Source organism: Hoplias malabaricus, chromosome 4 (genome assembly GCF_029633855.1).
Source record: "Hoplias malabaricus isolate fHopMal1 chromosome 4, fHopMal1.hap1, whole genome shotgun sequence".
Taxonomy (NCBI): domain Eukaryota; kingdom Metazoa; phylum Chordata; class Actinopteri; order Characiformes; family Erythrinidae; genus Hoplias; species Hoplias malabaricus.
In genome coordinates this window covers 32,104,200-32,358,535 of record NC_089803.1, presented here as the reverse complement: position 1 = coordinate 32,358,535, position 254,336 = coordinate 32,104,200, and the positions used below count along the sequence as shown (strand labels likewise).

Genomic DNA, 254,336 nt, shown 5'->3' with positions numbered 1-254,336 from the left:
CCAATTATCCTGAGCTTGGTGGCCTACTTAAGATGACTCACCAAGTGGTCCGCACCGTTGAAAACAAAACTGATCTGTGGTCATCCAAAGCTTTATATAAGATTATAGCAGCAGTATATATAATTTTGTATGGCCGGTGATATGTTAAAAGTAAAATTATTTTTAATAAAGCAGTATAACTATATTATAAATGAATTGACAATACAGAAAATTGTTGGTATATAATAAAATTGTTTTAGAATATGAATAATATGCAAAACAATTATATAGAATTATTTAAGCAGCTTGGCTTAACCACTATTATGATTAACAATATAAAAAAGTCAGTTTTCCAAACTTCCATATCTAATAATCTGACTGTTCATGTCAAGACATAGATTCACATAGATCTTTGCTTTTTTTTCAGAACTCTAAAAATAGAGCTTCAGCATTCACTAATTTAAACACCCAGGTTTACCACATTCCTTATACAGAACCAGGCTTCTGATATAAGCTTTAGGGCAAGGTATGCAAAAATGAAGGGAAAACAACTGTAATTTCATTTTACACAATTTTATTTATGCAAAAAAAAAAAAAAAAAAAGGAGCCCAATAGGGGCCATGAATAGGATGAATAGGCCAATTTGTGCTCCTATTTTTTTTAAGGGGACAATGTCTTCACCTCTTCCCAAGATTTACAAATTATATTTAGTATTGTATAAATCCTTTTAATTATCATGTACATATTTTAGAAAAGACTCATTGTATTATGCGACCTTATTGCAAGATTTATGTGATACTAGATTGAGATGCTCTCATTAGGTTTTGATCTGTATATGCTTTCTTTGAGGATGTTGTAACTTCCCTTGCACAGTAGGGCATCAATCAGCTAATGGCATCTGAAGAGATCTCAGGATCGTTGATCTCCAACAGTGATTCTGTACAGGATATTATAGCTGCGCTGGAGAAATGATGCATGATTATATTTATATAGGCTACACACAATCAACAGACGAAACAACACAGGAGACAATTGGGAATCTTGCGTTTATGCATTATTACCTCAAATTAAAGAAAACAGGAGCACAAATTGTAAATCACCCTCAATTTAATATTTATTTTTATTCACAGTCCCTCCTGGGCTCCACAGAAATTTATCCAGAAAAAAACCTTTGGGAAAAAAAATGTACTTAGAGTGTTTTTGAGAAGGTGATGCAATGCAACAGTACAGAAAAGGCTTTGTCTGTAAAGGAGTAAATCTAAGGAACTAACTGAGGGCAATTAAGACAAACGATTCCTAAGACCTACATTTATAATTTTATATTTATAAATTTCTGGTCCTTTAGTAATGTGGTACAGCACAGCCTTCACAAATCTTCCCTATTTGTAATTTACAGGCAATTCATCCATTTAAAATATACAGAGCTCAAAGACTTGGGGCCTCAGTTATAGAATGCACTTTCATCCTAAAATGAATTTCATCCTAAATTTGTTACCATTAGTTAGAATTTGATGAATTACACACTGGTGCTAACACATGATTATTTTCATCTACATTCATTTGATGTGTAATTTTAACATTTGTGTTCCAGAACCCTTTATAAATAAATAAGGCCCCATTGCAGTAAAACACTGCACTAAGCCTAAAGGGAGTTTAAAACCCTGACAGTAAGCATAGATTAAGAGTAAACTGAAAATTTGTTGAGGCAGTGGGCTTGCCATTGCTATTCTTGAACAAAGTACTAAAAGAAAAGGCAACACACAAAAGAGCTCTGTGGCTGAAGCACATTCAGGATTTCACTGGGTTTAAAAAATAAAAAAAGAATCTAGCCTCAAATGCAGCAGCAATCATCACTGTAGGTCTCATTGATACTGTTCATTTCACTGGGCAGCTGTAGATAGTGACAATGTGAATGATGGCCTTATCTTTGTTACCTATGTTAATGCTTTCATTTGAAATGGATATTCCCATTATTACCTTCTAACTACCTTGTTCAATCACATGGTCTCAATCCTGATCTCCACAAGAAACCTTTTTGGAGAAGATCCGCAAACTTCTTTTTGATAGTGAACATCCAGTAAAGTGCTTTAGTACAGCAGACAAACCTCAGTAATAAGATGTAATGCTAGAAAAGCATGAAAACCAAAGTCATTAAAAAAAAATTGTTAATACAGTCAATATTACAACTGTTTTACAGTTTTGTGATACGCACCGAATAATGAATAAAAAGCAACATGAAGTCATTAAATAAAACCGTTATATCTTTAGATTGCTTCGCAGCACTGGTGTACAGTTGACCTGTACAGTTCTCCTGCCAAAATAATCTAGTCAGAAGTTGTTCAATAAAAGCAGTAATAAGAGGTAAATCAAAAATAGCTGTCTGAAGATCACATGTAGTGATGCTGGATTACAGTGTCAACAAGTACTTTTCACATATTTGTCTTTCAAATAAAAAGGGTATTTAAGGCCTGTCAGATAATTTAACTGCATTCTCTTGTTCTAACTGCAGGCCCCAGTAGTGAGTGTAGAACTGGTTACTCTGATACACTGCTTTTGGTGATGAACTGAAGCCCTTCCTCCTGAAGTCTCTTTAGAACTGGGCCATATATGTTCTTCGTTATCGGTGCTACAAGTCCTTTAGTGGTCAGCTCACCTGTGAAAGCCAGACATCACAATAAGTTCACCTTCCATTACGACTGAATCATGAAACATAATAAGTGTAAATATCCGTGACACCACAAGTTTTTGCAGTCTACCTTCCATATATGGATTGTATAAGCTGGAGTGACCATTAGATAACACAACCACATTTTTTAATTATAATTTTTAAACTTTGTAATATAAAACTGATTATTTTAAAACTGTGAGAATAATTTTGAACCATTTAAGAAACAATCAAATTCAGAATATGATTTGCTTCTGTTGTCAAGTTACCATTTTGGACATTTAGGGTATGACAGCCATGTGTATGGTTATAAAGGTGTATATAAATATATTAATTTTATATATATTTAATATAAAATTTAATTAAAAAAATATATTCTAGACACTTCTCTTTGGTTAATGTAGTTCTAAAGTCTGTAGTAGACAATGTTTACACTGACCGTTGAGCAGCATCCTAGTTGCAATAGCCGCAGGGTAGCCAACTGTTTTGGCCATGGCTGAGAAGCCATTGGGGTCTCCATACACCACCAGGCTGATGTGCTTTGTCTCAAGTTCTCCTGTTGGGTGTCTGATGCCAACATCATTCCTCATGACGATCATGTCTCTCTCACCTTGATCTGTTAAAACAAAAGAAATCCACTCAAAATTCAGAGTTCAGTATTTGTTCCCAGAACAACAATGCTTTAAAATCAGACAGTTCAGTCTTTACCAAACAAGAGCTTGGTCTCCAGGTGCTTAGCAAGTGATGCTAGTATGGTGCCAGTCTGTGGCACAGGCTCATCAGTCAGCATTCCAAGCCTGCACGAGCAACACAAAGATCAACCACATCAGCCTGGATCAGTATTTATACACCACATTCCTAAATGAACAGAAGTGTCTCCCCAGTCACAATAACACAGCTTAGTTTCAGCCCTCACCATCTGAGTGACTGCATCCTGAATTCATCTCTCCCGATCCGGTTGAACACAGCTTCCTCAAAGGAGTCATTGCTAATAGAAGAGGAAAGGCCCAGCTGCTTACACAGGAGTGATTTCTGTGGGCAAGAGATTGGCACCTAGTGAAATTCTTAAATCAAGAATAACAACATTCTTTCATTTAAGTTACCCATTATATTATCACTTTACTGAAGGGCAGCAAAAATCAAAGTTGCTGTCATGAAATGCTTACGTGGGCCACGTGTAGCCTTGTATCAGCTGCCATTCAGTGAAGTATTACTAACTGATTGCATCCTTATGTTTACATTTGACCTTAAAATGGTAATATGAACAATAGATTTCATGCACATTTCTCTTCCCCCCCAGTTAAACAAATTCTATTTAGGCCAGAAACTGGAAGTAAAAGGTTTCATTTTGATATTTAGAAGACAGCAATAAAGAAATAATGTATAGAAACAATTATTCATCTACACAGTTGAAACAAAGCTAGACCATTAACCTTTTTCAACACATAATCATAAGAACACGTATTTAATACAGTAAACAAACCAAAAAGCTTTTTCCTTAAAAGGATCATCACTTGCAGAACCTCCAAGTCTTTTAAGGTAGAATGGTATGTTTGAGGAGAGACACAATTGTTATTTGTATGTAGCTGAAGTGAAACTGTTTGTAACATCTTAAGTCTGTGTTTACTTTCATGCAGTTAGCACTCTCCAGAATTTAATCTCATTTCCATCTACCGCAAACATCAGTCTTTGCAAACTTTAGAGGTCTAACTGCTGTCTAAAAACCTCCAAAGTGCCATAAGAAGAAAGCCTAGCATAAAGGACTAAGAGTTTTTTTTTATACCCATTTACAGACAATGGTTCTTCTTAAACAGACTGGTTTAGAGCAAATATTTTTAGATTAAAATCATGAATGTTGTCTTTAAGTGAATCTGCACATAACATTTAGAATGAGCCATGCATCTCTCTGTAATATAATGACCTGGAAACATTAAGTAAATTAAGTGTGTACCCAAGAGACAGGACTGGCTGTGCATTCCAGCATTGGGCAAGGGTCTGTGTTAATCAGTCCAAGTTTCACAAAGCCAAGCATTGCACTGGAGAAGCCCTGGAGGAATAAGCACAAACATATACAAAAAGGCACAGTAGGTTTTGCTCAGGCAGTCACATTATTCCCCATGTGTTATAAATGGATTACATTAAAATTAATCACACTACCCACAATATAATATATATGCCATATAGCATTTCTATACAAGTTAGTCCAACATTCCTTACAGGAAAGACTATTCACTCAGCAACCATCTTGTTACTGCTGCTAGAATATTACATCTATTCATACAAGACTAGGCTCATATCTCTTTCAACAGGAAAAATAATATAAATCCTATAGCAAAAGCTACAGAAACATTTTTAAAACATACTTGAGATCATTTGTAAAATTGAACAAAACGGTTTTTAGCTTTTAAGCCAACAAAACTGTCATGGCAAGTATGTTTATGTGGTAAGAAGAAAGAACAGTGCTAATGCAGTTATTTGTCTTGTATAAGGCTTTTCAACCTACCTCATATGTACATACCACAACATACAGACATAGTTTTGTCGTTTCCATTTCTTTTTTTGCTTGGCTGGGAGGAATGGAGAATTAGAACTGCATTGTTCAGTCTAACAGCCAGTTGTACGCCGACAATAAATCTCTTTAAAGGGTAGTTCAAGGTCATAGTGCTATTAAGTGCTATGCTGAAATACTGCATGCTCTGTAAACTGACCCAGCTAGAGAGATTTAACAGGAAACTACTTTTGTTTGGAATACCTTAAAGCGCAGAGTTCCTCTGATCAAGGTGTGTGCAGACTCTACGCCGTAGACCTCAGCATACTTAGTGCTATCACGATTGGGAAAACCCTCCAGGTTGAATCCTGGCAAGAAGTCCATGGATGTTGTGGTTTCTAAGAGGGAGCCACCAGGGGGAATACTGACCACCTGCAGCAGACAATACAGATAAAGACGTATCCTTATTCCATGGCACACTTAACAATATTACAATACAGACTTTAACACAGATTATAGATTACATTAACCATAGATCCTGGTGTATGTGATGAGCATGAACCAAAAGGTCTTTCAAAAGGTTTCTTTAAAATAAATTTACATAAGTGCTAAATATAAACTAATCTAGTAAGTTCGACTGTGGTTTGATTTAGTAAGAAAAAAAAGGAACAATGTTATATTGATTATGTAGGTTATGATTACTTGGTTATCTTTGAGGTAAACAGCAGGACTGATGGTATTAAGAAGAACTCCATATGGACTCCAGCTGAATTTGTAGCGTAGAGGATTTTCAGAACACTCTGGTGCAGGAAGACCACCACAGAAGGAGCTGTATGACTCTACCTGGTTGAGTGAGCATACACAAAAATACAGCTATGAATTAACAGTGGTGCATTCACAAAAAACAAAATACAAAAAAAGGCTAAAAAGCTCATCTTCCTTCAGGCTATCAAGAATGAGTGAAAATGAACATGCAAGATAAAGTGTCAATATATTGAGCCAAGTCATATGTCTCCCACGCATGCTAATGATTCTACCAATGGTGACATCTCACACCATCACACATAACCATAAACACACATGATGAGTGAACACAAACACACAATACCTACAGTGCAACCGTCTGCCTTGGCCTGGTCGATGCACTCCATGGCCAACATGTGATCAATGCCAGGGTCCAGGCCCATCTCATTGACTATGGTGATGCCAGCCTCTTCAGCACTGGCAAAACATCCAATCACAAGAGAGCAATGTAAATGCACTAGACCCCAGGCTGTTAACAGACTTACAGGTCAAACAACATCAAAAGATGTTTACAACTGGATATTTACTGACCTTTTCTGAAGTTCCTTCATGGCTGGACTCAGGTAACTGGCTGTCAACATGTTGACCTTCTTTTTGATACAGTGCTTAGCTACCAGGGGATGATAACTATATGGCAGCAAACTAGACACAGACAAAAGAAGTTTTTGTTGTTTTCACCTCAAAGATTGCTCATCCACAGCAACATTTTATGAAGTAAACTGATATTCAGATATAGCCTGTTAATTACTCTTCCAGTAATGATCATTACGCTACTGATATGTCAAATGAGTCATTCTGATTTTCAGAGGACTTTCTGCAGGTATATGCAGGAAGCAAGGTTCAGAATGAATTTAAGATTGAGGGGTTAAGATTTTTTTATTATAAATAAATATTATGAGGTACGCGGAAAACATTCCATCAAAATATAACCATCCATGATGTGCATCACTACTATAAGAAGTAGATTTAGAATATGCAAAGCTAGTATAGAAAGATATAGGCTTGTATTTAAGACAAATGTTGGCTCCATGCCTGACGACAATGTCATGGTCTTTCACCAGAGACTCAAGACGACCCTCTTGGCTCGTCACATCAAGCATCACAGGTATGGTGTTGGGGTATTTGGCCGCCAGTTCTTCAGCCTGGTTAAGTACCACTGATGCTAAGATAGGGAAAAAAAAATAAAGATAGACTAGTGTTTACCACCTCCTAAAATCTATGCCATAATATGAAAATAAACTAGTTACAAGTAGGTACTGAATAATAAGCACTGTGATAATTACCTCAAAAATAAGCCTTCACTTTAATGGTCTATAAAAGCCTAGTAGGATTGGTAAGGCTGACAGCACTTACCCACTGTGACCTGAGTGCCAGAATCCCTGGTGAGATACTCAATGACTGGCCCAGACACATAGCCTGAGCCTAACAGCAACACACGCTTCATTCCGCCTTTCTTCAGGATCTGCTCAGACTCCCTGCGAGCCAGATGGTACAGCTATTACTACTGATACAATCTTACACACACACCCACACCCACACAAGAGCGTATAGTGAGAATCTACTGATTAAAAGACAAAAAGAAAAATAAATCACAAACACCAATGAAGGCAAGGGGAAGTAAACATCGCTAAAGACAAGTAACAAACACAATACTCAAACAGAGCACTGTCACTACCTAATAGATGAAAGACCTGTTAGAATTTAATTTAGAGTAGAGAAGTTGGCAAAAAGCTGGCACTTTCAGTGAATCATTTGTGCAAATTAAAAACTTCCAAGCGTGGTATTGAAGACCAGTATACAGGTCATATACCACACTCTAAACCCAAATATTTAGGTTCAAAACACATCACAAAATATAGTGATATAATATAGACACAAGATCTAATTTATCTTACTTGGAAACCAAAAGTAAAATATCTTACTGCAATGTGATGGCACACTGATATCATTATTGGGCTGATGTTACTTTAAAAATTTGAATATTTATTATAATTATTTTTAATATAATTTACAGAGATAGTGTCTTATAAGTCTATATTTACAGCATGGTGCTGCAGATCGAATTAAAAAACTGATATATCAGTATGAACACAGAGTTTGAGTAGGCAATAAGAGCTGTGGAAATACAAAAAGTTATCTGCCCCATATTTAGCTATTAGTACCTTATCAGTGTTGATTCTTTAATCCTGTAGTGCCATTAACATGCTGCAGGCTAAAATCAGTGTTTTAGCCCCACAGACTCTTGGAGCATTCTGTCAGCCAAGCAACCATGTTTAGTCCAATTGGATCAGACAATGCACATGTGCACAAATGCAATGTAAAATGCTTTTAACCTCTTCAAAATTGGAGGGAAAGCTTTCTTATTTTCACTGTTTCATTATTTGAGTGCACACACATTTACTAAATGCTATTCAAAATATGTTCCCCATCAAGTTTGAGTTTCCTTTAATTAATTGGAAAATAATGTATAAGTAAAGGTCTGCCTCACTTCATGCACAACATATTGAACCTATACCAGACTGAGAAATGCATTCAATAAATCACACAACTATACACATTTCAAGTCAAAAGCCTTTTTTGCATGCAAGTAGTTTGAGGATGAATTAGGCTTCTAGGATAAGAAAATGAAAAGATGGCCTTGAGGAGTGGAGTTATATAAAAACAAAAGAGCCTTACAGTAAAGACGATAACTAATTATGATGACTTATTAATCACTGAAAGAAATCTTTCAACAGTTACTGGAAGTAGTATTAATTGGCGGACATATGGAGAGAAGCGAGAATTCTGTCAGATGATTTTTGATGTTTAGTCAAACACAGAAATTACAAATATATATGTGAGGTTGCATGCCAAAAACCAAGCTGGGAGATGAACAGAGCAGAAGACAGACATGGTGGATGGGTTATAAGAGAATGAGGTAGTCTACCCATGAGAGAACGCTCTGAGCAGGAGCAGTCTAGCCATGCAAGGTGTAAACGCAGTGCAGAAGGCACAGAAACCTCATGCTGACCACACTGTGCCTGAACAGAACAGATATGATGGGATGTTAGTGTGGACTCCGCCACTGCTAGCTTGGTGTGATGGAAGAGGAATATCCCCTCCAAGAGGTGAGGTCAAGGGGTCAGTAAAATATCTGCTTACGACTGCAGTAAATAAAAGCATATAAACATACACTAGTGTATAATAATTACGAATATCATTGAATCATTTATCCAGATTATATAATTATACAGTAATAACAATGATTACAATGACAATAATAACAGAAATAAAACACATTTGGCAGACACAGATAGAGATGTTAAAGCATTAAGCAAATGCAACAGTAGTGGGTCTGTTATCATTACAGCTAAGCAATCAATATCCAGTCTGCTGCATGGAGAGCAGTGGTATTAAAGCATAAGCTCTACTAAATAAGCTAAATGTCTACAATTACTGCTGTTTATTCATATTAGTGAAACATGCAACCACCGCTTCAGCTTTAGGAGTTGGGCACATAAAAAGGGCCAAAGGGGAAAAAAAAGAAAAAAAAAAAGAAAATGAGATCATAAGAGATCATGGCTATAAATGCTACTTCTGTAGGTTTATCTTCATGCATCCAATATGTATATACAAGAGTATTGAATTGTATTGAATAAAAGAACCGCTTAGCCTACACATATTCACATAATTCTAAATATGTTTCTGCGTGACATAGTATTAAACATAATTTATCTCACGTTTAGACAGAAAACATCCTCCAGTTTTACACAATAAAAACTTCTGACATATAAACCAGAAGTTAACAATACTCAGAAAAACGTTCTTACCTCCTCACTCTTAGCTTCTCAATATACTCAAACTTGGGAGTCAACTTGCCATTGGATGTTATTACAGCCTTGGGTAAGACATACATAGAACATTAGATAATGGTTAACCTTAGGTTAACCCTAAGTTTTTTAGGTGTTAAAAAAAAAAAAAAAAAAAAAAAAAAAAAGTGTTGAAGAAAGCTGATCCAATAACCTAAGTCTTAAATTAATCATTAACACTGTCATACTTTATTACATTTAGCCTTGATTCAGTTACAATTATATATAAAAATATTACTTTTATTATAATATATATAAAATAATAACTGTCTTTTTGTCAAAAAAAAAAAGTATCACAAGTTAAATACAATAAATAATAAATATTTTAAACATTTAATAAAAACACAAATTTGTCACACATACATCTTTCACTTGTGGAGAGAAGGTTTCATCATCCAGTGGTTTGGTTGCATCTGAGGGCAGCTATGGAAAACAATAAAAATGATTGACCTGAATAGCAGGCTTTGTGGTATTAAGCAGCTGTCAAGGGCGTAGAATTAGCATGAACGGAAGTGACATGTCGCCACCAATATCCAGTGATTATTGAATTATCCCCACCAATAATTTGATCTCTCAACGTCTCATTAATCTAGAGGTGCAAAAAATGGTTAAATCATGTTCTCTACTCAAATACTACCTCCCAGTGACACATGTGGCCAGTGTGATTGGCTGTGCCTTTCTCTACTCTCATGTGAGACTCTGTAGCTACGCTTAGTTGTTAAAAGCAAAACTTTCCAGTCACATGCAAGACTTACTGTGCATCGTAGGTGACACGTGGGTGTCAAAAGCAAGTGAGGATGGCAGTAAAAAAAGAAGGTGGTGGACATAAGCAGCTATTTATATAAAAAAAAAAAAAAAAAAAAAAAAAACAGTGCAAGTCACAATGTCAAATTCGCTAATGAACTTGACATCATTTGCACTATGACTGAAGTAAACTGAAGTCTAAACTACTTCTTTGACAATCATTAGTTTAACATAAATTTAACATTATATAATTCATGAGTTAAATTATGAAGTGTTATTCAGAATAGTTTAAAATATGTAGAATAGCACATGTAGTTTAGCAGTCCCTTATCATTTTATCACGGAGCAGGGAGGGGGGAGGAAAAAAAAATGCAGGCAATGGGGGAGGGGGAGGGTCCCCACCAATGTTAAGAGCAAATCAGGCTGCAGTTGAACATTTTTCATAGCAGGGCATGTGGTGTTCAGGAGCTCAGTTCTCAGTTCTAATTAACAAACCATGGCAAAGTAAAGCCTGACTTATACAAGCAAACCTGTCAGTACACAGGGCAGCCTTCTCCAAAACAAACCTATGTGAAAAGGAAACAAATGACTTTATCACATACACTCAAGCACAAGTTCTTACCATTTCCCAGATGTACGGGAACAAGCGGTCACCAAAATACTCTGTAGCCTCAATAGGAAGTTGGGCAGGCAGGTTATCAATGGAGCACATGAGAATGCCATTTCCCTCAACACTTATAAAAAAAAAAAAAAAAAGAAAAAAAAGAAAGAACATAAAACACCGGACACTAAATTAGGTTTTCTCCTATGTTTAAGTTTTTTAAGCAAGCAAGCAACCAGCAGGACTGCAGCATGCACACCAAGTTAGCTAATTTTCTCCCAAACCAGTTAAGCAAGTAATTTCCAAAAAATTATAAAAGTAGAGACACGTGTGTATGGATTAGAGGTGTAAACTCTGTGGTTTATGTGCTTTAAATTAAGAAAGTGAGGAATAAGCTGAGGCTTAAACCTAACTTCTTCCTCAACTAATTAAAATTAAAATTCAAATTATAAGTTGGCAAATAAAACCAATATTGGATTCAAACAGATACATTTATGGTGTGCCTAAATTAAAAAAGCCTCGTCTAGTAAAATTGACAATGGAAATGGTATGTGATTCAAATATGAACCTGATAAATACAGGAAGAAAAAAAAAATAGCAGCTGCACATTCACTTTTTTGACTCTGGTTAACAAAGGAACAAAGGTACATATTTTTATGAAATTATATACACTTTTCTGTGTTAATAGGGTGATTGTGGCACATTGTTATTATTTATTTATTTTTTTTTAGCTACAAAGGTTCAACGTTCTAGAAGCTGACTTGCATCTTTTGTGTATGTTCAGTGTCTTCATCCTGGCACCCCATATAAGCTTTGCATCTGAAAGGAGGGAAAGGGTGGACAGAACGTTCTCCAGTGTTTTAAATTTGGACTGCAGGGGCCAAATTATACACTTACTGTGAGTATTACAGATTATTCTTTACTCTTAAAAATGTTTGTCACATTTATTATTGAATAGTGTAAAAGTATGTAACATTCAGATCTCTTGCTTTAAGGCTTTATGATGCCTGAAAAAAAAAAGACAGTCAGTGTCGTACCTGTCATGATCTATGTGCTGGTTAGCGTCATACATACAGAAGGGTTTTTCAATAGTAGTACACTCTGTCATGAACTCAATGGAGCCCCCTGTGTCAGCAGAGATGTCACAGATAGCCAAGAACCTGGAGAGGCGTAAGAGGAAAAAAAGAGGAAACATTGCATATGGAGCAGGCTTTCAATAGGCTCAGTTTTGCAGAGAGTTTGAAGTTTTCATTGTAGGTCATGGAGGGTTATGTAAAATATGTTCTCAATATGCAAACAACTTGAGGACTCAGATGATAGAAGTTATATGCATCCAAGGACTCAACAAGTGCATAAGCCAGAGCTGATATCTGCATTAACTACTGAAGGTCACCACTGCTTATGCTAAAGAAGGCTATTCAGTGGCACACAGGCTGAGTATTCAGTCATTCTGGATCACAGAGTAAATCAGAATGAAAACTGTTGAAAATGAATATTCAAGCTACAAAGCAAAAAGCAGAAGACAATTTCCATGCATGATAACTCATTAGAATAAAATTAATATTAAAAACTTACTTGTGGGGTAGCTCAGGGCCACCCTCAGTGGCACGGTGCAAAAGCTTTGACGGTTTCATTAGCTTCTGTGCATCCATTCGCCGGAGTAGCCTTGGAGTGTGAGGATCCCAGTAGATGCCATTTATCAGACAGGTTGTGTAAGGTGCAACCTTTAACATAAGGAGCAAAATCAGCTTCTCCATTGGCCTCAACAAACCCCTCAAAATATAAACTCAAAAATATGTCTTAGAAAGAGTGCACCTAAACAGGGTGAGAAAACCTCGAGCATTACATTGTTTAAATCATTTTGAGCTCCAATAGAAGTTTCTATAAACTGATACTTAAATTCTCAGTTCAGCTACTTAAAGCAAAGAATACGCATCTCTCTAAAATCAGACCAGTATTACTTTTCTTTACATGTACATGTGTTCTTTGTAAAACAGATTAAAACATGCATGCATGATTTGTGAATGTGCATAATAGAAATGCCAAATTTTCCTCCAAACCAGCCAGTTTGTGGTCAAGTTTGACTTTATAGACTCAAACGATCTTACCAACTAAAGCATTCAAATTACATAAATATATCAGCTACCATAAGAAAATACTGCCTCGTGTCAATAGAAAGAAACATGTTTCACAGCTGAATACATACAGAGAAATATTTAATACACATCGACATAACTCCGAATCATAAAGCAAACTGCTGTATTTTTATTTAAAAGATTTGTGGAATATTATGTTAGATTCAGCAAAAACCTGATCAACATCCATCAATATTTGTTAACTCAACTCACGCTGGTTCTGAAGTGCGAGGTGTAGCGTTCTGGATGGTGCTCATACTCAAAAGGATCATATAGGCCATCACTTTTTCGAATGAGATGGTGATGTCTGCTGATTACCGTGCCATACACTTTGGTGTCGTCTGTAGGTGCACATGAACACAAGATCAAAAAATCAAACACCAAAATGCATGTTCGCATACCATATCAAAAATCAAACACTGGATTTATACAAAACACTTATTCTGTGTACATATAACAAAAAGCACTAGAAACACAGACTTCAGGAAAGAACAAACAAAGATTGGCCCTACCTCCACACTCCGAGACCTTTTTCAACTCATGTGGCTCCACATATTCACAGGGAAGTTCATTAAAAATCTCCTGTGCACCCTACAGAAATAAATTGACATTCAGGAAATTAAAAACAGATTAATGTTCATTCATAGTACACATTCTGTCTAAAGCACACTACTGCATTGTGAGTTAGCATAATCCCAGCAAAAGAAATATATTTCAATTAATCAACACAGAGCTATAGAAAATTTTTACCTTTGATACATTGCCAGTGCCTGTGAACACAAACGTGAGTGGACCAATGGACTTGGGCATGAGGCCGAGCGATATCTCATACCCACAATCCCTCACGGCCTGGATAGCTTGACTGACATTCCTGTAGTTGTGTGCCATCCCAATATGCTGTTACAGCCAAGTCATTACCAAACAATAAAGAAAATAATGTGTTAAGCACAGCAAAACCCACAGTTTTAAAGAATTACATTTTAGTCGCTTTGTATTCTTTGAGATTTTTTCTATATAACACAGTCACAACGAGTCTTAAAGAAAAAGTGTACAAACAAAAATATTCTTTTGTACCAGTGAAAGTAAAATCTTCTGCCATTTGTTTTAACAATATTTGGCTTGCTATGTGTAAAATATCCCATTGATGAAAAAAAATTGTATACCATAAAGGGAGTGTGGTGACCAAGGGCAAGGAAACGCAGACCCAGACCATGTAAAATATTAATCATTCCTGCATGAATGAGAAATAAAGTCAGTTGAAAGATTAAACATAGCACCTTTTTAACTAGAGCCACATTCAGCTTCCCTGGCTATTCAGATTGTATTATTTGACTTTGCTCATAATGTGAAACATAGCTGAAATTCTCTTTTTTATATATCACATTTGATGTCTATTTTAATCAGTGTAGCAGGTTCTATGCAGTACTGAGTACATCATGTTGCACAAATCATGAAGTGATCTATAAGTCTAGCAATCTACATGCATGTATTCTAAAACACATTATGACCTGGTTTAAATAAACTGATCTTGAACATTGTTAGAGAATAAATTCTACCTTACCAGCAACACCAGCCCATTTTCCAAAGGCAACAATTCTGAAACCATTCTCGTCCACCATTTTTTCATAGTCAATCAGTCGAACATTCTGAAATAATGCAATCTTGACTTGAGAACCACAAGTGAAACTCCACTTTGCATGAAATAGCTTATTTACTTCACCTTACATATGATTCCAAATATTTTGGGAAAAACACCAAAAAAAAAAAAAAAAACATTCTTTTGCATACGCAGTCATGGCCAAAAGTGTTGGCACCTAGGGACGGGCGGTATCTACATTTTCGTACCTTCATACCGTCTTGAAATATTATTGTGGTATATGGTATTACCGTGGGGAGGTGGTGCTCTGTCAAACTGCGTTGTCTGTGAGCACAAAGTCGAGTGAATTTAGCTAAACACATCCCGACAGTGCACACCAACACACGTGTAAAACACCATTTCTGAGAGAGTGCGGTGACTGGTGCTGAAGGAACTGACAAGTTCGAAAACTAGCAAAATAAGACGGTTCTACACCATTTAGAAGCACAGCTGATGCCAACAAGCACTTGTGGTTTATCACACCACAGCAGATTTTTCAGCAAATTGAGGCTCAAAACACACATATTTAAGAGGATAAAGCCACATACTTGTGAGCACAGGCAAGTGAAGGATTTTCTGAGAATTTTGTCTGTTTAGCACCCTGTCTCTTTTAAACACTGCAGTGGGCTACGGGGTTTGTGCTTATCTGCACCCGTTTTCAGACTGTTTCATCAGCAATCAATGAGCTCCCACAGCGCCCCCTCCCTGTGGCTCTCTTAAATGAATATGAAACTTTTAGCCAACTTTTAAAGACACAGAACAGAAATTTGACACATCACACACGTAAATACCGCCCCCATTTTGAGAAACAGTCCACATATTTAAATACTGCGGTTTACGGTATTATCGTTATACCGACCAACCCCATTGGCACCCCGGAAATTCTTCCAGAAGATTAAGTATTTCTCTCAGAAAATTATTGCAGTTACATATATTGTGTTATACATATGTATATTTCCTTTGTGTGTATTGGATCAATACAAAAAAACAAAGGGAAAAAGCCAAAATTTATATAAAACCACACAAAACTACAAAATGAGCTGGACAAAATTATTGGCACCTTTTCAAAATTGTAAATAACTTTGTTTCAAGCATGTGATGCTCATTTAAACTCACCTGTGGCCAGTAACAGATGTGGGCAATATTAAAAACCACACCTGAAACCAGATAAAAGGAAGAGAATTTGACTCAATCTTTGCATTGTTTGTTTGTGTGCACGCCACACTAAGCAGGGAGAACAGAAAGAAGAGAGAAGAACTGTCTGAGGAACTAAACTGTGGGAAAATATCAAACACTGTAGCTAATCTTCCTGGACGTGGACAGAAGAGAGAAACTGATCCAAGGTTACAATGGAGGACAGTATGGATGGTGGATAAGCAGCCCCAATCAGGTCCCAAAGAAATTCAAGCTTTCATGCAGGCTAAGGGTTCATCTGTGTTTCAGCGTGAATTATCTGTTGACATTTGAATGAAGTGAAACGCTATGGCAGGAGACACAGAAAGACCCCATTGCTGACAAAGAGACAAAAAACAGCTAGACTGCAGTTGGCCAAAATATGTGAGTAAGCCAAAACCCTTCCAGGAAAATGTCTTGTGGACAGATGAGACCAAGATAGAGCTTTTTGGTAAAGCACATCATTCTACTATTTACAGAAAACAAAAAGAAAAACACAGTACCTACAGTCAAATATGGTGGAGATTCAAAGATGTTTTGGAGCTATTTTGCTGCCTCTGGCATTGAGTGCCTTGACTGTGTGCGAGGCATCTGAAATCCGAAGATTACAAAAAAGTACTTTGGGTCACAATATATGGCCCAGTGTCAGAAAGCTGAGTTGTTGTCCTAGGTCATGGGTCTTCCAGAAGGACTACGACTCCAAACATACTTTAAAAAAAGCACCCAGAAATGAATGAAAACAAAGTGCTGGAGAGTTCTAAAGTGACCAGCAATGAGTCCAGATCTAAAATCCCACTTCAAATATGAAAGACCTGGAGCAGTTTGCAAAAGACGAGTGGTCGAGAATTCCAGTTGAAAGGTGTAAGAAGCTTGTTGATGGTTATAGGAAGCGATTGATTTTAGTTGTTGAGGATGCCAATACTTTTGTCTGGCTCATTTTTGGACTTTTTTTCTGTTTTTTTTTGCGTTTTTCCAATACACACAAAGGAAATAAACATGTGTATAACAAAACATATATGTTATTGCAATCATTTTCTGGGAGAAATACTCAGGGGTGCCAACATTTTCGGCCATTACTGTAATTAAATATGTTTCTAAATAATAAAATGGACTTAAAAAAAACCTGAATACGGGAAAACTACTTTCAGCTTTTCCTTTACCTTTTTGAGGATATCATCTAAAAGGCCCATGTTGGCCTCCTGAGCTTTGATGGTGTGAGAGAAGAAAGCATAGGTTTTATGCGGGAGGATTTTTTCTTCTGGGGGTCTTTTCACACCAACAATGAGAGAAGCCTCAGAGATGTCCTCTTGTAAGATGGCTCCTGCTTTCTCATAGAACTACAAGAAAGACATCTGTGTGACTCAAATTTATCATAAGCAGCATGTTTGAAGTTTCAATATCTCTTCTTAGGCCTAACACTTAGTTTTCCTTTTGGTGGTTCAGCAAGAAATTATGAATACATCAACTTAACATACATTTGGTATTAACATAAAAGCTACAAATTTAAAATACCCAACAGACCTTAAAAGACAGGATGTATTTTAGCTGGATAAATAGGAAAAAGCACAAATACTTATGACCAATGCATATGTAATTTTACTTTTTGAGACTCTGCATTAATGAGGACTCTGTGTACTCACTCTGTCATGGACTGCTCTCCTGTTAGAGGGCTGCACCAGTACTTTGTGCCCTTCAGCAGTGATTTCCTTCACATGCCGAGGAGCAAGGGGAGCTCGTCTCTCCCATACATTGACATCCTCACGGCGAATAGCAATCACACTCTTGTGATGGTGAGACCTCTTCATGCTGCATGTACTCCCTCGCAGTCCTCTGGCCTGGTTTCTCAAAAGTCGGAGCATGGCTTTGGAAAAGAGAGTTACAAATACATATTTGAGTCACATTTAAAATAAATAAGGAAAGGCATCAGAGAAACTCAAACATTTCATACAATAAAATTGTGGGTGCAGTTTGGAAGGACGAAGACTACTTCTGAACACAATCGGCATTACCGAACAAGAAAGACATCTCATTTATTTATTTATTTTTTATATTCTTTTTTGGAAAATGTCAGCTCTGGTGTAAGAACTTAGGGGCGGCAAGTAGTGTCACAGTCACACAGCTCCAGGGACCTAGAGGTTGTGGGTTTCAGTCCCACTCTGGGTGACTGTCTGTGAGGAGTTTGGTATATTCTCCCCGTGTTAGCGTGGGTTTCCTCCCACGGTCCAAAAACACACGTTGGTAGGTGGATTGGCGACTCAAAAGTGTCCATAGGTGTGAGTGTTTGTTGCCCTGTGAAGGACTGGTGCCCCCTCCAGGGTGTGTTCCTGCCTTGCGCCCAGTGATCCCGAGTAGGCTCAAGCCCCACCGCGACAATGAATGAATGAATGTAAGAATTTACGGGAATATTTAGAAATACTGTAAAGGAAAGAAGAAGTTTAGTTGTAAGTAAGAGCTTAATAAGATTTGTTGTGATGTAATTTAACTGTTTTTCACTTTGAAGTCACCTTTCAAATCGTCAACATTATGCCTCAGGTCTATGAGGGCTGGTCTATAAGCCAGCGTGCTATCGAGACCTCTAGAGGTTTATTATTAGAAATAAAGCCAGGGGTAGCATCGATTCCTCACCAGCTCACTAGCAACAAGTGTTTTAGAGCTGTAGCTGTGAATAAACAACAATGGTCTTGGGTTATCCTCGCCTACCTTTACTGCTCTCTCTGAGGTGACTTTGCTGAAACGTGGCCTCGGTCCCAGTTTACTCTCATCAACAAACTGTGGAGAAATATTTAAACGCTGAAAAGAGCAAGTAAACAGCAACACAAAAATCGGAGCAATTACAAAAACAGTCCTGGACAGAAGAGTCTAGAGAAAGACAATGTGCAGGCGTCCACCGCGCAGCACGAGTCAGATAATATCAGACTTACTGGAGCTGAGCAGCTGTGAAAACAGTAAAAAAAGAATTGTCTGTGTGTGAAATCTGAACTAAGTCCCTCTCCCAACCAATCACTACTCAGCTCCAGGATCTACCTCCAACAACCCCAGGCGCAGGATTATGACATCAGCAAGAGACGAGAGAGAGAGAGAGAGAGAGAGAGAGAGAGAGAGAGAGAGAGAGAGAGAGAGAGAGAGAGAGAGAGAGAGAGCTCCACCCCATCAGAAACACACACACCTTTTTATTCAGTTCTTATTATTACTGTGTATTAATGTTGTTGTTGCTGTTATTAGTGTCTAATTCTTACCTGTCTACATTTACAGTTTCTTTACTTTAAATTGATATTTTGTGTTCCACTAACATTGAACATAGCTTTGGCAAAACAAGTGTCAATATTTGGAGCGGACGACTACTGACGTGCAGACTGACCAATTAAATGTTTACAGAGAAGGTTATCGACCAATAACGGTAGCTCTACAGTCAGACCGTCCAATCAGAAGATTTTAGACTACTTCACCACGCCCCCTTCTCACTCAAGCGAACCAATCGGAGTAGGGGAGGGCGGGACTAGTTTATGAACGAAACGCTTCTCCAAATTTTATGTAAGCTCTAGAAAAACAGAAATTTTTAGACAGTTTTTTAAGTCTAAAAACGAGGACATGTCCGGGTAAAAGAGGACGTCTGGTCACACTAAACATAGCAGTAAATGTGCATACCAACCATTTTACACCAGCAGCACCATTAGGGTTAAAAATTAGTCAATATTGTCAGACGAGAGAAGAAGAACAGGGAAATGCATTTATTATCTGATCGTATCCAGTTCAGGGCCACGGTGGGTCCAGAGCAGGGCAACACACACACACTCATTTATACTTTTGAGTCGCCAAACCATCTAACAACGTGTGTTTTTGCACCGTGGGAGGAAACCCACGTGGACACGGGGAGAACACATCAAACTACTCACAGTCACCCGGAGCGGGACTCAAACCCACAACCTCCAGGTCCCTGGATCCAGCCAATGTCAATGGTGGCACACATACACAAATTAGAATTAAATACAATACATAAATAAAAGCGAAAAGCTAACATTTAAAGTACAGCTGTGGTTTCTCTGGTAAGCTGTCTTTCCTAAAAGTATATAATAATTTATTCTCCAGAAGGAAAGGTAAAATTTTGATTATATAACTCTGTAAGGTAAAAGAACATTAGTCCTTGGCGGCACGGTGGCGCAGCAGGTAGTGTCGTAGGCACACAGCTCCAGGGACCTGGTGGTTGTGGGTTGTCCGGGGGATTGTGAGGAGTTTGGTGCGTTCTCCCTGTTTGAGTTTCTTTCGGTAGGTGGGTTGGCGACTCAAAAAGTGTCGCGCTGTGAAGGACTGGCGCCCCCTCCAGGGTGTGTTCCCGCCTTTCGCCCAGTGATTCCAGTTAGGGAATCCAGTTATCCCACTGCAATCCTGAACTGCATAAGTGGTTACAGACAATGAATGAATATTCATACAAAGAGCCAAGGTCTATTCTGCTCCAGGGGAAAAACATAAAAGTAACTTTCTGCTTGTAGTTTTCAATGTCTGTAATCTCATTTAGAAATGGCAGTTAATGGAAACTGTAAAAGTGAGATTCTGTTTAAAGCAATAAAACAACAAGTGACATGCTGGAAGACACATGTGCATCATTCTACTACGTTCATCTGCTGGAATCAATGTGATCTGCATTAGATTAGAAGTAAATTTTATAACAAAAGTCAGTATCTGAAGTTTGTAAAACAACTTTTAATAAAGCCAGACAAATTTTGGAAACAAATGTAATCAGACTTTGAAGTGTAATTGGAACCAAAACGTATATCAAATTCCAAAGGGAACAATTTGCATAAATCCACGAGGAAGCATTTGCATGAACCCTTACCTAACATTACTTAAATCACAGAGTAAATCATAGTCATGCTGTAAAGACATGACAGTTGCTCTGTGAGGATCGTTCATGAACACAAAAAAAGAAATGTGACATTAGCCAAAGGGACAATATTATGTTTTATAACAGTTTTATGCCAGCTGGGTAATATGTTTGGACATGAATTATTCCATGAGATATAAAGCCCCCCAACTCTGGAATGATCTTCCAGAAAATGTTCGGGACTCAGACACAGTTGCAATCTTCAAATCTAGGCTTAAAACTAATTAGTTTAGTTTAGTTTTTGGTAGTTAGTGCTCTCCCATTGATAAAGGCGGCAGATCCAGGGGTTCCATGGACACAGGGAATTATAGTAAACTGAGATGCTGGTGCTGTCGTCCGCCCCTTCACGCGATCACTCAGGTTTGTCAACAGTGGAGCGGAGGAATGCCAGTGTTTTAGGATGCTACCACGTCTGTGTGTCCTTCTGGTTCTCTACTTTTAGTTAAAGCTGTCATAGTCAGATCTGCCGGAGTCATTAGCCACAGTCTGGAAATGTTCACATTTTCTGCTTTACATTCACCCAAACAGTTTAAAACTAATTCCATTCCTTTACCTTTTTCCGAGTAAACGACTGCCCACCTGTCTGGCTGGACACTGATGGATGACTGTCGAGCTCCTCCTCCACGTGTCTTGGAGCTGCCCGCCCTACACTGAAGTGTTTACGGACTCCTAACTATTATTACCAGTAGACTAACCAGAGGAGTATAGGTCACCCCCTGTGAGCCTTGGTTCCTCCCAAGGTGTCTTCCTCAGCTGAGGGAGTATTCCTTGCCACTGTCACCCTTGGCTTGCTCTCCTGGGGATTTTTACATTTTTACATTCTTTATACTTTTATAACCCATCCATTATCTGTAACCGCTTATCCAATTTAGGGTCGCGGGGGGTCCAGAGCCTACCTGGAATCATTGGGCGCAAGGCAGGAATACACCCTGGAGGGGACGCCAGTCCTTCACAGGGCAACACAGACACACACACATTCACTCACACACTCATACCTACGGACACTTTCGAGTCGCCAATCCACCTGCACATGTTTTTGGACTGTGGGAGGAAACCGGAGCACCCGGAGGAAACCCACGCGGACACGGGGAGAACACACCAACTCCTCACAGACAGTCACCCGGAGCGGGAATCGAACCCACAACCTCCAGGCCCCTGGAGCTGTGTGACTGCGACACTACCTACTGCACCACCGTGCTGCCCTATACTTTTATATTTCATGTCAAAAATTTGTCTTACCAGAATTCTGAGAAGCTGCTTTGTGTAAAAAGCACTATACAAATAATTTTGATTTGATTTAGAAGCTTTTCTCTCTCTCTCTCTCTCTCTCTCTCTCTCTCTCTATATATATATATATATATATATATTACTCCTCTTTACATGTATGTTTTTAATCAATATAATTAAAAACATAATGAAGTTATACAGCATCAGCAGCTATCTTGGCTTAAATCATTATACAGACACAAAGTAGCTGGGACAAAGTAACAATCAAGTGTACAATAAATGTTTGCATTGCTTGGCTACAGTCCAGTTCCAGTCTAATGTGGGTGAAGCCAAATAAATTATTAATTACACAAAAAATCATAATCTGTTGTCACTTGTCACTATCACCTAACATGACATTGCTATCTTCAGAATTGTTGTATAAAAGCAGTATCACACTAGAGGCTGTGCTGTTACACTGAATATCAGCACAGCTGTGGTTATCTTCAGCTCTCTGCCTGTGTCCTTGTGCATATGACATCATAAAAACACTCATTCTTGTGATAATCTTTGCATATATATATCCTAGTGGACAGTTGCAGCTACTACAGGGTGGGCCATTTATATGGATACACCTTAATAAAATGGGAATGGCTGGTGATATTAACTTCGTTTGTGGCACATTAGTATATGGGAGGGGGAAAACTTTTCAAGATGGGTGGTGACCATGGTGGCCATTTTGAAGTCAGCCATTTTGGATACAACTTTCTCAAGAAAAACAATGGTGTGCATGGTTTTAATGTAACTTTATTCTTTCATGAGTTATTTACAAGTTATTCATGTCACTGGAGAGTGGCATTAGTCGAACATCCCTTCAGCGGTTATTAGCTACTCACAAATGGCACCCTTACAAACTCCAGCGGCTGCAGCATCTCAACGAGGATGACCCAGATCGCCGCACTGAATTTGCAGAATGGGCAAAACAAAAATTGGAACAGGACCCTCAATTTACACAAAAGATTTTGTTCAGTGATGAGGCAAACTTTTATGTGAATGGTGAAGTTAACAAACAAAACCACCGCTATTGGTCTGACACTAATCCACATTGGATAGACCAATTGATGGTATGGTGTGGTATGTATACAGGGTATAAAGATAGTGGGGCCATTCTTCATCAATGGAAACCTCAAGGCCACTGGATGTGCGAAATTGCTACATGATGATGTGTTTTCCTCTTTATGCACTGAAGCTGGCCCATTCCCTGAGGTTTTCCAGCAAGATGCTGCACCACCACATCATGGGTGTCAGGTCCGAGCATTCCTAGATGAACAGTTTCCTGAAAAGTGGATTGGTCGTCGTGGGCCAGTTGAATGGCCCCGAAGGTCTCTCGATCTTTTATCTTTGGGGTCATCTGAAGGCAATTGTCTATGCTTTGAAGATATGAGAAACTACGGGTACTGGAAGCCTGTGCTAGCATTTCTCCTGCGGTGTTGCTATCAGTGTGTGAAGAGTGGGAGTAAGAGGGTTAGATTGACTATCCAACACAATGGACAGCACTTTGAACACATTTTATAAGTCGTCAGAAACTTGTAAATAACTAATGAAAGAATAAAGTTGCGTTAAAACACACCATTGTTTTTCTTGTGAAATTCCCAGTAAGTTTGATGGATCACATGACCCTTTTCCAATTGAAAAAACAAAAGTTGGATTCAAAATGGCTGACTTCAAAATGGCCGCCACGGTCACCACCCATCTTGAAAATTTTCCCCCCTCCCATATACTAATGTGCCACAAACAGGAAGTTAATATCACCAATCATTCCCATTTTATTAAGGTGTATCCATATAAATGGCCCACCCTGTACATATTTGACTGTCTTCTGGTTAAAATGTGTGTTTTAAGTTAGACTGCTTTTAGAACCCAAAGCCCAATACAGAGCAGCAAATAAAAACATTTGGGTACATTTACATAGCAGAATAAAATACACATCAAAACCATCTGCTTAAGTTTATATCAGTGGAATGCTGGGGAATCAAATGCTAATGAAATATTCAATTTGTCATTCATTCATTGCCTGCCGCTTATCCAGTTCAGGGTCACGGTGGCTCTGGTGCCTACCCAGAATCACTGAGCACACTCTAGAACAAGGTGGGGACATATTCTAGAAGGGACACACACACACTCACACACTCACACCTATGGACACATTTTAGTAGCCAATCCACCTACCAGTGTGTGTATTTGTGTGGGAGGAAACCAGAAACACATGGAGGAAACACATGCAGCCACAGGGAGAACATACCAAACTCCTCACAGACATTCACCCAGAGCAGGGCTCAAACACACAACCCAAGGTCCCTGGAGCTGTGTGACTGTGACACTGCCTGTTGTGCCACAATGCCACCCCATGCTCTTTATTCATTCATTCATTATCTGTAAGCGCTTATCCAGTTCAGGGTCGTGGTGGGTCTAGAGCCGACCTGGAATCATTGGGTGCAAGGCGGGAATACACCCTGGAGGGGCCCATGCTCTTTATGCACAATGGAATTTAATCATACTTACATTTGTTTATTTATTTTTTTTTACATTTCAGAGGATTCTTGACCCATTCCTCATGAGCAACTGCCTTCTTCAAACCCCCACAAAAGTTTTCTCTGGGGTTCAGTTCAGGTGACTGTGAAGGACACTCCAAAATCTTTCAAGAATTCCTCTGAAACTTTTAGAGGACTTTTAGATATTCTTGGACTCATTGTCCTGTTGGAAGGTCCAGTTTACATGCCTTACTGTGCAAACTGAAATTTCAGTGCTTGTTGCCACCAAGTCTTTCTGCAGGACTTTCCCATCAGGAATCTGGTGATAATTTCCTTGTTCTGCCACATCCAGGTAGTGCAGCCAGTGCTCTTTTGCATCTTTTGTAAACTATGCTTATATGTTATCTATCTATTTCAGTACATTTGCTATGTTTTGTATCTTTTTCTTTGTTTGTCTGAGGGAATTATCTTTTCACTTCAATTTTGGAAAGCTTCCTCCACCAAGCCATATTTCTGCAAATATCAGTCAACAAATCCTTATCCAGCAAAGTTATTTGATCTGTTTTCCCTCAAGCACACCTGATGCACTTCACTTGATTAGTTGCATCAGGTGTGCTTGAGACAACAACCGACATGCAGATGTGTGCTCTTATGAGGAATTCAGTTCAGGGTGTTGAATAATTCTGGGAGTGCAGCAGTCATTATAAGTGATAATTTGTGTTGAATTTGCAGAGATCACTTTTTATATTAGCTGTACTTGTTTAACTGGTTTATTGCAAACAATTGAAAATGTGTACATTTTGTGAACAAATATAATATAAATTACAAGTGTAGGGAAAGTTGGATTAAATCAAGTATCAAGAAATCCTTGGTGAAAGGATACCTTCCGTGGGGCATCATTAAATTTTCCAAAAGATAATGATCCCAATCACTTCAAAAGTCCACCAAGGCTTGGATGCAGAAAATATCCTGGATGATTCTGAACTGGTTGTCACCTTATTTGAACCCATCAAAAGTCTTTGGTGAGATTTGAAGAATAGAATACAGCATGCAAATGCAAGATTGCTAGAAAACTGGAGGCCATCACTCATGAGGAATGTGCCAAGGTTCCACAGGAATGCTGACAGAAGCTGGTCTCTGGCTATGCATCACTTTTGCTGCAGGTCATAACAGTAAAACGGTGCTAAGTACCAAAGACAATTGTTATGAAGTGATGAATAATTCTGAGACTGCAGTAGTCATTAAAAGTGATATTTTGTGTTGACTTTGAAGAACCCACATGTCATATTTGTGCAAACAGCTGAATGGTTGTAAATTGTGCTAATAAACCTAATTTGAAAAGGACATTAAATTATGATTGCAACTGTATATACAAAATGTTAGCATAAATAAATATAAGTACAAATGTGTAATATATGATGCATTGGTGCCTATTTGAATATTTACCAGTAAGTGGGCAGCACCCCTGTGAGGATGCTGTTCTGGGTAATGATAATTTGACTGTCGATATGAAGTTGTGTAAAATTTTGAGTGTGTATACAATATCCTGGGTGATATCTGTTGTCTTTAGATTTTATGAGCGATTGAGAAAACATTTATTTACCCATAGTTTGTTTTGTGTGTGTGTGTGTGTGTGTGTGTGTGTGTGTGTGGTCCAGATATATATCATGGTGTGGGGACCAAAATCTGTGTAAACTCTCACACTGCGGAATCTTTCTTATAGGGGAAATTATGATGTCCCCATAATGTAAATCAGAGCATTTTAAGGTGAAGACAGATTTTAGAGTAAAATTATGGCTAGGGTAATACTCAGCATCGTGGCAATGTTTAAAATAAAGTTAAGTAAATAATTACAATTATTAAATAATTTTTATGGCGTCACGGTGGCGCAGCAGGTAGTATCGCAGCGATCATGAGTGAGTGAGTCTTACGTGAAAGAAAACAGAAAACATATGGTAGATGTTAGATCAAAGACCCGGACGGTTAGAACAGAGGTCTCGATGACGTCACGGGGGAGCTGTTCAGGGGCGTGGTACTGAAGGGTTAACGTATGAGAGCGGTGTGCCTTTCAAGGCTTTGGGAAATTATATTTTACCTGGAAAGGGTTATATGTGGAGACAACGACGAGACAACATACTATTTGTTTATTAGTGAAAGAATCCTATATAAATCGAGGAGTTTTCTATAGAGTCCAATACGTATGGTAAAAACAAAGATAATACTGTGTTGAATGTATTTAGGCTAGTGCTCCTATAATTTACATATAAGGGCAGATGTCTAAGGTCAATACTTAAATGCCTTTCACAGCGAAACTGCAGTGCTTTCTCATTACTTAAACTGGCACAATTTAATAATCCACTTTGTGACTTTGGGTTTTTAATGCGTCGTATAACTGTTATATAGTTATATCAATTTATCTATATATTATTGTGCGCAAAGTCGTTTATTTAAGTTTTTACATGATTTACTTTCTATGGCCTTCATACTTTTCTGTATTTTCAAAGTTAAAAAATTCTCCTGAACAGAAATACACATCGGCTGCAGCTGACCTCAAACTGAAACCGTCCTTTAGTAGAACGTGGGTTTTTGAGCAGGTTTTATGAGCTCAACTAAAGTTGGAGTTATTTTCTTAGGGACAATCCTTTAACCTACTTTAACCAATTTATTTTCAAAGAATCGCAAAGCATGCTACGGAGGAAATGCAAAAAATGTTCATTTTACATTTTTCAAATAAATATTGACGATTTTTAAAATAATACTTGTATTGTTTCTTCATGCTTTTATATGCTTTAAGATTAACTCCGGGCATGGGTAAAGTTCAGAAAAACGGCTTTGAGACTGAAAATTTGCAGTTTCTACCTCTTTGACCAACAGAAATATGCAACTGAAGTGCTCTTGAGCAATGCACCTAACCCAATGATCCCCTCGGGTGCCGAGGTGTGTGTGTGTGTGTGCGCGCGCGCGCGTGTGTGTGTTTTCACTGGGTATATTCGGAGTTATACTGTCAATTTTCGTTGTGTAAAGAAGGAAGCAAAACACACACACAACAGACACATTAAACAACATTTTAAACTGCTTCTCTATTTCACAGTGAGACATTGTACATTCTAAAACAAAGCACATTGTTTATAACAGTTAAGCAATTATTTTTTTTCTGCAAATTCTAGACAATTCTTCAGATTTACAGTAAGTGCCTGGAAACTGTAACTATCCCAGAATTCCCTGCAATCTCTACAGCAGTACATTGACAAAATATAGAGCCTAATCTTGGATTCTTCAACATTAACACACACCAGGCAAGATATCACAAAAAATATTATCTGTAACCTAGTTCAAATGCTTTAAAATAGTATAAAACACGAAAGTAACCATGAAATAGATTAGCATATCTCTGAGGATGTTTACATAAGAGGTTTAGTGAATGACTCCATCTACTGTTGTTGTAGGAGGCGCTGTAGCTACAGCAGTGCAGATGAAGTCGTCTTCGGTTTTGCTGGAGTGAGGATCTTAGGCTCTGACTCATTAAATTAATATTATAAAATAACTGTAGATTACTGTAAACTGCCGAACAGTATACATCACTTGTAGACGAGCAGCCTGTAAACTGTTGTAAAAATACGGGATTTTTTTTACAGTTAAAATGAATTATATTGAATATATTTTGCCTAAAAATAAAATTCAAACCAAAAGGAAATACTATTAAATAATAATAAAATAATAAAATAAAATAAACCCGTTTATATTTCTATTTAGTAAAATGTTCCCTCCCTAAAAACGCCCGCAGTGGACCTTTAAGGATGGATCCTCTTTTTAAAAAATTGAGATATTCCGCTAAGCTCAAGGAACATATGAATTCAGTTTGAGATATATATGGCTATTAAAGATGAAGGCGTGCACTTATTACTGAGGAATAGGCTTTTTATTCGTAATGACTTCACCAGCTCGCGCACTGTGCCCCAGTGCGATATAATCACGCAATAAGCATAATTTGCGACATGAAGTTGAAAGTCATTATCCCAATCATCACCGACATGACTGAGTAAGTGGCAGAAATCAGTTTAAAATCGGTTTATTTAAAAAGGGCTGAACTCAAACATTGCTCGAGTCACAGTAACGAATGATTGGCATTGCATAGACCTTAATTCAGGGTCGGTTCTTCCCGCTGCTGCATTTGTCTCTCCTCTAGAACAAGATATAATTCACAGCGTTTTAATGTATACATGGGGTAACGGGCCCCCTTCTCGCACATAGCGCTGAGACATGGTGGTCTTCACCCCACCCCAGCCCATCCTACTCCAACCCCCCCAGCAACCATCCATCCACACTCTTTATCTCCATTCTCTAATTATGGTTCATTTTCTCATTAGGCACCAGTCCCATTTTTCCATCAGTGGGCTTTACACAGCCTTTATACAGCAGCACGCAAAGCAAATAACACGCTAATAACATAAAACATATTTTTATTTTGTATTGTATCTCCCCTCATTATAGTGATTTATAGTCTATCATTTTAATGAGAAATCTGATGTCAGTGGTCATTGTTTACAACAAAACCCTTGCATAATTCACACTGATTTAACATCAACATTGACAAAAAAAAATCTTGGAAACAGCAAAGAATGAGGGACTATAAATAAGAAACACTTTGTACAAAAATGCAGAAATGTACACAGTTATTATTTATCTCTATACCGATCTCACTCTCTTTTTAATTTAATGACAGCATTGCATTTTCAAATAAATAAAAAGTCTATTTTACAACATAGTGACATAGTAAATACCCTGAGAGTGAAAATAAGGTCCTCATTTTTTCACAGACAAGTCTCCATAAAAAGAGAAAGAACAAGAAACGAAAGCAGTGGTTGCTCAAGATGTTTGGTTGTGGTGAATCAGGCCTGCATGCTGGATGAAAGTAAATCCTACAAATAAAGGTCCTCATTGCATTGAATGCAAGAAGTTTTTTTTTTATATTTTTTAAAAGGTTTTGTTGTCAAAAATGGTTCTTCAAAGAACCATCCATTAAAAGTATCTTCTGTGGCATCGGTTGAAAGAACTCCATTTTGGCACATTTATTCTGAACACTTGGCTTGCAGTCTGATACAGTATCTGATGCGGTATGTGCTCAAGTGCAGTATGTCTTGCAGTATGTGATGCAGTATCTGATACAGTTCTGATTGTGTATGTGTTGCACTGTGTGTTGGACTGTCTGATGCAGTACAGCAGCTACTCTTTCTGATAACGCATCAGAAAAAAGTCTTGCAGAAGATGATGCAGCATGTGTTGCAATATTTGATATGATGCCAAATATGCTGCAGTATTGCAGTATTGTCGCTGCTAATGAAAAACATGTATTTCCCAAAATAGTAACTTTACAGGAGAAGGAAAAAAAACTTCTTAACTTCCAGTGGAAGTCCATGTAAAAAGATTTTATTCCAAGTTCTTTAGCATTTTTATTTGTCCATTCATCATTCGGTGTGAAGGACAGCTGCTGTGTTCAAAAGATGTAGGAAACTAAAAATCAACAAAAATGGAGATATATGTTTTTATCAGACAGCGACAATAAGCTATTTGTATATATAATCTGATTCTGTATCTTATGAAGTATCTGATGCACTGTGTGCTGCAGTAATTGATATAGTATGTGCTGCAGTATCTAATGCAATGTGTTTTCTGATGCAGGTTGAAGTACCTGATTCAGTATGTGCTGCTGTAAAAGATGCAGTGCTAGTTGCAATATGATTTGCAGTATCTGATGCAGTGTTTTTGCAGTATGTGCAGCAGTTTATGATGTCGTATTTGGGCCAGAGCCTAATGCGGTTTTTCTGCTGCAGTATCTAATCCAGTGTTTTTGCTTCAGTGCCTGATACACTGTCTGCTGCAGAATCTGATGCAGAGGTGATGTGAATTTGCAGTATTTATTTATTTATTTATTTTTTGCTGCAGAATGCATCAAAGTATCTTATGCAGTATCTGCTTCAGTGTGTGCTGCAGTTTCTAACACAGTATTTGCTGCAGTAGGTCCTTGCTCTGGTCAGTGCTGTGGGTCAGTGCTGTGGCTCACTGCGTGTGGTCAGTGGGGGTAGGCGGTGAAGGGGGTCCTGGAGATACATCGTGCAGTTTCCGGATGTGTTTTTTCAGGTCAAAGTTCCTGCAGAAGCCCTTGCCACAGGTGGGGCAGGTGAAGGGCTTCTTGTCGTTGTGCGTGTGCATGTGGAATGTGAGGTTGTACACCTGGTGGAAGGCCTTGTTGCAAATATTGCACTTAAACTGTTTTTCTCCACTGTGTGTTAACTTGTGGTTTTTGTAGTTACCTAAACAATGAGAGAGAGAGAGAGAGAGAGAGAGAGAGAGAGATGCCTTCAGTGTCAAATACATGAGAGTAACAATGAAGGATCAAAACAGTTATTTCCGCCAGAAAAATGTAACATCATTTAAAATATCTCAATATTTAATTAGTATATTTAATAATATTACAAAAACATTAATATGTAATTATATCAATAATAATTGTAGATAGTTTTTTTTATTCACTCATATATTAAAAATTATTACTAAAATGTTTCAGTAGTAGATTTGGTCATGCGTGAATCAGGTCTTAAAAATAAAAGTCCTGTACGGTTCTCGACAGAGGAAAATAGAGTATAGAACTTCTGAGCTAATCATTCAAAAAGAAAATTGCATTTCAATTCAATCCTCTCTCTCTCTCTCTCTCTCTAGGGCCTAGCGCAGTTATTTTTAAAGCTGCAGTATGCGGGTCACTGTGAGTGTTTTATATCACCCAGCTTCATTATCTCCATCCCGGAAATATCTAAATCACTAGGTCAAATTCTTAGCCAAAAGTAGCGTTAAAACTAGCGGGTGACAGTGAATATGTAATTATTTCAGCTTTTAACTTCCTGTTAGGCATTTTATAGGAGTCAACTCTTCATACATGTGGTTATGAGCCGCTGCCAGGTTTCTCTGTGTAGTTGTAGGCGGGTACCTTTTTGGTGAAACCCCTTCCCGCAGAATTCACACACGAACGGTTTGTATCCCGCGTGGATGCGCGCGTGCGTGTTGAGCGTGGAGCTCCGGTTAAACGCTTTCCCGCACTGAGTGCATTTATGAGGCTTTTCCTGTACACACACACACACACACACACACACACATATAAAGATAAGAACACTCGGTAAGTGTACTGATAACGTTAGGGCCGAAAAAAATGTCTTTATTCCAGTGAACGCCGATTACTCAGGAATACATCACAATCCAACAGCACAGTTCCTCAGAAAGCAAATGAACGACAGGGGTTTTGTTGGCGAAGTGTTCTGTGCTCATATGAAGCTGATGGAGCTCCTAATGAGGACTATTCAGCGCGTGGAGTCAGCGGGACAGTTATTATACCTTTAACATTAAACCCATTTGTTTAAACGGAACCATCAAAATAAATGTCCATTGTATAAAAACACGGCGATAAGAAATATAAAACACGTTAACTCGAAGAGGTAAATAACCGATCTGTCCAAACTTAACCTATAGCTCAGTCATTTTAAAGCTCAGTAAAAAGAACATTTGAAAGCCGATTTCCTTCTGTATTTATCGAGGCTTCAAATCCACCGTGTGACCGAATACATTTTGACTATAACGTATTAAACAACATCAGTGAAAAACAGCATACCTCCATAGTAATAATAATAATAATAATAATAATAATAACAACATTATTTTTGTATCAATAATTTTGACGGCACGTTAAAATAATATTAATTATACACATAATTAAGTAATCATTCGAAATGTTTATGTTCATTATTCAGTGGTAATTGTGGTATTATAATGGAAGGTATACAATAATAAAATATAAACAAAAACACCAACATCAATAATAACAAAAGCAGTATTGTTATTTTAGTGGTCAGTGTGTGTGTGGAGTCGTTTTTTGTAATAAAGTGTAAAGTGGAGTACAGCTTTATTAAATCAAATTTTGCAATAACATAATATTTTTAATAATAGTAATCATAATAATAACAATCATGATAGAAACAATACCCGCAGTATTATTACAAAGTTATTGCAGTGTTCAGTGACAGTGAGAGAATGACAAAGACAGACTGCAATAGTGACATCTTGTGTGAAATAATAACTGCAGTATTGTGTGTTACTATACTGAGTTATTAAAGTGGTCATTAATAGTGGCAGAATGCTGCAATGTCTAGGTGTTTTATTTCGTTTGTAATATTAATAAATATTTCAGTATTGTTACAGTGTTACTACAATGCAGATAGAATGCGGTAGGGAAGTATGAATGAGTGTAACAGCAACAACAATAATAGTAATTACTATTTTATAAACGTTATGACCGTTATAGTGATAGATTTACGTATACGTTTATATACTATGGGTAATTAACCTGTAGTATTTTGCAGTCCATATTCTGTTGCAGTGAGTGTGATAGGATGCGGTGTATTACCTGAGTGTGTATGATCTTGTGTCTGCACAGAGTGCTCGCCTGTCTGAATCCTTTTCCGCAAACTTTACACACGAAGGGTCTGGCGCCGGTGTGTACGGGCATGTGCCGTGTCAGATTATAATGCGCGTTAAACACCTGTATACACACACACACAGAAGGAGAGCGTGTGTGTGCGTGCGTGTGTGTGTGTGTGTGTGTGTGTGTGAGAGAGAGAGAGAGAGAGAGAGAGATCAACCATCAAAGTATATAAAAACATAAACACACATTCACAAGCATCTCTCAATTTATTCCACGACAAATAAATACAATACAAATACATAAATGTAGAATTAATTACCGCTGAATACAAATGAATACAATTTCCCTTAATAAACAAACGCCTTAATAAATGTAATTTGTAAAGTTATGTGTAAAGTATAACGTCAATGATCATATAAAGATAAAACCTAGGATAAAATATAACATTAAAACTTTGATCTATTTTAGTATCTGTTTTTAATTTTGGTGAATGACAAATCGGCTCATTAAATATTTTTTTCCACAAATACAGTTTTCAGCGACAACAGAGCTCTACATTTGTGACAATTTGTTATTTACATTTCTGTTAATGTTGCGATCAGTATGGGAACATTCTGAACGCTGTTAACCGCTGCTTGATTTTTTAAGGCCTTTAATGTTCTGCAACCCGTGTAAGAATAAATCTTCATCTGAGTCTTAAACGAACTTGAATTTATTACACTAAATACGACTTGTTTTAAGCAACTGGGCTGCTGTAATCTCGCTGCAACCGACCCTCGGACTGATGCGACGTCTCATTGTCAGAGTTAACCTGAATGCAGTGAAACGAGCTGGTGTGTTAGTTATTACGTGTCGGGTGTAGTATATCATTTTGTAATAAATTCACCACAAGAGGCCACAAGCGACAGAAATGGACCCAAATTCTTGAAGTCCGTCATGGGAGAGTGTTTATTCTCGGTCTATTGGATGGTTTGAGAAACCGAGCCATGGTTTTTCATTTTTAATTAAATCCTCTGAATGAATAACTGGTTCAGTCAAAATAGCTGTTTATTTCAACCGAATAAAACACTAAAGCCATTACGTTTGTTTGTATGTAGTCATACACCTGATGTTGACGTCGGATTGTTATTATTAAATAGAGAAAATAACATGTTTTATTTATCATTCGCTATTTTTAAAATATTACACTGATAAATTTGAGGTTTCTTAAATGTTTGAGGTTTGGATATTCAAAATATATATTCGGTTTAAATAAACATGGATTAAATGAGACTGCTTCTTATCACACGAAGTCATTGAGGATTAATCTCTTGTGTTCAGTTAAAATGTGGAAGGGAACTTTTTGGAACTGTTCTTTTCTGGAGTCTCGCTAAATCTCACTTCACTCTCCTGATGCAGTTGTGTGTGTGTCGTACCTTGCCGCAAACTTCGCACGTGAACACTTTGGGTTTGCTGTGCTGCGCGCCGCCGATCTTGGCCGAGCTCTTCAGGAGTTTCTCCGTGAGGATGTGTGCACTCTCGGCTCCGGCGCGCGCCTTCTCCGCCCACGCGGCCTTCTGCAGCGGCGCGTTCAGAAAGTACGAGGCCACGGGGTGCAGCGCGAGGAGCCCCGCCGCTGCCGCCGCCGACGTAGGAGCACACCCGCCGTGCAGGGCGTGCGCCGCGGCCGGGCTCAGCGCACGCGGCCGGAACAGCTTGTATTGACCGTGCTCGTGCTTGTAGCCCAGCAGCTCGTGGCCGTTGCCGCCGTGCGCGTGCACGTGCGCACCGTGCGCGTGCACGTGCTGCTGGTGGTGAGAGAACGTGTGCGTTGGATTTGCGTGCAGCGCGCTCCCGCCGCCGTTGCCGAGCTCGAGTCCATGCGCGGCCTCGTAGGCGAGCGGCACCAGCGGCAACACGCAGCGTAGGGCCGGTGGAGAGGCGCGCGCCGGGAACAGCGGCACGGAGCGCGGCTCGGGACTCCGCGCCATGATCCGCTCGATGGAGAAGGCCAGCGGCTTCACGGCGGCGATGGAGCTCGCGGAGCCGCGCGACAGCGCTGGGGCTCCTGCTGAGGAGAAGCGCGCGCCGTCCATCGCCTCCGAGCGCAGCGCTCTCTCTCTCACACTCTTATTTACTCTACTTTCTCTCTCTCTCTCTCTCCCCCTCTTTCTTTCTCTCTCTCTCTCTCTCTCTCTCTATGTGTAAGAGGAGAGAGAGCACGCGCGCTGTTTGGCTCCCTGTGCGCGCGTGGAGAGTTGAGCGTGGCGCTGCCTCGCCGCTTGTGATCCGCACTTATGCGCGCCTCAGCGGGGCGTGTTGGCCAATAACGCGACACACACACACACACACACACACACACACACTGCACTTCAGAGACAGAGAGAGGCTCGCACTGCTCACTCATCTGACTGAGAGTGAGCGAGTGAGTGTATGAGTGGATGAATCTCTCTCTCTCTCTCTCTCTCTCAAGCTTCTCTGTCTTGAAGTGCAGTGTGTGCGTGTGTGTGTGTGTGTGTGAGAGAGAGAGAGAGAGAGAGAGAGAGAGAGAGAGAGAGAGAGAGAGAGCTGTTCCTTAGCAGTGGGCGGCCTGCTCAGCTGGAGCTGCGCTCAAGAACTCTCCACCACTCATAAGGACACACACACATACAGAGAAACTAAATAAGACCGCTGACATACATAAAAACACACAAGTGCGGAAAAATCTAATTGCTATACGATTTATAATTTTAATAATGTTGTTATAATATAATACGACAATATTTTTTTTGTTATACGGCAAACAATACACAATAACAATATACAAAATATACAATATATAACAAAATCAAATATTCATATACATAAAACTACACAAAATGATTCGCAATAATTCAGCAGTTTCGTTTATATATAATCCAATATATCAGGCCTATTATTATTATTATTATTAATTATTAATTATTAATAGTAGTAGTAGCAGTAGTAGATGCAACTACACATTTAACAACAGTGCGTTTATTAATTAAGGTGCAGACTGAATTAAAGGCAGGTAAAAAAAAAAGAAAAAAAAACACAGTCAGTTTAATTTCATTGTAAAAGTTTTAAGCCTGAAACGTTGCTGCTGTCTAAAGAACATAGTCTAAAGATCAGCGTGTGTTACTCCTGATAAACTGATGTGATCTAAATGATTGAATGATCTCCCCCACCCCCAAACACACACGTACACACACACACCGCATAACAGTAAGAGGGAGATTTTGATTTTGTTTCCAAGATGACAAACAAAGGAATCGTAGCGGGGTGATGTAGAACACTGGATAACGCTCTAATAATTATAGCATAAATACGTTATTAAATTGATATAATATTAGTGTGTGTGTGTGGTTAAGTGGTTGTAATTGTATTTTGATTAATTTAACATTAAATTAGTAATTTGGTTTCTATAAGCGATGTACAGAGCTGGAGTTAGAGTGATAAACAGAGAGAAGTGGAGAGGGGGGGGGTTATATTATTCAGACTGGAACTGACTGGATTCTGCTCGTATGTCTCTTCCCTGTCGTATGAAGGTTAATAAACGATTCCCTGCCACAAAAGTAAAACATCTTTTCTTGTTTGACTTCCCACTTAAGCTTCAAAATGCGCGGGCATTGGGTTTTTAAAATGCAACGGTTTTTTTTAAAGATATAACACCGCTACAGCTATGTGTTACACTGTGATTCCATAAAAACAGCCTCTCTCTCTCTAAGTGATGTGGGGGAGCAGCAGGTGTTTTTGTGTTCAACGTCTGTTTTAATATCATTTCTGACACGTGTTTTACACAGACCCCTTTTGTTTGATTAATGAGAAACGGACAGAAAAATGAACAGATATTCGTGTTTCACCGAATGATTGGGATCAGTCCGGAGAGTCGCTGCACGTTTGGAGCTTCACTGGAGCTCAGCAGCAGAACAATGCGGTTTCACTCAGGCTTTAATATGCTCGCATTCAGAGGAGCGAGAAATTTGGATTACAAATGAAACACTCATTCCAACTTTAGCGTCCAAATTCAGAGAGGACCTGGCCTTAGCGACGACGCTTTAACAGAGCTCCTCTACCTGAACCCGGCTGATACAGTTCAGGATAATTTTCTGATCAGATCCGAGGCGAGGAAAGAGATAATTAGGCCTGTGGCGATTAGACAGACTTCTTTCAGCAGAGGACAACTGACCCCAGGCTCAGGCTTAATGTCCAGATGGAGGGTAGGCGGAGGGCCCATGCTGCTCATTTCTCCAGCCTTTCCATTTCCTTCGGCACTCCTCACTCATTCCTCTCTTGCTTATTATCATCCGTTTTCTCCTCAATCCTCCCTTCCTTCTTCCCGTCCTCTGTCATCATCCCTCTCTTCCTTCTCTTTCCTCCCCTCAATACACTCCGTCTCCTCTCTCTTCTCAATCGTATTCTCTCTCCCCCGAGTACACAGGCACCCAACGGTATTAAAAGGATTTCAGTTGGGTTCAGGTTGCATCTACGAATGACCCAAACGGAACCATTTTCACTAAAAAATAGTACTTAGCTGGTAAGATTTTCGTTGAGAATTCGGTTTCCAGGTCGCACTGGATTGTGACTTGAATTTGTAGGCGTCTTTTGAACTGGCAGTTAAACCGCTGCTAAAATTGAACGTTTTTGCTCAAAATGAGCTACACTGGAGCAACGGTCTCCCTAACGACGGTGCTTTAACGTTTTCACATAATTCGCGAACTCTAGAACAACTATAAAACTACAAGAGGAGAAAACAGATCTGTTAAACATCGTCAGATGGAAATGATTTGTAGATTAAAGAAGATATTGTAGATATATTAAGCACTCCAAGAAAACCGCTAGTCTCTTTCAGCAGCGTTTGTACATGTACATTCTAGTTCTTTGAGGTAAGTAACTTTGAAAGCAGCTGTTTTCAGTGTTAAATAAACGTAATTAATTCTTCTGATCAGACGAACCTTTTTTCCGTGGTGTAATGAAGTGACGAGAAAAAAACCCGCCAAGCCGTACGTAAAGCTAACGTCCGTCTGCTATACATTATAAACAGGTTTGTAAAATAGTTACACTTTCACTTACATTAGCTATGCTAGCTGGCTACAAAAGCAGCCGAAATTTATAGATCACCACAGATTTCTTGGACAAATAAAAAAACCCCGGAAAAATACGCACAAGTCTCAGCATCAAAATGTTAAGATTTGTATTAGAATATCAATATTGTCTGCAAATATCTTTCTCAGTATGGTTAAAACTACTGAAACCATTTTGCTAATTTCAAACGCTCAATATAGCGATACAATCAATATATTTGTTTATTTTAAAGAAATCTGCATGGATATTTTTTTTCACTCTTTCAAAGTTTAGTCATAGAAGACTGTTGCATTTTATTCTCTTTATTTTAGGTTGTACCAGCTCAACGGAACTAAGGCGGGAATTAAAGTGATTGGTTAGCACACGTTGGGTGGTGATTTTTCTACAAGCTCCGCCTATCTCCATATTTGCCTGCTCTGACCGTCAGAAGTATCTTCTGAAGAAATAATTGTGCAGTATAATGTTTTGTTACTCATATTTTGTTGGACGTATTTTTTATTTATTTATTTTTTGCTTAAATGGAACGTTATAGCCTGCTGCCTTGGAAGCAGAAGATAAATCAAAGTGGGATAGCACGATTACTGCCCCTGAGGCCGCAAACAACATAAATGTGCAGGGAAGTACTGCTTCAGAATCTGCCTCAGAGGCAGCAGAGCATCAAATCATTCTGCAGCTTCTTCTGAGGCACAGCGAGTTACAATATCCTCCATTCAAACAAAACCAAATACTGGAATTTTTTGTGACATTTCTAACAAATTACGAATCAGTTAATTGTGTAAAGTATAATTGTAATTCCAAAATCAAATGTTCTCCTGCTATTTAGTTATTTTATGGTAACTGTTGTGTAGTAATATGTGTAATAACAAAAATTATTGTCATAAAAAACATGTATTTCTTCTTTACATTTGTTATGAGTTCCATCAAGGAAAATCACAGCATAAGCAGCTGCATCAAACTCTTTTGTTCTTGGTATAACACTGTATCCAGAAATAACTGAGAGTTTTCGTTTAGACAGTTTAAAGATTGTGATTTCTATGTTAGTGATTGTGAATATAATGTATTAATATATATTTAGGTTTTATTATTGAAAATAAATTGTTACATAAAGATGTTTTAAAACTTATTTCTACCTGAAAGATATACATAAGGTGGTGTAGGTTGTGTATGTCCTCTGGCCAGTTTTTCAATGTTAAGTGCACAGGATAAAATGAACAAGCTTAAATGAGTGGTCAAAGATAACATTAAAAACACTTTATTTTCTAACACTTGACCTGTGCAAACTCAGGTGCACAATAGACAATAGAAATATAGCCTACTTCCTTTCTTAAAATTCATTGACATAGTTTCCCTTAAGTAAAACATAGCTAGACATCAACAGCATACATAATATACACAATGCACGCAACTGATCGTCACCGCTATAGAGGAACTGAAGTTCAAAGTTACATCGAGTGGAATAATGCCACCACTTACTTTATTGAACAGAGAGTGCACAAATATTTTATCCTTGTTTCAGACATTGGCCTGCATATACCAACAAAGATAAAGCCACAGTGCAAAGAGCAAATAAGAACATTACATTTGATCATGACTCATTTGTACCAACTTTATGATGCACTGACAAATCGCTTTAGTTTGTTGTGTTGTTCTTTAGCTGTGCTAATATGTAGCTACCATTAGCAGCTCCTTAAATAGTCACAGTTAGAACCACATTTGTTGCACATTAATCACCATACCACTGGACATTTAATGAAGTACAACAAAGATCCTGAAGTTTGAGCTGTCTGAAGATGTTTAGTGGACTAAACTGTACAAACAAACTGTAGTGATATCAGAGCTAAACCTGGACACTGCCACTAAAGCACGAGGAGGATACAGTCTTGTCCTAATAAAGTGTTTTATTTAAACTTTTAATACAGTTCTGAGACAAGAGACATGAATATGGACTGCCGGCGTTGACCCTCCTGCCGTCAGCCATCCTCCTCATCACTGTCCCTCATGCTGATGCCCTGCAGGCCATCTCCAGCTGACACAGCTGCTGTAGCCTCCTCGATGGTGAGCCGGTTGTAGATGGTCTCGTAGTTCTTGTTGTTTAAGGTGCTGTCTAAAACCCCCTGCAGCCTGAAGTCACGGTAAGATTTCTACAAAACGACAAAACCCAGAACGAATGATTTTTACCGATTTGGTCGCAAGCATTTGAAACAGAGAACTCTAGACAGTACATGCACATTCAAAAGCCTAAGCTGCTGTCACCTTGACTATCTTGATGAGGGTTTTGAGTTGATACACATGTAGCTGGAGGTCCAGTCTGTCAGTCAGCCACACACACACTGCCTTCATGGAGGTGTTGTACCATTGCTGTGAATACATGAAAAAGAAACAGAAACCTTGGCCTGTGTGAAATAATCCAGAAAAAAGATGAACTTTTTTTCCCTACCCCACTCCTCTGCTCGAATAATGAGAAGATCACTAAGCAATTCAGTGGCTCTTTGAGCATGGCTTCCTTTGTTAAGTTGCCATTCAAAGTGTGTGTTTTTTTTAATGTAACGTGGAAGGGCAAGTTTCTGTAGAAAAGGATTAATGCACATAAATCCAACCATTACTGATTAAACTCCATTACACCCCACATCTTTAGGTTACAAATGCATTGAGACATATTATATATGTTGGCGCTCTATAGTATCTATTAATTTGATTAAGCATACCTATAGTACAATGTCAGAAAAACTCTCTCTGTGGTGGTGCCTTTTGCTGTCACTGTAGTGGTGCCCTCAAAGGCGCACATTCAGTACTTTTAATTAAGGAACATAATTTTACCTTATTCTGTAACATTTTTTTATTTCAAAATTGTGTTGATTTCATGCACCCAATTACATCTCCAGGACTTAGACAAGGTTCTTTTATTTTACACAGTTCTATAATGAAAGATTACACACTCACTGGAGTAGAGTGTGTAATCTTACTGGAGTAGAGAATGTAATGTACCTTTAGGGGACACAACTGGAATCTAAAACCACTGTTGTACCTTTAAAGGTATATTTACACTGTTTGTACATTTAGTGACCAGCAATGCAATAAACTCTACCTTTTTCTGAGAGTGTACTATACAGAAGCTTTAGGCAGTAACTGTGCCAGTAAAACACTGCAGGATATTAGAAAAAGGATATTAAGCATTACATATTTACATGTGGTCATTCCACATTTCAAGACATTTCTACAGTACTGTACGTCTAAAGGTTTACAATATGCCATAATAAAATATATCAGCGTTCAGGTGCTAATGCTAAACCCTAACGATGAGAGGGTAAGCTGCAAATCGTGCCTATTTTGTAACATCAGCCTTCAATCAAGTATCACCATCTTCACCGCAGGAGCTAACAGTACAGCGTAGACACAGATGCACACTGCTTTACTCATGTGGACAGAAGTAATTACACTTTAAACAAATAAGCACAACATTTACATTATCCATTAAGACTGTGTACTATGTTTAAACAAAGACGCATTTATTTTTCTTCCTATTTAGTGGTAACCAACCTCAGCATGACTGTGGAGAAGACGTTTTACCTCTAAACTGCTTCATCTTTTCAAACGACTCACCACACAGTGACCTCACACTGGACTAAGCGTTTGACCATGATGGGCCGGTGCCATGCAGAAAGTCAGGGGTGCGACCCCCCCCCCCCCACTGCGCTCTCCTCTCATTGAGAACAGCCAATTATACTGGAGCGAGGGGACTCCAACCTGTGGCTGCTTTTTTACATGTGCACCCTCAGGGGCTTAATGATGATGAAACAGCCAGCACCTACATCTGCCCTGCATAACAAGGTCAGTGAAATGGACTTGTGCTATGAGGAATAACATTATTACTGCAGACACTCAACAATTAAAGTGGCTCTTGGTGTTTTGAGAGTTTAAGTGCGCCATTGAACATTCAGTAAGTTGAAATGACTTCATAATGCTCGTTTAGTTGGCTGTGTGCCTCTGTGGGTCATGACACCTCTAAATACTCCTGTTACAACATCGCTGTATGAAAGCCTCTGACATGTACAGGCCTTGACTGCTGCACACTGCTGACTTGATGTACACATTATGCCTTTTGAAAAGAGGCTTTAGGCTAATACATCTGTTTATGTTCACATCACTCACTCCTTCAAAACCACTATGAAGTATTCAAAGGAGACTTCTACAGAAACGGTGCTTAGTTTGCCTGTACATGGCTTTGTAGCTGTAGGAGTGTGTATTTATTGTATGAATGCAATTGTTAACAGACTATTTAGTTTGCAGTTAGATGAGCACAAGCACCACATCATAAAGAAGGCTGATATAAATGATGGAATACATTGTTGCACACTGCAATTTGTGGCAAAGTAGCAAAGTGCAAATTTAGAAAGTGCCACTAAGGAAATGCACCTAAAAATAAAAATAAAAAAAACCCACAGTTTATATTGGCGTTTTCATTTCCAGACAACATAATATGGAAATGCATCACTACCAACATGCTGTACCTGTCATGTAAATATTTCATCATTTCAAAATATTTCCCATTCACAGAGCGAATTTAAACACTTTCAGTCTTCTCCCATTATATACTACAGGCTCTTTCACATCTGATTTTTAACAGATCCTTTACAAACTTACAAACTCTCACATACAATTTATTCATCAGTAGCATCGGGAAATTGACAGAACACAAATGATACAAAAATATATATTTTTTGTTGAGCTAGTATTGAGCTAGTGAAAGCTGTGGTGGTTATACCAGGCCTTGAATGATTAAGAGCCCAATGTTCTTAATTTTTTTTTTTTGTTTTTGCGCTTTGGAAACTCCTAATACTTCTACCCATTTTCTGCTGAATAGCTCTATTCATTCTCTATATATTAAGGTTGGCAGAAAAGACACCTTAAACATGTACTACACAACAGCAGTTTGACTAGATATGAGAAGTGGTCTATGACTTCTGCACAGCAGCATACGTGACAGAACCTGGGAACCTAAAAGCAGTGATCAGGCTTGTTTTCCACAATGTCATAACAGAGACAGCAGCACATGTAATGCTCTGGCTGTATATTTAGCTAGTTTTACAGCAACTTTTTTGCCCCCTCTGACAGGAGCTTGAAGTGATGTACTGGGTTATCTGATTTTTCATCACGTAAAGCCAGCATATTTAACATTCCAGTGATGCTCCTGCTTATCAAAAAAAAAGTGCTTAAAAGACCATGCGTTTCCTAGTTCATATTTGACAGTTCATAAAGATCTTTCTCTTAAGTTTTATGACAGTCAGTGGAGCATAAACGAGTCTGAAGACTCATAGCACTTATTTCTGAAGTCAGCAGCAATACCACCTCCTACACTTAATTGAATGCAGACAAAATAGAAAGCAGAGGTTGTTCCTAATTGAGGCACTTAGGCAGGAGACAGAAACAGACGGGCAGTGTGATGAGCCACTAATTTCTGCGGGTGAAGGGTAGCGAGCTGCATTTCTGCGTACTGCTCTCTGTCAGGCACGAACACATTACAGAGAACATTTCCTTCCTGTGTGGCAGTAATCACACACTTAAGTGTCCTCTTGTCTTCATCATTAAAGAGGCAGTGAAGGGCGTGTGGCACCTGTGGACAGGCTGAGGGCTATGGCCCCTCGCCATGCGCACCTCATCACAGTCTTAATCACAATGATTTACTGCTGCCTGCAAGGGCATGTGCTGCATGATTTCCTCAAGTGTCTTAGATAAACGAAAGGGCTCAGATATCCACATATATTCACATCCTCAGAACTGGTGATTTAACTAATAGTGTGGAGCACACCAATCCCTCCATACAAGATTAAAAAAAATCCCCACAAACACAAATAAGAATACAGGCATGTGGACTATTTCTGAAGCACTTTTCCTCACAGCCTGTGTGATGAGGAAACGTCTGCCGTGACACAGCCAGACCCCCACTCTCAGCTCCCTCTCCGCGTGCATGACTGGGTGTGTGTGAGGCGCATTAGGAAGCATGGGGAGTGTGTGTGAGACGCATTAAGCATTCTGCCCGCCTGTCTCCTTGCTGCCGCTCTTGCCGACCCTGCTGCAGATCCACCAAATCAAGAGCAGTGCCCCAAACACAGCATCTCTCCAATCTGGCCCAGCACACAAAGTTTCCAAACACAGTCTAGACACACGCGGCTGAATCTGTTGTGTTTGTGTCTGTATCCTGCCTTTTTTGCTCAGTTGTCAATATAAACAAGTATCTGATTTCCCACTGTTCTGCTGCCTTTGAACTATGTAGGCCAAAAACGTGAGGACAAAAAAGTGTAGACACACGTACAACATACACATAAACAACCCCGCCCCCCTCAGCATAAACAGGTCAATAGTGCACCGGGTGAGTGGTCAGAGACTGGAAATGGTCACAATAGGAATGATGAGGGCTCTTAAAGAGGCCTTATTGCCACTCGCATCCAAAAACTTTCCACTCAGTTGTACAATACAGTGAGGTGCTAGGGGCAGGGGGTGAGAGAGAGAGTAGAGTGAAAAAAAAGAGAGAGAAACAGAGAGAAAGAGAGAAACAGACAGAAAGAGAGAGAGAGAGAGACAGACAGACAGAGAGAGAGAGAGAGAGAGAGAGAGAGAGAGGAGAGAGAGAGAGAGAGAGTAGAGTGGAAAAAAGAGAGAGAAATAGAGAAACACAGAGTAGAGTGAAAGGGAGAGAGAGAAACAGACAGAGAGAGAGAAAGGGAGAGAGTAGAGTGAAAAAGAGACAGACAGAGAGAGAGAGAGACAGAGTAGAGTGAAAGAGAGAGAGAGAACTGCCTAAGGGAACTGTGGACAAGAGAAAGAAAAAATAAACCACAGTACAGCATTAGTTTACAAACCTACATAATTATTAAAAACTAAATGTAATCGAGTTAATAATTAAAACATTCTGTGATTAATCATGTTTAACTGCAAATTAAAATGTTGTATTTTCCTGTTTTTTTTCCTGGTAGGGAGATTTAGGAACAATCAAATATGTAGAGTGGTGTGCACAACAAACTGATTAGAGGTAAGCATCCTTTTTACTTTATTATAATATTTTGGAAGGTTTTATGTTGTTTGAATTAGAATATCTTGCTTTGCTGAGTAAAACTTGCTGGTACAGAGTTAACCTCAAACACAACGAAGCTCTGACATAAGCTTTAATTGAGAAAACAACAGCACACAGCTCAGACAATAAAACACCTCCATATTCCATCTTCAACAAGAGAGTTTTTTTTAATTAATAATAATAAATTAAATAAAAAGAAATAAAATGTATCAATATTATGTTCTTATTGTTCTTAATTTAAAACACATGAGAGTAATTACCATACATACTCAGATATGTCATTTTCTCTGTGGCATTTACACATATTTAAGCATAAAAATCATATAATCTACCTACTGAACTCCACAGAAGCAATGCTGTGTTTATATCTCTTATTGAACCTGTTAATACATCACTAGGCTCTGTAAAACAAGGGAATTATGGGAGGGCGTTGTGACCACATCTGGAAAAAATGATTAATTTTCATTAAAAAAAAAGCAAGATTAATTACAGGCGTTAATGAGTTAATGTTGACAGTACTAATAAAAACAAGGACATTGTAGACTGATAGCAAAATTTCATGTAATTATCAGTCAACTCCAATACTGATCCAATACTGATATATCTGTATAAGAATTTAAATATTCAATATAGTACAAATGAATAAAGTGTAGACATTTTAGTGCAGTAGCTCACAATTCCTTGTGTTTTGCTCTTCCACAGCGAAATAAATACCAGAAAACATGTCAAACCTAAACAAGCATTTCATATTTATTATCAGTAAATTGGATCTGCCAAAACCAACATAATTCCCATTGTGTGTCTCTAAAAATAAAGTATTAGCATTTATTTTCAGACTGCACGATGTTTCTGAATGGTCAGGACTACAGTATTCATTGCTCAACAGTAAATGCTGTCCTAAAGTGAGTTTAACAAAACCTTATTCATCAGTTTTGGATGTAAACCACCCCAACTGGTTTGTAACTCACATTCATATTCACTCACGTTTAGGAATGTTCCATAAGGGGCACTATTCACTGCTTTAGATAAGCAAAACTGTGCCCTTATTCAGTGCATAAAGATTAAAACCAAGTCAAAAACATTCATTTCTTAACATCATTAAATTTAATCTGAAAGACCTTTAAAAGGGCGAAGGATAAAAAGAGTCTATTACAAGAAAGAGCAGTGAGCACAGAATGAAGTACAGAGCAGCAGATAAAGATGTGCTGTGTTTGTCTATGACTATGTCCAGAGAGACCAGATCAATCAAAAGCAAAATGGAAGTGATCCCTTAAGTAAGGCTGTTTGGCCTTGACTGGCCCTGAAGGGCCATTGAGCTCTCCAGCTCAGATTAGATTTCCTCAAACAACAACCTGTTTTTGAGTAGCCATTATAGACTACTCCTACTGAGAGTTCAGACTCTAACGTTCAGTCATGTAAGTTTTTTAAACTTTGCTCCATCATGATGCCACCTTTCAACAAGTCTGTTAATTAATGTTCTGTTCTGAGAGAGCAGAGTGCATCACCCATTATCCACGCCCAGCCTCATGAATGTGCCACTTATGGCTGAATAAAAGGTTATTCATAGTATGTTGTAAATTAATAAATGAATGTTTTTCACTTTCATCTGCAATACTGATACTCATCGTATTTGTGGCTGTGGAGGCACTTACTTCAAATATTTTCTCTGTGTACATCTCATCATTCACACGATCTCTGAGAATGTCTTGATTTTGTCTCACAAATGTAATATAGGTGTCCGCTAGATCCATACCAGGTTTCTAAGAGAGAACAAGATATGAACATTGAGGGATGAGAGATTGTTTCCAAACATAGAATTGAAGCAAAACAGTTACTTGCACAACAGTTATGACTCTTTGTAAGCAGAGGTAATAGGTAACCCACAAAACAGCACCCATCTTTACGTGCAAGGACACATTCTGATAATGCCCCTAGCTCTATTCATTGGTGGTCAGCAGTGTTCGATCAGCTTAAAACAATAGGACCTGTGTATGTATTCTAACACGTAAGTCAATCTTAAACACCATATACATTTAAATAACATCTGCTAATGTAGCCTAAAGAAAAAATAACCTAATAAAACACTCTTAATGTTTTTTAAGCAGCAGAGTTTTAAACAATAACATGCTGAAATGCCCCTGAAACACTTTCACAGCGTCAAAGCAACACTCTCAGTTTACCTGAGTGACATACAGAGGGAAAAAAACACATTTCTATTCACAGTAGAGGAAGAGGTTCTAGTACTACTGTAATTGCTTTGACACCATTCACACCCATTTCACAGAAGCTGGCAGCCTCAGGGCAGACGGAGACTCTTTAGCACGCTACGCTCCCCTTCTTATCCTCCCCTCAGCATTCTGGGAGACACAGGAACGTGAGCAAAGTGGAAATTCCCGCTCAGATATTCAGGAAATAACAACATGCCAGGTATAAGAGGACATGTTCTCAGGTTATTGATGACTGTGGTCTGAGGTGGCTCATTGACAACATGCTGAATCAAAGCTCTGGTCAACATAATAATCAGAGTTTAATGCTGAGAGAAGATGAAGATAACATTATATTCTTATGTAGAACCTTTTATACAACATCAGAATGAACTAAGGATGTGTGAGTGTGAATGTTAGCAAAGCAGGAGAGTGTGAGAAACACTGCAAACTGAGAACTCTGCACGTTATATGATGGAAAAGCCCAAGCTGAAAAGGAGTGTGTGCTCAAACTTTATTCATGAAAGGAGTCTGCATCTTGTTCAAATGCAGGGACAGATCTTTTAAACCATGCTGTACAGTAATTAGCTATTTAATTAATAAAAACACCTCTCTTTTTTTTAAATTATCAAAATGATTAAAAATAATAATAATAAAATTCAATATTTTCATTTATATCTTTCAGCACATCAGTAGGTTATCCATATTTTACTCAAGCAATATCCAACGCGCTTCATTTTTAACAGATGTACAGGATGAAAACTCTACGACTGTTTGTGTTTGTGTGAGGGCTTAAGCACTTGCATACTGTTGTTTTTCAGACACCTCAGATTTTCCTGAGCCTCATTGTGGAGCTGTACCAGGAGACCCTTTAACCCATTACCTCCTGCTCTCCTCCCACCCTCCCTCTCTGTCTGTCTGCCTGCCAGGGTGAGAAAGTAATATGACACAAATACATGCACATGCAAGCACCCACACACACTCACAACCCGTCAGTCCATCAGCTGTGTTGAATCACAAACAGTCTGACACAAAACGGAACAGCAGCGTTTGAGCCACAGCAGCCGGAACAATGCCAGATCAGCCTGGGACAGGGAGTGTGTGACTGCATGAATGGGGAGGTGTGGGACAAAGGGATTAAGGCCAGGTTAATGACCGGTTAAGCTGAGGGGATAAACGCCGCGGATGGGAAACAGACGAGAAAGGAAAGGAGAGACAAATAGGCCGTAATTACATGCAGAGAGGCTGCTCTGGCTTACTGCCACTGCCCCATTCACTGCCCAGGTGCAGGTGTATTAATGCGTGCGAGAGCGAGACTCTGTTTGGGTGTGTAAGACACAGACGAAGTGTGTGAGAAAAAAATGAAATAGAAGTTACGTGTGAAGTGTTTTGTATGGCATGTATGAGAATCTGTAAGCAAGTCTGGGGAAATAGTTTCGAGGTGGATTGCTAATGCTCATGTGTTAGCATTAGCGTCAGAGCTAAGCATGTGTTCTGGAGGGTGTGAATGTGTGACTAAATATGTTTAACTGAGCTACCCCAGCTCCTCTTGCCAAAATACCCCCAGCATTTGAATGGCAGGCTTCACAAAAGGAGCAGGACAGCTTAACCTTTCGTGACAAGGGCCCAGAAAATGTTCAGAGGCAAAAGGCCACGCCACAGGTCTGCTCTCCCGCCCTCTCTTGGTCTCTGTGGCTTGTGTGTATTCTCTCTCTCTCTCTATGCACAGCTGTCAAATGGGCTTACAAGGTGCTGTGTTCCTTCCACAGAAAAGCGCAAGGTGGAGGTTACATTCTAATTTAACAAAAAGGAAGGCTATTTGCCTGCTGCACACCTCAGGGAAGTGATACCAACAGCACATGTTTATCAGTTGGACAGGCTTAACGTACAGTGGAGCACAAACTTTCTGCACATACACACACATTCTAAAGTCCAGAAAAAGAAGTGATAGTGCAAATTATTCAGAAAAAATTTGGATGTTTTTGTTAATGTGTTTTAATGTGTGCTTAGGACTTTAAAGGAGTGAATTAATAGAATGATATGATGCTTATTAATGCTGTCAAAAGTAAAAGTAACAAAAAATTCATTATTTTAAACTTAAATGTATATTAATTTGATGTTATTTTATTTAAAATGCTGAAAGACTATTTTAACTGCTATAACATAAACAGACTACAAAGATGCCACATGCATCTCACTTTTCTGCATAATTTCAAGCCTTCTAAATTTCTTTGCCTGTTTGCTGTTTCCCTGCCACCACTCTGAACAGTCTTAGCGATTCTTCTCTTGCTGGTTGTTGTGACCGCCTACTGTTAACGACTTGCCGGATCGTGAAACCGATTTGAAGCCAATTGGGTTACTAATTAGCCTTGCTTAGCCAGCTCTCAGAGGCACCCTGGCACTACAATAGCTCATTGCAAAATGCTAATTCCGCACCCATCTCTAACGCTGCCATTTGATGAATAAATAGACGATATTTCGCATGATGGCAAGTGATACTGAAACAGCATTTATTACTTGCTTGTTGGTTTTCTTGCCTAGAGAGGGCATGCCAAAAGGCTGGGCTCAAACACTCGGCAAAGTTGGATACCACAGATAACATGATATTACAAAACTGGCATACACACAAATTGCTGCATGCGCTAATAAAATACTTTGTACATAGTCATATAGCAGGCATCAAAGCATGCTCACATAAACCACAAACAGTTCTAAAATGAGTAACACTTACTGGGACATCCACATATTTGGCTGCCGCTTTTACCTTTAGGAGAAGGTATACATAAACTACACATTTATTCTGACTTTAAATATAGTATTTATAAACAGCTTTTGCTGTTCACATGAAAAAAAGTGGAAAAATACTTACAGTGAATGAAAGGATTGAAGAAAAGAATGTTCCCTCATCATATCGTGACAGCTTGGTCAGCAGGCCATCCAGTACAGCAGCAAACTGAGAATGCAAAAAGCTGATTTTTTATGAACATCAAGATAATGAACAACACTTCAGCAGAACAGTATGATACATAAAATCATTTGCAACCCATGAGATTGTGATAAATAAGAAGCTGACCGAGTAATAGCAACACCAGATAAAAATGACATCTCTTATAGTGAGCTCCCAGTTTCCTCGGTGAGAGACTTTAGGAAGAAAATATCTAGCATTCATGAGCATACTATATTCATTCAGTCTAAATGGAGGCACTTTGAAGCATTCAATAGCACATGTGAAGGCCAGCAGACGAGCTAGAAAAGCCAAACCTCACTGTTGCACAAAGATGTGTGTTTTAAGGAAAGGAATGGAAGAGTACCTTTGAAACCAAGCAGGAGATCATTTCTTTAAATGCCTCATCGATCAGTACATCAATTTTAGAATGGTACTGTTGCTGTGAAGAGGTGAAAAGGGTAGAAGAGCCTAATTAATGTTATAACAAATGCAGACTTTGCAAGAAGTACAAACATCACTAAGTGGCAGACAAGCACTTTTAAATCTCAAGATCTATAGATGTACAGAAGGAATAACCATTTCACGAGAACTAAGACCAGCTTTCATTATCAAATCCCTACCATAACAGCAAAATGAATCATGCATCACAACAAATGGACAACTTGTTCCAATAGCAGCATCATCACATAAACATATAGTGAAAAAGAAAAATCTTCCCATGTAACAGGGCTGAGTTAAGCAGCTAATAGGCCCATTATGCCAGTGAATGGAATTCCTTTTCTTGTTCAGGGCAAAGGAATTTGAAGGATACTTTTTATGCAGGCGACAATTAGGGCAGCCTTGTGTTTTTCTAAAGGACCCATCCAGCTGCAGCGAGCAAAGCCTCACACAGGATTCAATTAATCTGCCATTTCATGTCTGATAAGTCTTATTCACATATTTCTGTGTTTAAAATATGATGCTGAAAAAAGACAGGAGGGAAAAAAATAGATGGGAAGCAAGTCAGAGGGAGGGAAAGTGAGAGAGAGAAGGGAGTAAGAGAGAGCATGCAAGAGAATGAGAGAGAGAGTGAGAGAGAGTGTGTGTGTGTGTCCGCGTGTGTGTGTGTGTGAAAGAGAGTCTCCATTTGGCTCCTCTGAATAGATGCCTTTGCTGCATGCAAGGCAAGCAGGAGTTCATCTCTGCCAACAATGGCCTTTCACAGCACATCTAAAGAACACCCAAATTAAAAATTTCAATCAACAAAGAGCGCAGATCGGTGACAAATTGAGGGTGCTGAGAGGTCACCGTTGGCAGCCCTAATTTTCTTTTCACCATTTTTCACTACATGAAATGGCCTTTTTTTCCATAAACGGAATTATGGGCGAATCTTAAGGACTTTTTACCTCAATTAACACTTCCATGTTTGCTTTTTATATAAGAGTGGGGGCCAAATTGCGAGGGCTCTTTTTGTATTAGAGGAGATTAAATTGTGAGGTCTTCGCTGTGTGTGTGAAAACCAAAAGAACAATAATTTCTTTTGAAAACATTTATCTGGGAGCGATCCAGTAAGAGCCACTTCAGGGAGAAAGCAGTTTCTAAAGAGTAACCTTGTGTTCTGAAATGCAGCAACCCCCTGTTACACGCAAACTTCAATGGAACCAAAAACAGGCCAACATACACTGTAGTAAAATCAACTTTTACATATTACAAACAAAAGTGCTCATGAGCCACTGCAAAGTTTTGATAATTTGCTCACAGAGTGTTGAGTATTTTCAGAGTGTCCATACTCCAAAGTTTCACTCCAGCTTTTTGCACTCAAAATTTGACAGCTCTCTTTTTTAATGTAATAGAACTCAACCAATGATGAAAACGATCTTTCTGAGACTTGGCCTAAAATGCAAGAGTGGGTGAGTGTTTTGGTATTACCATATTTTGTGTAATTTACAACAATACTCTATTAGGTGCACTTGCAAAATCACCTTAAATAAGCATGAAAAGCAATAAAAGTGGTATTCATAAATAAAAAGAAATATAACAGTTTCAATGTAATGTGATGAGGACGTAAAATGAAATTAAAAAATAACCTAAATAAAGACCTCAAAGAAACAACCTTTGAGAATTTTATTTTCATATTCGGTATGTTAATAAAACACTGTAAATGCCATTGTTATTGTTAGGGAGGGGTGGTAGACTTACCCACTGTTTGTCAATCTTGGATGCATGCGATGATGTGCAGGACACATGACAACATGATTTAAAAAAAGAATGAAAGGAAAATGTAACATAAATAATCTTCACAGGGAAGAACGAGGGAAGTTAGACACTGAAGGTATGACAGCACGACATATGAAAGCAGCAAATATCATATGAATGAATTGGTTTTGAAAAATAATACAAACTGAATCAGAAAATCATGCTACTATGACAAAATAAAAAGGCTAGCTCATAGGAATTGGGCTAACATTATCCAGAAAACTGCAGTGCTGGTGGGCCAGTCTATCCCGAAAGGATCCAAGGCCCCATTGTTAAATGCATTCATGCTTAAGCCTCATCTCAAGTTTGGAGAAGGGGAAGTGTTACAGAAACAGAAAACAAATACAGGTCTAAGGACACTTAAGGAGGTTAAGCTCAAAAACCACTACATATCAGAACACCAGCACTTCCCAAAGACATGAACTACAAGACAAAAACAAATAAGAAACACAAATAAATCTTTCAGTAATAACTAGACATTGCAAGTAATTAGCAGCAGCATGTCCTGAGGTATCATAAACCAAGAGATCTGGCATCTATAAATAAGAAAACACACTTTAAACTCTGTAACATATAACTTTAAAAAAACCCAAAACACCAGATCTATATATTGTTAAAATATAACATATTATAATATAAACAATATATTAAATTAAACAAGGCATTTACATTTTAGTTTAAACACCCTAATGAGTTTAGGCTATTATATCATCAGCCTACCAGGTGTGTATTTTTCACTTGCTAGGAGCATCATGCTACAAGGCTGTATAAAATACTCTAATAACTTTTTAGCCACTTTCTTTTCTTTTTCTTATTTTTTTTGGTTTTGCATTATTTCTTATGTCTTGTGTATATAAAAAACAGTCAAAAGTAAGAAAAAAAACCCATGCATCAAATAACTGTATACTTCTATATACAAATCTCTGTATACTTTGTCAGTTGCAATAGGTTGACTTTGTTGTTCTGCAATTACAAATTGAAATCCATCTGTTGCTCTGCATATTTTGTTTGCCCCCTTCATCCTGTCCTCCCATGAACAGGGTCCCCACAGGACCACCATAGAGCATGTATGATTCAGCTGGTGGTAATACAAGTGGATCAGATAAAGCAGTGCTGCTAGAGATTTTAAAGCCTACATACACTTTATTGACCTTGGACAAGTCTTTACTATATTATGATTAATGGTGTGCTTTAAAAATGATGTGAAATTATTCCCCAGTTGTGTTATTCACACCTTTTCCAGAGAGGGATAAACTTCATAGAAAAAAAAGAACTCCCTGACATCTCTACAGTTAAAAGCTTTTTCAATTCACAGTTCACACTTAAAGTGACAGTCTCTGTGTGAAGACTTCAAAATAGATGGTATGGCTAGTTATAAAACCAGACTGCAGTGCTTTCTCTTGGTACAGCTTCTTGTCAATACTATTCTTTCTAAAGTGCTCAAAAATTCTCTTCACATACTCTCTTGACATGTAACCCATTTTGTAAAAGGGAAAAGGTATAAATAACAGTTGCATATAACATTTCCTTTAACAAGACACCCCCAATATGGCTATGGTATATTTACCTCTTGGCCTTGGTCGAGAACACAGAGTTTGGAGCATTGCTTCTTTGCATCCATAAGAACATTGAACATGGTGCAGACAGACAGGGGCACCCTGAACTCCGTGGACTTACTTGACTTTTGCATCTTGGAGTCAAAAGCTGTTTTGGTCCTGTGATTAAAAGACATACAGATTTAACAAAAACACCCAAGGACTGTATGACATTATGCTAAGTTAGGTGTGTGCAAACAACAAAAAATGTGTCAATGACGTGAACATCAGAATAAAAGCTGCAAATCAACCTCATTTCCAGAAAAATTTGGATTTACTATAAAGCTAAAAAAAATAAAACAAGAATTTGTTCATTGACTTTTTAATCAATTGGATATTTTTTAGCATACAGAAGTACACAGAAAAGGCTTTAGATGTTCAGACCAACTGAGAATATGATACTTGCAACACAAAAATGTTCCCAAAACCATTGGATATTTTGACTCATTTGACCACAGCATATTTCTGCAGCCTCAGACGAACTTGTGTCAAGCAAACATGGCATTTCTGCACAAAATTCATGTATGATTTCTCTAATTTGTGCATCTCCAAGCTTATATCTCATAAGCACTGACCTTTTGACACAGGCCTCCATCATGTCACTGGCCATGAGCTTGAGTCTCTGCTCCAGATGTTGGGCAAATTCTGGGTCTGGCCACTGCAGGTCCATCACAAATATTTGGAGGGCATCCAGCTTCCAAAACAGGTCTTCTGACGTTGCTGAACCATTACTAAAGGGGCAGAGTAATACAATGGCATCAGCTTTTCCTGAGGTCCAGTTTGAAGTGTTTTTGTATCCCCAGAATCAAGTATGCTGTTTTTAAGAAATGTTGCTCACTTTCATTGCTACAGAACCAGGTTTTGAAGCAGTGACCACTAGATGCAAAACAACACAACTGAGTACTCTATCCAACTGCTTTGCCTCTGGTTTACTTGCAAATTATATTTTAGATGGTTTGAAATGTGCAAATTAGTTTTATGCAGAAAAATGGTCTTAGTCTATATCTTATCCAAGCTAGTTTTGCAGTAGATACCCTTGGAGAGAATAAGGTAACTTAGCAACTAATTCAAAAGGAGGCTACAATTAAATCAGATAGAAGGGCACAATATTTTATTCTTTACATGCTGCATGTAGGTACTATCATTTAAATCATATTCAGATAGAACTGCAGTGCAATGAACTATGCAATGATTCATTTGTAAGGGCATACGCTTAAGTAGGGCTGAGCGTAGGGGCTTATAACAATGCAATGCTTAAGTACAGGTGTCTTTACACCTTTAATCTATATCATTACTGCTCTTTATTATTATTATTACTACAGCGTATTCAATTGTAATAAAACAAATGTGTTGGAAAATGAGGAAAAGCATTCAAAGCACACAAGCTTTGAAAAATGCTACAGGCTTTCCAGAGGCTCAAGAGAGCCTTAGCAATGAAGACAGATGGACTGACACCGCCGTGTCAACCACAGTTAACACGGCAACACACCGAGAGGCTGACACAAGCAGCATTCAAGTGTACAGCGCAAACCGCTCGGCAGTAAGGAAGAAAAAAAGGGCACTCACTCCTCTCGCTGTTAAAAGACTGTTACCTTCACAAGTGGCAGTCCTGGAAAATAGTTTGGCAAAGTCCACAGTGCAATTAAAAAGGATGAGCATGAGTTCCCACTCGATTAATTAGCGGCAGTACAGTCCGTGAGGGCCCTCTTGGGGGTCTTTGCCGCCCCCTCAAGCCTGCGTGAGCGGGGGAAGAGGCAGAATGAACAAATGGACTTGCTTCTCGCCAGGCAAAGGACTCCCTTGGGGGAACACGGCATTCTGACTGCCTCTAACAACCAGCTAACCACAGAGTCCCCCTGGACACACACCCACAGGACTACTCCCACTACAGACACAGTTTCAGGCCTGAAACCTGGTGTGCATTTACAGTCCAGGCTGTTTACAATGAACAAGATCATATACGTATTTGACGTTTTTGAATGTTCTCTCATAACCGAGCCATCAACGCCTCAAGTGGCTGCCACTTAAGGTGGCTCTAGAAATGGTGGTCAATTCTTTTTTGTTTACAAGTGTTCTATGTACAGTTACCATACTAGTGCACCATCAAATTTCCAAACTCTCTCTCTTACCTAATTTTGTTTGCTCAACTGTAATGTGTTGATGTAATATATTATTTTAATATTCGTGTGTTTCAACTGACAGGACACATTTGGGTACTGTCAGTATAAAGCTTCATTTTTCAGTGTTTTTCTATTAAATTAGATTTGACAATTATTCATATTCTGTAGAGACAATTGATTTATTGAACATTGGTCCACGCTGATAAAGGTGGTAAAGCAATATTTCAGTAACTTTTCAAGTTACAATATTTCATTCTTTAACATTGGCTTAAGCAGTAGGGATGGGTGTGTGTATTATATATATGTGACACTTGTTTATGGATTTTAATTTATTGGATTGGATTATAATTATTTTGACATATTATCACTACTTACATATTTGATATTTTCAACAATGTCATAACATATGGCTGTAAGCAATTAAGAAGGACTGAAAAGAAAAACAGAATAAATAATCAGATATTAAATATGTTTGGAAAGTTTGGACAAAAGCATAGTTAATGTCTGTGATGTAGGTGCATTAGTGAAACAAAGAAAAACAGCAGAGCAACTGTTCATCAGGTGACTTAAGGGGACATAACCAGGATGACCCTCCAATACAAACTTGTTTCCTCGTAAGGTTATATTCTCATGGTCTGAGGAGATCTTTCTTACTACTGTGGCCTCTCCAGTGCTTACTTGGGGTAAGAGCCCTGGAGTTCTGTTAAGGTCCTTTATGAATTTAGTAATTGTAGAAAGTACTGTATAAATAAAATTTTATTCATTTAAATTTAACTATGTCAGGAGGAACTGTTTGTCCCCAGCTACAAACCGAGATACTACTGTAGTAGTAATAGTATTGCACAACCAGCTCATTATAAAATCAAATAGGTCAGTGATGTAAAAACCTTTAACACTGGTCTACAGATATGCAACAGAGTGCCTGTAAAACATACACCAGAAGAATGGTACTGGTCTAATTTTTTGACCATAAACCAATGGCTCTTTTACAGTGTTTAAGTTGCTGTTAACACAGTTTAGTTCAATTTTTCCTTCTAAACAAAAGGGTTACTTTACTATACACAGTGTACTGTGTATAGAGCTGAAATGACTAAATCCACAACGTGACTAAAAAATATGCTATGCTAGACTACATTATAGACTATACACTGTACATTATATCATGACTGACCCTTAATCTGTGATGAAAAAGGATTTTTATTTTATAAGGAGACTTGTCCCTTCAAAATGACAATGCCCTCATCCACAGGGAACTGAATGATTTACTGAGTTTAACATTATGTAGGCAAGTCATATATAATGGGCTTCAGAGTCAAAATATCTCAAACAAACTGAACACCAATGAATGACTTAAGAAGGACACTAGAGTCTTTTAAACAATCATCTACCTAAATCGCAGCCAAATGCAAACCTTCATTTAGGTGGTTTTAACTACCAACACTACCTCATCAAATGACCTAACACTAAATCTACCACTAGAGCCAATTAGAGCAAAGTAAAATGCTGAGAAGCATTACTTGTGTTGTTTCACTGTAATATCCAGGTACTGTTTGTTGTCCCCAGACACTGAGATTTATAGCTGCCTAAAATAACTTTAAAATCAAATGGTCCACCAGACATAAAAATTAACTGTAAATTACAAAAATGTATCCTTCTGTTTCATTTTCTTTCCACAACCGTGTCTTGAAAAGACACAGAGAAAGTGAGAATTGCTGCTTTAATGACTCAGAATCAAATCCAGCAATAGAGCACAGAAAAAGCAAAATTCTTCATAGCTCACATAATGCTCAAAAGAATATAAAAGCTTAGGTTTCTGGTACTCACAAAATATCTGGCAAATTAATTCCTTGCAAGCTGGAAATTCAAAAGCAAAACTATATTAAACTTTTGAATCTGAATAGAAAATGTCAATCACTGGCACTGTATGACACTATCATTCTATGCACAAAAAGAATTAAAATCAATGGTGAATCAAGAGATTTTTATTTTATTTTTAACTGAATCATGACATGATAAAGCAGAGGAATGTGCTGCACGTGAATGTTGACCTGAAACCAAGCAGTAAGGTTCATTTTCACACAAAATTTTAAAATGGTTTAACAGGCATAGCACATGCATACCAGAGCAATACACACCTAAAAGTACCACAGATACACACTGCATCATGCCATTTTACATGCTTTCTCAGAATCGTGCAAACCACACGGTCTAATTCTTGTTACTCAAAAGTAACAAGTATTACAAGCATGTTTCGCTCATATTTACCCTCAAAATGCTTAATTTAGCTATAAATGACAAAAATACAAGCCAAAACAAGTCTGATATTATTTCAGATGTGAATGAACAAGGACAATTATACCCAACATTTGGGTTCATAGAAGAATTCGTCAAGGGTTTTCAGTTTTTAAAAGTACTAATTTCCTACAGTCAACTTGGCTTTGGTTGTTTCTATAGGTTTGGAGCTCAATCCAAGTCCAAAGCTTTCTTTATAGCTATAATAAGCAAATGGCATAGCCATTAAGCATGGATGCTGCCCAGCTGGACCATACACACGTGTTATCACATAGTGGTCCCATCCAGGAGGGAGTGGAGAAGCTGGGCATCTGAGGAAGATTGAGGGGCAGGTTGGGAACTTTAGGCAAAGGCACGCTTGGCAGATTGTTGGTAATAGTCCTGCCAGAGATTAGGGGGGAAAAAAAGGGAAAAAAAAGCGACAGAAAAAGACAGACAAGTGAAGAGAAAAAGAAGAAATGGCTGAAACAAAGAAGGAAACATTGCAGAGATTTAATGATTGCCTTGATGAAGAACACTAAACAGAAACATAAGTTGTTTAGGAAGCTCTAGCCTTAATCAAGTAATAAAGGGCAGGAAAACAGAAAGCTGTGGAGCAATATCCTTCTGTCGAATCATTGGATCGCTTATAATAAGCAAAAGAAAAATGAAGTCAAAAAGGGTTTACACAAGTCTACTGTCACAAAAGGCAAAGAAATCTGATGAAAGCTAGAGCATGGACTCTGCCTCTTTGTTCTACATGAGAAAGCACACCCAAAATCTAATGGTATTGAAGGCCTTACTTGACTGACTGCCATGTCTCCTGCTCAAAGCCGCGATGGACAGACTGAGCAATGGATGACTCCATCAGGTCAATGTAGCGCACCACCAGAGGCATGTAGAACTCCTGCAGGTGCTTATGGAATGTTCCATTACACAACTGAGCTAGAGGAGGGAAGCACATTTGTATGTTTACAAAATTTATATCCCATGATAAACACAATTTTGCATGTGTACTGAAATAAACCCTATGGGAGACTACATTAATTTAGGAAGAGCAGAAATTATCTTGATCCGGACTTCTAAATCAAATTCTGTAGCCAATATAAACTGGAAAAAAATCAAGTCAGTATAAACAGCATGTACAGTAGTAATGCGTGGGACAGAAGAAGCAGATGAGTAAAGGTAACACTTTCCCAGAAATCCCCATGGAATTTTATGCTAATGAAAGTGAGAAGGAAACAGGGAGTTGGGAGTGGTTGTAAGGGAAAAGAGAGAGAGAGAGAGAGAGAGAGAGAGAGAGAGAGAGAGAGAGTCTCATTGGGCATCATTAGTTATAATTCCCTCTCACTCTGTTTCTTCATCATTAACACTAGCCTTTTTACTCTCGTGGGTGTGTGAGCACGTTTCACAACCATTTAACATCTTGAGATGATGATGAAACTCATGTGAGCATTTATTGACAGCAGGAAGATTCAGCCTTTGAGCCCAAGTGTTTGATGTTTTATAAGTTTAATCATCAGGGATCAGCATTTATACCTAAAATAAATATACCTGTCAAAGTATTGTCATTTGAAATGTATGAAGAAAGCAGCTTTTTTTTTAAAACACATAACATTAAGTATCGTTAATACAACTGTAAAAATATTGTTGCCGCAGTTTCATGTGTATTTAACCTCCTGTAGTGCATTACACAATAAAAAAAAAAAAAATCGCTCCCACAATCAACAAAGAACCATACATTAAGTGTGTATTTGGAGTCCTCAGCCAGTCATTTACAGTTTAATGTACATTTCCTTTTAGACTTGACTGATTCAGTCTGGAAAAAAAAAATCACAGAACTAAATCCAATGAAAGCTCTTCAAACTGAAGCAAATACATACATCTCATTTACACTAAAAAACAAAAACAAAAAACAAAACAAGACAAAAAAAAACAATTATTCCTTATTTTCTACACTTCCCACAAGGTTTTCTCATTATATTTCAGCTTGAATAAAGAATTATTTTGACAGATAAAATGATTGAGTGCAGAACAGTGGAAAGCAATTAGAAGAGAAAACAATGTGCATCTACTTCAGCCTCAAACAAGTGTGCACCAAAAGAGTTTTAAGGAGTGGCACTTGAGTGAGTGGCTCAAAAGTTTAGCTGACTTTTTGTTTAAGAGTAAAGCTTCAAGTCAAATGCACAGATGTCAGCTGCATAGCTGGAACACAGGGAATGGGAGGGGGTATAGCTTTAGTAGATAATGGATAGACTACTGTAGAAAAACAAGGATTTGTACTTGGACTAATTCCAACATATTTAGCCAATGCCATTGCCAAAATGTTTTAATTGATTCTTTGACTGCTATTCATCAGAACATTTAGAATTGATCCTGAATAGCCAGCACAGTTGTAATATTTTGTAACAAATATTTGTTAATAATGTAAATAGTAAAAGCTTTGGGGGGAATGATTAACACTGTAAATAAAGGAAAGGGCAGTGGATCCTCTATACAACCCGTGATAATAGGGCTGGGATTCACAGGCCACTATTGATAATAGGGCTGGGATTCACTATTGCCCACTATAACGATGGTATCACAATACTGCAATTCCACTATACTAATTATATTTCAATGCAATATTCTTTCTCTCTCTCTCTCTCTCTTATGTTTAATGGAATCTGACAACCAGCACGAGACAATGTACAACAAAATGCATGTCTTTAACATGCACACCCTGACTGCAACTACTCCATGTCTAACTGGGACATCATGCCAATACAAAATGGCCATAAATTGCCAGAAAGCAGAACAATTCTGTGGTGGCTATGCATGTTTGTTGTATTGCCTATGAATCCTATATTTTTTCCATTTTGTCTGTGCTTTCATTGTTGTAAAAGCCAATGTGGGCACAGTCGTTTGACTTGAAAGAAGGCATTGGCTGTCTAAGTGCAAATTGTCTTTAAAGATAATTTATCAGATATTTACCCTATAGATTTGATTAGAGCCACCACATGGAGTCATGAAATAATGTCTCTGCTCAGTCGAAATGGAGGGGGAGACTGTTTAGAGAACTTGCATGTTTCAATAAAAATATAATTTTATTGAACCACACCAGTTTATCACATAAAAACAAAACAATATATCACCATACCGATATTCTGGCCCATCCCTACCCACCTTCTTTTCTAAACAAGTGTTTTCAGTTACACTAACAATGTTCATTTCTGTGCTTAACTGAGAGAGAGAGTGAGAGCAATTTAACATTGATTTTAGCAATTCATTCATTATCTGTAATCGCTTATCCAATTCAGGGTCGCGATGGGTCCAGAGCCTACCTGGAATCATTGGGAGCAAGGCGGGGAATACACCCTGGAGGGGGCGCCAGTCCTTCACAGGGCAACACAGACACACACACATTCACACCTACGGACACTTTTGAGTCACCAATCCACCTACCAACGTGTGTTTTTGGACTGTGGGAGGAAACCGGAGCACCTGGAGGAAACCCACGCGGACACGGGGAGAACACACCAACTCCTCAGACAGTCACCCAGAGTGGGAATCAAACCCACAACCTCCAGGTCCCTGGAGCTGTGTGACTGCAACACTACCTGCTGCGCCACTGTGCCGCCCTGATTTTAGCAATGCTGAGAGTCTAAATAGATGACAACTGTTATTTACCCAAGTTGATGGGTCAGAGATATGGACTGGTAGATGCAGGAACTTGCAAGAATACATGTGACAAGACTGTAAAAGCAGAACCAATTAATATTGAAAATGGGGACAGTGAGACTGTGCTGTGAGAAGTTCACTTACGGTCAGTTCGCAGGTAGTTGTTCAGCAGCTGAAAAAGAGGGAAGCTGTCCCAGGAGTCCTGCAGCTGCACAGCCAGGGCAGCGTCCATATCTACTGTGTAAAGGGACAGGAAAATTTCAGCATGCTCTGCCATCACATCTGACCACCAGGAGAATGCCTAAGACAGACAGACAGACAGACACACACACAGATTGGGCAGCCCATCAGATATCCACATTTAAAAAAAAAAAAAAAAAAAAAAAAAAAAAAAAATAAAATACTCAGTACATACAGTTGCCATCAAAATTATTCAATGTCCATTGCAAATTAAATGTATTAGCAACATTTATAAACTTTCAGCTGTTTGTAGTAAACCAGTGAAAGAAAAACAATTTAAATACCTCAGTGCAACACACATAACAGCTGTTTTCTCCCAATTCAACACAAAATACCACATTTATGGACTACTGCGGTCTCAGAATTATTCAACCCCTTCATGACAATTGTCTATGGTACTTTGCAGCGCACCAGGTGAACAATTTTCTTGAAGCTCTGACCACATTCTTCAAATCTCATTAAAGATTTTAGGCAGGGTGTACTTTTCAGTATCTGCTTCATTCTCTCATCTACACATACTGCTGATCCTTAGGCTGAAAAGTTCCAGTTTCGAACACGTCAGAGGTTCTGGGTTTGAATAATTCAAAGGCAGAAATGCTCATTAAAAGTGGCATTTTGTGTTGAATTTGGAAACATCACTTGTTATATCAGTTGTTTTGAGCTATTTAAACTGGTTTATTGTAAACACCTGAATTTTCTAAAAAACAATGTGCAATGGGGTTGAATAATTTTAATTACAACCATAGGGTCCAGAGAGAAACACACAAGAAACACTAACATATAAAATGAACAAAAGGGAAAGTCACATGCCAGAGCAGACAAACTTGTTCAAGGTTTCAGTGAATTATCAGAAAAACACACAAAACAATGAGAGGGATGTTACAAACCACAAGTTCACTGGATGACAAGTAGTACAAAAAGAGACCTTGAGAGCAGAGAATACAAAGCACTCAAACACAGAGTCCCTCCACTACACACACACACACACTGAAGTCATATCATCACTATAAAAAATAATAAATTCTTCCACTGGATCGTTCTTTGTCCAGGAAGCTTCAAAATGGTCCACAGAATCCATTAAATGTATAGAAAGATTTCTGCATAAATATGACCTAAATACAATCCATTGAGGAAAAAGATCCCACATTACTTAACAATATTACATATCCAACCAAGGACAATGATCCAATATTACATAAGTTCAGTTGAGGTCCTTCTGCAACAGCGCCATTGGATTGAGGTCAGGATTTAATTAGGCCAGTAAATTGAACTTAATCTTTTCTAAGCTTTTTTGGTTTTTAAAAAAAAAGACTTGTGCGGTTAGCGTTGTTATCTTGCTGGAACGCAGTAACCAGTGTTTTCTAGATATATCACTAGATATATGAAATTTTTTTACTTTTTCTAGATATGTAGATATTTTCCTCACATCCGTCCTCAAAACATTCTTCCACATATATTCTGTTTTGTCCTTGTGATCTTTAGCAAACTACACGACGCAGCTGCAACTAATCCCAGTGATTTAAAAACTGTCATTTCACCTGCTAATTCTAAATGTTCTCATACTTTTGCAACTCACAGACATGCCATTCTAAAGGGTTCATAAATATTTAAGCACCAAAATAGATATTTTTATTTGCAATAGGTTTATGTCCATCATTCTACAGTTGCACTCCAGTTAATCAGTGGCTTATTTCAAAATATAAGAAATATATCAGTGCATGGTTTTGGACTTCTGCACTATGCTCCGTTGTTACACATGTCTTTGTGTTTGTTCAAAAAACTATTCTCAAGCTTTACTGCACAACAGAGACAAGTACCACCCTACAAAGCTACTGACTGACTCTGAAACCATCAGCCACAGAAAGTTTACCCTCTCTGGTGAAAATACAGTGAGTTTTTAAAACTGAACCATAGATGTAGTCGATATGCAAGGAACATTGCAGTGTTCATCAGTCTACATGTACATTATTTATAATCAAATTTATTCTCAAACAGATCAAATGAGTAGCCGTAACATAGGTCCATCTAACATAGTCACATCTAAGAATCAGATCCAAGGGAATGAGTGGTAAATGTTAATTAATCTTTTTATCCTTCAATACATTTTTTATATGTTTCAGAGTGTACAACAAACTTGCTGACCTTTTGTATTGCATGCCACAGATGGCCAAAAATATGGCACTTCACAACACCTTTTTTTTATATTTTGCATGAATTTTAAAACTGTAAACAGCACAAAACACAAAATCTCATCAAGAACGGCCCCCTGAGGTGCAGCAGTTGGCTAAGAATGTTGTATCCTAACACTGAGACCCAAGTTTGTCAGTGATGCCACAGCCACCCATGCCTGTGAGTCCAAGAGAGCGCACTGGGTGGGAAGGATTATTTAGTTCCTCTCTCACTGTTGATTCAGAGCAATGGTGGCCAACTGTAGGCACATCTTGGGCAGTGTTCTCCTTCAAACACGTGCAGATTTTTACTGCTCTGCATGAGCTTCAAAAGGTCCACTGACATGCATGTGTTGAAGAAAACTGGCCTCAGCCTTGCAGCTGGGCACTGTATGATAGAAAATGTGGGAATTGTGAAGGTTTCAGTCCATGGGGGGAATAGCGGTGAAAACTAAAAATAAAGTACCAACAAAATACATAGTAAAATCTAGAAAATTGTTTTTTATTTTACCAGTGTAATGATCACAAAACCCAAGAAATGAACAAGCAGGTAAAAAAAAGATCCTACATAACCACAGTGAAAATGAAATGAGAGTTTTCTTATAGAAAAAGACACTTCCTTCTGTCACACTGGTTGAAAGCCAGAATGGCAAAGCATAAATTCTATGGCTTTCAAATTTCTTCTTGTCACTTTCTGTCTCAGTGTGATCTTTAAGCATACTTCAGGAAAATAAGTGAAAAATTCAAATAAAAACAGATTGTACTATTAGCTAATTAGGTAATTACATCATGTTCCTTATTTTAAAGCTCTGTTATATCCAGAAAACCAGGAGATGGGAGACATGCTGGATATCAGTGCAAAACTCTCTCATTAGAATGAACAAAGTGCACCTGTCCAATTTCACACAGCCGAACATTTAAGTTTCCATGAATGCATTCACCCACACACGTACGTTAATTCAACTCAGACACTGTTTAATAAAAATGCGGAAGTTGATGAACAGTTGCCAAAAATTGTGTTTACTGATTAATTAGCTTGATTTCATATATTTTAACTGCCCATAAATCTCAGTTTTAGGTTCTACATATGATCAGATTTTTTTTTGTGGTGCAGAGACAAGTTTTCGCATAAAACTTTGATGAATACCTTTTATTGTGAGAAATGCATTTCTTTCAGGCTCGCATCCTAGCACATAAAGCTTACAGAAAAAAATATTCAGACTAATCAAAGAAACGATTAAAAATACAGTCCAGTCATTAGTTATTTAAAAGTAATTAATTTTTCAGTGTAAAAAAAACAGGAAACATCTATTCATCTTAAAATTACACAGGGGACAAATCAAGATATATATAAAGTATATCCATATTTAGTCTACGTTTGTGCAGTCTTCAGATCATATAACCAGAGTTACAGCTCTGCTCCCCAAAAAATAGCATGTTGTTGAAGGTGCCACTGACATTACAATAATAATAATAAAATAATAATATTATTATTTCTTATACAGCTGAGCAAACAAACATTGTGGTTACAATATGTTTTCCTTTAGAAATTTGCTTGGTAATGTTTTACATTGCTGAGAGCTTAATGGAGCTGTTGAAAATGCATTTTTCACAATGCTGAAACTTGCACATTATGACCTGAAACCGTTTTTGTCTCATATTTGTTCTTGTTTTATTAAACACTACATTTATGATCTATGTGTTATTTACTTCCAAACATTAACACATAAGATGAAGCTCAGCATCTGTGCAGATATGAAAACTATCAACATTATACAAGTATATCCACAAAACTGTTAGAGAAGTGACAAAATGAATCTAATTTTCAAATGATTTTCAACCCAACACAGATTACAGATAGAACAAAATATAGATAAAAGTCAAAGCTAGGCTATGTATGCTGAAGTGATAATCAGCTGTAAATGAAGGTGAGCAGCTATTTTTGATCATGCGGATACAGAGTGCAGTACAAAAGACCATCATGTTGGAAGAGCTGGTGAGATAAAACTTACACACAGAATTGTGAAAGGCCAAGCCACTGTATAAGCAAGATAAATATGACTCATATTTAACTGTCCTCAAGCCCCTCAAACATGTCTTCCCCAAAATGAATCAATAAATAATTATTCTTGAAATGTCTTTCAGTAATCCAATAATATCCCAGTGAACTTCAGAACTCAGAGCATGGCCTCTCAGACATTATAACAAACAGCAAAAGAAACTACTCCTCTCTAGAACAAGTGAAGATTAAATATAAATGGCAGCTGAACAAATGCAACCTTTTTGACTGTGAAGGATCAGACTGTCACTTCTGCACTGGGAGCGAAAAGGAGTGAAGGCTTGCTGTTCTCTTCTGCTGTCTCTCCATTGGCAAGGCCTTTATTGTTATCCACTATGTCATACACTGAACCCTGTCTGAAAAGATTCAGGTCCTTCAATCAATTTTTCCTTCATATTCTTACACACCTAGGGTGGCTGTTGCCCAATTAACTGAGAGTGTAAAGGAAAGCCTGTTTGTCTCAGAATCTTTCTCTCCCCCCAACATAAAAGAGGAAAGAAATATCTGTCCATAGCTGCCAGCATCAGACAAAAAGGGAAAAGTGCAATCAGTCAAATGAAAAATGTGTGTGGAAGTGTAGAATGCTGAAAGATCTATTGAAAGAATCAATTGTGAGCAGATATCCTTGTGCATGTCTGTGTGTGCATGTAGGGGTGTAGGAGGGTATGCGGGAGCACATGCAGCTCTCATCTGACTTGCTGTCATATTGGAGTTGGCCTTGAGGATGCTCATCTTTGAGCCTTTCAGAAGCAGCTTTTCAACGCAGCACAGGGCCAACTAACACCATTAACATCTCCTTCAATCTCCCTGTCTCAAACACCACCAGCGTATGCATACAGCTCGTATAAGCATTGACACGAGTGTCTGAGAAGCTTCATCGCGTCGTCAAACTGACTGCAGATTACAAGCTATTTTTCTACATTGACAAGTGTCAAAGTGTTGTTCAATCTGGATTCTGTGATGTAATTCATGAGATATTTGAGCAGCTAATTCTTATGGAATATAAAAATAACTAGAATAAAATATCTGTCCAAATTTCCTAAATTACCATATTAAGTACATAAAGTGACATGTGCTAAGCTTATTATAAATAAAAATGTACTGTATGCATATATAATAGTATATGGATAAAATATTAGTTAAATTCCCCAAATTACAACAGATAGCTTCTGTTTTCACATTACAGTACTGTCCAATGTAGCTGCATATTAGTAGATTTTATTATTATATTTATGGACATTTTATTTGAATAGGGCTGCTATTGTGAGTTCCAGGTCGAGTAAATTAGAGAAGATAATTTCAGACATGTAAAAACCCTGGCATTAGAGATTGCTACTGGTTTAAAGTCACACTTTTCTTAAAACTAAAATAATCCAGATCAAAACCATGGTAAAACATTCTGAAGTTTGTTCTCTCTATATCATGCCTGAAGGTGCTGTACCAAATATAGTAAAAAAATATACAATGATAAATTATGAAAAAATATAAATTAACATAATATACATGAAACCTTATAAACACTACACACTAATTCAAGGAATGAAAAAAACATCTAATTCTGAAGTAAAAAAAATGTTCTCGGTATTGTATTATTGTCTGGAAAGCAGTAAAATCATTAAAATCATCTGTATGTTATTTTAAAAAAAAATTATATTTATAAAATCAAGGAATGATATGTGGCACGGCACAAAATCACATATCAAAAAACGACACAAATGTGATTTATCGAAACCCAAGTTAACAAATTTGGATCTGAATCTGCAGTATTAAAAGGATTTTAAATTTACCTTAGACTGTCTCATAGATTTTGCACTTGTGGTTTTAACTGTTGTAACAAACACAAGACACAGTATCAAGGAATAACAACTGCCCTGCAGTGACGGATCTGACTGACAATAACTGATTCTGATAGGAGGATGAAGTTTAAAAAAACTCACTTACCTCTCGTCCCTTGTGCATTTTAAAAAGAGATTGAAAGGGAGAGAGAGAACAATACTGTCACAGAGAAGTACAAATTCTCAGCTGTTCTTTTAAGTTTGTCAATAATTAAAGAATTAAAGCACTTGAATACAATTCCATAAACAAATTATTTATTGCATAAAACCAAAATGTCATTTGCAAGAGCTATATTATCTGACTATAGTCAGTGCCAGCACCTCAATGTTTCCTTAGTAACAGCACGTGGGACAGTCATCTTATTAAGTGCAAATGCTTTGGCATTATCGTCATCTTCACATGTGACAGATGTTCGTGGCTGTACGCCTAAAAATAGCTGCACACCTCACAAACAGATGTCTAATCCTGCTCTCTCATTTAGGCAAATGAGCACAGTCTCCATCACCGAAGCTTCAACACCTATGATCGATCAATTAAAAAAAAAAAAAAAAGAGAAAAGAAAAAGAGTAGCATGCAAACGCTTGCTAAAGTTGGCCTTGTGTGGATGAGCTGTGGGCGTTGTTTTCATCTGCTGCTAGTATGAGCTGGCACTAGTTGTCTAATCAAACAGTTCACTAACAGCTGTCGTGGCGACATAAAAAGGAAATGGACAGCGAGACGGTAAATGATCATAAGTCGATGATAAACAAGGATTGTCGTTCAGAGATATGTCTGTGTTCCTTTGAACATTTAACTTAAAGGGCCACGAATAGTCAAGGTCCCAGTGATTTATTCCAAAGTTCTCTAGAAATGTTGTATTACGTCCCTTTTATGTGTTCCCCCCCCCCCAATTTCTTGTGCTATCTGGGATTTGATTATGTGCTTCTGACAGGTGCACTAGGCTTCCCATCGGATGCTGCATTCTTGGACTAGTCTTGGATGTTCTATGAAACTGCTGTCCGAGAATGACCTGTGATTGGCTGATAACTACTGATCCAGCATATAGAACCTTGCAGCCAATGTAAGCTGTATAACTGCTGTTTTGGCTTGGCCTTAAGTATTTTTTAGGTCAAAAACTTAGTTCAAACATTTTTTTATATCCATAGGATCTCTGAGATGCAACAGGGTAGCACTACAGCTGTCACACAGCTCCATGATCATGGTGAGTTCAAGTCCCGCTCCGGGTGACTGTCTGTGAGGAGTTTGGTGTGTTCTCCCTGTGTCTGCGTGGGTTTCCACTGGGTGCTCTGATTTCCTGCCACAGTCCAATAAGACATGTTGGTAGGTGAATTGGGTGAATTGGTGACCAAAAATGTGAATGTGTGTTGCCCTGTGAAGGAATGATTCCCACTCCAGGGTGTGTTCTTGCCTTGCGCCCAGTGTTTCTGTGTAGGCTCTGGAACCACCATGACCCTGAACTGGATAAGTAGTTACAGATGATGAATGAGATGCAACAATTGTTTTATTTTTTTTAAATATTTTTTCCTTTTGAAAACCTTGACATTAAATACGCATTAGCCTGTTTAAATTTTGTAACTTGGGGGCTTGTCTTGTTGTTTGCTTGTTTTTTGGCTGTTTTCATTTTGGGGTGGGGTTGGGTGTGTGTGTTAGTTGTTGTGGACCTGATTGTTAGAATTTTTTTGAAGCAAAGTGCCCTACCTCAGAGTGATATTCATCATTTTGCTGAAGCACTTCCATACACAACTCGCCCAGACGCATCATGTCCTCTAACCTCTTCTGTGGAGGGGCCTGTGAGGTGTCAGCTGGGAAAGAAATAAGAAAAAAATGCATTTCAGGACAAAGTGCTTGCATATTTACTCTGATATTGGTTGTATAAAAATGAATACAGCAGTAATGGTGGGCAACCTTCAAACTGGGCATAGTCAGTTAGCTGAGTGTAGTTGATAAGTGCAGCCTTTTCCAGGCACTTCTGAACAATCTTCTTCATCTCCTCAGCAGGGACTGGTGTGGTGATGTCTTTCATAAGAACCTGTAGAAAGATGGTCTGTATCCATCAAAAACTGCCAAAAATTACAAACCTCTTTACAAAAGAGGTTCAGACGCTTTCTAACAAAGCAATAAAAACTCAAATCTGCAATTTTTTCATTCCATTGTTAAACAGACAAAAGAACAAGAAAATATTTTCAGTGTTTCATCCTAAATGTATTTTGTAATAAAAAACAAAATGAAAAAAACTAAAATAAACAAACCAAAAAAACCCCAATACTGACATCTGCAACACACTCAAAGGTTGGAAAGAGGCAACATAAAGCTGAAAAGGTTTTACAAGTAACACTGTTCTTGAAGTTTCCACAGTTAGTGGTTTAACTGGTAACAGGTGGTCATCAGGGTTGGTGGATACTCTTGTTATACTCAGTCATTCATGTTTGCAGGCAAGGACCAATTGTGGTTTTGTGCTGCAAAACTCTGCTGCTGCATCAAGATATGCAACCTGAAACTGTATTTTATTTTATTAATTTTGCACAAGCACAGGTGAGTTTTCTAGGCCTGAGATAACAGAAAGACCGCTGAAATGTGTTCTGTGTTCAGGAGTATCCTTTTTTTTAGCTTGTTTTGGAGAAAAACAAATGTCAGATTGCCAGACTGTTACCAATGTAAATAGCAAAAGACAGCATCTGTGATGTCAAAGCTGGACCAAAATTCCACTTACAAAACTGCAACAATTAGTATTTTCAATTTCTAAACAATTGGAAAGAAAGAATAAAAAAAAAATGTGCCCCAGTGGTAAAACAGCCTCTGTCTCAGTTTTTTGACTGTGTTGCAGGCACCAATATGTTTGCTATTGAAAACACCAAAAATCATTTCTTTGAGCTTTTGTCTGTTAAAAAAATATTCTACGAGATGTGTAGATTGAGAATTCAACTAATTTGTTTTTTACTTTCCAATTTCAGTTACTGGCAATTCACAGGGTTGAAGAGCCTTATTTTATGGGATAAAGAAAGACATATTAATTAAAAAACATGAATTATGCCTTTTTGTTCATGAACCCAGAAACACCATTTGTAGACCCCAGAGAAAAAACCTAGACAAAAAGGTAAACAGCCAATGTAAAATATTCAAAGTCACAACTGGGAATATTATTATTTCAAAGGATACACCACAGAAAACAGACACATACCCTTTCTAGGAGAGAAAGTGTGGCTTTCAGAGCTCCCTCTGGTCGCCCAAAAGGGAAACAGTATCTACAAACAGACAGAGGAGGGCAGAGTAACTAACACAAACACATAGAAGAGGAGATTAATAAAGCTCCAATAAAGTTTAACGTGCAGTGAATGTTTTTCCAAGCTCAATAATGTTTCAGAATTAAAAAAAAAAAAGAAGACAAGAAAAAATCTGAAAGAATGAATAGAGGAAGCACTGAAAAAAGGCCAGTGGTCTTCAGTGGCAGTATAGACCACAGGTGTTAGTGAAGAGCCCTCTGTGAAGAAAAGAGGCCTTCTCTGTCAGGCTGCTGTCCCATTTGGATGGGTGGCACATGAGGCACACTTAACAAATGACTCAAACAGCTTTAATCAGTTAGTGCTGAATCCTACTTTTAGCTCTCAACACACCCCTCAACAGTTTTCCTATATATGCTTTACATTTGCATAATCCCACACATTGTTTTGAAGTTTTTGTTTAGTACTCTATTTGTAAAAAGCTGTTGGTGACTAACTTCAAAATACATGCTTCATTTCTTCAGTTCTTCTCAGCATGTTACAGGTGGACTCAGCAGGAGATCTGCTGGGCTCATGAAGCCTGAAGTGTGACTTGTGTATTAAAATGGAGAGGGGTTCCCCCAAATCATATACTGATTATAAGCAACTGCATTTTTCTTTGCCTTTGTATTCCTCGATAAATATAAAGAGAAATCACAAATGGATGAACTCCCCTACTTACAAATGGCTATTGTTGAACCACAAAAAAACAAACAAAAAAACACTAATCTGCATAATACAATGACAAAATTTCCATTCATTACATTTCCAGTCATAATAACCAATGTATATATTTTCACTCATTTGAAAAGGAATAAAAATATTTAACAAAAACACTATTTGCAAAAAATACATTATCAATATTTTCTGCATTAAAGTTTTTTCTATATTATATTTTCCATAATATTTGGGAGACTTGTTTTCAGTCATGGTGGGTCTGGAGCCTACCCAAAATCACTGGACGCAAGGCAAGAACACACCCACAGGGCGACACACACTCACACATTCACTAACACGCTCACACCTAGGGACATTTTTGAATTAACAATCCATACACCAATATGTGTTTTTTGGATCGTGGGAGGAAACTGGAGCACCTAGAGGAAACCCACGCGGACACTGGGAGAACACAGGGTGAATAACAGAGAGGGCAAATTTAGTACATGTTAAGTATGAACATGTACTCAATTTGTGTTTGCTTTTTGAGTCATTATTCATCTATAAATGTATAATTTGCATAAAATGATCCTTAATAGTACTTACATAATTACCTGACATCCAATTAATTATAGTTACCATAAAGTTACAGCAGTTACAATACACAATATTGGCATTGTTTTAGGTGACACATGCATTCGGAAAAATTCCTTACCTAAAATGTGTAATCTGGTTCTCGAGAAGAAGCAACAATCTACTCCTTACTTCCTCATACTCATCCTTCTCCTCCTGTGTTACAGTGCCCATTCCATCTGGCCTGCAAAAAGAGGAGCAATCCATCTCTACTCATTATATTTCATGATTAATACAACACCTGGTTCTTTTTAATAAGCTTATAATTCTTCATCTTGCCATAAAACGTTCTAGGTATTCATCTTATAACCAAGCTTCAAAATTAAAATCACAGTCTGAGACTCCTGCCTGGCAGTGAATAGATATTCAGACATAAAAAGACTTGCCTAATATCATTTTTAATATGAACTTGCATAGAGATGGCACCAGGACAAAGAAAGTGAATGAATGAATGAACGGACCAGGAAGAAATTAGCATTTTTCTCAATTTTATACTTAGTGCCTACTTCCATAATTGTAATTATGCATGACCATATTTTAGACAAGAATGTGAAACAAATCGTACATTTACATGATCTATTTTAATAATTAGGATTAAATATTTCTAATAAATATTTTCCTTGTTCTAGCAAATGCACAGTAACTTTTGTTGCAGTTTTCTCTTGCGTGGTCGTGGTGTTAGTATTCCATTATTAGTTGAGCTATAAACATTTTATAGTATAATGGAAATAATTCATATGTTCAAAATAAAGACAAAATAAAGACTATAGCATCAGACACCACAGTTTGTAGCACACTTCACAATAGCCAGTAAAAAGCTATTTCTTGAAACAAATGGTAGCTACACTACACATGTTACACAGGCATATGTTCTAATATTAGGTAATTACACTGAAACCCATTACCCATAATCCAAATGTAATCACAAGATTTTTAAACTTGAGCTACAATGCTCTGTTACTTGGCTTTGTGTCTGCCTAGCCAAGCCTCTCCACTTTCGTTGTGAATGGCACAGCTTGATGCTAAAAACCAAGCTCTCTCTTTACACTGCTGTTGTAAGTGCAACTTGTAAACTGGTCTGTGCTCCAAATCCCTCTCTATTAAATGAAATCCCTCTTTTCTTTTTGACAAGAGCCAGCTAATCCGAAGACAGCACAATAAGCGGTGGATTTTGCCTATGTGTGAGAGAGAGTAGAAGAGTGAGAGAGGGAGAGAAACCTTGTCCTTGTTCTTGGTAGAAAAGAGACATTTTGGTAGAAAGGACAGAGGGTTGTTTTAAACCCCATCCCCACGTTCCCTCTCTCTTCCCTTTCTTTTCCTCAGTCGCGGCTCATTATTTCCAGCGTGGGCCTCATAGTTTAACAGCTGCTAACAAGAGGCCTGGGAATTGAACTGCGAGTACCAGTGTGAATTGCTCTGTTCTGTTGCTCTGTTTGGCCTTGTGTGAGTTCAGCTTAGTCAACAGATGAAGCTGCGCTCCTGGTCAGCAACCCAACTATAATTAAGTATTCACTGTAAATGCTGATATTCCTGCAATAAGACTTAAAAAATATTTTAAAAAAAAACCACGTATAGAACACAGTGCCATAAGAACTCCTCAAATTTGTAGCTTATTTTTTTATTATACTTTCTATATTGTTAGTAAAATATTAATTGAAATTCCATTCAAAATGCCACCCTTTTCAGCAGACACTCTGAGAACACCAGAAACATTTCTATACCTCCGTTTTAGAAGATATCTGCATTTTCTGCTTCTCCTAACCCAAGTAATCCCGAACCCATTCAGTGATGTTGAGGTCTGGGGTTGGTCAGTGGGGGAACAGTTTATTGTTCTGAGAATAGCAGCAGCTTCTTTGCTTGATTGACATATTTTTTCTTTTCTGATTAATTATTATTTTTTGTTAGTAATTGCTTTAGACCCACTGCATTCTTTCCTGACAGTGAAAGGATCAACAGAATTATCTTTGAATGTTTTCAGATCTCAGGAAAGACTAGAGATTAGTGTGGATCTTTCAAAAAATAGTAGTCTTGGGTCTGTGGGAATATGATAAGTGTAAACTAAAAGAAACATAGTGCATTTAACATGATACTGATAGGCTTTGGCTTGTTTTCTGTGAGAAACAAACAATTACATTTATGTCTAAATCTATTTTTTTTAATCATTAACATTATTAATAGATGCCTTTAATAATAAATGTGATATAGCACAGGTAAATGACAAACATTAACCATATAAACTATCTATATTGCTTTTAACTGAGATAAAGTCAACATCTGTTAAACAATTTACCTAAATTGTTATGGCTTTATTGTTTTAAATACACAATATAATTTTGGGACTATAATTTTATGCATACTGTTTTGAATAACATTTACATTTATATAAACATTTACATAATATATTTATTCTCTAAGACATTATGTACATTTTGAAGATTGTGGAGATACATCTACAAAATGACATTTAAGAGTAAATATTATTTAAGAGTACATTTAAGAGTAATATAATTTACTAACAGACAGAACATCATTAATAAACTAGAAAACGATCATGAATTTCAGTTTTAGCTTTGTTTTCTATAAAATATCATTCTGTCTGGTATACATTGTGGATAAGCTCATCTACAAACTATTCTTTTCAATAGTCAAAATCTCTGGCAGTGCTGCCTCACGCTTGGCTGGGCTGGTGGGAGTGGGGCATTGAGGAGCAACCGCATTGTCCATACCTAATGAAGCAAGTGTGTTTTAGATGAGCTAAACGCTGACCTGGTGCTAAGCTACTCAAAGAGGGTTAATCAGCTATAGGAGACCAGAGAATCGGCATTGAAGTATCTAAACAAATATGTATTTTTAACATGTTAGACGTGAGTATATGAATATTTCAGATATTTGTGAATGATATTCATTTATTGTCAAATATCAATACCATACACTACATTTACCAAAAGCAGGATTTATTACTCAGTTGCATCTGATATGTCTTGTAGGAAAAATCTGTTGTACATTAAATTAAATTCTACCTAAAAACAATGCATTTTCAGAACAAAGCATTTACAAAGTCTCTGCTGCTGCAAGAAATAATTAGAAAATACCAGCTTTGCACATGATTAAGAATATATTTGGTTTCATCTGTGAAGTTACAACGTTACAAAGTTCTGTCTCGATGATATATAGCAATGATATTCATATTCATATGCATGTGTCTATGTTTAAGTACACTTGTGTCTGGATCCTCAGAAAAGCTACTATATAAGAAAAGTGACAAGCCAGATGAATCTAATGTTTACATTGCGAGCAGCGTCAGACTGTATGGGGTAGAGGTAGTAAAAGCTCATGTCAAACTGGGCATTTCTGCGTGACAGACAGGAGGGTGAGGCGGGGATTAAGACTGACAGGTGAGAAGGAGGATGCTTTGCGATTATTGTCTTGGCTGTCACTCTAGGAGAAGGCTGAACGCAGTCACTGCACACCCACAGGTGCATCTCACACACTAACACATTAACTACTGTATGAACCCTGATGGCTAGCAAGCCTCAATGACCCCACATGCATCTGTCATAAATAAGCAGCAACCACCCGATCGAACGTGTCACAGGCATGTGATCCCTGATGTGCTGGTCAATCAACAACACACAAGAAAGCAACTTCTGTACAAACGCATCCGTCACTACAGGTAAAATCTCACCACCGTACACGCTGTCAGGATGCTGAAACACTTCACTGGTGACATTTAATGTCTCTGTTAGTATTCTGCATCTGTAGACACAGTAGGTGAGAGTACATACAAGGAATATGATTCTAAAGCAATATCAGGACATAAATATACTATCTTTGGCTATCATACTGATGTTACATTCTTGTGGTGACCAAGGCTGTATGGACTGACAAATTGACACTTCATGCTATCATTTCAATCGACTCTTGATGGTCAAGGTCTTCTTGACCCATGTTAAGGCGATTATTACTCTATGACATATTTCAATGGGAAAACTGAGTAACTTTAAAGATGCTCCCTAACATATTTCTACAGCCCTATTCTACATAAAATGATCTCATCTGATCTGATCATATCGCTGAAGAATGCTATATAAATAGTTTAGACACTGATGAAGGCAGTGTAGTAAAAGTAACATGTTAATTACTTGGAAGTCAAAGATTTACAGTCAATATCTCTCTACATTCACTTTTTAATACATCAGAAAATGGGAAAATGTACAGTGCATAAATTATTTTCTCATAACAGACCTTTAAATGATTAAATGTACATTCAATTACATTAAAAATGTTTAACAAAACTTCTGTAAACAGAAAACTTCAGAAAAAATAAAACCTCTAAATCCACTTTCCCTCTCTGTGGGATAGACAGCATTTCTTATTAATTCTGAGGAATCCACTGTTCTGAAGAGACATTAATTATTCAAATGAACCTGCAAACTGACAAAAAGCCACTACTGCCAGTTTTCATTTGTACCCTGTGATTAGCCAGAGAGGCTAATCATAAGCGTCACTAATTGGCTAAATTAGCAATTGGAGAGAAGCAGCACATCCATGTGTATTTAGCGTGGAATAAGTCAAATAGAGATGATTTGTAATAAGTAGAAAGCTAATAGCTTTAAAGAGGACAATCTACAAGCTGAATACAAGGGACTTAAACCAACAAGTGGACAAGAACATTGCTCATACCCAAGAGCCTTATTCATTCTTTTTTCTTCAGGTTCCCCTTGGTGCTTTAAACCACCTTTAGGCTTGTTTGGTTCATATGGTATAACATTAAAAGACTGAGAGCCGGTGAATTAATTAGTCGAATATAAAAAAAGAATAGTTTCAATTAATTGACATTTTAGTCAATTAGTCAACAGAACAAATTTACACATACGGCTTTTATATCAACTTAGTTACAACAGATTCTGCAAATCCATTTTAATTGCTTTAGGTTTTAAGATAATTGAGGAATGTTAATTAATCTTGCAAGCAAAACCCCTGCACATAACTCAAAAATGATAACAACAAGACATGCTAAATTGGACTGCAGGGTTTTTTTCTGCCTTTGGAATATCTTTACTATGAAATTCTTCATTCAATAGTCTCTCTCTCTCTCTCTTATCTGTACCTCAGCACAGAAGGACACCTTGATTTTCAAATTCTGAAAATGCAAGATTTCTAGGCTACAGGCTTTAAAATGATTAACAAAAGGAAATCTACAATAAAATGTTATTTAATATAATACAGCATCAGTTATTGTTAGTAAGAAAATATATTTGTGTATTCAGAATATGTGAGTCAAGTTTCAGCACAGTGAATAAATATCAGTTATAAATAAAATATATATATATATATAAATAATTATAAATATAATAAATAAATAAATATAAATATAAATAATAAATAAGTAATATCAGCATCAGACATTGTTTTGTTTTTTAAATTATTGAATTCCCATCACAAAGTCAAACTATTGTAAATCAATCCATTGTAATGACTACCTGTAGTTATTTTCATTATAAAACAAACTTTAACCAGGAGAGTTTCATACAAATGTAGGAACTCATTATTACAGAGTTCTACCAAGATCTACGAAGAAGTCATTTCATATGCAAGAGGTTTTGCTGCCACAGACCACATGCTGCAGGCTTTGCCATGTATATAACGGGTTCTCCTATTAATTTTAAGGCCAGCATGCTGACAGGACTGGTCTGAAGGCAGGATGTGAGACAGTAGGAAGGTGTACTGCTACCTGTTCCCATGGACATGAGAGGCACAGAAGGCGTAACTGTAGTGGAGCAGGGTTGGGTCGACCAGTGCATTGTTCTCTGAAAATTCCATCAGTTCCTTCAGGTAGCAGAGGTGACGATGGCAGCCTCTCACTCCATACCGAGCACAGTACTCATCCAAAACAAAAACCTGGCCTGGACTGAACCATCCCTGCACATAGAAAAGACATTGCAGCACATTAAGTATAGAAAAATATTCTTTCTGTGTTTTATTTGTACCAGGATAGCATGTGGAGCTCTCAGATTGGTGTATTAGTTGCATGGAATACACTAGTAACACATTTCTTGGTGTTTTGTCTTCTAGTTTTTATTCCATGTCACATCACAAAGACAGCTACACTATATACTACAGCAGATATTACATAGGACTGTACTGCACCACCATTAGTGCATTAATTTGTGTGGTATTAGAAGTAAAAAATAAAGTAAAAATGTGTGTTTTTAAACAGAATGTTCATGGCTGGTTCATATTTAAAATTTGCATAGGTGTCAGCTAACATACTGATATACATGATATGAATGTGTGCAAATAACAAATAAACAAAGATTACATTTAATACACAAACACAAATTTTATTCCTGTAATAGTTTCAGGACGGGTCACAAATGTGTGTAAACCTGTACCACTTCTAACAACCAATTCATAAACGGATTCATTTTGTTTACACACTAATTCAGAATGCTGTTTAGGTCTCATGACCATGACGACCAGATATCCAGTCAGCGTTTACTCGATGCAAAGAAACACAGGTGAGATATTAGTGGCCTCTGCATTATGAAACCATGGGACCATTTGCCTTTTTCTGCCCAGATTAGTTTCATTTTCATACACAAAAACACACCATTCATGACAAAAAAAAAATACATTCACTATGATTCTGTTCAAGATCCAATGCCGTTTAATTATACAAAGAAATCTATACATACATTTAGATTTTGTGGGAAATTACTAACTGTAAATAATTTCCAGCAAATAATGTTCACATAAGTAAATTACAACTCCAAGCATTTCTTTGTTGATATGCTGTAATGAACAAATTCAAGCTCAAGCATGATTCTAAGGATTGTGAACAGTGATGTTATCTTCAGTGTTCAACACCTTCAACAGCTTACAGTGTGGCAGGGTGCATTATCCTGCTGAAAAAGATCACTGCCATTGAGAACACCATTGCCATAAAGGAATATATAGGGTATTAAGTGCTTAAAGACATAAACATCTGCTGAATGATTCCTGCAGCTTTCAATGTCTTTACATTATATATTTTTATATATTTTGCATTTAGTTAGTATGCTCCGTTTTACAAGTTAGCAGCTAACTTGCTAACTCCATGAAGTTAGCACGGGAATGTGAAACCATCCAATGACAGCAACTGTTGGGTAATTATTATGAGACACATTTCCTGGTCCTGATTTAGTAACACAGAAAATGGAAAAAAAGAAACCAGTTTGACAAGTCTACATGGGGCAGAACGGCATGGCCTTATTAGCCTTATGGCCCTGCAGTGAAAAAGAGGCCCATGTGTTTAGAAACGTTTCTACTACAGACAGCATTAACATTTTCAACTATTTGGGCTAGAGTAGCTCCTCTGTGGCGAGGACCAGTGGGGCTAGCCTTTTCTCCTTACAGATATCAATGAGCCTTGTGCACCCATGATTCTGTTACCAGTTCAATAGTTGACCTTCCTTGGAACACTTATGGCAGACCCAGACACCTAGCTTTCACAATATGGCCCTTGTCAAAGTTGCTCAGATCCATATGCTTGCCCATTTTTCCTACTTCCCACACAACTTCAAGAACTGACTGTTCACCTGATGCCTGATAAATCTCACCTCTTGACAGGTGCCATGGAAATTATACAATCAGTGTCATTCATGTGTCAGCAATTTAAACGGTTTTACAGTAAAAACAACAACAACATATTTTAAATTCTGGACACACATTCTTAGAGTTTGACTCAATACACATTGACCTGGCCTATGCAAAATTTTTATACTTGTTTAAAATTTACTCTTGACATTCATAACCTTTGGAGAGTTATTAAACAGCCATAAGTTTGAAAATAGAGGGGCACTATGCTGAAGCATGGTGTTAGCCTAGCATATTTATGGATGCAGCGTTATGAAATTTTTAAGAGAATCTTACCACAAGTAGTGCATAAAATAGACCTTGCAAGAAACATATCTCACACACACACAAAAAAAAAACATTATATATATATATATATATATATATATATATATATATATATATATATATATATATATATATATATATATATATATATATATACTTTCATATTTATATGAATTATTAGAAGACTTCTTAATTAATGATTTTTTTTAAAAGACACAAATTATATTTATTTGTCTAATCATGAAATATCAGTAGTGACAGCCTCAGGCGAAGAGCTGTTTAGTCAGGTGCTATGAACAAAATCAACTATAGAAAAGAAACAGTTATACACTAAAAGTAATAGTGAAGTGATGAGTAAATTAGATTTTATTTTTCCTCCATCTTTGCTTTAGAGTCTTTCAGAGTTTTGAGGTGGACTAATCTGACATGCTATTTTAGTTGTCTCACCAATGTAAGATACAGCAACCGTGCAAATCATACTTACATATATGTAAGTTGTTCCTGTTCCAATAATAATTTACATAAAAACTCCAAAAAATGGCAGCTTATTTAACAGGATACATTCCAAAAAAAAACCCCAGCATTTCTCTTTCCAACATTTTAACAATCGAGCGAGAGCAAGGTTAAGCACAAACAATTAATTCATAGGCAGAAAAGTCACACATAATGCGGGCGGGTGAAGCGCGCCGAGAGGCTCCTGTTGCATTCATTAGCTCATTCATCCTTCACATAATAACTAAATTAGGCATGAATCTTACAAACTTAATTAAGACGCCTTCTCCGTAGGAACGTTAACAAATTAGCACTTTGAGGGGGCCGCTCGCCCACGGTGGTGCTGAAGGCTGGGAGTCGTGAGGACTGACGCTGTGCCGCAGACGCTCGCGAGAGACCGTCAGCCATCAGGGAGCAGCAGGCACGATGCTGAGCCACAGGCTGGATGAGGACCCCCGCGACCCCCCAGCCTGCGTATGAAGATGAAGCCATGATTACCATTAAAAGATGGAAAGACGAGGAGTCTGGGTCAAAGGCTACGAAGTGCTGACACACAGCAAGAGTATTTTGACTCGAGTGTGTGCCTCATAGCCATGCCTTCATGTCTTCGTCTTTGCTTCCACCTTTCGCCTCTTCCTTTCTCACTGTGTGCCTATCTCTTGACCTAAAAGAAGCTTTAGATTAGGTTTGTACATATTTTTAAAAGCAGCACGATTCTTAATGGGTTGCCCTCTTGTGATTCACCTCATCTTGTTTCGCATCATAAATCTAAGTCAGTGCCTTACATCACTTTCCAATCAAAAGTCTGTAACTATCATTTATTTATTTATTTATTTATTTTTTTTTACAAACCCTTTAAACCATGTGGCGTTTACATTACGTGAACATTTCCTAATGACCCAACAAAAGAGAATGAAAAATGAATAAAATCTTATCAACATAAATAAAAAAAAAGCCACTTCTTCCATCACTAATTAATTTATTAATTTTGAAATAAGAGATTCCAATGACAATGATACAGAACAAACAATGCTATTCTGATCAGCGTACAATATCTAATCACGTATATCATCAGTGCCACATATCATCTGCCCCTTCATATGTCTTCCTACACAGGAATGATTCAAGAAATATGCTGAAGGTCTTTGCTCATCTTGTCATCCATCTTTCTATATGCTCTAGTTTGATATCCACACCTCCTCTCTCTATAAATATCCATCATCACGCTACTGCTATATAGAACTCCCTTTCTTCTCTCTCTTCGTCTTCCCTCTTTTCCACAGATCGATCTCTGTCCCCTGTTTATCACTATGTCTGTCTCTCAGCCTGTCTCTTCCCCAGATCTATTAATATCACACCACTCAAAGCTGCAGCAGAATGGCCCTGTGCCGAGCAGAGTGCCACAAGATGTTCCACCGTGACAAACAGATGGCCTGCTCGTGTCTTGGCTCCGACCGCTCAATTAACCAATAGCAATTGACTGAGACGGCAGTCGCGTCGTCCTAACGAACGCGGCACAGTCTGGCTCACACTGCTGCTCATAGTCTGCAAGACAGGGAAAATCTCCTCACAGTATTTGCGCACACACAATAGCACAACAGTAGCAGGGCTTTCTATGGACTTCAGCAATTCCAGTACGACCTAAGAGGAGTCAGAGGGCAGTTTTTGTGTACCCTTACACACTTTCAATGAACATATGCATAAATTCTTTAACTTACTAGTTATAGCTACAATTGTCAGATGTTTCTTAAGATTTTATGACCATTTAGATCATCTCCATCCTGAGTGGACATAAGGATTAAAACAATGGGGTGAACTGTGCTTTTTAACTGAAATACCTCTATTTGTATTAAATGCACACACACAAGCTGTGAATGTGTTACTGTGATGCCTTCTGATCTTATCCTTGCCTTTAACATCAGTTGCCTCTTACCTCTTCAGTGTAAGTAATTATACACCATCACAGTGACACACAATGGAATAACATCTATGAAAGAATTGCCAACAAACTCAAGAGTGCATGGACAATGAGTTCCAGACAATGAGGCAATGAGCCTACAAACCCCACTTTCATTCTTGATAAGCACACAACAGCAAAACAACCGAAACAAAAAGGAGAGTTCCTACAAGCACATTGATGCCATCTGAAGAATGTTGTTTTTGTGCTTTTTTAAAAATGTAATTCAAAGGCAATTATTCTTTGGTGTGAAAGACATTTTAATTGTTTGGCACATACTGTGGCCTATATAACAATATAATAATATAACAACGTAAGGAAAATTTAAGTTTATTTTATGCAAACCTCTCAGCTCTTCATTTCAGTGCATTACAAAAATTCACACTGCACCAAAAAAAATCAATACAGGGAGAATAGTTATACAACACATTACAAACATCTACAAAAGTGACAAGGGTTTTAAAAACAACAAAGCAATATCTTTCTCTGTCCTATAAAACTGGTGATAACAGCAGAGGGTTCAACAACAGTAATTTGCCTATCATTCACAATTTGCTGTAACTTATTTAAAAATGGTGCCCAGCTGTTTTAAAAGCACTGAGCATGTGGCCATGAAACTGCAAATTAATTACAATTATAACTACAGTGCAGCGTCACTTTGCATCTACATTAAAAAATCTTTAAATTAAAATGCAGTAAAAATTCAATCTCATCATATTTGCCTATAGCCACAGTGAATGCTGTGGAATAAGAATTAAATAATTATAATTATAATAAAGATCAGAATCAGATGACTCTGCACCAGGTATTTAACATATTTTTAAACAACCAAACAGCCAAAATAAACAATCTGCTTAGCATTAAATACCCTGTTGTGTTCAAACAGCCATGCCTGAAATCTCTAAGTGAGGGCAGCACTGAGGAAAATGCAGCTAGTTTTCATTAATAAAGCCTTAATTTCAGCACAGATGCATGTTTGTGTGGTGAGGTGAGTATGTGTGTTGAGGGGGGAAAGTGTGATTAGGGGTGGGACACAGAGTGGGTGTGTGCAATTATATTAGTGTTGAACATGACTGACCCTGGCTGCCCCTCATTTGCTGTTAAATTCATATACGTCTGGTGTCTTACCCTTGTCATAGGGAAGAGGGAAGGGGAGGTGTTTGTGCTATTACACAACCTGACAACTAAAAAGTGATAACAGCCAAACCCGAGCCTGCACACACGCTCACACCCATTCTCCACTGTGCCTCAGGGATTACTTCAGTGCACTCCTGATTGAAAATGCTAAATAATGGTCTTCAAATCACCAACACTTCACTGAGCCTAATCCCTCCATCTCACGACAACTGATGCAAAAATAGTTGCTCAAATTTCCTCAAAAAGACAACATTTATTGATTTTCCTTTGGGGCAAGTTTATTGATTGGTAACTTTTTTAGAGCAAGATCTGAGTTTTCTTTCATGGTTTTACAATGAAGTTCACAAGCTCAGCTGACCAAGAGACAGACAGTATTACCATTCGCTATGATTCCCACAAATCTGTGGTCTCAGAAGTCAGGGCAAAAACTTCATATCTCTAAAATAGTAACTTTAATAAATTATTCCCATTTATTCTTGACCATGTCTTTTAGCCCATTCATTATGAAATATTCACTATAGGACTTGACAATATTTGATATTTAGTCAAACGATTTGCTTGCTTCTTTCGCTTCCATTACAGAAAGCCCCCCCCCCCCCCCCCCACACACACACACACACAAACACACACCCACACACACAGATGTCCTTGTCCCAGGAATCATGGGAAAAGCACCACATTCAGGTGGCCTTTGTGGCTTGCTGTGGTCTGATCAGGGCTTTTTGCTGTCCACTGAAGTTTGAACAAAAGCCTTGGCGCCTTCACAAAGAGCTGAGCACAGACTTAGTCATTCAGCAGACGGCTTTGAAACATAAGGTACTCACTGAGAGCAGGTATGTGCACAAAGATTAGGATAAAGGCACAGAACTGTGGAGCTGTGGAGCTATCATGAATTTGAATTTAGAAATCTAATGCCATGTCCTTGCAGTACGTTAGAATTACACCTGGCAAATTTCTATCACCCTTTAAAACGTTCCTTTTTATTGTAGAGGTGCAAGGAGCTTTAGAAAGATGGTCACAAAATATTGTAGCTAAAGTGGACTTACAACATACATAAGTACATAAGGCACTACAACAAAACAGTCTGTTTAAATATAAAACACAGATTGGAAAATGGTCCAATAATAATGAAGTAAAAAAAGCAGCATATAGACCTATTAATGTATGTAATGTACAGAACATATATTGTTTGTTGAGACCATTATAATCGCCTCATTTTTCCTACAATATTCACTATTGTATGACAATTTTACAGAGATGGTGACAAAAATAAAACCTTATAGGAAAAGATGTTGATATACTGGTGGCAATGCAATGCATACATCCACTTTCACACACTTCCATGATTAAGTCAGACACATACGCCACAGTGTGCACCAACAAGTGTAACATGAAATATTTGCTGGCGCCATGTAATTCCAGCCTCATCCCACATACATATAAGCACAGCAACTCTCAGCATGGCTCTTTTCTTCAGTGCGCAGAGCTGCTCAGCAGCAGAGCAGTAGGCTGTGTTCGCTATCCAGGATCTATTGATTGGAACCGTTTATCTTCCTCTTGAGCGTGAGCTCTCACTTAGCCTGAGGGGCCACATCCCTCCCCTGTGGACATTTAACCCCCCCCAAAACATGTCTCAAAACATACTCACATATAAACACACATACAGTCTCTGATCAGCCACATCACACACTGCTTAAGTGCCAGAAGAATGCTGTCTGGCTTTTCAGTGCATGTGTGAGATTCTGGCAGCAGCTATGTGGAACTGAAAACGCACTAATCGACTGTGAAGCCTATTCTTTATATCTTTAAATGTGACACCTCAATGTGTTCCAGGTTTTATATTCATAATATCTAATCTTTGTGATACCGTCCGGCTTTTTCTAGTTGGTTTCATTTTGCTCCCTTTGAAGATCAGTTCTGGCTCGTCAGAAACAGAATAAAAAGAAAAAAAAAGAAGAAGAAAAAAAATTACCAGTCACATCATAATATAAAAAGTACTACTGCTGTATTTAAAAGTTTGAATAGAAAAGAATGAACCTAACCTGTGTCTGTCTTTGTAGACATTATTCACCCTCCCTCACACCCAAACAACAATAACAATAACACAAACACACACAGGGTGGGCTCACCAGGCAGGAGAAAGAGTCATTCATGCGGTGGATGAGTGTGTGTTTCTGCAGTGTTCGGAAGAGACTGGCGTGATCGAAGCTGCAGGGAACCGCAGAGATGAGCTCTTCTACTCCAGCCCTCTCCAAACCTGAGCCACAAAACACAGCTTGTTTTACAGTTGCTTCATCCTGAGTTTTTTTCATTGATCTGTGCAATCACAATGTGCATGGAAATAAATAAGGTTAATGAATGCTATTAATATTATGCAGTTAAAAAAAATAAAAACAAAATAAAATAATATATATATATATATATATATATATATATATTAACCATAATACTGCAAAATGTTTTTGTAATATGCACGAAAAACATATTTAGAATGTGGCTTTGCTGTATGTATTCTGATCTGATATACTCAGATTTTCCCTTGGTGATCGGTAAAAAAAAAAAACATATACCATTCAAGTTTGGAAGCATTTTTAAATTGTAGTAAATAAATATATGCTTCAAAAAGAGATATAAATAGTAGCAAATACATTTTCAAGAACTGTAGTCTAATAATAGGTAAAGATAAAAATATAATATATTTCAAAATACAGAATAACAAAAAGCTGTGGCAAAACCCTGTTGTTCATACAGCTGTTCATTTTAAAAGGAAAATTTGTTTTTAACAACACTCGATCATTTTTACCATGACAAAATTTAAATATTCATAGATATGTATACCATTTGTTCATGTTTTGATCACTTTTGAAAGGTGTCCGTCTAATCTATCTACCTGTTTATCTATATATGTAAGATCCTTTATTCCTATATAGATGTAGCTATCACATAAACTAAGAGTAGAAAATGTTTTGTGATTTATAGATATTAGTTGCCCATTAAGATCTATGTACTTTACTACAGACGTTTTCCATGTGTTGTGAATAGGAAACCAGAGCTCCTATGGTAGAATGCTCGATAAATGACTAAATCCGTGAATGCTCACCTTGGCATCATTATCATCTCGTATTTGTATGTCGCCTCATTTGGCCAAGGCTACTGTGAAAGCCAGTTTCCATATTTCAGCTGTAAACATTCAAAACTCAGCTTACACACACAGGAACAGTCATCAGAATGCTGGTGTCTGAAGTTCTGCACTGTGATGTGATGTCAAGTTTTCACAATTCTCATTACAATATAATGATAATGAGACATATACAAATACATCGGCAACAAGAGTGGCCAGAGAAACCATCTCTGTTTAGGTCAATACGGAAATGCTAGTATTTTAATTCATTTTCATATACTACTCAATCAATTCTGAGCTATTAGAATGTACTGCTATAATTTAAATGTGAGCTAAACTGTGGCAACCACAAATGAACATAATGGCCTGTAGATGACTCCTGAGCACTGTGTGCAGGTTCACAGTGGCTTTAGAACACATGCAGCTCAGATACAAGTGACGGTCATTCTTTTGGGCCATGTCGACTGAGGCTCGACCTTGAAGAAGACATTACACCTTTGTGAAGGTTTGATAAATTTGAGGAGTGTGTGTCCGTACATGTCTGCCATCTGTCTCTACACATTCCCATATGCACTCAGATTTTTTTTTAAATAAAGAACAAGCAGATGGGTTTGAGAGCACACGCATCAAGTCGAAAAAGAGAGAAATGACACGCACGTGCAAGATGTTGAAGGGTATAAGGTCAGGTCAGTGTGCGCGAGAGAGAGAGAGGGAGACCGTGGTCTGTGGGAGGATAGAAGAGGAGGAGGGAGCACTAAAAGTGTGTCCAAGTTCATTTCCAGTCTTTTCACCGTGCTCGTCACACGCGTCCTGAAAACCGGCTAATGGGGATCCATCAAAAGCCTAACACTCGCTGCCGGCAATCGGAGAGCGTGCATATGCGGAGTGAGGTCTTTGCTCCAGGAAGACCACAAAAGACCAAGGCTTTTGAGAAGCATCTCCTGACGCCTGTATGGCCAGCGGCACCTTCCTGAGCCGGGCATTAGTGATTGCTTTTATTAACACTGCCATTTTTGGCATGCCGACGACTTTGTGGATGCTTGTATGGACAGAGAAAAGCCCCATGTGTGCCCAGGAGCACTGTGGGCATTTGTTAGTCCCCCCTGACCGCTGCTTGTTAGACAGTTGCAATCCTCCAATCGACTCGCAAACACTTCTTCTCTCTTCTGGCCTGGAAAAGTGTCCACGTCTCCATTGTCCCTACTCACTTTAATTCTGATGTAGGTCATATTACATTCATTACTAACAGAGCATCAGCTCCTTAATGTCATTTGGAAGAGGAATGGGGACGAACATGTCTGGGTGGGTGGTGTGGGGGCTTAAGGAAATAAAGAAACAAGGAGGAGAATGAAAGAAAAAAAAAACACAAAAGGAGATATAGATTAAATGTGGTAATAAAGAGGAGGGAAGCTTCATATTGATCCATGAGGCGCGAGCCTGACAGATCCAGTTCGACTGAAGAAGCATATTGATCTGTGTCAACCTTAACTTACAGCTATTATCTGTGGACGAGGGGTGGGAGTGGAGGAGGTGGAGGAGAAAGAGGAGGGTGGGGGGGCTGTCGTCTTTAATCGGAACTGAAGGGCCAGGGCATGCTACTTCGGTCCAGAAGAGGCAGGCCATGTCCCGTTCCTGTCTTCATGGCAGCAGTCACATCCATCTGACACAAGCCAGCATGGTGGACAGGAGCTTTATGACAGATATTAACGCGGCGTTGAGTCCATATCACAGGTACAGCCTCCGCCGGTCACTTTGGTGAAAGCAGTTGGAGTTTGAGGGACAGATGTGGCCAGACAGACAGGACATCCATGCTCCATCAGGGTATTATTGCCTAGACACAGACATCCACACACGAGAACGCTCCGAAATGTAATCCAGACCTCTGCTGGAGGAGCTCATCTGCGACACTCATCTGGGCCGTGAGACAAGAGGTCTGCCGTGGTCAGGGAAGAGACTAAGGCAATGGGACAGCACTGACACTGACCAAGTTCCATTCAACATAAGCCTCATAGGCATATCAGGGATCTATGTGAATTAATGTTGATAAAAAGTTTAGCGTCCAAAGCAGTTAACTTCAATTTGCGATGTCTTAAAAGGTTTTGGAAGCTTTAGGTATTCTGAACTTCAGTATGTGTGTACAGCACATCATAAATATCATTAGCTAACTCTGATTAGTGCAGCCTCGGTTCGTTCATCAGCTTTTTGCTCCTGAAGGACAAACTAGGCTAATAAACACCTCATGATTTCTCTGAGCTTCTAAACTTCCCGTTTTGTCATTTCATCATTGTTTGGGCCTATTGAAGACCACTAACAAGGCTACAGATTTTCAAACGAGGTTCTCTCCAAAACCTTTCTTTCTGTAGCATGAGAACAGCACTACAATGGACTATGTGAAAAGAAACTTTCAAATTGATTTGGCTTTTATTTCAAAAATTTGCACTTGCATAAATAAGTGGTTGTGGGAGAAAACATTGTACGAAGTCCGATGTAATGTGATAAACAACAGGGAGGGGGGTCCTGAAGAAATGAGAAAAGAGGTACAAATTTATTAGACTGTTTTTAACAAGTGTACGGCAAAACGTGATGTGTTTGCAGAGATGGAAGTGGAGTGCTTGCCCTCATATTTTGAAAGTCTGCATGTTCGAGCCTCCTTTAATTCTGACCATTGTCCAATAAAACCCAGAGCAGTGCTGGAGGTTTTTAGTGATGGTTACACTAAAAAGGTACATGCTGCTGAGGTGAAATTAGAATTTTATTTGGGAAAAAAAAACGATTCCTCCCAGCATTTGGTTTATAAAATGTCCCCTTGTAATCATCTGGTCATGAATAAGCTACTATAGAAAGGTTCCCTGGTTATACAGGCAATGGGGCAAAGTGAGCAAATTGTAGCATTTGAGTTTTTGCAAGTGGTATTTTATTCACTCTCTGGCAGTGTTTGGGTCATTTAAGCCCCCCACTGACATTTGTTTAGAGTGTGTGTACGAGAGCTGCAGCCCAATAGATCGATGGCCAGCCAGCCTCCACCCCACCACCCACAGTATTGAAAAATCTTCCCAGAAACAGCTCTAGTTTAACTGAAAGGAGGGCTTTTAGCCTGCGGTGAAACACATTAAAGTAAACAGGAATCTAAATAAGCAAATAAGAGACAAGAGAGCAAAGGTTTGAAGCTAGTATCATAAATTACATGTGACATCTCATAGACCTGAGAGAAGGCAACCTACTGAGTAATGAAGCAGGGGTTTCTTTCTGGATGTTCCCTCCTCTGCAGTTCTGCTGCTGATTCTGGGCAGGTGGTACTGGCTTATAGGATTGGCCTGTGGCACGGTACATAGCCTGCACCCACAGCATTCGGTCTGGCTCGTCGTTTGTAGCAAATACCACCACATCCCCTTCTTTGACAGCACTGAAGAAAGCTTTACCTCCCTGAAGACCTGCAAAAAAACATGGACTCCTTACTTAATCCATTCAAATAAAGGATAGCTGTATACCACTGCTGCACAATATGAGGAAACTGTGATTAGATGTCTTCTGTGCATTGTGTCTGGGGATCTCACGATACCAGCATTTTTACTTTGATACCAATAAAATATGTCTGATATTAAAATTATCTTGTGCGCTTATAAAAGTTATAAACCCTATCTGAAGGGCCAACGCTTGTCAGACTTAAGAGATCTTCTGAATATAAAATGTTATATTTTTCTCAAATTGATTTTTCTAAATGTACACATCAAATAACACACCAAATATTTTAAAGGTTCACACACAGCTTCATTCATCATGCTCGGAAGATAAGATTAGCAGGAAAACAAGTAAATTACACATTAATATTAATTACACTGTTTAAAACAAACAGAAAATTGTTATACCGTATGCTGATATACCTGTAGCATATGTTGACATATGTTCCTGAAAAAAGCCTCCACCTTCATATTTTTAGACATGCTAATGAATGTATCTCTGTCCTTCAGAGTCAAATTAGCATTAGGATTTTAGCTTATCTATTAGCAAAGTATGTCAACATAGTTTAAGCCATAATTTAAATACATAGTTATAAACTATATATAGATTACATTAATAGTGCCACACTAATTCCAATTGCAATGGATCTTATATTAAAAATACCCTGAGGTAAAAATGATAAACACAGGGCACAATATCACGATTATTTACCATTGTTGATTCAATCTCACACTTACAGAAACATATCTGAGGTAGGTCAGGGTGGACAACGCTCACAACAGACTTATGTGATTTACGTTATTTTTCTTAACCTCAATCAAAGAAAGTGCAGTTTCAATGTACTACAGGTAATGAAGAGAAGAAATATATGGAAGAGGGGAATACATGAAGAGAAGAATCAAATATGTAGAATCACTAACCTAATCACTTCCTAATGTGAACGACAACTGTGCATAACACTACTCATGATTTATGAACACATTCACATTTCCATATTTTCTCAACGTTTTGGCATGTTGAGGACCAATAACAGGTCTATAGAGTTTCAAATATTTGGCTTTCCATAAATGTCCTTTCAGCAGGACAAGAAGAGGCATGCATCAGCTGTCTGGAGAATTGCTTTCATGCTGATGTGCCTTTTATTTCAAAAGGAATAGGTCTGCATAAATATCTGTCAAAAATATTTCCATAAAAATACAAATAAAGAGACGACCTTCAAACATATAGGAACAAAATCACTATCAAGCCTCAAAAATCATTCAGACAGCACTTGATGCTCAACTTGAGTTAATTGTTCAGAGCACAAGTGAAATTCAACAGACTTGTATGACACTGTAAAAAATTTTAGAAAACAATGCTTCTAATATGATTGCTTTACATTTTAATTTGTGCTTTCTTGCAGTTGTTAATGTATTTGTTGATTAATATAACAAATGTTTTAATTATTAACCAAAAATCTTTATGTTTACTTTGAATTTGAAGACAGGTAGTTAGAGGGAATTCAAAGCTACCAAAAAAAAAGAAGAAAAAAAAAGATACAGTATGTTAAATCATGCACATGGTTAATACAAACGCCAAAGAAAAGACTAAAGCTGTAGAGTCTGACTGGCTCTGAGAGAACTGAGCTGGAAGAATATGGCAGAGTATTGGTGTAGTCTGAGAGAATTATCAGCTACCTGGTTGTGGCTCAGAGTAATCCACCGTGTAGCCATCCAGCTGCATGAGCTCCTGTGGCTCAGATTTTTTCTCTCTGTAACTGCACATGGCAAAGGTGTACTGACTGACCTGAAACAAATGACAACTTTCACCCTTTGACATACTACACATTGTACCTCAGTAATAAGAGCAAATTAAAATCCAACAACCCTGATGATGACTTTATCACCTCGAAGAGAAGACATTGTGAATATAATAATACATTTTACATTTAAAAGAGATATAACTGCAAGGTTAAACTGCAAATAATTGTGCTGGAAAAGTACATAAATATTGTCTGACCTGGACAAGGACAAAATATCGCCTCTTCCATCGCTTCCAAACCCTTTGTCCTAATGCATAGAGGTACCTTGAGAGGGAAAGAAAAAAAAAATCTACTTTATTAGACTAGTGAACATGTCTGCACACACAGACAAACACATTATCTCTTTCACACACACCACACAAATCACATTTTTATTTATGATGTAAAAAAAAAAAACACTCTGGAATTTAAGCGCCTGAAAATCAGTTTTACATCTAAACATCAGTTTAATTTTCAAATTAAGCTGTGAGACTTGTTAATACTGCCCAGAGAAAATAGGAAGGCCATCACATATGATTTAGTTTCCCTACTCCTCTCCTTGGGAAATGCATAAATGCTTGAAAATAAAACTGAAAAATACAATACTGTATCTCTAATTAACCTTACATTTTTATTCAAATACAAGCAGAGAAAGCCGAGAGTAAAAGTGGGCCGTAAGCAATGAGAAATCAATCAGTGGAGGGAGATTTTATAAAAGAGGCAGAGCCTGTCAGTGGGGAAGAAAAGGAGGAAAGCATGTCCAATGGAGTCAGGTTAACATGTGGCAGAAGAAATCATCCACTTGTGAAAATGATTTGCGGTTCACTCTCTAACACCTTTCATACACCCCCGAGCCCATTTAGGTGACATCAATATCCAGCAGTGGAGGGTCGAGGAGAGCCTGGTTGGGTTTGTGAAGCCACTGGCACTTTTCCTGCCCCTGCCAGCAACTCACAGCTCTCTGAGAACTGCAGTGTAGGTCCTCACCAAGTGTAGGTCTGGATGCTTCAGCCTTTTTGACCCTGTGTTTGTACAGGAACTAACAAAACCGCCTGAGGATATCCACGGAACAAAAACAATAAAAACAAATACAAATAAATTACCATTTGTTGTATAGAGGAATATAGGAGTGCACTGAGTTGCGTATGATTGATTATGAAGTTACAACAGTTTGTTCGACAAACTCAATGACTTTAAGACACAAGCCCCATTTAGTTGATTAGCTAGGACTGACATTATATGAAAACTCTCAAATTTAGGACTGATGTCATGAAAGAAACATGAAACTCAGGGGTCAAGAATGCAGCACATGCTCAACCAGCTCACATTCTGAGTTCAATTATAAAAGGAAATTTGAACAAGCAAAAAAACCAAACTACAAAAATGACTTTTCTTGCTTGTAGGCTTTCAGTAAAGTTTATAAGAAGGAAGTGGGTGAACTCCAGTCCACATAAATAGATAGATATTTTAAAAATGCTTTAAACGTTTCACATATTTGCAAAATAGCCCAAATACTTTCATATTCAAAGGAAATATTTGCAGTTGTAGTTTGCTATGAGAATCTCGTTATAGAGCGAGTTGGTCTATTAGAACAGGATAAACCAACGTGTGAACAAATGCGCATCAGACAGAGAGAGAGAGAGAGAGAGAGAGAGAGAGAGAGAGAGAGAGAGAGAGAGAAAGAGAGGGAGAGAGAGTTTATGATCGCGGATACAGTGCCCTCGAGTGGTCATATGGCGTCACTACACATCTACCAAGGTAAATTTCACCCTACATTATGGAAGAAATGAGACTCTTTAGAGTACTCTGCCTTTTAAAGTCTTATTAAGACGCATGTCAGGCTACAGCAAGTTTCTCAAGCAGCTTAGTGCTGCTTTCCGTTTTATTTTACTTTAACCTTTGCTTCCTTTTTATAATATTATGTTATAGGTGGTTTTGGAGTTCATTGCAGGAGGAATGAAAAGACAAACCAAGCACAAGCTGTTAATTTGACTATCTTCCTTTAAAGCTTATTAGAAAACTTTTTTTGTTTTCTACACAATTTTTAAATTTACTGTTTGTAAATAATACTCATATCATATATAGAAAATATATTATACTGAACAGCACACACTTCGCCATTCTCTAGGACCAGAATTTTCAAATAAAACCCCATCTTAACAAAAAAAAAAAAAAAAAAAAAGGAACAAAAATGCCTAAAATGGTTTTGTTTTCTGAGGTATTTTGCTGTATCAAATGCTGGGCATTTTATTTTATATTTTGTCTTCATCATAATTCAATCAGAATAAGAAGGCTATACGCAAGCTTGTAATTACTGAAGTCTTTTTAAACTGCTAGCCACCTGTGGGCAACAAGAGAAAAGAAAAGAGCATTAAAAGACAACATGAACATGTTATGACCTCAGTGAAAAGGAGATCAGAAGAAATTGTTTGAGGGGCAATGGTGAGAATTGAGGGTTGGGGGGGTGGGGGGGGGGGCTGGACCCATTTCCCCTCTACTTTTAATTTACAAGCTATGTGATGGTTTTACAGATTTGGTGAAAAAGAAATCAAGAGAAGAAGATAATAAAAAACACTGATAGTCAGACAGAGCGAGTGAGACTGAGCAAAGAATCAAAGAAGGAGAGAAGGTTGGAAAGAGAGAAACCGGCAGACAGACAGACAGACAAAAGCCCGATCAGCCCGAAGCTGGCGGCTGTCCCGTTCTGAGCCGTGGAGGGGTCGCGCTGCCAAACTCAATGAACTGAATAGTTCCCCATTCTTCACTCTCTCCACTGCTTAACAGATGGCTGCTTTTAATGGGGAGCATTCAACCTGAAAATCCTTCTCCAATCCTACTCCTCCTTTTTCTTTATGTATGAAAAAGTCCTCAGGTGTGTGTGTGCTTGTTAGCATTAAGCTGAAACTGGCAGAGGCTGGATCTAACCTGGCAAATGTCTGAAACGCTACAGCAATGGCAGAAAAAAAATGTTAATCATTGATGCTGATCCAAAGGCTCAGAAGATGTTCTTGAAGAACTTGAAATGACATCACTAGCAATCAGGCTATGTTCAAGCTTTAGCATAAAAGAAAAATAACATCCACTCTGAGTCAAGTGCCCCTGCAGGGCTTTTGCGCAAACCATCCAGCATCACCCAGCCTTTTCATAGGCTTTATAATAGCATGTCATGGGTTCAGAGAAACAGGTGATAGATCCATGCCAGGCACTGGTTGCTATACTCACAATAAAAGTAATTTTCTTAGGAGTGTGAAAAGTACACTGGTTACTTGCTGGAAATTGCAAGTAACCTTCAGTATCGCCATTAGTTTCCTTGGATTCAGGAGTTTAAACAGCCAAAAGAGACAATAACCTACACTGACAATATATGTTGTGCAGGACCAGCTTACATATCTGCTTCTATATCAATATTGTATCATCATTACATTTTATACAGCTGTCTTTATAGAAACACGTGCTTAATCAAATCATCACATGTCTTCACATCCTTATGCGATCTGTGATAATGTGTATTTTGTTAATCTTCTTACGTGAAGTTCCAGTACTGCCTTTCACTGTGTGTAAGGTCAGATACAAAACAGTAATTGCAGACTGAAGAGGCTTCTCCCAATTAGACTGGGCCTTGCAGGGAGCGGCTGTATAGATATAGCCTGCTGGGCCTCCTTCATAATTAGCAGGCTAATGGCAGAGGGCCGACCCCTGACCCAACAGTACAGACGATGGCGTCCAAACCCTTTCAATAGTTTATGGGAACTATGGGAACTGCCATGATCTTCTTCATGACTATTCATTAATCACAGACCAATCCGGACCTGCCATTGGCTAATCTGGGCTTTGGTTGCTAAATGAGTATACATAGGTGAAACTGCCCATAGTTAAAAACTGCCCCAAAAAAAAAAAAAACAAAAAAAAACGAGTGTCAATACATCTTAAGCGCCCCCCCCCCCCCCCCCCTCAGCCCCACAAAGTTAAACGAGACCGTCTTTGGCCTGTAGATGTCATTATCACACTTTTATAAACATTTCCATTCCCCTCATTATTCTCCAGGGAAATGGACTTCAACAAACTGCATAAACCCAATGAACGAACAGAATCTTCTTAAGAAATATACGTATCTCAGATTGCGTTTTTTAACCCTATTTTCTCAACCTCTGTGGGTAGTTCACAATAAGATGTACGGAAAAGCTGCTGTCTCAAACAGGTCGCTGCTGCCCCCCTGTGGAAACCAACCAGATAGTATTATATCAAAACTAATTCTGAAGACTATTTTGACAGCCCTTGTACATAATGATAGCTGTCAAATGTGCCCAAAATAGAAAACATCATCTCATCCGACAGTGGACCTTAATATGTAATATAGATCCTGCAATGGATTCCAGCACATATCAGCTCTAAGCATCATTATCTTTGGCTCAATATGAAAACATGGAGCAGGTGGTCAAGGCTTTTTAATATGTACACTCATGCAGAAGCTGTATAAACACCCCAAGGGGTACACGCACCCACTGTGCTTCATGTTGGGGGGCTTATCCATGCGCACGGCCAGTTTGATCTTCAGATCCGTGTCCTGGCTATTTTTGGGGATCACCATCTTGTGCAGCTCTGCAGTTTTTGGCCCATTGGTTGTAGGGTTCAATATCACCTGCTTAAGAAAACAGAACTGATCAGCAAAAAACAGGACAAAGAAGGAAAAAGACAAATATAGCAGAAGGAAGGAGTGAGTGACTGAGAAAGAAAATGATACAGATGATACAGAGAGAGCCATTAAAAGAGGAAGAAGTAGATGGAAGAGGTGCAGATGCCTGGTGAGGGTTTCTAATGGGAATCTCCATCTGTTACCCTGGGAGCTTGAGCCCTAATGACTTCAAGATTTCCATCATGTAGCTCTGAATCACACACAGCTTATAAGCTGGTGTGCAACATCTGCCCCCTGCACCATTCTACAGTGATATAAAGCATAGTGCAAGGGCCCCAAGTACTACAGCATTAAATGCTTCTATTGCAAAAAATATAACAGTTTGAAGCTTGATAATTAGCTGAAATTTGAAAGGAGCAGCGAAGACAATACTCTGCCTTAAGCATGGTATTTAAATCCAAAATTTTCTAAAGACCTCACTTTCTTTATTTAGCTTCAAGTCAGCTACACTATTCCTTCATTTTTAATGTAAAAAAAAATATATATATATTTATAAATATATATATTTCCAGGAGTATACTACAGTTTCCATTTTTCTAAGGACATTACTGAGAACCCAAAACACATTCAATGAATTGTTTATGACTATTGTGACAGAACACAGTTTCTTTACGGAGTGAAATATTTTGTGGATGATTACTTCTTACTTTATAAAGGTTTTTTTTATTTTACAGCAAATAAATCACAGATATGACACAAAACATATTTAGCACAATTTTTTTTTCCACAAAATGTACCTCCAAGAAATTATATATTTTTTAAATAAATCCTATCACTTTCCTGATCATTTAGAAGTAATAATGGAAATTCTGAATATTGAAGGGAAACATTATGGAATCATTAACAACAAAGTCATATCTAGCTGGATCCAAGTTCATGAAACACAATTACAAATTAACTTACTGGGACACACTTGTTATGGACAAGTGTTTGTTAATTTTCAACATAAATGTTTTATTAGGTAGAGATTCGGACAGTTAGCTTGCCATGTCGTTAAGCTAATATGTCTTTCCTGAAAGAAGAAAAAATGTTTAAACACTGTAGCAAGATTTATTGCTATCCTGAACAATGACAGAAAGTGAAAAGTACATTTCAGTGTACATCTGGACAATGACTTAATTTCTTAATTAAAATATACAAATATAATGAATCAGCCATTCACTTTAAATGTGATGTATACAATTCTGCAGCAAAAAAATAAACACTCCTCCATTCAGTGCTCTTTCAGCTCCACACCCAAATTCATGCACAGGCCCCGTCAAGGTAATGACACTGGACTTGTGGACACTACCCTTTCCCCATCCTGTTGCCAAGCATGAATGTGCGTTGTTGCTGATTGGCTGAAGTAGTGCTGTGTTTTTGGGGCAGAGCCACTTTGTTTCCCATTTACTAGCAAACAATGAGAAAACATTTACTAAAATTCACAAAAACGTGTATTTGATTGAAATTGTACAGAGTGTGAGGCACCCTGGCATAGCACTGATATACTGTAGCTCTAAATGAAGTCAGATGATTTGTAAGATGACATTAATGAGCTCACCCTGCCCAGCTCTTTGTCCTCCAGAGCCAAAACACCAGTGCTTTCAGTGAAGAGCTTCACTTTGACCACAGGCAGAGGATGGGTGGTGGTGAAGTCCCCTTGTGTGCCCCACCTGCACAAGAACATAAGTGTCTCTATGCATGGCTAGTCACTCAACAGCTACCCAACAACCAGCAACTGAGCTCAGATTATATATACACACACATTGTGTAAAATTGTTTTAAAGTGTTTTAATCAAGGAAAAAAGATAGAGAGAGGGCGGGGCACTTTCAGACAAACTCCTGGAGTTCATGTAGTTAAAGTAAGCACTAAGCTTAAACCAGAAGGGTGAAATACTAATAACTAACAACATTAATTTTTCAAAAACCTTAATCACAATGTTATGCTGAAAATATAATTTGTAACCAGAAATGGTAAACTGTTTAAATTAAAAAACAATAATGCAAAATAGGAGCATTTTCACCAGTAATCTCAAAGGTTGGTTTTACATTTCACATATCAGCGTATCCTTAATTCTCCAGTAAGAAAATCCACTGAGAACCTGTGGTTTTATACAGTGGAAAAATATGTGTAGTGTATACAAACACAGTGAATCAGCCATCCACTGAAAGTGCACTATGTTTTGATTGTGAGCTTGTGTGTTTGTATACACCAGTGCTGTGTGGGGCATCACAACAAACAGAAACAGGTAGTCAGTCTGGACAGCAAGCTTGGTGGCATGTGAAAACACTCTCACACACTTTGGACTCACCACTGTGACTCAGCAGCTGAATAATCACAAATACACATTCAACCTAGGGCAACACACACATAATGAATCTGTGTAGTGCTGTCCAGACACACTATAAAAACCTCACAACAGCTAGGGGCCGATTGGGTGCCAAATCAACCTAGAGATGCCATTTCTTAACCCCTCAGTTTCCGAGGCAACCGAATACCATGAGAATTGAACCACAATTCTCACAATTTGTATACATAACCTTCTCTTTTAAGACAATTTTTAAATGCTTCTGATATTTGTCACTTACACTGTGCATAAAAAGGAGAATGTTAAAAGTCCAAAAAGAGTTTCAACATCAGATAATTACACATATATCATGCCACACACAGATTATGGGTATGATACACCCACTTTTGTGGTTTAATATGGTGTCGTTTGGTTGAGTAGGGATCCAGTTCTGCCCTGGTCAAGCAAGAGTGCTGTGCACTTTCTCACTGTCTATAACTGTTTATTTAACAAAAGACATGATGCTACTTTAAGGTTTAAGACAAAAATGTGGTAATATATTTTTACAATTAATATCCTGATATATGAGCCTCTACTTTACTTTTTTTTTTTTTTTTTTACATATTTTAAATACATTTTATTTCAAGACAAACTGGAATTCAAGTGCATGAATGTAAGTAAGCACACACACACATATATATATATATATATATATATATATATATATATATATATATATATATATATATATATACACACACATACACACACACAGGCCTTAGGTCAATTTTAATTGAATCAGCTTCCACAATCATTTTTATCTATGTCAGCTTTATCTAAAAAGTAAGTCTATGCTTGTTCAAGTACAGTACGTCTGTTTCTAAAGCCTGCAGCCAATCGCTCACAAACTTAAGCAACTGAACATTTACACAGGCTTGATCACACATATCTTTTTGAGGCTGAGTAAAAGCTTCCTATAACTGCTTCTGGAAACACTAGATAAGATGTGTGTGAACTGTGCATGAAATTCAAAAGAGACTTAAAATAAAACTCTTACTGCAAATTGAGAGCAAAACACTGGGCATTGTGTTAAATCAATACATAAGCAGGAAAACTAAATGTGCAGATCATCTGTTCTCCTCAACAATGTACTACTTGTGTGATACAATGCTGCTTAAATCTTGTTTACTGCAATTTCACTTTAAATATTGATCTCAATGTTCAAACCAACAAACAATCAGAAACACAAAGGGGTTTCATGCTTTTCAGGAACCTTGCTTTCACTTTCTTTGCTTGGTTCCATTTCTCTGTAATAATTTGATAATGACTTCACCTTCATTCAGATCCATAGTTCTAACATGCCTAACATACTCATTTACCTTTTATTTTACTTTTCTGTATGTACGTTTATCACCATATGTCTCATATTAGCTCAGAATTAACTACTAAATATTAATAAGATTAAAAAATAATATTTTAAATACCTCTAATTTATCTAATTGCAGTAATCTATTTGTAAATAACCACCTTTCAGTCAAAAAACAGACCAAGCACTCCTCAAAATCAATAAAAAATTTTGAGTTAAAAAATAATCGTAGGCCTAAAAGGTGAAAATGTCATTTTAATAAGCATAAAAGGGATGTGAATCCTGTTGAGTAATTGGTACTTTCTGAAACATCAAAAACTGAGACTGGCAGGCAAATGTCTTCACGATAATTAAAACTAAGGGTTCCTGCTTGAATATCCTGGAATAAATTACAGTGAACTTCTTGCCATGTGCATATGAGGAAAGGGCAGTGTGATTATCTAAAGAGCCAAGGCTGAGCAGCAGAAAGCCTAATAACCGTACCAGAATCATATCATAGAGGCACAGCAGAGCCACACTCTCACCTTAATCAAATTATTAAAAAAAGCCATTTCAATTTCAAGTGCACGCATGGGAAGACAATGAGATGATTGTGGTCTCAGTGAGAAGAAAAAAATAAAATAAAATGGAGCAGCACAGGCAAGTCTCAAGGCAAGAAATACAGCACTTCGCTAAATCCAGACCATTCTATTAAAGGTTAAGAGATGCATCCAACCAAAGTTTTTTGCATTATCGTATTTCCCCAAAGATGAGTAATTACTTATAGTCATTCTCAGTATGATGATAAATGAGTCTAAATGAGAGTGCTAAATGAGAGTGAACTGAATAATCGATCCATTCAGTGCTCCAGATGACACACGCAAAGGGCACCTGCCTTTTGCCAAATATCATCAGCAGTGGAGCTCATCTGGGCTTGATGATTCTTTCCTCTTAGCTGCTATTCAAATACACCCATCATTGCAGCTAAGAGCAATTCTCTTACAATGCCAATGTCATGACAATATCAAAAGCTTTAAAAAGTTAGAGGTCCAACACAGTTCAGCTACCACTTAAACTGCACTTAAGAAAGGGCACAAATTTAAAAGCATGAAGTTTAATCATGTATTTAAAAAAACAAACAAACAAAAAAAAAGCCCAAAAGTGCCCAGATTGATGTACAAACTATTCATCAGCTGATTAATTTAACTTTTGTCTGACATGAAGACAAGGTGATATGAATCACATTCAGTCTGCGAAACCAAGCATGAGCCTACAGGTGCCTCAGAAGAGGAGTGAGCTTCAGCAGTGTGTGCACTGTTCCCCCTACTGACCAAACTTTATAGTGAAAAAATTACTATGACTAGGAAAAAATTTAAAATAAACAAAACATATTACATTTATATGTGGACACAATATATTACTGTAATGTTGGCTTTACTGCACTAGGTGTTTATATATATATATATATATATATATATATATATATATATATATATATATATATATATATATATATATATATATGTGTGTGTGTGTGTGTAAATGTAAATCAAGCATATTTTCACACACTTTAAGCAGATGTGAATCTGTTCATACAGATGGGCCATTGAAATTTGAGTGCAGTTATTTTACAACCAGATTTGATCATAAGCTTTTTTGATGAATAAGGGCCAGTGTGTGTGTGCAATGGTGGAAACAGACATGTGTCCTTAACTGTACCTTGTACAAACAGTGTTATGTCAAGATTACAAAACATCACAATGTCCAGCCATGTCTCAAACCTCCCTTCCTGTGAGTGCACACTAGCATACACAACAAACAATACAAAGTCATACTCCAACACAAGTCATCATGAAGGCTAATAGCTTCACTCTTTCACATTCACGCCCACAAACTGTGGCTTTTACTCACAATTGAGGTCAATCCTATCATTCCTATACACATGCCTTCAAGTGGCCTGGACCGCAGGGCTATTAAGGCTCCTGAAAGAGTTATGTAACAGCACAGGCTTTAAGAAGTTTTAAATAATATCTAGTGCCCATTTTCCCATACACAGAGGACACAACCTACTGCAGTCGTGTCAACAGTCAATAATCTGACTCCTAACACTTCCCTCTCAACTCTCAAACAAGCTGATCCTTTACAATCTCTGGACAAAAAACTAGACATTAAAAATGGCTATGATTACCAGATCTAACACTGAGTTTCTGTGATTGTTTTAATGACAATCAAGTACAGAAATAATGCTGGCTTTTGTTTGCATAAAGAAAAGAGTGCAAGCAGACAGGGACACTTTGGGGTAGACCTGTCGCCATTATTACATAATTGCATGATTGCGATTATTTGAGCTAACCACGATGATTTGCACTGACCATGGTCATATTATATTTTATTTCAATCCCAACAAACAGAATATCAATTATGTGTATTTCTAAACAAATGGTGCTATTAAACGGTGGCTGTAAAAAGTGCCAATAAAACAAACCTGAAAAATCATCTGCGGATCCACCACCGCAGTTCGCTGAACTTGGGAAGACAACAGCATCAGCAGATTCTTCCTGGCAGTTGGCCACTCCGAAGGCTCTCGGGTGAGTATCTTTGCTAGTTCACACAACAGGTAAAAGTGTACCAAATCATATTTTTTAAACTGACCTGCATGCACAAAGAACGATGCTACAGGTGCTGACCAGAAGGAAATGTCCGACTTTCGTTTTATAAATGAAGGAACGGGACCGGACTGGTGTTTTACTGCAGGGCTGTGTAACAAAACCTCCCTTTTCTTTATTTCAAATGAGTTCTATGTTAAAAATAGAGTACTAATTAAAGACTCTATTGAATATTAAAATGTGAACTGGTTTTCTTTCACTCTAAGCGCACTCTATTTCCCTGGACTCTCCCGAACACGAGTCTCAAAAGAGAAGACGACAAGCACAGACATAATGAGTTTAATATTTCCAGGAGCCACATTCATACAGCTTCATACCGACATGAACAATATCAAACTCATATAGAACTACTAAAAAGGTCTTCTCTTGTTTGTTTTTTTAAAAAAAACAAAATAAAAAAAAACCTCAACTTCATACAAATTTCCACGCGTTTTATTTTCTCATAAATGAGAGACAGGAACCTGGTTTCAGGAGTATCACAGGTTTTTCGTTTTCCAGTATTTTTTACAAAACGGAAATCCTTTGACCTGTCCATTTCCACCTCCTAAACACCTCAAATTAAAAAAAATGGTTTGGACCATAGTGCGGAGATTATTCTCAGCAGCCAGAGTGACGTAAAATTTACATCAATTCCGACCTGGACTTTCAGACAGAATCGAATTTCCACAGATGGACATGGATCATATGAATCTGGCCCAAATATGATGTGAAGTCAGATTCAATGCGATTTGTGCTGTTCACCCAGCCACATGAACGACACACCTGTTTCATGTATGACTGGGCCTCTTTACCTGCTGTATGAACATAGCCTTAGTGTTCCTCACCCAGAATATACCAAGCCAGTAAATATCAGATGTTTAAGCCATAGTACATTTGAATTGTTTGGCTTATTTTGGTAATTTGCAAATGTCGTTTTCAAACATGTACCATAATAGTGTGTGTACATTATTATGTTATCATTAAGCATAAAGGCCTATTGAAATACTGGGGGTGTAAAAAAAACAAACAAACAAAAAAAACAACAGATAATTAAATCGTTAATCGCAATTAATTGTATGACAAATAATCCTCAGTAAACATTTCATGACCGGGACAGCCCTACTTTAGGGACAAAGCTTTGTTAAACACTAGATATACAATTAGATCTGAGTGAACCTTAGACCTCAGTGCTTATATCACTTTTATATCCTCAATTATTAGATGTCCTTCTTTATAAAGCGCTATATTTACATGCTTTGTCTCGTTTATCTTGCTTGTCTACCAAGTGAACACTACGGGTAGCCTTTTCCAAAACATCCATTCTTAGACTTGGACCGGGTCCTGCTAGGTCCTACTTATGTATCCCAGGCTATTCAATACCATCTGAGTGCCTATTCTCCACAGCCAGCCTTAGCCCATGTGACATGTTAACATTTCTGCTCTGTAATGAAAAGTCCTGTATAATAGTGGATCCTAAAGAGCTATTGTAGGGGTGGCACAGTAAGGCAAATTAATGAGGCAAGTCAGACAAATTCCCACCCTCAAATTCACGCTTTTGAACCCGTTCTCTTTCTGTGCTGTTCAGTGCACAATTCTGAAAGTCTGAGCTAGAGCGTTTTGAATTTCTCTCGTTTACAATTTTTCATTTAAACGGTTTACCATACAATTGAGTTTTATATGGTACAATGTACAATTGAGGTTTTAAACATTGAATTAATTAAATTAAGAAATACCTGTTCAATCAAAAGTGATATTTTATGTTTATAATTTTTTACTCAGTTAAAAACTATATTTATTTAACATACTAAAATAAATATTAAGTAATATGTTTTTATTTATTGTTATAGTTGATTTTAAAATAGTAGTCAATTGTGTGACTGCAGCGGTTGGCAGTGGAAATATGTACCTTAATTATATACAGCAATTTGTCATGACAAGAGTGCGTAAGTGTCATAGTGTTTAGGTAAATAGGCAAATTCATTCATTGTAACCGCTTATCTAGTTTAGGTTCGCGGTTTGTCCGGAGTATACCCGGAATCACTGGGTGCAAGGCAGGAACACACCCTAGAGGGGGGGCACCATTCCTTCAAAGGGCAACACACACTCACTCAAACACTTACACCTACGGACACTTTGGAGTCCATAGGCAAATTGAACATCTATAAAGTTAAAACCACAATAAGTGCGTGATACAACAGCATGGCTACATAATCAGACACTTTGGGTTAAAAGCAAAGGTGAAGTAACATTTACATCCTCTCAACATTTTTGTTGCAGGAATAAAATGATCATAATTTAATTCATACATTAAATTGTATGTTCAATATACATAAAGTGATTTTTTGTTTTACTTTTCATTAGTATGGCTTATGGCTCATGATAATCAGAATCCAGTATCTCAAACAGAACAAAATGTATAATACAGAAACGAACTTTTGAGAAGTATTTTAATTTCTACACTCTATATTTGTTTATGGGAGGAGCTTTTCAAGCTGTTAATTGAACCATCCATTACACCATCTTGCTGCCATTTCAAAAAATAAGAAACTGGATTAGATTTAAGGGCTTTTCTGTACTCACTGTGGTTTGGATGCCTCTGCCTGGTCCGTTTGAAGCTTCTCTCCTCCTTCTACTTCCATTGTACAATACACAATTCTGTTTGGGGCCACTGACTTTAGTCCCTGCACCTCCATGATCACAATCTGCACAGAAAACAAGGGGACAGTGAAACCTCAGACTCCGACCTTATATTTTACAAGTTATATAAATAAGAAAATATTTGATTGTTTGTTATTGTAATATTAAACTGTACAAACTCCATTTCCCAAAAAGATGGTACAGCTTCTAAAAATACAATAAAAACTGAACTCTAAATGATTTATTTATTTGCACATTTATTCAACAGACAAAAAAACAAAGAAATTTTGCAGTGTTTTGCATGACAAACAATTCTATTCATAATTTTGAAATTGATGCCCGCAACACACTCAAACATAGCTAGGACACAGGCATATTTACCACCAGGTAACATCACCTTTAATATTTATTATACATTTATGTGAATTGAAGGTATTAATTATTGCAATTTTAAAAGAGGATTTATTGCCCATTCTTGCTGTAAACAAATGCTCAACAGGCTGCAACTGGTGATCCCTGATTCACCTGATCTGCCATAAAGTTTCAACAGTAAACAAATCTGGACTACAGAAAGGTCATCATCACCCATGCCTCAAGCACTGATACACCCAAACAATATCACAGGTTTTTAACAATCTGTTAAGAATCAGTCTTTTTCATCTTTGGCTCATAGATGCTGATGTCTTTTTCTCATAAACAAGCTGAAGACTGGACTAATCTGACTACAGAACAGGTTTCCACTGTTTTTGAGGTTCATGTCAGATGACCTCAGGCCCAGAGAACTCACTGGCATTTCTGCACAAAATTAATATATTAGTTTCCTCTTTGCATAATACATTTTCAGTTTCCATTTCTTTATACTGCACTGGTTTGTGTTAAGTGACAATAATTTTCCAATGCACTCCCAGGCCCATGTGGCTGTGTCCATGATAATAGCATGACAGTTTCTCCAACAGTGCCACCTGAGGACTTAATGATTACACACGTTCAGCAGTCTTTTTATAATGAATCTTTTCATGATGTTATGGTGAATCTCAAAATTCTATGCAATTCTGCATTGAAAAATAGTTTCACAATTCTCTCACAAACCTTTTCATAAAGTATTAATATTTATTTATTTTTAGTGTGTTGCAGGCTTCACCTAACCCCACTGATAGCTTGGTTATGCACAGGGTCAGGTACAATACTAGTTTTATGTAGGAACCTAGCATCTCACTTACCTCAAGAGTGAAAGACAGCACTACATCAGATTTGGAAAGGGGCAGGTCATTCTCATCTCCTATGTCTAGAAAGCTGTTCATAGGCGTGAGCTTTGGCTTGATTTTGGGCTTCAGGTCTTTGGCTACAGGCAGACTCTCCAGGTTAGCCATTAGCAAGTTGATAGAAGACCTCAGCTCCTCCACATACATGACTTCCATTTCCTTTGACACAAACTTTGGATACTTCTTCTCCTACAAATTATAGTTTGGGTAAATAATGAATATAAAGCATGAGATACTGAAATAAACATCACCTATATCAATAAGAAACACATGCAGATTTGATCCTTTTTAGATCCTATGTTGCCAAAAGCATTTACTTACAAATCCAAATAACTGAATTAAGGTATTTTAATCACTTCCACAGCCACAGGTTTATAAAACCAGGCACCTAGGCATGCATATGGCTTCTACAAACTTTTGTGAAAGAATGGTTTACTCTCAGAAGCTCAGTGAATACCAGCATGGTACTGTGATAGGATGTCACCTGTGCATCAAGTACAGTAGTGAAATTTCCTTGTTACTAAACGTTCCAGAATTAACGGTCAGTCACATTATAACAAAGAGGCGGCGATTCGGAATGACAGCAACACAACCAAGAAGTGGTAGGCCATGAAAAAAAACAGAGCGGGGTCAGTGGATGTTGAGGCGCATAATGCACAGAAGTTGCCAACTTACTGCAGAGTCAATCACTGCAGACCTACAGTGTTCATGTGGCCTTCAGATTAGCTTAAGAACAGTGTGCTTTATGGCAGTGCAGCTGCATCCAAGCCTTACATCACCAAACGCAATGCAAAGTGTTGGCTGTAGTGGTGTAAAGCATGTCAGCACTGGACCCGTCTGGAGTGATGAATCCCAATTGTCCGTCTGGCAATCCAACAGATGAGTCTGGGATTGGTGGTTGCCAGAAGAATGGTACTTGTCTCACTGCATTGTTCCAAGTGTAAAATTTGGTGGAGGGGGTATTATGTTATATGGTTGTTTTTCAGGAGTTAGTCTCTGCCCTTTTGATTCAGTGAAAGGACTCTTAATGATTCAGCATACCAAAAGATTTTGGACAATTCCATGTTTCCAATTTTGGGCATGGCTCCTTATTGTTCCAACATGACTGTGCACCAGTGCACAAACCAAGGTCCATAAAGACATGGTTGAGCAAGTTTTTGTGTGGAAGAACTTGAACTGGCCTGCACAGAGTCCTGACCTCAACCTGATAGAACACCTTTGGAATGAATTATAGCGGAGACTGCGAGCCAGGCCTTACCATCCAACATCAGTGTCCAAACTCACAAACGCGCTTCCGGAACAAACAAATTCCCATTAACACACTCCTAAACCTTGTGGAAAGCCTTCCTAGAAAATCTGAAGCTGTTATAGCTGCAAATGGTGGACAGACATCTTATTAAACCCTATGAATTAAGAATGAGATGTCAAGTTCATATACATGCAAAGACAGATGAGTGAATACTTTTGGCAATATAGTGTACATTGTGATATTGTAGTGTAGTTATTTCTATAAACACTGGCTGCTTGAGCTGTGTCCTGAAATGTTTGGTATATTTTACAGTAATGTGAACTGATAAATTAAAATTAATTTAAATATATCACTGTCATGACACATTCATGAAACCTCAAATTGTTTTACAGGATGAATTCTTGTTAAGGACAATTTTGTTAATTTCCACGATGAATTTTCATTTTGTTAAAGATTAAAAGTTACCTAACATACAACAATTATACAAAACATAAGTACTGGGACACACTACCTAAACATTGAATTCAAGCTTTTCATTCAGTTCCATTACAACAGGTGGAGAAATTAAAGCACTTAACAAGATTTAATTGAATTAGAGCATGGTACAGCAATAGGATAGTCGCAACAAGTCAGTTTGTGAAATTCATTCCCACAGGAACTCAGCCACGAAACGGCAGACCACAAAGTTTGACTGGCCCACAATCAGCTCTGTACTCAACCCCATCAAACATCTTTGGGATAAACTAGAATGGAGAATGTGAGCCAGGCTCTCTCCTTTAATATCAATGTCAGACCTCACAAATGCTTTTCTGGATGAATGGGCAAAAATTCCCAGAGACACACGGCAACATTTTCTAGAAAGCCTTCCCAGAAGAGTGGAAGCTGTTAAAGCTTCAAAGGGAAGATCAACCCCATAATAATCCCTATGGATTTAGAACATCATAAAAGCTCCTGCAGGTAGAATATGTAGGTGTCCCTTTTTTGTCTATTTAAATATATCATCCAGTCATTCACACTTCATGATGGCTTCTTTTCAGCAGCTGGTAACCTTATTTTGTTGCCATTTCTACATGTTAACGCTACTTCATTCAGTCGATTACATACCGTTTGATCCCAAACATTCACCATTGTTTCTCTCCATTTTTGTTGTGTATTTTTTATTACTCAGTTTTTACATGTTCTTTGGTCTACTATTATGTTGTTCTTTATTCACCTTCCCTTTTTGTTTTCTCTTTTAGCAAACATGAGACAAAGCTGACTGGGAAGCACTAACATTATTTGCCACACTCTGTGCTGTCATTTTTATTGTTTCAACCTCTCAGGTGTGGGCCATATTTTATTTCAAATGGTCAAGTCCAAGAGTTCACTAAAGTCTTTAAGCAGTCGCTTACTGCAGAGAAACATACATTTTTAGACTTGTGCCAGTATTTGTTTTATAAATACAAATAACAAAGTTATAACAAATTTCTTAAACACTTTAATTCCATATTTTTCCCCCTATTTAGTCTGAAAAAATAAAAATACATATATCAAATTTTACTCCAAATTTTTGAGGTGAATGAGCAGAGAAAGATCCACATACTGCTCTTATTTTGCTGTTCTCAAGGCTTTGTTTTCACCCTTGGTAAAAATGATAGCCCCACCCTCTGGAAACCAGCACTGCCCACAAAACTTTCTCTAAGCAAGACGGTAGATTCAACTACCAAACATTCAGCATAACACAGTTCACAAAAAAGTATTAATAAATAAAACAAATAAATAATAATAATAATAATAATAAATAATAATTAATTAATAATAATAATAATTTTCACATTCTTCAAAAAAACATCCAGTAACACAGAGTGAGACAAGACAAGGATATTCTCCTGAAAGGGCTCTCCTGGATCAGTGACTTCTTTCTTCACTGATGTGGCATGATGGTATGCAGAGAAATACTGCTTTCTCTAACTCCCTTTTTAAGGAAAATTCACGTTAGACTGGTTTCCAAGCAATCAAACAGACGTGAGAGCTAGAAAACAGAGCCTTTTTTTTTTTTTTTTTTTTTATTTTTTTTTTTTTTTTTTAAATAAAACCATAAATATCGCCTATAAATGCTGCTGCTGTTACAAATTGTGTAATGCAAAAGCATAAAATTAGGATCTTATTCATTAGTTCCTTATTTAGATTCCCCACTCCACATTAAAACCTTCTGTAAACTAATTCCTTATAGTTACAGTCACTCTGTGTGGTTTCATTTCTATTCAGGGCATTTACACAGTGCTTTATTTGCTTTTCTTATTTTTATTTACATGTAATCAGGTAAAGCTGGAAATTTGAATGAGACACTACCTCCTGCAAAGAGGGAGACCCTGTGCTCATTGCGGCTTGGCTCACTCAATTGTGTTTTATCCCCCATGCTCCAGACCTGTAGGAGCCTGGTCTTCTCCCTGGACTTCTATATTCATGTTGGTTTATATCCTTTGTGCTAGTGTTTGCGGACCTCTGGAAGCACTTTGGGTGATGGAAAAGCCATGTCAGTAAAAAAGTCATGGTAGAAGTAATTTATTCGCCTCAAAACATAGAGACAGTCTAAATGTACCTTTATTACAACAGTGGTTCTAAAGTCCAGTTTTGTTCCCTAAAGGTACATTGCATTCTCTTCTCCAGAATTACATTTGAATATTTTTAATCTTTCATTATAGATTTTGTAAAATATTTATATATATTATATAAGCTCTGGAGATTAAACAGGGTGCATGAAATCTACACAACTTTAGAATCTACATTTATAATAGAGTAAGGTACAGTTATGTTCCCTAACTAAAAGCACAGAATATGTAACCTTGGGGGAACACCACAGTGACAGTAAAAGGTACCGGTGACAGTTTTTACTTACAGTGTAATGTGCCATGTCTGTTTCCTTGAGAGAATGTTATGATAATCTTAACTGTTAAGAATATGATGAATTTGTTGTGAATGTTGTAAGCTTGGATTGAGTGAGTCAGTGTGACTTTTACAGCTTTTGCTCTCAGCAATGTGAATTAAAACACTACAGGAGGTGTGATTGAGCAGGTGAGAGGGTGAGGCTGAAGGGAAGGGCGTTGCCTCTCCTCAGTGGCGGATGCTGGTCTTTTAAGGAGGGGAAGCTCAATTTCGGCCTACATCATAAAATGTGTCGGTTTATTTATACGTAAATTCTACCCTCTGTTCCTTTTCAAGAAAATGATCTGTGACCCTGTCGTACCAACAAGGCGTCTTTTCCAGGGACTTGACTAGTGCCCTCTCAATGGCCAGCAGAGCTAGGCTGCTTTAACGGCCTTGGCTCATGTGAAGTGTGTCGCCTGTGAGTGCTTTGTGACGGTGGAGGGGCTCAGCAGCACCCGCTGGACAGAAACTGCGATAGAAGTCAGAAAGAGTGATAGAAGTCAGTCTCTAAACACAATCAGCTACAAAAAACCCCACCAGAAAAAGAAGCTCGATTTGTCACTAGTCGTTTTTAACAAAGAAAATGCCGCTAAGAGGATTAAGAAAGTCTGGTTCAACTCAGAATAGAATGAAAATGTAATGCTCCCACAGATCTTTAAACCAAAGGATCGCTGATTCGCTCATTTCACTGTCAATCAAAAAGGGATTCAGCCTCAGACAGATCATCCAATCATCATGCAGACACTGAGCGTCCGGGCCAACCGAGGCCAGCTCACTGCCCCATAGACCCCCAGAGACGCTGAGCGTCCGATGGACGGGACAAAGCCCAGCATTTATCCAATGGCTCGTCTCGTTTCGCCGCCCTTCGCTGCTTCGCTACTGAACTCTGTGGACGCCTAGCGTCTGCAATGTTCAAATCACTGTGAATCTGCGCGAATGATTGAGAGGAAAGCCGCGTCTTTACCAGTGATAACAAGCTGATTCTGAACAAAAGTTAATCGCGTTGTAGTGCATACTTATTCAATGACATGTACACACAACAGTATATATTTGATCACTTATTTTTTGACATTTTAGGGGAAGCTGAGCTTCCCTTGCAGTCTTAGAGCAATCGCCACTGCCTCTCCTGGCAAAATCTCAGATAGTGCACCTTTAATGTTCCTGTGTCCACTATGCACAGTGACGTTAAAAGCTGTACACTGTAGTTGACCCCTGGACATGTACAGAAGAGAAAAATTTATTGAAGGATTCAACAAAGAGTTGTTTGAATGATAACTAAAAAGCCTCAATACACTTACAAACAAATTCAGGCTGACCTGCAGACACAGGGTACAACAGTGTCAGTTGCACTATCCATCACTATCTGAATTAAATTAACGCTATGGCAGGAGACACAGAAGGACTCCCACTGCTGACACAGAGACAAAAAAAAAAAAAAAAACCCAACCTGGAGTTTGCTAAGACTTACTTAAGAATGCCTTTTGGGAGAGTGTCTTGTGGACAAATAAGGCCAAACTATAACTTTTTGCAAAAGCATAACATTGTACCATTTAAAGAAAATTTGACGGGAGGTAAGAAAAGACTACAGTTTCCATGTTTAAATATATTGGTAGTCCACAAATGAAAGCCTTTACTCTGTAAATGACACCATAAAACCTTAGGACTAGCAAAGATTTGTCAAGCACAAAGTGGGGCCCAGTCTCAGAAATATTGGTCTCTAAGAGCTCTTCCAGCAGGACAATGACCCAAAACATACTCCAAAAAGCACCCAGAAATTATTTAAGGCAGAATATTTTCAAGCCTCCACACTCTGACACACACACGAAGAAATCTTTTGGTTCCAGACTTCACTGGAATTTTCTTTTGTAACAATTTCACTGTAAAGCTGATTTGTCAGGTTTTTTTGTTTTCTTCAATAACAAGCTGCAGTTTTGTGTGAATTGGTGTTTAAAGACCTGATTTATATATCTCCTTCGTTTGCCTTGCTGTCCATTACTTTGGGATCCTTTGGTTTAAAGCAGTGTTGGGAGAGTTCTGAAGAGGCCAGCAATGAGTTCAGATCTAATACATGAGTAAAACAAAGCATTCATAATTGCAACGGTTTCCTGGAAGTTGTGATTCATTCCCTTAAAGTGGAGTGGTGCTAATATTTCTGGCCATGACTGTAGTTTAAGATTGAGATCCAAATTATGGTGCTTTCATACATGATGCAAAATTTAATTAAAGCTTTCACTTTATATCTTGTCATCTACATTTTAATTTGGAGATCGGTGACATTTGAAAAACTACATATGAAAAACAGTGTGTTTTGTTTCTGCTAAAAAAAAAGAATTTGGCTCCCTCCATGTAATTTGATCATTTATGGTGTATGAATAATTTGCCAACTATAAACAAGCAAGAAAACTCTTATCATTTAAAAGACTGCAAGACCGCACAATCTGTAAATGTTTCTGGAAAAGAGCATCTGCTCAATGAATGAACGTGAAATCATGCCAAACATGGCCACTAACAGACTATTATCCTTGCACTGAGAACAAAAACAAGTCTTTGGAATTCTCACAAACACTCCGGGGGACCAAATTTTAATCTCTAATAAGTGAAAACATCCCACCAAATTCTCTGTAATGTCTATGATGATGATATGCATTCCAACAGGGATCAGTCTACAAGATAAGAACTATACAGCATGCACATGCAAACACACACAATATAACTGTTGAGAACATAATAGTAAAACAAAAGCTCTGATGACATACTCTGGCAATCCTCTCAGTGAGCTGCAACCTCCCATCCAATTCTCTGCGGATCTGTGCTGCTTGCTCATCCACATTGTCCAGCTGTGGAACAAAAAAAATACAGAATTAACCCAAACTTGAGAAATACTCAGCAGCTTTCAGATACCTTGTTGTTATCAACACTGATAAACGTAGTGGCACATCCATTTCAAAATTATTTAGACATATACAGTTACACTGAAGAGAGCTATCACAGAAATATACAGACACTCATTTTTCTTTGAATGTGAGCTCTCAGCTGGGTTAGCATGGTCAAGAAAACCCAATTTCTTCACTGGATGAAACCCACACATACACTATTATTTAATTAGATAATGCACTATAAATCTCATCTAAGCTTGTCATAAAGAAAAGGTTTCCTCTCATTCCATTTAAAAATGGGAGATTCTCTCTCTTTCTCTCTCTCGCTGACACACACACGCCCCCATCCTAGCACTGTTTCCACTTGATAAGCCACTCTCCCTGCAGGAGCACTCTCTACTCTCTACTGATTTCACACAACACTCACTACAAAACAGTAAGTTTGGAAGAATTACCACATAGCCATCTACCCAATGAGAATATTACTGGGCAATATTCAGAGACCACCCTGCATTTTTGTAGTTTCTCACTGAAATCTTCATCAAGAACAATCTATTTGTTTAACCTGATATAATTAAGGAGATTACAGTAATACAAGTATACAGGAAGAGTATAAACCAGTGACTTTCCAAATGCAGCATTTAAAATATCATTATTATAGAGAAAATTTGACTACAGATTAAAATATATTTTTACGACCACCTGAAAATAATTCCACATTTAAAAACGGCCATTTTATATAGACAAATAAATGACCACTTCAAATAAACCTTAAAACCATAAACACTGCCAATATATTTTAAATGCCTCATTAAAAAATCCATATTAAAAAAATATTTAGACTTCCATTTTAAATAAATGACCACTTCAAATAACCCTTAAAACCTTCAAAGAACTGCCAATATAATTTTAAAATTCCACCAGAAAACATAATCTTAAAAACTTGCCACATTAAAAATAGACATTTTATTTAGACTCTGACTTTAAAGAAACTTCCACCTTAAATAAATGACTATGTTTAAAAGATTAAAATTATTTTTAGTCTGGCACCTTAAGATTACTTCCACATTAAATTCAATGGACCTATTATGTCCCTGTCCACCTTAACTTTCCTGCTAAATGTACTGATCAAGGGTTGAATGGCCCATAAGCTCCTCCATGAACAGAAAGTACTGCAGGACTGATTACAGTGCCTTGCGAAAGTATTCGGCCCCCTTGAACTTTTCAACCTTTTGCCACATTTCAGGCTTCAAATATAAAGATATAAAATGATTATTTTTTGTGAAGAATCAACAACAAGTGGGACACAATCATGTAGTGGAATGAAATTTTTTGGATGTGTCAAACTTTAACAAATAAAAAACTGAAAAGTGGGGCGTGCAATATTATTCGGCCCCCTTGCGTTCATACTTTGTAGCGCCACCTTTTGCTGCAATTACAGCTGCAAGTCACTTGGGGTATGTCTCCATCAGTTTTGCACATCGACAGACTGAAATTCTTGCTCATTCTTCCTTGCAAAACAGCTCGAGCTCAGTGAGGTTGGATGGAGAGCGTTTGTGAACAGCAGTCTTCAGCTCTTTCCACAGATTCTCAATTGGATTCAGGTCTGGACTTTGACTTGGCCATTCCAACACCTGGATACGTTTATTTGTGCACCATTCCATTGTATATTTGGCTTTAGGTTTTGGATCATTGTCTTGTTGGAAGATAAATCTCCGTCCCAATCTCAGGTCTCTTGCAGACTTCAACAGGTTTTCTTCCAGAATGGTCCTGTATTTGACCTCATCCATCTTCCCATCAATTTTGACCATCTTCCCTGTCCCTGCTGACGAAAAGCAGGCCCAAACCATGATGCTGCCACCACCATGTTTGACAGTGGGGATGGTGTGTTCAGGGTGATGAGCTGTGTTGCTTTTACGCCAAACATATCGTTTTGCATTGTGGCCAAACAGTTCAATTTTGGATTCATCTGACCAGAGCACCTTCTTCCACATGTTTGGTGTGTCTCCCAGGTGCCTTGTTTCAAACTTTAAAGAAGACTTTTTATGGATATCTTTGAGAAATGGCTTTCCTCTTGCCACTCTTCCATAAAGGCCAGATTTGTGCAGTGTACGACTGATAGTTGTCCTATGGACAGACTCTCCCACCTCAGCTGTAGATCTCTGCAGTTCATCCAGAGTGATCCAGAGAGCCTCTTGGCTGCATCTCTGATCAGTCTTCTCCTTGTTCAAGATGAAAGTTTAGAGGGACGGCCAGGTCTTGGTAGATTTGCAGTGGTCTGATACTCCTTCCATTTCAATATGATTGCTTGCACAGTGCTCCTTGGGATGTTTAAAGCTTGGGAAATCTTTTTGTATCCAAATCCGGCTTTAAACTTCTCCACAACAGTATCTCTGACCTGCCTGGTGTGTTCCTTGATCTTCATGATGCTCTCTGCGCTTTGAACAGAACCTTTTTTTAAACTGAGACTATCACAGAGCAGGTGCATTTATATGAAGACTTGATTACACACAGGTGGATTGTATTTATCATTATCAGTCATCTGGGACAACATTGGATCATTCAGAGATCCTCACTGAACATCTGGAGTGAGTTTGCTGCACTGAAAGTAAAGGGGCCAAATAATATTGCACGCCCCACTTTTCAGTTCTTTATTTGTTAAAAAAGTTTGACCCATCCAATAAATTTCATTCCACTTCAAGATTGTGTCCCACTTGTTGTTGATTCTTCACAAAAAAAATGAATTTTATATCTTTATGTTTGAAGTCTGAAATGTGGCAAAAGGTTCGAAATTTGAGATGATATGGCCTGGTGTGACCAGCCAAATTAATAAAATAAAAATAAGAATAATTTAACTTTCATCTTTGATAAAAAAAAAGGCAAAAGTCCAGTTCTACTCTTACTTCAATTCCAATTCCAAATGAAGGGTTGTCTCTAAATTTTGCACAGTTCTGTAAGAATACAGTGTGCATGTGTGCTTATGCACATTTCTATGCAAGTCTCAAGATCACATCTTAATTCCTGCGTATATTACATTTTCATTCAATGGGTTATTAAACACACAATTCAGTTGTCGCTCACACACAGAATTATATGGGGGGAGTGATTGTCTTTATGACCCATACACCAGAAACATTAAGGCTATCAACCCAGCTCAGTTTTCTCCAATTACAGCTGTAGAAGCAGTCAGAAGAATAAGGAGTTAATGATGCAGTTAGCCATGTCTAAGTAGATAATAGGTCTGTAGAGAAAGGCGAGCAGTCACAGTGCTGGAAACGAACCTTCACAGCAATGCCAGTGCTTGAAGAAGACCTTTGGTTTAAGTCAAAGCGTTAGAGTTCTGAAGTTGCCAGCAACGAGTTAAGATAAAAATGAGAACAACAAAGCATATACAATTACAACATTATTTCAGGAAAGTGGAGTGGTGCGACTATTTCTGCAAGCAAGGAGGGGTCATGCCACACAACGTTGTGCCATATTACAGGAGAGCACTATCCAAGAGTTGAAAAGGAAACTTTCTCAAAACAAGGTCGCAATGATTTTAGGTCTTTCACCACCTATTGTATATAACTTTGTCAAAAGACTTGTGGAAGTTATGGAAATGATTAACAACTAATGTTATAACCAATAGGACACATGGTTTTGAAAAATACACAACTTTTTGCCTTATAATAAGTTGTTTACACATGGGTGCACTGAAAGACTGTTCTGAAAGAGAGCCACACTGAAGAAATGGAACCAAATTGAGGAACTCTATTAGTTTAGTAAGTTCTGCTATCATTTGTAAGCTTATATACTATATAATTAACATAAAGCAAACTTGATAATGTTTTCAAATAGAAATATAACTTCTTGGCTGTTATTCCTTACAACTGGAGTTGTTCCCACAAATTCACATTCTTCTTTATACTTAAGAAATAAAAGTTATGAGGCAGTTTTCAGTTTCAATACTGAAGTGAATGAACAGTCATTTAAATTATCAAATGGTCCGCAATTTTACAGGTTGTGGTGGAGGGTTTGATATGGCCACAAATTGGACTTGCAGGCTAGAAAAACTAGGAGAGAAAAATGGCAAAAAAAAAAAAATAATAATAATAATAATAAAATAAATAAAAATTCCATATACAAGTAATATCATTAGATTTAGCCTTGTTATTTTTATTGCTAATGTACTGACACATTTTTTTATTATTGCTACTGGAAATTTCATAAAGAGAAATGTTTATTGTTGTAATTCAGACATTCTGTGATATTCATTTATGAAGATATAAATGCAATCAAATACGCAATTTTACATAATACTCAAAAGAGTATAGAATTACAATGACTTGAATTAGAAAAATAAAACTGATGAAAAATAATATATATGCAATAATGTTAAATTACACAAATATGTTGCATTCTTCCCTGCAGGAGAGGGAAAACTGTATACATTATAACCAAAATTATAATCAAAATTAGTGCTGGGCGATATGAGTGCAAATCAATATCACGATTAATTGTACATTTTACCACAATTACGATTAATGAGCAATTATTTTATTTTTGTATTTTTGACTTTCATTATTCAGTGAAAAGGCTTGTACTGTAAATATGCTCCAGTATTAAATGTGGGATATTTTTTTCTAATGTTGCTAGGAGCTTGTTCCTCTCATTTTTTGAGCACTGTTTATATTTGATATGTAACTGTGCTTTGGTTTGTTTTTTCCCCAGCGTTTACATTTGAGTTCTTTTTGTTCAGTGTCATCTTAATTATAGTCAAAACACAGCACGTCCAAACTCAAGTCACTTGGTTGGCCTCTGCATTTAGTTTGCTTCCATGTGGATATAACTGATATAGACAATATTATGTCAATTAGAAGTTCTGAATGTTGATTTTGATTCATTTTCAATCAATTGCCCAGCCCTAATCAAACTATTTTAAATTAAAAAAATAATAAAAAAAATAGATTTCTCCCAACAGCAAAATACGCATCTTTGCGTTGGTGTAAAGCTTTTCCTTAAATGAATCTTACAATGCAGAATATCAGTAGGTTATCTGCATAGTGATACAGCACACATTCCTTGTACAAATCAACTAACAATTTAACTGTAAATGTTTATAAAAGAGCAGTGACATGGCAATCTTGGATGCTTAACGAATATTTGCACAATGAATTTCCAGTGGAGGTTTCTTGCTAATAGCATGCAGGAGCGTATGGGTGTGAATGATAATTGAAGGAAGGCTCATTAAAGGAACTGGTCACTGATTAAGAACTAATGGTGTCACCCTTATTCCAATTCTGACAGGTAATTAAAGACTATGCATAAACAGATAATCAACGACATTCCAAGCTTATCTATAGCTAATTAGCACCTAATATAGCTGGTGTTCACATGCAGCAGACTAATGTGGTGAGCTACTCATTTGAGCACACTAACAAAAAAAGAAAAAAAAATGAGGAGGTCTAATTAAGGTAAAGTGGAACCTTTGGCTGCAAACAGCATCATTCATGCAGTCAAACCTGGCATTTAGGTGTGTGAATCACGAGAGATGTTGGCACTGTATAAGTGATCCAAAAGTGTTGTGATACTAAAAATACTCATTATGAAGAAGATGGAACCTTGTTATCTAGAAGGCAGCAAACAGGCATCTATAATGTTTCAATGAACTGTGTTTAATTTCAAAGCACGCAAATAAATTGTGAGCTTTTGTGAAGATCCTTGTAAATGTGGTTCTAATTTAGAATAAAGAGATGATATAGTTTAGCAGATGTCACACAGCCTCTGAAATAAACCATGATGGTGGAGTAAATGTAACCATTCTTTCGTAAACATTGTGCAGCATGTTATATAACTAAATGTATTTGAACAATATTTTAAGTAGGTCTCTATTAGGCCTAAAAAGTGAACAATGTTTCCACATTGGAGTGTGAACAGAAGAATCTAATGGGTTTGTGTACAACAAGGAAAAGTCCTTGAATGCATAAAAAAGTGTAAATGTTTTGGAGGCAGAGGAATAATAGTTTGGAGCTGTTTATAATGATTTTGCTTCTTAGTCCCTGTGAAGCTAAAGCTTAAAATGACACTGTAGAGAAGTAGAGAAATGTGTGCTTAATTTTGTGGCAGCAGTTTTTGGAAGGCCTTGAATGGTTGTGAAAATGAAGGCCTTGTTGCCATGTTACATCCGACTGCTACTTAACTAATAATTGCATCACTGTGGGTGCATGGAAGCAAATTATTTTTCCCTGTCTAAAAATCCAGTGGACAGGCACTTTGGAAGGCTGGTATAAATGTAGAGCCGAGGGGCAGCTCAACAGTGCCATGTTTGGTGGTTCATAACACACAAAGCTGAGATGTTCATCGGTAGTGGTGTAATGGATCACAAAACTCACGGATCGGATCATGCTTGCAACATTTCGAATCATGGACTGGATCTTTTTCACATCACCATCAGAAACTAATTTTAGTTTTCAGTTTGGAAATATTTTGTCTTACTCATTTTAGTAGTGTTTTTATTTTGCCATTATTTGTCTTGTGCATTAGTGAATTATTTTCACACACACTGTGCTGTAGTGGCTGAGTGGAGCAATGGCCACTCTGTCATTTTTCTTTCATTACATAACATAATAAATGTGAACAGTGGATTGATCTGAGGAGGACAAACCTGATGACTTTTACACTCCACCCGTATTTATTCTCAGTCCGTATCCGTACAAGGAACCTTTCCACTCATGCCAGATTAATGCTGAACTCTGTCTCTATTCATGGGACCTCTGTCTCAGTCTGCATATGTTCACTGCTCCTTTGCATCAAGATTTAAGGAATACTTTGAGTAAAATAATAGAGTCTGTACAACTGTAAAAATAGTCCATATTGTTTGAGGGGTGGAGCTACATTACAGCTTACCCACTACAGAGACACCAAGTTTGCTCTGTATAGCACTTCTTGAAGTTCGAATGTGCCTCAGATGTCTCCCCCATGGCTTCAAATGCAATTCTGTCATAAGGTCCTCACAGTGACGGGCAGAATGCCCATGTCAGCCCTTTTCATGATTGAGAAAAACAAAACCGCAGAGGTTCCCAGTGGTCCACTCCAACACAAAGGAACATACACACATGCCTTGCCTTTTCACACAGATGCACATACACACACACACACACACACACACAGATGTGAGTACACACGCTCACACACACTAATCACGGCTGGTTTCCTTCCCGTTGCTGTGATACCAAGTTGCTATTTTTCCCCTGTTACTCTGTATTGGTTTGGCTACCATTTCTATGACAACAAGGCTCAGGAACCTCCTAATGACAGACATCATAAGCCTGGGGAGAGGCATGCTAATGTCACGCTCCATTCCCCTCTGAGCCCACCTCCTCTGGCTAAATTAGCAAAACCCATTAAAACAAAGCTGCCCACACTCACCTGGAACAGCACAACAGTGTTTTTTTCCTCCTTGTGATATATGAACCTAAAGGAAGAAGGAAAGCTAACGGTTCTGTGACCTCTGCCATAGGTTCCTGAAAAGATCATTTTTGGTGTCACACCCAGTGCTTTTCAAAAAGATATGACTATTAGAGTGCTATCGCAGAGTGAGATGTTGCTAATTCATTACCACTTTTTGCCACTTCACCTGCTTCCTGTCTCTTCTGGCCTAAGCTGCCACTTGCTAATGAGAAATGACAGGGTGATGGGGCGCAGAAGGGGCAGAATGTGTTCATTAGAGAAACGATGACAGGTTCAAGGAGGAGAAGAAAGTGAGGGATGAAGGGAGCATCCTCTCTCTCTCTCTCTCTCTCTCAGACGAGTCTGGACATGGATGCAGCAGCATGGCAAGGCCACTGGCCTTCCTCATCAGAGGGGGACCGCTGGCCTTTTCCATTTTCTCACCTGAGCCATGACCTCTTTCACTCTGCCCAGACAGCTGCCACAGTGCATTTATTCTGTGTGTGAAATACTTTCGTGTTTTGGCTTCTGCATAGGGCTTGACAGATATATGGCTTAGCAGATAAAATTGGCCAATATTAAGGTCAAATTAATTTATTGGTAACACAGAGGCCCCTTTGTGTTTTTAATTAATATACTGCTCTGTAAAGTGGATGGAAAACTCAGCTGGCCTGTATAGTGCTCTGACCCAAATCCTCTCAAACACCTTAGTAATGAAACCTCATCTCCTGCTTTTGTTGGTAAAACCCAACTGCTCTAGTCTAATGCACTTCTTTTTACAGGTTTTTAAGCTGCCAGCATGGTCATCTATATTCAAAGTAATATATATTTATATGAGCCTCTGAATATTTGACTTTTCTCAGTTTACTGTAAATGGGACACGCAACTAGGGGAGGAGAGAGTGTGGTGCCTTGTTGTTTGATCCTTGTAGTATTTTGATCTAAGCATGTTAAAGAAATTTTATTAAAACCCCAGTGGACTGTGGGTAGAATATGTTTCCTTTTATAATTGATATTCATACTTGAGCCAACACAATGATGTGAAATTTGTATGTAGACTTATGCCTGATAGGACTTGGTTTGATGTACTCTATTTAAAACAAATCAGTCACTAAACCATTCATTCCTTTTCTTTATTAGGCTAAGAATGGACAAGTGAACAGTGTTAGTTAGATAGAAAAAGGAAATGGCTGATGTATTGTTCTTCATTGCATGGACACATTTGATAATTCACAGTTAACCAGAAAAGGCTGCAGCAGTCGATACTGACTGGTTAACCTAAACTTGTGTAAAATTATATCTGCCGTTATTACCAGCTATCTAGCTAGCTTTTAACTCCTTATCAAATATATTGGTAACTGGGAAAATCATATTTCCACATCACTCACGGTGACAGGCACATTCTGTTCAGATTTTCCATGAGTATTTTTAGCATTTTTGTCAGCTTTTCAAAACTTCATTTTCTGGTTTGTCTCTGTATTAGACACATTCTCTTTTATTTGTCAGTCTTTCTCTTAGTGTTTGTCTCTCTGTCTTTCCAATGTTCACACCGCCTCACTCTGCCTGCTGCTGTCACTCTCGAGTCTCCACAGTCTAATTCTGTCCCCCTTAAGGCCCCTCACCACAAACACTCGCCTCAACAGTTTCTGTCTTTCAGTCTGTCAGCCTGTCTCTATCCGTAAGCATTCCTCATTCCTTTCCTCCTCCCCCTGCCTGTCACTTTTTCTTTCCTCAGAACCCCCCTATCTCCTTCACTGCTCTGTTTGGCACTCTCACTCACACGCTCCTGCACTTATCTGGCTTCTGCTCAGTCATGCTTTCAGTGACTCCACGCTACAATTTCCTCATTTTGTTTTCTTTTGCTCACTGTAAACTCTGCTGTAAAAGACCTGCCACTGGCAGAGAGAACAGTAAATAAGACACACAAAGAAAAAGAGAAAAGAAGAAAGCAAACAGAGTGAGTCAGATTATGGAGAACCGTACTACTGAGGAGAATAGAAACTGAACATTTATTCATGAGAATCTTCACATAATAAATGTCAGCCAAGTTTATGTGAATGGGCTGATGGAACAGACCACACCAAAGCCTTTCAATCCATCATAATGCCAGTACTGATTAAACATCTAAGAGGTCAGGCCCTGACCATTGAGTGAGCTTTATGATGAGAATTTATTTTTAGCCATGAACAACATCCTCTGAAATTAATAATTAATTGATTCATTCATTCATTATCTGTAACTGCTTATCCAGTTCAGGGTCGTGGTGGGTCCAGAGCCTACCTGGAATCAATGGGTGCAAGGTAGGAACACACCCTGGAGGGGGCGCCAGTCCTTCAAAGGACAACACACACACACATCCACTCACACAACCCCACCCACTGACACTGAGTCGCAATCCCCCTACCAACGTGTGTTTTTGGACTGTGGCAAGAACCTGGAGCACCTGGAGAAAACCCACACGGACATTGAGAGAACACGCCAAACTCCACACAGACAGTAACACGGAGCAGGAATTGAACCCACAACCTCCAGGTCCCCGGAGCTGTGTGACTGTGACACTAACTGCTGTGCCACCGTGCCGCCTGGAAATTAATAATTCAATTGCAAAACCTATAAAATACACACACACACACAAACATAAAAGAGGGCTTAACAGACAGGTCAAGAGACAGAGAGACCACCTGTTATATGAATAACCACCTGTTATCCATTTACTGCCCATTGAATACACTATTACATACAAGCTATTCCTTTTTTAGCATCAAAGAAAACAAAATGCAACAGAACACTTTCAAGAACTAACTACAGAATTGTTTTCAGAGTTTGTGTTTTTTATCACAGTTTCCATTCGTTTTTGGGAAAACAATCCAGGTATTGTCAAACTCATTCATCTGGTTTATGTCTGGACTCTGGGATGGCCAGTCAATTGTTCTGAGAACAATAGCAGGCATCTCTCTTTCTAAATTCTGGTTAAAAACCCAGTGGCGCGAAATCTCTATCCAGAGAAAGAAGAATTTTTCGGGAGAGAGAGTATATGCATTCTAACTCACACTCCAGCTCTTAGAACAGAACTCAGAACAGGAGAAGAACAGAAAGAGAATGCAGGAAGAAATTCTCTCTCTTTCTTCCAGCAGGCAATGCTTCTCAGCTAGGGTAGTCAGTTAAGGGAGAACTCTGGCTCTCTCTAGAGCTCTCCAGCTCTCTGCAGGCATCTCTCAGGTGTCAGACTCTCTTATGGCTATTTCTTAAACAGTTTTGGGCCCCTCAAGTAGGGTCCAGATAGAACAAACACACAGATTTATCTTTTAAAAGATAAAAGATAAAAGATAAATTTATCTTTTAAAATAAATCTTTTTTAAAGATTTATTTTAATTTTATCACTAGTAGAAAACTATAGTTAAAAGAACTGTTGCTTATTCCAGAAAAGTTCCATGCCACACCCAGAGCATTGAAGGAGACCTCAGACCTCTGACCTTCAAAGTGATGACAAGAGCTTCTGGATCAGCAATGGAGGAGGAGGCCACAGGCACCCTCAGTATGACCTTCTGAGCAAAGGCACAGGAGAGACCTGCATGGACGTGTCCCTCACAAGGAGGCAGGTCAGCGATGATGGGGAGTTTGCACAGAGACCTTCAGAACGGCACCAGCTCCGATGGTGCGGTCAGAGTGTCTGGCCAAGATTGAGAAGAGGGACCCCAGTGGCTGCAGTGCTCCAGGGATACGTAATGTCACATGGTTTCATTCATAACTCAGGAGGTTGGTGCTGAACCTTTGCTGGGATAAACTATAGCCTTTTTTAGAATTTAGGGTAATTATCATAGAGAAATTCCCTCATGTATTAATCTCCCTGCTCCCTCATTTATCACTGTAATCCATTTCATTATATGAATGTATAATCAATATTCATTATTTGATATTACAATTAATAAACCATTTGTGTAATAAATCCTTGGTTATTGGTGTGTGCACTTTTCTTGTACAGAATTACTACTTCTAGTTCAGATTCAATCTCGGAGCCAAGAACCTATAGCCAATGAGCATAATTAATTAATAATAAATAATTCTAGCTAATTCTGCTATATAATATGTAAAGTCATCTAACATGATGACCTACATGTCCAAGCTAAAATTGTATAGGTAAAGACACTACATATTTAATGGCTCCCAAACATGGAGCTTATCAAAATGAATTAAATAATTACATATTAATCAAATAATAATTAATTATCATTGACTCCGCTATGTAGTGTTTATGGCGCCGCAATGTGGGGCATAATTATTCCACTACAGCTGGTAAGTGTTCCATATTACATGGTTTAATAATCTTTTGAACACCTGCTTTGGAATTGGAGTTATTTTACTGTGAACTTCCTCTTTAGTGTGGTTTAATCAACAACAGGCACTCAATTTTTTAATGGGACATTAAATATAAAAAGGATAGTCTCAGTTTATTTTACTCCACAGGAGTTAGTTAGTTAGATATTTAAATAGATCACAATAGCAAATAAACAACCAAAAGTCAGCAATTCAATATTCAAACTTTGTTTGATAGAGGATATGAGGAGCACTAAAAATAGCCCATTTATGTGACAGACACGTTTCCTCCTTCTTCCTCCCTTTCTCTTTTCTATTACTCTTGCTCTCCATCTCTCTTAGTTGACTTCATCCACTTTAGTTGTATTCATCCTGCTATTTTCCAAAGCAGTTCATGCCAATCACATTTTCACAGCTGCCACATCTGAGTGGTCCTGAGTAATTATACTGTGGAGCTGGATGGCACTTTAAATTCTTCTCTCAGTCTTGAGGATGACCTTGTGTTTGTCTACTTGTCTGTCACATTGTTCTTTCTAGCACAACACTTCTCCTTTTTTATTAATTTATGAATATGCTGGAGAAATGGCAGCAGGGACATAGTTATGACCTCTGAATGGATCCACAGAGAACAAACTATAAAGCTTAAATATCAGTCAGTTGAGATTAAGACCTGCATCGATTTCCATGATACCAATCTCTCTCATTATATAACAGTAAAAGTTTGAAAATACACGACAACCAATTTGTGTTGGGGTTTTGCAAAGTTCAGACTTAAGCCTTAAAGCACTGTATGGGTTGGGTCAGGTTTAGAATCATATTTAAGTGTATAGTCAATCTACCACATTTAGTAGGCTGTGGCCTGCAAATTACCCATACATTTTAAACTATTTTCAACTTGGCAGGGAGAAATCACTGGTGTTGTTTGAACAGCAAAATGCAAGAAACTAAAATGCAAACACCACATTATTCATTCATTCATTGCCTGTAACAATTTGTCCAATTCAGGGTCATGGTGGGTCTGGCGCCTAATCGGAATCAGTTGGCGCAAGGTAGGAACACACCCTGGAGAGGGTGCCAGTACGTTGCAGGGAGATACACTCACACATTTACACCTACGGACACTTTTTAGTGGCGAATATGTAGTAGAGAATATGTGTTTCTGGAGCGTGGGAGGAAATCAGAGCAACTGGAGGAAACCCACGTGGGCACAGGGAGAACAAACCCACAACCCAAGGACCCTGGAGCTGTCTGACAGCGACACTACCTGCTACCCCACTGTGCCCTCCAACACCACATTAAACTAAGAATCCCTAAATGTTCTGGTCAAATACAAACATTTTAAGCGAATTTTAAACTTAACTTTGTAAGAGTCAATTTTAAGATGATTCATTTTTAATGTTGTACATCATTGATCTGAAGATGGCTGCCAAATTTGCATTCCTATAAGCCAAGAACAGTCATCATTAGGAATATGGTATCTTATCTGCTCTCCAGCTGGTTGCTACGTTTCAGTTTGGAGAGAATTGTCAAGCTCAGGGTGAGTTTGGATCATAAACTTGGAGCAGTGCGAGAGGCCTGGTTGTGTTAAGAAAGAAATTTCAAGCCTGATTAAATCTCAACTGATTCCAGTCAGCTGCGAAACACTATTCATGCTTTCCAGCTTCATGCTGGCCTGTTTTTCTGGCACTGATGCCTCTTTGTTACTTGTGTTGACTCCAAATGCAAATGTCCTGTCTATAATCAACGATAGACCTTCTGTTAGCTTTCTTGATGATTATCATGTACAACAAAACAATAGACAACTGAGCAGGTAATAGTCCAATTATTTATTTTGGTCCTCTCAAATATGTGTGTGTGTGTGTGTGTGTGTGTGTGTGGGAGGGTGACTGACTATGTACCTTTATGTGCTGTAGTTCCAGATGGTGCGCAAATGCTAATGCTATTAAACCTACACTCTTGTAGTTATTGCTTTGTATTAAATTCAAAAATAGCAGAAAAATACAGTTTGTAGCCAATTACCTACCTTGTATCTTGTTTTTGTATCATATTTACACCTACAAATCCCAGCTGGATACCTATTTCCCAATTAATGTGTGGAGCACACTGCATATTGCGCTAATCTTCCAGCAGTAATTGTGATAAAGGGAGAGGTATCGACAGAGTTCCCTGCCAGCTCTCTTTCACTACAGCTTTCCCCAGGGGGAGCTTGTGGCAGATGACACACAAGGGCATGCTGATTAGGCCATTTCCCCAACAGCCCCTGACCTTTATGGAATGTCTTTAAAGAGGCCAGTGACTGGTTAAAGCCACCTGAGCTCAGGTAATTAAGGTAAAGGGCATGAGACTCAAAGGCATGCTAACACACTCACCAACACAGTGGAAAACGTTCCAAGTCATAAGTTGTGTTTGAAATGCACCTACACACAATTCCCTACAGAAATCACAATACAGTGCATCATCATATGGAGCTGAATTCAGGAGGTTAGTGAGTCTGGACACTAAATCATGTGGGTTTGCTCATTACTGTGCAATGGCAGATTCCCTCAGATAAGCAATATAAACATCATGCCAACAGTCAGCTATAACCAGAGTCTTAGTGCACACATGAGGGGAGCTTGCACATATTGTTTCACTGAGTGCTTAATAAATATACTGCATGTAATATATCCTTCTGGGGACAGTTGTGGGTTATTGTGTGGTCTGAATGCTGCTTACCTCTTCAAGCTCTGTATGACACACAGTGCATTATGGGTATCTGCTAGCCCTCAGGGTACAATGGATGTACACGTCTACATAATGTTTAAGTGCACTGAAAAGTGTGCACTGTATTTTCAGACACCACTACAGTATAACAGAACCCCAAAATCATAAACTATATAGTAAATAGGGCATGGTTTTGGACACAGCCATTGATTATTCAGATGCCAAAAAATATCTCAGAGTCCACATAAGAAATTAGACATTTTGACATGTCAGAGAATATTTCTTGCTTTGAGAGTTCAAAATTTTAATGTTCTGAGCAGGCTGTGTAGAAAATAATGATTTAAAGATTTAAACTTTTGCCATGTAGAGGAGAAAACAATTGCCATGTAGAGGAGAAAAAAAAATTCTCCAGACTGATTTTGTATTCGTGATGGCTACTTTTGTAATTTCAGCTGCTGTGGAATGTCATTAAACATTTAAAGATAACCACAGGAATGACAACTTGCCAAAGCCCATAGCAGGATCCATGATTACTTTACAAATAGTTATGATTTGAAGCAACAGTATGTTTATTTCATTTTGCAAACTGCATCAAGCTTATTGGTACATTACATCATTTACCACTGAAAAATGTTGCCCTCAAAGGCACTTACACATTATAAACTTCAATATCACTAAAGTGAACACTGCTTTTGTATGGCAAAATGTAGCATGCAGCTTCAAAGTTTTGTGATTGTGTATTGTGCATTGTGATTTGCGTTGTATTGTATTGTGTCCCACCTATCGCCCACCTCTGTAAACTTTGGGTCCAAATAAATTGATTTACAAAGTCACAAAGTCATCTCAGTCCTCTAAAAATGCACTATAATGGGAGACAATAGCCATATAAAAGCATTAACTGGACGCTTTTCTAACCATAGAGAAAGTCAGTAATAAACACATACACCCAGTGCTATGTTTATAAACCCATGTTTAACATCTGAGAACAGCTTACCTGACAGGCATTGTACAGCAACTGGTGTTCAAACTTTTTGATTCCCAGGATCTGCTGGAACATCTCATAGAGTTGCTCTTTACTGAGGATGAGCTCAGACACTGCACTGAAGGGCATGCGACCCTGTGGCCGCCGCTGGTCTTCCTCTCCCTTAAAGATAGCATCATATTTAGTGATCCAGGAGCTCAGGACAGTCTCTTTGCTCAAGCCATCGATCTCTGGTAGACTGCGCACACGACGCTCAATATTCTTCTTGAAGATCTCGCGAAAATCACTGGCTGAACAGCCTCCACTCTGCACCATACGGGCTACTCGCTCACTCTTCAGAAAGCCCTGTAAGGAATGGAAGCAAAGTAAAGTCAACAGGTCTGTGCCTTCCTAACTGAGCATAAATTCTGTTCATCAATCAGTCACGCTGTTTCAACAGCAGCCGTTTAAGTAAGTTCATTAGTAAGAACGTGTAAAATTATTGTGTAATTCTGTCTAATGTTTTAGAGCCCTGAAATACGAAATGGTGTTAAGACTTTCACTTTTTATTAAAAAGTGGAAGGTCAGTGGGGAAACATTATCTTCAAGGAAGGAATGTGGTTGGAAAAAAACCTTGAATGATCGTGTTTGCCGATCGCTTAAATGTTTGGTGAAATCAAATGGCAGAAAAACAACAGCACAATTCAGTGATGTTAATTAGTGAAAGTAAGCGCACTTTCCACATGCACAGCATGAAGGGAACTCAAGGAATTGGGACTAAATAGCTGTGTATTTTTAAGAAAACCACTTATCAGCGAGGCTAACTGACAATAACGACTTTGATTTGCTAGGGAGCATAAAGATTGGACTCTGGAGCAATGGAAGAAGGCCATGTGATCTAATGAATCCAGATTCACCCTGTTCCAGAGTGATGGCCACATCAGGGTAAGAAGAGAAGTGGCTGAAGTGATGCCCAGTGCCTACTGTACAAGTCTATGGGGGCAGTGCTATGTTCTGGAGTTGCTGCAGTTGGTCAGATCTAGGTTTAGCAATGTTATGTGCCCAAAGAATGAGGTCAGCTGACTACCTGAATATATAGAAACAACCAGGTTATTCCATTAATAGATTTTTTCTTCCCTGATGACACAGGCATATTCCAAGATGACAATGCCAGAACTCATCTGGCTCAAACTGTGAAAGAGTGGTTCAGGGAGCATGAGCCACCAATGAGTCCAGACCTGAACCCCATTCAGAATCTTTGGAATGTACTGGAGAAGACGTTGTAGAGTGGTCCTAATCTTCCATCATCAATACAAGGGGGAAAAATTAACTCTGGACAGAAATAAATGTTGTGACATTGTAGAAGCTTTTGGAAACAATGCCATAGCAAATATGTGCCATAATCAAAGCCAACAAACTATTAGTGTGTGTGACCTTTTGTTTTTGTTTTTTTTTTGGCCTTTTTTTTTTTTGGCCGGGAGGTGTATATTTAAGCCAAGCAAATCTAACCTAAATTTGTGTAGAATAAGATTTTTCTACATCCCAATAACTGTTATAAAAGAACACTTTTGTGGCCAGAGCATGTACATCTCAGTTGTCATTTGTTCTTGTGAAGAGGCCTCGTTAATATGCAGTGATTCTGTGCTTTATGTTGCATGGATTTGCTTTTTTATTACCCCAATTCCCACTCATGTAATCTGTTCCAATACCTCAATGGCTCTATATAATAGGAGACTGTAGAAAAGGATTGTTTGTTTGGGTGAGAGAGATTGTGCCCCTGACAGATGGAGGAACCTACAGAAAAGCCAACGAAACATTCCATCATTTCAGTTTATGCATTTCTTCTGGTAATAGTGGCATCTTGGGCATACATGAGCTGCTGAAGCATAAAGCCAGCAGCAGATGGGAGACGATTCACAGCTCTTTACTGCAAGTAATGGAGCGGAATAAAGACACTTCAGTTGCCTTGCCTCAAAAAGGAAAGAAATGTGTTTATGTCAAATCCACCATAATCATGACACACAGTGAAAGACTGGTGTGCAACAGGAGCTAAGCTGGCAGTCCACAGCTGCTTCTAGTCAAAGCACCTTTACAAAAAAAAATAAATAAAAAAAATTTGCACTGTGGAGATCTCAATCTAACCTAATTCCTATTCTATCATAAAATTGGAAAGGCACATACAAGTCACTTTGAAAATTTGGCAAAATAAAAATTTCAATGAGATCTGTTATAAGAGAGTAAACACCTGCACAACAGAGCCCAGTAAACAGTGGAGGACCATTCAAAGATTCACATTTTGGGGTGCAGGTGCAGTTCAGGGCTAAGCTGCCAAACAAATGTGTAAAGAAAGGGAAGGTGCGGTTTGTTTATTCACTGGAGGCTGGTTAGGTTAGTTCTATATTTTTAAAAAGGTATTCCACTCATTATTATTTTATTCAGATAAAAGAGTGGTTTGTAGTCCTGAACTTTTGACAGCATGTCTGAGCGAGTGAATAAGTAAGTAGCCTAAGTAATTCACTCTCCTGCAGGGTGAATTAATCACTTCCTCCCGCCCCACTGAGGTGACTAGGGTAATAGGAGACTAGGAGGCTGGTGCGGAGTAGGAACATTCACCTTTCTTTAAGATGTGTACACTGACAGAATATTCTGTCCTCTGATATGTAACACAGTATACTCTGACTCCATTGCTGTAAACCACCGTATGGACTATGAAACAATATCCTGTAGGTCTGCTACACCTACCATGTTATTATTATTTTACAAAAATATGGTTTTACATAACTACATTGTCTAACCAAAACCTCATAGGTTTAAAACAGTGGCTTTACAAGAGAAAGAAAAATATTTTGTCAAGACTATTTGACTATTGAAGTCAGTTCACTGTGAACTCTTGGCCGTTATTTTGAAATCACTGTCCCAAGAGCAAAGATAAGTAATAAGGAACAAACACTACTGGGCTATAAAGTTTCAATTTCATTGAGAAATGTATTCCGAGTGGAGACTATAAAAATACAGGAAATATCTTCTACTAGAGCAGCATGCTTATACAAACTAGTGCCAGAGGGATATTTATTTAAAATAAATAAATAAATAAATAAAAAAATGTACAGACATTTACTGCACATATAATTGGGCAGAAATAATAGCAAGAACAACTTGTGATTAATGGATAGTAAGATAAACACAGAGGGGAAAAAATCAGTACAATTTAGAAAAATGCATACCACAGCATAACAGTTTAATTCCACATATGTTTAATAAGGGTACCCTGAAATCTGTAGAGTGCAACGCAGTAATTACATCTAACTAAGATACAATACACTATATTCTAGTGCAGTTTGGAAGAAGGCAGTAAGTTACAGTGTCTGAAGACTGAAGCTAATGTAGTTAAATTTTTATATGACTTATTATTTACTGCCACTTAATATGCATAGCAAAATGTTATAAAATCTGATGGTATTTGTTATTACATGAAACCCTACTTCATAAAAAGCAGTTCTTTGAGGCAGCATGCAGTAAAAGGTCGACTTGTCAAACCTATAAAACTAAGCCAGTAACATGCCAAACTGACACATTAATAGCAGCTTCAAACCCCTATAATTCTCTCATAAATTAGACACATACAACAGGGTAATTGCAAAAGTGATGGCTCTTGCATGGCAACATTGTGTGTTGCTGTCAAATCAGGGGCTTCTGTCATAAGTTAAATTGGACAATAATTAGGTTTTGCTCTCCTGTTTAAAAAAAACAATTCTAAAAACTTAACTTATCGCATATTTATAATAAACAAACAAGACATAATGACATAATGACCTCCTTGTTTCTACAAGCAATTTCATGTGCACTTTGTAGTTCTACAGTCACAGAATGTGATTCAAAGGAGACCAACACACTTAACGAGACTCACATGGTGTGTAAATATTTAAATATGATCTAGTACAAGTGGATCAGATACAGCCGTGCTGCAGTAATCAAATCAACTTTTTTAAACTCAATTTTTATATAAGTAATAACCCAATGTTTCATACCTGCATTATAAACACACTTTGAATTTATAGGAAACAATAAATATACAATCTATTTAAAAGACTCTGAATAACCTTAGAGTAAGATATTGTCCAACTCCACTACCACATGTCAAGGTTCCACTATATCCACTTATTGTAAGGTGTGAAGTCAGAAAAGCAGAGGGAATGTAATGTGTGTGTCACAGCTTATTCTCAGGCCTGCACAGCTATGACAACCATTTTAAGTATTTAGCAATACTTTTATTGTGATAAATGATTGGAATTACATTATACATTATATGTCCACACAGAACACCTACAATTCTCAGCTTGAATTAATACCTGCAATTGTTCATAGTGCTCAGAAACAAAGTGGAATATAACCGGCTTGGTCAGTTTCTACTCTCAATAAAACTTTAGAACACTTTTGTTTTGAACATTTGAAGTACTACCATGCTACAAATCAATCTGCTATTGTAATCAATCTATTTATCTTGATGATAGATTTTCTTTAATCTCCAGAGACTGAAATATAATGCAAGCAGCTTGTTATCACATTTTTTTGTAAATAAAGTTTTATGTGCCGGAAAAGCTAGTTATAAATGATAAAAATTTTATTTTTAGTAGGCTAGTGATTCTATCAGTAATGATTCTTTAATGAGCTGCTCCTTTCTTGCATGTGCCATAGAGCACAAGCTTAAACAAAAAGCATGCCCCTTCTCATCCAGCCCCACACTGTGTTTTCCTGCTTTTCACCTCCACTGACATTTTAATTTCATAGTTAAACCTCTTCAGTATTGTTGTGACAGCTAGGACTTCCTACTATTTGTTATGTTCAATAAATAATGATTCCATCCCTTTCAAAAGGCCATGTTTAATCCGAATTAATTCAAAACTGAAAATCAACAGGTCATGCATAGTGCTGCATTATTTCTGACTAACTGCGTTTCTCAGCGCTCATTACAAACTTTTTTTTTTTTTTTTCAGACAACATGCAACAATGCAGAACCATGCTGTATGCTTGACAAATTATGGATTTGAAATTGTGCAGGTGCCATTAAGATACTGAACTCTTGTGAGAACATAGAGGCTCTAAATGTGAACCACCATGAAAGCACACACACTCACACAATACATCTGGCTTAATGTGCTTCTGTCCTGGCCCTTAAAAAAGCACATAATTTAACAGGTTTATCATTTGTTTGCATCTTGACAACAAAAGAAAAAGGATGAGTAAGAAAAGTGCAGATGCTGAGGAAATTACTAAAGTCAGCTCCCCAGTAGTTTTTGAGTGAGCCCATGAATGAATAACGTCAGAGATGTTTCAAAGATTTGAAAGTGAATTGATGTCATGCCCCATGCATCTACACACATGAACATTTCCAGAATTTAACTCAAGAAAATGTCAAGACCTGATTCTCAGGAAATTTTCTAGAGTTCACGTTACAGATGCTAGGTTGGTCTACATTAAAGGTTACTTTGATTGCCCGTGTTTACACAAATATTACAGTGCACACATTTTTTTATATTCTATTTTCATAAGTTCAGGCATTCCTTGGGAACACTTTACAGTAACGGTACATATTTCATGAACATTAAAACTTACTAAATGGTTAGGTAATGTCACAATAAATCATTAAGTAATTATAATAACAAAAAATGCCTTAACTAGCATTCTATTAAGATTATATAAAATCCTAAAATAATGATTTTGTTTCTATCACTACTTAATGACTCTGACTTTACATAATTTTTTAGTTATGCTTATTACTGTCTTTTTATTTAACCTCTCTTAAGTACCATTTCCTTTAATGTCTGTTTATTTAATTCCTCTTACTAATATATGTCACACGTGAAAGAGATAGCGAGAGGGCACGAAGAGGGCAAAGGATATACTGGTGGGAACACTGATGACAAGTTGGGGACTAAGGCGGGGCTAGGGCAGAGCTAATGGAGGAGACATGAACCAAAACCCAACAGAGCCATGTGCTAAAGAACCATCACATGACAGACAAAGAAACAAACAGATCAGGAACACACAAAACAGTTTGACAGAAGCTCCCTACACAGAAGCATACATACACACACACACACACACACACACACACACACACACACAATGTGGTGGTTGGGATTTAGGATCTTCTTCTGGCTGTGCCCTCCTGTCAGAGGTCGCCACAGCTGATCAACTTCGATCTGCATCATCGATCTGGCAGAGTTTTTACACAGAATGCCATTCCTGACACAACCCTCCCTTTGGGACCGGCACTATAACGCAAATCATTCCAACTGCTAGGCACATACTCACACCTATGGGCAATCTTTCGAGTCGCCAATCCACCTATCAATGTGTGTTTTTCGACCGTGGGAGGACACCGGAGCACACAGAAAACCCACAGGGACCCGGAGAGAATAGTGGTTGTATTTAGGCTTAAATATTTATTTCCTCCTGTCCTTTATTAAATATAGATCAATTAGAACTATCAATAATCATTGATAGACTGATTAAATATTTAACTGTGATATAATTTCAGCAACATTGATCAGCTCTGGTCAATATAAAAGATAAATAATTCTGGCTTAACCTCTTAAACTGCCCAAATATTTTCACTTCATTTTCAACAGTTAATTCCAATGTATACATTAGCTCATTACTCCAGTGCTAATCATACTCTCCTTTTAAAAAATAACACTTCAAAATGGTCAGCTGTAGCTACTGCAGTGTGTTCTGTAGCCTGGCACCAAAGGTCTCCATTTTGAGCCAGTACAAATGTCAACCATTATTACTAATGAATCGGCCACCAGTGGATTTCCTCTCTCCCTGCTGCTCGGCTTAATTGGAGGTTTAAAATCTCTTTCAATTATTTATAACCAACAGTGTGCATAGCAGCGTTTACACCCTGAGTTAAGAGATTAATAAGATAGAGATTCATTCACATCATTTGATTATATAATTAAAGCTAATATGAGCAGAACTGGCTACACACAGCACAGTTGAAGTGATGTGACAGTAACGACAAGAGAAAATAGCCTTTGACACAAAGCACATTGTGTGACAGTGAGAAAAGGCATATCTGCTGAATGCAGATGGGCATGATAATAAAGCACAATTATTATTAGATACAGCTTCCAGCTTCTTAGGTGAGACATCATAGGAATATGAGGAATGTAAATGGGTACTCCATGTACAAAAATATCCCCCTTTAACCAGTGAATTGAGCTACTGCCCTCACACCTGTTACAATTTTCACAGAAAAGAAACGGCAATAGAATGTGTTTCTTAAGACCAGCCAAGCTCAATGACAAGAGTCAGCAGGAGCGGTAGAAAGCCTCCGGTGTTGTGGAACAGTATAACAGCATTCCCCAGTGTGACAGAGCATCAGTCAGTAACACTGGAATGAGCTGAAGTGATATTGGTGATCCAGAACTAATCAAACATTAGTACCCAAAATCAGCAATGCTCTCAAGTCTCTTACATCAATTTCAGTCCAATGACAAAAATTCTTCACTAAAACGTACAGACTCCATAATTAAATTTTCATTCACAAAATCACAAGCCTGGACATGCATTAAAGGGTGAGGCCATTGCTCCAGAATATATCTTTGTAGTAACACAATTATAATGCTATGTATTAAAGGGAAACACCTACGATTGTGGCTAAAGGCAGTCCTCTCTGGTTGTGTACATTCAGAAGCTAAGCATTTCTTAGGGTGGAACGGTATGTTTGAGAGGAAAAAAATTGACTGATTGTATGTGGCTGAAGGTTAACTTGTCTGTAAGCTTTTACTAACTGTTTGAATCACCATAGAAACCCATTTGTAACTGGAGTTGTTTAGTTTTATAGTGAGTTAGTTTCTTTACTGGGGCATCATAAACACATTCATAAACAAAGGAGCTAGCAAATGTTTAGGAATCGTCTGATTTTTTCAAAAAGTGTTTTGTGATTACAATAGTGATTTTAACCTTTAACTGTGACATATCAATATACTTTGTGATCTTATGTCATCATGACAATGTGCACCATTTCCGTCTCTATGTAGTCTTGGTCTATAGGACCATGACCCATGGCCCTTTAATGATAAGGAACATGCAACATTTCTGAAGTGGGTACTGATACGTATATATATGGCTGCTCATGAATAAAACATGAAAACTTTGTTTTTCTCTTCACTTCTGACATTCAGGCCAATTGAGATGATCAATTTCTAGGAGATGAGGCATCCAATGCAATATAAATATAAATAAATAAGAAAAAAGCTCTCTCTTTAATCACTGTAGTTTCTCAGCAGTTGTAGAAAACCTGGAGCACACTGCTTTTATACTGCTGTTTTCTTCCACATTCCCAACCATTCTTTCTAACCATTCCCCCTTATCAGGTTTCCCTAGAACTGCTGCAGGCACCATGGCTTACCTGGCACAGCGATTACATTTGAATAGAAATCACTGCTGCTACTCCAACCCACAACTGAACAATTTTATATGGCAAACTGCTGTGAGAAAATCTGAAGAAAGCCTGAAGGATCAGGATATCTTAATAAACATATCCTAAAATGTTCAGCCAGCACAAAAACAAACACAAACATAAAAATAAAAACATACGTAACAAACAGAAACCTGAACCAAATTTAAATGGTGAACTTAAAATGCTGAGATGTGTTTAAATATATTTCCAATTGTCGCTCCATGAGCTATGTGCATTGTAGCTTGTGCCATGGGCCCTCCAGTGCAAACATTACTGATATTATCAACTTCACATTCTTCAGTGCATACCACTAATATAGTTTTGTTGGGAGTCCAGCCACATCATGCTGTTGGTCTCGTTGCATATCCACTTAAATGGAACCAAAAAGTGGTGGGTCAATCGTCCGCTCGCCCCCGTGGTTCCAGGTAGCCTTGCCACGTCCAAAGGAAAATTATTTAAACCACACCAGTGAAGCTGACCTAGCCTAGCTGAGTTTAGAACTACACTGTGCCTCTTTTTTAACATTATAGTTAAAAACATCTTATATTTTCTGCCTGACATACTGCAGAACACAAGTCTCTAGAACGTCAGTGTTCAGCTGAAACAATGAATAAAAACAGCACAAGGTCTTCTTCTTCCAACAATATGTGTAGATGCCTGTATACCATTTGAAAAGTTATTCTCTTGGTAACCACCAAGCACTCACTCATTGCACTGAATTATATATTAAAAGTGTATTGTGAGTGTTTTGGTGTGTTGCAATGCAGCTCTTCAGTGAGCCTGTGCACAGAAAGAACAGTAAAGCATCTCCATTGCAAATAATTCTGCTCCACCTTGGTTTTGAAATAGGTTTGTGATTTAACAACATATGCAACTAGCATGGGTTTGCTTGATTTTGGGCACGTGTCTATAATTAAAATAGCCAAATTTGCTAATGACAAGGTATGTGCAGATAGATTTGGCTGTATGGAGTTTTGTGAAATAAAAGTGATTTGTGAAGACCATAGTTTATCCACTCTAGTTTATGGCTTCTGTCATCTTCCTGAGGATTTCAACAGACTGTTCTCACACTTTAGGACTCTTGCTTCTATGGAAGCTCTTTCTTTTGGGCTGATCGATGCCCAAGCCTTGAAAAATCCTTGTTAAACATACCAAAGCCACACTGAACTGACCTAAAGGCTGACTCAATACTTGCTGTGCACTTGAGACCATGATCTGAAATGTTCACATACTGTAATGCCCACAACAGTAAGTCTGACCCTGGATCACTTCAGACCCAAAATATTAGTTATGAATTGTTTTCTGATGTTTCAGAGAACCATATTTAAACATTCTGCCAAGCCTCTAAATTGTTCATGTTTCGTACTTTAACAAGGTCAACATTAGTATTTATTCAGTGCCATGTAGTTATAGCAGTAGCAGCAGTGAAAATACAGCAAAACCAAGGGGAAAAATATACAAAATACAAGAAAGCTCTTGGAAATATGAAGCATAGGGTTATATAAACACTTTGGTCGGCTGTTTTAAAAATGAAGGTCCATTTTCCGGGAGGATAATCTCTCAAGATTCACTTACTGAAAGCAAATACCAGTTGAAATATGCATTTGAAACATATGAAATTATATTGTGGCTGTTTTTCTTATACACTGAGGCACAGGACCTGTCCCTGTCTCCTAGGTAGTTAAGAAGTAGTTATTTATCATAAAAACTGAGCAGAATCAAGAAAGAAAGATAGAACCATACAATTTAGAAGAGAAGGTAAAGAGAAAGAGTGCTTTCAAAGTCAGTGCCCCTGCCAGTTCTGTTTGCAAGTCTAACAACCAGTAATCAGCCTTCAGGAGAGAGAGAGAGAGAGAGAGAGAGAGAGAGAGAGAGAGAGAGAGAGAGAGAGAGAGAGAGACTGTGTGTGTGTGTGAGTTCTTTACAACCTCAATCACCATCTACCAAAATTGGTAGATATTGGCCACAAAAAAAACAACAAAAAACAAAATGGCTGATTGCTTTTTGGGTTTGTTAGACAAACACACTAATGTAATGAGATCCATAAAAATACAAAAATGCATATTATTCCTGGACCTTTTTAGCTTACATCAGCCAAAACAGGTTCAGGATTAAAAGCCAGCCAGCTCTATCATGTTGCCAATAAAACCGCATTTTCACAAACCATACTGAAGTCCTAATGCTGTAGTCCACAGTAAAAGCATACGCTTTACTACATAAATACTCCACATCAACTCTATTTGCCTCTCACCATTAATTTCCTGCCACTTCTGTGCCAACCAAGCTGGGCTCAAAGCATTTCCATAAACACCACTGAGAATTTTATCGTTCTTTACCTGCAGGAGTCCCGAACCTCACCTAAGTGGGCATGATTGGCTATTTTTCCTCTCACAATGGTTCACAGTTATCAGATGGACTGAGGTGGTACATTATCATTAACTGTACAGTTCATGCTGGTCAGGTACCATAGATTCACGAGGCAAAAATGGACAAAATAAGCACTAAGTGGAGCAAAGCTAATGATAAGCACTAGGTGAAATTAACTGACCTTTCCACCACAGAACAATGATTTTCCTTTTAAGGGGTGAAGTTAGCATTTGAATTGTTTCAGGCCTTGTCAATTCAGACAGCACAGCAAATTGTGGGTCTTTTTCAGAGTGTTTACAGATTAGACTAGACAGGAATGCCAGATTCAAAGTGCTTTCAGGGGCTTACTCACTGATTAGCAAGTATTCAGTGAAAGAATTTGGCATATGGAATAATTGTATAAAAAAAGCAATGAAAAGTAAACATGCATATTAAAATGTAACCTGGTCGCTTTTATCCATCGCAAAAAAGGAAACAAATACAGAAAGCCCTGCCTGTATATAATAATAACAGTTTACGGAGACATACTGATGGCACACTGTGAAATTACTGACATGTTAAATACTTGTGGAAGGCTGAAAACGGAGGCTCTCTCATCTACACACAATGGCGCTATTATCAGTCATGAACATTTGACAGATTTGTACAAAACGAGGAGAGGGAGGCTCTGGCACCACATTGTTGTTGTAATTCTTGGTTCTTGGACATATGCAGATTAAGATTTTCCACAATGACAGAGCCCAGGACATAAGAATCTCAAATCTTCTGCTACTTTCTCCTTTAACCCCATAAAATATATAACACACAGTAACGGCATATGATATTCCATGTCTAGTCAAGGGTTTTTTAGACTTTGACTTATTTGTACTTTCTAGAATACAAACTTGAACCAAAAGCACTTTTGTAAGTCTGGATAAAAGTGGGTGCTAAATGCTGCAAATGTAAATATGCTAACTTTTGGAATCTATAGAGCCTGCTTGCACCGTTTTATTGCTTGAAACTGAATTAAAAACAAAAGGCATCTACTTAAATACTCCATTTTATGAACTTACATGGAACTTACACTGTCGTAAAACAAAGACAGGATCTGAAATACATTCACCTGTTGTAAGAAATAAGATGCCTTACCATATTTGTCTGAATAAGTTTAGAGGTATATTCCGGTTAGGGAGAGTTTGACCCTTGAAACTGTGTTAGATGTTATGGAGAGTAGTTTAATCAGGGTCTGTTTTGATTCAGAAAATGATTCTGATTAATTCCAAATGTCCAGCAAAATGTCTTTCACACCAGAGTTTCTTCTGTGGTTTGCATAGCCTCAAACTGTCAAACAGCACCGCAGAAGAGCCCTTCTGTGAGATTATTATTTAGAAGAATGGGCTATTATAGTTTGTACAAATAAGTAACACTTGATAAAACAGAACACATAACTCCCAACAAGTGTTTGGCGAAGAGCATCTTAGGGAAAAATTGTATCCCACTCAGTCTAATCTTTTTAAAAAAATTGCTTGGCTGGAGAATACCTCTCAACAAGATTAAATAATAAACAATAATTTAACAATAAGACGTCAGAGAATTGTCATTAGTTGTGTGTAACCGTGGGCAAGTATAACAACCTTTGTGTATTAAAAAGAACCAGGACTGAAGTTTCAGATCATGGTTCATATCACAGAACACTTCTGCATATGAAATAAATAAATTCAATTACTCTCTATGTATAGGGCTTGTTTTACAATAGATGTTGTAGGACTGGGTTCTAGCCAATAAGAATCAAGAGGAAAACCTGAAATGAATCTATAGTGAAAAGGAAAACCTTCCTCTGGATACCAGAACAAAACAGTAAACAAGGTAGTAATTTTGTTTACACAAAATCTATACACAGATGATACACAGAATCTTCCATTCACAAAAAAGATAACTGTTACGCACAATCTTTGTACGACTATTTCTGAGATATGCTGGATGTCAGTTATTCATGCTTTTATCACATCACAACTTAACTATTCTAATACTTTGTATATGGGAAATATTTTTCCAGTTTTTTTTAAGTTTGCAGTTGGTCCAAAATGTAGCAGCCAGGTTTTAACAGGATCCTAGAAAAAGCAAAGCATTATTAATGGTTTTCAAAGATCTATATGGTGTTACTCCAACTTTTACTATGGCCCTTTAGAGTCCATATTAAACTTCACAAGTTTTAAGATCGTCAGATCTGCTGCTTTTGGCCATTCCTCACTCTCAACTGAAATCTAACAGTGACAAGAGTTTTCTCTGCTGAACAACCTGCCACTCTGCATAAGGATGTCATCCATAATTTATATTTTTAAGACAAACTAAGGCTTTTACAGATCTTAATTGGCTGTATAGCCTTTAGTTATATGCCCAGGAAATATTTGAAATATTTGAGATATTTTTGGATTATTTTTTGTTTTAGTTAAATTTATTTCTAAATCTTATTTCGTTTTAAACTGTACAGCACTTTGCTAGGCCTCTGTAGTTTTTAAACGTGCTTTAGAAATAAAGTGTGACTTGACTGGGCTAATATTAAACACTCTATCAACTTCTTGGGCATTCTTAATTATGAAGAAGCTCAACTGATAACCATCACATCACCACAACTTAACATACCAGATCAGCTTGTATTCTTGCAACATTTGAGTGTATTCTTGTGCATCAGAACAGGATTTTTGCACAGACAAATCCAAAAGACTTGATATAATCCACCAAGCCATGTATCAGTCAAACGCTAATGCTCACAACATTTCTCACTATGGCATTTTGAAATTAAGTGACCTACAGCAACCCTCTGGATCTGTTCTGTCAATGTGAACAGCACACAGACGTATTTACCTGCAGCACTCTATTTTCTAGTGTGAAAAATCAGCACTACAGAAGGGAAGATTTCTGCAGGGTCTAATCCTCCATCTTCAATTCCCTGCACAACCCATCACAAACAATGAATGCAGCAGTGGCAGGAGAAGTGTGGAATACACTCCACTCACAGTTCGCTAACAGCATCTCCATACAAAATACAGATATTTAAAATTCTGAAATTGTTTAGAGAGACATTTTATATATATATATATATACACACACACACACACACACACACACACACACATTCTCATAATTGAGAAGTGTATATTTCTAAATGTTGCAACCAAACTCCGTACTTAGGTCTTAAATTCAACAGGTTGCTTGGTAACCTGGCTTGTCCTCATAAAAGTGTGATAGTGTGTGTGAGAAAGAGAGTGAGAAAGAGGAAGAGAGAAAGGGAGTGTTCAGAAGGATGGGGCAGGGCATTAATTTTGCATCAAGGAAGAGTGACACACTGTTTGGATCTGAATGAAATGCTCTTTTGTGGTTTGCCTCTCAGGAACATATAGAAGGCATAAAGGATAACTAATAAAGCACCAGAATCTAATCTATATTTAATGGCCAGATGGACGTTTAAATCCAGCAGGAAAACAGCAGCACCCATCCACATGAGAGCTGAAGAAGACTGACATCTGAGCTCAGTGACTTTCTTTATGTTGACTTCTCCAGTCTGGGCATCTTGCTGGATACTCCCAAGATTCATAGTGTATATAGGCATTCTTTTGCTCCCTTGTACATTATCAGTTTCACTACTGACAGTTTAGTCATTATTGCCTAAAAACATATGATTGACAAAATGTTTGGTATATCCATGATTGATTTAATAACTAATACATCAGTTTTATATGTAAAATTAATTGTAACAATTCAGCAAGACATTATTCAAAAACTAATAACACCAAAATGTCAAGCAGTTATCTGAGCCTCAGCACTTGCCGGGTCAGCCTGGTACAATGCCAATTTGCATAAAGAATTGTAAGAGATTCCTTTCAAAAATTATGGGACACAAAGTAATAAATGTTACATGAAGAATCTTTAAACTCTCTCTTAAAAGCTTCACATGCTGAAAAGAATGGTAAGCAGTGTTTTATAGCATGTAATTTGAACCTTTGCATGTTCAAATGTGACTGTTAAGAATAAATACATTAGAAAAGGTCAAATTAATGATTACAGATGGGTTACATTATTATACGCAGTATTATCCAAAGGGGTCCTTTGTGGTACAAGTCTAATACTTTTGCAGGATTTTTTTGGTGCTTATGTAAGGGCTGTTCTCCATGACGTTACAGGGTGCAAGTCTAAAATCAAAGCATGCTAAGAAATGACTGTGGAGTCTCATGAAAACACATTCTCTTTAAGTTTGCATAATGAACAATGCTTTATGTTAAGGAAATAATTTCCACTGGGTAAAGCTCATTAAGAGGTCAATAACTACGGGACAAGACATTGCCTTGGTCCTCTGCAGCACTACAAGAAAAATACTGAGACATTGTTGAAAGACAATTTTAGCAAAATGTCCTAAATCACAAATCAAATGTTATCTGCTACAGAATGATTTAAATCCAAAACTGAGTTTGCACAAGGACATGAAGACAAAGATTAAGTATGAATACAATACATTCAGGTACTCCACACATGTCTTGAGCATAAGGGAAGTGAAGATTACAAAATACATATAACAATACACGCTAGACACCGTGTGTATACAGTTTGTAAGTATCCAGACAGTCACAAAGATTCAACTCTGTACTGTACCACATTTGCAGACTAAAATCAAACAATGATTCTCAGATTAAGTGAAGAATACTAACCACAAAATTACAATCACCAACTGGTGAAGTGAAGAACATTGATTTTCCCAATTCAATGACACCTGCCACGAGGTGGTTTATTAGGCAGTGAGTGAAAAGACAGTTATGGTTGTGTTGACAATGGCACCTGTCAGGGGCTGGGATATTAGACAGCAAGTGAACAGCCAATTCTTGAAGTTGACAAGTGTTGAAAGAAGAAACAAAATAAATAAATAAATATGAGTAATCGTTGGAATCCTGATACCACAGGACACTTCAGAGGTCTTGTGGAGTCCATGACTCAGAAGGTCAGAGCTCCCTTGTTGGCACAAGGGAGACTTACCCAATATTAAGCAGTTGATTTTAAATGTTATGGCTGACTGGTAATAGTTTTTTTTTTGTTTCATATGGGAAGCTCTTCTATTTCAGGTGTATTTACAGCAGTTGTACAAAAAGAGAAGTTACCCATAAGATTAATTTTACCATTTGCTGAAAACATCTAAAACCAAGGTCAAAGCCCCCTCCCAATGCTTGGATAGACATGTAATGCAGCCATCTTCAGTTTCTTCTAATTGAAGGGCATCTTATCTTCTGTTGTGTCTTTAGCAAAAGGGATGCGCAGTTAACATTTTGGTCCGGTGCTTCACTTTGAAAGACAAGGATATTTGGAAAGACAAGAAATAAAATCTGAAGTGTCATTCAATGAGTTCTAAAGAATTTTGGTGCAACATAGACAAAAGCTGCTTCTTTATTCTCCAAACTACTAGTGGCATAACTACAGATGCCCACGCTGCCATGTTTCCCCAAAGAAGCGGTGTGTTCTCAGTCATGAGCAGGTTTTATATTTTAACCTCCATATGTTCCTCCCCCCTGTGTTTAATACATCTGTATCTACAGTTTGGAGTGTGATTTTATTCAACAGCTAAAAACAGATTTCTTCAAAATATTTATTTGTCATCCAAAGCCATAGCCTATCACAATGTTTGACACAGTTAAAGTGAAGCCAAGTGTCTTACTTCTTCATTTTTGGCTGCAACGAACACTGATACAAGATTTCTTTTCTGATTTCATCTTTAAATAATATAAATAAAATAAAAATAATAGTCTTCGTCAAGTATGTATAATCTTACACCAAACTCTCAAATATTCTTATTGGTGTCATGCACCAGGGTCTTGTTCAGGGACATACAACTGCCACTTTTAAAATAAACTTTCATGTGTGAAGAGACCATGTTAAGCACTAAAGAAATTAGTTGTAAAAGGTAAATCCATGTATGTTATTATAGGTTACTTTTATAATTAAAATATTAAAAATAATATTTTGCTTGTATTTGGAATGATGGTCTAATTTATATGATGCAGCCAATTCTGCAGACTGAATAGAGACTACATATTTTTAGCTCCTCTGTGAGTGTTTCTAATGATACAAACACACACAGTTGAGCAATAAACAGCTGGGCAAGAAACAGATGGTCTCCTAAAATAGGAAGTATATGTGAAAACAGCTGTAATGCCTAAATACACTGCTCAAAAGAAATGTGAGAACACTTAACCATGACAGTGTAATATCAAGATAATTCTGCCTCAGGGATATCAATCTGTCCAGTTAGGTAAGCATACGTGATTATGAATCAGTTTCACCTGCCTTGGTGTAAATGGAAGTGACAACAGGTCACAGGAGAGGCAACAGTAAGACAACACCCCCAAAACAGGATTTGTTTTGCAGGTGGTGGCCACAGACAATTTCTCTCTCCTTATCTTTCCTGATTGATTCTTGTTTTAGTTTTGCATTTTGCTAGTGTCCTTTCCACTACTGGTAGTATGGGGTGACACCTTCAGCACAATGAAGTGGCACAAGACATTCAGTATGATTGGTTTGATGGTGGGACTATAATGGTCTGGGTATGTCTTTGGAAGGTCACACAAATGTGAAAAAAACAGCGCACTACTGAAGTCCTCAGAGCTGTTCTCAGACCTTACAAAAGGTGCAGTGGGCTCTGGGTATACCCAATATTGTGTCATATCATGAGTTGCTGTGACTAAATTCCTGCAAATTAGGTCAACCTATGATTTCAGTTTTCATTCTGGTTTTCAACCTCAATAGGTTGATCTGGTTTGCATTGACAGTTTCCACATCATTTTGTTTTCAACAAATTACACAATTAATATCAGTACATATTTTCAGCATTACTCTTTTGATCATTGAGATACAATGTATGATTTACGTATTCCCCTAATTTTTGAGCAGTGTAGTTCAAATAAAACGGACATGAATATAGTCTTATATTGTGCATTTGTTAACTTCCAAAAAGTGGTTTTATACTTCATTTAAAGCCTGAAAATAAATTTTTCAAGACTGAAATTCAGCTGTACAAACATTTACACTGGCTTAACCTGCCAAATACAAGTACATTATTATTATTTTATATTGAATTGGATACACTTCATTTATCCCCAAGGGGGCAATTCATGCTGGGCCCACAGACATTACAAAACAGGAGACAAAGACAATAACAAACATTTATACTTTATGAAGCAATATAAAACACTGGAAGAGTGTTGTGATGAAAGAAGTCCGTATTGAAGAACAAGGAAGCAAAAGAATATTAAATTAAACATTACCACCCTCCACCACCCCAACTTGCATAACTGTGTTAACAGGGGCTAAAAATGTCTGTCACTGTGTGAAATTTATATGACAACCATGAAAAAATGTTAATTAGTTGAAAATTAATCAGCATTTATGCAACCATGATTCCAGTCATGAATACTTAATGGGGAAATGAATCAATAAATAAAATAACTAAAAATCAACTTTATTTATATTTCACAGTGCGCAAGCTCTCTCATGACGAGAATAAGGTTTAATTATTTGTACTGCTTATATACAGAGTTCACATATTTATTATGCACCACAACACACACAGACTTATAAGAAAAATGTTATGCATCCCTGGCAAAAACACATAATTTTGATAGTTTTTAAGTAGATATCATGACTGTACAAGCAGCACTGCACAGTAGAAGAGTGGAGAAGAAAAAAAAAACCTCAGCAATGCTAGTAACTAAATTAATTACAATTTTGACTTTAAAAAGGGAAGTGTGTCCAAAACATTTGAAGGTGTTCGATATTAAATCTCTGAAATGTCATTACATTTCTGAAAACAACAACAACAAAAAAATCGCTATCAGGTCAGGAGCGCCTAAAGATTTGTCAAGTGTTTGCCTACACTGCTGGTAACTGGTAATTAAAAGAAAAACCAGGGAGAAAAGTTTGAAAAATAGACAACATTTCATTGAACACATCAAACTTGAGAGCAGGATTTCCATTAAAACTACATTCCTGAACCTTACATGTGAAATTAAATTCTTGCATTGAGACTATTTTCCATTTTTGCACATTGAGACTTGCTATACAACCTTGGCCTCTTACCTTCCTGTTTCGTGATGAAGGAAAACATACACACACTTCCCAAAGGAAGTGGTACAACCTAGAACTCTATGGATTTACAAAGCCAAGAAATGCGAAGGTAACAAATTGAACTCCATATTTCAAAGTAATGATCAGAATATTTAGAGTTGGACATGTGTCCCTGGTGACATGCTTCTGCATCTTTTTGAGGCTGCATTTTTTTAACCAGCATCCAGAAAACGAAAGCTGCTGAAATGCTTTGATAAGATACCCACTGCATAACAATGTGGGGACTTTGATCACCCGGCTCTTATCTACATGAATGACTCCCACAAAAATTTCAATGGAGTCCCACACATTGTCTAAAATGAAAAGACTATAAAGATGAGTAATATAATGTGGCACTAATAGTATGTGATATTCTGTGCATGTTCTGATCCAGATCCAAGAGAAGTAGAGAGTAAAGAAAGAAAGACAAAAATTAAATTGAGAGAAAGTTAAAGCTGCAAAGGCAAATGAGTGCTCTTTAGCATCCCACACATACCCATACAGCTCATTGATTTCTGATCCTCTTGCAGCTACTTTAAATTAATAATAAGGGTAAAACAACATTATCTGCCCTAGGAAGAGCCAGCTTGCACTGATTTAAAACTGAGGATTTTTATTTCATTGAATAGCTTTTAATATTAATACACATGGGCAAATATTAATCATGGCAAAAATGCACAGCAGCAATCCACCCCTGCCCCAAACAACATTTTACATATTTCACTATGGTAAATCCCATTAAGCAGGATTAATTATGCTTGTATCAAGATACACAGTCAACTATTAATCATGAAGTACTGACTATACACAATTTACTCAGAAATGTACAATACTTATAACAAAAATAATATCTTCATGACAAGCTCTAAATGGTAAAGTACAGAAATCCTGCATAATTATTGCTCTATACAATGGCGTAGATTTGTCCTTGATAGATTTGCCCGCACCTGTTATTTATTTTTCTTTCCCTTTGTTTTGTGAAAAAACGACAATGTAAGAGAACTGACAATTGGCATTTTGTTGTGCTGTTAATTTCCATTCATATCAACAAATGTTTTTGGCCTGCTGTTATTATGATGGACCCATTTGATTAGCCAACTTGACTTTAAGTGACTTACAGAAAAATAAATTTAAAAATAAATAAATAAATAAATAAATAAATAAATTTAAAAAAATTCTAGGTTAATGAGACATTGACAGATAGCTTTTTTTCCCCCAAATTATTGGTGGGGACCATTCAATAGACGCTGGATATTGGTGGGGACACGTCACCTCCGACCATGCTAATTCTACGCCCTTGGCTCCATAAAATTATTACATATGCATAGCCCTCTACAGGCTAGCACAAAACTAAATATTTATGGGTTTGCTGCCATGATGTTTTTCTAAGAGTAAAGGGATAAGCTGACCCAAAAAAATGTGCTCTTTTCTACATGCATGCATTTCATTCACTGGCTCCTTCTCCACTATGAGATTTGCCAGGTACACAATTTCTTCACCCCATTTGGGCTTGTGGGAAATGTAGTAATTTGTGGAAATTGTAAATTAAGGCAGTGTTCATTGCGACTACATTTTCAATCTACTAAGTCAGCCAAAAAGGCTTTATCTGACTGCAATAGCAGTATAAATTGTCCTATAAAAATATGAAATCTAAGGCATGTACAATAAAAGTAGAAAATAGAGATACACATTTCTTGGTACATGGCTGATAGTTAGCATAAGGGTAGTCCTAAACTTGCAATGTTTTATTTGTACAAATATGTACAAATGTATGTATATGAATTTGATTTCTGCAACACACACAAACTTGAAATGTTTGCTTAAAAAATTAACAAAATATACTATTGTGCAAGGAGTGCCCAAAGATTTGCACACAAGTCTTTGCCTTCATGGTAGGAACATAAAAAACTGGAAGGAAAAAGATTTTCGAAAACAGACAAATTTCTCCTTGAACACATCAACCTTGAGAGCTGTTTTTTCATGAAACATGCATTCCTGAACCTTACATGTGAAATGAAATTCTTCTACTTGTACCAGTATTTTCCATTTTCTGCACATTGAAACTTGCTATACAACCTTGGCCTTTTACCTTCATGTTTTGTTATGAAGGAAAACATACACACACTTCCCAGAGCAACTGGTAAACTCTATGGATTTACAAACCAAAAAGATACCAAGAAAACAAACTGAACTCCATATTTCAGTAATGATCAGAATATGTATGGCTGGACATGCATTGGGTCATGGCTCATCACTTTGTGTCAAACATTGTGATTGTCAAATAAATAAACAATTCTCAATGAAAGAAAATTAGGATGGTCACCAAACGCTGTAAACAATATTGTGAAAAGATTCAAGAAATCCAAAGCAATTTCAGTCTGTATGGGGCAAGGCCAAAATTCACTGTTGAATGTGTCACCTTTTAGCCCTCAGACTGCACTACATGACAAAATGTCATTTTAATATCATGCTATTATATTAGGGATTTTGCTGCCATCAAAATTATGTATTTTCTTGGTAAGTCCATGTTTATTTCCACCAGAAGGAGTGAGTGACTGGTCGGCCTAAGTGAGATCTATCTTCTATGGGGCCTCACAATGACTGTAGAAAACATTGACATTAGGGGTGGGTGATATGGCCCTACAATATTTCAGGGTACTTTGGCAATAATATTTTTGGTGATAAGACAAATCACTGAAAAATACTTTTATTAATATCAAAAATACACTACTGCAACAAAATAATGTTATATATAATATAATTCATTATATTAATTTAATATAATGAATAATATATATTCATTATATTAAATTAATAATATATTTCATTTGATTGTATAGCTATGTATAGTTGTTATGTATAGAGCTGTCCCAAATACCATTTTTAGGGCTTTGGGTCTTCAGTCGCATAATTCAGAGAATATTTGAATATTCAGTGTGTGTATGTTGTGGAGGTGTTTGTCGTTCAGAGAATCTGTGTCCGATGCCTGCTTTAAAATCCAGAGTCTGTGCTGCAGCTCCAGCTAACTCACACATACACAGTGTGGCCAATGGTGCTGAGTACCAGTTAACCAGAGCTTTGTGGAGGTGGTAAGGTGTAATTCAAGATATAAAGCTGACAAAATTAACTGTAACTTCACCACAACAAAAAATATTTAAACATTTGCTTATTTTGCAAACAACTGTATCTTACCAAAATTCTGACAATGTATAGAATATTAAAATAGCACATAAATCCAGCCTACAACTAAAGTCTGCTTGGGTTAGAGTTGTTGAACTGTCCTTGTGGTGTTTTTGACTTTCCTTATACTAAGCTAGCCCCCTAGCTGTAGTGGAGCTGTCAGACAACCGACCTACTATTTATCATTACTAAAAACTGCTAATGTTAAATTTTTTTATTGTCACGTCATGTTCTGCTTTTGGTTGTGCTAACAGAAACTCTGTACCATGCTCATGTGCACCTTTACTTCAGACACTGAGTGAGATTATATCTTATTAGAACTATCCTTTCCCCCTTAAAAGGGTACAGCTATTACTGGCTTTTTTTAAACTCTCTATTTCAATTTAAATTGGGTAGCAATGACCTTATGGTGTCAGCAGGACTTTCTTTTCAACCTTAAATGGTGCAATAGTTGTGTTTCTGCCTTAAATGGGGCAACAGATTTCTGTCATTTGACGAATTTTTCATTCCTCCTTAAAATGTGGGCCCATATAGAATTATAAATTTCAATATAAATGGTGCGAATGCTATCTTTCAACTGTTTATCTTTTCATCCCACCTTAAATGAAGCACAGATTACAATATGACCCTGTTAGAATTATCCATTTCATCTTAAATATGGCAGTTTCAGGTGGCACAAAACATTTTTGGCTTCATTTCTATGGAACAGAAGTGGATAGAGACATGTTGTCCATGTTTTTTTTACAGTCACTGGGGCATCATGAAGAGAAGAACCAGGCAATGGTTTGCTTGGCTTATTATAACACAGGAAAGTGTTTAAAACGATGTGCTTTCAATCCAAAGCTTTACCCAAGTCTTCACCTATGAGTCTATGTATGTGAACGGTGCTAGTTGATCAAGTAACCTTAACTTATACTTATAATCACTGGCCATTTTATTAGAGAAGTGTACCTCACAGTTTAGATGCACATAGAGTTTACAGTTACTGAATGTTGCCCATATTTCCTGCTCACCACAGGACCACCACTGACAAGATATTTTTGGGTTATGAACCATTTTCAGGACAGCTGCGACACAAATATTTTAAAGGAAAATTAATGTGTGCCACTCTGGTAACTGGCAAACATGTACTCATTCAAGGAAGCCGATATCAGTGATAATAAAGGTAATTTAAAAATGAAATTAAAAATCAATTAGGGGCATTTCCCATATCTGTCATAAATTATACACAGAAAAAAAAATACGCATTATAAATAAACAGTTTGTGAACTGAAATTCATACTAGATTTAATTATAGCCATGACTGAACACATGTGAACAAATAATTAAAAATGCATTTCCAACAGAAGGCAGGTGTTAAAAAAGAAAAATAAGAAAGTCTTGCCTCATAGTAACTGCGCACAGCATTGCAGAAAGCCTCATCTGCTACAATCTGTGTCTCTCCTCTCAGAAATGCCTGAAATCGCTCCTTCACTGCCTGCAACTGTTGCTTGTTGAGCTGAAAAAAAAAAGACAAAATCAAAACTATATCAATATTAAAAAATTAAGAAAATTTTGTATCAAAATTAAGATATGTGCCAGAGTATTAATAACAGCATACTTTTATAATAAAATGTGTATTAAAGCAATGGCAGAGAAAAACAGAAATGTGTATATTATACTTATTATATTATCATCTAAATGTGTTATGCTAACACAATCACAATTCATTGAACTTATTTTGTACTCAAATTTATTTGAGCTTTAGACTGTGTGTTGATAACAGCAGCTGTGGCTCTGACTTATATAGCAAGAGTTTCCTTTATGGTACAATGAGTTGCTTATATTTATGAAGCATTAAATGATTGTACATTCATGTTCATCATTAGAGATTTCGCTAAATAGTTACTTGGGGATACCCTTTCATGAAAAAACAGGGCCAAAATATTTAATAAAATAATACGAAACTAACAAACCAGCATTCATCATTGCTTATTCCATAGTCAATAAATTTTTTTTTAAAAAAAGCAGACCATTTTAAATACTAAGATTAATGAAACTGGCAGGCAGAAATAATGGGACTTTGAGCATAATATTTTGTTGCACAACTTTTAAAAAAGCACCCACTGAAAATAATCAATTTCATTAACTTTCAATAAGTCTTCATCTGTCAACGGGTTTTATGACCCACTCTTCCTGAGTAAAACGGTCTGAAAGGTGTCATCTGCATATTGCAGGTTTCAGCTCTTACCATAGATCAAAGGCCATTGCAGGGCAGACCAGTGTTTTTTCAGCATTTTAGCTGTGTTTTGGTAGTTGTCCTGTTGATGAGCATATGACCTGTCACTGAGATTTTTCTAAAACTAGGCAGATAAATAATACTATAATACTCCAAATAATATAATACATTTATCATTTTTTTAGGGGGACCAACAAATCTGGCCTGGCCACTGTATAATATTTTGTAGAATAAACAATGATTTGTCCATTTTCACACTTGCTTTGCTTTACTATATGACATACCAAAAGCCATGCAGGTATACGTGAGAAAATTGCTTTAAATTTCATCACTTTTCAGGACAAATTAAGAAAATTTTCAAAAGTTGTAAGGGTAATAACACGTTTGTCCATGTGTGTACATTCAGGAAATTGCTTCAAACAAGCAAACAAACCATAACTATCCAAGTTCATTAGCCATTAACCCTAAAGCAAGATGATAAAACAGGCAACATTCTTCTGTATTTACAGTGAGATGGATTCACAGTGAGCAAGTGTGAAGGTAGTAACAGCTCTGTTGCTGATGATGATAAAAGCTGCTTTGTGTGATAACACAATATCTTCCATAAAATTCTTTCCACAGTGTGAAGCAGATGATATTAACCAGCAAAAAAAAAAATAGACTAAGGCTATAAGAAACTATGACTTTTTAATTAAATTTTGCAAAAATAAATCATTTAACAAAGAACAATCCAGCAATTGTGATCATCAATTATTAAAACTGTAATATGCACTAAAATTCCAACCTTTCCATTTTTTCCCTATGTTTTTTGTGCAATTAATACACACAGGGGGCGGCACGGTGGCGCAGCAGGTCGTGTCGCAGTCACACAGCTCCAGGGACCTGGAGGTTGTGGGTTCGATTTCCGCTTCGGGTGACTGTCTGTGAAGAGTTGGTGTGTCCACGTGGGTTTCCTCCGGGTGCTCCGGTTTCCTCCCACATTCCAAAAACACATGTTGGTAGGTGGATTGGCGACTCAAAAGTGTCCATAGGTGTGAGTGAATGTGTGCGTGTGTCTCTGTTACCCTGTGAAGGACTGGCACCCCCTCCAAGGTGTATTCCCGCCTTGCGCCCAATGATTCCAGGTAGGCTCTGGACCCACCGCGACCCTGAACTGGATAAGTGGTTACAAATAATGAATGAATGAATGAATAATACACACAGTGTATTAAACTACCCCTCTACACCTGTCAGGAATTTATGACTGAGGCAAGATACTGATATTGAATGATTAGTTCTCGAACCTAAACAACACTCTTGCTCATAACTAAGGTATTAAATAGAGCTACAGGAAACACATCACCAATGCTGAGGGGCTTTAAAGCCTTATATCTGACACTTGGCTATGAGTGTGGTCACCTCAGGTTAATGCAAGGCTGTCTTACTGTTGTACAATGACCATAAAGCATGATTTCCTTTCATTGTGTTTACCGTCTAATGTACTCTCCTCTATCAACAGAGGCTTTGTAACAATCCTCTTAAAGAGTTTGTGCAAGTGTCTAGTTTTACTGAAAGACGAAGTAAAAGTCTCTGCTGGAGCAGCACTAATGCAGCCTACAGACAGTGACAGTCATTAAGAGGTGCAATCAAGCGCAGGGATGTGACAACAGCAGCCAGCAACAGCCCAGCATTCACTTCTCTCACGTCTGCCATTCATTGACACGGCCTTGGTGTCTCACACGTCTTGCGCTGCTGAGCTTCTCCACCTCTCCATGAGGATCATTTTGTGCCGCCTTCCACTGAAGTAAAGACAAAAAACCCTATTTAAAAGAAAATTACATAAAGACTCAACAACAAAATAAAATATCAATTTTTTATTTTGTCCATTCTTTAACTACAGGGGTTGGACAATGAAACTGAAACACCTGTCATTTAAGTGTGGGAGGTTTCATGGCTCAATTAGACAAGCCTGGTGGCCAATCTTCATTAATTGCACATTGCACCAGTAAGAGCAGAGTGTGAAGGTTCAGTTAGCAGAGGGTAAGAGCACAGTTTTGCTCAAAATATTGCAATGCACACAGCATTATGGGTGCCATACCAGAGTTCAAAAGAGGACAAATTGTTGGTGCACGTCTGCATCTGTGACCAAGACAGCAAGTCTTTGTGATGTATCAAGAGCCTCGGTATCCAGGGTAATGTCAGCATACCACCAAGAAGGACGAAACACATCCAACAGGACTAACTGTGGACGCAAGAGGAAGCTGCCTGAAAGGGATGTTCGAGTGCTAACCCGGATTGTATCCAAAAAACATAAAACCACAGCTGCCCAAATCACGGCAGAATTAAATGTGCACCTCAACTCTCCTGTTTACACCAGAACTGTCCGTCGGGAGCTCCACAGGGTCAATATACGTGGCCGGGCTGCTATAGCCAAACCTTTGGTCACTCATGCCAATGCCAAACATCGGTTTCAATGGTGCAAGGAGCGCAAATCTTGGGCTGTGGACAATGTGAAACATATATTGTTCTCTGATGAGGCCACTTTTACTGTTTTCCCCACATCCGGGAGAGTTACGGTGTGGAGAAGCCCCAAAGAAGCGTACTACCCAGACTGCTGCATGCCCAGAGCGAAGCATGGGGGTGCATCAGTGATGGTTTGGGCTGCCATATCATGGCATTCCCTTGGCCCAATACTTGTGCTAGATGGACGTGTCACTGCCAAGGACTTCCAAACCATTCTGGAGGACCATGTACATTCAATGGTTTAAACATTGTATCCTGAAGGTGGTGCCGTGTATCAGGACGACAATGCACCAATACACACAGCAAGACTGGTGAAAGATTGGTTTGATGAACATGAAAGTGAAGTTGAACATCTCCCATGGCCTGCACAGTCACCAGATCAATATATTAATGAGCCACTTTGGGGTGTTTTGGAGGAGCGAGTCAGAAAACATTTTCCTCCACCAGCATCACGTAGTGACCTGGCCACTATCCTGCAAGAAGAATGGCTTAAAATCCCTCTGACCACTGTGCAGGACTGGTATATGTCATTCCCAAGACGAATTGACGCTGTATTGGCTGCAAAAGGAGGCCCTACACCATACTAATAAATTATTGTGTTCTAAAACCAGGTGTTTCAGTTTCATTGTCCAACCCCTTTTTTTTTTAGGAGACTTGCTTTTAGATTTTCAAAAAGAAACCCAAAGTTATTTTTTTCTTAATTGCAAAGCTAAGGCTGCATTTACATACCCCTTTATTTAAACATGTTCAATGTAATTTTTTCAGAGGAAATGTTTTTCTTGTATTTTTTTTTATACTGATACATGTTCTTTCAGACTCATCTATAGGTTTAAGTTTCTTTCTCACAGTGGAAGAACGGGCAGAAACATTAGTGGACTGCTACGGATCTGAAGCAAAATTTCACTTATTTCTCAAAAATAAAAGGCCAAACTGTTTCTCCAGTTTTTGGTTTTTGTACAAATTTTTCACCTAATCTTTTGTCATCTTAATTAATATGAAGAACTTCCTCAATCATATATAATGGCACCATCACTGGAAAGTAAGGAAAAAGGATGTACTTTAAGACGTGTCATCCACGTCTTTTTCCCACTGCAGCTAATGCCCCACGTGCCACAAGAAAACAATGACTGCCAAAATCTGCCACTTCAGATGAAGGATACCAGCACTGTCTGGCACCTGGTTGTGTGGTGAAAGGAGGGAGGAAGGGAAAGGGAGATGGAGCACTCCAATGATACCCTTAGACTATTCAGTAGCCTGGAGTGATAAGATCTTTGTCCAAATGGATTCATTTTGTTTATGAATGAATAATGTATTGTTTAATATATCGTCACTGTCCAATTAAAAATGTATAAATCTCCAAAAGCAACTTTACAGGAGAGGAGAAAAACCTTATTTTTCTTCTATGGAAGTCAGTTTAAAAAGATTACATTCCAAGTAATTTTGGATAGTTTCTATTGGTCCATTCATCATGTAATTTTCAAACAATATGAAGGATAGGTGCTGTGTTCAAATGAAGTAGCAAAATAAAAATCCACAAAAATGGAGATACATGTTTTTAATTGGATAGCGATTTTCAATATAAATTATATATTCATATATTATGAATTAATAAAGAACTCATTCTTCCTCTGTAACTGCTACATCCTGAAGCGTCACAGTGGGTCCAGAGTCTATCCAGAACATTTTGAATCAAGCCCTTTGCTGGACAGAGCTCCAATCCATCACAGGGAATCACAAACTGACCCAGTCTTTCACACATTCACACCAGTGGATATTTTCACACAGCCAATCCATGTACCAGCATGTTTTGTTTAGACTGTAGGAGGGCACCAGAGCACCCACTCAGACACAGTGAGAACACATCAAACTCAGCAGTGAACAAAAGGTCCCCAGGATCAAGGAACTGTGTGGAAGTGAAGTGTATATTGCACCACCCTGCTTCCATGGACATTTTGTGATTCATTTAAATGCAATAACATCAGTGACATTTCATATGTATATGCCATGTTGCATTTTTTAACTTTTTTGTATGTATTCTGAAAATTGTCTAAACATTTAGACAGTTTGCATAAGCTACAATCTCCTCACTCATTGGTAGGTAGCCAATTTGAATTGGCCAAATTTGAGAGCGAGAGAGAGAGAGGGAAATAGGAACCAATAAGAATATAATTGGAACAGATAAAATTCTGGAAAGGTTTAATGGAATATTCAAGTTTTATCAATTTTATAATTATTGTAAAAAATTACAAGACACAAATCCAAGCGGCTCAAGATACGCTTACCGAAGCCGTCTGGCAGTTGCAGAATTTCATGAATACGTTGTCAAAGATGTAACTATGCGTAATATGAATTTGAAACAACAAGTTTTATGCTTTAAAAAAATAGAAGACAGATAAACGAGAATAGTGTCTTTTTTAAACTTTTAAATATGGAAGCAACACAGTGAAAACCAAAAGTTAAAAATCATTGAAGTAACGGATCAGACCCGTCAAGAGCCTGTGAAAAACTCTACTTGTGCTACACATACACTACAAACAAATCCTCTTTCTGGACAAACAGCCTCTGAAAGAATAAATTAAACAATTTATTTATGAAAAGTTTAAAAAAATATTTAATTCATGGTAGTAAATTTCAAGCATTTTGGGGTTTATTTTTTTTATTCCATTATTATTATTATTATGATAAAATCATGGTACATGTATATGAATATTATAACATGACACATTTCTGTTCCACAGTTATCTAGAAAATTGCAGTAAGGGATATTCACATAAGACAAGAATCCACCCAAAAGAAACACCCCTCTTTAATTAGTCTCAGAGTAAGAAAAAAAAAAGAAAGGAAGAAGTCCACCTATAAAAACCCACTCTAAGCCCCTCAGGTGTGATTCAAACTCACTGAGCAAACTCCACAATCTGCACCAGTGTGATTAAACCTCACCCCCATGAGTTCTCTGAACTGCCCCAGTGTGATTAATACTGACTCAGTGAGCTGCCCCAGTGCGATTAGGACACTCAGTGAACTGCCCCAGTGCACTTAATACTGACTCAGTGAGCTCACTCGTCGTGCTGCCTCAGAGCAATTAAAACTCAATCTGTGAGCACCACAAAACACCCCAATGTGAATACAACTTCCCCTTTAATATGTGTCATTTTCTCAAGAACCTGCCAACAGTGCCGGAGAAAGGTTTTATACAGATTTATGATATTCTGCTCATAGAAACTGACAAATGCTGCTCATATTGCCTGTCAGGCACGCGTTAAAGCTATTTTCCTCTCTAATCCTTTCTTTCCATTGATGCTGTTTTGCTTTGCTACTCCTTGAGCATAACAGCCCTCCACATCGTCATGGCAACATCACCTACTGTGTAGCAAAAGTCCGTTTCCGAGGACCAGCCAGGCAACAGTGCAATAAGTGCATTGTTGCTGTTCTTTATCACAGGGTGTATAATATTGGATCTTCTGCTGTCTTGAAATTAATGCAGATTAGAAGCATCAAAGGACTGGCAACAGTATCTGCATGAGTTGCAATATAAAAATGAACTAGCTAATTATAAGTTTCTCTTCACATCTTTAAATATATGGCTACACTGGCTCACACTATCGTAAATATGGGCTTTCTGGACAAGCAGTAGTCATGTCTCTTTGTATATTCAAGTAATGCACTGATTACCTGGGTTACTAATTACTTTCATGCAGAAAAAAGGGGTTTGCAAAAGCTCAAAAAATATGGATACAGGGTGAGTCACAGTAATTGGTCAGCAGGAGCAAGTGTGGCGTCTGTGTACAGCACTTCTGTTCAAGCTCTCTACACTATGAATCTGACACATAAGAAGAGTGTGTGATGTGGAGAAACTGACTATTACTGATCTTAGGGTAACCTCATCTTAACCTAATTCATACAGAAAATCAGCTCAATGTGTAGATTACAAAACTATTACAATACAACCCTGTAGCTTTGGAATGGTATGTTCACAGAAAAAAAAAAAAAAAAACTAACATGCTAATGTAATGAGATGTATTCCAGTATTTCTGGACCATACAAACTGGCAAATTCACCCTTAAATTAAGAAACCACTGTTTAAAGGCTTCAGGCACTTTCAAACAGTATGCATAAAAACCAAGGTAAAATCATTCATTAATGAATTCAGGACCCTGGAGCTGTGTTACAGCAACACTATGTGTTGGACCACCATGCCCACCCCAAGACTGAAATCAGACTATATATTCTGGCTGTTGGTTACACTGAGATTTAATATCTGGTCATTTTAAATGGCAGAACAGAGCAACATCAATGCAATATCTCAAAATTTAGCACAGACAGCCACTATGACGCTTTTGGCAGTGGCAGGCTTTATCTGGGTTGTGTATAACTGATAAGGCATTGTTTATAATGGAGCGGGGTGTAATGATTCCCATCTTTTCATGCTTAGTTTGTTTGTACATTTCCTTTGTAATTGTAATTCTTTTAATTATTTGAACAACATTTAAAGTTATAAATACATATTATTGTTAAACAAATGTAATTATTATAAATTAAGTAAATAAATAAAATAGTTGTTTTTGCCATTTGTGAATCACCTTTAAAAACTATTCAAAATATCAGTATCGGCAAAACCAGCCTGGGTTTTACTTTGTGTCGGATTGGAAGGGAAAGGGGTGGTACAGCACTACTAATTGCTCCATATCACACAATAGATAACTTTTACAGGTCATTTGCATGCATTATGCCTCATTTTTTGATGTTGTATTATAATTATTTTACCTATTTATTTATTTTAAATGATTGCTGCCTTTAAAATCACAAATTTTACATGGTGATATTTACTTACAGAATAATAAAAAAAAAACAATCATTTATCATATTTTGCTTGTTTAACAGCACATCAGATTCAAGGATTACATACATTAAAACGATGTATAATAAATATAATAAAGCAATATTTAAACTGAGAATAGACTAACCAAAGTGACACTTAATCTCAGGCCACTGACAGAAATTAAACTTGGAGAAAAAACTCCAGTTTAAAGCTGAACTGAAGGAGCAATGCTGTCTCTGTTTAATGATGGTAGCCCAGTGGGTGTTTTTTTCCCTAACTGCAGAACAGCAGAGGGAGGTGCAGTCACAGAACTGAGAGGGGTACTGAAGTCAAACACAGCTTGTAGAAAGATACTTGCATAATATCTCTTCTGCAACATCCTACATTCTCACCATGTAATGTGCTGTTAGTGCTGTAATTCTTCCTGTGAGGTTGTAGTGCAGTCTGAGTACAATGCTTTAAGATGTACAGAAATTAAAATAGCTTCTTAAAAGTTTTAATTCATGCAGTTATGACCAAAAACTATTGGGAGTTTTACTTGGATACGTGGATAGAGGACAACTAAATTCAAATTGATTTAAATTGAAAATTAAATAGGCGGCACGGTGGAGCAGCAGTCACACAGCTCCAGGGACCTGGAGGTTGTGGGTTCGATTCCCGCTCCGGGTGACTGTCTGTGAGGAGTTTGGTGTGTTCTCCCCGTGTCTGCGTGGGTTTCCTCCGGGTGCTCCGGTTTCCTCCCACAGTCCAAAAACACACATTGGTAGGTGGATTGGCTACTCAAAAGTGTCCGTAGGTGTGAGTGTGTGAGTGAATGTGTTGCCCTGTGAAGGACTGGCGCCCCATCCAGCCCCACTGGCTCCCAATGATTCCAGGTAGGCTGTGGACCCACTGCGACCTTGAACTGGATAAGTAGTTACAGATAATGAATGAGTATTATATTATGATAAACTTAGGTTTGGAACAAGATGACACAGATAAGGTGAAATAACCTTTGCTACAATAGTTTTAATGCACATTTACATTACAAAACGTTGCTGCAAAGGGAAAAGTGCTACAACAATTCCTTTATGTACTATTAGAACTAATATAAAATACTTGATTTTAACCTACATTACAAATTAGACCGTCATAACAGGGAGCCAAAGGACAAGTCTTCAAGCAGAACTAGCAAAGCAAATAACAGCTGCAATTGTCCTCTCAAGTCCAGGCAAAATACACAATCCTCCCAGTAATCAAACACACACCCATTCCTCTACAGCAAACATAAGCTCAAACTTCATGCAGAAGACTGGAAATCACCACAGTGCACACTCTCCCAGCAGAAGCATTTAGACACTCTCAAGCACCATGGATAGCTAATGGAAAAAAACAGGGGGAAACTGATCATAAAACAACATGCAGCACTAACAAGTCCAATGACTTCCTGTGCTACAGGACAGCATGAGGCAATGACTGAGCTCATTACGAGAAAAACATTTTCTTCAGTAGCGTAACAAACCCTTGCGTCTACACAATGGTGAAAAATTTATCATACATCTAAGTTTATGTATAAGAGATTTTATTGCCAATGATCCAATACCATGTCTTGGCACTGGGACAATATCAGAAACATGGTAGGTGGGTGGGGCATATAAACGTATACATATAAATGTCTAATTTTAATGATTTATTGTCGTTAAAGAAAAAGATAATGGATTGGTTTTGTCTGATAATCAAGGCTGCGAGTATCAGAACTGAAACAGGTATTTATGAACAGCTATTTAGCAATTTGAGTTTATTTTTTAATCTTTTATAATAAAAACTGGTTCAGTTCGAACAAATAATTCTTGTTGGGATGGCATCCATTTGGGAAATGTATGACGTCAGTAACTTCCTCCATTATCATTATTTCAGTAACAATGTAGAAGGGAAGGAAACCATCCAATATGTGTTGCTTATACAGCCATTTCCTTTCATTGTGTTCAGGGAATATCAGAGCACTGGAGAGTCTGAAAAAAAATCCTAAATGTAGCATTAAATGTATTATTGTAGAGTGTTACAAGAGGTAAAATGCTATGCAAGATGTCCTTCATTGCCACCTCCATTAAACTGTATAACTACATAATGTCAGAAAAATAAGGGCTTTTTATTATTTTTATTGAAAAATAACATTTCAGTGCTCTAATCAGAGAGAGTGAACCAACTGTTGCAAAATGTATTTAATCATTTATTCTTCTGCATTAAACTTTATTTTATTTATTATACAATATATCATAATCAGTTTATTAGATTTAGTATCAGACCTTATTCAGTCCTAGCACTACCAATTAACTTTAGCTGTCACTTTACTTAGATATGTCATCGCCTCATTGGGTTTGTGTGTCTTGATTTGCACTGTGCTGCTTTAGTAAAACAACTTCACTCAGTTCTCTCAATGCCTGGGGGACAATTCATTCATTTTTTAAATTTATTTATTTCCTTCTGGCTTGTTTAGTAAGAGAAGGAAACTTTGAGCTGATGAGAGAACACAGGACACAGAACACTAATGATATAAGTTATGAAAGTGTAGGTATAAACTGCTGTCTCAAAAACAGCCCAAATTGACATGAGATTATATAAACATTAGCACAATTAAGCAGCAGTAGATGGAGAAATACAATAAAGCAATATAACAGGGATAATAAAGAGCCAGGCCCCTGGGCCTTGAGGCAAGTTTTAGTGCAGTGGTTCTGAAACTTTTTCTATCATTCCCCATATCAGACAAAGGGGAATTTCCACACCCCACATGTCCCATATTGCCCCAAGAAAATGGTAATCATTTACACATGCAAGTTTACAATTCTCTAATTTATTCAAGTAACATCAACTTCTATCAGCAGCTTAACATTAGAACACCAGATACAACACATCAATGTTCCAAAATACAGAAGACTGGCCTAATATTTAAACTGTGCTTCAGTTTCTATCCTGCATTGCAACCTTTCATCCTTTTTTCTCCAGTCCACATCTAGGGAGATTAACCTTGTAACCTTCTTGATTATTTTGCTCACTGTGGACAAAGGAACATCAATATCTCTGGAGATGGACTTGTAACCTTGAGATTGCTGATATTTTTCCACAATTTTGGTTCTCAAGCCCTCACACAGTTCTCTTCTCCTCTTTCTGTTATCCATGTGTGTGGTGCACACAGACACAAAATGCAAAGACTGAATCAACTTCTCTCCCTTTTATCTGGTTTCAAGTGGGGTTCTTAATATTGCCCACATCTGTTACTGGCCACAGGTGAGTTTAAATGAGCATCACATGCTTGAAACAATGTTATTTACCCACAATTTTGAAAAGGTGCCAATAATTTTGTCCAGCTCACTGATATGAGTGGATCAGACACAGCAGTGCTGACAGTTTTATAGCCCTCAAACTCTGCAGCCACAGTTGAGCTATTGTCTCTGACTTTACATCTACAAGGCAGACCAACGAGGTTGGTGTGTCTAAACGAGAGTACAGTGAGTGGACACTGTTTAAACACTTGGGCAGCCCTGCTGTTTCTGATCCACTCGTATTAGTGCAACACAATAACACACCACATCAGTGTCACTGCAGCAATGAGAATGATCCACAACCCAAATCATACTTGCTCTGTGATGGTCTCGACAGGGTGGTAGGAGGCTAAAAATTAATACAAAGCAAAATATGAACTCCAGTCTGTAATTATAAAACTACAAAAGTGTTCATGTCTGGTCAGCGGAGCTGAGAGTATGGATCATAAGTTAAGAAACAAGGAGGTGGTCATAATGTTATGGTTGATCTATGTGTTTGTAAAGAACCCTCTAAAATTAGCATTGACAAGGTTTTTCTAATTGACATCACAGTACGTGAAGGTATGTCATAAAACCTGGACACATAAAAGTGAAAGACAAAGTATGTTAACTAGATATCTGACAACAGACATTTGATTATGGCCATCCTTAAATAATGTTTAAGAGTGCAGTTTAAAAGCAGTAGTAAAAAGAGATATACTATACCAAAAATTGTGCTGGCACAAGTGGACATTTCTCTCATATGATGGAAAACTGATTTCCCTGTTAAGTGTGTTTGCAGTGTGCAATTTTTTATTCATTCATTCATTATCTGTAACCACTTATCCAATTCAGGGTCGCGGTGGGTCCAGAGCCTACCTGGAATCATTGGGCGCAAGACGGGAATTCACCCTGGAGGGGGCTGCAATTTTTTAGTTTCACTCATATGGTTCATTCTCTAGTCCATGCATTTGTGAATCCTTTTTTTAATACTACAAAAAAAAGCACATTTACATAAAATTCTTAAATGTGTAGGAGCAGCAGTCTAAAAGACAAAGGGAGGTTAGAGAAAGGCCATGCAAAAAAATTAATCTTGATGTATTTTTGGTATATAGCATTACAATAAAAAATAAATAAATAAATAAAAACGAACCTCAAATACAAATTAAAGTATGTGTATCATATACATTGACACTACAGCATACATGCCTCTCCTTCAGCTATAATGCACTATGTTATGTATAGGTTGTGTTTTTGCCCCTTTCTGCAAAACTAAATTTAATTGTAAAGGGAACCACATACACAAAAATAAGTGTGATGGAGGATCCCAGCTTCCTTATTGTTTGTCATGACTCCTGTAGGCCTAGAGCTGCAGCCTGCTCTCTGCTGATAAACACCGACATGCTGAGGCTGTGCAGAGGGGCGCCCACCTAATGTCTCCAGCTGCAGTGTGTTGTTTCCAGACCCCTGGTCTTTTATAACTGTGTACAAAAACTCTGTCTGTGGGAAGAGCCACTCCAGCAAAAGCTTGAGTGATTGGCTCAAGTTAAATTACATCACAGAACCCCAGAGAGTTCTGCAAAACATGTCTGAGTTCTTAAACTGCACCATGAGCAAAGTGGCTTGATCTGCTCAGGGTATGCGTATTGCATTAACTATGCAAAAGACGATACGGGAGGATTAACACAAATGGCTTAGGTGTGCAGAGAATGTTTGCAGGATAAAAATCTTGTAATTTACACACACACCCACCCATGTGCATGAGCCTCATTTAAACAACAGAGCTGTTTGTGATCCTTTTAACTTTTGCATGAATGGGCAAGCTAAAATGGTTAGGTATAACGGCTGGGAATAAGGAAATCTGTGACATCACGAATGCAAATAAAGCATTTTGAAGCTCAGTTTCAATATAGACATGGTGAAACTGAAAGGCATGTTCTAACAGTGTCCATATAAGACACAAATGGTCTTATTTAAAATATGGAAGGGTATACTGAGATTCCCATGATACGGGCCCTTTAGACAAACACCACACACAAAGTTAGGAGGCTACATTGCTGTAATTGTGATAAGCAACAGGCTCTTTTCCTGAGTTGACACCAGTCATTCAGTTTAAACAGACAGATCATTGATTTACAGTGTCATTTGAATGCAAGGCTGTTGTGTGGGAGTGTGGAGGAGGCTTACAGAGCTGTATGCATCTGCATAGGCAATTGGTTCATGGGCAATTGCACTCTTTTCCTCCATCTCTCTCAAAAAGGACCTCTTATCTTGCTTTTCTGCTTACATTTACCATCTTTCTTCTCATCCTTACTGACTCACGAATTGTGGAGGAGAAGTCCCCAGTTCAGACATAGTCTGTGGGCATCTGAAATATTTTTGATTTGTTTTTTTTTCCTCAAAAGTTTTTAAATAACTGTTGTATAAAACATGCAAAAACAGAACAGAAGGGAACACAGTCCCTAACATTTCCCTGACTTGGTTCTGTCTGTGTCCAAACATTTCTTCATTAAACTCAATTCTTCCCTCAACTAATCACTGTGCACATTTCACATGACAGTTAACAAAAGAGACATGCAAACCACAGGCCACATCACTAAGAGTATAAAGCAGGAAATCTTTCAAACTTTTGTCAACAAAAAGACTTACAATATAGGTGCACCTTGTAGTGCTACAGTTACAGATCACAGTCCATCTGATCATCTTCATACCTTGTCAGCCCCCTTTTAGCTTGTTTTTTCCAAATGGTCAGGCTCGGGCTGGGCATTTAATTGAAAATCAATGGAAATCAACATTCAGAACTTGACATAATCTTGTCTATATCAATTATATTGATTATATGTCCCTACTCTGTTTTTATGTACTGTCCCTTTAAAACCATGTAAACAAGCTGTAGTCATGTGTTTTTGCCCCTATCTGCCACATGGAAGCAACCTAAATGCTAAGGCTACCAAGTGACTTGTACCAAAGAAATACACAGTGTCTTTGTTTTGGATGTGCTCTGTTTTGACTATAATTAAGATGACACTGAACAAAAAGAACTCAAATGTAAACGCTTGGGGGGGGGAGAAAACGACCAAAGCACAATCACACACCAAATATAAAAAGTTATCAAAAAACAAGAGAGGAGCAAGCTCCCAGCAACATTAGAAAAATATCCCATATGTAATACTGGAGCATATTTACAGTACAGGCTGAATTGTTAGGGTCAAAAATAACAAACAAAAACAAAATAATTGTTCATTAATCATAATTGTGGTAAAATGTACAATTAATCACAATATTGATTTGCACACATATCGCCCAGCACTAGGTCTGGCCCTCTACAGGACCAGCAGTGAGCAGGTATTTATAGAGTGGCGGATCAGTCTCAGCGCTTCAGTTTGGAGTTTCTAAACACTGTGCCCACTTATTGTAGTCATCCACTATTCCTTCATCAGTGGGCAAAAAATTGGAGTCCGTCTGGATCAAACTGAACTATGATTTGGTTCATTTGCAGTGTGAAAAAGGTTTTAGGTGTACTACAGGAAGCTGAGGCAGACTTCACCAGTAAACAACAATATTATTATGTCTTTTTCTTTAATAATTTACTCTTATGTATTACCAATATAAAATCACAAGACCTATTCAGACAGAATTAGTTATATCTGTAATATTTATGATTGATTTGTACGTGATAAGAAATCGCAGTACAAAGAATAGAGGTGGATGTGACCAGTAGAAAACATGTAAAAACCTTTCATTTAACTGTACATTTCTTACAATAACAATACAATTCTACCTTAAGTGAAAACTGCATCAGCACTGAACAGTGAACATCATTTGACACAAAGCTTATTTTTTTTAAAGTAGGTCAATGTGTTTGAACATTCAGAGTTGTACTCACAGGAAAATAAAATACACAGCCTTTCTCCTGTCTCACATCTATTGTCTTGGTTTCTGTCAGGTTACTGTAGTAAACATAAATAAAGATAATATTTAAACAACTGTAATTCCCACTGCTTTACTTCTGCTTCCCAAATCATATGCTAGCACACCAGGGTATTAAAAATGAAAATCATAATTTATAGAATGGCACACACTATAAAAGGCAAAATTGATTGGGCTGTGGTTTGAGACACAGCAATAATGAGCCAGTGAGCAGTCAGTGCAGAACTGACCACACAAGAAACATCAGACACAGGCTCCTCTAAAAACCAATCAATGTCAAGTACGGGGCGACACAGCTTACATAGCTGATGACAACAGAATGTAGAAATATAATGCAAAGTCCTGTAGTCAGCTCGCTAATATTCAACGTGAACCAAAAAAATTTTGCAATACACAAACATTACAGGTGTGAAATGGCCCTAAAGACTATCTGCACTCTTTGCTGTGCCTGTGCAATGTCCTGACATTTTGTGTTGTACCACTGCCCTGAAGGACATTTTGTTCTAAGGTGTACAAATGATATTGAGGAATGACAATGATCACTATTCATTCATTCATTATCTGTAACCGCTTTATCCAATTCAGGGTCGCGGTGGGTCCAGAGTCTACTTGGAATCATTGGGCGCAAGGCGGGAATACACCCTGGAGGGGGCGCCAGTCTTTCACAGGGCAACACAGACACACACACACACACTCACACTTACGGACACTTTTGAGTCGCCAATCCACCTACCATCGTGTGTTTTTGGACTGTGGAAGGAAACCGGAGCACCCGGAGGAAACCCACGCGGACACGGGGAGAACACACCAACTCCTCACAGACAGTCACCCGGAGCGGGAATCGAACCCACAACCTCCAGGCCCCTGGAGCTGTGTGACTGCGACACTACCTGCTGCCCCACCGTGCCACCCACAATGATCACTAGACTTTATTAAATAAACACATACAGTTATGTCTACCGGGTATTCAACAAGCCAAATTATAACTGCAAATGGTCTAGGTGTGATGGAAAAGTTTTATATAGTCAAGTAAGTCATGTAGTCTTTGACTAGTGTTTTAATAAAAACTGTCTACTCAGTCATCCATTTATCTAGTCATCCAATTGTGACAGTAATACACAGCAAAATTCCTGCAGACATTAACTTCAGTCAATGTTTATATCACAATGTGTGAGGGGTTTGGTGAATTGGTGAATCAGACCATTACATTGTTTATTTGTGCAAGACGTGTCAGTTTGAATGCCTGTATGGGAGGCCGTCTAGGGCAAATACACTGAAACACTTGCGCACACTACACTGAAACACTTGCGCACACTACACACTAAATCACTTGCGCACGCTACACGGAAACACTTGCGCACTACACACTGAAACACTTGCACACTTGTCGATCAATTCCAAAAATGGAAGCGATTCTTTGCCAATTAAATCCCAGATTTAGGCAGTGGATAATCTGGTCTGCTGTCAAATCATACCGTGGGCGACCGGACGTGCCACTGGACGTTGTTGGAGGAATTATGAGAATATTGTTGCCTTGATGTCTTTGGCCCGGAGATTGTTGTAAAATGAGAATTAGACACTGATATAAAGACTCCAAAAGAGTCGTGCATTCTCTCACCACAGGCCCTTCTCTGCGCCCAACTACACGCATGATGGACTGAATGGTTCTTGTGTGGTGCTCCAGTTCAGTGTAGTGTCTGTGTAGCGGGTCATCTTGTATGGATTCCACACAACGCAGGACATCAGGCAAAAAATTACGGATATCCTCACTGTTACCAGAAATACGCAATGGCTGATCAAATATGAATGTGTGTGTATGCAAGTGTTTCAGTGTAGTGCGCGCAAGTGTTTCAGTGTAGTGCGCGCAAGTGTTTCAGTGTAGTGTGTGCAAGTGTTTCAGTGTAGTGTGCGCAAGTGTTTCAATGTAGTGAGCAAATGTTTCAATGTAGTGCGCAAGTGTTTCAGAGTATTTGCCCTAGACGGCCTCCCATATGCCTGGGTGTTCATGTGCGACAGTTTCTAAAACGTACAACAAAAAACAAGGAAAAAGACAAAAAAGGTGCACACAAACTTGTAGAGAATGAGCAGAAGACCATGTCATGTTGAGACCAGAATCTGGTGTAAAAAGTTGTTGCTCCACCCACATACCCCTAATGCCAGTCAAGCATTGTGTAAAAATGAAGTGGCAAAGAACCATAAAAACGTACATAATTTCTGACTAAAAATTATTAGAACCTCTTATAACCATTTAAAACACATAAAAATGACTTTAAGAACATTTGTCAAATGTGTATATGCTAAAGACAATGTTTTAAAACAAGTGCATTAAACTGATCCTCTGTTCAACAAGTGCATGCTGTGTTGTAAACAGGTGCTGACATTTAAATTTTAGGTTTCTAAAAGAAATAATAATGCCTTTACTTCCAATGATGTGTTAAATATAATAAGTGAACACATTAAATCATGCTACCTCACACTATATAGGAGTCAATGAATCTGAATGGTGCCCATTCTAATTATGAATCTGACTAAAGACCTATTAACAAAAAATAAAAATAAACTGATCAAAGTTCACAGAATTATATAAACAGCACTGACCACAAACATATAATAATCACTTGTGAAGTTGAGCATAAATCATACTAGAGTCAAACACAAGAATACTCATGCTGAAAAAAATACAATCTGAAGACACTACAAGCTGAGGGATGAAGCCAGTCAGAGCAATTACTTATACTATATGTCATTTTCAGCTTCACAAAAACGAATCTCCCAAACCAGCCATTTGTTATAAATCAATAAACTATTTAGGTGCACATGTATGCACACACACACACACACACACACAAACACTTCACCAATGAGAAGCTGGTTAATGACACTACACAGAAAATATTTAAAATGTTCCCATTTTCTGAAAATGCCTACAATAAATGCTATGTTCTATTCCCAATCAAATTCAATTGCAAAAGTCATTTTTAAAGAACAGAAAAAATAAGATAAATGTGTTAACAACACCCACAACATGAGGAACGTTCCCGCACGAAAGGAAAATATGAGGCTTTTGCTCAGAAATGATATTTAACTCATCCAAGTTTAAAACTACCTCGCAAGCTCGGGTTTAATATTGGACATTTGTGTTTTCAGTCACTGAGAGTTTTACTCATAGTAATACAAGCAGTGCCTCGCAGACAGTATAAATTATTCACAGCAAAACTGTTTATGCCATTTATTCTTGATATTTAATTCACATTTGTGGTTCTTCTAAATATTGTTTTCAGCACTGGACAAAAAAGAAACATTATCAAAATCAGTCCAGAATATAGTGCATTTCCAGAAAAGAATTAACCGCACCAGAAGATGACCTTCAACAATTACATTCAACATCACAGAGCAGCTGTAAGCAGAGAGATGACAGGTCACAGGTGTTTAGGGGATTGTTGCTTTTTTTTGACTGAAGATGAATCATCACCTGTGAATTACCCTTCATTTCTGCTCTGAGCTGTCTTTGCTTTCCCATTACAATGACAACAATATTATAATCTGGGGTTAATAACGCAAATTAAAACAATTTCAAAACTGTAAAATGGACTTGAATTATTCTGCTAAATAAAAAAAAAATACTGCAAATCAGAAAAACTGAGTTATACTTAAGGTTATTAGCCTCTTGCAGGCTCTGCTGTCAGCCAAGCTCAAAACACCTCCTTCTGCTTCCACAACAGAGGTCTATTCAGACTCCAGAACCCCTATCTCTAACAGAACATCAGAAAAGTCTTCTTGGAAGTGAGAGCTAAAATCAGCCGGTACTTCCCAGGATACCCTCACTATATATTTGGTCCTACCGTGTCTATCTTTATTTCTTATTCACAATGGCAGCCTGGCAACCAGCAGATACCATTTGAGGGAAAGGAAATTCCAAAAGGAGGAGGGAAAAAAATATGCAGCATAAAATGAAAAATCAACAATACTGTCAGTTTGTGATTCTTGAAATTGAAATTAAGGACTGCAAATTTAATGTTTTTTTTTTTCCCCAGCTCTGTGCATTGGCAGACTGAAATGAGGAAGTGCATTTTAGTGTGCGTTTTAGAGAGATTAATTTTGGTGTATAGGGAGGAATATGTGTTATATATGTATATATGTATGTATTATAGCAGACACTGGCTATATTAGGGCATGTATATAAAAAATAGCAGTTTTCACAAACATCTTATCCAACTCCTCACCAGATCTTGATCAGTTGAATGCTAAGCCCCTCTCTTTACCAGTGTGTCCAAAGCATACAGAGTCAGTTCAAAAAACACAACAAAATTTGAGTCAATCATTGACCTTGGCCCCAAGGTGCTCTAATACCAAGTACATTTATTCCATTAATAATAAAATGCAATCTCCCACGTATGGTCTTGCGTGGGAGATTGCATACGCATATGATTACAAACATACACTATACATGTGTGCCTGTGCACAGTTTGAGACTTTTATTTTAACTGTGGACCAATAAAGTGCTATAAGCACACCCACTCTTCCCAATCAAAATAAATGAACTGTACATTCATTTTGGAGACAGAAATTGACAGAAATTTGTGTTCTCAAATGGAACACGAACAAACGAACCATTTTTTATTCGTTTCCCTCATTCTACATTAAGTCTAAGAATCAAATTAATAAAATGTACACGGACCTTAGCTAAATTCACTCGACTTTGTGCTCACAGATATAAGGCTCAGTGGAGCCTGACAGAGCACCCCCTCCTCACAGTAATACCGTATACTGCGATAATATTTTGAGAAGGTATGCGGGTATGAAAAACGTGGATAGCGCCCATCCCTAACTGGAACAACTCCGGCTGCCATTCAGGGGCTGGTATCCCCACACCAGGAGAGAGACCATCTGCAATCAAGGAGTCTGTTTTCAGAGACCACAATGTGCATAGAGATGGGCCAGTTGATACATTTTGCCCATCCACAAGGGTACTAACCCTAGGCCCAGCACCAGGATAGGTCCTGGCAACCCACTCCTGGGCAGGGTACATTGTTGTTTTGTTTGTGTTGATCATAAGTGTGCTTCAAGTGTGTTAGTCTGGATCTTCCCTTCAGAACTGTACATCATGAGAGATCCTGCTGAGAGCTCACAGCTCCTAATGACATAGCCCTGGAGGTCATTAGACCACACAAGTACTTCAAAATCAGTAATTAGCTCAATCTAAGATTAGCATCTTGCAGATATCTGGGTAGTTCCTGTCTCTCTTCATACAATCGAGATATCACTGCCTATCAATAAGCGTGATATTGGAGTAGACAGTGTAATGTCTGTCAGTTGATGAGTTAGTGTGTCTTCCCCAACACCTGAGCATAAACTTAGTGTGAACTCTTGTTGAGGAGAGAGTGAGTAGAACAGTTTCAATTCCCAGTTGTCAACTCATGCTAGACAGAGCCATAACTATATAACAATTCTATTTGGGAAGGTGAGCTTGCTTCAGATACAAACTGGATTTCACAGCCTTTCAAAGTAAATTTTAAATAAATGCAATGTAGAGATTGTGACTAAAGATCATATATTTCCTTAGCCTCCGATTAGCATTTAGCCTCCTCCTCATCCTGCTGCATATTACGCTCTAAAGTGTTGCTGCAACCCGGACTCACACCTATTCATGATATAGTCACATTACATATATAGGAGACTACACTTTGACAGTCGCATATTTTCTACATTTTATGCGACAATATCACAATCATAAGTGTATGGGTAATTACCATGCAAACACTACGCGACAGTAACACGAATACTCTTCCTCATTACAGACGTAATTACTCATATAACATAGAAAAATGCATAATGTGAATTACATATCATAGGTTGTTATTCCAACAAAGGCATAAAATATTTTATTATAATATTTCTCCAAAGCAATACTTATTATTGGTGTCCTACTTTAGCTTTAACATTAACAAGAAAATTTTCTTTCACTTAACGTTATTTTGCCTAATTTTCAAATGGTTAATAATGAAAAGAACTTTTCTTTAGCCATTATTGCTTCAATGTTTTAGCAAATAATAAATACAATAAAAATTTTAAATACAAATAAGACAGTGGTATTAATGGATGGTATTGATGCCTGTAATGAGGAAGAGTTTTCATGTTACTGTCGCATAACACTGGGCACTGATGAGTGTGTGTATGGTAATTCCCCTTACACTTATAATTGTGATATTGTCGCATATTGAGGGGGGGATCTTAGCAGAACTTGGGAGGAATACTGGTTTAAAATTAAGGTAATAAATAAGAGCATACTAGATTAAACCTCAGACACATTTAAGCTTACTGGTCATATTGTATAATGAATGCACTGGATGGTGTCATTGTGGTAAAAATATATATTAATTACTATGGCCATCACTGTAATGAAATGTGCAATTATCTATGCAGAATTATTCAATCTCTCATCACATTTACATGATGAAGCAGCGCTCTTCCTTTATGTACAATGAATCTTACTAAACAGCATGTCCCTTGTGAATTGAACAGTGAAAGCCTAAAGAACAGCACAGTGAAAATGAAAGCTGTATTGAAATATTATTGTGGAACTGATTAATTGTTGAGTTATGTTACACACAGACAAAACACATACGCAAAAAAGTAGCTACAGCTTACATGTATTTAAATATTTATTAGAATATAACCCTGTGACCAACAGCTTTTTTTTTATGGTTGTACAATCATGTGCACATGTGAGTGTGGAAGATAACTTTTTTTTTTTTTTTTTTTTTAAACAGAACACCATGTAACATTTTGACTTAAAATAACAGCTTCACACTTTAGCTGCTGCTCTGAGCTGCACTATGTCATTTTTGGCAGCGGATAAGAAACAATACTCCTCCCTATTAGAAGGAGACAACTTTAAAAAAAAAAAAAAAACAAAAAAAAAAAAAAACAAAAGCAGCTCACCTAGTGTTCCTATAATTTCTTCTGACATGTCCATCTCACCTACAGGTGCTTCACAAGTCTTGTTGTTATTAGGTTAATATCTCCTGCTTAAATCTTTGTTATATTTGAAATTGCAACCATTAAATATAAGCAGACTTGAAACTGCATATGATGAACATAGTGATAATTCTGTCTTCAAATAATAAAGGAAACAGAAAATGACATAAATGCATAGCCACCTTGAATGCTGCTTACCTCCTTAAAAGAGCCAGTATAGTGTATAGTATATTACTGTGGCACATTTATTTTTTTAAAAGTAGACCATTTCTTCCGCTTCATTGCCTCTCTAGCTCGGAGGTGTTCTATTTATTTCTGCAGCCAGGCAGTGTTTTGAACAGAAGACCCACTTCTTTTCAGCGGAGTTCCTGCCCTTGAAGGTAGACAGGGCAGGATTTACCTAAAAGTATTCCACAGAGGAAAAACGTGAAGGAGGGCAAAACCCACAGAGCCTCACCATGACTCACCAACACCGCATACCAAAGAGACATGCTTACATAACTCAGTGCAGAGATATGCATCTCATGGAGAGTTAAAGTGACAAGGGAGAGGGATATGACAAAGAGGATGGGACTCTGCCTCCGGCAAGGCATTCTGTGCCAGTCTCCCCCTCTCTGCTAGGGAGTCTCTAGTGGTGGGAAGCAGGGAGATCTGCTTATATAAACTCAAACACAAAACCTAATGGGAAGAAAAAAACTAACAGCCCAACATTCTGGTGCCAAAGGATTAGACATATGTGGAAGGAAGCGTGGGATATCCTTCAGAGAGATTTCCAGCTTGTCATTCCCTGTCAGCTAGAATCAAGTGTAGAAAACCTATTTACAACAGGCACGAGGGCCAACACACAGGGCTGATATTCCCCAAAAATGGAATAGATAGGAGAAAGTATAAAAAAAAAAAAGAGAGAGGAGATTAAAAATAGTAAGTGGAAGGATAGAGGAAGAAGAAACACAAAGGGGAACACACACACACACACACAAAATCAAACAAAGAAACTTTGAGTCAGTCAACCCACTCACTGGTTAGTGCAAAGGAAAAGCATGCTTTGAGCACACAAGATCTGGCACTTGTGTAAAGAGAACCTGGCTCATAAACAAAGAGTAGTTTCCCAGTGGGCTTGGATATGTACATTTGCATTTACTTTCCTTGTTCAGCAGACAGTCCAACTCAGAGCAATACCCAGGCACTTACATTTCCACACACATTTAGTATCAGTATCATCCAGCCACTGAACTGAACTGAAAGAAATCAAATCAATTATCTCCTGTGTTAAGCAGCAAAAAAGATCAGTGCATAGCACTGTACAATATGTTTTTGAAAAGTGTCTTCAGCGGGTACCCGTGTCTAAAGATAGAGGAGCCATTTACTCTCTTAATTTATCTAAGAAACTTTTGTAAATACGATATCAAAGAACAGGACCTCTGGTTATTATAATGTGAGGTGAATATGGACAGTGATATTTTTGTTACCAAAGATACTGCAACTATGGCGCCTGTTCAAAAATTCCAGGTTGCCATATCTAAAGATAAACAGAATTATAGCAATGCTCTCCACTATATGAACATGAATATGGCATGTGCAATATGAAGATGTGTCATTATACTCCGAAATCACACTGCAATAATTGAAGAAATCAAAATCCAGTGGATTTAATTAAATATGAATATGAACTTAGTTCCCACTTAGTTTGATCATAAGCACCATCCACTAAGGTGACCACATTTTTTCCTTAAGTTTATGATGTAAGAAACACAGATCTTTGGATAGATTGGTCAGTTTGAGAATATCTTTGGAACCTACAGCTGTTTCCAAGCAGAAACACTCAGGAATTAAACTGCCTGCTTATTTCACTCTTAATATGTCCTCTACCTTTTAAAAATAACATTTTAACCAAATTAAAGTCAAGGTTTTACACTGTATTTCATAATACAGGGGTTCACCAGGTAAGAGTGAGTGTTCATTATGATATTTAGTATGTTTTTCAGCATAAAAAAATGTAATCTAACTTCTCAAAGAGTAATGTTGTGTTTAAATTGCAAAATGAAGACGCTAACGCATCACTAGACTCTGTAAAAAGCGTGAGTTATGGGAGGAAGTTGTGGTCAAACATGGTAAAATGATAAATTAACATTTGAAAAAAAAAATAAATACAATTTCTGCATTTTAAAATGTTTATACTGACAGCCCTAATGTTGACGTATTTCATACATTTGCAATTGAATTGTGGAGAAGCAGTTCTCTCAGTCTTGTTTATGTTCAGAAGCTCTGCATCGTTTAAGGTGATGCAGTCTGTTTTTTTATTACAGTCATGAACACCACTTTTACTACTATATTATGTGTCCCACATATATGTTTCACATATTTCTAAACTAAAAAAAGTCATGAATATAAATTCATGAAACACTCCAAGGTACATAGATAAATTTGGTGCATTGTTGTGCAGCAATTTGTGAAAGTTCCTGCTTTCAGAAAAGAAACAGTTCTTGCAGCACCTCCACTGACTGGTCATTATCCAAAATAAAATATTCCATAAAATGCTGCACTGGCCTCACTGTTGTCTATTCCTCTTCAAACTGCACACAAACAATTTTTGAAGGGTGCAGCAGCAATGTGAAAAGCACTCACATGGAGGATGACAATTCAGTGCATTCAGAAAGAAATGCCATTTGTATAAAGTATCTGACACCCAATTCATACCACTGCAAAGGAACATGATGAATAAGCCACAAGTATTAATGCTAAGCTGCACACTCTTTTACACTAAGAAAGTGTTGAATTAAGTACAAAATGCATATTTTTGGACTCTGAAATGTACAGTATATGCTTTTCAGGGCAGCCATTTTTAAAATACTAGCTAGCCTGCTGAAATGTGTTTTTTTTCCCCAAACTCAAAAGAAAAAATTCCCCAAAAAATGACCCAAGAACTTGTTTGTTCTTCCCTCTCTGATAGTGAATCATGCCTAGCAGCTACATGAACCTAATTAGCATCAAATTTCCTTTAAACCACCCTCCTGCTTAGAAGGTAAAATGTTCTATATTCCACATGATTCAGCTAAACGGCAGTATGCCTTGAGGGCAGCCAGGTCACTTAGACAAAGATGATCATCTGAGGACTTAAACTGCACTTTATTTCGAGTCAATTAGCCAAAGAAAGAAAAGGAGAATTCGCAGACAAAATCATTTCATACCGGTTATTAACAGCAGAGTTGAAAACAAATTCACAAATTCCAGCATGGTATATAAAATCCTAAAGCTACTGATGTAAAACACAATATGCATCAAGCTATACAGTCTTAAGGCTCATTTATACTCCCTCAGCTTACAGAAATGTATGCATGCCCTGCAAGTGATATAACCGTCACTGCCCACATACTTCCTTGTGACATGGTTGTTTAGCAACACATCCAATAGAGGGCAGCCCGGAGTGAAAATCAAACATGGCGAGGGCAGAGGAAACGTATTTCTGTATTTAATTCAAAAATAACAAAAAAATAAAAAAAATGTAGAGTTCTAGATGGTGGTGATCTGAGAGGCCATTAAATACTGTGTGGCATTTGGACGGAGAATTTTATTCACTTGTTTGTACAGGAGGACAAACAATAACTTTTTTAGAATTTCTTCAATGAAAAAATGTGCCATAATGAACACTTATTTGTCATTTTCACTTACTAAGGCTGGACCATATGTATAGTATTTACTAATTACACGGCATTGTTGTAAGTTCAGCACATTCAATTGAGAATTTTGTTTAAAAATACTGGACGGTATGGTGCTGCAGCAAGTACTGTTCCAATCACATGGCTCCAGCAACCTGGAGGTTGTGAGTTCGAGTCCCACTCCAGGTGACTCTTTGTGAGGAGTTTGGTGTGTTTTCCCTGTGTCCGTGTGGGTTTCCTCCGGGTGCTCCTGTTTCCTCCCACGGTCCAAAAAACACACATTCGTAGGTGGACTGGTGACTCAAAAGTGTCCACAGGTGTGAGTGTGATATGCCCTATAAAGGACTGGCGCCCCCTACAGGGTGTGTTCCTGCCTTGTGCCCAGTGATTCCAGGTAGGCTCTGGACCCACCGCGACCCTGAACTGGATAAGCGGTTACAGATAATGGATGAATGAATGAATGAAAAGTATGTTTATGTTTGATGGTGATGTCATGTTTCTTGTTTGTTCTTGGAAGTTTTCAGCATATTTTATTCTGCTCATATCAATATTGGAATAATATTGTATCGACCAAAATGAAGAAATATATTATGATAGAAAATCTAGCCGTATTGCCCAGTCCTATCACTTACTATATGTTTTACTGTTTACAGGTTCTCTATGTTTGATTTTAAAATAATCTTTTTTTTTTTTATGTTATTAGCACTCTCCTTTTCTAGAAGTGCCTACATTATCAGAAATATATATAAAGTGTATTGTGATGCAAACTCAGATGACTCAAAAGCCCTGTGATGTAAAATGCCTTCAGATCTAATGAGAAAAACAAAGTGCATTATTACCCAGAATAAAAGCATAGTGTGGTGTCATTTACTTTCAGATGCAGCTACTTAAAAAAGTGTCTTTTAATGTGATATATCATGATCACAGGAACGACATGAATAAGCTGATTCTTATTGCCCACCAAGACTGCAATATTACAAATGTATTTTATTTTCCTAATTTACTATGACATCATCATTATTATAATAATAATAATAATGATAATGATGATAATAATAATAATAATAATAATAATAATAATAATATGTTGCTATTATCTAATAGACTTCATTTGAAAATAATTTAATCATGCTTCTAAAAAAACACAAGCGGATCAGTGGGGGAGAGAAGAGTGTAACGATCAGATTAAAGGATCTGGTTTTCATGAGGTTATTGCAATCTCAATAAATGGATCAGAATTGTTGGGAAAAAGTACACCATGAAGATGAATGTCAAATTGAAATTTTAATTAAATCACAGGAGGAGGAACAAACAAGGTCTTCATCAAAAAGGGCAAAGCTGCAGTACACAAGCAGTCACTTTCATACATATACTTCTGATGGTGCTCAAGCAGCCTTTGAAAAGATAGCAAAGGCTTTCCTGAGGTTGAGATTAAAGCAGCAATGTCAGCTTACATACAACGACACACAATAAAAATGCTGAAGTCAAGCACTAACATGCATTTACGCTGACAAACACACAAGGACATACAAATGCATGAACAAGGTATACCAGGTTGTGCTTAGCAGATGAACATATCATCCAAGACTGCGAGTGAATACATGCAAGAAGAATCTGCAGTGTAGAGCAGATATAAGATGACCTTTGACACTCGCAAAACATAAAACTACAAGGAACCTAGCCTACAACACATCTCTTAGTACTATTACAACCAATAAAAAACCTCAAAGGACCCTTAAAAATACAAACACATCTGAACATCCCAATTATATCATGCAAAATCTATAGCATTCATTTTGTCTAAAGGCAATAGAATGCTTACTGTGAGTAAAGCCTGGAAGCATTCTTTACAAGGTTAGACCCAGAATGCAAATATCAACAGCTAATTAGTACAGAATAGCCTGTTGAGGCTCTCATATATGAATATGCTGATTTTAGCTGCCAAAAGTGTACTGTTAAACACTCAGCTCAGTATATGTAAGGCAAAGACACAAACATACACACACCAAGTATAAAGTGGATCCACTTTTTTCCAAAAACAAATGTAGTCTGCAATATGTTGGGCCGTGCTGAGCTGAACTGAACTGTACAGCATCAAAAACCCTTCACCCGACCCACACTCACAGATATGAGGCGCAGTGCAGTCCATGAGTGCACCCCACACCCCCTACCTCACGGTAAAACCATATACCATGTATTTTGAGACATTATGAAAAATGTGGATGCCACCAATCCCTAGTCTGCAATGCAAAATCAGGGTTTTTTAACCTTGGAAATGTAGTACCACAGGGGTCGTGAAACACCCTTACATGACCTACCCCCCCACACACACACACGCGCTGTAAATGTTCAGGAGTTAATCTGCAAAAGAGAAGCATGTGGCTCATACACACAGATGTACTTTATATAGGATCATTGGTGTTTGCCTTTGTTTTCCATCATAATAATTTTGACCGAATAATGCCATTTTTATTTGTGAATGACAGTTTCAGTTATGGTCTTCCATGGGTTCTTTTTTCAGCATCAATAAAAAGAACTGCAATATTGTTAGCTGCTGACTAGTGTACTCATAAATGCTTAACAGTCATTGCTGCTGTATACCCACAAAAGCAGATTAACAGGTCGTATCTACAGCCACTTATAGAGCTGGCGGTTATGAAAATGTTTTTCATCTCTTTTTTGTACTGTGAAAAAAGTTGCAAACCCCTGGTCTGGCATTGGAAGGTTACAAGTAATTTACTTAAACAGAGGTGGTTGCAGTTTCACCAGACTGGCAAATACAAAATTACAAACTTAAAAATGCATATACTCATATTTACAAACAAGAACACACATCCATTAATAAAGCTGCAATATCAGCAGCTGCTTGTTCAGCACTGGTGTAGTTCAACACTATATGCTCAGTTACACAAAAGACATACAATGCGTATTCCAAAACATTCATGGTGTATGTTTTTACTTACTTTCAGTACACACACAAAAAGAATACAGAGAGTATTCTTTAGATATGAGAACACCACCCCCAGAGCTACCCCAGTTTTATTTCAGACTTGTGGGAAAAACTAATGTCAAACAGCTAGCACCTAAACCCACAAGTGTTCCCAGGAGCTTGTGGGTGTTTGATTAGAAAAAAAAAAAAAGACTCTGGAGAGACTCCTGCGAGACCCAGTCTGAGAAACACTAGCTTTGATACTGTTTAAAAACTTAGGAAGTGGAGGAAGGTCCCATGTTTCTTTCAGTTTATGAAGGGGGACCTAGAAACAAGGCTTCTGTGATTCACCACAGTATTCTGCTCTACAACTGAGCTGCAAAACATGTTCATTTGTGTGGTGTGCAGTAGTGTGCAGTGATAAAGCCCCTGAAGCTATCCGGTGACTGTTGCTGGAGGGAAATTGGGCTGAGTGTAACAGGTGTGTGTGTGTTTTGGACTTGTTCCGGGCAGTAAACACTGTGTACACACACTCACTCACTCACCTTTTGCTGTCTCCGCGCCATGTCCGTCGGCTGCTTGGCGTTGAAAGGGTAGGCAATACACCGCAGCACAAACACGTAGATCTGGAGTCTGGTCTTCCTCTCCTTCTCCTCTTTCTGAAGTCTCTCCTGCTCGTTGTCGCGCTGCTCCGGAGGAGGCACCGAGGCGCATGGAGGGGGAGGCGGTTTCTTGGCGGGAGTGCGTGGGGCTCCGGGGCTCTTCTTCTCGCTTTTGGGGCTCTTTCTGGAGGATTTCTCCGGCTGGAGAGGAGGCTCGTCCTCAGGTGGAAGTTCTCCACCGGAGTCGTCGCTGGAGGAAGAAGGGTCCAGCATGTCCTCGCCTGTCGCGTAACTCTTAGGAGCGGGAAACGAGTGAGAGCGGAAAGAGAGGGCAGAAGGTGTGTTTGGGTCCTCTGTTCTCTTCTCCTCCTCTTCTTCTTATTCGGATGTGAGGGGACTTTTCTCGGTGGGAGCTCTGGGCGGAGTTTATTCCGTCTCTCTGAACGCGGCTCGGGGTTCGCTCTTTACGTTTGTTGTGTTTTGCCGCTCACTCCGCGAACACGAGCAGAGTGGCGCTATGCGGAGCTCCACGCAGACAGGTACACAACCTGTAGCTCACAGCAACACGTGGGCGGGGCGGAGAGCCTTAAAGACACAGCCGCCGCCGCCACATGGACCTGCTTTATACCACAGGTTTAAAGGAATGCGCTTGAAACAGACAGGCTCTAGATTTTTTAACAGAGCCAAACGATAAATATCAGTATACACATTTACAACCAATGTTCTCATTTTCTGGCTTGTCCATAAAGGCACGTAGTCCTGTGGTAATCTTTACATTATTTTGCTCAAGAGGCTGCTGCTGCACGAGGATTTGCAAAGGCTACACTAAGGTCGTATAGAGGGCGCTCATGAATCCCAAAATGAAAATAAATACACAGCTACTGCCTTGTGGTCCTTCCGGCCAGATTCCAATGAGAACTTGATGTCTGCCGAATGGAGCAATGTTTCAAATCTCTTCTCTCTAACTGATCCTGACTGATTTCTTAGAGTATTTTTGGACCACTAAATCCTTACCAAAAACCCCAGCCTGAGAGTACACAGAGGGTGCACATATTCAAAAGGACCAATTTTTGCCTCAGTATTGCCCAGTGTGTTTGTTTACATAAGCACTCCAATATTTTAACCAGTGGCAATGTCCTGTTCTCTAGTTTTCTCAGGCCTCTCTGTTATGAGCTCGTTTTTTTTGAAAACCTATCTGTAGTTTAATTTTATTTGTGATTTTTTTTTATTTAGGAATTTAGAAAATTGTCAAATTCCAATATCTAAGAATTAACAAAGTATTAAGGTTTTTTTTTCTAAAAGTCCATTGCAATTTAACGGGGTGCATTATTCATTCATTCATTATCTGTAAGCGCTTATCCAGTTCAGGGATGTGGCAGTGGGTCCGGAGCCTATCCGGAATCATTGGGTGCAATGCAGGAACACACCCTGGAGGGGGCACCAGTCCTTCACAGGGCGACACACACTCACACATTCACACAAACTCACCTTTTAAATACTTGTGACTTTGGACATCTGCAACAACTATGCCAGTAAACAAGGAACGTTCCTGCACGTTCAAAATAGGTCTAAAAGTAGTCTGTCCGTCAAGGACGTATTTTAAACGTCAATGGACATCCAAAATCCATCTTAGTAAGTTAGTTAAGTGGTGACCAAAAAATAACGTCAATGGACGTCCAAAATATGTCTAACAGTCGTCTTTTCAATGTCTGTTTGAACGACTTTTCAACTTTCATTTTCAACCTTAAGAGAACGTTGATTAGACGGCAGTCATTACGTTATTTCAACGTTGAATCAACGGCTAAATGTTTACTGGTATGGAACTAGCTATCATACAACTAGCTTTGAAATAAGAGAGCCCAGGTAAATGGATATGTTAGATGTATGGGGTGGATGGATAGAGCTGTCAGAAATGTGGGCTCAAAAAAATCTAGACCCTCTGCATAGCTCCAGCTCCACTGACAACCTTCTGGAAATGTCTGAAGATACCTTTTCCATTAATGAATTCATTCATTATCTGTAACCAATAATCCAGTTCAGGGTCACAGTGGGTCCAGAGGCTACCCATTGTGGCCCAAGGCAGGGACACACCCTGGAGGGGGCGCCAGTCCTTCACAGGGCAACACACTCACGCACATTCACTCACACACACACCTACGGACACATCTCAGTCGCCAAGAAAATGCTGCAGTGTCCAAAGTAGGCTGCATTCAACACTTAGTTATTTCATAGAAAACAAATGATGCCGCAGTCCTGCATTCAATCTGAATGCAAATGTCAGGGCAAATTCTCTTTACAGCTCATAACAGCTCAAGTTGTGGCGCAATATGAGCCAGTCTCATCACTGTATCAATACATTAAGATGTATTGTACCCATTCAAAATATTATTCATGTAAATTATTGGATATATTAAAAATAGTTTTCATGATGACCATTTAGCTGCTGATATATGGAAACAACTCACACAAAGAATCTGTAAAAATATATCCAGGCAATTTGTCCTCGGAGCTCTTATGTGATCGCATTTAGTTAAAAGGAATGAAATTGGATAAAAGAATGAGGATATAGTCCAAACCAGGCTGAACAATATTTGCAGTCACCAGTCTGCACAGCCACACAGAACACAGCTCCACAGCCAGCTGAACCTTTTCCTTAAATAATAGTAATAGTAATATTTGATTATCTGGATTTATCTTGAGGTATACATTAAATCTCAAAACTGTCACTGTATTACACATAGGTCCATTTTTTGTTTCTTTCACACACACACAAACACAATCCAGTGTGTCATGCATTCCACACTACAAATCCCTCCCAAAAACAAAAGGAAGTAACTTTACTAGTTTTTTTTTTAACTTGATTAATCATGATTAATCGCATAATATTATTGTGACTGATTACATTTTTTTAGTCGATTGATACCAGTAATATAGATATTATGCCACTGTGTTTGATTCTTATGTTGATTATTTTGTTTTAAATTTGATTCATTCAATCATTGTCTGTAACCGCTTGTCTCGTTCAGGTTTGCGGTGGGTCCGGAGCCATACCCAGAATCACTGGGCGCAAGGCGAGAACACATCCTGGAGGGGGCGCCAGTCTTTCGCAGGTTTGTTTTACATGTAATGATAATTTTTAAAAGCTTAAGTCTAATAAAAAAAATGAATAATCGTGGTTAAACACAGCACAGTTTGCACTTAATTCGTTCATTTTTATTCAGTCAATAAACCAAAATATAAACCTAAAATATACTGAGGGAGTCCATGGATCACACTGCAAAGATGCTAAGATCTAACTTCTTTGTTTTTAACTTGCATATAGCACTGCAACACACACACACACACACACACACACACACACACACACGATACTAGATCCAAGAGTCTTGTTTATTTTTTGTTTTGTTTTATTAAAAAAACATGCACTTTTAATACATTTGATCATCTTCATCTTGTCTATAGTGTTATGGTTGTTTTTTTTATCTCATGGTTTGTAATTAAGCATTACTCAGTGAACAACATGTATAAAATATGCTTATATAAATAGTTATTATCAGAGTAGTAGTTATAAAAAGTGTCGGCAGTACAAAATAGTTCTATACACAAAACAGCACACATTCCTTATCCTTTCTGATAATTTACACATCCAATGTGACTTTAGAGAACAAATAAAACACAAGCAATTTGTGGACACATTATATGGTGCTACATTGTCACTGTTAAAACAAAATATTATAACTCCATTTATTTATTGAAAAAATGTCTTTTGGAAAGATCAACATGGTATTTGAACCAATAGAAATGTTCTAAATGTATTTGTAATATAATTGTTTTTTATTAAATATATTTTTGCTTCTCCTAATTTGGAGGCACAAGGCTTTGTTTTCTGGCAGTGACAAAATATGATATTAATGCAAAGGTAAATTACAGTAAAGTCCACACAATGGATTGAAAATGAAGAGATCAGTCGATAAATAAAGATCTGGCAACTCCCAGCTAATTCCTACTATTTAGAGACTGACATTTTTCATTAAAGCCAAGCAATCTTGGTCCAGGTTCATTCCATCAGTAATCCGTACTGATTCAGAATCCAGTGATGTTTGTGTGGCCATGGCTGGAGGCCCAGTCTGGGTAAATGTCCAGAGCGAAGATGGATGTTCCCCAAGTACTGACAGCTAACAGAACTGTAAGAACACCTATAATATTCAAGCCCAGCCCCGCTTTGACCTGGAAAGATAAAACAGCTTTCTATTACTTTGGATCTTTCTCAGTGATAACAGCACATTTATTTATCTTACCCCACTGGCCTGTATTACAACAAGACACTGCCTGATGGGCACCAACTTATTTTTTCTCAGTGTTGTGAAGAACATGTTATCAGACTAGAGTGATTGTTGCATATATATCCTGTGTGTTTTTTGTTTTTTTTTTGTATATCCTTGTCAAGTGCTTTTGTGTCAATTGTGTTAAGTGTCAAAATGAAATATTTGCAAAATGTTAAAAATCAGTGATCACATTCAGGGTGGTATAATGGCACAGCAGGTAGTGTCACAGTCACACAGCTCCAGAATCTTGAATGTTGTGGGTTTGAGTTCCACTTCAGGTGACTGTCTGTGAGGAGTTTGGTGTGTTCTTCTTGTGTCTGTGGGAGTTTCCTCCGGGAGCTCCGGTGTCCACCCACGGTCCAAAAACACAGGTTGGTAGGTGGACTGACGACTCAAAAGTGTCTGTAGGTGCAAGTGAAGTGTGTGTGTGTGTATGTGTGTGTGTGTGTGTCGCCCTGTGAAGGACTGGCGCCCCCTCCAGGGTGTGTTCCTGCCTTGTGCCCTGTGATTCCGGGTAGGATCCGGACCCACCACGCCCATGAACTGGATAAGTGGTTACAGACAATTAATAAATTACAATTACTTCTAGATTCTATATACTATACTATCATATATTTTATTAATATAATAAATATACATGTCAATATTAAATAAAAGCTCATGAGGACTCACCATGTCCATGATTGAAAGATGCCCATAGGCAAAGACAATGGCATTTGGAGGGCTGGAGACAGGAAGCAGGAAGGAGAAAGACACACTAATGGTTGTGGGTATGAGCATGTAGAGGGGGTTGACCTGCATGGCTTCAGCCTGCCAGTACACACAAAGCACATTAATTGGAAATTCATTCTAATAGCAGATATGGAGCTTATCTTGAAACTGTATCGAGAACTAACATACCAAAGGAGAGAGAATGGGAAGAAAGATGGTGATGGTGGCTGGGTTACTGGCCACTTCTGTGATAGAGGTTACTATTAAACATGCAATAGTGACAATGGCCAAAGAAGGCAGGTTTCCCAGTGGACTCATCAGATCTGCCACCCAAGAGGACAATCCAGATACCTGAGAGGAGATTTAGACAATATGTCAAAGCTATGAATTCATGATAAACACTAACATTTCATTCAGTAAGAAAATAATTGAGGCCATATTAGTGGAATTGATAATAAGATCAAGATTTAATCCAAAGTCTTTTCTGAAATTTTATATTAATTCATTTGATATGAAACGTAGACCCATTGTAACTGGCAAACTCAAATTATGTAAAAAATATTTTGTTCTACTAGCTCTCAAAATGCTGACACATAGAAAGGAAAGCCATCCGTCATATATGTATTAGGCTGTAGGTAGTTTCTGTCGAAAATTCACAAGCAGGAAGTCCAGCACAGCTGCCAGCCTCTTTCCTTTGAGGTTGCTAAAGGCTGGACTTGCCAAGACGTTTGGAAAGCTGGATCAAAAGAGACGAGGAACCTCAATGCTCACCCTCCCACCCACCACCCTCTCCACCAGACCCCCATTTCCCTATGCAGGAGGAATATTAAGAGGCAAAGGTGTTCATTATCCATCTCTCTCACTGACAGAAGAAGATGAGAGCAAAAAGCTGTTTACAGCTGTGACTGAAAGAGGCATACGCTTCATAGCACTTTGATGCTGCTTCACATGTCATGCTAATGTTATAGTAATGCCACATGCTTAAATGATCAAAACAGATGTGTGGAAAGAACAATGAGATTGTGTAACTGACTGCAACATATACAAATGTATTCCATATACCTGGCCATACTCAATCAAAGCATATGCTTGTGTTCTTGTCTTCTTATAAAGATAATAGTAATGGGGAAATTAAATAGATTGTTTTTACAGTTTATAAAAACCTACACAGTATTTGTTTATGTATTTACAAGTGTGCACAACAGGTGCAATTTTTACTGATTGAAAATGTAATACAAAATAATAATAATAATTACAAATCATAAAAAGTGATTTGGAATAAAATCCTTCATTCATTCATTGTCTGTAACCGCTTTTCAAGTTCAGGGTCGCGGCTGGAAAAAAATCCCTTTACATTAATTGACATTAAAAGTTTCACTCTTCTGCTTTCTCCTTTAATGCTACATTATTACAGACGCATGGATTAGACAGTCCATCTGTAATTTAGATATTAGCAGTGAAATTTATATTAGATTGTTCAACTTTTATGATGAATCCATGTGCTATTTTCATTAAATTAAAAAAATATATATATGTAGTGGTTTGGATATGTCAGGTATAACATATAACGTAGATATTGTTATACAGGTTAAATAATGTTACCTTGGTGCCCTCTGCTAAAGCAAAACCTCCTCCCACGAGTAGACAGATCTCCCAAGGCATACAGGCTTGGAACTCCTTCCATGAGATCATAGCCTCTGTTAGAAAGTGAAAAGAAATATTAGCAAGCATTCATGAGAGTGTATATGTATATGAATATAATATAATGTCAGATTCACAGGCCATTGTACAATTCTCATACATATTTCAGTTCGAAAAATGGTTAAAGAAGTACCATAGTTATCAGCAGTGGGTCTGCTTGCAGGGATGATGAACAAAAACATGCCCAGCAGGAGAGCCACAGTGGCATCAGTGGCAAAGCCTGGATAGCTGCAGAGACATGAGACTTCACTAATGAGAATGAAGTGCAGTAAATGAGAGCCACTTTCAGAGCTATTAGAACAGAGTAATGTTTTGATAAGCTATCAATGAGATAAGGATAATTGTTTAAAAAAACATTACCCCTTCCCCTCTTCACAAAACTGTAATGCTTCTATTTCATTTGAGGCTCATAATTATTATAATATATGCAGGTTAAAGGCAGATAACACTAAACACTAACCATTGTGTTAGTGTTAAGGTTAATAACTTAAGGGCAATATGTACAAAATGTGACCTACTCAGAGAATAGAGATGCCCAGCCTGGCATGAAGCCAGGATCTCTGACGAACCACAGCACCGCCATCAGCACGAAAATAACAAGAGTGATTATCTCCTGTCGGCTAGGGAGAGAAATTTAAAATGAGAGAAAATATAAGTAAATATATATAAAACATACTAAAAACAGACAAATGCAAGCTTATTTACAAATGCTTTTTACAATTTACTTTGTTTTCAATAATCCTCAGTTACAAATATTTCTAAGAAAAAGTTTTGAAAAACAGCGATTCAGTCACTAGGAAAACAACAAGTGTCTGCGTTAGCACAGGTGTACAAAATGTGAACATTCATTAATTCATTCATTGATTGTCTGCATCACTGTGCGCAAGGCAGGAGCGCACCCTGGACAGGGCCAAAACATGAACAAAGTATGTAAAATGAATTTTACAATTGAGTGGACTTTATATAAATATTATTTGAGATGCCTTAACATTCCACTATATATGTTTAGACAGGCTCAAATGTAAAAATAAAAAAAACACACAGAACTTTTATCAGAATAAATGTTGGACCATATAATGCAGACTATTGTAAGATTACTTTTCCCGGAGGCATAATCCCATAAAATAATCTCATTATACACTGAGAGAATCCAATTTTAGGTTAGAGAGGATTTACTCCAGAATTGTTGGTGCAGAAAATGAGATCAACTTAAAGTAAACAGGAACCTAAACAGCCTGCATCTGAGATGAAGAACTTAGCAAGTGGTGCATACTCCTTGCTGCTGGCAGAAACACACTACTCCTTTACAGTGTACTCTGTCCATGATAATAAAATAATTTAAAAAACGCGTTACCTTGTGATAAAGGCTTCTCAAAGGGATATAATATAAGCCAATCAGCAGTCATTGTGCAGAAAGAACATAAAATAATATAATCTTGATATAAGTTTGGTGTGAGGGCATCAGTTGGCTTGAGATTTTCTGCACAGCTTGAGATCATGAGAAAAGACCCAAAGTAATGAGTCTCATGCCATAACTGTGAGAACTGGCAACCCTGATATGTGTGGGAATGAGACAATCATCTGGGAAATTATCAATAAAATCATTTAAACAAATTTGTATCCACTGAACAGAAGTAGCATTCTGAAGATAAAATGATTAACACAGTGATGGGAAACTCATGGTTTTGAGGTCTAGGTTCCAGCATATTTTGCTGACTTCACTGGTCAAACAAACCTGAACTCAATATTTTATTAACAGATTTACTGGGTAATATAAATATTAGTGAAGGGCAAATCACCAAAATTGTGCTGGATTCCAGCCCTCAGTTCAACACACTTGAAATAAGAGGCCCATATCACAGTAACCCCAGCTTCCTTGACTATTTTTAATTAATAAAAATGCAGTAGCACTTCAATGTTTACACTGGACAAGTACCCTATTCATAAGGTTCATTTATGGAAAATAAGCTTCAAAATAACTTGTTTAGAATAGGATGTTTTGTGTCACATTTAAGTATATCTACATAGAGCAGCTTATCATGCTCGATCATGTGTTTAAGACTGGACTTAATTTTTGAATGAGGTACTAAAAAGGGCAGCTAACCAGAGCTCATTGTAAACAAAATCAGTTTTAAAGGCACAGTAACAAACACAATTTTCATTTTTTTGTTCATACACATACAAAAATGTCAAAGGAAAAAGGAGAAAGCTAAATGACATAGGCCCCTTAATATTTATCGACAATAAAGATGTGCTTATTTGCTGTGTCTGACCTCATATGCCCCAGTGCTTTATACTGATCCTTGATAATGTTGGCAGCAGCATTGTCTCTCTCAGACTGACCTCTGGAGCGCAGTGATGAGCGGAAACTGGAGAAAATGAAGAAAATTCACTTCAAATTCTCAATCATGAAATTCAGGAGATTAACCGACATCAGATAACTATTAAATTCCTGAGAAAACACACATACTCTTCATTCCACAAAATCTCATTTACACCATGTAGTTGGACGTTTTGAGAGCAAGAGGTGCCAAAAAAGAGAAGGTTTCCAGGGAAATTTCACAAAGAATTGAATGATAACTTGAGAGATGATGGAAGGATACATGAGACCTTTGTCAAAGAGGAGGATTGATGAGATCAATGAGAGCTGCGAGAATGAAGTAGTTAGGGTGGGATGAGAGGGAGAATGAGAGTCACTTCACATCATGGACTGTTTTATCAAATGTTTCAAAGTGCTGAACTAAGACCTTTACTGTATCATATTATAGTCCTGTATTACTGGGTGAAAAAAGAGCTGGCCCTAGACTACAATTTTTACTCTGAACCACTTGATAATTGTAATCCAGTGGAAGTACTTTGAGGCAAAAAAGGACTGTAGATGAAGGAAAGTGTGAGCACTCACTCTGAGCCCAAAAACAGCCAGTGTAGCCAAACCCATGCAGACAGGAGGACAATGATGCACACAGGTAAGGAGAAAATAAACCAGTTTCCAAAATTGATGGACTTGCACTCAGGGTAATACCTGTAAAATTATTAAACATGAAAATTAATTTTTACATCAGATGTAGTTCTAATAGCATGCCATTCCAGAGGTGGATATTGCATGCACATAAGTAAAACACTGATGGATCAGTATTACTTTTAAATCTGTAAATTCCTCAAATCTTACTCAAGTATATTAGTGGGTAAAGAAATCTACCTCTCACTTTGCATTTCAGCCAGTCATATTTAGTTACACATTCCTGTTTTGGGTTTAATTTCATTCTGGTCTATTTGTTGCATTGTGGTTGGTCACAATGCCAATTTTGGAGCATTTAGTTGTAGACCAAAGGGATTCAATCAGAGGAACAAAGGAGAGAAATTTAACCTTAAGTTTGAAAACTGATAGAAGCTGGTTGCACTAATAGGTTCCACTTAAGCAGTACTTTAAGCTTTTACCTTTGTTTTCCTTCTACTATTTAATTTGCATTTTGGGAAGATACCTTAAATTTAAATCGATTAATTGTTTTACTCAACTATGAACATATTTTACATGAGTATGAATATAGACTACTCTACACATCTCTTCACCAAAGTCAAAAGGAAAACAGATGAATAGTTCAAGAACCTACTGATGGATATATTCAGCAAAGATGAGATTTGAAGATGTTCCTGGCAGAGTGGTGAGACCTCCAATAGATGCGGAGTATGCAATGCACAGTGACAAACATTTACACATCATGTGATCTCGAGGAGTTCTATACTTTGAGTTTAATGGTGAACTTGGCAGGGCCTGGTGGACAGAAAGTGAAAAACTGTTTAACACTTGTTGTGAGCTTTTAATGTGAAAGTGCTCAAATAAAAAGAGTATTAAAACTCTATATATAGATTTCTTTTGTTTGTTTGTTTTAGAGTGTTTGTGTGCTTACCTCTGTAGCGTGATCCTCCTCGGGGACAGTAATAATCACTTCATAAACTTCTGGCTCTGTACTGTATGGACAAATATCAGAATTCAGAAATACATCTCCTGTAATTCATTACAATTAAAAAAAAAAGTATATATTTGGATGGTCCATTGTAGGTGCTTTGTAAATCTTCACTTTGAATTTCAACAACGTCTTTACTAAGTTCACTGGTATTTCCCTCACTTAATTGTGGCTATAGTCCTAACCATAACTCTAACCTCACCCTAAAACCTAGTACTAACCTGGTCTTAAACTTCACCCTAGTCTACAATCCTAACATTAAATTTAGTAGTCTGGTGAAAACTTTTATTTTGGCCCTACTCACCTTTTCTCATCTTTGGCTTGTTCACATTGATTCTCAGTATCTAAGAAAACAAAAATATGTTACACATTAAAATTATGCAAATAGTGTAGTGTAATGATTGCTAAAGTCTGTCTTTAAGTAACTCACCCCTTTCCAACTGGAGTGCAGGATTGCAGATGCCAGACAATGGCTTCTCCTTTTGGCTGCTAACCTGACCTTCTGCACTCATTACCTGCTGCATCACTGCCTCGACTATGGGCATCACCATGGCCACTGTGGAAGTGTTGCTCAGCCACATGGAGAGGAAGCCACAGCCTACCATGAAGCCAAGCATCAACCTGTATCGAGATTGAAAAAGCCTTCAGGTTTTGTGTGAGGTCAGGAAAGCCCTATATCTTCAGAAAGTCTTCGGAAGTAGGGCTACAACTTTTCTAGCCAACATGTATTTCAACAAACACTACAGAGATCCCATCATAATAATTTCCATGTGCAATTAAAAATAAAACTAAACATCAAAGGCATGCATGGATGTTAAGTGTTGTAAAGTGGTTCATTAAAAATAGGGTTTTCTATATTTAATATAGTCCAGTTGCCCTGAAGGAGAATTAAACAATGAAAAATGTAAATGAGAAAGATAATTAAGACGTACATGCCAGGATTCACTCCCACCATGGTGACCAGCTTGAGGGCAATTCTGCGGTGGAGACCCCACTTCTCAATGGCGGTGGCAAGACAGATGACCCCAAGCAGTAGCATGTGGAAGTCTTTGAAATACATCATTGCAACCTGAATAAAAAAGAAGGGGGGTGTTCTCATTGGTATCGAAATACATCCATTTATCCATAAAAAGAAAAGTGGTATTATCCAGTAGTGTTTTGTTAAATTGCATATAAACACATATGTAGAAATAGAGAAACACATGTAGAAATAATGTTTTTATTCCATATGTGTTGCTCAAACATTTTAAAGTCTAAAATGTGAGTGAGGATTACCGCTGAGGACTTCATGATGCCGAAGAGAGGAAAAAGCAGAGCTGGAACTAGGGCCGTAACAGACAAAGGCATTGCTTCTGTCATCCAGTACACTGCCATCAGCACCAGGGTAAAAGCACATTGTGCCACCTGTAGAACGTTACAATTAGACTATGTTTACAGTTTGCCCAGAGGAACTAAACATCAATTTCTGGTATTAAAAAAAAGCATTAAAGCACTATACTATAGTTTATAAAGAATAAAACCATGAAATACATGTGAAAACCCTAAAAACACCAAGCTATATTGCTTAAATGTTCCTCTGGCAGCGCAGTAAAATGGCTATCCCTCAAAAGAAAAAAAAAGACATGATATGAGAGAGATAAAGGAGAGTTCTGTTGAGTTCCTATAAAGATGAGATATACTTTAAACACAATGTGTGATTTTATTGAGACAGGGAAGATTACAAGAATCTTTCTCAGGACGAATATCTAAGTACGAAGGGAATTAAAAATCTCTTTTGTCTTTTTTGTCTGACCTCATTTGTGCCTAGAGATATACTGAGATATTAAAGAGATACTTTATAGATATCTTTCCTGTGGGATGAACATGCTCCTTGTTCAAGACCAGCTTCTTCTTCCATTTTCTATTTCAGAATACTTATTCTGTATTTATGTATTAGTCTGTATTATGTTTTGAGCAAAAAATAAATAAATAAATAAAAATATAAAATGAAAATGTATAAAAATTAAGTTTTTTAAACAATTAATAAAAGCTTGCTTTTGTTGTTGCAATACACAGTTCATTTCTTTATGTGTTATCCCTTTATTACTCAGAGTTTTTAAGTTATTCTGGTTCAGATGAGTAACTAATTTGATTCTTTTTTATTAGTTATTTTTCCACTTTCACTCAAATTATAAAAAATAAATGTTTTAAACTAACTTCACTGTATATTTCTACAGTATGTGCACTCTTAAAAATGATGGTTCTACAAGGGTTCTTTAATAAAGGGAATGGTTCTATATAGAACCCTGAACACTTGAAGAACCTTTTGCATGATTAAAGTGTTCTTTGCATTGTGAAGGAGTTTTTCAGATTGATGGAGAATGTGCTATAGATGTGCTGAGGTTGTGTGTATTTGCAGTCTGACCTGTGTCTGGATGAGCAGAGGCAGTGGCAGCATTAACAGTGGAGTGAGGATGATGATGATTAAACTCCGATAGCCCCATATTCCTGCTGTGAAGGCCCTCATGGTGAATCTGGACAGTGGCGAGTCAGGGATATTGCATCCTGCAGGGGCTTAAATAGATGGTCATGATTAATCTTTGCCCTCGAGGAACCCTTTACCTATATTCCCACTCTTACTTGTCCATGTCAAAAGAGTCATAAAGCAATGAGTCAGAAGATTAAGCTTTAACATTCAGAGAATCACAGCACTTCACTCTGGGATGGAATGACCCCAGTGACACTCATAATTAAGACAACCATAAACAAAGAAAAAAAAACTTGGCTGCAATAAATGTGTCGAGGAATCCAAACTTTTCTGTGTGTTAATCTTTTATTATAATGATAGAAGTAAACATTTTCATGCCAGATGTTTTCCCAAGCTTTATTAAGGGAAGCAACTGTCTAATTTTAAGTTTATGTTAGTTTATAGTAGTACTAAATATGCAGCTGAAATTGTCTTCTAAGGATCTTGCTGAAGGTGCATTTTGAGTTAACTTTACAAAGAAATACTGGACCAACAAAACTCTTACCTAGGATAGGCATTCAGTAACAGTTCCTTAAAAGTCCTGTCATACTTAGAAAGTGGATTCTTCTGAGAAGCAGCTGTCTCTTGAAATCACCAGTTACAGAAACCTGGTATTCACATTCTTTTCCCCTAAAGCAAAGATCACTGTGCTACTTGGGTGCTGTTAAAGAATAACAATGTTACCTAAAAATACATGATGTACATAACGCAACCTGGAACAACTCCCGGAAGGACTGGGGTTGTTATATGCCACCGTTATGCATGGGCAAAATTAATCTCTTATCTCTGTTCAAGTAGTCAACTGATTGTTTAATTTAAAGCTCAAGCCCTGACATTCCTGAAAAATGATAAATAGATTCCTTGTATCAGACCGTCACTCACTTTGTCCAGTAAATTACATCCTCAGAACACATCTGACGTTTTATTTTATCTGTTACCGTTTATTGATTATAATCAGCCATACCTGACACAAGATCAGGTCCAGCGGTCATATGCATTAGGTGTGATTCATTAATTATTGATCTGAAGAAGATAGAGGACAAGATTTTCAAGATGATTACTGTGCAATTCAAATATACTCAGCTTGAGACACAGATAGTGACACCTATCCACTGTAACTAGAGCAGTTAATAAGTAGACCTGAATTGGGGAAAAAACACCAATTGCTTATATCTGCATGTTAGTTCTGGTAGAAACAGCACAGACCAGAAGGCCAAGTCACAAGCAAAACTATTGACTTGTCTTTTCGCTTTTGGACAGTTGTAGGCTGAACCACCCCATGACCACACTGGGTGACCAGGTAAACCAGCATTAAATTCACGCTAATCTCTCTCTTCTCTATTTTTATTTATTTATTTTATTTTTTTTAGCAACAAGAGCACGTCACCCTGAGTGATGAAAACTGAATACCAAAGCAAGCACAGTGCCATGAATATATATACTCCAGGATATATATATCCTCATAGTGTACATGCAGGCCTTCAGCTGATTTACAGTCATATCATGCTGCAGACAAAGATAAGAAACTTACATGAAATCTCCAATGTCCAAAGTCTAGAGAGGATACTGTAACAGTTTTATTGACCACCAGCTTAAATAGTTATTGAACCTCAAAATGACCAGGACCACTGTATCCAAATATTCTGGCTGTTACACACTTTTAAAATGTGAAATAAAGTCACTGACTTTATAAAGGCAGTGATTCTACAAACAATCTAAAAATGTCAGATTTGACTTATAAATGAATCTGTTCACAGAACTATCATTCTAAAATTTAATGGCTTAGTGTCTCACACTGTTAAAGAAGAGGTTGTTTACGAATGAAGACGAGTCAGCATACAGTCGGTCACTGTTAAAATGCACTAGGTCATTTTTAGTTAATTTCCTAACATGTACAAATTGGCACACCAAGTAGGAGTGCCTGTCTTTGTTGTGGCTCGTGTGCTTGGCCACTGGAAGCCACTGGTGGTCAGTTTGACACTGCAGTACCACAGTCAATCCAGAGAGACTGATTAGTATAGGTTTAAGGAAAAACCTTCCACAAATCTTCCCCTTTAATATCAATTAGATGATTATTGGTGATTGGCAGAAGGGATATGGACCCCCTCCAAATAAACAGTATTTTGGGCAATTAATAAAAAAAATAAATACATTTAAGAAGTTTATTAAAACAATTAAGTGAAAAACAAGCATTGAATTCCACTGAAAATCAGATGCTGGAAAAGCTCCGCCTTACAGTCTTGAGGAAGTTATATTTTCACACAGTTTTTCTACATTCAAAGAGCTACAACGTATTCATATTACCAATTATAATTTCATCTAATTTATGACAGATCTCAGATGGCATTTCTCTCTAATCATGTGTGACTTTTCCAAAGATAAACAGTATTAAAAATATTATATGAACATACAGCTGCTGATAGTGTCAGTCTGTTTATGTTTTAGCACAGTTGTGTTGTTGCTGTCAAAAAGGAAATTTATGAGTCTGTAACTAAGCAGAAAGATTTATTTCAAAGCATGAACAGAGTCCTCTCTCTCTCTCTCTTTCTCTCTCTCTCTCTTTAATAAACTTTATAGTGTTTATATATATATATATATATATATGGTTTTCTAGCTCTCTAAATGTAACATTCACTCTAACCCTAACTCAAACTCAGGCCAAGACCTAATCCTACAATCTGATCATGTGATCTGGTGTTTGTTTTTGATATTCACCAGAGAGTTTGTTAATAATGTGAGAATCTGTAAATGAATCTACTACCAAAATAAAATGCGACTCAAAATGTTTTAGACTGCTATTATTGATATGCTGAAATTTTTTTTCCACACTGCTCAGAAGCCAAGATAATTTTAGTGTTCAAGTTAATTTTAGTGTTCATGCTTGAATAGCTGCATCCACAATTCCACATAACAAAAGTTCATTAGGAGCTGTTCTTTTATCATTAAGGTAACATTAAATTCAGTCTAAAACTAGAGTAAAGGACACTTTTATATTGTTAGTTCATGTGCCTGGTCATACCATGTTGATTTTTCATTACATCTCTCGGCACTATTGGGCAGAAAAATATATATATATATATTTCTGAACTTTCACCATGACCCATTTCCCAGCAAAATCAATTAGCTTCCTCTTTAGAACCATGGATTCTATACAGAATCCTTTATATGCTGACAGGTCATTTGTAGGATTAAAGGACAATGTGCTGTATAGTTCTACATTGAACAATCAGTGGATTAAGAACACCTACCATGTATTTACATTCATTGTCCATTTTATCAGCTCCACTGACCACACAGGAGCAATTTGTAGTTCTAGAATTACAGACTGTAGTCCACCTGTTTCCCTGCAAACTTTTTTATGCCCATTTCACTCTGTTCTTCCATAGTCAGAAACCCCAGAGGATCCCAGCAGAGCGGGTATGATTTAGGTGGTGGATCATTCTCAGCACTGCAGTGACACTGACATGGTGGTGGTGTATTTGTTTTTGTCCTGCTGGTACAAGTGGATCAGACACAGCAGGGTTGCTTGAGTTTTAAACACTGTGCCCACTCACTGTCCACTCTATTAGATACATCTACCTCATTGGTCCACCTTGTACAATCTCAGAAATAAAGGTACGGTAGCAGTACGTTACTGTCACTAAAGGTACAAACAGTGAAAAAGTACCTTTAAAGGTACAACAATGGTGTTAAAATCCAGTTGTGTTTCCTAAAGGTACATTACATTCTCTTCTCCAGAAGGAGATGTGAATATTTATAATTTTTCATTATAGAACTGTGTAAAATAAAATAACATGAGTCTGAAAATAAAGTGGAGCGTATGAAATCAACAAGTAGTTTGATCAGAGGAGGATGGGTCCCCCCTTTTGAGTCTTAGTTCCTCCCATGGTTTCTTCCTCCAGCCATGTGGGAGTTTCCCTTGCCACTGTCATCTTTAGCTTGCTCACATGGGGCTTTTTGATTGCTACATGTCCTGACACTAATTCTGTAAAGCTGCTTTGTGACAGTAGCAGTTGTAAAAAGCACTATATAAATTAATTTTGATTTAATTTTTTAAATCTCCAATTATAATAGAATAAGGTACAATTATGTTCCTTAACTGAAGGTGCTGAAATGTACCTTTAGGGTAAAACCACAGTAACAGCAAATGGTACAATCACAGTGAGCGTTTTCTGATAGTGTAGATGTAAATTCATCTGTTGCTAAGTTGTGTGGGTTGTCCTCTGGTCCTTCATCAGTGGACACAGGATACTGTCCACAGGACGCTGTTGGCTGGTCTTTGGTTGGTGGACTTCACTTGTACCAGTACATCACACACATAACACATTTTTTTGTATGTAAATGGTTTCAGTTGTGGCCTGTGCAGTATTTCACAGTGTTGTGAACCCTTACCAATTTACTTCTGAAAGACTCTGGAATTGATTCTCTGCATATAACCCATGTTTTGTAGTGAACAGTCACAAACACACAAAAAAACACACACACACACAACTCACTTGTGCTCAGTTTGTTGGCAGTCATAGCCACCATGAAAGAATTTGGGGGTTAGGCGCCTTGTTCAAGGGCTGCTGTTGGATATTTAGGCAGGAGAAAGCACTGTTACTTCACACATTACAAAAATATTGTGTCATTGTGGTGGCACCCATTGGTTAGTTACCTTCAGTTAGGGAACCTAATTTTACCATAGTCCATATTAATTGTGATGTTTTACACCCCTTCTGAAGAGGAGAACATAATTTGCCTTTAATGAACACAGCTGGACTTTAAAAGCACGGATCATCATCATCACCATTATTTTTTCCATTTATCCATTTCAGGGTCATGGTGGCAACAGGGCAAGCAAAGAAGCCCAGACATCTATGTCCCCCACAGATTTTACCAACTCCTCCTGGGGGAACGCCAGGAGTTCAAAGGCCAGCCGGGAGATATAATCCCTCCAGCGTGTCCTGGGTCTACCACAAGGCCTCCTTCCAGTTGGACATGCCTGGTATACCTCCAGTGGGAGGTGTCCAGGAGGCATACTCATCAGGTGCGTGAACCACCACAACTGGCTCCTCTTAATGCGAAGGAGCAGCGACTCTACTCTAAGCTCCTCCCTAGTCACTGAGCTCCTCACCCAATCACAGAGAGTATGCCTAGCAACCTGTCAGAGAAAGCTCATTTCGGCCGCTTGTATCTGCGATCTCGTTCTTTCGGTCATTACCCAGAGCTCATGACCATAGGTGAGAGTGGGGATGTAGACTGACCGGTAAATTGAGAGCTTTGCTTTATGGCCCAGCTCTCTCTTCACTACAACGGTCAATCTCACTATCCCTCTTCCCATCACTCATGAACAAGTACACAAGATGTTCACAAGATATCTGAACTCCTTCACTTGGGGCAGGTTCTCACCCCCAACCTGAAAGGAGCCTGCCATGTGTTTCTGGGAGATAACCATGGCCTCAGACTTGGAGGTGCTGATCCGCATACTGACCGCTTCACACTCAGCTGCAAATTTCTCAAGTGAACATTGGAGGCCTCTGTGCGACGAAGCCAGAAGAACAACATCGTCCGCAAAAAGCAGAGATGCCACCTCCCAAACCCCTCAAAGGAAGTCTCCCTGTCCCAGGCTACACCTCACCACCCTGACCATGAACATCAAGAACAGGAGTAGAGACAAGACCAAGCCTTGGCGGCGTCAAATGCCCACTCTGAACAAGCTTGACTTACTGCCGAGGATGCAAACACAACTCAAACTCTGAGAGTACAAGCACTGCACAGCTCGCCGGAGCGACCCTGGGACCTCCACAAAGCATGTGTAGAGTGGAGTAGCAAATTCCCATGCCCCCTCAATCATCTGTGAAAAGGTAGAGTTGGTCCATAGTTCCACAAATCCGCATTGTTCCTCTAAAATCCTAGGTCCGACTATTGGATGGATTCTTCTTTGCAGCACTTTGGCATAGACTGTCCCAGGGAGGCTGAGAAGTGTGATGCCATGATAATTGGCACATTTTCTTCTGTCCCCTTTTTTAAAAATAGGAACCACAACCACTGTTTGCCAATCCAAAGGCACAATTACAAAAGTTCATGCAATATTGTAGATGCATGTCATCCAAGACAGCCCCACAATATTGAGTGCCTTCAGTAACTCTGGGCGAATCTCATCCACTCCTGGGGCTTTGCCACTGCAAAGCTTTTTCACCACCTCAGTGACTTCAGCCAAGGAAATGGAATCCGACCCCCCCAGAAACTTCTGACCCTACCTCCTGCACAGGAGGCATGCCTCTCGGGTTAAGGAGCTCCTCAAAGTCTTCACTATACATTTGGATTTACCAGGTCTGTCTGGCAGCTTTCCCCACCATCGGATCCAACTCGCCACCAGATGGTGATTGGTTGACAGCTCAGTCCCTCTCTTTACCCGAGTGTCCAAAACATATGACCTCAGATCAGAAGACAAGGTCGATTACAAAGTCGATCATTGAGGAGCCCGCACTGTTTGTAGAGGTGAGCCCAACTATATCTAGCTGGTATCTCTCAACCTCACTCACCAGCTCTGGCTCTCCCCCAAGTGAAGTTACGTTCCATGTACCAAGAACCAGGTTCTGCTGACAAGTTCCACGACGCCCCACTCTGTGCCCGATGAGCATTGCACCGCACCCCTACTCTGGATCTTGCGGGTGGTGAGACCACATGATTTAAAAGCATGGATGTACCTTTTAAATGTACATTTACACTGATTGTACCTTTAGTGTACAATCACTACAGTGCAAATAATTTGGTGGTGGATCATCCTCAGATCATACCAGTTTGTTGTGTCCTGTCTCCAATAATGAAGTACTAGAGGATGACCAACACAAACTGTGCAGCAACAGATGAGCTACTGTCTTTGACTTTGCATCTACAAGCTGGAACAATGGGGCAGGTGTGTCTAATTGAGTGCGCAGTGAGTGGAGTGTCTAAAAACTCCAGCAGCACTGCTGTCTCTGCTCCATTTGTATTAGCACAACACACATTAACCCACCAAACCATGTCAGTGTCACTGTAGTGCTGAGAATTATTTCTCACTCAAAAATATTCCTGCTCTGTGTCAGACCTGTCTATTGAAGGACAAGGTGAATAGGGATTAACAAAAGTGAGCAATAAATGAAGTACAGCCTGTAATTGTTGAACTAAATGAAACTATTTGGTAAGGGGAGCTGATGAAATGGATTAAGGGTGTAGAAACAAGTTAAAAAATATGTTAAGGCTGGTCTGCATTTTATTATAATAATCCATTCAAGTGGAATTCACTTCCAGTTATATGCCTTAATTTTGCACCAGACTCTAGACAAAGAGTGAGACATATAGTGTGGGGATACAGAGGTTTACCCAACATTACACTGTCCCTAAGGTGGACACGTACTACAACTGTATCACAAAGTATTCCCTTAAGAGGAAACAAAGTGTAAAAGGAAACTTAAGTATTATTTTTGCCAGCTTACAGAATTACAAGACAATTATCAACTTGGAAATTAGTTGCTATTTTTAATATAACCAAATTTGTCAAAAACCTTAATCCTGAACACTTAACTAATTACATGAATTCATTTGCATATTATTACTTATCGCGAATACAGAAAACAATTTTTGGTTAAGAGATTCAGGTTAAAACACAGTACATCAAGAAAGGTCTTAGAATTTGCAGTCCATTACAGAGAATAAATAGAACACTTTGATTGGAGTCTTATTCAGACAGTATGCTATCCCAAGTCAAGAGACTTTTTCATGAGCAGTAAATGAGAAGCAAGAGACAGTTCTTGACCTTTTCCCCTAACTGCATATTTTAGATTGCTCATCTTCCAATTATATCTGGTGCTGAATTTCATTCCTTCGCAATTAGTACCCCTAGAACTACTACGTTTTAAGTAACAGCATATTAGATTTCAATAGCTTAATGTGGATGTTGTGTTTAGTCATGGGACTGATTAATACACACTTCGATATGCATTCTGGACATGCCAATTTCAGGATAATGTTAGTGTCATTGACATGAAAAACACCTTAGAATAAAGGAGCAGATATATGTTTTGGGCCTATGTTTTATTTATGTAATGTACCATGTATACAGTGTCCAACCTGACAAGAAAGTATAGTGGATACTATACTCAATGATACTATAATTCAATGATAAAAACTAAGCTGTGAGTGAAAATGGATCTCAGTGGTTTCATGCTGGGGGTATTTTAGAAAACCATGAGGAAAGCAACTAAAACTCTCAAGGACTCTAACACAAAACCAGACACAACACCATTATCAATTGGTTATTACTACAAAAGTTATGGTCTAAAGCATTTCATTTGTTTAACAGTGTTCTACATTTAAAAAGACAAGAAAAATAAACAGTGGTAGAGTCACAAACTCCTGAACACTAAAGAGCCTGTGGCTGTTGTATTGTTACTTTGTTGCTGCAGTGAAGGGTTTTGTGACCAGCAGGTTATCATGGACCGCAGTCTTCGAGTCCGTATCATGAAGGTACTTGGCCATCACAGGGATCTGAGAGAAATACTTCCGGGCCAGAGTATGCTTATGCTTGATGTTGCGGATAAAAGGCATGCCATATGCCTGCAAAAAAGGGGAGGAAATATAATCTGAGAACAAGCTTATAAACAGAGTCCATTCGGTCTGTAACATACAGGAATAATCTTCTGCCTTGTATGCTAGTTCTGCAGCTTAACAGATACAACAAGAGTGCCAACATATTCCATGCGTAACATTCTTATCTCTGTGAGAGAGAATCCCTGACACTGATATAAAATGAGCTGTAAAATGAGTTTATTTCACATTCAGTGAGTTAACAGATAAAGACTTAAAGTATAGCGAATCAATCACAGAGACATAATGAGATTTCACTGCTTTTTTCTTTGAGCGGACTGAGCATATCCAATCATAGTCCCTCAGCTCAGAGCAACAGTGAAATTGTCCTGGCTGCTGATGTCACTGAGGAACTCAAGATGTTTTTGTCATGACAGTTTCCTCTGGTCTACATTACATTTCGATTGCCCCTCTATTTACAATAATCGGCTGAGCTTGCACTGTGTTTTCAGCAAGAAATAAAAAGGTGATTTCATCAACACTGCCATCTGCTGGCCCTTAGTGAAAATGTACATTACACAATTACAAGAAGCTTTTCACACCACAAATTTAATTACAGAGTTCTGCCAAGAATTATATTATATCAGATGTACATTCTCTTCATTGGATTCCAATTAATGAGTGAAACAATAAACTCACCTTATCTAATTTCAACCATAGCAAATACATAACTGCTATTTGGATGTTAAGATACTCTTTAATACAGTAGACACATACCAACTAAAAATAAACTTTTATTTATTTATTTGTTTATTTATTTATTTCCTATGCTCAGTTTCACAGTTTATTAAAGATATATTACCAGCATTCACTTCACTGAAACATTTCAAATAAATGGTTAAAAGTGAACAACTTTGTGCAAAGTTTTTGCAGAGTGAACGTCTGAATGCCCAGTGTATTTATTTTTTCGGAATGCTGAGTTTATATCCACCTTCTCTATGTTTTCGACTTTGTGGTGTGCAGCTGCTTCGTCCTTGGTGAGCAGGATGCAGTTCCAGGGGCTCCACTCATACAGTGTATCCCAGCGCACCAGCACCAGGTCATATAAGTCTTTCCAGGCGCTCAGAGCAGATTGAGCCCCCCACACCACATCCACCAGATACCGCAGATCCTGCTCCTAGTATAAACATACAGCAAACGAGTCAAATCTTGTTGTCCTTGATCAAAATACGGGTTTTTAGTTTTTTTAAACAACTACACATTTTCAACATGACCACACTTCCACGTGTTTGTAGAAACACACACACTTACTTACTTTTTGAGTCGCCAATCCACCTACCAACGTGTGTTTTTGGACTGTGGGAGGAAATCCACGCGGACACAGGGAGAATACACCAACTCCTCACAGACAGTCACCCAGAGCGGGAATCGAACCCACAACCTCCAGGGCCCTGGAGCTGTGTGACTGCGACACTAACTGCTGCCCCACCGTGCCACCCTTCCCTCTAATATATTAAACTCAACAAATAAACTGCAATTTTGCTACAAATTCAAATTCCATACAGAAAATATATCATCTTACATCTAGGATAAAGTGCTATTTTCTAAAATGAGACAAATAAATTTAAATATGTTAAAACAAACTAAATAAAAGCAACCTGTTCTTTGCAGAGTGAGCTCTCCACATATAGCCTTTTCTGGCCAGGGTGTTCACTAGACTGGTCCTTGCTAGAAGAGTGGCTGGTAAAAATAGCCTGTATTGCTATGTGTGTGTGGAAAGTCTCTTTGGGAGGGAGACACTAGTGAGAGATACCTGTAGGAGATAGGTGATCTTAGTGTCTGGGCTGCACTCTGCCTCTGCTTTGCGCAGGCGTCTGAGGATGGTTCTGTAATGAGAGATGTCCTCTCTGCGCCGGGCCTCATTGTCCAGTTCTGAACAGTGACGACAAACTCCCACCACCCGCGCACTCGCTGTCAGAGTAAACTCAGAACATGGCAGATATTTACTGCAGCCACGACACAGATACACATTCTTCCTTAACTCTGCTGGGTCCTGGGGCACCTGGGAGAGGAGAATGGCAAAATAAACCACTAGAAACACTCTTTCTAATTGCACAGGGCACAGTCAAGTGAGAACAAAAGTAACCAGAAGGCTTCCCATTTTCATCTTTAATGTCAGTTGTAAAAATAACAGCTGTTGATAAAAAACCATAGACAATTAAGAAGCTGGATTATACTGCTGTGGTGCTAATTTAGCTGGTAACTCAAAATCCAGAACAACATATAAACAGGTTTCTGTGGTTATAAGCATATTAGCTTCCCTGTTGACCAGTTTATCAGCATTCAAAACACAACACACTGAATTAATCAATGGATTTTCTATTAATTGATTAAAATAATAGTCTGAGGTGTGATACATTATGTCTTCAACACTTTTCAGTCATTTTTCTTTTAAATAATGTGAATTTAACAATATACTACATCAATGATTCTGATTTCATTAATAAACAAAGCTTCATGAGTACGCTATAAGACATACAGCATTTATCAAATGTCAAATATCAGTTTTAATTATAATTTCCTCATGATAAGTAGCTACAAATAAATGTTCAAAGACTGAAAACATTTTCAGATCTTTTTTGTCTATATGCAAATTAGTGTTGCCTTCAGGTCCTCTTTGGAAGATCCTATGTATGACTTTGACCTGTGTTCAAGTGATTTATGGTCAGAAGCAAATGGAAATGCTGGGAATAATGTTTAGGAAACAGGTACATAACTAATTTAAGCATGTATACAGTATTTCAGCCTCCATAAATATGGATATACACCATAAACCTGTACATATGCATTTCCAAAATAGTCATCTTTAGTGAATTCACAAGTCGCAATATGGTAGTCAACTCACTATGCTTCCAAGATGCAGTGCTTTGAAAAAGCATTCAGCCCAGTCTGTTTTTAACAGCATACACTGTTTAAATTCTGAACAGGTGGAATTACAATTAATCATAACAAAAGAAAAAAATATTAAGAACCTTCAAATCACTCTCAGGAAAAATGAGAAAACAGAAAACTCAAATATTAATCATGCCACAAATGTCTAAATCACACAGATGTGTTATTGTAAGACACAAACCCACCCGTGTGCCACATTGGTGGACTGTGTATTTTAAATTCATCAGAGTGGAAAAATGTACGTGTAATCAGTTCAGTTCATCGATGTATATTCTCAAATAAATAATTTCACAAAACAGTATAGTGGGCTAACTGTGATCCTTGATAGAACTGGGTGGGACTAAGCAAAGACATTTTTAGGTGTTAATCACCTCATGGATTTGGCCTGTAACACACTCACATACTCATTTACATTTAGGTGCTATATAGTGCTTGGTATCAAAAACAGTATGTGTCCTTGTTTTCTCTGTAATACATACCCGCAACATTTTAGCCGCCTGAGGGTTGAAAGCAGGGGTTTTGATGTACTGGAGGAAGAGGGTAGATATCCTCTTCCTCAGACCCTCCAAATTACTATCCTTAACTCCTCTCATCAACAGATCAGCCTCTCTGTCAATCAGTTGCACAATCTGCTGAGTCAGCTTACACTCATGCTCCTGTTCACACATATAGAGCACAAATGAGTATTGGGCAGAATTTACAGCACACAGTGTACATTGCAATTTATAAAAAGAATTTAGCGGTTTAGAATATTAAGAAACATTAATAACTGAAGGCATCACAATCCTCTTACAGAAATGTAGATATATGGTAAAAATGTGAAAGAATACTTTAACAGTGTGCTTGAGGGTTTGTAACACGTCAAGACGCTCCTCTTGGCTCAGGTACTGCAGATTAATGCTGTTGTATAGGTCTCGCAGCTCTTTAGCTCTGAGGCTGTAAGGAGTGTCCATCTGGGTCATGATCCCATCAAACGCTCTCCACGTCTTAGGGGCTGCACACTGTGCCAGCATCAAAGCAAACATTTGATGAAAACTCACACATCATTCTCAGTACCAAAAATTCAGTTCATCAGTCAAAACAGAGAACACAAAAACATTATGCTAGAAGACAAAAACACTTTGAGTGTGTGATATATTGAGTTTTAATCTTGTGTTCTTTTTTTTTTGTATTCTCATCTTTTGTTTGCTGTTGTGTTTGGCCTATCTTGGCCAATACACTACAAATTCTTGCAGGCTGAATTTGCTGGAAGGCAAGTGTTGATCATTCATATTTAGATGTTCTGTTCTATCTAAATAGTAGACTGGATATTTCAAACAAATGGCGAATATGAGTTGTAAAATGTGCATTTATTATATTTATAAATGTTACACAGTGAAAATGGGATATTTCCTGCCTCTACACTATACAATAAAGCTGGCTTTGAGTGGGGGCAGACCTTGTTGAGGAAGGCTTGCACTGCTTTTTCCTGGTACCTCTCTCCTGCAGCAATGCGGTGGCGTTCGATAGAAGCAATGAGTCCTGTCTCCTCCTGCAAAAGAGCACAGAGTGCTGCCTTCCTTTCTGCTCCATTCAGAGTGGCATTAATGCGCTCCACCTCCTCCTGCCTCCACTCTAACACACACAAATGCATACACACAAACATACACACACAAACACAAATACAAACCCACACACAGAGTTTAAATGTGAAAATCTGCTTATAAAATGCAGTGTCAACATACAGGTCCACTAAAAGTACCCTACATTAGGGCTGTTAAGACTAGTCTATTAAACAAAAACTAGGATGAATTTCTTTACTATAAGCCCTCCATAAACCTTGCACATTGAGTCCCCAAGTAAAAAGTTTGAGTACTAAATCTGTACTAACTTGATTTTTATTGAGTTATCAAGACACAAGCACATGCACTTACTCTCTAGTGCACTGTAGAGCAGAGCAAAGTCTGCCTTTTTCTCTGGGTTCATTCTCCTGTTGTACTCAGACCTGATCTGATCCTCCTTCTCCTGTACCTTCCGCCTCTCCTCTCTCTCTGCACAGGCCACACGTAGCTCCTTATCCAGACGCAGCTGAGCAGTTAAACGCTGGGCCTGCCAGCGCCTTACATATGTCTGTATCGTAATTGCCTGAGAACAGACACTTATAGTCAGCATCAAACACATCAGTGACAAAAAGACTCACACATACACACAAAAACACACATACCGCCTTTAGCCTCATGTTGTGAAACTGGTCTGCAGTGATGTATTTTACTGGAGTGATGAGTTTGTCCTTCATGTTGGACACGTAGCAGCCGATCTTAGTCATCTGAGTTGAAGTGCTGATGGCACATTGTTGAGCCTGGCTCTTCAGCTTCACTGTCTATAGAAGAGAGGCAGCAGGTAAATACAATCACCAGAAAAGAAGGCATAAACTTACACTCTTCACTTGCTATAAGTGTGGAATTCATAGTCTGGTGTACATTGTATATCATTTGAAACATGACAAAAATGTTTCATAATCAAATTTCTGAAAGCTTGCTATAATGTAGGACTTGTGAAAGATATTTGTGAAAAGGTTAGAAATTATATAGAAATATACTACTATATATGTATTATATATACATATAAAATGCTGTATATGCACAAGGGTAGTGCCGCAGTCACACAGGTTGTGGGTTCAATTCCCACTCCGGGTGACTGTCTGTGAGGAGTTGGTGTGTTCTCCCCGTGTCCGTGTGGGTTTCCTCCGGGTGCTCCGGTTTCCTCCCACAGTCCAAAAACACACGCTGGTAGGTGTACCCTCCAGGGTGTATTCCCGCCTTGCGCCCAATTATTCCAGGTAGGCTCTGGACCCACAGAGGCCCTGATCTGGATAAGCGGTTACAGATAATGAATGAATGAATGTATATGCACATTTGTTGTAAATAATTTACATAAAATGTATTCATTTCTTCATTCATTGTCTGTAAGTGTGACATGATTTTCCAAAATATACCTGATTAAACATTCCCAGTGCATTCTTGTTGTATTAGTATTTATATTTTGTGAATATCCTTAAGCTATGCTATAATATAACCAATATAATTTTAAGCTGTAATTATTATGAATGTAAAAATTGTGGGCCATTTAGAGGCGTGATTTAAGAGCGAAATTTATTCACAAAAAAAAAAAGACAAGATTCTTAATTATTATGGAACATTTGCGTGCATTGTACTTATGCTACCTCTACCTGCGTATCTCTGCTGAACATCTCCACACCTCTGTCAGGTCTCCTCCTGGGAATAGTCTGCACTGCAGCATGGTGGTACTCTATTTTAGTGAGCTTGTGACGATATCCCCCAAGGAAAGGCTTCTTTAGGGTGGCTCTCTCTATCTCTACCACTACATCCTGAAATGTGTTTACATCTGGGGATGAAGGAAGAGCTGGAAAAAGGCAGTAAGAAGCACAGAAGCAGAGAAACATAAAGAAATATAAACGTTTTTATGGACATCTGCAATAAAGGATGCTTGTGTGTAAATGCTGGAAGAATGAAACCTAGAACTGACCAGTCTGCACTCTCACAGTAATGACATCAGGCATGTTGCACTCCTGTTGGGCTTTAACTGGTTTAATAGGGTAATTCTCAGGGTCTAATGAGCTCATCTCAAACTGGACAGTGCCGTGTGGCTGCACTCCCAAACCCATCAGTGTCTGGTGGCCACCTACAGTCTGACCTGACAACCACAACAGTAAAGACTTAGAGATACATTCAAATATGCATTTAAAAGAAACAACAGACTGACAAATATCCTAAGGCCTATCATCGCTGTCTGAACAAAACCTTGTATTGCCAAATGTTAATTTTACATAAAGAATCAAAATTAAATTTTATTGCATCTAAATTACTAAATGTAACAAGTGTTTTACAGAAAAAATCTGGAGCATTTCTGTTTAATCCATTAGTCATCCATTAAACACAATGCAAAACATATTTTTGGAATTATGTAAAAAAAAAATAAAAAAACAGATCATTGACAAACACTGAGAGATTTTGTTCCAGCTTCAATAATACTGGCATTTAGCTGTTAATAATTTTAAAGACATTCATTAGGAATGGGTGAAAACATGGGTGAATTGTGTAATACCAATGCTACTCACATTACCAACACATTTTACCTTCCACTTAAATTAAAATTATTCATGATTTCTCCAGTGAACATCTGCAAATACCTACATCAACAAGCTTTTAGACAGTCTTGACATCATTATTAACTGCCAAAAGTCAAGTAAACAGAAAAAAGTAATCCTATTTTCAATCATCTATTTTTTTGTTTGTTTGTTTGTTTTTTAGCATCAAACATGTTTCATAAACTGGTAAATATTCAGATTACTCCATTAAAAAGAATATACATTTTTCACATAGCGGTGGCATGGTGGTGCAGCAGGTAGTGTCACAGTCACACAGCTCCAGGGACCTGGAGGTTGTGGGTTCGATTCCTGCTCCGGGTGACTGTCTGTGAGGAGTGTGTTCTCCCCGTGTCCGTGTGGGTTTCCTCCGGGTGTTCCGGTTTCCTCCCACAGTCCAAAAACACACGTTGGTAGGTGGATTGGTGACTCAAAAGTGTCTGTAGGTGTGAGTGTGTGAGTGAATGTATGAGTGTGTGTGTTGCCCTGTGAAGGACTGGCGCCCAATGATTCCAAGTAGGCTCTAGACCCACCGTGACCCTGAACTGGATAATGAATGAATGAATCCACCCACATTGATGATAAATGCTGGAGAATGGTGTAATGAAAAAATGTGATATACTTGGCCTAATGCATACCATGGTGGCTGGTATAGACATATTGCAAGCTAATAATATAAAGTTACTTGCCATTTAGTGTGATATGAATAATGTCTGATGGTACTCTCAGTTCATTAGCAAAATGACTCTTCAGGTCTTGAGTTGTGAGGCCAATGGTAAAGGCTTTGGTCATCATTTGTCCCTCTGGCATGAGCAAAATCTTAACTGCAATAGAAAATATAATTAAACAAATCAAAACCAAGGCACGGCCTTTGTTTTTTCCACCTCCATTCTGTTATGAAGAAGCAGATTGAGACCTCTGCCTACATGTTTATGTAATTGGATCAAGCACAAAAAGTTAACGTGGGCACATTAAAACCAGTGTGTTTCTGAAGCATAATGTACTGGAGGAAATGCACTTAAATACAAAGAACTGGAAAGCTGTCTAAATGTAAATAAGACAAGGTAAATAAATTGTTTCAAAACAAATATACATTATTCTGGAGGGACAATGTACCTATACCACTCAAACTAACCGGCTGAGAAATATTTAAATAGGTCAATATCATGGGCAAATGCATTTTCAGACTTTGATCCGCTATACAAAAAGCAACATTTATTCTTTAGACCAAATAGCCCAGATATGGAAACTAAGCACTAAAGACAGCTCATTCTTAATATATTGTTTTTGTGATTTCACAAAATCAAACATGGCTATTCAGTTATGGCATTTAACCCTAACCTAGTTACACTGAAGATCCATGCCTGTATTTTGAATGATGAGTAATGACCACCTCCAGTGACAAAATGGGTAACCTTGGTAACGTGTACATGTGGTGTTGTTTATAGGCTAGGAGACATATTGTGTGAAATAAGTAGTTAACACCAGCATTTATACTCTGACACTGTACTCTATACAGTGTTCCAAAAACAAATTCAGTGAGCCAGGCTTTTTAATTTAATAAACCAAAGGAACAAATCCTGGAGATAAGTCCTAGGGACTTGTTGCTTATTCATACATCTGTGCCTACTGAATGAAGGCAGGGGTGAAGTGTTACAGTTAACCAATTGAAATGAATTATGGGATTACATTCTTGGAAATCATTTCTAATTTCATGAACACACATGAGCTTTTAGGGGTTTAATCAATGACCAGAGGGAGGCTTTCATTATTTTTCAGACAGGACTTGCGAAAGGTTATTGGTGTAGTATGGTGATTCTTTCTGAGCTGTGAATTAAACCCAGTTTGCTGAATGGTGACTACTACATTATAACAACTCTAAGAAACACATAATGTTTGGAAATGAGCAGAGAACAATAGAAAACTGTTGATATTACAACCAAAACACCATACAAACTTCCAGGAGCCACTATAAATGAAAAACATGGGCTCTTAACTTAGAAAAAAAATCACCTGTTGCTGTAGAGTTTCCAACCTCATCATCAGAAGTCTTGATTATTTCACTTTCAGAAGGGCCAACAGTGTCCTGAATCGGGTCTGTAAGTGCTGAATCCTGCTGTGTTTCCTCATTTGTTTGCAGTGATGTAGTTAAAGTGTGGACCTCCGTTTTTAGCTCTTGTTGAATATCAGTACATTCATCAGAATCGTCCTCCCGTTCAGCCTCTGTCTGCGTTGCGCTCTGTGTTGGGATGTCTACAGTAAAGGTTAGATTAACCACTTTACTCTTTTCACCCGTCTCTATTTTACCAGACCCAGACGCATTGTCCTCTTCACCTTCCATCTTTTAATGTACTTTATGAAGGGGGAAAGATATGCAACTATCGCGTCCACGCTGCAAAAAAAAACGTTCATATAGTAGTATCTGGAGGATAAACAGTCATTTAACTACTTTACTCTCCTATGCTGAATTAGTCCGTAGTGTTTGAGCGCTGCCGTGGTAACAGCGCTAACACGGGATCCAGCTGGACGGAGAAATCGCTTGTTGCGCAACTTGCGCAGCTTTAAGCAACGAAAACAAGTCGCCATAACACTGAAGAACTCATATCTACCGCAGCGAGAGGTTCGTGTTTAAACTTTTCGAGGGGTGTGAGGTGCTGGGTGTGGCTAAACTCATACTAGAAGTATATCCGTACAAATCCATGTTTTTGTTCCCTTGGTCACTACACTGTCAACAGAACTGAAATGGAACTGACGTATATTAGCGTGTTCAGACAATGTGACTTTGACAAGTTACTCACCGACAGCAAAAAAAAGGCTTAGGTTATCTGTCAAACTGAGAATTCCTACTTAACCCACAGCCATAAAGAGCCTTTAAATGCCACCACGCACAGTCGGTCGTGCTGCAGCTTTACACTGCTGTTATTTGCTGCCCACTTCCATGAGCCATTGAGTGGCATGGTCCGCTTTAAATAGGAGATGACACGACTCTGTCCAACTGCCACTGGACTGAACCTGCATAACACATCAACATTAAAGCAAACACGCATGAACAAAAACTATATATATTTAAAACATATATTATTAATTTAATATATGGCGGGATTATTAAAAAGGGCGGGAACGGTGGTGCAGCAGGTAGTGTCGCAGTCACACAGCTCCAGGGACCTGGAGGTTGTGGGTTCGAGATCCGCTCCGGGTGACTGTCTGTGAGGAGTTGGTGTGTTCTCCCTGTGTCTGTGTGGGTTTCCTCCCACAGTCCAAAAATACAAGTTGTTAGGTGGATTGGCGACTCAAAAGTGTGTGTGTGTGTGTGTGTGTGTGTGTGTTGCCCTGTGAAGGACTGGCGCCCCCTCCAGGGTGTATTCCTGCCTTGCGCCCAATGATTCCAGGTAGGCTCTGGACCCACCGCAACCTTGAACTGGATAAGTGCTTACAGAAAAATGAATGAATTATTAAAATCTTTATATATATATATATATATATATATATATATATATATATATATATATATATATATATATATATATATATATATATAACTACATTTCAAACGTATTTTTATACTTACAGTATGGCACAAAATCTAAAGAAATGCACATAACATAACTCTACAGTATAATACCTAGCCACACAAATAGAATTTCCAATTCTCAGTGTCACTAAATGAGCTTTTTTTTCTCCTCAAGTTCTGCTTCAACACAATTTTGCATTGGCTACTGTATATCTCATGAGTTTTAACAAACTTGTCATTTTGGAATTTTTGTAAGGATTTGGTGGACTTCAGGACAATAAAGAGCATTAATGTCAGGAGAAGTCTAAACTCGAAACATCTCATTCATTCATTCATTCATTCATTCATTCATTCATTCATTATCAGTAACCACTTATCCAGTTCAGGGTCGCGGTGGGTCCAGAGCCTACCTGGAATCATTGGGCCCAAAGCAGGAACACACCCTGGGGGTGCCAGTTCTTCTCTAAGCATATCACTTAATTCATTTACTTATACATCTTCTGTGACTGCTTCCTTCTGCATCCTGTTCAGGGTTGTGCTGGGTCTAGACAGAGAACCTCTGTGCATCATGGAACTCACCCTGTGTATTTTGCCTCTCCTGCACATGGCTCAGCATGTGCTTTTCAATCTTTGTGGCAAGGTATTCCACATTAATATTTGTGTATAGAGTTTTGATAGCAGTAATAATGCAATAAAACAGATCCCGATAACAATATGTACACTTGTTGGTCTCTCTCGAATGAATTTACTGTCAGATGCATTATTGTCAGGGACATGGTCACATTATCCAGAGTGTGATGTATTTGAACACATTTCAGATATAAATTACAGTGGCATTCTCCTGTGGGCCTATTGAATGTGACCTTGAACATAAAGTAATTTCCATCTGTTGATCTAATCTGTAGCTCAGTGGCTGTGTGCAGACAGTTTTGAAAGAAATTCAGGAGAATTCTGACCTAAGAGGAACCCTGAGAAAAGGCAATCGGTCTGCAGGATATGAATGCTTTCATAATACGAAAGACTATCAGTGACGTAGTGGTCACAGTTAGTAACCCCTTATAAAACCACAGAATTGGTGTGTGTTAGTCTGTAAAATGCCTTCATTATGAACCACCTACACTGGAAATAGTTTTGTAATTATTAGTGCACCACTTCATATATGTCATGCTGCTAGGACACAAAGGAAAGGTCATAGAAACTGGAAGAACTTCTTATAGCAAGATCTGATTCAGAGTTCTTATTTTTCTCATAAAAGCCAATGAAAAATGCATGGAGTGTTTTCTCTAAACGCCACTAAACTCCCTAATTTTTTTTCCAGCTCTTTTTAAATAAAGGTCTGTCACGCTGTCCTCAAAGGCAATGTTGATCTATGTGTCTTAAATCCAGACCCATGACAAAAAAGTGGCCAGTGGTGTCCTTGAGGATTGTTGAGGCCTGCCATATTTTATTATGAGACAGATCTGAGAAATCCATCCATCCATCCATCCATTATCTGTAACCGCTTATCTAATTTAGGGTCGCGGGGGGTCCAGAGCCTACCTGGAATCATCGGGCGCAAGGAGATCTGAGAAATGTAAATGAATTCTTTAAATCCACTAAATCATCTCATACTGACGTGGACCCCAAATCTACAGTGCCATCTGTGTTTCAAGCAATCAGTGTTACAGCCAGTGTCATTAATAAGAAGGAGAAACTAATAGTTATATTTGCTTGGTTCTCCTTCTTCTCCTTTCTTGTTTTTACCATATTGATTTAATCAGTACAATTATAAATGCAGGTCCAGCACTGTTATGGGAGACACTCATTTGGATCTAAGTCAATGATGTAAGTATCTGAATCTCGATTTTGTCTGAATATTTTATATTTGTATGGCACTTGATAAACTTGAAATTTTATGGTGGTGAAATATTCCAATTTGAAAAATTTTGATTAAAAAAATCAGACCCATAAACTGGACATTCCTGCAGTAAGTAAGTAAGCATATATATCCTTACTTACTTACTATATATATATATATATATATAAATCTTGAGAATGAACTTTGAAAAATACAACATTCATTCATTGTCTGAAAGCGCTGGGGCGCAAGGCAGGAACACACCCTGGAGGGGGCACCAGTCCTTCACAGGGCGACAAACACTCACACCTACGGACACTTTTGAGTTGCCAGTCCACCTACCAACATGTGTTTTTGGACCGTGGGAGGAAACCGGAGCACCTGGAGGAAACCCACGCAGACACAGGGAGAACACACCAACTCCTCACACACAGTCACCCGGAGCGGGAATCGAAACCACAACCTCCAGGTCCCTGAAGCTGTGTGACACTACCTGCTGCGCCACCGTGCCGCCCCAACAATGCAACAATGTATTCAAAATTAAAATAAGTGTAGGGTGTTTTTTTTTTCAGTTTTAATAGAATTTTGATTCAATTATTTAATTTTTTAAAATAAATAATTTGTTTTAATTTTTCACTTTCCTATATATTTTGATATTTGAAGTCTTATATTTTTCAGTTGCAGATTTTATGTTTTCAGATTCAGATCTTATTTTTTTTTTGTTTCATATCTTTTTTTCAGTCGCAGATCTTATTTTCTTTTTCAGTTTTGGATGCTTGTTTTTTCTGACCTTTTTCTCATGTGCGAGGCGGGACATCAGCAGAGAGGGGCGTGGTATAATGACTGACAGCATAGTAATGAAGACGGAGGACATTTCTCACTGTTGACTATGAGAAATATCACTGAACACTCAAGTTATATGCAATTTTCAGTGTAAAACATTGACTTAAGTGAAAAATTCCTTTATAGTGAGCTCTTTTAGACAACATTCAACACCAATTGATGTAAAAAAGCTATTAACCCTGTCACAGTGCATACTTTCACAGCCACACTTTAGTTTTCCAGCACTTTGCTGGTGATGGCGTCCACTCCATCAGGACAAGCTGCCTGTACAGCAACAGAACCAGTTGCTCTGACAAAGTTCAGAGAAAATACTATTTAAACTGAAAAAAATCATCCTACACTTATTTTAATTTTGAACACATTGTGTTTCAGATTTTTTTTTCAAATGAACAAAACTTATGACCCTAATATAACTCCATAAATACCCTGAAAACAAATTAAGGCCATTCATTGCCTGTCCAGAGCCCAGTGTCCTTTGGTAGTCTAAACTTAAAAATAGCATAGTCTTACTCTCTGCATTCATAGTCATAGTTGCAAACACAAAAATGAATCAAACTTACAGCCTGGTAAAATTTTGCCTGTGGAAAATTGTACATCATGATGGTTATATTCATATAAATGCCCACATGAGTCATTTTTAACAGCTAGGCATGTAGTAGACTTGACCTTAAAACCCAGCTAAAACAACCAAAAACCAAAGGAGATCTTTATTATTTAACTTATCTGCTGTTGTAGTAGAGCAGTTTCAAAATTTGTTCATGAACTTGAACCTATTTGTAGATCATCGTTACTGAAAACAGGCACAGAAGCAGAACCGCTCACTTTAGTGTTATTTTTGTCAGTCCCAAAAGCAGGTGACAGCCAAAAATAGATGTGTTTGGTGAAAGGGTGTCTTGGGAGGGGGCAGTGAGTTTAGATAAAGCACAGCTAAAGCAAGCAGTACAAGACCCGTGACATTACTGGAACTGTATCTCAAAAGGTGAGATTAGGTATTTTACTGGCACTCGAGTCTTTTCGTATAAATGCTTTTAATCAGTTAAATTTCTCAGAACAGAATAACTTCTGTTGAATGAACTACAGGATGTGCAAATGCAAATGTTTATTTAACACTGTGAATGGTCAGCACTCAAGTTTTGGTTTAGGCTTATCTACAAGCTTGTTTGGAGTTATAGAACAGGTGTTTATAAGAGTTACAGTGGTTAAGGTTTTGCCTGTACTGCTAGAGTCTTCAGTGACAAAATACAAACGGAGCCTAAGCTAATTTAAAGATGTATCATTTGACCTACCACTATTTTAAAACACTGTAAAATGGTGCACACCATGACCCTGAACTGGATAAGCAGTTACAGACAATGAATGAATGAATGAATGAATGAATGAATGTAAAATGGTGCACAAATCTTCACTTATTACTCTACTGACAAGCCAGAGCAGTAAATGCAAAAATATGTAGCTTACCTTTTTCAAATGCTATGGATTGTGGAAAAAAAAACCACTACAAATTAAAATGTCACCCTCTAATTATATTTATTTATTTATTTAGCATTTGAACAGTTACATATTTCTTGTTTTTTTTTTTTTAAGTAAGATATGACCTTGCCAGCAGCATTCAGAGACATAGCTAATTTTAAGCAGGCTATAAATATTGCTATTTTAACTGTCTTTATATTGAAGATAAAGACATGCATGATTATATATTTCAGTAATTGTCATATTGAAATTACTATGAACTTCCCAGGAAAAGGTCCCAGAAAATTGTTAAGCTCTGGACACTGATGTACTCCCCATACCACACATTTTGCCTATTACTGAATGGCCCTGCGTTTTTATCTACAATGAAAACCCTTGCAGTGGTGAAAAATATCCTTTCTTGCTTTCAGAATAATGAATGCTGCAGATGATGTGGATGAGGATGGGCAGTTTCTGAACTATGCTATCCAAATGAGCCTTGAGGAGGCCTTCACTAATGAATTCCCTGCGAGGTATGAAAAGAAAAAAAATGAGAACAAATGATCCTTTTTTAATTCTCTCTCATTATTTATGCCTCTACATGCCATTTTCACAATTTCCTTTATTTTATGCTGAAACTTTAGTGTGGAAAATCAAAAGATTTTGGATGCAATCAGAAGAGGTAATGTCTGCCAGGAAATGGGTGTTGTGAGGCTGCAAGCAATCATTCATAAATTTGGATAAACCGCATGCATCACAAGGCCATGTAGTGATGTGCTTGTCTGTCATAATATTCAGTGCATCATTACAAGATGTTCGGTTGTGACTTCAAGAAGATAATAATACGTTTAGTGAAAAAAAAGATGTAATCAGGCATTTGTTTCTGCTCCCAGGTGACCTGTTTACACTGCAGGAGATGTCAGACTATCCAGCTGCTTTCACTGAAGTGGACTCCAATGGCTGGTACCCACTCCACCGAGCAGTAGTACAGCAGTCTGTCCAGGTGCTAGAGATGGTGCTGTATGGTAAGGAAACCGCTACAGCTACAGCTGCACCAACAATGTATGATTAAGTTTAGAAAAAGTCCTATTCTGTGATTATCTTTCAGCTCCACACATAGAGAAATGGCCTTAAAGTAAAATCAGCTTATTTTTAAATAGAGTTCATTCATATCAACTCCTCCGTCTGACAGGTTACATCACAGATTTCCATCAGACTTCTGTTTAATTTTCGCAAGGACAGTCCACACAGTACTTTAACATCAGCTCCTTGTTTCTGCACTCACTGTTCATTCTCTTGGCTCCACTGACCTGACAGGAGCACTTTGAAATTCTAAAGTTACAGTTTTTATTCCACCTGTTACTCTAATTTTTTATGATAGGTTTGGCCCTATCATAAGAACATTATGCTCTATCATAAGGAGACAGTAAGACTGGTAAAGCCTCATCCATGGTACAAGGAGTCCTAAAGACAACAACTGGCCTCGCTCTCTAGGTGTGTAGATAGGCCCCGCTCTTCCTCCATCAATCTGCTCACTGCCCTAATAAGTATGGGCATCTTCTAATGTGACAGATCTGGAGAGTTTGAATTCTCCTCTTGCATATTAAGCTATTCAGTGGCATTCAAGAAGCATGTATTAGTCCCTATCCAGTGAGGCTCACTGATCAGTGGATTTGGCAATGACCTTTTTTTAAAAGACAAAACTTGAGGATATAAACCATTTTAAAAACAGAAATGCGAGAATTTTACCAAATACCAACATTTTGTATTTTCCAGGGTTTGTGAATTAATTAGAAACATTTGCCTGAATATTACATGGAAATGTTTGATGTGACCTGGCAGACTGAAGTGAGCTGGTGAAGAATATCTCCATGGCTTCTCAGTGATGTGTCTGCCAGGTTCTTATAGGCTAAGTGTTGATGAGGAGACAGACGATGGGGAGACTCCTCTGACTCTGGCCATTCAAGCTGGACTAGTGGACATTGTTCGGACGTTGCTGGAACATGGAGCTTCTCCTCACAGGACCAATAGGAAGAATGACACTCCTTTACTGCTGGGTACATGTACATTTTTAATCTGCATTTTATAGATAGATAATCATGAACATTTAAAAACAATATCAATCTATGATTGATGTTGTAGTGGGTAATACTGCTGCCCTCCATATGACAGATTAAGTTTTGATTTCCAGCTTGGGCAGGAAAACCACACTATATCAGTAAATGCCCTTGAGCTATATTCCTAGTGCTGTATAAACCTACGTCTGTAAAATGCTACAAATAATATCTGCTGTAATGATCTAAAATATTGTGTTTTGTCTTGCTCCAGCTGTAAGAACAGATGCGTATGATATAGTATTAACACTTTTAGCAAGAGGAGCACAGGTGAACCAGGTGTGTAGGAAGAAGTGGACAGCAATGCACGAAGCTGCTAAAGTGGGCTGCATTGACAGCCTGAAACTGTTACTGCAGCACGGGGGTGAAGTCTCAGAGACTGATGAGTGTGGGATGACCCCCATGGGCATTGCTGCAGAATATGCCCAGGCAGAAGTGCTAGACCTCCTTATTCACAATGGTAAGACGATAATCAAAATCTATGATAGATGTTATATTAATTTCATTTTTTCAAGTTTTCCTTTGCCTCAAAACTTCACTGTCTGACGTTAGCTTGTGTATTTTTGTAGTATATCATCGAACTCAAACTGTATTAAGTTGATAAATAATCTCAAAAGGCCTTATGTAAATCTTAATTGTGTGACTTTTTAATTGTTTTTCATACCAGAGACATTATAAAAGGAAAAGGCCAGCCTTGTTACATTCAATATGGCTGTGAATATGTAGCCAGAACAAGCTGAATATATCAAGGCTGTTTGTGTTTGAGAGGAGTGTAGTCCTGTATGAGTGGAAATAACTGTCCAGGGTCGCTGCCAGAATGGCCATAGTGTGGGCAAAGTTTCATATCAGGACTGTGACACTCTTCTCTATAAAAAGGGACAGAAGTGCTGACCAAATTCAAACTTCACGATAGCTGATACTATGGCAGTTACAGACTGGCATGATGGTACTTAATACTGAAGGGTTGTTTAGCTATGTGTATAACATTCCTTTTCTACTTGAATAGACGTACATTACGGTGCAAATGTCAGAGGCCACCTTTTATTTAATACATTTCCAGTCAAAATGGTTATCAATTTTTTAGAAAATATTTTTTTAAAGATTAGATTTGAGCTAAACTTTTTGCAATCATAATTTCTTTGTTCTAAAGGAAATAATGAAGATGTTATGTTACATTAAGTTGACATTCATTCATTGTTTGTAACCGCTACTCGGAATCACTAGGCACAAAGTGGAAACACACCCTGTAGGACCATATGGACACTTTTTGAGTAGCCAATTCTCCTACCAATGTGTGGGAGGAAACTGGCGCCCCTGGTGGAAACCCACACAGACACTGGGAGAGCACAAGAAAGGTCTGGCGCTCCCTCTAGGGTGTGTTCTTGCCTTGTGCCCAGTGATTCCGTGTAGGCTCTGAACTCAACCCTGAACTGGATAAGCGGTTACAGACAATAAATGAATGATTTCTTCATAAAGAGATGTTTAATGCTCAAACAGAAGTGCCATTACCCCCTCTAAACTAAAGACTTATTTTTCACATCATTAGGTGCTGATGTAAATGCTCAGGCTCCAAATGGTGACAGTGTTCTGTATGAAGCGGCTGGCTCTGGGAACCCTGACTGTATTGACCTTCTCCTTCAAAATGGGGCCAATCCGAACATTGCCAACTTCTCGTCACAACTACCAGTCCATCGAGCGGCTTATGAAGGACACTACCTGTGAGTACTGTGTGCGAAGCAAGATTACTTTAACTGACACTCTGTTCTGTCACTCTACTGTCACTAACTTTCTCTCTTTCCTAATTATGATTAAACATGAGAAGGCATGGTCTAGTAGTATTTTCCTGTAATACATTTTTGGTTTTTGAAAAAGTCAACTTTTATTTATATAGATGACTTATTTTGTGGAATTCCAAAAAAGGTTCACCTATTGGTATGCTTGATTCACTGTTAGGAGTAATGTATTGGCAAAACTGTTGGACCTGGGTGCTAAACTTTCTAGATTTTTATAGCTTTTTGTAAATTTTCATATCCTAAGGTTTTAAAATGGTGAAATAAAATATTATGCCTGGTGTCAACATATTAATTATCATTAATATGTTTCCCTAAGACTTCTCATCACTTACACTTTGGGGTAACAACACAGTGATCAATTTCTGTACCTTGGGTGTGCAGGGAATTCTTCTAGAATTTCTTCAAATAACCTTTAGGTTTTAATTTAATTTCTCTTATCTATAGGGCCTTGAGGAAGCTGATCCCTGTTACTTCTAGAAGAGCCCTCAGACTCTCTGGCCAGAGTCTCATGCACTCAGCAGCAGACGGTGGCCATATCCAGTGTGTGCAGTTTCTACTGGAGAAAGGCTTTGATGCGAATGCTCTTCTAGAGCAGCATATCTCTGAGAATTATGGCGATAAGAGGAAAAGCCCCCTGTTCTTTGCTGTCTCCAATGGAGACATCACTTGCACTGAGCTGTTACTGAAAGCTGGGGCTAAACCTGACCTGGATCCCCTGAGCTGCCTCCTGGTGGCAGTCAGAAGTGGGAGGTATGAGATAGTCCGACTGCTGCTGGCCAGTCAGGCTGATGTGAATTGCTACTTCACAGCAGTCAGTGACACGGTGTTTCCCACAGCTCTGCAGTACTGTCTCAGGGATGAGATGATGATGAGGATGCTGCTGAATGGTGGCTATGCCGCAGACAAGTGCTTCAGCTGCCTTCATGATTTAACACAAAGCAACTGTCATCACTCAGAAAACACAAGTGAAAAAGTCCCAGTGAGTTTTTTACAGTCACGCTATATTGTTTAATATATTTACACCAATCTTACCTTGTTGGTCCACCTTATAGATGCAAAATTATTCTCTAGTGCTTAAGCAGTGGTCACAGAAAACATATGGCTGGATATTTTTGGTCGGTGTATTTTGTTTGGTGAATACAGTGACAGGTATTTAAAAGCTCATGCATGACTGCTGTTTCTGATCCACTCGTACAATCAAAATACATCACCACCCTATCAGGGTCACTGCAGCACTGAGAATGATCAACAACCAAAATAAAACCTGCTCTGTGATGGTCTTATCACAGATGGTCTTTCACATGTGTGAAATGTGTAAAATGAAAGGGCCAACAGAAATGTTTAGAAATTATTTTAAATAAATTCATTTACCACTGACATCCATTGAAGGATTATCTTGTTTTTCCTTCTAAAATTGCATTATTAGAGATACAATGCACTGTTCTGAAAGGGATGAGATCTACATTTGATACACTTCATATGAAAGAATCTTGTACACAATAATGATTCCAGCCCCCATTTCTTCATTTATGCAGTTATGTGACTTCATCAGTGTCCCCTGGATGATGCAGTATGCTGGAAGAGCCATCCGAATTCTTCTGGACTATGTTTGCCACGTCCCCATCTGTTCAAAACTGAAAAGGGTTTTGGAGAAGCATAAAGAATGGCCTGAGATCTGTGACATTTTAGGTGAATAGCCAAAATTATGGGACTGTCAAAATGCATTTTGTTTGTACCACTATGTCACTCTTTGCACAAGCAGAAGTTTTGAATTAAATTAATTTTTAAGTCACAAAAACCACCTAATTTACATATATTTACTCATAAAACCTACTGCAGTTTGGCTTCCCATAAAGTATTGAGCAGCCAATCTCAGCATATCTCTGCAACATAAGACAGTTTAAATCTGTTTTATTTTAAGGGCTACAGAGATGTTGAAAAAAAGTGGTCATATAATAAATGTACTTGTTTTACAAATCTACACAAATGTCATAAGAGGAACTCAAAGGGAAAATTAAAAGTATTGCATTAGAGAGCCTCAAAAGTTATTGCAGATGCTACTGCATTATAAAAATAATATCAATACCTGAAACATGGAAACAAAATATTATAGATACGAAGTGGAGCATTCCCTGAATGTGAGTGAGTATGAGAATGATTGAGTTACAAGCCAGTTCCAGAGAAAAGATTCTTGTTCTTTCAACTCATTATCAATCATCTCAGAATTTTAAAGTGACTCAATTTGTAAAATAAAATATTTGTTATAATTGAAATAAACAATTAGCATTATGTGAAAAGCTGTTATAGTAAATTGCTATTAGCCTCCATTCAATGTTAGCAAAGTTAATTTAAAATGTAAATACTCAAAGAAGCTTAACATGCCTTGGTGCAGCTGATGCTTTTTGTGTGTGTGTAAATGTCTATAGGAAAGCCTCGTGCTCTGAAGCATATGTGCAGACTGGAGATCAGGAGACACATGACTCCAAACAGACTAGGAGACCCGTCCAACTTCCACTGTGCTGCTTTCCCACCTGGACTTCAGGGCTATCTGATGTATAAGGAGTATGACCTATATGGGAGATTCTAGATGTTGTACCTGAACAGGAGTAGTTTCAAGGCATATATTGTTGGGATTCTCTGGTGTGCCAGCTGTCTAAGTGTTGGCACAGTCATCAGCAATTTGGAGACATGGAGTCCAAGACAGCATGACTGTCCTCACTTTCTCTGGGTGAGTAGGATGGCCATTCCTCCCCAGGAAACACTCAGAACAGTGCTAGCCAAAGCTATGTAGCACTGTGTGACTGTGGGAGCCTAAGCTAACAGGCATTCGGTAAAAGTGGAGTAAACTGAACAAAACAGAACCTGTTGAACAATATTGGATTCTTCCTGATTTTGACAGTTAACCTTATATTTACTGGAATAGGTCTGTAGTAAAAAGCTAAACTGTTCTTAAAGTGTGAGTTTTCTTTGCAAATTGTTGTCAATGTATTACTTCAAAAAACACAAACTGGACGATAATTTCACAAATAGTCTTACAGGTGAAATTGTGTCAATGACTAGGTTTTTACAAAGCTGGTTCTTGGTGCTACATCCGATGAGTGAATAGAATATGCACTTTATTATATATATATATATATATATATATATATATATATATATATATATATATATATATATATATATATATATATATATATATAAACATTTATCATTTTTGTTGATCGGTATGGACTATTAATAACTGACCAATATGTTTCCAAGAAAAATAAAAATTTGGGGAAAAACAGAGAAATGTTTAATGCATTCTTTCAAGTATATTTTTGACTCCAAGCTCAAATTTAATAAGTTACATTTCTCTTAATTCTCTTAAATCTCTTTATTTTTATGTGCATTTTCCATCCCAATGGCTTTTCATATAAGAAACAATATGCTATAAATTGAAAAGAATATGAACAGGTGTCATTTTCCTTCAGCCTGTGAAAGCAGTTTATTCCAACATATGATACAAATACCTGCTATAAGACACCGTAGTGTAATGTTTCCAGAGTTAAGGCTGTTATAATTACAGAGGATCTGTCTAAAGGCAGATAATATGTGACACTCACAGTGCAGTTTAGATTGCTCTTTGATGTCTCTATGAGGCCTGTTTTTTTTAATGGTCAGTTATTGACCGTACGTTAATGGGTTCACAGTCTTCATGAAACTCAATCCCCTTTGTCCAGATCATATCACAGACACAAAACTGGCAAATAATTTTTTTTTCAGGACCCCCTTAATCTATATTAGTGGACTCAGAAGAGAGATTAATGGTGGGCTTTTCTGGTTCTCTCTCTCTTTCTCTCTCACACACACACACACACACTTATATTCAAGTGCAGGGGCAGTTCTCTCTCACATGCAGACACACTCAGAGCTGTTAGATTAACAGAGGAGTAAGAAGAGTACTCTCAGTAATATGAGCAGTTTTGGGTACAGAGAGGTACTGAATAAATATGAAGATATAGATGAGGATGAACTGCTGGCTTCTCTCACCACTGAAGAGCTGCAGGAACTGGAGAGAAATATTTCTGAGATAGATCCAGATGAAAACACTCCAGCTGGTCTGAGACAATGGGATCAAACTGCCAAGCGTCCATCAGTGGACCCTTTCTGCAGGGAAACTCTGCTGAAACTCTTTCAGAATGACACTAACACACGGCTGAAGACACGGGTGAGTGGGAGAACAAAGGAGGTGATGGATATACAGATATACATACTTAATTGTATATGCATTTCTAAATATTCACAATACATGGACATGACATGTACCAGCACTGGTTAACACAGAAGTGAGAACAGGGTCATTTTGATCACTGTTCACTCCTGGTCAGTAATGAGAGCTCACAAAGTTGTTACTAAAAGAAAATAGTTCTTCACTAATTTTCATCCATTTTGACTTTTCATTTTTAAGTCCACCTAGAGAGTTGAATACTGGAATATTGAGAGAGTTGAATATTTTTAGAAATGAATGAATCATCTGTAACATGGTCATGCTTTGGTCAAAACACAAAGATCAATGAAAACAGCCCTGCTAGTCTCAACACCCTGTTCACCCAACCTGAGGGCACTTCAGTGAGGAATATCTAGTCTTTTTTGCTTGGTTATTTCTTCGGTTTTAATATCTCTATATCTAATCAGTGTTCTTATTTTGCTGCACTTGTATGTATTTTGCTCTGTCTGACCTTGTCTTTGTGCCCTCACATAAATGTGGGTCCAGCTGTGTTACTGGAGATACTCGTATGAGGAGGCCAGATAATTCTAAAGTCTCTGCACCTGACACTTTTTAATCTGTTTTCTGACTTAGACAAACCACTAAGAAGTCAGTGTCTTGGCTGGAGCTTCAGATCCTCAGGCTAATGTAATAATGAACTCAAAAGATGTTTTTGTTTTTTAGGTTGAATTAAAAGCCCCAAAAGTGTCCAAGGAAACATAATGTCAAACATTTATAGAACTTTTTAGTTGCTTTTTAAACAGCAATTACCTTGATTTTGATATGATTTGAAAACCGATCACTTCAATAACTTTTGTTTTAAAATAAGTTAGCAATTGTTTATATTCGCTTTTATTCCATGCAACTCTAGTGGTTTAATGCTGTTCCAACTATGTTCGCAATTCTCCACTGTTTAGCACAACTGAACAACAGGAATTTAATCATAAATGCATTGATGCTGTAAAATAGTCTGTAAAACATATAATCTGATGCTGGTTGGGTTATCTATGTTCTAATGCAGAATAATACCTGTAATATCCAGCAGAAAGGGAAAACTTTGCAAACAAACCCCACCCTCCATGGTAAATGCTCCCTTTTTAAATTTTGATGGACCCAATCAAAATACCCTTCAACCAAACTCATGGTTTTAAGAACCTGGGGTATTTCCCAGTGACTGACAACAACATTATGGGCAAACAGGGTCTTCCTCATTAGGTCTAAGTGCTTGTGGCATGTCAAGGCTTAACCGCTTTTTCCATTCCATGATGGTACACAGGAGAACGTGGATGAGAGCCAGGCAGATAAGAGTGAAGAGGAACGTTTAAGTGAAAGTGACACTGAGCCTTCTCCAGAGACATGGGCTCTCCTCAACAACAAAGAGGAGGAGACAAAACCACCAAACAGAAGACACAGGAATTTAAAGGAAATGCAGAACTATAATCAGATACTCAACACTGGCTACTGCAAAGGCACATCTAATGGAAGAAAAACAGATGTTTCAAACATCAATGTGATGCAAGACAGACCAAGCAGGAATTCTACTGATATTGATGGCACCTTGGAGAAGATACTGAGAAACGATGAATCTGTGAGTGAAATCAATCTGAACAACATTGAAAACATTTCCCAGAAGACACTCGTTAGTTTTGCCGAGGCTTTGGCCAACAACACTCACGTTGTGGTCTTCAGTCTGGCGAACACCCGTGCAGATGACCAGGTAGCCTTTGCATTGGCCAGCACACTAAAGAACAACTGCTCCATCACCAGCCTCAACATCGAATCCAACTATGTGTCAGGAAGAGGGATTCTGGCCTTGGTCAGGTCTCTCCAGCAGAACAGCAGTCTGGTGGAGCTGCGCTTCCACAACCAGAGACACATTTGTGGAGGTCAGGTGGAGATGGAGATGGTGAAGTTCTTGAGAGACAACACCACCCTCCTGAAGCTGGGATACCACTTTGATCTGCCAGGACCCAGGATGAGTGCCACCAGCATCCTGACCCGTAACCAAGACCGCCAAAGACAAACAAGACTGCGAATACAAAGACAGAATGACACAAAGGATCAAACCCCTCACGCTATAACCAGCAGGCCGACTTCCAATCCGCAAAACATTTCCAACACAAGACCGGTCACGGCTTCCCAAAAGCAGAAACACAATCCCCTTCCCAAACATACCTCTCTACCACAACTACTCAGCACTCAAACAGAGGAGAATGTGCCCAACAAAAAGTTCACTGACGCTGTCAACTTACAAGAGGAGTCTGCAGCAGAAAAAAAAGGCCATGATAAACTTAACACAAAGATGTCTAACCAGACAAAGGAGAGTGGACATCTCATCCATGATGTGAAACATGCTCCAAAACCATCAACCAAGAAAAAGCAAGAAGGTCAAAATGGTCAGCGGTCAGCGCATTGTGATCTAATGGCAGCTATCCGTAGCAGCCACATGGCAACACTTCATAAGGTCAGTGTTTCTATTGTTGTCATATAAAAGGAACACCAAGCAGTGTTTTGACCTTAAAATTACAGCTTTCAAATAACTACAATGCCCCACTGTTCTGTACTAGTGTTCTTTTAAAAGTAAGCCTTATATAAACAACTTTGTCATATATTGTTATTTTAGTCAAACAACAGAATATAAATGTGTATTAAATGACCTGTGGAAGTCAGCTTTCCTGAAAATGCAGAACAGTCTATAAAATCTTTTCTTTTTGCAGGTCAGTGTCCTACAGCACCAGTGTTCCTGACCCATGACAAACATGCTCAACAATGTCGATCCGTCTCCCCCACACCCAAACTCTGGATGTAGCCTGGAGGCTTTGGCCTTTCAAATCTTTTGGCCTGTCAAATACCAACCACCTTTATCAAAACTTTTAATATAGATCCTCATCTCTCAGCATCCAGACTCACATTGTCTTGAATGCAAATACTTGATTATTACACTGCATGAAAAATATTAACTCAGACTGTTTTTACTGAACAAAGACACATAGAATGCAACATTACAAATCATCGACAGACGTACATGGATTTGATAAGGAGAAGATGGATGATAAAAAGCAAATTCAACGGCAACACAAATGACTGAGAAAATGAACCAATATTACCATTTATTTAAGTATACAATTTAGTGTTTTCATTCCACATTCCAACCCATTTGTAAGGTTTGAAGTCAGTTTTATAGTTTAATGCAGCACAATCCTTGAAGGACAGCAAATTCAAACAAATACTGTTAAAACAGCATTAATTGCTACACAAAGGTTTTTACCTTGCATTTACCTTGCATGTCATTGTCAGTCAAGCATCGGCTCTTTAAAAGCTTCTAGTAAATGGTTTAAGTTCACTGAACGCCTTGTGTAGTGTTTTTTTTGTGATATGACTTCAATAAAAACCAAATAATAGAAAAAAATAAAAACAAACAAAAACAAAACGTTATTTGGGATGGTGATTATATCCAAAGGTAAGCTGCATTCACAACTTTGCCAGTTTCAAACTACAGCGTAAACAGTTTTTAATATTACCATAAAGCAAGTAACTAACCAAAATAAACCTCAAAACTGTCTATTGTGTGACGAGCAGTGTTCAGTGAAGTCATATCTTTGCAGAAAAAAAACAAACAAAATAAAAATTTGATGAAGTATTCGGTGAGGACGCAGCGATATCTTGTAGTGACTTTTCGTTTTGACATCCGTGCAAAACAGAACATCTGTAGTAAGTCGGCCTAGTGTATATTTACATAGTAACGATACAGAAGTGGGTGGAAGGGTGGAGGGGTTAAATATTTTGATAGAACCTCTTACCAAAACGTAGAGTGCTAAACTAGGATTTGAATAGGAAAATCGAAGGTACAGAAAAGTAGGGTATGAAAATAGCGTTTTCAGTCATTAATCAACAATTAACAAGAACATAGAGGATCCTGTCCATCTCCCTTTCCTCATCAACGAGGGAACATAAACATTCAAATCAACAAGTCAAGAAAACCCATCCTGGCTTCAAACTTCACATGGTTATTCCAGGAGATTATTTTACAGAGGATACATGACAATACTTTACAGATTATATGAGGTATTGCACAAATTATTAAAAAAAAAAAAAAAAAGGCAACAAAAATATACAGCGATTTGAAATAACATGTACAGAATTTGAGTACAATTTGGATAGGTGAGAATTTAGTGTCAATTATTCTACTGGGTGGGGTTAGCATAAGGAGAAAAGGACTAGTCATCCCATTCATCATCGTCTTCAAAGTCTTCTTCTTCATCATCATCTTCGTCTTCATCTGGGGCCCAAAGAAACATCACGTTACCATATGAATCAAGATCATATTACTGAATGACTTACTGCAGGTCACATGATCTACACATGCTAAATAACATTCCTCCAAGAAAACAGACTTCAATAGACCTACTTTAGACCAATAAAGACAATAAAAGTGCCAGTATGACGTATGAAGTGGAAAAGCAGACAGAACTGTTAAGACTGCAGCTCAGTCCCTGCTACAGTAATTAAACAGGTCCAAACATATTTAAAAGCACCACACTCTGAGCATCAGGTTTTAAAAGTAAACTGTAGAGTAATTTGTTTATCAAACTAAAGGCATTCCAGTATCATCTAAATCCAGTTACTAAACCCTGTTAGAGTGAGGCACATCTGTAGCTTTTGTAACCAACCTCTGGCTACAATGCACTGCATATTCAAACTGGTTAAGAAGCCAGCTGCTTAAGCAAGTCTTGTGAAATAAAGAGACTTAATAGGGAGTTTGACCCCTTTGCTGCAGTAGCAACATCTACTCTGTTTCAACATTGCTTTAAGGAATTGTTTGCATACAGCCATAAGAGCATTTGTTGGGTTAGTTACTGGATGATTCACTTGTCTCATTCTATTGATCAGTGCTTCTCTGAAGACACTGTGTCAGAAGTGGATTCACACAAGTAGATGAATTCATCAATTAGAAGCAGTGTCTGAATATCTTTACTAAGAATAGTTAAGAGTCATGCTTAAAATGATTACGGCTTGTGTATAAGCCACTAATGACTGAGGTGACAGATTTTACCTGAGGAATGGATGGCTTTGCTCCTCTTCTGCATCACCTCCATTAGTGCTCCAACGATGCCTGACGAAGGCGCAGGGGTTGGTGGGCCTGAGTCAGGACCATCTGATACCTAGATTCAGAAAGGGAAATTTTGCAACTGCAATAAATAAACATTGAAATCTCTAAATGATTGCACTGACTCATCTGCTCCTGCCTTAATGCAGAGGTTCTCAATCCTGGTCCTTATGGGCCACTGCTTTGCACATTTTTAAGATTACTTTGCTTTCAACACACTTGCTTCAACTAATGAGATAAATAATAACCCGCTGTGAAGTTGAGGTGGGTGTGATAGGGGCAGGAGAAAATTACATCAGAAGCTCACAAGCACAAACACTGAGAACCTCCACCTTAAGATTATATACAGGTTATAAAATAGTCTAACCTGTTATTTTAATTAATTTATAAACATATTTTCTATATATGACATTTCAACAATAAACATAGAACAAATAAAATGTTTAATCAAATATACTTATATTTAACAAAAATACAGCAAGTTTAATATGGGACTTGTTTGTGATGTGTAATGTACCATATATATCTGTCTCCAGGCAAGCAATTAGAGATGCCTGATTAGATGGTCTAAGCCCAAGGTCTTAAAATCATGACCTTAGATCCAGGCTGCATCGGTATGACACTGTACCTGGTCAGGTGCTTTAGCCCCTTATACAAAATCTCAGCCTGGAACCTGGACCAAAGATCCAGATCTGAAGACCTGGTCTAATTGTTAGGCTGTTTATATTAAGAAAAAAAAAAGTTGAGAGAAGTGCTGACCGTTTTGAGCTGAATGCCCTGTCGGATCTGGTCGAGGAGAGCATCTCGCCCTGTGGACGACACTGGCCGGTTATTGTGCTCGACCTTCCTCAGCTGAGTGCCTTCTCGGATCTGCTCCAGCAGCGCTGACTTACCCCCCACAGGTGATGGCACAGATTCTCCACTGCCCTCCATTTCCGGAGGTGGAGGTGGTCCAGGGGGAGGGGGAGGAGGCGGTGGAGGGGGAGGAGCGTTTCCTGCAGATGGTGGAGGAGGTGGCGGTGGAGGATGAGACTGGGGGGCTTGGGGTGGCATGCTGGCATGTGCAGGGGGTGGGGGAGGAGGGTGTCCCCTGCTTGGAGGTGGCGGTGGAGGGGCTCCCATGCCTTGTCGTGATGGTGGAGGTGGGGGAGGTGCAGATGTTGGGGCTCTGGAGGGTGGAGGGGGTGGTGGAGCCCCTCGTCCTCGGGCAGGTGGTGGTGGAGGAGGGGGTCCAGAGCTATGTGGAGGGGGTGGGGGAGGTGGACCACCACGAGATGGTGGAGGTGGAGGTGCTGAATGAGGGGAAAATAATAATAATATTAATTTCAAGGGGATTATTAGTAACATGACAGAGAAAGTTACTCCTTTGTGTTTGTGTGTGAGTCTGTCTGTATGTGTTCCTATTAAGGTGGTAATTTGGATCTACCACAGGAAACAAACATCATATGTTTGTCACAAACATTTTACAACACAATTTCCATTTACTGGAAGAATTTAACAAACAAATCTGAGGAAAAAAAGTGTTATTGCGATGTACATTTCCCAATATGTTTAATTAAGCAAATAAACAGTAATTGTATATTAATACCTGCAACGCTGTATACTCTATATACAGAGGATTTGAACAAACCTCTAATTTGACTAGAATCAGACAAGATTCTGTATCCAGCTATAAATGATAAAGATTATCAATGTATTGTGAAGTTCTACATTAAAGTATTATCATTTTTTTTTTACTTTACTATTAATCATGCAACATCCAATGGTGACATTCACCTTGAGCAAGGCATAACACAACACCGAATACTGGCCGCCAGAGGGAGCCATGTGCTAAATTTAACTTGCAATTCTGTTCTGGGTGCACTTCAAGACAGACTAACACACTCAGACTTTAGGAATCCTGACTCATCCAAACACCCCGTGCAGATTCAGAGGGATCCGATATCTCCACGGACTGCTGACAATAGCCTTCTGACAACCTGCACCACTGCTTCAAGGACACTTCCTTCTACAGCATGCTCTGTGATCATCACGCTTTTCACACATCAGTGTTATTTAAACCTAGTTTCACACCACCCCATGCAGTACCATATTTAGATACTAATTTTTAATTATTTTACATAAAAAGCCTGGTTACCATTTAGTTGTGGAAAAAATTTAACTGTCTTGGTGGGTGGGTGGGGGGCTTAATGCCTTAATATCTGTACGGCCTGAGAGACAATAGTACAGGCAGTAGTTATACTCATTTTTTTATTATTTTAATGTATGGTTATATAATCTCTAGGTCACATCCACCTGTGCTAAATAGAGTAATCAAAATAGTCTAAAGAGAGAGCACATTGATAAGGCAAACATTCCAAAACCGCTGATTAATTAGGTCCTCACATCTTTTGTTTATTTAACACCTCTTAAGTTGTCCCTTTTTAAATGAAGTTTACAAAATTATGTATAATCTAGCATTATAATTTCACATTTACATTTCTCATAAAATATGTGAATGGCAACCAAGCTATTGACAAGCACACACACACACACTTGATGCAAAAAACAGCATATTTTCTTTCATTCACAAAATTTAAAGTGGAAAATGATCAAAAACTGCAAACAAATCCATCCAAAACACTGCACACCAATCTAAATCTTCCAGGTGGTAAAGCAAACACCAGCCACATGCACATGTGCCTACCTGTCCACCTGGGGGGGTCTAAAAGGCAGACCACACAGATTTATTTAAAAATTAAACATGGTGAGCCCTGCGTAGTGATTTGGGCATTTTATATGATTTATTTCAAAAGTCATTGGGACTAGCAGCAATTGAAAAGCTCTATTTGAACTATTCATGGAGAACAAGGGATTGAAGATTTAATTCTTTGAACACTTCTTGAGGTAAATGTTTAAATTGCCTAGTTATCTGTTGGGTGTGTGCAGACTCATGTAAGATTGAGTGATTTTCGTACTCAGCACAAAACAGAAGAAACAACAAACATGGCAATTTTTTGTCAACTATTTTCTTAAATTACATGTTTCTTTTATTTATTATTTTTTTCAGATGAAAGCCTTCTGAAATGCATTAAAGTGTTCAGTATTTTACCGAGGTGTATATTACTGTTAATCGTTTATTCATTCAACTGTTTCAGTGCCTTTTGATTACTCCTGAGGGCTTACTCTACTGACATCATGAGGAAGGAAGCAAGAAAACTACAGTGAAAATAGTGAATGCTCACCTTGTCTTCTCAACTCATTCTTCACAGCCTCTACACCTCCTTTCTTCTCAATAAAGTCATAAATTACTTTAGATGTTTCCTTGTCTTTGAGCTGTGCTTCAGAGATGCCACACATGTCAAACAGGTTCTTCAGTTCTGGGTCCAGGTTATTCAGCTGAAAATAAACAATTACATTGAAATAAATAGCAATAATGCTCAACCACAAAAAACTCTGAATAAGAGTTCTGACTTGAACTGGTTGATTCCAGCGATAATAAAACAACTGAAAAACATTAGAAGAATAGAAAATGCCAATGAACACCAGAACACCATTCTCCCTCTGACTAAACCACCCTGTTCAGAATGACTAGTTTCAGCTCATGTTCCTTTAAACCAGAAAGAGCCACAGCTGACTTCAGTGCAAGGCACCCAAGAGTGAGGAGTAGGAGCTCAGGTTTTTGCCATTTTAGCTTGTTCTCAGTTCCCGTTTATAACACTGGTAAAATGTTAACAACTGTACCAATTTTGTGTTAATTTCACCTTGTTTACACTTGCTTTGCAATCTCTCAAACACTGTGATTCTCTAATGAGGAGGAGGCACAATTCTGATATGGTTGCTCATTTTATATCATATTTACTGACTTGAATCACAAAAAAAAAAAAAAAAAAAGACAGACCAGAATGGCTCATGCAATCCCCTACACATCCTTATATTATTAACGTTATTAACACCAGTGGCAGACAACAAAATTATGTAAATATTAAATCAAAGAACATTTAATTTGTACATTACAACCAGTGCATTTGTTACAAGAAACATTTAACTGTTTGGCAGAAAGCTCTGTAACGTAATCCAATCCTGACACCTTGTGTTAAAACACTGAATAAGCCCTTTTGGAGAAATTAAATAATGAAGCAATGCTATGGCAAGTATGTGCAATGTTTTCTAGGTAAATGTATTTCTGTGCTGAATGTACACTGCTTCTCTTCGTGTTTTAAATATAACATGGCACAAATTTTAGGACCTGGAAAAATGATTTTAAATAGGTGTTGTGTTACGGACGCAAGGATTTATTTAGTAGGAAAAACATTTAAAAGCTTAAAAGAAATTCTTAAATACAGTAAGTAGTGTTCTTGTGTCTCTCAAAGGATTTAACCATTTCCCAACTTCTCATCATTGCAGGTCAGTATTATTTGTGGTTAAAATTCAATGTCTTCATTGGCAGAGCAATACTTTTTGTGCCTATTATAAAGTAACAAAATTAAGTAATTTAACAAATCTAACTGATATCAAATCATTTTTTAAGAATTTAAATGTTATATTTATATTATGCGCTTATTCTGATTATTATTGGCTCACTGAAGAGGCAGGTTTTAACCCAACTGAAAGACATTTAAGGTCAAGCATGATTTACAAAGAATGTGATGAACATAAAGTAAACTGAAACACATTTTACTATTGAGATGAGCAGCTGCATGACGGCATCAGATGTTTGAGCACAGCCTGTGTGAACACAAGGCCATTCAAACTTTATCATGCCACTGCCACACAGGTCCGCATTGTGTTGTGATGAGAGCCACTTCAGTGTGGATGTGTGTGAGTGTGTCAGGACATGTGACAGAATAAGCCATTGTTATGGTACTCACATCGAAGCCTGTGTTCGGATCCCAACCCACATGGCCAATGTGCCTAAGAAGAGACACATGACAGTCCATATCAGTACACACTGATGAGAATGGAGTCACAAAATGAACAAGACAAAGTCCTAATATTAATTTATAGGATAGAAATCACATAAAAGTTGTGAAATTGTGCTTTTTATGGGCATTGCACAACAGTACAAATTGACCCCTGCATTTAACCCATACTGGTAAATAAATGCAATTAAATATTTTATCATACAATAATTAACCCCTAAGGAATTTTATCTTAATATAAACTAGAAAACAGGGAAACAATTATAAACACAATAAGCATCAGACAAGAATAAATGTAAAAATCCCTACTATCTCAGACAGTTGAGTAATAAGTGTACTGTACACCACTCTAAGGCATTCATTTAATTTCTTTGCATGGCCACGGCATAACTATGATGTCTAGCAGAATTTCATTGGCTCATCTTCAAGAATGTATCTATACACTGTGACACATTGCTAAAGAGATACATGCATGACCAAGTATGCACATGAATAATGGACTGCTGATGTAGACTGAAAAGGCACTTAAAAAATAAATAAATAAAAGAAACTTACTGGAAGTTGCTAGGTGTTCCAATATCAGCCTTTGTCAATTTCTTCCTCTTGCCTTTAACCTTTTTCTCCTTCTTGTTAAGGCTACTATGCACCATGTTGTTCATGTGTGAATTGTTGTGGAAGCGCACATTGTTTATCTCCGGGTTCTTGATGTCCACCGTCGCCATTGGCAACGTGGGGCCTGGACAGCACATTCCCAAAAATAAATAGAGAAAAGGGGAGGGAAAAAGAGAAAAAACACAAGGAAGAGTTAGCTAGAACCTTACAAGCATAATTCTTAATACACACTGCTGCATATGTAGAGAATACTGTTTGACACTGTGTCGACAACAACAGCTTATTCTTTCCATTCACAGACACTGAGGGGGTGTTCCAAGCCATCCACCGCAAACACTGTATCACACACTTTAAGAATTCTGAACTGCTGAACTTCTAGTTCCATATTGGACTGCATTCAGAGCGCTGATGTATTAAATGATATGAATCATATCAGTTTACTTTATGGAAAGAGCTACATTTTTATATAATTACATGGATACTACTTCCTTATAGTATGATTTAGCCAGGTCGTCCAACTCAAATAAACAAACATAAGCCAGTTAAGCTGATTTAGCAATAGCCACCAGGACCACAACTCAAAACAATAAATATCATGGAACAATCAGGTGACTAGTTTGCGATAAAAAGAAAAAAAAAAATCTCCAAACAATTAGACAATGTTTTGTTTGAATTATAGGTTTTAACCTGTGGAATGTATAAAAACCCACAGGGGTAAAATTCCACCTTCACTACAGATGAATGTTTCTCAAGTGGGTGTGACACGTACTCTAGCCTTCAGAAACCATTCTACTATAAAATCCTGCAACTTAATAAATGCCACAAAAAAGCCCACCAATTTGTGTGCAGCTTAAAAAGACCAAGAGCCAACACGCACAATACATATTAATGCACATAAGCCACAAAAAAATCTGTGCGCTAAAATAAATTAATAAACAAACCAACCCTTGGCTTTTATCCATAACTGCAGGGAAAACTGAAACACTTCAATAAAGGATGTCTAATTACCACCATCCATTCATTCTAAGTGTAAAAAACTCCAGCAACACTCTTTATAAAGGAAGGGACTCGATGCAGATGAGGAATTATTAGTACTACTGTGAGTCTTTACATATTTTCATTTATTCCTTTCAGCGGATCAGTGTTAAGCAGTTCTTACTCTGGAAGCCTTGTGAACACCTAAAACCCTCCTGATGGTAAAAACAATTAAAAACGTGTTGGTTACAGTGTGTATGCAAAGTCACTGAGGTCATAAAACCTTGGTCTTTAATAAGACTTTATAAGGATAAAAGGCTCATTTAATGTGTTTTGTCCATTTTGATTGATTCACCAAGACATTTTTCACTTTAATTAAAAGGGAGCGTAGTTTTTCAAAATTGTTTTAAAAAGGAAAAAGGAGTAACAAGGTTTTAATATGACAGCTATGATACTCACTGTGCACAAATAAAACAAATACTTTATACCTTATACTACAGCCTCAGATTGTTTTCATACAAGGATCATACACAGCCGAGAAACCAACCTTCTGCCAGTCACTGTTCAGTGCACAAACTTGCCTTTTAGAAAATTTAAACATCACATAATTCAAACTGCCCCACAGAACATGATCGGAAAGAACTGTTCAATGCATTGTAACATCCAAAGTGCTCAACCGCAGACCCTTACCTTCAGAGTCCTGAAAGATTCTCTTCTCACTGTTTCTAATATCATTCCTCTTTGACAGCAAACACTTCAGAGCAGCTCCTGATAGTGCACTTGCTGCTAAAACAGATGATGTTTTTTTACTGTGCTTTGCCAGGAGCTTGGGCAAACATGGCTGCGCTACAGGTGAATAAAGCTCATTCCGTGACAGGACCACACAGTGTAGATGTGCAAGACAACCATCAGGCTTGGAAAAACTGTCCAGAAACTCCTCAGATGGGGAAGAGAGAAAGGTCGTGCAGAACATCATCTTGGCCTCGCACAAAGAAAACCTATATATGCTCCAAAACAGCCAGCTAATTTCAAGCTAACCAAAGGGCATGCCAGATGTGTAAGTTCACTCAGCCCTTAGTGACACTCTAATCGATGCCTGTGTCCACTGTAAGGCTCTAAACCATTTGGATGGAGTTTTGACAAACCACAAACCGACTGTTAACCAATGCCTTACAAACACGTCAAATCCTGATAAATTACAAATTCTGCAGAATATTACATAAATCACTAAAACCACAGCTAATCCCACTTAAGCTCTAAAATTTGCTTCAGGCATTACAAGCCTGCTGTAGCTGATGTAGCTGCACGCCTCACTTCTAACAAGTGTGTTTTTGTGTGTGTGTGTGTGTGTGTGTGTGTGTTGACATTCCCTCCCCCTGCTACGTCGTCACCATCAGGATCCACAACAAATCTTTCAAGGTTTTTGGGCATCTTTGTCTCAGGCCAACAAGCATTTCTATTGGTCCATTCATCATGTAATTTGCACACAATATGAAGGCCAACTGCTGTGTTCATATGTTGTAGTAAAATAATAATCCACAAAAATGGAGATGCATGTTTTTAATTGGACATCAACAAATGTATCTTTTATCCCTGTTTACTCAACAATAATCATCTAGAGCAGTGGCTCTCAAACTGGTGCGTGAAGCAGCAAGAGGTAGTACACCAAATGACCTCGAAAAATGTACTACTTAATTAAGAAATTTATTCATAACTGAGAAATCTAATGTTTTTATGTGAAAAGTACATAATGTTTCACAGTTTTCAGAATTATGCCCCAATGAAATTCATTTGTGTTTCAATTGTGAAAAATACAACATACACTGTAGTCAACTACATCTGCAAGGCAGTGTCGGGTGGGGACAGTGTTCCTCCACTTTTTTTTTTCCCCAGGAAGGGAACTCAATCCCCCAGTTTTTTTAAAATCTGTGTAAAGAAAGCCCAGTTTTAGCTCATGTCTGTCTCAAAGACAGACGTGAACAATTTGGATTTTATTATAAAAAGGCAAAGCAAAAAGGAAAAAAATAAGGCAGAGACCAAGCCAGAGAAATACTCTGGAACCCAGAAGGACTAAATCCAGAGGCAAAAATAGAGAAAATTTCTGTATACGTGAAGACAAAATAGAAGAAAACACTCGGCTGAAGGAAACTGTGGCCATTCACACAGCGCCGCACCTCCTTCGCCTACTGCTACAAGTGCCGAGAGCCGGTGTAAGCACCTGCCCCAGGTCCCTGCCACGCTGTTTTCACCTGTAGCATATTAAAGCACTTAACTGGTATTAAATTGACCTCTTTGCATTTTTTATTTCATTCAAAATGCTCATTTCCCATAAATTTCTCATAAATGTTCTCATAAATATATAATTGTGTTTGGAACATTCAGTTTAGGCCTAGTTATATGTATTCTCTCTATATTTTTTAGTATTTATTTTAGATAATTTTGTGTAAAGCATGCATGCACATTTCTAAATAAATAAATAAATAAATAAATAAAACAAACATGCAAAAAAGTTCAAGCAAGATTTTGCCTTATGCCCCCAGTATAGAAGAACAACCGGGGCACACACGTTTCTGTGGTAAAAATCATAGTAGGCACTAAAATGAACCACTGATCTAAAGAATGATTTCAATAAGGTATTAATTTATACTATATTTTAAGGAATTAACCAACTACATATTAACATACTAATATGTAAATAAGAGCATACTAGATTATATCTATTATAGATTATAGTTTCATCAAGTATCAACAATGAATACATATTTTAAAAAAGTATTTTGTTCTGAGACAACATGTCAACATATGAATCCTGGCATAAAATTAGTTTGCAAAACCCCGTACTACATTCTCTGAAACATGTTAAATACAGAACATGAGAGAACAACTGGAAGGTCCCTGCAGAAGGGAGCTAGAATTACATAGCAAATTACTGGTATTAGTATTTTGTTGGGGTGCACAAATATTTAGTTACCAAAACAAGGCATTTAAATTCAACAACAGCAATAATTAAAAAAAAAAAAAAAAAAAAGCTGCCTGCCATAATTTCCAAGAAAGATTATTTTGAGCTGTCAAGTTAAAGCTGCGACGTGGAAACATTGTTCATGCTAAGCCGTTTTTGAGAGAAATATGTGGAACAATGTAAAGTGGGTTGATGACTAAGGACCAGAGATAGCATGATGACAATGCTACCCCACAGGAAAAAAACACAGCTATTCGGGCTATATTTGTTAATGAACTCAATCAGATTCATTATTTTGTTTCTTCTATTTCCACTGAAGCATTTATTGCTACATTGCATCAGATCTGTCCCGTCTCTGGAGAGGACACTAACTGATTTTTTATTCGTATAAATCAAAGACTGAATCATGTGGCCGACATATGCTGGAAGAGTGAGGATGTTCAGATTTCAGTCCAAGGTTCAACACAGAGGGTGAACGCTGTTCTCATCTAGGTCACTTATAGCTGGCATATGTGTAATTGTGCTCTCGTGCATGAAAGCACCCACAACCGAATATATTTTTCTTCTCTTCTGAGGAGAAGCACAGAACAGTCTAATTTGTGTGTCACTAGTTAGAGCTACTCAAAAACAATGATAAAATCAGAAGTAATCGATCATTGAAGGTAAGCACTAGCAGACATACCATTTGGTGGATCACGTCTTTTCTCTGCAAAAACAAAATTAACATTGTTAAAAATACTGTGGCCAATTCAACTCAAGTGTATCAGAGAAAGCAAATTCTAAGAGGAGAAGGGAAATACAGGTCAGTTTTTTTGGGATGTTAGTTGGTAGAGGATCAGACAGACAGGAATGAGGAGCTTAAGTTAAGGTGCTGAGGTGTGCTAAGCCCTTGAGTACAGAAAATACAAGTAGTATACAGAGCACTGCTTTAATCCTTCTGCTCATATTTAGACATCATCACTAAAAAACATTAACAATGCAGGATCCAGTCCCATCGCTCATGTTAAACGTAGAAGCTAAACGCAAGAGTGAGATTATACTAGTTTTTTAGGAATAGCTGGATACAGTTTTGATTTGTTTAAATTATTGTGAATTTGAATTCTGCGCCCAGGTAGCACTGAGTACATTGTCCATTACACCACATGCTAACTCTTAGCACTGGGCCCCCTTTGATAGTCAGTCCACACAGGAAAAAAAAAACCCTGAAACTTCAAAGCCCTGCATGCAAAACAGATTAGGAACTATGGGACACAGGCCAGAAGAGAGAAAGAGCAAGTCAACATTAAGCTTACAACAGAATCATGGAGAGGAGCAGATCATTATAAAGCATGTTCTAGCGGTTCATTAGAGAAAGACCTAAAATCCCCACTACAGGACACAGAAGACTGAAAATACTGAAAGGAAAAAGAGTAGCAGTCTGTAAAATCACTTAATAACACACATGCTAAAAGGCAGGTAAACCTTTGAAATTTAAAAATGTAATTAAAATCTGGAATGTGATTAGACATGAAGGACAACCAGCTACCAAGCAAGAGGCATCTATTGGAATTCTAGGTGTGCTGTGTGAAAGTATAAATTAGACAGAAAAATGAAAAATATGTAAAGGGATGCTAAATAATGGACTGAAATATTCACCTGTTTTCTTCTGTCGTCTGCTGAGTAGTTCGTTAAGCGAAACTCTGAACCGTTTTGCCTCTTCTTCACTGGCAAAATTCAGGCCGATTTGACAAGTCTGAAAACAGATGATGTGCTTTTAGATGTTTGCATAGCTATGAACATACAACTTTCTAGGTTATCAACAAATGTAGCAACAAAGTAGTACACTCTTTGCAAATGAGGTTCTCTCTAAAACCATAGAAAGAGTCATTGTGACATACAAAGTTAGTTTTAAAATTTTCTCTTAATGAATCATTGACAATAGCTTTTCACCACAGAACATGTTTGTGTTTTTTGAAACTGCTGTAAAGCATGGACATGCGTGGACTGGAGCATTGCCTCTATCGATAAGCACAATTACAAAAACATTAGATAAATAAATAAAATAATTTAAATAAATTAATTATAAAAATAAACCATTTCGAAAAACCCATATTTTCATTATTTAAAACAATGTTTTTAATTTTATAGTTATATTTTTTGTATATTTTCAAGTTTTCATTTGGACTACACTTCAAAGCTCTTTTCTTCTTTCTTAGGCAGCTCCAGTCAGGGGTCGCCACAGTGGATCAACTGATCCGTATTATTGATTTGGCACAGTTTTACACCGGATGCCCTTCCTGACACAACCCTCCCTATCTATCCAGGCTTTGGGACTGGCACTACACTACACTAGAATGCTTTCAAAAAGCTGAAATAGCAGCACCCATATAAAATATAAACAGGTATTGATCATTTATATATAACCTTTTTCACTTTAATAATGAATGAGGATCAAAGCCAGCCATCCTGCATTAAAACAAGTATGAGAACACTGAACGAGAGAGCTTTGCTTATTCATCTTTGTGTAGTAATGTCATTACCTTTATCTTAACCTTGCTTGTTGTGTATTACTGGCTAAGTGGAGGCCACATATCGGTCACATGGAATGCCATGTTATCTGAACAGGATGTAGATTTTACCAACAGAGGCAAGACACCGTTTACTATATACACATCCATAACAATATGACAACGTCTTTGTTCCCACTGTCCATTCTCTCAGCTATACAGATGCACTATGAAGGTCTACAATTAGAGACTCTTCACTACATCTGACTACAGATGTGTTGTTCTGAATACTTTGTTTACCCATTTTCACCATTCTTTAATGGTCAGGACCACACAGGCTCACATTCGGCGCTGCTGTGACACTGATGAGTGGATCAGAGGTGGAGTTTTTAAACTCTTATGGTTCACTGCTGGACAGAGAAGAGTCCTCCAGCCCAAATAATACAGCCAACAGTGACCAGTGCCCACTAATGGACTAGAGGATAAACAACAAACTATAAAACAGATGAGCTACTGAATTTACATCTACAGGGTGGACTGAGGTGGGTGTTTCCGATGGAGGGAGCAGTGAGTGTTTAAAATCTCCAGAAGCACCACTGTGTGTGATTTACTCACAACACAGACCAACACACCAGTGTCACTACTGCACTGAGAATGATCCACCACTCAAATCATACCTGCGCTGTGGTGGCAATATAGGAATCGTGACCATTTAAGAACTGGGTAAAGGGGGCAAACAAAATGTTAAAAGCAGGAATCTGTGATTTGTTTATTCTCTTGCTTTACAAAACTTTTATTTTGCATGAAAACAAGCTGAAGCATTGACTCTGCAGAACACAGCTAGCATCTTTTGGACCACCTGAGATCAGCTAGGGGCCAGAGAACACACTAGAGGTTCTACATAAATTTTATTTATGGCTTTATCATTGGGCAACAGTCTCAGGTTAAATTTCTTGGTTCGGTGGCTGACTTTTAAATGAGGGTTTTTTGAAGTCCCCTCAACTCAACACGGCTGCATTTATGAATGTAGCATCACAGTCTGAAGTGCCGTCTGAGGGCTTGAAGATCACACAGATTCAACATTGGTGTAAAGACTTACATGGATTGGTCATTCTCCAGATTTCCTCAATCATTTTGCAATATAAAAAATGTCAAATGACTTAAATTCTTTGCCATTATCAAACTATGTGATAATTCTCTCAAGATGTTTGGCATAAAAATGATGAGCAAAGGCCTATTTTTTTTTTATTTGTAAAGACTTAGCCTTTAGTGAATGTACCTTTAATGCATTTTATATTCAACTGCTTATAGTGCAACCCTTCATATAAGAGTGACAATATATATATTTTTATTAAACTTATTCCACTGTTATTATTCCCCTTTATTGCAGTCTAATAAATAGGTATCAAATTAAAAATTTGTTTATATATACAAATGATTTTTCATTTATTAAATATATATTAAACAAACAAACAAACAAAAAAAAGCTTCAAGAGAATTACATTTTTTAAAATAATTTCACACACATTTTACAAAATGTTTCAACTTCTCTAAAATTTGAACAAGAACTTACATCTCCCGCAAATGCAATGAAGTATGGTCTGGAACTACTGCAAGCAAAGTTGTTGTACAGCTCCTGCTCAAATTTAGTTTTTCCATCCTGCAAGAAAGAAAGAATCCAGATAATGCTTCAGCTGTAAAACACAGCAGAAAACGATTCATGAGCTCATTCTCCACCTCTTCAATCTAAAGTAAAGCTGGAAATGTTTTATTAAAATCCGACACTGCATTTTTTCAGTATCTATACAATTTTCTTTAAAATTTTGGGCCAGGTCCTGCACTTTTGGCCATTAACATCTTGTGAACAAACAATCTTTCAAGACTATTCTTATGTATACATGTTAAATCCAGGATCTGGAATTTCTGAACAACACAGCCCCACATACAGATCTTCAGCAGAAACTTTAATGTCATTCGAGGACCTCAGCAGTTGTCTCACCTTGATATCAAACACACGGACGAAATAAGACCTCTGAGGGTTGTCTTTCACCAAGCAAGCCACACCACAGCATTTTTTGGTCCAGGATGTTCCCCTGTCTGCTGCATACACCTGGACCACTGCTGAACAGAGAGTCTGCAAAACAGAATAACATGTCTGTCATATGTAAAATGTAAAGTAATATTCAACACCATTTTTTATTTGAAAATACTTTATGTTAAGATTTTATGTTTTATGGAGACTGATAGAAAGATCCTAAAACATTTTAAACATGTATGCAATAAAATTTTAAGTCTATAATCTGTAAGTATAGAATCAACGGTGGCCAATGCTTTCTATAATAATTAAGTCAAAGCAAGTCTTGGCCATTATTAATAAGCAGTGCAGGCTAATTTTAAGCTTTGTCAACTCTGGATTGCTCATGAATACTTTACTTCACCTCAATAACAGTGTAGTTTTTATATGCATGAACTTTAAACTCCACAAGAGGGCACAGTAAAAGACTTTTCAGCAGGAGGAAAAAAATAATAATAAAAAATAAATAAATAAAAATAAAAAATCAGTAGGGGGTAGGAGTAGGGTGTGAAAAAACATCACAGATTTTGAATTCTGACTGACAGTCTACTGGCTCCAGCATTTATGCAGCACTGTATTTCACAGTTCATGTGGTGATTGATTATTGTTTTTACACAATAGTGTTTTTACTAATTTGCGGGATTCTTCTACATGTTTATGTTGTCCTGCATAAAAAGCTGTATATTTTAACATTTGGGGTCCCAAATCCTAGTTAGCATACGGCTCCCCAATGTGCACGTGCCTGACAAGTAGGCTGTCCCAATACTTGGACACCTAATTACGCTGTCTACTACGATATCTTAATTTGGCTGAATTTTAAGGCAGCATCTAACCCTTCCTTAAGCAATCCCAGGATACAATGCCAGAACAACTCCCATCCATTTCGCTCTTTTCTCTAAGCAAAAATAATTAAAATCAAGATAAAAAAAGGAAGATTAGAACCCACCGCGCTGAAGCGTTGAGGCAACGCTAGCGGCTGAGGTAAGTAAACTCCGGTTGACTGTGGTGTGCAGGAACAAACCATGGCACAACTGCTCTCTAACTAGAGCCTCTCAATAATCTGCCTCATGAGGACAGATGACTGTTAGAGCGCTGTCTACGGAGTCAGTGCCTACCTAGACAGCGCTCTAGGTTTTGGGACAGACCCTTGAGTGTGTGTAAATATCCCTCCCACAACTGCAAATGTAAAACTGGCAAAAACAGAGGATACTGATCATAATATGAGCTATATTCATTCAGAAAATTTCCCCCTTATTGATTTTAGGTTTTCCTTGCACACCAAGCTAATATCCCTCAACTGATCTCTGTACTCTCAAAACCCACACATTTTAAAACACTTTTAGAGATTGTGTGAATGCTATTGGCTGATGTCTCTTGGTGCTGTGATATCCTTCCCTTCTACCAGAAGCCTTCTCCAGAAAATCAAACATGGAGAATATGTACCTCTTACCAGGTTCTATCTATGTTTCCATCTTTCAAATGTATCACCAGTATTTACTCTCATTGTACTCCATCTCTGTCCATGGAGCTTTTTAGGAAACTGGGGATTTTTAGGTTCAGTAGAATCTAACGTTATCTATGCTCGCTTGTGTGGCTGTAATTGTGTCTCATAGGGGTGAAAACAGTACTGAGATTGGGCAGTGGGCTGGATCTCAGGCTGAAATATCAACAAGGTTCTGCTCATAAACAAACACTTCTCAAAAATTACATACTGGCTGCAGCACTGCTGTTAGAGGCGCCAGAGTTTCAATTTAGCACGTTTCCTTAATCTCTGATGACACAGCCTTGTTATTTTATGATTTAGCACAGTATTGCTGTTTTAAAATGAAGTAGGGTTTAAGAGAACAGTGCAAACACAGACAGGCCATTCTTCCAAACGTTTTCTCATGCACAGAGTGCACTTGCGCTGATGCCAAAAATAACCATCAGCAAGTCCTTTTCTTCATAGTTTACATTTAATAGGTACTAGTAAGAAAATGAAATACATCACCTAGTGCTGCTTTAATAAACATTTCTGCTTATGCAAAGAAAATTCTTGCACTTTATTCTACAGTTCTTATCATTTTCTTGCTGGCTTTACACAACTTCAAAGCTCTCTCTCCCCTTAAATTCTCTAGGCATTTAACAAGAATTCTCAGAAGATAACTTGGGAGAAATGGTGGTTCTGCAGTGCCAACATAATGATGAAGGAAATAGAATTAAAATATTTAAAAAAAAAAAAAAATTGAAAAAGACGTGGCATGAATTACATCAAAATATAGGGTGAAAAATTATACAGTATTTATGTAGTACTTCAGGGCTACAACCATACTATACAGGATAACTTATTTAGAAATATTTAAACAAACAAACTATCCCAGAAAAACAAACTGAAACAGTTCTCAGAAAAATTAAATATATAAATAAAAACTACATTAAAATCCTTGCCGCTCATTTTCATGTGTAGATAAGCTTTGATCATGCCTGTGCTACATCCATGTGACAAGAGCAGCAGTAAGAGCTCCTCCAGGACACGGGTTACCAAAGGGAAAAAAATAGGCCAGCTTCTTGGCAATACAGTCAAAGGGACAACAGCCAAGATCTCAGAGAAGATGAAATATTTTCCATAGACAAGTGTGCTTGCTCACTCACACACACACACACACACACACACTGTAAGAAGTCAAACTTACAAGTGTTGTATTCTTAATAGTTATAAAAGGGCAATAACGTATAATTGTCCAACTATATAACCACACATAAATAACAAACACATTCAGCAAATTAAAACTAATGAAACAATGAGACAAGTAATTAATTAAATCCATGCACACAACTGCCAGGATCAGCAGTATCAATGCCACACAGCTTTTCCCAACCTCAGAGAAAAACTGCTTCCTCATGCCCCTGCCCTCCCAAAAAAAAGGGGAAAAAAAGAAAAAAAAACAAAGAAAAGAAAAGAAAACGCACCATCAGCATAAGAAAATTCTGACTACAGAAAACGTCACAGGAAGCTTGGTGGGTTTCAGAGAGCAAATGGGTCCAAGACATGCACAGAGACCCGTTGTGGGAAGAGTTCAAGAGGTTCAAAGAGATTTGCACTCTGTGATACTACATAAACTTCAAGAATTTCTACAAATGTATAACTTACTTTGGTTGTTAATGGAAAACAGCTGTACTGCACAACACAATCAAAATTGACTAAAGCCCTAACACTGCCTTGTATTAATCATCACTTGACACTGAATACAATAAGGGTTGCTTCTATTTGAAATATGTTTTTACACTAAACGATTACAAACTTGGGCTATTTATAGCTAGAGGTTGTAGGGGTATATGGAAATCTGATCATGGATCAGCACTGGCGTAGCGTTCTTATTCATTCAAGTGAAAACGTCAGTGATAAAGAGGCAGATCAGTTCACTTCCTGTCCACAAAGACTGCTGATTGTGCACAACTGTCCCTGACTGCCCCTCTCTCTCCTCCCTCTCTTCCTCACTCTAACCACCACCCACTTTCACCCATTGTGTGAATTGGATCTTGTTCACTCCCTGCCCTCAGATTTCGGTGCTGGTTCGGAACACAGTGATGAATGGACTCATGACTGCTGGAAATGGGCCTCGCCGTCATGTCTCATATTCAGTCATCCCTTATGAAAGCCCACTTTATGGACTGGATTTTTGGCTGCAGCGCCCAGGCAGACACTGCTCCTGTAGTGACAAACCCCTCTTCAGTCCAGTCATGCAGAGATGAGAAATCTATGTAGGCCTGAGACTGAGAAATCATGGCCAGCAGTTACTATCAATTAGAAGTAATAAGGAAATAAAGGATTGTTCAGTTTGCCTGCACAGACAGCAGTGTAACCCTAAAGGCCACAGCATACTTCTTGCGGAGACGACATCCACCTGGTTTCGGCGAAAAAAATATGACTTAATTTTGGAGAAAACGAACAACCACATGTGTCGTACAAAGGCTTCACTCACGATGTCGTGCACACTGAAGCTGGATGAACTCCGTGCACATACACCGCACGCGACAAATCTTTTCGTTGGTCGGTACAAAAGAGGCGTGTCACAACACAAACATAGACGACTTTGAAGAGCAACTCTCAAAGCAACCACTTGCACATCGTCATGGCTACAAGTGTTCCTGTAGTCATGGCATCAATCATAACATTTCTTAGCGCCATCTGCAGTAGAGGAGAGTACGCGATAGGCAAAACGAAAGAGCAGAAAGTAATCAACTTTGCAAAGCTCGGGAAGGTGCTCTCAGTTTGCCGAGCCCTCATGAATTTCATACCAAGAGAAGTATGCTGAGGCCTTAAGTCACAGGGTATGCACTTTAGAACATTTCTATGTGCTCACAAAAGGAAGCTTATCCTTATTCCCTGCACCAGAGCCATTACGTAACCCCACAATTTGCAATTAGGCACTTGGATTTGAATTCTCGCTGCAAGATTACAGAGATAGGCTGGGTTTCATCCTTTAATGCTGGGCCTTTACCTCAGAGTCAAATATTATCTTAAATGACAGTCATTTTCTTTAATATGAAGGTAGGCTCTACCTCACTCATCTAATAAAGGTTTTCCCTCAAAACTTTTCAAAATATTTGTGCCACATTGCAGCAGACTAAGCACAAACTCAGACCAGCCCAAGACCTTCAAATTTCAATAAAATGCCTGGTTGCTCGAAAACTGTGGCAGAACATCTTCAATGAGAAACAACATGAACCCCTGTAGTGAATAACTGTGTGCTTCAGCCTCAAGTCACAGGGTTACCTGTTCACGTTAGTATAATCATTGGGGAAAAAGGAAGCGTAAGTGGATAATGCCTTCCTCTGTATGGTTTATAGCTGCGGGCGACAACGACAGGAAATAGTTCAAATCCCATGCAGGGCTATTAGTCCCAAGTGTAAAAGACTACCCCTAAATGTTTCCTAGAAGCTTGGTTTGAATAGCAATGGATATAAAAACCATATGTAGCAAAACTGAAAAGAGAAGAGGGTGCATGTACAACCGAGGATATAAAAAGCTCAGATTCTGAATGGAAAAATATATATTCTAACATAATCGGCTTATCAACTGAAACTTAAAGTTATAATACCGGATTTAAGTCTTCTCCACGAAAAGACTCAAGAAGGAAAGCTTCAAAATAACGTTCAAAATTTCCTCACAATTCTACTATTTAGATGCGAATGTACAGGGTCTGTAATATATAATATTGATAATGGTCAAGTTATTAATTGAGTACAACTTTGCCTTTGTACACATCTTTGACCTTAGTCGGTTTGTTATTAATCATTTAAATGGAGCCTTAGCACAAAGCTTATTTAAGAGGCCTTAAACTCTTTAAATTCCTTGTACAAACACTGAGTATTTATGTGTAGCAAACTGTCTCTCGCACAGAGCAATTTTCAATAGACTATATTGAATAACTGTTTACATCTTAATGTTATATATACTTGAGAGGGGGTGAAATAGCACTTTTAATACTCCAGCAAACCTGTCAAGTAAGTTAGCTCCAACTTACTAAATTATGAGCTAAATACAAACTCCCATTATATAATATTGTAGGCCTGGGTTTAGTGGGTCCTCTCTCAAATAGTGATAGGAGCTTCGCCTACAACACGGGATGCTGGAGCTTATTGGTAAACAAACCAGGCCTAGTCGTCTGGGGAAAAAGTTTTTCTCTATTGTTTCTTCAAATTAAGATGCATGGCGTGTGCGCAAACCTTACGAGGACTTTAAAACGAGAAGAGTGAAAATTGTGTGACGGTGTCAGAGTTGGGCACCTCAAGCGGGAATGCACATTCCGTGGAAACAGCCGCGCCAGTGAAAGAAGGCTGTGGCTGCTTCAAACCAGCATACTACTGTAACGTTACTTAACGGTGTTTCCAAAGCAGCATGTCACTATTAGAAGGGTAAATGACAATGTGCAGCGTAGGGGTTTGTGGATTTGGACAGAACGTGTGTTTCCATAAAAGTAAGCGCTAATGTAACGCTAACGCTAGCGCGCACACGCACACACACTAGCACAACACTGCTGTCACAACTCCAGGCAATGGAGTACACACCATGCGCCCCTGATACAGTACCCTTACATGTAGGCAAAGGCTCAGTTAATAATTCTACAGTGGGGTAACTTTAGCTCTGCACGGGAGGAGCACCAACGAGAGTGTCCAGAAACTTACAATGCATTTCCTGCCCAGGTAGCTGAAGAGACACTCGTTCTCCTGAGGAGTGAGCAGCAGGGACCCCACATTCGCCACTCTCCTCTGAGGCGGGTGTCCACTCATATTGACCACAGAGCCGCGCAGGCCAACTCAGCTCAGGTGTGTGTCGGCTAGAAGAGTGTTTTAAGTAAAATAGGCGCTATCTCGGGTCACCGTGGCCTGTTCTCGGCTCATTCTGGAAACCGCATTCCACACAAACACAGAGAGGGAGGTCGCTGAGACCGGGTTTCCTCAGTAGACAGGGCTCTTCACCAATAAATCCTCCGGTTCCGCGGATACACGGCGTATCTAAAGGTGTCAACAAACGACAAACTGCAAAAAATAAACTTTCATCCCGAACTCCCACAGCAACAACGATCCCTCAATACAACATGGCAGCAGGGCGGATAGACCGAAGAAGCCTCGGCCAAAAGGGGAGCTCATTTAGCGGTTTATAAATTATTTATCCTCCTGGTGAATAAATAAAATCATTCTTCAGCAAATGTTCGTGTATACAAGATTAAATTTGGGAGAGAGTTGTATCATACGAGAACAGTGACTTTACTAAACCATAACGACTATTTAAGTTGTTTCAGTACCCCTTTCCTTAGTGAATGGTTTGCTCCTGTTTTCCCGTGTATTCTGCAATCCTGCGGATGGAGGCGCTGGAAGTGGGCGGGGCCTCTTGGAGCGAAAGGGGCGGAGTTTCATCATAACGAGGGCACTTCTTATCTCTCAGTAAGAAAACAGGTGTTTACTGTTCATTTTATTTGAAAAGGTAAAACACTTCCTAGAACCGATTTTATCGTATCCTTAGCAAACATGATATGAGAATTCAAATCATGTAAATATTCACATTCACCACAAACGAGTTCAAAACAAATGCAACAAATTTCTCCACGTTTTCTTAGAAAAGGCAATGTGATTCAATAGATATTAATGTATTGTAGTAAATACTATATATAAGTTATACAAAATGCATACATTTGCTACATTTATCTGAAGTTTAAAATAAAATGTAA

The 254,336-nt window shown here is 37.9% G+C and overlaps 8 protein-coding genes across 17 annotated transcripts; 2 read left to right on the top strand and 6 right to left on the bottom strand.

Annotated features, from left to right (window-relative positions):
* Window positions 1-599: 599 nt before the first annotated feature.
* Window positions 600-19,108, bottom strand: aass (aminoadipate-semialdehyde synthase). Of its 2 annotated transcripts, XM_066669063.1 has the most exons (26): window positions 18,995-19,108; window positions 18,774-18,842; window positions 17,714-17,934; window positions 17,234-17,410; window positions 14,826-14,910; window positions 14,428-14,495; window positions 14,015-14,161; window positions 13,777-13,855; window positions 13,478-13,605; window positions 12,705-12,853; window positions 12,167-12,289; window positions 11,895-11,948; window positions 11,151-11,262; window positions 10,148-10,207; window positions 9,746-9,813; window positions 7,290-7,411; window positions 6,969-7,098; window positions 6,468-6,578; window positions 6,245-6,353; window positions 5,835-5,975; window positions 5,397-5,564; window positions 4,596-4,691; window positions 3,561-3,676; window positions 3,353-3,441; window positions 3,084-3,260; window positions 600-2,632 (listed from the first exon to the last, which is right to left on the bottom strand). In XM_066669063.1, exons 3-26 carry the CDS (start codon window positions 17,930-17,932, stop codon window positions 2,514-2,516), a joined length of 2,847 nt encoding a protein of 948 aa, XP_066525160.1. In that variant the 5' UTR covers window positions 17,933-17,934; window positions 18,774-18,842; window positions 18,995-19,108; the 3' UTR covers window positions 600-2,513. The 2 variants fall into 2 exon arrangements, with proteins under 2 accessions (XP_066525160.1, XP_066525161.1); XM_066669064.1 differs by lacking the exon at window positions 11,895-11,948.
* A 10,092-nt stretch (window positions 19,109-29,200) lies between these two features.
* fezf1 (FEZ family zinc finger 1) lies at window positions 29,201-35,231 on the bottom strand. The gene is made up of 4 exons (XM_066669826.1): window positions 34,572-35,231; window positions 33,139-33,273; window positions 31,672-31,804; window positions 29,201-31,000 (listed from the first exon to the last, which is right to left on the bottom strand). Exons 1-4 carry the CDS (start codon window positions 35,229-35,231, stop codon window positions 30,747-30,749), a joined length of 1,182 nt encoding a protein of 393 aa, XP_066525923.1. The 3' UTR covers window positions 29,201-30,746.
* Window positions 35,232-39,506: 4,275 nt separating this feature from the next.
* cadps2 (Ca++-dependent secretion activator 2) lies at window positions 39,507-183,962 on the bottom strand. 6 transcript variants are annotated; one of them, XM_066667295.1, is made up of 30 exons: window positions 183,305-183,961; window positions 153,834-153,947; window positions 130,345-130,677; window positions 114,784-114,864; window positions 107,830-108,060; window positions 106,553-106,674; window positions 99,256-99,367; window positions 97,522-97,661; window positions 93,241-93,307; window positions 92,919-93,027; window positions 91,005-91,214; window positions 86,792-86,919; window positions 78,906-79,093; window positions 73,254-73,355; window positions 71,803-71,866; window positions 70,530-70,653; window positions 70,323-70,426; window positions 62,466-62,622; window positions 59,465-59,606; window positions 58,944-59,063; window positions 58,215-58,244; window positions 54,846-55,001; window positions 54,243-54,390; window positions 52,619-52,633; window positions 50,805-50,879; window positions 50,363-50,446; window positions 50,225-50,257; window positions 46,942-47,049; window positions 40,474-40,578; window positions 39,507-40,361 (listed from the first exon to the last, which is right to left on the bottom strand). In XM_066667295.1, the coding sequence occupies exons 1-30, from the start codon at window positions 183,632-183,634 to the stop codon at window positions 40,191-40,193; spliced, it is 3,903 nt and encodes a 1,300-aa protein (XP_066523392.1). In that variant the 5' UTR covers window positions 183,635-183,961; the 3' UTR covers window positions 39,507-40,190. The 6 variants fall into 6 exon arrangements, with proteins under 6 accessions (XP_066523392.1, XP_066523393.1, XP_066523395.1 ...); XM_066667296.1 differs by lacking the exon at window positions 58,215-58,244; XM_066667298.1 differs by lacking the exons at window positions 52,619-52,633; window positions 58,215-58,244 and having other exon boundaries at window positions 183,305-183,962.
* A 3,482-nt stretch (window positions 183,963-187,444) lies between these two features.
* slc13a1 (solute carrier family 13 member 1) lies at window positions 187,445-196,569 on the bottom strand. Its single transcript, XM_066668577.1, has 15 exons — window positions 196,468-196,569; window positions 195,339-195,467; window positions 194,996-195,132; window positions 194,494-194,684; window positions 194,368-194,407; window positions 194,007-194,067; window positions 193,710-193,870; window positions 193,001-193,120; window positions 192,372-192,467; window positions 190,617-190,718; window positions 190,232-190,326; window positions 190,000-190,094; window positions 188,587-188,748; window positions 188,359-188,496; window positions 187,445-187,588 (listed from the first exon to the last, which is right to left on the bottom strand). The coding sequence occupies exons 1-15, from the start codon at window positions 196,567-196,569 to the stop codon at window positions 187,445-187,447; spliced, it is 1,773 nt and encodes a 590-aa protein (XP_066524674.1).
* A 7,526-nt stretch (window positions 196,570-204,095) lies between these two features.
* On the bottom strand, window positions 204,096-215,142 carry iqub (IQ motif and ubiquitin domain containing). Of its 2 annotated transcripts, XM_066669219.1 has the most exons (13): window positions 215,014-215,142; window positions 214,229-214,468; window positions 212,905-213,034; window positions 211,597-211,764; window positions 211,280-211,473; window positions 210,275-210,430; window positions 209,985-210,195; window positions 209,510-209,685; window positions 208,902-209,072; window positions 208,551-208,727; window positions 206,933-207,181; window positions 206,111-206,296; window positions 204,096-205,149 (listed from the first exon to the last, which is right to left on the bottom strand). In XM_066669219.1, exons 2-13 carry the CDS (start codon window positions 214,256-214,258, stop codon window positions 204,982-204,984), a joined length of 2,016 nt encoding a protein of 671 aa, XP_066525316.1. In that variant the 5' UTR covers window positions 214,259-214,468; window positions 215,014-215,142; the 3' UTR covers window positions 204,096-204,981. The 2 variants fall into 2 exon arrangements, with proteins under 2 accessions (XP_066525316.1, XP_066525315.1); XM_066669218.1 differs by lacking the exon at window positions 215,014-215,142 and having other exon boundaries at window positions 212,905-213,039; window positions 214,229-214,924.
* A 5,155-nt stretch (window positions 215,143-220,297) lies between these two features.
* On the top strand, window positions 220,298-226,852 carry asb15a (ankyrin repeat and SOCS box containing 15a). 2 transcript variants are annotated; one of them, XM_066668135.1, is made up of 8 exons: window positions 220,298-220,388; window positions 220,749-220,880; window positions 221,754-221,912; window positions 222,184-222,429; window positions 223,516-223,687; window positions 224,207-224,741; window positions 225,298-225,451; window positions 226,189-226,852. In XM_066668135.1, the coding sequence occupies exons 1-8, from the start codon at window positions 220,373-220,375 to the stop codon at window positions 226,347-226,349; spliced, it is 1,575 nt and encodes a 524-aa protein (XP_066524232.1). In that variant the 5' UTR covers window positions 220,298-220,372; the 3' UTR covers window positions 226,350-226,852. The 2 variants fall into 2 exon arrangements, with proteins under 2 accessions (XP_066524232.1, XP_066524233.1); XM_066668136.1 differs by lacking the exon at window positions 220,298-220,388 and having other exon boundaries at window positions 220,783-220,880; window positions 221,698-221,912.
* An 865-nt stretch (window positions 226,853-227,717) lies between these two features.
* On the top strand, window positions 227,718-230,868 carry lmod2a (leiomodin 2 (cardiac) a). The gene is made up of 4 exons (XM_066668140.1): window positions 227,718-227,972; window positions 228,222-228,248; window positions 229,291-230,475; window positions 230,729-230,868. Exons 1-4 carry the CDS (start codon window positions 227,718-227,720, stop codon window positions 230,756-230,758), a joined length of 1,497 nt encoding a protein of 498 aa, XP_066524237.1. The 3' UTR covers window positions 230,759-230,868.
* Window positions 230,869-230,993: 125 nt separating this feature from the next.
* wasla (WASP like actin nucleation promoting factor a) lies at window positions 230,994-253,724 on the bottom strand. 2 transcript variants are annotated; one of them, XM_066668138.1, is made up of 11 exons: window positions 253,294-253,724; window positions 247,051-247,185; window positions 246,625-246,711; window positions 244,201-244,297; window positions 243,248-243,271; window positions 238,575-238,755; window positions 237,969-238,011; window positions 236,343-236,496; window positions 233,878-234,410; window positions 233,065-233,173; window positions 230,994-232,290 (listed from the first exon to the last, which is right to left on the bottom strand). In XM_066668138.1, exons 1-11 carry the CDS (start codon window positions 253,396-253,398, stop codon window positions 232,229-232,231), a joined length of 1,530 nt encoding a protein of 509 aa, XP_066524235.1. In that variant the 5' UTR covers window positions 253,399-253,724; the 3' UTR covers window positions 230,994-232,228. The 2 variants fall into 2 exon arrangements, with proteins under 2 accessions (XP_066524235.1, XP_066524236.1); XM_066668139.1 differs by lacking the exon at window positions 243,248-243,271.
* Between the last annotated feature and the right edge of the window lie 612 nt (window positions 253,725-254,336).

Excerpts from the sequence above, each read along its gene's own strand:
- aass (XM_066669063.1), bottom strand. The coding sequence starts at position 17,932 with ATGCTCCGACTTTTGAGAAACCAGGCCAGAGGACTGCGAGGGAGTACA. Across the intron at positions 13,606-13,776 it reads AAAGGTCTCGGAGTGTGGAG|ACGACACCAAAGTGTATGGC; the intron begins GTAGGGCCAATC and ends GTGCACCTACAG. Across the intron at positions 7,412-9,745 it reads GAGAAGCTAAGAGTGAGGAG|GGAGTCTGAGCAGATCCTGA; the intron begins GTAAGAACGTTT and ends TCTGGCTCGCAG.
- fezf1 (XM_066669826.1), bottom strand. The coding sequence starts at position 35,231 with ATGGACGGCGCGCGCTTCTCCTCAGCAGGAGCCCCAGCGCTGTCGCGC. Across the intron at positions 31,805-33,138 it reads ACAAGATCATACACACTCAG|GAAAAGCCTCATAAATGCAC; the intron begins GTAATACACCGC and ends GTGTGTGTACAG. Across the intron at positions 31,001-31,671 it reads GAAGGGGTTTCACCAAAAAG|GTAACTACAAAAACCACAAG; the intron begins GTACCCGCCTAC and ends CTCATTGTTTAG.
- cadps2 (XM_066667295.1), bottom strand. The coding sequence starts at position 183,634 with ATGCTGGACCCTTCTTCCTCCAGCGACGACTCCGGTGGAGAACTTCCA. Across the intron at positions 108,061-114,783 it reads TCACTGAGAGGATTGCCAGA|GAGAAGAAGTATCCAAAGTT; the intron begins GTATGTCATCAG and ends TATAATTTGTAG. Across the intron at positions 50,258-50,362 it reads CTTCAATCCTTTCATTCACT|GTAAAAGCGGCAGCCAAATA; the intron begins GTAAGTATTTTT and ends CTTCTCCTAAAG.
- slc13a1 (XM_066668577.1), bottom strand. The coding sequence starts at position 196,569 with ATGAGGGCCTTCACAGCAGGAATATGGGGCTATCGGAGTTTAATCATC. Across the intron at positions 193,121-193,709 it reads TTTGCTGAATATATCCATCA|GTATTACCCTGAGTGCAAGT; the intron begins GTAGGTTCTTGA and ends ATAATTTTACAG. Across the intron at positions 188,749-189,999 it reads CTTTAGCAGAGGGCACCAAG|GTATCTGGATTGTCCTCTTG; the intron begins GTAACATTATTT and ends ATCTCCTCTCAG.
- iqub (XM_066669218.1), bottom strand. The coding sequence starts at position 214,556 with ATGGAAGGTGAAGAGGACAATGCGTCTGGGTCTGGTAAAATAGAGACG. Across the intron at positions 210,196-210,274 it reads ACAACATGAGGCTAAAGGCG|GCAATTACGATACAGACATA; the intron begins GTATGTGTGTTT and ends GTCTGTTCTCAG. Across the intron at positions 208,728-208,901 it reads CCCTCAAGCACACTGTTAAA|GAGCATGAGTGTAAGCTGAC; the intron begins GTATTCTTTCAC and ends ATGTGTGAACAG.
- asb15a (XM_066668135.1), top strand. Across the intron at positions 220,881-221,753 it reads GCTAGAGATGGTGCTGTATG|GTTCTTATAGGCTAAGTGTT; the intron begins GTAAGGAAACCG and ends TGTGTCTGCCAG. Across the intron at positions 223,688-224,206 it reads GCTTATGAAGGACACTACCT|GGCCTTGAGGAAGCTGATCC; the intron begins GTGAGTACTGTG and ends TCTTATCTATAG.
- lmod2a (XM_066668140.1), top strand. The coding sequence starts at position 227,718 with ATGAGCAGTTTTGGGTACAGAGAGGTACTGAATAAATATGAAGATATA. Across the intron at positions 227,973-228,221 it reads ACACACGGCTGAAGACACGG|AGAGTTGAATACTGGAATAT; the intron begins GTGAGTGGGAGA and ends AAGTCCACCTAG. Across the intron at positions 230,476-230,728 it reads ACATGGCAACACTTCATAAG|GTCAGTGTCCTACAGCACCA; the intron begins GTCAGTGTTTCT and ends TTCTTTTTGCAG.
- wasla (XM_066668138.1), bottom strand. The coding sequence starts at position 253,398 with ATGAGTGGACACCCGCCTCAGAGGAGAGTGGCGAATGTGGGGTCCCTG. Across the intron at positions 246,712-247,050 it reads TCCGTGTGTTTGATATCAAG|GATGGAAAAACTAAATTTGA; the intron begins GTGAGACAACTG and ends TCTTTCTTGCAG. Across the intron at positions 236,497-237,968 it reads ATCCGAACACAGGCTTCGAT|CTGAATAACCTGGACCCAGA; the intron begins GTGAGTACCATA and ends GTTTATTTTCAG.